Below are 288358 nucleotides of genomic sequence, written 5' to 3' on the forward strand. Positions count from 1 at the left end.
AAACGTTAGATTTTTGTGATTTCATCTTTCCTTTAGCCTTACATTACGGTGATCATGGAGTGCTAGGGTGCTTTAATCCCACTAGGTAGATCTTGGCCCTTATGGCTTCGTGGAGGAATTAATGTGGCCCGCGGACTAGAAAGTTTGGAGACCCCTGATATACAGAGTGTTAGGGCATAGAGGCAGATATTTTTATTGAGTCTGAAGACAGTATAATCAACAAAATTACGTCAGTATTTACGTCTTTTGCAAACTAATAATTATGGCTATTAGTTTTTTATTTGGTTAGTACCTCCAAGTACATGTGGCAGCAGATCGGGTGTTGAACTATGGATGCATGGATGCAAAGCGGTTGGTTTATACTAAGAGGCGTCATTCAACCAGTAGTGCAGTTACTACTAAACAGGAAACTTCAGCTAGTAAATCGTATGTCGTGTTTGCAGGAAGACTGTCAGGTACAGAGAAAAAACAGCTAACACACTGAAGTGGGTTCATATTAAGGTACCAATAATCGTAATAGTTACACTTACAACCCTAGCTACATTCCGCATATTTGCTGGTTAGCCTGTTGTAGCGCTTGGCTTACGTTTTGCTGGAAAGATATGTTATTCTTTTGACGTCTTTAATCAATTTACAAACATTACAGAATCGGCTTTCTTTTTTATTGTCTACATTGCCTACTTCACTGATTTATATAAGTTCCTTTACGTGACAGCGTTGTAGGTAGTTCCCAGGACATCATAGAAGCTGGATGTAAACGTCACCGGTGGCAGATTCCCGCAGGAAACTCTGCCGCTCACAAAAACCTGCCTGCAACGGAAAATTTAATGTGACCCCACCTTAATTTTCTTTACTGTGCAATTACGGCAGTGACTGTGAAATTCCACAAGAGCCACTTTTTAATTACACCTTCTCTCTCGCAGACGGAGCCAAGGAGGGTCTACGAAATGCCAGACGCAACTATTATTCGCTCGTCTGACAGGCACTCCCTTGGGTAGGTGTGGGCGTGGGGAGGGGAGTGGGGTGGGGGGAGGGCCATCAAGCAAACTGCTTCTCCCGCCCTGCGCCAGCGGAGACTGTGCGGCAGAGACTGCTAGCAAAAAGATATTTGTAGAGGGAGAAAATGCAAAATTTTGAATAGTTGCTGGTACAGCATTATTGAATGAGTTGCACGTCTGTGGAGGCTTCTATCCATCGCTTACGATGGTTCCTTAAATTCTCCTAGCATTCTGGGTGGTGTAACGTATTTGTTGATGAAATCTGCCTTCGTCAGTTCTCTACATAGATTCGTAATTTTCAACTTTATCTATAGTGATACATTTTGTGCATATGATTTTCTTTATTATTTCATATATAGCTGCATTCTGTGCATCTGAATATATTTCTTTCTTATCAATAGAGACAGGAAACGAACTGCAGATTATGTGAGGAGTCACCATCACTTACACAGTTGCCGGCCGATGTGGCTGAGCGGTTCTAGGCGCTACAGTCTGGAGCCGCGCGACCGCTACGGTCGCAGGTTCGAATCCTGCCTCGGGCATGGATGTGTGTGATGACCTTAGGTTGGTTAGGTTTAAGTAGTTCTAAGTCCTAGGGGACTGATGACCTTAGATGTTAAGTCACATAGTGCTCAGAGCCATTTGAACCATTTGAACTTACACAGTTACAGAGATGAAAAATTTACAAAATCATTGTAAGCCATCACGTTAATACCGCGTGACTTCAGCCCTAGGTTTGATAATGGGTAATGGTATCAGTTCGGAGATACCGATTGTGCAAGAGTGAGCCGTAGTGAAATTTTGCCGTTTTGAAGTGCGCGCCGCAGCGCGTAGTGTAAAGCAGTCGCTTTCCGTTTTTGGCGGTGGCGCCGCTGTGGCTATCGCAGCTTTGGTCTCTGCCTCTGATGGGAAAGGGGAAAAATTGCCTGTTCACGTGCATTTAAGGGGCGCTATGATCTCCGCAGGGGGCCGCCAGTTTTCTTGTTTTTTCGTCGAGTGTGAACGGCTTTATGTTTTTTCTTTAATTATTGTATCTACTGTTTTTTAACCACCAGTCTGTTACTTTTCTGTCTTCATTGGTTTTTCTCTTTTATTGTACTGCTTGTGGCTGAAGAGCGGAGTAACATTTTTCCACTGTCAGCCCACCTTGTATGAGGTGCAAAATAACAATAAAGAAAAAAAAACTCCGCAGGGGGTGAGTCTGTCAGTCTGAGTCTAGTGAGTTGGTCAGCCGGCTCAAGTGTCGGGCAGTCAGTGTCTGTCTGTGTGTGTGTCGGTCTGCCGTACGTTAAGGGGGTCAGTCGGAGTGAGGCTAGGTCAGTCTCGTGTCAACAGTAGCTGGTCTGTCTCTCGTTTGCATTTGTGCGGCAGTCAGTGTCTGTCTGTCGTCGGAGTGCTAGTAAGCCTGTCGTTTGGATCAAATTTTAAATCCAGAAAATGAGAGTCTTGCCACTCCGACAGTACAGAACTCAACTAGTGGTCGCCCGGTCGGGGCTGAGTTCCTGCATCTGAGTCTGCGCGTTAGGCCGCCAGTCTGCTCGAGTTGCTCAGGCAACGGCCATTGACGGTTGGATTGGTCGGGTGGTCGGTCGCGCACTGAGAGTCGCGCACTGAGACACGAGATGACTTGTCCGCCTTGAGCGGCGGCGCATGTGAGGACCCCACCTGAGTCCAGTGGGCAGTTCCGTATAGAGAGGGGTAGTGGCTTCGCGGTTCACAAGAGAGCAACAGGAGCGAAACCACGACATCGCGAGATTGGCGCGCCTTCCTGCGTCCGTTGAAGCGGCTGGCAGCGGACGGTTCGCGAGAGCGTTGGGGGTGCTGCGCCAGGTCTTCGCCAGAAATCGCAGTTTATTAGAAGTTAAGTGATTGGAGATATATTGTTTCATTTACTTGTTAAATTCTAGTTGTTTTCATGGTGAGGTCACGAGCCGCTTTGTTTTGGGCTTGTCCCACCATTCTTCTCCGTTTGCCCACCCACAGGAAGGTGGTTATTGTGAATTGGATGGTCCGTTTTTCCCTTGTGGAATTGGGGAGGTTTAGAGCAATCTGCGGTTCGGGTTGTTTGGTAACCCCCCCCCTTGTGAATGGGCCATACGTTAGCTGCCTCTGTCATGTTTGTCGGATTCGGTGTTAACGAATTTATTGCTTAAAGGCCGAATTCTTGAAATATGTTTCTATCTTGCCTATCATCTTGCGAGGTGGTATATGTGTAATGTAGAGCATATTGTACATTTTATGTAAGTCTGCATTTTATGGGTTTTATTTAAATAGTCATTTTAGGTTATAAGCTTGCGACCCTTCCACCGTAAGAGTCCTTTAAAAAGAAATTGCACTTTCGGTGGCAAATAATTTGAGGGTTGTACCATTTCCATTCTTCTTACGGGGTGCATAGTTTATATTTTTGTGTGAATTGTTAAAAAAATTTTGTTTAAAGTAATGTGGTGTGTTGCAGATTTGCACCAGTGTACTCTTTCAGAGGTTTTTGTGAGCGGTCATAACTATGGCCGTGTTGAAAGGGAGCAGGCAAGCTTCTCAGCCCGAAGGCCCTTACTGTCAATATTGTTCTTTGCCTCTAAATAAAACTGTAACTTGATATTTCAAGGGTGGTTTTCTGCTTATAATTTTTAATCTGTTTTGAAAAGGCTTTTAGGAATAAAATTCACATTTGTTAAATTGTGACTTGGTATTTCCAGTGTGCTTTTCAGCTAATGATTTTAAATCTGTTTTGAAAAAGTTTTTAGGAATAAATTCACATTTGTTGAAAGTAATTTTCCATCAGTTACTTCCTGGCAACTTCTTCCACGCTCACCTAGTGTGATTATATGTCAATGTTCGTGATGAATCGCCAATAAATAAAGTAAACTCTTTAGGAAAAAAAATTTTGAAAGTAAATTTACGGTTCAAAGAGTTTCTTCAGGTGAGCCATATCAAACTGAAGCCACTCATTAACGTTTAGATCCCACGCAGCAATCAAATTGCAGCGATCTTAACTGCTACGTTTCACGTGCTGTTCCAAACAGTGCCAGACATTTAGTATGGGATTAAGATCGGGTGACTTAGCGGGTCAGTCGATATGCAATAGAATGTCTGAGTGTTTGTCAAACAAGAAACGGTTACGGGCAACATTTTGAACATGACTGTTGTCATCTTGGAAAACGGGGCATCCATGGCACACTCATCGCGAAAACACAGATGGAAAGTGGCACAGCTTGGTCCCAGAGAATTTTGAAATACACATCATGGTCCATGTTCATGGCAACATGTACGATTCGCGAGAATTATTTTTATACCACGACTCAATTCGTGGTACGGAAACACCTCCAAAACATCACTGAAACATCACCGGCCTGAACTACAGGGTAAATGCCTCATTATTCTGTTGTCAAACTCTCTCTCTCTTGTGTCATTTGAAGTGAGACAATATCGCAACTCATCGGGCCAGACTACACGGCACTAGTCAATCATTATCTAATTTCTGCTTTGCTTGACCGATACAAGATTCACAGCCAAAGTGAGCAATGGCCTTTTGGGAGATAATTGACACCGAATGTGCACTGCATGTAGTTCCCTTCGGAATATTTACTCGGAAAGCAGTTGATGGAGCTGCTTCGAATGAGTTCACCATTTCCTGTCGATTCTCTAACCGAATATCATTGACAACGCGTGACTCTCATCTCCAATGCCAGTCAGTTACGCCGTGTTGCAGGTCTCCGAGTGGTGCATCAATCCTTGTAGACCTGTTGGACGGTCCACATCGATACATCAGCAAACCAGGCAACAGCATTCAGAGTGTTGCCGCAGGTACGTCCAGACACGATAGTTCGTTTCTGCCTTTCTGACACGTCTTCATGTGGATCCATCGTACTGCACTGAACCCGTTCCACCGGCTGATATATACACACCCGTAATTCTGCCCGGTACCAGTTCTACAAAATCTTGTCCCGTGATACTACAGTATTCCATCTGCATATAGCGCGCAAAGTTTGTGAGGGATGGGAAAGACTCATTATGGTGGAATAGCTGCGTTAGCAAGCAAGAAACTTTTTTGAGTAGTAAATTCTGAATGAAATAAAAAAGAGTTTAAATGTTCAATGAATTCGAAAGTTATGTTTTATATACCGATCTGAGCTAAGACCCAACGAAATATTGATCTTACGTCAGCGAGTGAATCAAAATCATCTATTCAATCGCTTAGTGACCACAGTGGCACTGAAACGAAAGATGACAAAGATAATGCCAAAATACTGGGTTCGCCCTTCCGAAGTTGTTTCAATAAACATTGCTTTGACCGTATCTTGAGAACTGTTCATCAGTCTGGGAATCTCATTGTGATGAAGTAGTAACAGCAATAGACAATATTCAGAGTATATGCTTGACGTTATCAAGCCAGGGGGCGATCTATATTAATGTAGCAACAGTAGTACAACTTAAGACACCTGTGTGAAAGACACAGATGACAAGACTGCAGGAATCAATAGCATAATGCTGCAACTTGCTATGTAATACAAGAAAAATAAACTTGCTGTATAATATAGTCGTAACAGCTACACAAACAGGGCCATGTAGTTTGCCCTACACAGTATACACTATGTTAATCTACCAACTTCTAGCTCGAGGTCTAGGTACTAACAAGGGAAAAAACCCATCGCACCCCCTCAGATTTAGTTGTAAGTTGGCACAGTGGACAGACCTTGAAAAACTGAGCACAGATCAACCGAGAAAACAGGAAGAAGTTGTGTGGAACTATGAAAAAAATACGCAAAATATACGAACTGAGTAGTCCATGCGCAAGATATGCAACATCAGTGATAGTGTGAGCTCAGGAGCGCCGTGGTCCTGTGGTTAGCGTGAGCAGCTGCGGAACGAGAAGTCCTAGGTTCAAGTCTTCCCTCGAATGAAAAGTTTGATTTTTTATTTTCAGACAATTATCTGTCCGTCCGTGCGTCCGATGCGAGGTAACTGCGCCGTAGTATGGGGACGCTACACCTAAACAAACATCGAAACACACGACATCAGTCGACTACAGCGCACGGAAGAGAGAGTATTCCTGCTAACGAGGCTCCCTGGCTGGCAGTAGACTGTTAGCTACTTTGGACGAGAGTGCATTAAATACGTGAGACGTATTCCGTGGACAATATGAATCCAGCAAATATAGCTCTCGACTTCAATAACAAGGTCAATGAATATTTTCCGAACTGTAAGGAATCGGAAAGACCCTTAAGGTATCGAACGATTGTCGAACATTTGTATGTTTATTTCCTAAATTTGTTGATAAACAGTACGTGTGGTGATGACGATACCTTGCTAATTGCTGCGGGCCTGTATGTACCAGATGATGAGATTGTTGACGATCCATACGAAGAACACGAAGAGGAAAGACTGCGACATCAATCTGATGGTATTTCTTTGGGCTACATGAAGGAAATGCTCCAATACAGGTTACTGTCCAAACCAATTCAAAGACGCAGATTATCTAGTGAAGTAACAAATAAATTTAAGAAATTTAAAGGGATGAAGGAAAGAAGCACAATTAAATATTGCAAAGAACTCGTGGAACGAGGTGGAACCCGACGACAGAAGTTCAGTGAACTCGAAAACCACGTATACCGACAATTTATTAAAGCTAGAAATGAACTAAGTGCAGTGCATGATACAGACCTACAGATTTGGGGATTGCATTACGCTAAACAAGTCGGCCTGGACTTTAAGGCTTCATCTAATTGGCTTGTCACGTTCAAAAGAAAATACGAAATTACTAGTAGGAAGATTACGAAATATGTAAGCAAGAACTACGTGAATAAACTGGAAGAACTTTTAGAGTGTTCCAAGACGTTTGTTACAGAAAATAACGTGATATGCCAACAGTATGAAGACGCATATATTATCAACACAGATCAGTCCGATTTTAACTATGAAATCGACCCGCACGTTTTCGTTAGTTGGAGAAGGCGACACGGAATGTACTGTAGACCAGCTGCATGCCACTTCACATAGTTATACCATACAATATGCACTGAACAAAGCAGGAGTTCTTTTACCTACATTTTATTTACGTTTGCAGTAAAAAATGATGTATTTGGACCGCAAGTTCAGCAACAGGTGAATAGGGTAGTTGCGCAAACCCCAAATGTCATTGTGAATTGCAGTGCGTCAGGAAAAATGGAGAAAAGACTAGTGAACGTGTGATTGCTCCTTACGCGGACAAAGATTTTGCCTTACTCCTTGACAGCTATACAGGACAGAAGGATCAGGCATTGTACAATTTTAGTGTGGGAGTAGACGTGATTACCATTCCTCCAGTTTGTACATCTCTTGTGGAACCGTTAGATGTGTTTGGTTTTCGGCAAGTGAAATACTTTGTGAAAAGATTCTATGATTTTGCGAAGCTGCACAGGTACACAAAGCAGTATTGTTTACGTGATCGTGTGTCAATTATCAAAGATCAGGCACTCACACTTAATCAACTTCACTCTCCAAAATTCCGGGACATGTTCAGATTTGCTTGGACATATGCAGGATTTGACGTCTACACAAAGAAAAATTTGAAAACCTTAAAGACATGTTTTGACAGAGCACAGTGAAAACTGTGCGACTGTTAAACTGTTGCATTCATTTGTTGCAGTTTACATGACAAACTCTTATGTTTTCATCACTTTTTTTGGGAGTGATTATCACATCCACAAGAAAACCTAAATCGGGCAAGGTAGAAGAATCTTTTAACCCATTCGGCATGTGTACAATTTAGGTGGGTCGACAAAATATTCCTGTCATGTGACGCACATGCCGTTACCAGTGTCGTATAGAATATCTCAGACGTGTTCTCCTGTGGAGAAATCGGTTGACCTATGACCTTGCGATCAAATGTTTTCGGTTTCCATTTGAGATGCACGTCCTTTCGTCTACTAATGGCACGGTTTTGCGGTGCTTATTACAGTGAACAGAGACATCAAAGAACGAACGGACAGATCATAACTTTGCGAAAATCAAGACTATTGACGTTTCACTCGAGGGAAAACTTGAACCAAGGACCTCTCGTTCCGCAGCTGCTCACGCTAACCACGGGACCACGGCGCTCCAGAGCTCATATTGTCCTTGATGTTGCCTATATTGCGCATGGACCACTCAGTTTGTATATTTTGCTTATTTTTTTCATAGTTCCACACAACTTCTTCCTGTTTTCTCGATTGATCTGTGTTCAGTTTTTCAAGGCCTATCCACTGTGCCAACTTATAACTAACTTTGTGGGGGGTGCGATGGAGAGGTTCCCTTGTAAGAGTGAAATAGGAACAGACAGGAACGAAAGGAACGAATAGCATAATCTCAAAAAATTATCATGTCGTAGAGTTTAATATTTCTATACATTTTATAATTTAATACATATAAAAAACAAAATGTGGCAATCTAAGAGTGTGTCACCCAATGTCTAAGTGATACATAACGTAAGTGGGTAAAATAATTTTCGAAGCCAAGGTATTACAATGAATGTCGTCAAACCAAGTGGAGAAACAGTGTTATTCTAGTGCGGGTTTTCCACAATTCTAATACTTGGGCGAAAGGAAATCAATATCGAAGAACAAGAAGACCTCAACTTTCCTGATATTATAGAAGTACATCACCTTGATAAGAGAAACTGTGTAAAAACAAATCACAAAAATCATGAAAAATAGTAAAAACTAAATTCTTATTAAATTCTAAAAGGTCATTCAACAAATTATTGGGAGATCTTTTCTTGTAACTATAGATTTATAGATTTTCTAAGATACGTAATTTTTCCTTTTGGGAATATTATTCAAGATTGTCATGTTACGACAAATATCAGTAATGTTATGCTTCCTTTCTCTGAGATGATCTCCTAAAGTTGTTTTATTGTGATTACTAGTGTGTTCCTTAAATCTCGTGAATAATGACCTCCCCGTCTGTCCTACATAAAAACCACTGCACTCGACACAGTTTAATTTGTAAACACCTGTTATATTACATTTGCCATCACTCATCTCAAATTTGTATCTTAACTTAGACTTTAGCGTACCGAAAGTTTTAAAGGGAGAAATTACATTTGAGTACTGTAAGTGCCGTTCAGTTTTGTCCGATAGCTTCCCTGTGTATGTCATAAAATGTATTTTACTTTAGGTTTCACCTTTTGCTTTGACCCTGAAGTAACACTATGCTTCCTATCTTTACTTAACTTCTTTTTCAGTTTTCCATAAAGATTTACGACTAAGCCATGAAAATAGCCTTAACTACAGCAAAATGTTTTAATGTTGGCAGTTTCCAGTCTACACTTTTGACATCCAGTGGTAACGTTAGCATTCTGTACAACACTGTGTTAAAACAAGCCATTTTATAACGCAATGGACTGTGTGAGGAAGCGTTAATAATCATATCAGTATTCGTCGGTTTCCGAAATGAAGGCATGCTTACCATTCTGTTTCTTAACGGTGATATCCAAATAATTAATGGCATTGTCTTTTTCCATTTCTAATGTAAACTGTATTTTATTATGCATTCTATTAAAGCTGTTGTATAATCCTGAACCTCTACTTCACTACCCTTTCTCAGGATGATATTGTCATCTATGTAACGTTTAAAGTATATGGGTTTTGCTTTAAGATCACTATTACGAAGAAAAAGTTATTTTCTAAGTTGTAGATAAAGATGTCTGCCATGGTTCCAGCCAGGCTGTTACACACGGCCAATCCCTCATTTTGGTGGTAAAACTTATTTTTGAATTGGAAATAATTGTAAGACAGTGATAATTCAAGCAGCTCAATTAGCTCAACAGTTTCTCCATAATTTCACTTACGATGAGATAACAATTTTTTTATTATTTCAGGACACTCCCCAGTTGGTATGTTCGTTATGTCAAAGGATGTAAATACTGATTAACTGGGTATCTGGATGTCTTTCAGAAAATTTGTAAGCTCCTGACTATTTTTTTACATTCATGGGTTCCTCAAGTCCAAACATCTCTTTTAATTTATTATTTAACCACTTATTTAGTTCGTAATTTGGCGATGATACTTACTTGAGAGTCACAATCTTCAGTCTACTAATCTACAAACATAAGCTTCTATAGTCAGTGCAGTATGGACGTCGGTTTACGTAATATTTATTTTATCCTTGACTTGCTGATATACTATTGTTCTCATGTTCATGAGATATCGTTCTATGATTTGATACCGAATAACATGCATTTGATCAAGATTCAGTGAAATGTACTGCAGGAGGTATGTTATATTCCATGGTATTGTCCATGTTTATGTAAAACTGTATTACACCTTTTTATATCTGATATCTGATCCCAGTATGCCTTAGTATGTTGCTCTATGCTTTATAGACCATATGATTGCAACGTAGTTTGCTGAAACTGGTCATCATAATAAATACTGTACCATAGCGACTTTGTCTGTTTGAAGTTGTACTTCTATCTCTATAATACAAAGAGCGTAAAAAAGAGGTATAGCCAAACCTTCAGGAAATATTGCTCACATTTAGAAGAATTAATTGAGTTATACGGGCATGAGTTCAATAAAATGTTCAATTTCCATATATGAGCTCATTTCTACCTCTCTTCATAATCGTATTAATCGTGGGAAACATGCAGGAGAAGAACGTATCGATACAGTGCGAAAGTCTTTCCTAAGTGAGAAGTTGAAAATGCTCTCCGTTAGCAAGAATACACGTGTCACCGCCGTCGTATTGTAATCCTGATGCGTTGAGGTATCCCTGAAGACATGCATATTATTTCACAGCCTTCCGCAATACGTGCACAAAGACCGTACATTTTGTACAGGGGTTCTAAACGCAGGAGCTTTCGAATGCCCCCACAAATGTAAGTCCAGTAAATTTAGGTCCGGAGAGCGTGGACACCAAGCAACTGATTCATCTCTATGTATCCATCCGGCACAGAACTTGTTATGTAGAAGCTTACGAACATCAACATTGAAATAAAGAGGACCTCCATCGTGCACCAAGTACACGTTTTGTCACATTCATAAAGGAACATGTTCTAGCAGAACCATGGTATATTCTCTAAGAAAGCATGGTAAGTTTCTTCGATGAGAATGGGTGAAAGGACATTAAACCCTAGCAAACAGTCACCAACAGTGCCTGTCCAAACGTTGACAGAAAATCTTTGTTGATGGCGTTATCCCACAAATTCTTGAGGGTTCTCGACAGCCAATACGTTATGATCGTGAAAATTTGCAATGTGCTCACAGTGAAACGAAGCGTCATCCGTGAACTGCACATTTTCATTAAAGTGAGGGTTGATACGTTGTGGAATGGACCACTTCGCAGAAGTGTAGCCGTGCAGGAAAATCAGCTGCTGACAGTGTTGTGTTTCTGTGTGTTTCCCATAATAACGTGATTACGATGAGAACTAGAAATTGCGCTCTAACAATCAAATAAAGGCTTTCAAGACAGCGGACACGTTTCGCATCAGGATCGTTTAATAAAGGCCACAGCGTTACGGAGATGTTCACTAAAATCCAGTAACAGACAGCGATTAGAGAGTCGTTGTGCTAAATATCAAAGAAGTGACATAGTCAGGTAGGAGGCGAGTGATCATTTTAGAAAATATGCGTAGATCTGTAGTTAAGGTGGCCAGGTCGCATAAAAATTATTCAGCAGCTGAAGAATGATTTTATTGCTCACGAAATATGCATGAGACGTTTCCGTATTCAGAAACCCAAGTGCAAAGGTAGCACAAGGACAAGAGCGTTATCAGTTGTGCAAGTAACATGAGATGACAGACTACTTGCTGTTCATCATGTAGAGGTCTCTTTATTGAAATTCTGATGGTACATGTAGATGAACATTGTCGCAGCGCTTTTACAAAACATAGATGAAATACTTTTGGTGTTGCGCTATGATTCTTCGACCACACAAATATACATGGAAATATTAGATCAGCCATGGACCATGAGTCCTCAGCTGCCTTCTGTAGTTGGATTTGCACGTATAGCTGAATCTTGATAGCTTTACTAGGTATCTAGCTAGATACCAATAACCAGGACAGCAATTACTTACTGCCCTAGTACGCAGAGCAAGAGCTATATACTCGTATAATGATGAACCTTCCAACAGAACTGGATTAGCACTAAAATATCTTTGCTGTTTACAAGAGTAGGATGTCTACGGCGACTTTGGATAAAATTTTACATTTGACCGTCGGGTAACGTATGTTTAGGGAGAGAGCAGGGGCAAAAGCATAATGTCTTCTTGCTTCACCCTTTCCCCCTAATAATAACACAAGAACTACAAAAAAGAACTGGGGTTGTTATCTGGTAATATAGCATCAATCAAGAATCGAACTCTCACCCCTGAAAATTTTAAAGAATTTTCAAGAAAGGTTAAGCATGTTTTTATATGCATTTTATGTTTCCAGCTTTATTACGGTTTTTAGTTATTTATTTATTGTTGGGAGTATCATCTTTTTAGAGCTCAAATTCCATAAGGTTAAACTGCTGTTTAATTCTATGTACGAATTTCTGGTATCTTTTTATGAGTATCGCCCTGGAACTGTACGCGTTGTCCTCTTTACATCATGATGTCCGATTTTCAGTGTTTACGAGTATATTTCATACAAGTACAATATTTTCACAACGTGTATTTGTAGTTTCACAACGTGCATTGTTTTCCTCTCATTTCGTGTTAGATGGTTTTTTGGTTTCTACACTGAGGTGACAAAATTCATGGGATACCCATAACGTCATGTCAGACCTCTATTTCTTAGGCGTAGTGCAGCAACTCAACGTCGCATGAACTGAAAAAGTCGTTCGAAGTCCCCTACAGAAATATTGATCCAACATGTAACACGTCAGCCTCAGTTGCAAACAGAAACCAAATTTCACCCAGGTTTCAGCCAAAATAATTTTGCCTTCTTCAGAAGCGAGTGACACTAAACTACTAAAGAAGGCCAAATTATTTTGGCTGAAACCTGGGTGAAGTTTGGTTTCTGTTTGCAACTGATGCTGACGTGCTACATGTTCAATTATCACAGTTGCTGACAGGGTTGCACAATATTAAAAATTCTTAATACTGATCCACGTTGCCTCTGCAACCGTCCATAACTGCGAGAGTGTTGCAGACGTAGGATTTTGTGCACGAACTGACCTCTCGATTATGTCCAATAAATGTTCGATGGGATTCATGTCGGGCGAACAATTGTAACCCGGTGACATGGTGCATTGTCATCCATCAAAATTCCATCGTTGTTTGGGAACATGAAAACCACGAAAATTTGCAAATGGTCTCCAGCTAGCCGAACATAACCATTTCCTGTCAATGATCAGTTCAGTTGGATCAGAGGACCCAGTCCAATACTAGTAAACACAGCCCACACCATTACGGGGCCACCACCAGCTTGCAAAGTGCCTTTTGATAACTTGGGTCTATGGCTTCGTTGGACCTGCGTCACACTCGAACACTAGCATCAGAGCTGATTGAATCTGGACTCATCTGACCAAGTCACGGTTTTCCAGTCGTCTTTGGTCGAACCGATACGGTGACGAGCCCAGGAGAGGCTCTTGTAAGCGATGCCATACTGTTAGCAAAGTCCGTTGCGTCGGTCATCTGCTGCCATAGCCAATTAACGCCAGATTTCGCCCCACGGTCCTAACGGATAGGTTCGTCGCACATCCGACACTCATATCTGCCGTTGTTTCGAGCAGTGATATTTGCCTGTTAGCTTTGACAACTCTACGCAAACGCGGATTCTCTCGGTCGTTAACTGAAAGCCATCGGCCACCGGCCTATCCGTGGTGAGAGGTAATGCCTGAAACTTGGTATTCTCGGCACTCTCTTGACCCTGTAGCTCTCGGAATATTGATTTTCTTAACGTTTGTCCCCTTAGTGTATAGTGATCACCGAAGGTACACTGGCTTGCTATCTTGACATTCTATCTGGTACATTCTGGCTTCTTCGTATTTCTCTAGTTTTTCTATCGGTGTGTGTAACTGTCACTAAACACTGATTCTTGTTCTGTATGTTGCGTTTAATCCTTGGTTCCTCAGAAAAATTTCTATCCTCTGTGTCGATTTGTTTATGTATGTTAGTATATACCATTTATTTTTTGTTAGTCATAAGCGTCAAAGTGATTTTGTTTCGACTGTTTGTTAATTATAATTCTCGTAACTGGTTTTGTTCTGTCTTTTTGTTAGTCATCAATGTCATAAGTGTTCTCGTTCTGTGAATTTGTTTGTGGTGTAGTGTCGCTAGTGGTTGTAGAGGTTGTTTCCTCTGCTTGTTTTCACTTTTCTTTAGTTTCTTTTGATTTTGTTATTCTGTCTCTGAGTTGTGATGGTGTTATATCCACTCTTTGTGGTTATTGACTGTATTGTTTCCAATCATTTTTCCTAGATTTCTTGGCTGTGTGGAATTTTATGCAGTTTGTACATCAAGTTTTTGATAGCTGAGTATTTGTGCTTCTGTAAATGAGTTGATGTGGCATGTATAATTGTGTCTGTCACTGATGGTTTTCTGTAAATATCAAGTTTGTGATTGTTGTTTCCTCTCATAATTGTTACAGCTAAGAAGTGTACTAGTTTTTCTGATTGTTTTACCATGGAGAATTGAATATCTTTGTATTGTTTATGTCTGCATGAAGTTTATTTCATTAGTTGGTTGATCTCTGATATGTATTATATAATCCGCAAATCTTTACCAGTAACTAATTTCATTCCTTTTCTTTGTGCTTATTGTATCAAAGATTGCATTTTCTATATAGTTATAATGTTCTCAACGTCCCCATTCGTAGGTCATCTTAGTTCCTTCTCAAACCAGGAATAATTTTGATGTGTGATTGCCCTCAGAGTTTTGGTTATTTCTCTGATGGATAATTTGTTGTAAGCCAATAGTTTCTCTTCAATTAATTTCATTTTGTCAGCAGTTAGTAATGAGATGTACATTTTCTCTGAGTCAAAAGTAGTGAGTGAAGCTGTTTGTGGATTGTGTCAGTTTTTTATCTATGTTTACGTTCGTTTGTGTTTTTCACTATTCTGTTGTTTCTCGTTACATAGTGTTGTATTATGATTTTTTCATTTTTTTACCGCACAGCATGATACAGTATTCATAAAATTTGTGACTCACCTTATCGTAGGCTTTGGTTGGTCTATTTTTAGTTGGTTTCGGAGTGTTAGCGCTTTTGGCATCTGTTTATTAATTCAGTGTTTCTATTTGCCTGTGAATATTTTGGTTTTTATATGTCTCTACAATCATACTGTTGGATCAAGCTTCAGTTCTGTGATTTTGTTAGTAGAGACAAATGCTTTTGTTTATTTTATGTATCGCTCTTTGTTACTCATTACCATAATGTTCCATTTATCAGTTTTGGTCACTAGGTGTTGCTGGAATGTAGTTTTTCTTTTAATTCCCTTAACGTACTGTTTGTTGAAGTTTCCCATGCACTTGTTCCTTTGTCAGCAGTTCTCATTTCAGCGCTACATTTACAGCACTAATTTCTTGTTGATCTTCCTCTGTCAGGATATTCCTGTTTCTACAATCAGATTTCTGTGTAATAGTGGCCTATGTAGATGCTCATGTTGTGTTAAAACCCTTTTTATAACTGCAGTGTTTGTTTCTCTACTAATTCCGTATCTGTGAGGTTTATTAGTCTTCACTAGAATGTGTGGATAAGTGTGTATTTGTGTTACTCGTTGTTAAACTTTTCTTTCCTGTTACGTTTACTACTGAGATTTTATTTTTTTTTTCTGGGTCTATTTTGAGTGGTCTCGCTGTGATGTGTTCAGTTTCTGTTCCAAGCTAATCATCACTATTGGATTATTAATAAACGCAGATTACTTGAGGTTTATATCAAAAACATTTTCTTAAGCAGTATTACTAATAAGTTGTTTCTGACATTTACGTTAATATAATGTGGAATTGCATTATTTATTTTGCAAGTCTGATTGAATGTAATGTTTTGGATTGTCTTGTTGAGTGTAAGATAAAAAACATTTGCCGAAAAGATTTCGTTAAAAAATAGTTTTATGTTAAGATCATGCTTGACAGTGTTTTGTGGGACGTACACCTCGAGTTATCTGCATTTATCACTGATGATCTGCTTGGCGCAGAAAACTCACATATCACAGCATGAACAGTGAAATACTCAGGAAATGCATAAAAGAGAACCAAAACATTCACAAGGAAACACAAGATTAAAAAAGCGCAAAAATGAGCAATACAATAGCACAAAACATTCCACCAACAACTAATAAGTCTCACAGATGCAGAATTAACACCAAATGGGAATATGGGAATAGGTCTAACAGTACCTTCATTAGCATTAATGAAAACGATGAAATCAAGTTTCTAGGCACAACGACGAAGTTCGAGCATTTTGCAAGTGCGTAAAGTGTCACGTTGGTGAAAGTGACCACGGAGCTCCTAAAGCAAACTTCTTGCGGTGACGTTGCCGGCAGTCAGGCGAACTTACATGGCTTACTTGAGAAGGACTACTCATGGACACAGCACGACTTGGCATAGGTTACGACATGGATGCATTCCCAGGAAAGGGACAGAATATTTTATGCAATTTATGTGTACAGATAACACAGTTATTTTGAAGTTTCGGCCAGATCACGGTAAGTAAAGCGAATCCTCTCTCTCACCAGAGCTAGGCTTTTCTTACGTGTCATGAGCTTCGTAGGACAGTCATTCAGAAAGAACTTATTCAAAGAAATAGAAACTTATTTCCGCAAGTGTACATTCCAAATGACAATGAAACTGTTTGTGTTTCGGTCTTACAGAAACACAGGGCATTGTGTAGTTTCGAATATGATGTGAAAATGAGTGCCAGTGTCTGAAAGCGTTAACCACGAGATAATGAAACAGCGATCCACAGACGAGAGCATTTTCAGAGCGGGGAATGATTATGGTAAACGAATTAGACTCGACTACACAGTGTAAAGGGGCTTTCTGAGTATATATCTCAATGAAGATGTAGAAAATACGTTTTACATGTCCTACTTTACATGAAGTGGTGTAGACTGTTAAAGTGAAACAATGGGAAGTGAGTGTCCAGTAAAATCTCAGCGATGCTGAGTGCAATCGAGATGTTCAGAACTTCTTACTCCCTTGCACTCGTATTTTAGTATGGCGCTATATGACAAATTTAAGTACAGAACGCAGCATATTCTCAGACGATATCGGTCAGAACCATATTTATAATATAAAATAAAAAAGAAAAAACTCATTCAGCACAAGAACATTCATCAAGCTGTGCAATGCAACAAAGCGGGGAAAACGCTGATAAGGAGAGCCATGAAAGGGTGCTCCATTGGCCGGAAACACATTATGCGTGATTAAGTGCTGAAATAAAGCTGGGACAAAAGACTGCAGTCCCTTTTCCAGAGCGAACTGCTGACTCGAAATAAAGGGCTAGTGAAATGCAGAGAAGATTAAAGCAGCAGAAAAGCGAGCGAAATCGTTCACTGGATTCTGAAAGGTACTACTCTGAAATTACTGGTAAGAGAAGTGCTTCTAAACCTAAAAAGTACTTGTAATGCTATACAGAAGAACGCATTCGCAAAAACCAGGGAGAACGTCGGCGAAAATATGGAAATTTTGTTACTTACGAAATAAAATGTTGCCATCATGACACTTGAATAAGGTAATTTATACTAGTATTTGTACTAATCAAAAATTCAGAACTTTGTCTCAGTTTCCAGCATCTTCCTTTTTAGGTTGGTCGGTCTAGAAGACATGATCCAGCTATGATATTCAGAAATATAACGTTCAAGAGTGCTTTCAAGTGTCTTAAAGCAGTGTTTCCATGAAAAACGATGGAGAGTATTAAGCATTACAGTTTGTCATGCGTGACTTTTGTTACGGATGCGTTCGAATATTCTAACATCTACAAACTGAGTTCGTTTGTTGGCAGCTGCAATATTTATTCATGGGTGTCACATGTTTCGTATGAAAAAAATAACGAATCTCTTGCATTAATGAAACTGCAGTCCACAGGAAATTTCACGAGAATACTGCACTACCATTTTTACTGGATAATGTAGAAGGCTCGAGTAAAAGTAGGTGATCCACTGAGTACAACTGAAAGTTCATGGATTTAGTTGGACACTAAGATGGGCGTCACCGAAGTGCTCTTCCTATAGACGTATCAGTTAGAGTAAAACAACTTTTAAGCTATTGTTGATTATGTGCTGATTAAGCGCTGAGCACCCATGCCTTGGAATGGCATCAATCGATTGACGCATTTCTGAAACGCACGTCTTTTTTCGGGTGTCATTAGTCTTCTATCTGACGGCCAGAAATTTTCCTCTGCGCCAACCTCTTTATTTCTGATTATCACTTAAACTCTGCTGTTTGTTGGTTGTACTTCAATCTCGGCCTTTCCTTGCAGTTTTGCCCTCTACAGTTCCCTATAGTATCATGGAAGATGAGAACATCCATACCTTCATCAGCCCACTTAATTTTCAAAATCCTTCTCCAGCACCACATCTCAGTCACTTAGATTCTCTTCTTGTTTGATTCTCACACAGCCCGTGGTTCAGTCAGCAGTGAAATTTATCACCGATATCCTTTCGCATTCAATTTTAAACTCAATCCGTAACCATTCTTTTATTTCCGTTAATGCTTCTTCGATGCAGAGATCGAACAGTCGGGGAAAAAACAGCATCCCTGTCTTACACGCTTTATAATGGGAGCACTTCGTTCTTGGCCTTCTATTATTATTGTTCCTTCTCGTTTCTTATACATGTTGTATATTACCACAGTTCCCTATACAGTTCACAAATTTTTCTGAGAATTTCGAACATCTTGCACCATTTTACACTGTCGAATGCTCTTTCAAGTTCGAAAAGTCCTATGAACGTGTCTTGCTTCCATTATCAAGCGAAATGACAAGACGGCCTCTCTGGTGCCTTTACCTTTCCTACAGCCAATTTGATCGTCGTTTAATAGATCCTCAATTATCTTTTGCATTTTTCTGTACATTTTTCTTGTCTGCAATTTGGATGCACGAGCCGTTAAGTTGACTATGGAACAGTTCTCGCAATTATCTGCCCTTGGTATCATCGGGATAGTGTCAATGATATTTTTCCGGAAGCCTGATGGTACGTCTACAGACTTATAGATGCCACAAACCAACTAGAATACGCATTTGTGTGTCATTTTTCCCAATGATTTGAGAAATTGCAGTGGATAGTATTTTACATCTTCCATCTTGTTCGCTCGCAAGTCTTCCAGAGCTTTATTATACTCTGACTCTAGTATTAGAGACTCTTTGTTTTCCATGCTGTCTCTCACTTAATCTTGTGTCACGTCACTGAAATATTTACTGAGTTACCAAAATTAGTTCCTTGTTCCTGTATCTGTCTTGCAAGCCTCTGTACCTGACCTTTTCAGAGATGTCCATTGCTATGCAACTGAATTCCCTATATTGGAGTCATTTTCACAGCATCTCCAGCCCTCCAGAACTTCAAACGTACCTCATCATTCCTTAGTACTTCCGCATCACAATTCTTTTAGTAGTGATTCTTCCGGACGATTCTCTTAAAATGGAGACTATTCAACATTATTAAAGTGTGGTACGAGTCTGTACTTCTTCAAAGTACGACTCATGTTCTAATATCTGATTTCAGAATATTCTTTATCGTACCCTGTTGCAATCCAGCTGGAATATTCCGTGTGTCCGTTTCTTTTCCAAGTACAGCTCCATCTCTTGTTAATTTTGAACAGCGTATTCGCTATTACTAGCTGAAATTTAGAGCATTACTCAGTCTTTCTTCTCTTTCATTCTTACTACTGAGGACATACTCTCCCATAACAGTGGTAGCTGAAGATTAAGTGGGTACATCACCTAATTAATGAGGAGGTACCGAACAGAATTGGGGAGAAGATAAATTTGCGGTACAGCCTGACTATAAGAAAGGATCGGTTGATAGGACACATTCTGAGACATCAAGGGATCACCAATTTAGTACTGAAGGGAAGTGCGGGGAGTAAAAATCGTAGAGGGAGCTCAAGAGATGAATACAGCAAGCAGTTTCAGAAGGATGTAGGTTGCAGTAGTTACTCGGAGAAGAAGAGGCTCGTACAGGATTGAGTAGCATAGAGAGCTGCATCAAACAAGTCTTTGGACTTAAGACCACAACAACACCACTGTCTTGTTCCCCGCGGTTCTAGGCGCTTCAGTCCAGAACCGCACTGCTCCTACGGTCGCAGGTTCGAATCCTCGGGAATAGATGTGTGTGATATCATTAGGTTGGTTAGGTTTAAGTAGTTCAAAGTCTAGGGGACTGATGACCTCAGATGTTAAGTCCCATAGAGCTTAGAGCCGTTTGAACCATCTTGTGCCCCATTCTCTACTACAGCATCTAATGACCTTTGATTATTAGATTTTCCTCTCCCGTTAAATAATGAATTATGTATTCATCTTTCTCATACACGTTGCCTCTTCCTCTTCTACTTGTGACATTCTGATTAGAATGATCCTATAATCGAACTTTCATAGCGCTAATTCGCTCTCTGACAGACTACCCTATTCATGTCGAATAGTACTCGCGGTGATAATTTTCTGCTGTTGTAGGTATTACCCTATACTCGTCTCAACAGAGATCTCTGTCCATCTCCCTCCACTAACCTCCACAATATCTAGACTGAGCCACTGCGTTTCCCTTTTCATGTTTTGCAGTGTCACTACCACATTCATACTCTTGGAATCGCAGATTATTCTTTTTGTTTTCCTGTTCTCATTGTCACCTTCTCAATGTTAGCCCCCTCCCGGAAATTCAAATGGGCAACTAATCTGGTCCCTGTTGCCAATGGAGAGATCATCATCACACTTTTTCAACTACTGGCCACATGTACTGTGGATGCACCTTACGGGTCTTTAATGCAGTGGTTGCCATACGTTCTGTATCCACATGCCGTCGATCATTGTTGCCTCTTCCAAGTTATAAAGCCAGTCACCACCCCAAACTTTTTCATATCATTCACCTCTTTGGTAAGAATGGTGGCATAACAACTACGTCGCCTTATGCAGGGAGTCATCGGCTGCCACTGCTGATGACTTTAAGTCAAAATTTAAGAAATGACTGGATCGAACGCAGAATGCATGAGGTTTCATTTGTCAATCACAGACGCTAGATGATCATATCTGTCAATAAGAGCAGCAGCAGCGCTAGTGCTACTGACTCTGCCGGCCGCAATGGCCGAGCGGTTCTAGGCGCTGCAGTCTGGAACCGCGCGACCGCTACGGTCGCAGGTTCGAATCCTGCCTCGGGCATGGATATGTGTGTGATGTCCTTATGTTAGTTAGGTTTAAGTATTTCAAAGTTCTAGGGGACTGGTGACCTCAGAAGTTAAGTCCCATAGCGGTCAGAGCCAGCCATCTGCTACTGACTCTGACTGAATCAGGCGGTGATTTCCCTTTATCTGATTAGTGAGCCGTAGCTTAATTTACTTTAATTAACTTCTAATTTACATTAAATCTTACGAAACTCCTGACATTACCTCCTTATGCTAAATTACTCTGCATTTTGTGTAGATATCAAGATGTCATTTCGGTGAGTGTAATACAAATAAACAAACAAACACCGTCCGAACAGACCTTGAAGGCCCAACAATACCGACCGGCCGGCGTGTCATCCTCAGCTCGTAGGCACCAGGGGATGCGGGTATGAAGGGCCATGTGGTCAGCACACCGCTCTCCCGGCCGTTGTCAGTTTTCGTTACCGGTGCCACTACTTCTGAATCAGGTAGCTCCTCAAATGGCCTCACAAGGGCTGAGTGAACCCCTCTTGCCAACAGCACTCGGAGGACCCAGATGTTGATCCATGCAGTTGCTAGCCAAGCCCGACAGCGCTTAACTTCGGTGATCTGAGTGGAACCGGTGTTTACACTGCGGCAAGGCCGATGGCCTGAGTGTGATACGAGGACGTAATAAAAAGTAACGCCACCGAAATTTTTGTGTGAAAACTCTTAAAGCTTTTTAAATGAAACGAACGTTATTAACATTCTTCAACTTTATTCATCACCTCTACATGTTTGCAGTTGTGTGCTGCTGGAGGACTCCGAATTATGACGTGTAACATGGTGGCATGTAACGTAACGATGTCGGCGCGTGAGAAACAGCGCGTAATAATCGAGTTTCGAATTCAAAGAGTTTACCCGCACTTCGAGCATCCTATGCTCCAGCACGACAATGCCACACCACACAGGACCGCTGCGACCTTTGCAACAATCTTGCGTTCACTGTCATCGATCATTCTCCACACAGCCCTGGCTTGGTCCCATCCGGTTTTCATCTGATTCCAAAACTTAAGAGCACCTCCAGGACTTCACTTCGATAGTGATGAAGCGTTGCGAGCAGAGGTCATGTTGTAGCTCCGCCGACAGAGTCAGATATTCTACAGTGATAGTATCAACGAACTGGTCTCTCGTTGAGAGAAATGTTTTCGCACCAGCACGATTCTGTTGAGAAATAAGTATATAGACATGGAGGATAAGAGATACAGTGTTACGAGTGACAAAGTTTGTTTTATTTAAAAGCTTTAAGAGTTGTCACATAAAAATTTCGGTGGTGTTCGTATTCAGGATGCTCTCGTAGTTTGCAATAATAGATATGCAGTGACAAGAAAGAAACTTCTCCAGACCAAAAATTTAATACATTTCAATAGCTAACGTGACATTATCACTAATGAAAATTTTGAAAAGATTTTTCTCGTCCTTAGACATACTAGTGAGAGTGATATGTAACTTTAAATGTTATAGCGTAGTTTTTAGGAGAAAGAAAATTTAAATTTCATATTTGATACAAATTAAATATTGACACAATTCCATAAAAACCCAGCTTTTGAAAGCTTATATATTGAAAACTCAGTGCAATACGCAAGTTTAAAGGATTCGTTGCCGAGCGAAGTGGTCTTGTAATCAACAAACAAAAAGCATTACTGTAGTTCTGTAGTTTTCGAGGTACTGTGTATGACGTGTTAATTTCGAAGCTGGTCACGAAGAAGAAAATTGCATCCATCTAAGAAGCAAAAAACCGGAAAGATGCGAGTACGACTTGCGTTCAGAAGGCTCCGTACAAACTTAATTCTATATACACTGAAACGCCAAAGAAACTGGTAGAGGCATGCGTATTCAAATACAAAATACAGAATGCTGAATACGGCCCTGCGGTCGACACGCCTATGTAAGGCAACAAGGGTTTGTCGCAGTTGTTAGATCGGTTACTGCTGCTACAATGGAAGATTTTCAGGATTTAAGTGAGTTTGAACATGGTGTTATATTCGGCGCACGAGCGATGCGACACAGCATCTCTGAGGCGGCGATGAAGTAGGGATTTTCCCGTACGACCATTTCACGAGTGTACCGTGAATATTAGCAATCCGGTAAAACACCAAACCTCCATCGCTGCGGTCGGATAAAGAACATGCAATAGACTGAAGAGAATCGTTCGACGTGACAGGAGTGCAACCCTATCTCAATTTGCTGCAGATTTCAATGCTGAGCATCAAGTAGTGTCAGCGTGCGAAACATTCGACGAAACATCATCGATATGGGCTCGTGTACCCTTGATGACTGCACGACACAAATCTTTACGCCTCGCCAGGGACCGTCAACACCAACATAGAACTGTTGATAACTGAAAACATTTGCCTGGTTGGACGAGTCTCGTTTGAAATTGTATCTAGCGGATGGAATTGTACGGCTATAGAGACTACCTCATGAATCCATGGACCCTGCATGTCAGCAAAGACAGTTCAAGCTGGTGGAGGCTCTGTAATGGTGAGGGACGTGTGCAGTTGGAGTGATATGGGACCCCCTGATGCGTCTAGATACGACTTCGACAGGTGACACGTAAGTAAGTATCCTGTCTTGTAAGGTGTCAGGCAAATCCAACACCTTCCATGAAAACCCTGACATGATAAGCAAATCCAGTAGTATGTCACATAGCTCCGAATAAATCGTGACATTAAATTAACCAAAGTAATACGAATAACGAGTGAGCAAATGGAATACCACAGACTAACACAAGAATGCCTAAATGCATGTCATACCTTCCCACCGTGAGACAGACGCAATTCCGAGGGTCGAAACGAGAGCAGAAGCAGAGAGCAGAACCGTGTTAAGCTAGAAGGCCCTATGATAAGGGACGGACACCCACGTGTCCAGCTAACCACCAGGACCACCCCCCAGCCCATGTTAAAAGCTAGAGCCCTCCAGAAGAACAGTATAGATCTTACGATAACACTAAAAGGGCCGCACCAGCCGCAAGTTTTAGCGTGAGACTTTTCGCGTCTCTGTTACGTTGCAAACGTTAAAAACATTGCCCCACCACGAAAAGTAACCGCCAGGACCACCCCACAGCCAATGTTAAAAGATAGAGCCCTCCAGAAGAACAGTATAGATCTTACGATAACACTAAAAGGGCCACACCAGCTGCAAGTTTTAGCGTGAGACTTTTTCGCGTCTTTGTTACTTTTTTTTTGGTCATCAGTCTACTGACTGGTTTGATGCGGCCAGCCACGAATTCCTTTCCTGTGCTAACCTCTTCATCTCAGAGTAGCACTTGCAACCTACGTCCTCAATTATCTGCTTGACGTATTCCAATCTCTGTCTTCCTCTACAGTTTTTGCCCTCTACAGCTCCCTCTAGTACCATGGAAATCATTCCCTCATGTCTTAGCAGATGTCCTATCATCCTGTCCCTGCTCCTTATCAGTGTTTTCCACAAATTCGTTTCCTCTCCGATTCTGCGTAGAACCTCCTCATTCCTTACCTTATCAGACCACCTAATTTTCAACATTCGTCTATAGCACTACATCTCAAATGCTTCGATTCTCTTCTGTTACGGTTTTCCCGCAGTCCATGTTTCACTACCATACAATGCTGTACTCCGGACGTACATCCTCCGAAATTTCTTCCTCAATTTAAGGTCGGTATTTGATATTAGTACACTTCTCTTGACCAGAAATGCCTTTTTTGCCATAACGAGTCTGCTTTTGATGTCCTCCTTGCTCCGTCCGTCATAGGTTATTTTACTGCCTAGGTAGCAGAATTCCTTAACTTCATTGACTTCGTGACCATCAATCCTGATGTTAAGTTTCTCGCTGTTCTCTTTTCTACTACTTCTCATTACCTTCGTCTTTCTCCGATTTACTCTCAAACCATACTGTGTACTCATTAGACTGTTCATTCCGTCACTTTCACTCAGGATAGCAATGTCATCAGCGAATCGTATCATTGATATCCTTTCACCTTATATTTTAATTCCACTCCTGAACCTTTCTTTTATTTCCATCATTGCTTCCTCGATGTACAGATTGAAGAGTAATGGCGAAAGGCTACAGCCTTGTCTTACACCCTTCTTAATACGAGCACTTCGTTCCTGATCGTCCACTCTTATTATTCTCTCTTGGTTGTTGTACATATTGTATATGACCCCTCTCTCCCTATAGCTTACCCCTACTTTTTTCAGAATCTCGAACAGCTTGCACCATTTTATATGGTCGAACGCTTTTTCCAGGTCGACAAATCCTCTGAAAGTGTCTTGATTTTTCTTTAGCCTTGCTTCCATTATTAGCCGTAACGTCAGAACTGCCTCTCTCGTCCCTTTACTTTTCCTAAAGCCAAACTGATCGTCACCCAGTGCATTCTCAATTTTCTTTTCCATTCTTCTGTATATTATTCTTGCAAGCAGCTTCGATGCATGAGCTGTTAAGCTGATTGTGCGATAATTCTCGCACTTGTCAGCTCTTGCCGTCTTCGGAATTGTGTGGATGATGCTTTTCCGAAAGTCAGATGGTATGTCGCCAGACTCATATATTCTACACACTGACGTGAATAGTCGTTTTGTTGCCACTTCCCCCAATGATTTTAGAAATTCTGATGGAATGTTATCTATCCCTTCTGCCTTATTTGAGCGTAAGTCCTCCAAAGCTCTTTTAAATTCCGATTCTAATACTGGATCCCCTATTTCTTCTAAATCGACTCCTGTTTCTTCTTCTATCACATCAGACAAATCGTCACCCTCATAGAGGCTTTCAATGTATCCTTTCCACCTATCTGCTCTCTCCTCTGCATTTAACAGTGGAATTCCCGTTGCACTCTTAATGTTACCACCGTTGCTTTTAATGTCACCAAAGGTTGTTTTGACTTTCCTGTATGCTGAGTCTGCCCTTCCGACAATCATATCTTTTTCCATGACTTCACATTTTTCCTGCAGCCATTTCTTCTTAGCTTCCCTGCACTTCCTATTTATTTCATTCCTCAGCGACTTGTACTTCTGTATTCCTGAGTTTCCCGGAACATGTTTGTACTTCCTCCTTTCATCAATCAACTGAAGTATTTCTTCTGTTATCCATGGTTTCTTCGCAGCTACCTTCTTTGTACCTATGTTTTCCTTCCCAACTTCTGTGATGGCCCTTTTTAGAGATGTCCATTCCTCTTCAACTGTACTGCCTACTGCGCTATTCCTTATTGCTATATCTATAGCGTTAGAGAATCTCTGTCTGACCATGATGTAATCTAATTGAAATCTTCCCGTATCTCCCGGCCTTTTCCAAGTATACCTCCTCCTCTTGTGATTCTTGAACAGGGTATTCGCTATTACTAGCTGAAACTTGTTACAGAACTCAATTAGTCTTTCTCCTCTTTCATTCCTTGTCCCAAGCCCATATTCTCCTGTAACATTTTCTTCTACTCCTTCCCCTACAACTGCATTCCAGTCGCCCATGACTATTAGATTTTCGTCCCCCTTTACATACTGCATTACCCTTTCAATATCCTCATACACTTTCTCTATCTGTTCATCTTCAGCTTGCGACGTCGGCATGTATACCTGAACTATCGTTGTCGGTGTTGGTCTGCTGTCGATTTTGATTAGAACAACCCGGTCACTGAACTGTTCACAGTAACACACCCTCTGCCCTACCTTCCTATTCATAACGAATCGTACACCTGTTATACGATTTTCTTTTGCTGTTGATATTACCCGATACTCATCTGACCAGAAATCCATGTCTTCCTTCCACTTCACTTCACTGACCCCTACTATATCTGGATTGAGCCTTTGCATTTCCCTTTTCAGATTTTCTAGTTTCCCTGCCACGCTCAAGCTTCTGACATTCCACGCCCCGATTCGTAGAACGTTATCCTTTCGTTGATTATTCAATCTTTTTCTCATGGTAACCTCCCCCTTGGCAGTCCCGTCCCGGAGATCCGAATGGGGGACTATTCCGGAATCTTTTGCCAATGGAGAGATCATCATGACACTTCTTCAATTACAGGCCACATGTCCTGTGGATACACGTTACGTGTCTTCCATGCAGTGGTTTCCATTGCCTTCTGCATCCTCATGTCGTTGATCATTGCTGATTCTTCCGCCTTTAGGGGCAATTTCCCACCCCTAGGACAAGAGAGTGCCCTGAACCTCTATCCGCTCCTCCGCCCTCTTTGACAAGGCCGTTGGCAGACTGAGGCTGACTTCTTATGCCGGAAGTCTTCGGCCGCCAATGCTGATTATTTATCAAAATTTAGGCAGTGGCGGGGATCGAACTCGGTACCGAAGACGTTTTGATTATGAATCAAAGACGCTACCCCTAGACCACGGGTACGTTTTAAATTTTAAAAACATTGCCCCACCACGAAAAGTATAACGTTTCTCATTGGATTGACAGAATTTTTGTAGGCGGAGCTTAAGGTTAACATTGAGACCCTGATTGGTCAGATGAAAAGACAGCCAGATAGTTTTTTTTAAACCAACTTTGGTAAATTGTAGTAAGGAGAAGTTAGGAGTGAGTTGCTTCTGAGACGGCGAGGTGCGTGGAGCTGTGCCGCCCGCTGCCCCCTGACGAACACCGACAAGGTAATGAACGCACGCGATGCCGCATTTTTGAGCGCATAGGACTTCACTCAGAACTGCAGAAGTCTCATCTGTTACATCCCCTTTTTACGTAACACTAGTGTCGATCGTCAATTAAATCTCATGGTATCCACATTTGCTACGTAAGTTAAAATCTGAAACGCGATGATTTCTCTGTTATATAATTATTGAAAAGCCACATCAGCCACTGTAATTTACGACAAGTTAGATAAGTAATTAAAGATAATTGAGGGTCACTGTAGACCATTTTGATAATTTTCTCTTTTGTGAAACTTAATTTAAACCTAGGTTATAGATGTGATATGGCATAGGTCATCCTTCGATCCATTGTAGAACTTGGAAACCCACTCAGGGAATATTCGTTCACATTTTTGTTGAACGCAGTTGGTTTTTATCATCCTGTATTAAAACATTTCCTTTTATCAATAGTGCAATTTATGAACAATGTTTTGTGAATAGAATAAAATTTCCAATGGTAAACTTAACTGCTTTTTCGACGTTATTTTACCAGCTAACTAAAAATAGGAAAGCCTTGAACCCCTTCCACTAAATTTGGTTAGTATTAAGAATCTTTTACAGGGAGTGCAGTGGAGCTGACGCTGAAATCATTAAGTATTTGGTTATATCATCGCTAGGCTCACTGAACTCTTCTGAACTCTACATGTCATGTGTGGTCTGGCGTCTCCTTACCAGCAACAGGTCCCAGGTTCAAACTAGTCAATTCCCTAAAAAACACGCTCAGAGCGTCGTTGCGCGAAAGTGGTAGGGAGACACGACTTAGAACAGACAAACATCACGCAGAATGTTAGAGTCTGATCACATTCATCCATTCATGTCCATTGTGCATTCCGACGGATTTGGGCAATTCAAGGAGGACAATGCGACACCCTACTCGTCCAGAATTGCTACAGACTGGTTCCAGGAACACCCTTGTGAGTTTAAACGCTTCCGCTGGCCACCAAACTCTCCAGACATGAACATTATTGAGCATATCTGGGACACCTTAGAACGTGTTATTCAGAAGGGATCTCCACTCGCCTGGTACTCCTACGGATTCATGGTCAGCTCTGTAGGATTCACGGTGTTAATCCCTCCAGCACTACTTCAGCCGTTAGTCGAGTCCATGCCACGTCGTGTTGCGACACTTCTGCGTGCTCGCAGGGGCCCTACGCGGTATTAAACAAGTGTACCAGTTTCTCTGGCTCTTCAGTGTAACTGGCAGCTGCAGATGCTTTGACTAAGTCTGCGTTTATCGCTGTTGTGACTACTGGTAAGGTTTGGATGAAGTCTTCAGAGAAGAAAATGGTACAACTTAGAGCTGTTGTGTTTAAGTAAATGTCCAATTGCTCACTGGATTGCTTCGACGGATATTTTATGGCATACCGAAACGGTATCTCAAACAATGGAAGTGTAATTCCCTTATTTCTTCGCTTTGAAGCATTACAGCCGCTTGCTTGTCGTAGGCAAAGACTATCAGAGAATTTTTTATATAAAATGAGCGGTTTACGTAGAATGAGCGGTATTCGAGAGGCCTTAAGCCATCGCGGCTAAATGGCAAAGGCATCGTATTCACAACGGCAGAGCACTTCATCATAGCTCAGCCAGTTAGCACGAAATACTTATAAATTATGTGTACCTTCTTCATCAATCACTTTACCTGTTACTGAAAACCACATTCAAGACCCTGATGTAGTTTCCAAGATTTTTGACGAATTCGTAACGGCAAACAACTATTTAGTTACGTGATATAATTACAGATTAACAATGTTGACTTTTTCCTTCACTTGTACCGTGAAACATTGCTTCTTGCCACATTTCATGATCGCAAGTCAACTAGATTTTTATGAGCGTGCTTGCGAAAGTCAAAAAATGGATGTATCTGCATTCATGAAGAAGTTTATATTTTTCACGTCTCCAAGAGTCCATAGAGCTTACTACGTGACATAAGTTTAAACTTGATACGTCTACCGGTTCGTGAGTAAAAAGAGGTTTAAACACTTGGATACACAGATAGACAGACAAAAAAGTGATCCCGTAAGAGCTCCGTTTTTATCGCCTGAGGTGCGGAACCGTAAAAATTAACTTAACTCTAGCGGTAATTAAAATTAGAAACAGATTTTTGACATGCGTAAAGGGGCTACAGAGATCCGTGCCGTATGCCAATTTGAAGTTTTTACCTGATTTTTATTGGATATAGACGTTTAAAAAGGATTTTATGTTACCGTCGAGATCAACGTCCTGTGACGACTGCCTGAAACAGCTCTTGACGCAAAAAATAGCAACTTCAGACCTTAAACGTCAAAACCGAACTCTCGTGTATAAAACAGATTCAAACGACTGATCACATATGAGATAATGTTTTACATATTTGACGATAAGCTTGTAAAACCATTCTGACTGAAGAAGCAAAACAGTAATTATGAGGGTTTATTAGTTTCGAATTATTCACCCATAGACTGCTGGAAAATTAAAACTGGACATATTTGTCGCTGGGTGTTATTCGCGATTCTTATTTATATAAAATAGGCTGGTTTTTGTCCTGTCTGTTGCTGTATTATTTCACTTTTTTTAATTTTAAATGAGTTCTTTCGGCCAATGGCGCCAATGTTCAGATGATATGAAGAAGTTACAAAGGAACATGTAACTAGTATATATGATCTGAACATTGGCGAAATTGCCTAAAACCTGTAAATTTGAAAAAAAACCGACGAGTACAAAACTGTTAAGGCTTTTGTGGCCACTTGTTGACTAATTGCCTGTTGGTTTCTGTCTCGGTTCTTCGGTCGAATCCCGCGCCCGGGTTCCCGGGTTCGATTCCCGGCGGGGTCAGGGATTTTCTCTGCCTCGTGATGACTGGGTGTTGTGTGCTGTCCTTAGGTTAGTTCGGTTTAAGTAGTTCTAAGTTCTAGGCGACTGATGACCATAGATGTTAAGTCCCGTAGTGCTCAGAGCCATTTGAACCATTTCTCTTCGGTCGAAGACTGATGATTTTTCTGACGTTTCGCCAGCACGAGGGGTTGGCATTGTCGAAGTTTCACCCTCTGTTGCTGGTGATGGACTGGAGTCGAGCTCGCAACCACAAATTATACACTGAGGTGAAAAAGTCATGGGATTCCTCTTAATATCGTGTCGGATCCCTTTTGCCCAGCGTAGTGCAGCAACTAGACATCGCGTGGACTCAACAAGTTGCTGGAAGTCCTCTGCAGAAATACTGAGCCATGCTGCATCTATAGCCGTCGATATACGTGAAATTGTTGCTGGTGCATGTACCTGTGGACAGAGTGACGTCTCTGTCATGTCGCATAAATATTCCATAGGTGGCTAAATGATTCGAAATGTTCTCCAAACCAGTCGCAAACGATTGTGGCCCGATGACGTGCTGCATTGTCATCCATAAAAGTGCCATTGTTGTTTACGGACATGAAATCCATCAATGGCTTCAAATGGCCTCCAAGTATCCGATCACCGCCATTTCCCGTCAAAGATCGGTTCAGCTGCACCAGAGGACCCAGTCCATTACATGTAAAGACATCCCGCGTTATTATGGAGCCAGCACCACTATGCACAGTGCCTTGTTGACAACTTGGGTCCACGGTTTTGTGGAGCTTGTGCCACACTTGAACCCTACCATCAGCTCTTACCTGATGGATTCTGGACTCATCTGGCCACCAAACACTTTTCCAGTCGTGTAGGGCCCAACTGGTAATAACGAACCCAGTAGAGGCGCTGCAGGCGATATCGTTTTGTTGGCAAAGGCACTCGCGTCGGTCGTCTGCTGCCACAGCCCATTAACGCCAAATTTCGCCGCACTGTCCGGACTTCGTCGTACGTCCCACATTGATTTCATATAGTGTTGCTTGTCAGTTAGGACTGACAACTCTATGCAAACACCACTGCTCTCGGTCGTTTGCGTAGGACATCGGCCACTGTGTTGTTCGTGGTGACAAGTGATGCCTGAAATTTGGTATTGTCGGCACACTCTTGACACTGTAGATCTCAGGATTTGAATTCCCTAACGATTTCTGAAATGGAATGTCCCATGCGTCTAGCACCAACATTCCAGATTCAAAGTCTTTTAATTCCCGATGTGCAGCTGTAATCATGTCAGAACCCTTTTCACATGAATCACCTGAGTAGAAATGACAGCTTCGCCAATGTACCACTCCTTCGCATACAGCGCGTGCCGTGTCACAACGAATTTCTCCGTCTACCCCAACCTGCAAAGCCGCTTATGTTCGATGACCCTCGTGTTGAAACTTACTGACAAATTAAAACTGTGTGCCGGACCGAGGCTCGAACTCGGGACCATTACCTTTCGCGGGCAAGTGCTCCACCAACTGAGCTACCCAAGCACGACTCACGACCCGTCCTCACAGCTTTAATTCTGCCAGTACCTCGTCTCCTACCTTCCAAACTTCACAGAAGCTCTTCTGCGAACCTTGCAAAACTAGCGCTCCTGGAAGAAAGGATATTGCGGAGACATGGCTTAGCCACAGCCTGGGGGATGTTTCCAGAATGAGATTTTCACTCTGCAGCGGAGTGTGCGCTGATATGAAATTTCCTGACAGATTACAACTGTGCGCCGCACCGGGACTCGAACTCGATCCCGAGACTAGGTATTGGCAGAATTAAAGCTGTGAGGCCGGGTCGTGAGTCGTGCTTGGGTAGCTCAGTTGGCGCCGGCACGGTAGCTCAGCGTGTCCGGTCAGAGAGCTGGTTGGCCTCTGTAATAAAAAGAAACTGAGTAAAAGGATCAACAACGAACTTAAACGGATTCCGCGTGACGTCCGCAACGGCCAACCACAAGGATCAACAACGAACAAAATGAAAAAAAGTTGGTAGGGCACTTGCCCACGAAAGGCAATGGTCCCGAGTTCGAGTCTCGGTCCGGCACAGATTTTTAATCTGTCAGGAAGTTTCATATCAGCGCACACTCCGCTGCAGAGTGAAAATCCCATCTGGACCCTCGTGTTGTTTGATCTTCCAATCATTCCAACATAAACTTTTCGAGTTGTACACGGTAAGCGGTATATTCTCGTCATTGCAAGTGAGTCCATTTTCTCCTTTGCCGATCAGAGCCACTCTTTGTTCTTCATTGTCGGTTTATAAACTGTCCTTACGCCTTTGCACAATATACGGCCGATTCTGTCTGTCCCTCTGGAAATGTATGGCCGAAAGGAATTAGCCTACATTTCTTCTTTCGTTGTGTCACTTCTCTGAGTGTTTGATTTTGTGACATTTGTTATATCACTGCTGGAGTCTCCACTGCTCTTCAGAGCCCTTTCTAGGTGCTGTATCTCGTGCAGCGATTCACATATTCGTCTTGCTCACATTACAAGTGTATTAATGATGCCTCTTTTGTGGATCGGGTGGTGATCTGTGTACGTACCGGTCCGTGTGCGTCGCTTTTCGATACGCGCTGTGTACCAGGTTTTCACTATCCCTCGTGACAAGCATGTAGAGGAAGGGTAGCTGTTGGCTTTTTTTCTCTGTTGTAAGTTTTGGGCGTGGAGATTGTTCAGGTGTCACAGGAAGTCATCGAGCTGTTACCTCATATGGCTCCAGACAATGAAGGTATCGTTGACGTATCTGTAGGACTCCTTAGGTTTACAAGGTGTCAAATCCAGCGCATGAGCTTCGAAATGTTCCACGAATAAGTTGACCGTCGCTGGACTAAGTGGACCGCCCATGAAAACGCCTTCCAGCTCTTCAGAGAAGTTTCCATTCCACATGAAATACACTACTGGCCATTAAAATCCCTACACCACGACGCGAAATTTAACCGACAGGAAGAAGATGCTGTGATATGCAAATGATTAGCTTTTGAGAGCATTCACACAAGGTTGGCGCCGGTTGCGACACCTGCAACGTGCTGACATTAGGAAAGTTTCCAGACGATTTCTCATACACAAACAGCAGTTGACCGGCGTTGCCAGCTGAAACATCCGACTTTGATTGTCGGATTGTAGCCTATCGCGATTGGGCTTTATCGTATCACGACATTGCTGCTCGTGTTGGTCGAGATCCAATGACTGTTAGCAGAATATGGAATCTGTGGGTTCAGGAGGGTAATACGGAACGCCGTGCTGGATCCCAACGGTCTCTTATCACTAGCAGTCGAGATGACAGGCATCTTATCCGCATGGCTGTAACGAATCGTGCAGCTACGTCTCGATCCCTGAGTCACCAGATGGGGACGTTTGCAAGACAACAACCATCTGCACGAACAGTTCGACGACGTTTGCAGCTGCATGGACTATCAGCTCGGAGACCACGGCTGCGGTTATCCTTGACGCTGCATCACAGTCAGGAGCGCCTGCGATGGTATACTTAACGACGAATCTGGGTTCACGAATGGCAAAATTCGGATGAATGCAGATTCTGTTTACAGCATCATGATCGTCGCATCCATGTTTGGCGACATCGCGGTGAACGCACATTGGAAGCGTGTATTCGTCATCACCGTACTGGCGTATCACCCGGCGTGATGGTATGGGTTGCCATTGGTTACACGTCTCGGTCTCCTCTTGTTCGCATTGACGGCACTTTGAACAGTGGAAGTTACATTTCAGATGTGTTACGACCCCTGGCTCTACCATTCATTCGATCCCTGCGAAACCCTACATTTCAGCAGGATAATGCACGACCGCATGTTGCAGCTCCTGTACGGGCCTTTCTGAATACAGAAAATGTTCGACTGCTGCCCTGGCCAGCACATTCTCCAGATCTCTCACCAATTGAAAACGTCTGGTCAATGGTGGCCGAGCAACTGGCTCGTCACAACACGCCAGTCACTACTCTTGATGAACTGTGGTATCGTGTGAAGCTGCATGGGCATCTGTACCTGTACACGCGATCCAAGCTCTGTTTGACTCAATGCTCAGGTGTATCAAGGCCGATATTACGGCCAGATGTGGTTGTTCTGGGTACTGATTTCTCAGGATTTATGAACCCAAACTGCATGAAAATGTAGTCAAATGTCAGTTCTAGTATAATATATTTGTCCAATGAGTACCCGTTTACTGCGTTTCTCCTTGGTGTAGCAATTGTAATGGCCAGTAGTGTAGCTCCTGGTGAGACATGTATGAAAGAGCTTCATGTTTTGCGGGAAAATGAAACCAATATACTCCAGAGAATCATTGATTGGCATGTTGGTGAACAAAGACACTACATCAAAGATGATCAGGATGTTGTTTGGTCCAAGTTTTAGTTTCTTTGTCACTGAAATATCCCGAGCCCTTTACGTATGTGTCAGTCTTCCCACGTGCGGCTGGAGCAAGGACGGCAATTGTTTTCCTCCACATTATACTTCAGTGAGCCAGGAAAGCTAACTATCTGTCTTAAGAAAAATTATTCTTACGGAGCTTGGGTAATCCATACAGTCGAGGTGTTAGGGCTTCTGTGTTGCACAGTTTCCTCTGTACGTCCGTCGAGGGAGGAGGAAACATGACTGGCCGATTCGTATTCCGTGTGATCCGCTGCGTCGTATTCGGTAAGTTGTCGGGTCTAATAGGTTCTGGATTTTCTTCTCATAATCTTTGGTCTTAATTACGACGGTCGCATTTCCCTTATTGATAGGCAGTACCAATATACTGGTGTCGGCATTAAGACTCTTGATTGTTTGTAACTCTCCTTTCTTTAGGTTGCAAGCTGGTGGTATTGCTCTGCGTAGTTTCTTGGCGGTTTCGGTGCGTATTTTCTCAACGCTTTCATAAGAAGAATCAGAATGGCCGCTTCGATATTAGCAATAGTATCCTCCGTAGATGTAGTTCTCGCGATTATTAGGGAAATTCCTCTCTGTTTGAAGGGTATACTCCTTCTCTTTGCTCAGTTGTCGTTCACTGAGGTCAATCACCGTGCGTGAAATATCGGTAATTGCCGTATCAATCTGCTTCCCGCATCTTGCAAACTTTTTCTTCTGCCGATCGGTGCCGTGGTCGAGTGCTGCATGCTCCTCTGAGTGATGCTGTCGATCTTGGCCCAGTCGTTTCGATACATGGTGCTACTTAGTTGATAAAAAATGTCCAAAAGGTCCTCACACGCTCTTCCCAAACATTTCCGTGTTGTGTGAATTCGCTGATGAAGAAATCTCGTTCCATTCTGTCGCAGATACGATGTGCTTGGACGGTTCTGATTAGGCACATTTCAAGAACTTTTGTGTGGTTCCTTCATCCGGCGCGTCAACAGAGACAGAGAGAGAGAGAGAGAGAGAGAGAGAGGACATAAATTGCGGTTTCTTCTTCTGTTGTTGGTCAGGGCGTTGGTACACTCTGCAGATTCCGCCATCAGCAGTGGATGGTGAAGCTCTGACAGTGCCACCAAATCGTCTGGCGAAACTTAAGATAAATCACCCAACAGACGTCGACCGAAGAACCTAAGATGGAAGCCAACAGGCATTTTGTCACAGCCTGGGTAGCTTGCGCGCCATGAGTTACAGTACCTCAGCACACATATACAGTTTCTAATTTTAATACGAGAAAACTTATTTTCGTAAACTTTTAACAAAAAATTATACCTCTTATTGAGTAGATTAAGACAGCATCTTCAGTACTTAAAGTCGGTCATTTTCTTTATAAAATCCTGAAAATCAAATTTTTTTAGCCCCTGGAAGCCGTCAGATGGTATCCTACAATAGAGACTGCGAGATCGGTTGACCACTTGAAACGTCCCCTTAGAAAAATTATGAATGACTGTGCTGGTAAACTTCTGTCTTATTTGATTTTCAAACACCGGAGCAAAACTGAACGTACTCAGACATTTCTCTCTTTACTTATCCTGATCATCACAAAACTGACACACAATATTATTTTAGCGGAACGCAATCTGACTTTCAATAATCCCTGCAAAATAATGGCCCTGACTAACAGGAACCTATACCTTTTATGAATCACTTACCTCAGAAAAATCTTCGTTACTCGAATACAGCGAGCGCCAATACTGCCAGCTAAATAAAAGATTCTAACTACTGAAGGCACTAACTACTGATAGGCATAGTTAGCAAATGAAAGATTTTGATAGAGAACAAACAGTGTATTTACCTTAATAATGTTCAAAAGTCATCATATATAGATATCTATCAATTCATTACATCCATCTTTACAAATTTCCTTTTTCTGGCGGACACACGTCCAGATCGTCCGCTTATAGTAACCTCACAAAACTCTGGCATCTCTCTCTCTCCGCATCCACCACTGCTGGCGGCTCAACTCCAACTGCTCAACGCTACGCGCTGTTCACATCCAACTGCCCAACACTACACAAGCGAATATTCCAACAATGAGTCCAACCAGCCACAGACTGCACACAGCATCTGTAGAATTTCGTACAGAGGACTACGAGGAGTTACCAACATGAAAACCTAAACAGCCAGCTTACACACTTTACGGTTTTAACCGCTTAGTAATGTAGGTCAGGTGACAGGAATTTCCGTCGCCGTCAGTATGCTGATGGAATAGGACAAAGGAAATTGAACGTTAGTGGGAAGTCTCTTCAAATGGTTCAAATGGCTCTATGCACTACGGGACTTAACATCTGAGGTCATCAGTCCCCTAGACTTAGAACTACTTAAACCTAACTGACCTAAGGACATCACACACATCCATGCCCGAGGCAGGATTCGAACCATAGCAGCAGCGCAGTTCCGGACTGAAACGCCTAGAACCGCTCTACTACAGCGGCCGCCTAGGAAGTCTCTCCTCAATACACTGTATAGTGGCTTCCAAGGCACATCTACAAAACGTGCTGCTCTTCTTTGAACTTTCTGAATGTACTTCGTAATCCTATCTGGTAAGGATCCCATATCGATCGGCAGTAGTCCAAAACAGGAAGGACAAGCGTAGTGTAGGCAGTCTCTTTAGTAGATCTGTTACATTTTCTAAGTGTTCTGCCAGTTAAACGCAGTATTTGGTTATCCTTCCCACAACATTTTCTGTGTGTTCTTTCCATCTCAAGTTGTTTGCAATTGTGATTCCTAGGTATTTGGTTGAATTTACGGCCTTTAGATCTGACTGACGTATCTAATAACTCATTGTTTAGGGTCAGCTGCCAATTTTCGCACCATACAGATATCTTTTTTCTAAATCGTTTTGCGATCCGTTTTGATCTTCTGGACTTTACTAGACGATAAACGATAGCATCATCTGCAAACAACCTAAGACCGCTGCTCGGATTTTTTATAAAATCGTTTGTACAGATAAGGCACGGCAGAGGGACTACCTTGGAAAACGCGAAATATCAGTTTTGTTTTACTCGATTACTTTCCGTCAGTTACCACGAACTGTGACCTCTCTGACAGGAAATCAGGAATCCAGTCGCTTAACTGGGGCGATATTCCATAAGCACGCAATTTCACTACACGCCGCTTGTGTGTAGTGTAAAAAGCCTTCTGGAAACCTAGAAATACAGAACCAATTGAAATCCACTGTCAACAGCACTGAACACATCGTGTGAGTAAAGAGCCAATTGTACCGTATATCACAATAACGACGGTTTCCAAATCCGTGTTGACTGCGTGTCAATAGACCGTTTTCTTCGAGGCAGTTCATAAAGTTCGAACACAATATATGTTCCGAAATCCTGTTGCATATCGACGTTAATTATATGGGCATGTAATTTAGTGGATAGGTCCTACTACCTTTCTTGAATATTGGTGTGACCCGTGCAGCTTTCCAGTCTTTGCGTACGGATCTTTCGTCGCGCGGACGGTTGTAAATGATTGTTAAGTATTGAGCTATTGTTTAAGCTTACACTGAAAGGAACCTAACAGGTATACAGTCTGGACCGGAATACCTGCTTTAATTAAGTGAGTTAAGTTGCTTCACTACTCAGAGGATATTTGCTTCTGTGTTATTCATGCTGGTAGCTGTTCTTGATTCGAATTCTGGAGTATTTTCTTCGTCTTCTTTGGTGAAGGAATTTCGGAATGCTGTATTTAGTAACTCTGCTTTGGCAGCAGTGTCGTCGATAGTATTTCCATTACATGTGCATTATACAGGGTGTCTCACCTAACACTGCCATCTCAAATATCTCTGGAACAACAATAGATATTCAAAAATGGTTTTCACCAACATGAACGTACGGCAGGGTCTTAGGAAACTAAAAACTATGCGAAATTTTAAAACGTAAACAAATACTATTTTCAACACAAACTTGTGAATTTTTAAATGGATAGCCCCTATTATTTCGTATGCAATCAACAGCATGAAAAATCCAAAATATAATGCCATTAGTTACATCGCAATACGTCAATTACATCCCGAGAAATTGCGAAAAGAAGTTGACGCTTGAAATAAATGGAGCGCACGGCTAGCGCACGTTCTCACAAGGGAACCTCCCCATCGCACCCCCCTCAGATTTAGTTATAAGTTGGCACATTGGATAGGCCTTGAAAAACTGAACACAGATCAATTGAGAAAACAGGAAGAAGTTGTGTGGAACTATGAAAAAATAAGCAAAATATACAAACTGAGTAGTTTGTGGGAAGATAGGCAACACAAGGACACTGGGATTGCAGGAGCGCCGTGGTCTCGTGGTAACGTGAGCAGCTGCGGAACAAAAACGCCTTGGTTCAAATCTTCTATCGAGTGAAAACTTTAATTTTTTATTTTCAGTTTATGTGACAAACTCTTATGTTTTCATCACTTTTTTGGGAGTGATTATCACATCCACAAGGAAACCTAAATTGGGCAAGGTAGAAGAACCTTTTTACCCATTCGCCAAGTGTACAAGTTAGGTGGGTCGACAACATATTCCTGTCATGTGACGCACATGCCGTCACCAGTGTCGTATAGAATATATCAGATGTGTTTTCCTGTGGAGGAATCGGTTGACCTATGACCTTTCGATCAAATGTTTTCGGTTCCGATTGGAGAGGCACGTCCTTTCGTCTACTAATCGCACGGTTTTGCGATGCGGTCGCAAAACACAGACACTAAACTTATTACAGTGAACAGAGACGTCAATGAACGAACGGACAGATAATAACTATGCAAAAATAAAGAAAGTAAAATTTTCACTTGTGCGAAGACTTGAACCAGGGACCTCTCCTTCTGCAGCTGCTCACGATACGACGAGACCACGGCGTTCCTGAGCTCACGTGCTTCTTGATGTTGCCTATGTGGCCCATGGACTACTCAGTTTGTATATTTTTCTTATTTTCTCACAGTTTCACACAACTTCTTCCTGTTTTCTCAATTTATCTGATTTCGGTTTATCAAGGCCTATCCACTGCGCCAAGTTATAACTAAATCTGAGGGGGGTGCGATGGGGAGGTTCCCTTGTCAGACTCAAGTGTGCACCTCACGCTGCCTGTGTCAGGGGCTCATACAACGGGAAGATACGCACAATCCACAAAAATAAAGAAGTAACACGTCCAACGCAAAGTTACGTTTTTCAAATTGTAAATGTATGTTTACTCCAGCGAAATGACAACTAGAGCTACAATTAGAGATAACTGACTTGAATTAACTATGCTAAACACATTTACTAGTGCCCTGTCGCCCACTGAAACTGCATTGTTGTGCATTATATCCAGCACTGAAAATACACTCACATCTTGACCAATGAAATTGTGTCACGTCAACATTTGTTCGAAGTGCCCTCCGTTTGCATCAATACATGTTTGCAGAAGGGTAACGAGAGAGTGTTGCACAGGTTGTAGAGTTTTTACAGATATTGCTGCACACGCCGCAGTAATACGATGTTGCATATCCTCTATTGTCGTTGGGGGTTCTTGATACACTCGGTCTCTCACTGCGTAACAGAGAAAGAAGTCTAATGGCGTCAAGTCGGAGGACCGTGCTGGCCATGGCACAGTACCTCCCGTCCCATCCACCTATTTTGAATGTCGCATCTAGAACGTCTTTGGCAACTTTTGCATTGTGTACGGGACATCCATCATGTTGGAACCACATTGATAGAAGAGTTTCCAATCACGGATGCTCCATGAGGACCGCTATTGCGTGTTGAAGAAATGATGCGTATCGCTGTCCATTCAATGTTCCACGGTAAAAGTAAGGACCTACAATTCAGTTAACAACGACATCGCACCAAACATTGACACACCACTGTCGTTGATGAGCAACTTTGCGAATCCAGTGGGGATTTTACACGGACCAGTAGTGCATGTTCCTCAGATTCACATTACCACGATTTGTAAATGAAGCCTCGTCCGTAAACAACGTATTGCCTAAGAATACTGGATTACCTTGCAACTGCTGCAGTGCAAAACGACAGAATGCAATGCGGGAGTCAAAGTCATTCCAGTACAGTTCTTGGTGCAGTGAGATATGGAACGGATGAAACAGATGCCGATGCAAGATTCTGCACACACTACTGCGGCTTATTCCCACACCTCGTGCAATTTCTGGTACACCCACCTGAGGATTGTGAGCTACAGCAGCCAGAACAGCAAGTTCGTTTCCATTGCCAGTCGCTGGCGTTGTACGTCGACGTTTTGTGGGAGCCCAGCTTCCTGTTTCTGTGAGTGTTTTGGAGATGTTGCCAATGTTTCGGCGTGACGACACCGCCGATCTGGGTAGCGATCAGAATACAGTGTCACAGCTGCGGTTGCATTCCTGTGACATTTGCGGTGAATAATATCTAGGTTTTCTTCATTACTGAAGGCTAGCATATCGACTAGATGACGGCAAATGTATGAAGCCACAAGAAAACAGGTTTTAATGTGGAAACGTATGTGAATTACGTTAGAGCATGTGGGCAGTTCAGCAGACCAGATTAGGAGACACTTGCACACTGAAGGTAGAGCGTGCCGTGGTGATATTGGTATGTTTACGGCACGATACAGGCTTCAGTGCAGGCAACCCCTACTCTGAGCACAGTACTACATGCCATGCATTACGTCAGAAACTGTGACGCCGTTGCTATCCTTAACAAGTCATACTTCAGAACTTACGACGTTTAGAAACGTGAAACCAAGTGTGTTACCACTAATTGTAGCACTAGTTCTCATTTTGCAACAATAAACGTTATGCACAGGACATCCATCATTCTGATACCGCATTATATAAGGTGGACCGGTTCAAATAAGGTACAGCTCAAGAAGGGACTAAACTATCCCCCTTTAGGAATGCCAGTCAAATATGGGCCAATGATGCGTTGTCATACAATATCACGCCATACATTAACACTCCACTGACGTAGTACGTCAATGGCATCACGATTACCGGTAGCGTGAAGTGCACGCTTGAGTCTGTGCACTTCATTTATTTCAAGCGTCGCCGGCCGAAGTGGCCGCGCGGTTCTGGCGCTGCAGTCTGGAACCGCGCGACCGCTACGGTCGCAGGTTCGAATCCTGCCTCGGGCATGGATGTGTGTGATGTCCTTCGATTGGTTAGGTTTAAGTAGGTCTAAGTTCTGGGGGACTAATGACCTCAGCAGTTGAGTCCCATAATGCTCAGAGCCATTTCAAGCGTCAATTTAACTTCGCAGTTTCTCGGGATGTAATCAACGTATTGCGATGCAACCAACGTCATTACTTTTAGGATTTTTCATGCTATTGATTGTATACGAAATAATAGGGGGTGTCTATTTAAAAAAGGTTGTGTTGAAAATAGTATTTGTTTACATTTTAATATTTCGCATAGTATTTGGTTTCCTAAGCCTCTGCCGTACAGTTTTTGAATATCTGTTGTTGTTCGAGAGATATTTGAGGTGGCAGAGTTAGGTGAGACACCCTGTACATGTAATATATATGCCGATTACATTACAGTATTTGTAATCGTAAGTCCTGCCCTCAGGGATGAAAGTAAGTGTGGTAAGTCTTGGGCACCGTATTTTGCCTTCAGCGCGAGTCGTGAAGAGGAGACAAAAGAGCGCCCCAGGGAGGGATCGCAGCTGCCGACGACGCGCCCTCTGCTGGTCGCGTGACTCACGCAGCCCTCCCAGTATGTGTGTGTGTGTGTGTGTGTGTGTGTGTGTGTGTGTGTATGTGAGTGCCGCGGCGCGGAGGACTGCGGCATCTCAGGGGAGCCCACCTCAGCTGATGACTCAGTCTCCTCTTTGCCAGTCAAGCTGCGTCGCCACTGCAGCCGTTATCCATGCAGAGCTCGGGTTTTCTCCTTTGTTACTGAAGTTACTGGCTAATTACCGCACGATCAACAATGTTGCCAATCACCCTTGGGGATGCAGCACTAACACCGCTCACACGTTTGGTTTATTTTGCTATAGGCCTCCCAGATTTGTCATCTCCACCCCGTACCCTTAAGGGGTATCATACTATCACATTATTTTCGATCACCTAAGTGATATCGGGAGGTTATCATTAAAGTACTGCTACTGATGGAGGTCCAGAGTGGCGTGTAATTATCTTGTAGCAGCGAAATTTCATAGGTACGGGCAAAATCGTTAGCGGAACAGATTTATGCTGGAAAAAATTAATTTTGGGCCAAGAGGTGTAAATATGGCGCTGTACAGTACCTCGTCAGCGTCTCCAGTATTCATATTAAACAAATTGTGTATGCAGCATTTAATAATAAAATCAACAATCAACATCATGGCTCTGTCTTTTGTTTGACCTTTCCTGCCCATGACCCGTTCCTAATCCATGATAAATGAAAACATTTCTGTATGTCTTTCTTGCATTCACAGCGCCAGACTTGCAACTGGTGTCTAATATTGGAACTAATTCTTTTTTCAGTGTAAATTGGTTCCATATTAACACATTAGAATATGCACCAAATTTCGTTGCCACACTATAATTACGACCAACAGTAGACCTCTGTCAATAGCTGCACATCAGTCACAATCACCTCGTATGCCTCTAAACTTTCGTAAAAATTGCACATGTTCCACAATTTGATTATTTTTGGGTTTCACCTCCATCTCAACCCTACACACGTTCCCTAGGAGTATTAGTGGCAACAGATGCTCATAGACTTTTTTTTTTTTTTTTTTTTTTTTGTAAAGTTAGTGTGTACGTGTTTGAATGCATTAGCTGCAAGTAGCACTTACTATCATATGTCACCTTTTCTACTACATCAAGTTATCTTTTTCTATAACTGATTGGGGTATCTCATACCCACATATGTATTCCTTTTTCGAAATGATACCTGAATCAACAAATGAAATATCAAGCGTTCTATACAAGACTTATAAGCAAAAATGACCGTGTACAAGATCACGACAAGACACACACCCTACACCACGAAGCAGTACGTGAGATAACAGGGGTTCAGACGCCGATATGGAAACAGATGAACATACAGACACAGATGATGACATGAACACAACAGTATCACCGTATCCAGATACATATATCGCGTAGTAGGAGATAATATGACTACAACAATATAACAAGTAACATATACACTGAATTTAGAAATAAGTTAGTGATAAGACATAATTTCCTAGTTTTTACAAAGTAAAAACAAAATGCAATTCTTCAGTTCTTTGGGTCATCATTTTTAAAGAAGTAATTGTGTTCAAATGGCTCTGAGCACTATGCGACTTAACTTCTGAGGTCATCAGTCGCCTAGAACTTAGAACTAATTAAACCTAACTAACCTAAGGACATCACACACATCCAGGCCCGAGGCAGGATTCGAACCTGCGACCGTAGCGATCACGCGGTTCCAGACTGAAGCGCCTTTAACCGCACGGCCACACCGGCCGGCAAGTAATTGTGTAATATGTAAACTATACAAGATGCAAACTGTAAAACATGCGAACTTTATAATATTGTGCATAAAAATACACTGTAGTGCAATAAAATTCGACAACACAAACACGAATGCGCAACATAGATACCAAGTACCTTTCTGGCAGACGAGGCCGATGTCACCCTTCTGAAACACTTCTCAGACTTATGGCATAGACAAACCACTTATAGGTAATCTCAAGGCATATATGCGTATGGTAGTAACCGTTGTAAAACAGAATATGCTAAATCAGATGAGAGGGGCTCGAAGTTATTACCAAAGCTCGCCAACATGAAATATCCTGGTAAAGAGAACTCTGGTATTATGTAACTCTTTCCTTTCGCCTGTTATTTTCTCCTTAAGAATGTAGTAAAATTTTCCTTTACCAAAATGTACTTTATACACAACACGCATTTTTAGTTAACGACGTAATTATGTAAAAGACAAGACAAATAGCAACACTGAGAGAAGCTGTAAAAAAACGATGGAGGGTCTACCTCTGCAGCTTGTTACCAGTTTTTGAAAGCAAGTCACCCAGTGGAGTTAGCAAGATGATGGGTCACTCTGTAATTATAATAAACAAAAAAATAAATAAAGTTGACAAAGACTGAAATTGCTACAGGTATTCCAGGATAATTTTGACTTTTAGATTTCATCCCTTACTGTAACTACCATTCCTTAGGATACGTTTATGCTCCAGGCTCGCTGTTGGCACATCGCTGCTCGCCACTCGCAGGGACTAATTAACCTGCTACTGTTCATACCCTCTGGCGGTGGTGGTGGTCGTGGTTACTGTTTAACGTCGCGTCGACAACGAGGTCATTAGAGACGGAGCGCAAGCTCGGGTTAGGGAAGGATTGGGAAGGAAATCGGCCGTGCCCTTTCAAAGGAACCATCCCGGCATTTGCCTGAAACGATTTAGGGAAATCACGGAAAACCTAAATCAGGATGGTTGGAGACAGGATTGAACCGTCGTCCTCCAGAATGCGAGTCCAGTGTGCTAACCACTGCGCCACCTCGCTCGGTCTTCATACCCTCTGCAGAGTGCATTATTTGCAGTTGTGTGAAGCGTAAAACATGTGCCCTGCATCGTCTGACAGCAGCGATGGTGATTCGTTCGCCACAAAAATGTGGTTATTGGGAGACAGAAGAGGAAGTATGAACTGCATCCTACTAATACAGAACGTCAAAGGTACAGATACTTCCTCTACTTCTACCAGCAACTCAAGAAATATGTAGATAGCTGATTCAGAGAGCTATGAACGTCTCAACAAATTTCCCAGTATCATTTAAATGTTATCAAACCAGGAATCGCCAAACAGTGGAAGATTTGAACCAGTATTGTTACTGCATTTCTTGTGGAGAAACGACTGGTACTTACTCCAAGGTGAGTTATATCTACTTTATGTTGTGCGTCTGTACATCTGTCACGTGCGCGTGTTTTTCTTGGTAGGGCATATAATACGTTACATGAAACAGTGACACCAACATCAAAAATTTTCCTTCTAATCGTTAATCACAGATTAAATTTGAGTTTTTTATCTTAGACAATGTTGAATTACAAGCTTTCCAAGAATTGTATACTGGCAACGAATAAACAAAAAAATAAATAGTTTTCTCACAGCACTGTTTTACATAGAGCCGACAAATATCGTGGGATACCTCCTAATAAAGTGCCGGAGCCGTTTTTGCTCGGAATACTACAGCAACTCGATGTGACGTGGGCACAAGTCGTTTGAAGTCCCCTGCAGAATTATTGAGCATGCTGTTTTTATAGTTGTAGATAATTGCATAAGTGTTGCCGGTACAGGATTTTGTGCACGAACTGCCTGTAGATTATGTCTCATAAATGCTCAGTGAGTAGCCAAATAATCCGCTCGAATTGTTCAGAATATTCTTCAAACCAATAGCGAAAAATTGCGGTCCGATGACATGGAGCTTTGTCACCCACAAAAATTCCATCGGTGTCTGGAAACTTGAAGTACATGAATGGCTGCAAATGGTCTACAAGTTGCTGAACATAACCACTTCCAGTCAATGATCGGTTCAGTTGGACCAGAGGACCCAGCCCATTCTATGGAAACACAGTTCACACTATTATGGAGTCACCACCAGTTTGCACAGTGCTATGTTGACAACTTGGGTCCATGGCTTCGTGGGGTCTGCTCCACACTGGAACCTTACCATCAGCTCTTACCGAATGAAACTGGGCCACATCTGACCAGACCACAGTTTCCCAGTCGTCTAGGGTTCAACCGATATGGTCACGACCCCAGGAGAGGCTGCTAGCAAGGCACTTTCATCAGTCGTCTGCTTCCGTAACCTAGTAACACCAGTACTAACGGATACATTCGTCGTACGTCCCTTATTAATTTCTGTGGTTCTGTCACGCAGTGTTGCTTGTCTGTTAGCACTGACAACTCTACGCAAATGCCTCTGCTCTTTCTCGTTAAGGAAGGCTGCCAGCCACTGCATTGTCCATGGTGAGAGGCAATGCCTGAAATTTGGTATTTTCATTACTCTCTTCAAATTGGATATCGGAATATTGAATTTACTTACGATATCCTAGGTGGAATGTCCTATGGATCCAGCACCAACTACCAATTCATGTTCCAAGTCTGTAAATTCCTGTCGTGTGGCCGTAACAGCGAAACCTTTTCACATGAATCTCTTGAGTACAAATAACCTCTCCGCGAATGTATTACACTTTTTTAGTTTGTGTTCGCGATACTACCTTCTTCTGTATATGAGTGAATCGCTATCCCACAGCTTTTGTCACCTCAGTATAACACCATAAAGTGAATTAAAATTTAAAAAAACTTCATATTGTACCATGTTTATGGTATGTGGCTCTGTGATATTTGCAGAAGTTTCTGCTGTCCTGTCTGGGTGATCGTAGTCCCTAGGACCGGTTACGCCATGTATCTCACCTGGGTGTGAAGTCTGCACATCAAAAGCTTTTCAATGTTGGTTACGAAGCGATGTTTTTGGTTCAAAATCGCTATATCCTTGGTGACCATTAACGTTTAATGTAGACGTCAGTGGATAAATAACTGTACATCGTTGGGTACCTACATCATATCTTCTATAATTCGGCCGTTATGATTTAGATTTCCAGTGATTTCCCTAAATCACTTCAGCTAAATACTGGCATGGTTCGTTTGAAAGAGCACGGCTGACTGCCTTCCCATCCTTTCCTAATCCGATGGAACCGATGACCTTGCTGTTTGGTCCCCTACAGCAAATCAACCACCCAACATCTATAATCTGGATCTCATAATCCGGGTATTCTTTCCATAACAAGCTTCTCGGCAACTATTCTGAATGACGTTTTATCGAAGGGAGTTATGCATCTCACGTGCGCAAGAAGACAAATGGAGAAAGCAACATCTTCATCATTTGTGTGCAATAACTGGGACCGATGACCATAGCAGTCTGGTCCCTTTAATCCCCCAAACCAACCAACCAACCAACTGTGACTCTTTTCTTTGCACATATGAAGTTTCTCCTTTTCTATTCCTATTAACTGAATGGCAGTTGGATATATAGGTCGTGCTCTCTTCCCGCAGCCCAAACGCCTAGCTGTTGTCGAGACAAGTGATGTCTTAGGGTAGTCAGATGACAGTAGAGAAGATGGTGATGCTAAAGATGCTGTCACTTGGTTGTAAGCTTCACCAGACTCAAACCTGTATTTGCTGATTTCTTCAATGTTATCACTGATTTTCACCGGATTCAGGTTCCAGCTAGTTGTTCTAGGTTCAAACTTATCTCTTAGAAACAACATGGGTTCGAAATGGTGCCACTGCACTGGATCTGGGTGAGCAGTATCGCCTGAAGCACATGTAGGATGCTTGATCAAACAATTTTGGAACTACTGTCGAATCCTTTTCCGTTGTTTCTTAACATCGCAGAAAGCTGGAATAAGCGCAAAGAAACAGTTGTAGATACCTTTGTAACGGTATGAACTGTAGCAGAACTCAAAGCTCCAAAATGAGGCGAAAAGCCATGTACATCAGCCACAGCCAGCCATCGTCCTTGCTTGATCAGCACTAATCAGCAGCAGCAAGACTTCCATGACCTGGGGTCGGACTTCAATTGGCCACTCTGGCTTAGCCGACTTCTACATCGTCGATAAGCGCTGCCGATGAAGACAGACCCGAGCCATTACTGTTGAGACGTGCTGTCGGTGATGTCAGACCCAGGCATTACCGTCATCTGGATAGTTCACAGTACCCCTTCCACGAATACCGAAAACCGGTATTTACACGCCAGTCCAGCCAAATTTGGTATGTCTTGTTCAGCACAGCATGTGATGGCCTTCGCTATGACTTCTAGACATGCAGTCCTAGAGTCCTCGCCATAAACATGTTGCCACTGGGGCACAACCCATGGACCTCTGTCTGACTGCCCTGCTCTGCAGACAGCACCCTGATGTCACTTCCACGGGACCACTTTTCATCCCTGGAATCCGCCAGCAGCTCACCACTGGTCTCCAACTGGCAACTCTGAACGGCGCCTGACATCTGTCACTTCCACTACCTCGCCTTACTCCACAGAGTCACGTGGGATGCCCTGGGCTGTCCCTATTGAGTCAGTGTGCTGAGTCACCATACTGCTGAGTAAGCAGCCTCGTGTCCCTGCATCTCTGACTGTGCTACACTTGTCGCCTGGATATTAGACGAAGACACAAAAGCACTCAGATGACGACATGAATTGGCGGATTAACAACTGAAGACTTTTTTTGTTCATCATCATGCCTGACACTCCTGACCAGTTATGTAGTGGAATCCAGGCTGTATAAATGAGTAAACAAATGGTAAATAAGTTATTGTATACTCCTCAAAACCTCCTTCTGCTGTTACACATGTACATCCCATTTCTGCCAGAGAACCACCACGCTCACAGCCAGCAAAACCACTTTCTCCTCTGACATGTTATATAAAAATCAATTCTATTAAGTAGACAAAGTATGTGTATTGACAGTCAGACACTAACAATGTTATTTCATTTTAATTACAGATTCTCGGCAACAGGGAACTCTTAAGCAAGCCTAGCTGACGAATTTAGAGTATCTAGTAAACTGAAATTTCTCACATGTGGCGTGATATGACACGCAGATTACTAATGAGACCACCCCACCGATAATTTAGTAGCTGCTATGACCTTTTGACAACAAAAGGTCACGTGCTGAAGGGATTGATATCAGAACAGAACAACTTAATTAGAAGATTAAAACATGAAGTGTTTGCTTTTATTAAGGTACCTTTTACACAAGTTACAAATGTCACAGCCAGTGTGATTAGGCGTGGACATGTCTCAGTTGTTACGGGAAAGGATGAGACGGAATGAATCGTCTCACCATTCTTTGTAGTCGCGGCAGACGCTGGGTCGTTACGGCGTGTCGCATCGTCAACTGTGCGGCCTGGGCTAACTGAAATGCCCTGCTAAGCACGCAGGGCAGGACAGGTAGTGTAAGTTGTGGAAAGGGGCCAGAATAAGCGGCTGTCAGTTACACTTGAACATACAACCTCTTATTTGATCAAACATTACAAGAGCAAAAAAAAAAAAAAATTTAAAAAAATCACAGCTTTAGTTTTGGAACTTAATTAGCGGCTGAATGCGCCGTGCAAATCTTACGCCTTCAGGGCGAGAACACTTTAACTTAAAAACGTCTGAAAGCCAATAACTTAAAGCTCAACCAAAATCAGAAATTTAAAAGGCAAAGCCTTATCTTAAAACAGCTCCTTACTTAGGCTGAAGGCCCAAAGAATCTGACACTTTAAGAGCAAAACAACTTAAATTCAAAATCGGCTGAAGGCCTAACACTTAAGACTAAATAACATTAATTTTAAAAATGCCAAAGGTTTTACGTAAAACAGTTCTTAAATTAGGCTGAAGGCCCAAACCATCTGACGCCTTAAGGGCAAAACAACCTTAATCCAAAAATCGGCTAGAAGCCATACAAGTACAAACAACAAGAACAACAAGATCAGATGATCCGACGACAACCCAACCGACAGAAAGTCAACGAACCCACCTACAAGATAACCTCCACCACTTCACCCGACCAGCACACAACAGGGAGTTCAGTGGAGCAATGTAGAAGGTATTTGCACCCACAACCAATTATACATTGAGCTGTCAAACTGCACACCGTGCTGGACAGCGACAACAGGATGAGGAAAATACACTGCCTGAAATTACGTCAACGGCCAGGACAGGTAACCGGAACGTTAACGGCCGCAAGGCAGAAGATTCCGCTGGTGCACTTCAATTCAAATAACGAAGTACAGTTAAACTTCACCGGAGGGTGGCTAAAATTTGCTAACTTGAAAACATACGTTGTTGCTCTCCGGAATATCCCAACGGATGACAACGAACTCCAAACGACACAATGTGAACAGTCGTGACTTGCTGTTAGATTAAGTCAAAACTCAACTTTCGTGTCCAGGATCGCTGAGCCACTGTAGTGTAACGACGTATAGATTTGTTTAAATGATTTTCTTTTGACATATGACCATGTGCAGACTTCGTCACCTACGTCAGTTACAACCCACTTCAAAATTATTTATATTCTTTTTAAATTGTCTCAGAATGGTTCTTGAACGAAACTGTAAAACATCATTTGAGTCGTATGCACAGAATTACGTCACTCGGGCCAATTGGCTTGCGTAAACTTTTTTCAATTTTAGATGTCGTTTGTTTCTCCTCAGAAATTATATTGATACACGTTATCTGATTTAATCGATATTAGAACCATATTGAATAAACTTTTTTAGATTCAAAGTCGCGATGAACGCTGTCAAAATTCAATAATCTTGTCAAATATATTATGTGTGGTGTCACCGCCAGACACCACACTTGCTAGGTGGTAGCTTAAATCGGCCGCGGTCCATTTAGTACATGTCGGACCCGCATGTCGCCACTGTGTGATCGCAGACCTAGCGCCATCACAAGGCAGGTCTCGATATACGATAGAGCACTCGCCCCAGTTGTACAGACGACATTGCTAGCGACCATACGGACGAAGCCTTCCTCTCATTTGCCGAGAGACAGAATAGCCTTCTGCTAAGTCCATGGCTACGACCTAGCAAGGCGCCATTAGCCTTACCTACTTTGAGAGTTATAGTATAAATGTCTCAAGAAGAACGCTGTATTCATCAAAGAATAAAAGATAAGTATTTGAGGAGCTGCATACTTTTCTTATGAGAATTCACTACTTATCCTGTTCCAGAATTCACGCCCGTCTGCGTTAGATAGCGTGCCTATCGGCCCCCTCAAAATAACACTGTGTCGGCACTTCTGTCGACACATCATTATGAATTCATTCACATAATTCTTCATAAATAAATCCTCGGAACACGTATTTCAACTTTAGTAGCATCCACTAGTTTATTATCTTCCTACATACAGACGTGAACCTGAGCCTTGACAGGACAAAACTAACATTTTCAATAAGATTACACTTCCTATGATATCATTGTTGTACAAAACATTAGAAATTATTCATTTTCAATTTTTAGAAGCACGACGCAACAAATCGGTTTCAGAATCTTCTGTCGCTCTTTGGCTGTCGACCCGCGACGTATAGTGGCCAGCAATTTTCTCTCCGGTCCCGGCAACGAAGATGCTGTCTCCGTTCGTTGCGCCGCCCTCTCCGTACATGAAACATAAAAAAAATACAAAACTTTAGACACTTCACAACCATTACAAATATTACAAGAATACATAAACAAAACTAAATTAAACTTATATTCATCTGCAAACTGGGCTGACACTGGTGGTTGGTTGACGCTTCAATTTCGTCCCACTACACCACGAACCTCGTAGCTATCAGAACAGCACCACACACTCAGACACTGGGTAGAGGCCGCCAGCGGCCCGGCCAAACTACGCCTCGCGCAGATTTCCTCGCTGCTCCACGCCAACTGACCAACTGCGCAGGCCCGGAAACGGTGAAAGGACCAAATATACGTCGGCCGATGAGACGACCAACCGAACGACCATCCAACAGTCGTCCCGCTCCATCTCCCTCCGTCGGACAGTTCACCTGTGTCACCAGCGGTCGGCGAGCACTGGCTGTCGGCGCCTCACCGGCCAACACCGACTCAAAGGAAGGCCTCGGCGCTTGTTGGTGACGTCACGTCAGCTAGGCACGGCGAACGCCAGCTCTGTTGCAGGCAGAAACGCCTGGGCGTGCTTATCACTGTAAATCTCTTATTTTTGGACAAAATGTTTGGTATTGTTTTGGATTATGCAGTTTTATTTAGATGAAAGATTTTCTTACTATCGTAAAGCTACAAATGAAGATCATAGTTCTGTATTACTGAATCCTGTCGAAACAAACGTAGATCGATATGAGAAGATGCTTTGCCCCATTGCAAGCTTCGGAAATTTTACATTCAAGTAACTATATTTACTTCATCCATTTTGCTATCGAAACTTATCCCAACCCCCTTACAATTAACTCGTTTTTTTATTTTTATTTTTTTTTTCGTTTGACATCGTCACTGGATATGTGAACTAATTTACATGTGTAAATGTCCAACTGTTGCCAGTCATTAGATTACAGTCGTTTTCAACGAAAGGAATTCTAAACACAAAACAAAATAGCTTCATACATCGAAAATACTGCTGAGCTTAAACTTTTTTAAAAATGCACATTAGAAAAGATAAATATGCCCCTCTTGCAACTGAAAGGAGAAACTTTATAAGATAAAAAAATTTTATTTGATAAAACAAATATCTCTCTTTTGCCTCTTCTTCTGTCCCCCACCCCCTCCCCCAACGTTTACAATCGCAAGATATTTCATTAACATTCAGCGCTACTGACCCCATAGTCAACCAAGATACCGAAAGAAGAGCACCAATATGTTCACAGTTTCTTGTAAAAGCAACCCAGTACAAACGTAACTTCCTCAGATTTACAAATAAGGTAAAGAAGCACGAATTCTGTTGCTGCTGGACCATGAAGTTATTTTTGTATGTCAATCCTTAAAACAGGTGGAAATTTACGTTCAGGAGTACACTATTTGTTAAGAAGTGTAAATAATTGCACAATTAATTGATTGCAGAAATCTCTCAGAACAATGTGTGTTGGTAAACTACCGCCAATAGTTTCACATTTTCCTGCATCAAAGAGGGAGACACCACCATTATGAGTATGCCTGCAACAGAACTGGCGTTCGCCGTGCCTAGCTGACGTGACGTCACGAACAAGCGCCGAGGCCTTCCTTTGAGTCGGTGTTGCACCGGCGCTCCGTCCCCGACTTCACAGCTGCTGCGTCCCGACTGCACTGCTGGTCCGTCTTCCACAGACTGCAGACACACGAGGACCCGGAAATACTGTCGGTCACTCCAAAGATGGTACGACAGTACAATTATTGATACGCGCTGCACGGGCAAGTAAGGCAGGAAGTCAGTGACGCCAGTTAATTGAATAAGAAAACGAGGCGGCAGTACCGTAATAGAAGACGACAAACAATAAATGGATGAACGAGTGCCGTGCGCGGCTCGCTGACAGTTCTCATCGGTGCTCTGTGGCTTCACGGCAAGAACCCCGGAACTATCTCTGTGCTGACTGTTTGCCATGGGTTGTGACACCGAAGCAGCCTTATCACGATGTTGGGAGGTGCACGTTAGGCAAACAAATTGTAACGCTAGGTCGAGTGCTTCAACCCCAAGCAATTGCTTCGTCCATTTACCACGGAATAGGAAAAAATAAATCACAAAGTGATGATGAACATTGGAATGGGAGTAAGTGTCAGGTTCAAAATCAACAGACTAAGTAGCTGATGGGTGGAAGAGCCTCCAGTTACTCTCGCTTTTGCACTGCCTCACCAACTGTCTGCTCACTTCTCGTGACTCTCCTTAGCTCACAGACTCCCAGAATTTTTCTCGGCTTGGCGTTATCACTGATGTACTAAATTTTAAATTTTCAGATACCTGCCAATGACTGATCGCCATTTGGCGACCATGCCTCCCAGTACAGGGTGGTGTGGTGATTTTCTAACTTGTGTCAGCTGGAGTGTGACTCAGGAACCGGTGTCTTCCTCACGTGTTCGCTGTCAACGCTGTTCACAGAGTTGATAGCACATCGTTATGAAGTTTTTCCACGTTCCTTAGTTGCTGCGAAAAAGGCCACACAATACTCCTTTGTAACGGCTGTCTCTGCATGAGGCGTGGGCAGTCTTTGTTGTGTATAAGAATCTGATGGCGTTCATTATTTATAGGCAGTCTTCTCACTGTCTGCCAAATTTCTTTTAAAAATGCAGGCTCATTCTTCTTCTGTAGTTCCATAGTGACAGCTGCCTCCCTGTGTAAATTCTTGGCATCTTTGGTCAATGCTCCATCTCAGTGACTGTGTGGGGTCGATGAATTGTCGACAAATTACACATTTTTTAAGTAGGCCTAAGGAATTTCACATGCCTTTGCGTGTGCGTTCTTGACACTTACCCATCTATGCCTAGTGCCTACAAGGGTCCACGAATTACTCGCATGTTTCTCTTTGTTCGCCAGGCCCTTCTCAGGGTGTTTATTCTCAAGTGAGCCGAGGGCATCTTCTCTGTGTGACACAGAAGGCCCAATGTCTGCATCTCTGTCAATCGCCGTACGAGGTCCAGTTTTCCCCTCTGCTGGGCCGCTGGCACTGGGAGTCGATAAAAGTGTCCACTGGCGTAGGCATATCAAATAAGGTGTGCTACAACGGCTTTTCTGGGTGTTGTGGCACACCTTACAACGACTGAATATCAAGCCACCTTCGACAGAAGAATTCCAAGAAATACAAGATTCTCAGAATTCTACGCCCTAAACCGTTTGACTCACTGTGCTTCGATTGTGAAAGCTACTTTTCTGTAGTTCTACGCCCTAAACCGTTTGACTCACTGTGCTTCGATTGTGAAAGCTACTTTTCTGTAGTTCTACAGATGGTATGTTATGAAAACTGTATTTTCACTTTTATTGATGTTGCAGCTTTTTCTTTTTTTTTTGTGTTTCATCGCTCTTCATGCTGGTTTAATGCGACCCGCCACGAAATACTCTACTGTGCCAACGTCTTCACCTCACTTCATCTCACAGCACCACTTGCGACCTACGTCCTCAATTATCGTCTTGATGTATTCCAATCTCTGTCTTCCTCTACAGTTTTTGCCATCTACAGCTCCCTCTACTACCATGGGAAGTCAGTCCCTGATGTCTTAACAGATGTCAAAATGGCTCTGAGCACTATGGGACTTAACATCTGAGGTCATCAGTCCCATAGAACTTAGAACTACTTAAACCTAACTAACCAAAGGACATCACACACATCCATGCCCGAGGCAGGATTCGAACCTGCGACCGTAGCGGCCGCGCGGTTCCAGACTGTAGCGCCTCTTAACAGATGTCCTATCATCCTGTCCCTTCTCCTTGTCAGTGTTTTCCACATATTCCTTTCGTCTCCGATTCTGCGCAGAGCCTCCTAATTCCTTCCCTTACAGTCTGCCTAATTTTCCACATTCGTCTGTAGCACCACATCTCAAATGCTTCGATTCTCTTCTGTTCCGGTTTTCCCACAGTCCATGTTTCAGTTCCATACAGTGCTGTGCTCCAAACGTATATTCTCCAAATTGCTTCCTCAAATTAAGGTCTTTGTTTTTATACTAGTAGACTTCTCTTGGCCAGGAATGCCCTTCTTGCCAGTGCTAGTCTGCTTTTGATGTCCTCCTTCCTCCGGGCGTCATTGATTATTTTGCTACCTAGGTTGCAGAATTCCTTCACTTCATCTACTTCGTGACCATCAATCGTGATGTTAAGTTTCTCGCTGTTCTCATTTCTGCTACTTCTCATTACTTTTGTGTTTCCCAGTCCAGATTCTGTACTCATCAGACTGTTCATTCCATTCATTAGATCATGTGATTCTTCTTCACTTTCAGCGAATCGTATCATTGATGTCCTCTCACCTTGAATCTTAATTCCATTCCTGAACCTTTCTTTTATTTCCATCATTGCTTCTTCGATGTACAGATTGAACAGTAGGGCGAAAGACTACATCCTTGTCTCCTCACCCTTTTTGATCCGTGCATTTCGTTCTTGGTCGTCCACTCTTATTATTCGCTTTTGGTTCTTGTACATATTGACTACTACCTGTCTCTCCCTATACCTTAATCTTATTTTTTTCAGAATTTCGAACATTTTGTACCATTTTACACTGCCGAACGGTATTTCCAGGTCGACAAATCCTATGAACGTGTCGTGACTTTTCTTTAGTTCTGCTTCCATTGTCAACCGCAATGTCAAAATTGCATCTCTGGTGCGTCTACAATTCCTAATGTCAAACTGGTCGTCATCTAACACTTCCTCAATTTTCTTTTCCAGTCTTCTGTATACTATTCATGTCAGCAACTTGTATGCATGAGCTGTTAAGCCGGTTGTGCGGCTCTTGGCAGCTCTTGCAGTCTTCGGAATTGTGTCGACGACATTTTTCTGAAAGACAGACGGTATATTGCCAGCCTCATACATTCCACACACCAACGTAATAGTCCTTTGTTGCCACTTCTCCTAATGATTTTAGAAATTCAGATGCAGTGTTATCGATCCCTTCTGCCTTTTTTGATCTTAAATCCTCCAAAGCTCTCTTAAATTCTGATTCTAATACTGGATGCGCTATCTCTTCTAAATCGATTCCTGTCGCACTCTTAATGTTGTGGCCGGCCGCCGTGGTCTCGCGGTTCTAGGCGCGCAGTCCGGAACCGTGCGACTGCTACGGTCGCAGGTTCGAATCCTGCCTCGGGCATGGATGTGTGTGATGTCCTTAGGTTAGTTAGGTTAAAGTAGTTCTAAGTTCTAGGGGACTGATGACCTCAGCAGTTGAGTCCCATAGTGCTCAGAGCCATTTGAACCAATCTTAATGTTATGACCCTTGATTTTAATTTCACCGAAGGTTCTTTTAAATTTTCTATATGCTGAGTCAGTTTTTCCGACTGTCATTTCTTTTTCTTTCTTCATATTTTTCATGCAGCCATTTCGACTTAGCTTTCCTGCATCTCCTATTTATTTCATTTCTAGCGACGTGTATTTTTGTTTTTGTGAAGTTCCCTGAACATTTTGGTTCTTCCTTCTTTCATCGATCAACTGAAGTATTTGTTCCGTTACCCGTGGTTTCTTTACACTTACGTTCTTTGTACCTGTGTTTCTCTTTCCACCTTCTGTGATTGTCCTTTTTAGAGATGTCCATTCCTCTTCAACAGTACTGCCCACTGGATTATTCTTTATTGCTGTAGCAGCCTTAGAGATCTTCAAGCGTACTTCGTCATTTCTTAGTACTTCCGTATTCCATTTCTTTGCGTATTGATTCTTCCTGACAAATCTCTTTAAACTTCAACCTATTCTTCATAACTTTTGCATTGTGTTCGGAGTCTATATCTGCTCCTGGGTACGTCTTATAATCCAGAATCTGATTTCGAAGTCTCTGTCTGGCCATGAAACCTCCATCTGAATTTTCCCTTATCACTCGGCCTTTTTCGATTATACCGCCTACTCTTGTGATTCTTAAACAGAGTATTCGCTATTACTAGCTGAAATTTATGCCCAAACTCAGTTAGTGTTTCTCTTCTCTCATTCCTTGTCCCAAGCCCATGTTCTCCTGTAACCTTTTCTTCTACTCCTTTCCCTACAACTGTATTCCAGTCCCCCATGATTATTATATTTTCATCTTCCTTTGCATATGTATTACCCTTTCAATATCCTCATATACTTTCTCTGTTTCCTTCTCTTCAGCTTATGACGTAGGCATGTATACCTGAACTACCGTTGTCAGTGTTGGTTTGCTATGGATTATGATCAGAACAACCCCATTACTGAACTGTTCACAGTAACACACTCTCTGCTCTACCTACCTTTCATAACGGATTGAAATAGTAAAAGGTATGCTTCACACTCCTCAAGACGACTTCCTCCAAGGTAGTGCTACGAAAACCTGCTTTGTCGTTACAGAAGATATAGTTTACACCCTGCTCTGACACCTAATGAAACCTTACTCCAGGAAAAGTAGTCATCACTCGATAGAAAGAATCAGCAAGCCCTTCCACAAGACAGAAAAACTGTTCGAAGTGCTTCTGGAATTGCAGCGTTCAAACTGGCGAGTACTGAAAAGAAATGACAGCACAACTGACTGTAAAATCTGTCTGTGTTTTACATAACGTCATTATAGACAAAGGAAATACAGTGAACATTACGGACTACGGACAAATACTTCCTGGAGTTCATTTTACAAGAAGGAAGATATGGAAATAAGAAATATTTTTCAATGTCACTTTAATGAAGAAAGTATTGCCTGATGAAATAAACAATATTCAAATGCAACCTACTTCTTCCACATTTTATTGCAACTTGTTTCTACATCTTATGCGATACGAAATGGTAATGGTGTCCTGCATAGTTCTGGTCCCAGACGGCTTTCTGTTCCAAAACAGCTGAAAGAAACCTGTGCTTAAAATTCTCACTCATAGTTGTCCTTACTGAATTGTCTCCACAGCTTGCAACAAACAATACTGGCTGCTTATAGGCCCCAGGAAACCACGTGCAAAGAGCAGTCAAACACGGCATTGCTCATAGAGTGAGTGACCTTGAAATTATCAGTCGAATCTTAAATTTCAAGACTGATGGCGATGGTCGCATTGCGAAACACAAACCATGTTGGTATCATCGCCTGGCAAGGACTGAAGCGAGCAGCGATGGTGCAGGTTAAACTGGGCGGTGTGACTTTGTGGGCTCGATTCATCATCCGTAGCCACGCCGGCGGGCAGCAAGCAGCGAGGCTGCAGCGTCAATGCACCCTTCAGGTGGGAGTCCTATGCAGCGTCTGGCGCTTGCGTCTGCCATTGTGCGTGTGCCGCTCCGTATGCTGCATACGGTGTTAAATGGGACCGTGTCCCACAATGCATCAGCTACTAGCGACTAACGCTATGGCAGCATGCGGCTGCGGCCAAGCGCTTGGAGAGCGGTATACACGCACCCGCAAAGGAGAACTATTTAGAACAACCGATGGAAAATTACTATTTACGGTGGTGGAAGATGAGAAACTTGTGGAAACTGTATCAAAATTTCCTTGCATCTGCGATATATCGTTACCACTACAAAAACACCAATCTGTGAAGGATAATGCTTGGAGAGAAATAACAGAATTTGTGGAGAAAACAAGTTCGGAAAAGTACAGTTATTTTCAGTTTATTCTTATTGTTCCGGCTTTAGACTGATCATCAAATAAACTATGCAAAATATTTGACTTAACAGAGCAAAAGCATTTTCAGAAAATCTACGAGCTCTTGAAAGAAGGTACTTAAAAATAGCTTTTTTTTTATTTTTTGGTCAGTACTAGCAGTTCGACTAGAGTAAGGTTTCATCTTTGGATGTAATAGAAATGGCTCATCGTCTACAAAACCATGTCTCACAAATATGTCCGAATTGGGAAGTTTACTAGGTGGAGGAAACGTCTTACCAGTTGCAAATAATTTTCTGGCATTACGTTCATCAAAAGTTTCTATGTCGACTTCCTTCCCATACGATCCGACAACAATGAAAATGAATTTGTTGTTCGCCTCAGTCACGGCAAGAAGGGCGGTAGAGAAAAAAATGATTGTAACTGAAATACAATGAGTGTGACTGCATAGGGGACAAAATTCGCACGTTTTCCGTCGATGGCACCAACACAGTTAGGAAATTGGCTTTTCTTAAAATTCTTTCCAGTTTCATTTTAACTCGTCAGATGAGACCGGTGGCTAAAGGATCGTCAGTATTTTCTCATGTAGAACTAACAGCAGAACTTTTATGATTTTTCCAACGTAAAGACACATATTCTGAATAGAAACATTGGTTATCTGAATATTTCTCCTGTTTCCATGAACATAATAACGAAATAAAACTAAAGATATCTAGTAGTAAAAATGACTATTATTTTCACTACTGACTATACCATGCACAGTTATTTGCCTGAATTGTGTGTTACAGTTAAAGATTACAGGGAAAGGTGGAGGAACATCGGTGACACACATCAAACAATGCACAGGAAAGGAAGAAGCAGTGGATGTTTTGCTTCCAGTACAGGGAATAAATAGGCAGTGCCTGAGATTTTAGCATAAAGAAACTGAATCACAGGCGAGAGTAACTTATCACTCAATCTGCCGGTTTACCTAATTTTTTACTGTGTTAATTTTTTATACGTTAAATTAAATTATTTCAATTAAATTATTTTTATAACGCCTCATCCTTTTTGCTACCGTATCCTGAGTTTTCCGTTCCTGAAATGGTAACATAGGGTAGGGTAGGGAAGGAGGGCGAGAGGGACTCTTACCTGTAGTGAAGGAGACTCTTCGGGAGTAAACCCTGAGGAAAAAACCCGGTCCTCCGGGTTGGGAGTTTGGCGGGGTATTGGCTTCCCATCCCGGTAAAAACAGGCTTCGCAACATTTCCCACAAAATAAAAAAGCTGGGAGGATCAAAGACATCTGGTTAAGAACAAGGCCTCTGATTTGTGGAACATGGGACGTACAGGAGTCAGTAGAAAAGATTGCGAATATAATTGAAGAAATGGAAGTACTGAAAATGGATATCCTGCTAATGACAGAAACGAAAAAGAAAAGCTTTGGACCAGAAGTAACTGGAAACGTTATTCTGTTTTGGAGTGAAGTAGAAAAAATTGAAATAGCAAAATTAGCAGTAACAGTCCATATAAAAAGAAAATGGAAACAAGGCATATCTAATTGTAAAGAAGTGAATAAAAGGATTATCAGTGCAACAGTAAAAATTCGTGTAATAAAAACTATAATTAACTGTATAGCCCTAACTACATAAAGTGTGGATCCGATCATTTTATAGCTACTTCAAAAATTGCTTTTCCGGTTAAGATCAAGATGAAACTGGAGGGGTAAGAGGAGGATGCTGGATGTAGAACTACAGAGGATCCAAAATGTAGGATACACTTGCTACAAGAAGAAAGTGTGAAAAATTTGTATCAGCAGAGATTAAATCTAAAACTGGGAGCAATGGAAGAGGACTGGAGTGCTAATGAGTGCTACAGACCCCTGAAACAAGTAAGCATGGGCGGAGGAGTTAGGAAGGAAATGAGATAGCGGAGTAAGAACTGAATGGATGACTACGGGGTTGTTACAGGTGGCTGAGGAAAAGAAGAAATTATATCATAAATGATTAAGCTCTGATAATGAAGAGGACTGGGATTGGTGCAAGGTGTATAAAAAGAGGGCTAATAAATTAACAAAAAAGTGTAAGGAAGAGGAATGTGGAAGAGTATGTGGGGAAATAGACCATTCGTTTGGATACAGGAGATCAGCAGAGGCATGGAGGATGATAAGGAAGATGGGAGCGGCTAGTAACCACACGCCCACAATACAGCCTTTATCTATTGGACAGTGGAAAAAGCACTTTGAAAAACTTCCACTAGAGAAAGGAGAAGACCACGTGATACAAGTCTACAACAAAAGCAGAGCATTATGTAACACAGAATCTATACTAGAGGGAGAGGCAAAAGAGATGCTGAACAAGGCAATAAATGAAAAGGCAAGTGAACCGGGAGGAGCTGGATGCAGTTATGAAAATATTGACCCACTAAAATAGTGAGACTTACACCACCGATCAGCCCAAACATTATGACCACTGCCCACCGTGGCGTTGGATACTGCCGGGTGGCGTTCCAAGCACATGACGCGGTAACAAAAGTATGTAAGCGGGACATCACCTTACCGCAGGTATGGGCTGTAAATGAAGAAACCATTGGGATACGTGGCTTTGGCAAAGGGCAGCTTATTATTAACCACAGCCTGTGACAAGCTGGTCAAATGTTCACGTACTACTTTCTTAAGTATCTACGGAAAGAGGTAGAAGGACAATGAAACTACCACTAGACGCTAAATGGTTAGACGTCCACGACTCTTCACAAAACGTGAGGTTCGGAGGCACGTAAGACAGACGGTGATCTGTGGCATCTCTGCCGAAAGAGCACAATGCTGGTGCATGCACAGGTGTTTCGGAGCACACAGTTTATCATACTTTGTTCAACATGGACCCCCTCAGCAGACCACCCTTTCGTGTTCACAAGTCGACCCAACGACATCGTCCATTACTAGTTCGGTGGGAACGGGATCATTGGGCTTCGATCGTCGATAAATGGAAACGTGTCGGCTCTTCGCGTGAATGACATTTTTGTTACACCAACTCGATGGTTGTCTCCATAAGATTGGAACTCCTACGAGACACGTTTACGCCAACATTTCCAGCTTTTTCGCGTGACTGATGCAAACTTGTGTAGAGCTTTTCATTCCTACCTTTCGCCGCGCATGTACGAGCGTTGGCTGAAAAGTAATGTCTCCACCTTCGTAACTCTTCAACAGTTGGCAACACTGGTATGCGACAGGTACTGGCTTGTTCCGTAGCCTCATCTCTATACAGCTCCAGTTGGCGGAAAGCCTTAGCATTGAACGGTTGTGTTGTTACAGTGTAAAGTATGGAACCCTGGGCAGACGGACGGTCAATGCGATTTAAGCAACGTGCAGTCATTGAATTCTTGACAGCAGAAGGCGTCACCCCAAAGGAGATTCATCAGAGAATGAAAGCAGTTTATGGTGATTGTGTTAATGTGAGTACTGTACGTCGTTGGGCAAGCAAGTTTAAAGATGTTGAGGTGGGAACATCTAACCTGCGTGACGAACAAAGAGTAGACCATCCTGTGACAGGAACCACCGGGTTTCACAAGCAAAATGTTGACAGATTGATTTCAGACAAATTGCAAGCACAATCGGCATTTCACAGGAACGTGTGGGTCACATTACTGCTTTGCTTGGCTATCGGAAGATCAGTGTACGATGGGTACCCCAGATGCTAACTCCTGAAATGAAAGTGCACAGACTTGAAATTTGCCAGGAACTCCTCTCACGTTACGATAATGAAGATGACGCCTTTCTCCATTCAATTGTGACAGGAGACGAAACGTGGGCACACCATTACGACCTGGAGACGAACCGTCAGTCTATGGAATATCGACACAAAGTCTCGCCCCAGAAAAAGAAATTCAAGACGCAGCTCTCAGCCGGAAAAATCATGAAGATGACGCCTTTCTCCATTCAATTGTGACAGGAGACGAAACGTGGGCACACCATTACGACCTAGAGACGAAACGTCAGTCTATGGAATATCGACACAAAGTCTCGCTCCAGAAAGAGAAATTCAAGACGCAGCTCTCAGCCGGAAAAATCATGACCACAGTGTTCTGCGACGCAGATGGTGTTATATGTGTTGATTTCCTTGACCGTGGAACAACAATAGGTTCAGAGCGTTACATCACAATGTTGAGAACTCTGAAACGCCGGTTAACAAGGGTCCGATAGGACAGGGAAATATTTTCCTGCAGTATGACAATGCCAAACCACACACTTCGCGGACCACCACTGCAGAACCTCACAGACTGAATCTCACTACCGTACGGCATCCTCCATACAGTCCAGATTTGATGCTTATGCTTATGATGAAGACGTTGAGAGAACTGTGAGACTCTGGTCGCAGAAACAGTGCGAGTCCTTCCGTGACGGCTTCAGAAAACTTGTTCATCCTTGGCAGAAATGTATCCAATTGTCTGGTGATTACGTGGAAAAGTGAATATTCGTAATTATAGATCACATTCTAAGGATTATTTCTGCGTTTGATTTATTAAAATATTCCCATCCAGACCCAATTAACGAAAGTGGAGGCATTACTTTTCATTCAACCCTCCTATCAGTTGTTATGCCAACTTGCACCTTTGTAAGAACCGGTCAGCTTTTCACCTGATTAAATGTCCAAACTTGTATCAACCTTTTACTATGACAGAACGCAGGTCACTGCGACACCTGTAGAATTTTACTATTGTCGTCCGAAATCCCGCGTGTCAAGAGTGAAAGCAGGCCAGGGACCGATCGTCTGCAGAAACTCGTAATAATGTAACTATGATTTATTCGGTTTGCTACCGCAGTCACCACTGGTCCTGCGACAATACCATCACAACAGTAAAAAAGCCTTTAATATGGAATGACAAAACATACAACACACGACACGGAGTAACGTAACAGCCCTCAGACAAAATGTTTGCTGACACTGCTGGAACAGCTCAGTATAGCGTCCTTGTGCCGCTATTCCATTGCCTTCCTTCGGTGAACCCATACACGAGCTGCATATTGGCCGACTGTTCATCGGTAAACCTGTCCACATTACTGCTGTGTACCAGTCAGTGTTAATGTCCGTCTAACACTGCAGAAAAACAAAAGCCTAGAGAGAACCGAGCCGTACTGAATGCAAACTTGAAGCCAAAGAGCTAAAGAGGCCATTACTGCTGTCAACAGCGGGTTCCTTGAGCAAGTGGAAACAAGACACACAGCACATACTGTCGTCATTTGCGCTGTTGTGCATTATTGATCAGCGCAGTACAGATACAAAACTAAGTGTGCCAAGAAACCAAACGAAATGCGATAACAGTACAACGATTCGCCGGAGATTGTGGATCACTTATGCCAAAACACTTACAAGAGACCCCTGAACAACCTCTGTAAATTTGTCAGTGGGGGTATGGTTCACCTTGTACACACTGCTCAGACACTATGGCCACAGATTTTATATCGATAAAAAACCCAACCAGGAGGTAGCAGCGTTATCTGGCGAGTAATGACTGCTATCAGACACACACACGTGCATATAGTATTAGTGAGCGCGCTGTCCATGTTTAGAATGGGGAAGCCGCGCGACGTATCTGAGTTTGACCGAGGGCAGATTGTGATGGCCCTGAGGCTCGGCACGAATACTTCGGAAACTGCGTTACTTGTCGGGTGTTCGAAGATTGTTATGGTCCCTGCAACATGTGACGAAACTACTTTGGAACCACGTCCAAACTTGCGGGGTTGGGCATTCACCCCTCGTTACATAATGACACATTTCAGCCGTCTAAATTTCGGAAATTGGAAATTTGTGGTAAGTTTTATGAGACCAAACTGCTGAGGTCTACACACTATTTAATCTAACGCTAAGGACAACACACACACACCCGTCCCCGTGGGAGGACTAGAGCCTCCGACGGGAGGAGCCCCGCGAGCCGTGGCAAGTTGCCTGACACCGTGCGTCTAACCCGAGCGGCTAAATTTCGAAATTGTTATTTTGTTGGGCTACCAGTTTGGCGATATATTACGTCATCTTCAGGCTCCCTGACTCACATCTAGGAAGATTCCCACCTTTGGCCCACTCGAAGTAGGCGCCAGCATTAGGCTCCCTGACTCACATCTAGGAAGATTCCCACCTTTGGCCCACTCGAAGTAGGCGCCAGCATTAAAAGATTGGTATCCGTATATTTTTGAGACAGCAATCATTTCATACCTGCCTCACTGCAGACGTCTGACGTCGTAGGTTGGGCAGACTGGTAAAACAAGACAGGCGGAGAACAGTGGCGGAACTTTAAAAATGGCTCTGAGCACTATGGGACAACATCTGAGGTCATCAGTCCCCTAGAACTTATAACTACTTAAACCTAACTAACCTATGGACCTATGGACATCACACACATCCATGCCCAAGGTAGGATTCGAACCTGCGACCGTAGGAGTCGCGTGGTTCTGGACTGAAGCGCCTAAAACCGACTCGGCCACAGCGGCCGGCTGTGGCGGAACTATCATCAGACTTTAATGCTGGGCTGAGTACAAGTGTGTGTGAACACACAGTGCACCGAACACTCCTACCAACGGGCCTCTGCAGCCGACGACCTATGCATGTGCCAATGTTAACACCACGACATTGGCAACTATGACTGATATGTAGACATGGTCATCGGCACTGGACGTCGGCGCAGAGCGTTGTACCATCTGATGAATCCTGATACCTTCTTCATCATGCCGATGAGAGGACACAAATCCGTCGTCGTCCAGGGGAACAGCTCCTTGACACCTATATGGCGGGACGCAGACAGGCTGGCGGCGACTCCATTATGCTCTGGAGACATTCACGTGAGCATCCATGGGTCCAGTGGAGAACGTTCAACACACCATGACGGCTACAGAATGTAGTACACTAGTCGCACTACACGTACACCTCTTCATGACGATCATGTTTCACGACGGCAGTGGCATTTTTCAGCAAGATAATGCGCCATGAGTGTGATGGAGTGGTTCGACGAACACAGTGGCGAGATGCAAATGATGTGCTGCCCCCTCCCCTCCAAACTCGCCAGCTCTGAAACCGATCGAACACATCTGGGATGTGACTGAACGCGGCGTCACACTTCATCTCCCCCTTCCCTGGAATTTAAGGGGATTAGATGACTTGTGTGTGCAGATGTCGTGACAGCTCCCTCCAGTGACCTACCAAGGTCTCATTGCTTCCATGCCAGGACACTTCGCCACGGTTATCAGTGCCAAATGTGGACATACCAGCTATTAAGTAGGTGGTCAGAGTGTTCTGGCTGATCAATGCATATAAATCAGCACCGTTCATAAGCCATGTTTCACGAACAATTTGCGAACCCCACCCCCCTATCAAAAGCAGATATCTTATATTTGGCCCTTTTCTGCGTTGTGTTTTCTGAGGAATAAGAAAAGAAAGAAAAGAAAAGAAAAGGCGATAATGTTGTGCTAGATGCAGGAGAGACCACCAACGCATTTGGCCGTCATTGCCATGAACTGCCCATGTCTTTAAGAAAGCTTTCGAGATCGTCATCTCCCATAGGAAGATTTCACTAAAAATGGCTCAGTAACTGGCAGCGTTATTTAGCACATTCTCTTTCCGCCAAGGAAACCTTTCACGGACGCTCTTAACAGAAGAATGTTGCAGAATGTGAGCCTGGATGAAAAGTCATTCTAGGAAGCCGACAGAGAACAATGCACAGCTATGTGCCGCATCCGACCTTCCCTATCCTGAGTCGGACACCAGAGACAGACGCAAACCAGCAGGGACTGGAATGATTCTTCTGTTGGACCCCTTGCTGCTGTGCGGCTGGCACAGCTCGCAGAAATCGTCTTCGTCCATATCCAGTACATGCAATAGAATATCTACAAGTGTCTAGATGGAAGAAAGGGAGGAAATTACCTACACAATCATTGTTGTTACATTGCAGTTGAAAACAAACGTCCATGTCCACAATCTCTTAGATTTCGAGTGGATTAAACTGGAAATTTAAACGATTTGCGTATCAAACTGACCTAATCTGCATGTAAAATGTATCTGATTTGCGTGACGATGTATTGCTGGAATGAAAAGAGGCAAGGCATTCTGCTTTGGTGCTTTTTAAACTGAGACGATTTATATCAGACGAAAAGCTCTCATTTAAATCAAACTTGACACATCCAGTGAACCAAGGGATTTACAAGCCTGATTACATCTTTCATATGTCTTGTCGACACTTTTTATAACATGAGATGTTGTAATTGGTATAACGTTGGTGGTGTCCCTTGTTTCTTTTATGGCAACAACGAGTTGCTGTTGTTATTGAAAGTAAATTCAGCTCGGAATTTTGAACAGCTACTGATTTGTAACTTAGCAGACGGTATTAAGACTAGTCTCGGATTTTGTGCATGTGATGCAGTTATGTGTAACTAAGTACTGCCCAAGAAAAGGTGCACAAGTATTTAGTTCACCGTAAGATTTCAGGGCAGCGCAAAGATTGACTACTTGCTTGAAATACACTGTGAGACACAACTGGAATCAGTGAGCTCATACAATTGCTGGGAAGGTGAAATGGAATTATCATATCGGCTCAGTCAAGGGTAAATCAGGTATCAGACGTCGTTACGTTACTAGGAAACTGTCAAAATGTAATCCATCTACAAAGGAGATTGCCTACAAATTACCTATGCGATCCATTGTAGAATGTTGTTCATACGAATGAGACTTCGATCAACAGGTAAACCATAACGCGTACGAAGAATGCCAAAAGAAGAATGGCAGTAGGAATGTTTACAGGGCTCTCCAGCTCACGAGAGATCGAGATTAAAATACTGGAAAACCTGATTCGGCAGACACGTCAAGATACACTACTGGCCATTAAAATTGCTACACCAAGAAGAACTGCAGATGATAAACGGGTATTCATTGGGCACATATATTATTCTAGAACTGACATGTGATTACATTTTCAGGCAATTTGGGTGAATAGATCTTGAGAAATAAGTACCCAGAACAACCACATCTGGCCCTAATAACAGCCCTGAACGCCTGGGCATTGATTCAAACAGAGCTTGGATGGTGTGTACAGGTACAGCTGCTCATGCAGCTTCAACAAGATACCACACTACATCAAGAGAAGTGACTGGCGTATTGTGACGAGCCAGTTGCTCGGCCACCGTTGACCAGATGTTTTCTTTTGGTGAGAGATCTGGAGAATGTGCTCGCCAGGGCAGCAGTTGAACATTTTCTGTTTCCAGAAAGGCCTGTACAGGACCTGCAACATGCGGTCGTGAATTATCCTGCTGAAATGTAGGGTTTCGCAGGGATCGAATGAAGGGTAGAGCCACGGGTCGTAACACATCTGAAATGTAACGTCCATTGTTCAAATTGCTGTCAATGCGAACAAGAGATGACCGAGACGTGTAACCATTGGCACCCCATACCATTACGCCGTGTGATACGCCAGTATGGCGATGACGAATACACGCTTCCAATGTGCGTTCACCGCGAAGTCGCCAAACACGGATGCGACCATTATGATGCTGTAAACAGAACCTGCGTTCATCCGAAAAAATGACGTTTTGCCATTCGTGCAACCAGGTCTGTCGTTGAGTACACCATCACAGGCGCTCCTGTCTGTGATGCAGCGTCAAGGGTAACCGCAGCCATGGTCTCCGAGCTGATAGTCCATACTGCTGCAAACGCCGTCGAACGGTTCGTGCAGATGGTTGTTGTCTTGAAAACGTCCCCATCTGTTGACTCAGGGATCGAGACGTGGCTGCACGATCGGTTACAGCCATGCGGATAAGATGCTTGTCATCTTGACTGCTAGTGATACGAGGCCGTTGAGATCCAGCATGGCGTTCCGAATTACCCTCTTGAACCCACCGATTCCATATTCTGCTAACAATCATTGGATCTCGACCAACGCGAGGAGTAATGTCCCAATACTATAAACCGCAATCGCGAGAGGCTACAAACCGACCTTTATCAAAGTCGAAAACGTGATGGTACGCATTTCTCCTCCTTACACGAGGGATCACAACAACGTTTCACCAGGCAACGCCGGTCAACTGCTGTTTGTGTATGAGAAATCGGTTGGAAACTTTCCTCATGTCAGCACGTTGTAGGTGTCGCCACCGGCGCCAACCTTGTGTGAAAGCTCTGAAAAGATAATCATTTGCATATCACAGCATCTTCTTCCTGTCGGTTAAATTTCGCGTCTGTAGCACGTCGTCTTCGTGGTGTAGGAATTTTAATGGCAAGTAGTGTAATAAGTTTCGAGGACCGGAGGCAGAACAGAGGCATTTGAGGAGTCATTCATACTCGAATGCAATGGGAAGGAGTCGTATCACGTGGTACAGTGGGGTGGGAATTACTCACTTTCATGCACACCACAGTGGTTTTCTGAATATGAAGGTAAGCACATGAAAATGTAAACACGACTCTCCTACACTCAATATGCCTGTACAAAATCTTACCAGACGCTTACCATCGCTTATTCCTCTTCACAAGCCGTTTTCCAGTGGTACAGGGTGTACTGCTGTTGGCTAGCTTCGTAATTTCTACTTCCAGAAGTACGCATTTAATTTTAATGTACTACTCAAACCTTGGTCTTGACTCGGTTGAGGATCCGTGGCACGAACAGCCCGATCGAGATAGTCCCACAGTTCTCCATTGGGTTTAGATCCGAGGAGTTTACAGACTAGGGGAGTACGGTAAACTTATCCTGGAACTCTTCGAACCAAGCACCTACGCTGAGAAATTTGTGATACGTTCCATTGTCCTGCTGGTAGATGCCATCGTGCCGAGGAGAAACAAACTACATGTAGGAGTGGACGTGTTTCCAATGATAGATGCATACTTGTGTCTATCCATTGTGCCTTCCAGAATGGCGAACTCACCCAGGGAAATCCTCTAGTACGGACGCTTCGGACGACTGTTGCCGGCTGTTTGCTTTCAGGCGGTCTATGGCGTACACACCAACGACCATATATCCGATGGAGCGTAAAACGTGATCCATCTGAAAAGGCCACGTATCGCCGCACAGTGGACGTCCATTTTTGGTACATGCGGGGCAAATTCCAGCCTTTCTCGTCGATGCACAGCAGTCGGCAATGGCACATGAACCAGCCACTTGTTGCAGCGGCCCATACACAACAACGTTCGCTGAACGGTCATTGAGGAGAGCCGGCCGCTGTGGCCGAGCGGTTCTAGGCGCTTCAGTCCGGAACCGCGTTGCTGCTACGGTCGCAGGTTCGAATCCTGCCTCGGGCATGGATGTGTGTGATATCCTGAACTTAGGTTTAAGTAGTTCTAAGTCTAGGGGACTGATGACCTCAGATGTTAAGTTCCACAGTGCTTAGAGCCATTTGAACCATCATTGAGGAGATACTGTTGGTAGCCACATGGTACATAAGGACAGTCAGTAGTTCAACACTTGCACGTCTGCTCGGCAGAACACATCTCCGCAACCGTGTTTCACCATTGTCATCTATGGCCCGTAGCGCAGCACATTTGCCTCGGCTCCGGTTTTGGATAGCGCCATTTTGCCGTAAACGGTGTACTTTAACCATGGCGGCACACAAACAACTTACAAAAATTCTTCCATGCTTGTCCCAAAAGCCAGTCAGATAAATCGCTTCGAAGCATTACGAAAACGACTACATTCTTGTCCGTGTCGGCCCGACTGCAAGTGCTGCCACCTGGCACCTACGGGTGGTTATTGCATGTTGACGTCGAACCTTGGTGGTGGCCACATCAATGTGGCTGGACAGTGGTATTAAACAGGAACCGTTTCATTCTGAAACAAACATAACCACATTTCTTTCGTGTTATGCCGAATCATAGGCCTACACGCTTCTCTGTGGAACACAGAAGTTGCTGCTTCACACAAAGTCACGTTTAAAAGAGACACGTTCTTTGCGTGACTACTTCTTTTTTCAATGTCGACCGAAAGAAACTCCATCTAGAAAGCATAAGCGGAAAACTTTCTCTCTCACATCGAACTAAGATTTTGCTCTGTGTATAGTAACCTTAGCCTTGACGAGATACTATGCTTTCTCTGGTTACGGTGACTAGTTTCACGTTCAACCAGTATAGTGCAGCCTCTACATCGCGTGCAGGAAAACGGGTCCAACAGCGAAAGACGACCTCTCCCGAGGGTCGGGGGCTGCAGCTGAACACCTGTCACGAACGCTGTAAAAGCTGAAAGGGGCGCGGACAGCCGCTTTCGTGAGAATGCTTGCGTGCATAGTCTCAACTCCCGCCCATTTACAACGGAACGAACGAAAGTCTATGCACAAAACATGCGTTACTATTAGCGATAATTTCTTCACTAAACAAAAGGAAGCTGTTAAGCGTATCGCTACGAATGTTTCTAAATATCTTTACTTCTATCCCTGAATAATTTCTAAATCGAATGAGAAGCAACAAAATGCCTATGACAGGTGCCTTTTTCAGAAAAAATGAAACAAATGCTTTTTTTTGGTACAAATCGTTTTATTGTTTCTCAAAATATTCCTATTTCGAAATTTGTCCACTTGTGTAATATGTCCGAAACAGTCCTGGAAATATTTTTTCCACTTTCATGTTGTTACCTTAAAAAAAGGGTTTTTTCGAGGATCCAATAGCTTACGCGGAGAAAATTGCCGTTCAGGGATTTCTTATTTGTTATAAACGAATAAAACGAAGGCTGACAGTGTCATGATATCGAAAGGTGCGATGATTCAGGTGCTTTTGCTGGTTTCATTGATGAAAAATTGTTGCATGCCATTGTTGTACGTTCTTCGATCATCTACAGTAGTCGTTACCAACATGGGAGTAAGCACTCACGGAGGGGTAAAATGTGACTAGGCTAAAGACAAAATGGTTCAATGGAGTATCGGCCATGAACCTAGATTACTTCTCGTAAATCACTATTTCATAAACCGTAGCCTGATGCCGATTACATAAGTTAGCAATATTTTTTTTTTTTCGAATACTAACACAGCGTGCTGTAAGTTAGACTTGTGAGACGAATGTATGAACAACATCTTCCTCACTTAGTGCACCCACTACACATATATGTTATTCTCTGTACCAGGCATAAATGACATATGCTTAAATACCTCATGAAAACGTTTCTCCGAGTTGTAGATAGATCCCCCAAGAGACCGGAAACTGCTTCATTAATCGCTCCGTAACAATAAACGAACTAATAGGCAGCACAACACTACGATAACTGCGTATAATGGCGCTTGGCAGGCACTATTATATGAATAAAATTTTGGCTACCACAGCAGTTGTGAAAATTGTGCTTTTTTTTGTATTCAATACCATAATAACATTCGTTATATCTGGCGGCAATTGGCATTAGAAACGGAATCTAATTACTGTAGGCCTACCTTCGAGTAATCAGAACAATTATATTTGACACACGCAGCAATTTCATATATCACAAAATAATGACTAGTCTTGAGAGCGACTATGAAATTCTAGCCTTTCAGGTAAGATCACGAAACGGGTTCATGAATTTCACGTTAATCATTGTTTTTAGGTTGCACTCCTTTTCCTTCTTAAATATTTCAGTGATATGGGTAAGTAAATAATTCACACATATAGTTAACAGCAATTATCTATGGCTTTGTTCACTATAAATATACGTCATCCCAGAATGCATTTCGCATAGCTACATCGCAATAATAAACTAAATTTTTGACTTGAAATAATTCTGAAGACACGAATTGTCTGAACGATTCAATAAGCTGAAGTAAGGCCTGACTAAAATCTATCGCAGAAGTGAGCGTTTGGACAGAAGTGAGCTCTGTCCAGAAGTGGCACGTAACGCAGAAGTGGGCCGCATAAAATGGCGGTTATGCCTTTTATATTTTCTAATACGAGCGATTAAAACGAAAATGACTACAGCGATATTTTAATTACGCACGCCGGCATTCTCGTATCTAACTCGACCGACACTCGAAGTAAGGGAAAATGCGTAAAAAAGACTCATGTGTTAGATAACTCTAATGGTAACAGACTTTATTTACAGAGAAAACGAATATATTGCCATTGTAGCTCTATCTGCGTTTCATTTTATTTCATGACATTCTTATTCGTTTCATTTTCCTTATATCCATTATATTCCATTGGGACCTTTTCGTTTATGATTTGCAGTGTTTTTCTTTATTTACACATGGATGCAGCTAGAATGTACATTTGTTTCTGTAATATTCTGTAGATACAGAGGTAAATAGTTGACAATAAAGTTGTTAACGCCGTTGCGTGACATTGTACTGTAGCGTAACAGCGAATAAAAAGATTTACATATTAATTTTCAACGAATACATAATACGACAATACAGTAGTTACAGTTTGTTTTGACAATGCGTACATCAGCGTCACCGTTGTAATTTTTTAATTACTGTGAGGTTGGAGTTTATTTATCTCTTGTATACATTTTATTATTTCACCCCCCTATTCAGGCATGATCAGTGGCGACATCAAGGAAAACTATACGGGAATTTCAACGCCGAACACCATGTGTTAATCGTACAAGTTAACAGCATGGGGCTGATTCTGTCTGACTGATACGCTACTTTTATCCTTTACGAGATTTGTTGTTTGTAATTATTATCTAAGGTCGGTGTTATAAGCTATTACGCTGATATTGTTCTTTCTCGGAAAATATGGTAAGCGGCTACGTTTATAGTTATTGTAGGAGATCGGTGATACAAAGATATTACACTGACATGTATCTTGTTTTAAAAATGCGGTGAGCAGCTATGCGTGTCACAGATGCTTCTTTGGTGGATCCGGTATCGCCTAAGCCAAGGATACAACTCTTGTCTCATCAGTTTACTGCATCCTCAGCACGATCGGATGTGCAACTTGCACAACGCCATCAAGCAAGTGGTAGCAGACGCGCAAGAAAACAATCGTATAAAAGTCTCGGAGGAAAAGACGGATAAATGACCAATTGGACTTTCTGGAACAGGGGTATGTCTCACAATAAAGAAAAGATTTTATCACAACTAACAATCGTGTGAGTTATGGAGGTGCTATCAGAATGAAAGTTTATTTAATACCAGCAAAACATGTTCGTCGTGACAGTTTTCCAAATGTCCACAAACCTCTCTACTGTCGTCCAAGTCACTGAACCTTACGCTATTCATAAGTTAAAGCAATGTCTTAAGATGCCCTTTGTATACAGTTTCTCACCCGCGACACTGGCGTACAGTTTTAATTGTTGCGTACTCGGCGGATATTCATTCTTGCGTGTGAAATGCAGAGCGTCCATTCACGGCACATTAGCATACACGTTCATGAATAGCAACGCCCACATTATGCACACACAGAGACACGCAGAAATTCACGGCTTCAAGACCAGAAAGCCGTGTGAAGATAAGTGTTTCACCCAGTTTTTCGTTTACCTGCAATGAAGTTGTCTTACTCTCCCTTGATCACGTTGCAATGCCAGTTCACACGCTTATGATTGGCTTACTTAATGCTTTAAATGTTTGTATTGTCAGTCCGCGAATGAAGCTCTGTCTAAGTTATATAAAATCCTCACAATACAACATGTTTGGCTGCTATTGCAAACCCCTGACGATTAGAATAGCTTAATTACTCCAATGCAAATTATTCAAAAAAATCTGAAGTATGGCATACCTACAGCCTATATAGTGGCTCCTGTTACTTCATCGGTTGCCATTTCAAGTTCAAGTGGTTCGGATAAACAGCAGCTGCCTAGGCAGTGTGTTGGATGTCTCGTTGATTTCCCCGTTCCATACAAAACTAATTTGCACCACGTTTATAAAAAGTGCAAGTCACAGAATCTATAAGAGAGACACCAAACTCTAGCAAACTGTACAATAATGTATTAAAATCTGAACCTAGGCTGAAACATCGTCTTTCGTTAGATTACTCTGACCCAGTTTGCTTAAGCCTAAAGTTCACTTAACCTATGAAATAGTCTGTTCTACTTACGGCTGCAAGCAGAGTGGAATAATTCCACAGCCCCCTTTGTGTTTCAGTACTAATTGTATCAATTTCCTTTGTGAATACAGATCACATAACAGCTCATTTAGTAGACGCTTCTGTTACTATTTTGTGACTGTAATACAGGCTTTTATTTTTACAAGAAACGATTGGCAGAAGTCGTCTAAACTACTTCAGCTAATGCTGTATTGGTTCATTTAAATTTTCACTTGTCTTATGATTATCATCTCTTTTATAGCCATAAGAGTTTACTGTCTTCACCTTGAGCCTATATACATAAGAGACTGGTACCTTGGTTGCAGAAATACACTCTTACCTTACTACACACACATGTATGTACATATTGTGATCCTTTCTCACTGAAAGCTAAAGCCTGTAGCACTCCTGCTTTATATACCCACATTTATGCATGGTCTTGTCTGTACATGACTTTATATATATATATATATATATATATATATATATATATATATATATATATATATAATTTCTCTCCATACTGCATCTGCATGATGCAGTGGGGCAAGGGATGACAGGGCGGCTGGTAAACTTCCCTTGGCCCTCCATGGTCTGGGTAGGAGCTCTTTCATCCATTTCTAAATATCTTGGTCCTTTCAACATAATTGTATGACAGTTAGTTATACTGCATGAATATCACAGATAGTAGTTCATTTCGCATACATTTAGCGATATCGAAGAAGTATACCTCATGAAATGAAGTTAAGTCTACTTACAACTACAGATAGGTATATAAGACACACACACACACACACACACACACACACACACACACACAGCTTCATTCTTGTTGTTTTACTAACTCCAGAGATCCTTATTAGGATACAATCCTCTCACCTTGCAATTTCAGCATAACTTAATAAATATGCCACCACATTGGTATGCTGGTTGTTATGTAAGGACCAATGTACCAATATACAATATCTGCTATTTTTTACTTTCTGTGTTGAAGAGAAGACTCGGGATAGTTTCTCAATAGTACCTTCGCTCCTATCCTGTATCTTTGTAGATTTCCTAGCCTTTTACAAGCTGTTTCTTCTTCCGAGCAGCTCTTCGAGTTAATGCTACAGTAGTTTACCTCACCTTTTCTTCTCTGGACATTTTACGTAAAAGATTAAACCATTCGCTCTTAAGCACACTGGGTGCAGTAAATTTTTAACTGCTACTTAAACATGTATAAATAGCTAACCATTTCGATTACTTTGTCGAACAGTATGTTCTAATGCGGGGGCTGGTATAGAAATAACAGCAGTAATTGTCACATGGTGCAACATTTGTGTGGTGTTCGGCTCTTCTGATAGACCATGGGCTCTCTTGAAATAGTTTGGTGTACTTCAGAAAAATACCTGACAAGCTCACGCCTTGGTCATAGTTTAAGTATGTAGAATCTCTTATTTTCTCCGCTATCTGCTGCTGTATATCGATCACAATACTTAATACCAGTAAGTGCTCATCTGCATAACTACTTATCATGCTGTCCCACAGGCGATCAGTGTTAACCAAGTTCTACTTCAGATGTTAACAGGCCTGCCAGTACCCTGCTTCCGTTAATAATCATGTGCGACTGCCCCATCAAAAGATCAATTCTTACATCCCTTCTTTGGAGAAATTCTGTGCCTAAGGTGCAGTCCACTGCTAAAAACATGCATTTTGTGGGTACATTTTCTAATGCAGACATACCATTTTACATTACGTGAGTGACAACCTGTAGTTCCAAGTATTTTATAGTTATTCGATTGGAAGGCAGGTACATGCATTTTCTCTCCATTCTTGTACAAGCTATTCGAGATCACATTTTCCACAGCTCGTGTGTCCAGAACAACCGTAGTTAGGATGCTGCTTAGATAAGCCTTGAATGTGGAATGTGACACCATCACACATCTACACACCGATTATTACACTTTTCGCCATCAGAACACAATTCATTCTTAATGTCATTACCATAATCATATCGGATCAGTTGAATACTGATCACTCCCTATTGCACCGCACCATTTCCACATACAGACTTATTGTGGCCGTTGGTCGTTTTCCTGGTTCGATGTATATGGGCGACTAACAGCATCTGTCACATCGTTACACCAAATGTGGGTGACAGGATTATTTTGCAGTTTTGGCTGTCACTAATTGTTGACATTATCTTATAAAAGATTAATTTTATTAATTTTGTCTTCATGGCGCCTTTATTTGTATCTGTTCATGTGACTGTTGTAATTATTATGGTTACTACTATGCCACCATTCTGTCAGTCTTCTGACCCACTTCGTGGCACTTTGTGATTTATATGGCGCTTTTGTTCCGAATTCGGATTGTGTCCCTGCTTTGTTTGATAAATTTTTCTCATATTTTCAGGGGTATCTTGGCCTTTAAAATCCCTAACATATCCCGTTGTGCCATTGGATTGTCTCGATATCCTGTTTCGTTAATACATTTGTCAATGTATTCTCGACTTATTTGTGCATTCTTTTCAGATAACTGAATATCAATTACTTCTAGCTGCCCTTGTTATTTAAATTCCTCTCTCAGCGATTTTTTTGTCTACCTCCATGTTATCCTCCCTCGTGGATCAATCATGGACAGTTCCACGTAAGACAGATCACGTTTTCTTAGTTTCGTTACTGACGTTGGAGACCTTCACTACCGTTTTCGGTAAATCACGCTCTGAAGCATTTTCCTTTGCAGCGATCTTTTCGATTTTGGATGCGATAGCAATCTGACTTTCAGTTATTGTTCCCTGATTTTGTGATAATTCTGTCACCTCAGACGACAAAGTTTGTTGATTCTGTAATAATGACTGCTGATTCTTAACATTGCTGGCTCTGTGCTGTGTCGCCCTCTGCCTTGCGGCGTCACGCAGATATGGTACAGATTGGAATGTGGTCTGCACACCACTCTCCCGGCAGTTTTTCCAACTTCCCAAACCGTGTAGCCGCTACTTCTCATTAAGGTAGCTTCTGTCACCAAGCCACGCCTTGGAAGTACCGATAATCGAACGTGGGTTCTCTTGCATGACAGCCATCTACAGTGACCACTTTTCTATTCCTTTTTATATATTTCCAAAAAATACAGCAAACCACTAGATAACGTTAGAAAATGCAAATGGGAGATGGCGAGACCGTTCCTTGTAAGTGGATTGGAGAGGAGGGATGATGGGAGATGAGCATATTAGGGGCACCTCCGGCTCGATGACAGGGCAGGTGGCGGAGTGGGCAGGAGTCGACCACACATTGCCTTTCCATGGCATCCCCAACACTATCAACCATCTAGAAGTCGACAAGAAGAAACTGTTAAGGAAGGAGATACTCAGTTTTAATCACGAAATTGCAGTGTGTGTCACAGCAATGGTAGGGGTGGTGGAAAATGGAAAACAGCAAACAGAGACAGCTTGGATTAATGCAAGAGGGTGTTAGAAGTGCTCTCGACAGCAGTCAGGCCAACCACACCAGGTACATTCCAGCTGAGTGGGGGGGTCATGCAAAACCTCATGGGAACTAACTGGCAAAGCATGCGCAGTAGCTGGATGTCGTCCAACCACTGTATGTGCATTATGTAGAAAGGTCCAAAGACTGAGACCAGTTCGATCTCCTCTCCATAAACGTAGGCGACCGTCCAGGCGACCGTCCATCCTTTGAACCAGACTATCACATGAGTCTTGGCTACAGGAAGACACACATCGGTGAATGTTAACAGACGGTTCAACCATAGATGGAGGGGAATGGAGGAAATATGCCATCATTTGTCACCCCATCATCCAGACATCACAAACGCTGGCGCAGGTTAGGCGATGGAAGTCATCGTCCACTGAGTGACGGGTGCAGTATAAAGGAGAGTCCAATAAACCAATTGCGTGTAATAGCTGCCGAATTTTCCACAGGCGATGTGATACCGTCTCACTAAGACTGATATTGAGAGGTACAGTTGATGAAAGCTGCACTTCGTTAAAGGATACTTGATCTCAAAACTGTTGCAAGATACACCATAGAGTAACTGAACAAAGAAGTTTCTCGAATGTGGGTATCTGCGTATGGGAGGTCAGCAGCCATATAGCTAAGGTTCATGAAAGATAGATCCATGAATAGAGGTGCAGTGTATGCTACCGATACCAGTGGCACCAGCGTTACAGGGCATTGGACGTTGGCGAGTCCAAACCACGCAGCCTTCCAGGGGAGGGCGAGTTGCTACGAGCTGACAGAGAGTAGCCATCATGGCCTGTAAGATGCGGTTGGGACATTGGAAGGCCCCTTGCTATGTGCCCCAGTTTGGAAACTACATGGATGTTCAGATATTCCATACATTGCAAGGCATCAAACAAATGGAGGTGATGTTCCTGAACAGTCACATGAGTGATTTGGAGTGCACGCCGCAAGTTGACCACAGTGGTGTGGCAGACAGCGGATGTTGACCTGATACCAAGGTAGTGGAACGTCTTCACACAAGGAAGAGGCGCTATTTATTCTCATGTGAATCCACAACCAGTGGCATCACAGTAGATTTGGCCACACTCAGAGCACTGCACGCCAGGACCCCATACATGGAGATCAAATCAAATATATGCATGATCTCTTCCCATGACTGTACTAGCAGCACCAGATTGTCTGCATAGGCACAATGTTGGAATATGTATCGCCACAGGGTGAATCGCGACAAGTGGGTTGTGACTGTCCCGAGAAGCGGTGCCAGGTTCAAATGGTTCTAATGGCTCTGAGCACTATGGGACTCAACTGCTGAGGTCATTAGTCCCCTAGAACTTAGAACTAGTTAAACCTAACTAACCTAAGGACATCACAAACATCCATGCCCGAGGCAGGATTCGAACCTGCGGCCGTAGCGGTCTTGCGGTTCCAGACTGCAGCGCCTTTAACCGCACGGCCACTTCGGCCGGCGCGGTACCAGGGCGAGAGTGCAATGGAGCATCAGTAGTGTAAGAAATGTTTGATTGGTACTGGTCCATTGATATTGAACCATGCTGCGGCTCGCCCTGGTGCCGTTGCTAGGTTGGCATTATTTAGTTGGTATAGTTACGGTCGTCATCTTCTTCTTCTTGCCGTTTGCAAGCGTTGTCTGTCCACTAGTGGCAGCAGTGGTGGTTATCGATATCTGATAACAGTGGTACTATCTTTGGGGTTACGTTGTGGTGTTTCCGTGTGGTGTGAATCGGCAGTTCGATTGGGGGCGGACGAGCAGCTCGGGAACACGCCGGGACCATTGGCGGCACGCATGCGCTGCTGGATGGAAGAGCTGTACTCGCGAGGAGTACAACCTCGTTGTCAACGGGACCCAGGAACTTTGAGAGGACCTTAAATCACATAGTGAAATCTCCACCATTGTCAGCCATTTGCTTGCGTGTTGCTGCTCGCAGTGTCACCGAGACGAAGAGCAGCGAGTGGAGAGTTTGGGGAAGGCGAACCTAATTAGCCTTCCTCCACTTCTTGTTATTAATTGTTCATTGTATATGTTATTATTTGTGAAGTTCAGTCAGTGGTATTTTTCCTTCCTAATGGCCACTAACGCCCCAGTTACCTGCCCTGGAGCTTAGTGTATGTTACAGCAGTGTAATTTTTCTTGTCTTGCCGCTGCTGTCCGGTAAGACGTGTAGTTCGACAGCTTCCTTGATTTGTGTGCCGGTTAGTAGTGGTTCCTTTCTGCTTCTGGATGCTCTAAACAACGGATTCTGAAGATGTAGTGCTGACTGCCGATTACGGCTTGGGTGTTTTATCCCATCGTTGCATTAGTCATTGAACGTTAGGTAAATTCGGCAAATGATTATTGGTCATGCGTTTAAACTGCCACTAGTCTGAGTTACCATCTCCACCTGGCTTTAATTGTTCAGTGGATATTACTCAGAAGGACCCAATGGGAATGTGTCACCAATATACTTGTAAATGTCTTATAGTTGGTACTGAGTAACGTTAGGGCTGGTAATGGACAACCATAATCCCCTGCATCGGTATACATTCTGGGATGATAATTTCTTTGACAAATGCCAGTGCAACCATGGTAGCTGATGTAAACAGTTCATGGAACAATGTGCCATCAAATCCTGGAATGCTCAGTAAAATTCGACATGGAGATCATCGACGCCAGGTGCCCTGTTTGAAGCACTCTTTCTGTCACATTCTTGAGGTCGTCACAAGTATTGTCCTCTGTCACCGTTTCCACTTTGGCGTTATAGATGGTGCAAGTGATGACGGACAAAACCAGTTCCAAATCGTGAAATTCATGTTTCTCACAGTGGTAAGTGCCCCACAAAGCGAGGTGTGATATCTGCCTGGCTAATGGCCCAATGCCACCAGCCAGTGATGAGCTCCAAATCCAGTTGTTGCCAGCAGTGCATCCTGTCAGTCATGATGTGATGCATTGAAAGGTCGTCTTGCCATGCCATATCTTGATAGCATGTCCTAAAGATCCTCACGACCACTGCCTGCAATCTGCGACAGACCAGCGCCACTATGTGAGCCTTGGGCCTGTTGCGACACATCTGAATTGCTGGAGAGGGCTGTCGCATATCAAGATCATGGAGCATAGTGAAGTAGCAGTCTGCTGTCCACAAAGACACCTCCCTGTCAAATTGCATCAAGAGTCACAGTAACAAAGGCTTGGCGCACTCCAGCCACCAAGCCATTGCCATTGGATATGCTGGATGCTGGTGTCTGCACGCTGTCCAAACCGCCACCACATACCACCAGCAACCAGGATTGGTAAGGTGTATTGTGTTCAATTTGCAAGACACACAACGGCGCCACAAAACCTACTCTGGGGGAGAGATGGTGCTTGACATAGTGACAGGGGTTCGAGAATGCCAAGCGCCAATTCTGCATCTTGCATAGCACCGACGAGACGTTGGAAGACATAAATCCTATCCATGTGACTCGCAGTGGCCCTGCTATGTATAGCCTCGCACATTGCCATGTCGAATCTCCAGAGTGTCAAATAGGGAAAGATCAGGGACGATGAAGCAAAGTTCCTGGCAGAGTTTGAAGTGTGGGCATTGGTCCATCTCAGGGGACTGATCTCCTCAGAGTCAAACCGAGCTCTGTCCCTTCTACAGACAGAACCAGATGGGATGCACACATTTACAACCATAAACGTGATTCCTCTTGGGAATGGTAGGTACATTACATCCTTAGCTGATGTGCCCTCAGGAACGTATATGGGCGCTCTTCATCCTACGTCGTCACCAGAGGAGGCATAAGAGTGTAGCCTGCCACATCCTGTAGCTTGAAAGAGCTTTTTACCCTTGTCTTTAAATTTTGTAATTTTCTTTATTGGTTTGGAGATTTTATTTATTTCATTTATTCAGTGTTTTGAGGAAAGTTAATAGAAGAGTTAAACTTCTAGTTTTATGTTTTCAAAAGTATGCTTTTCCTAAGCTAATTAACTTCTTTTAGTTTTATTAATTGTTTGTCTCATGCATTTGCAACAATTACATTAATTGATAAGTATGTAAAGTAAATAATTGTTGGGATTTGTCCCGCCAAGTGCACGCCCTGAAGAAACGCAACAGTGTCAGAATTATTTCATGCCGAAGTTGGAGTTCCACCAAGATACACTCCTGGAAATGGAAAAAAGAACACATTGACACCGGTGTGTCAGACCCACCATACTTGCTCCGGACACTGCGAGAGGGCTGTACAAGCAATGATCACACGCACGGCACAGCGGACACACCAGGAACCGCGGTGTTGGCCGTCGAATGGCGCTAGCTGCGCAGCGTTTGTGCACCGCCGCCGTCAGTGTCAGCCAGTTTGCCGTGGCATACGGAGCTCCATCGCAGTCTTTAACACTGGTAGCATGCCGCGACAGCGTGGACGTGAACCGTATGTGCAGTTGACGGACTTTGAGCGAGGGCGTATAGTGGGCATGCGGGAGGCCGGGTGGACGTACCGCCGAATTGCTCAACACGTGGGGCGTGACGTCTCCACAGTACATCGATGTTGTCGCCAGTGGTCGGCGGAAGGTGCACGTGCCCGTCGACCTGGGACCGGACCGCAGCGACGCACGGATGCACGCCAAGACCGTAGGATCCTACGCAGTGCCGTAGGGGACCGCACCGCCACTTCCCAGCAAATTAGGGACACTGTTGCTCCTGGGGTATCGGCGAGGACCATTCGCAACCGTCTCCATGAAGCTGGGCTACGGTCCCGCACACCGTTAGGCCGTCTTCCGCTCACGCCCCAACATCGTGCAGCCCGCCTCCAGTGGTGTCGCGACAGGCGTGAATGGAGGGACGAATGGAGACGTGTCGTCTTCAGCGATGAGAGTCGCTTCTGCCTTGGTGCCAATGATGGTCGTATGCGTGTTTGGCGCCGTGCAGGTGAGTGCCACAATCAGGACTGCATACGACCGAGGCACACAGGGCCAACACCCGGCATCATGGTGTGGGGAGCGATCTCCTACACTGGCCGTACACCACTGGTGATCGTCGAGGGGACACTGAATAGTGCACGGTACATCCAAACCGTCATCGAACCCATCGTTCTACCATTCCTAGACCGGCAAGGGAACTTGCTGTTCCAACAGGACAATGCACGTCCGCATGTATCCCGTGCCACCCAACGTGCTCTAGAAGGTGTAAGTCAACTACCCTGGCCAGCAAGATCTCCGGATCTGTCCCCCATTGAGCTTGTTTGGGACTGGATGAAGCGTCGTCTCACGCGGTCTGCACGCCCAGCACGAGCGCTGGTCCAACTGAGGCGCCAGGTGGAAATGGCATGGCAAGCCGTTCCACAGGACTACATCCAGCATCTCTACGATCGTCTCCATGGGAGAATAGCAGCCTGCATTGCTGCGAAAGGTGGATATACACTGTACTAGTGCCGACATTGTGCATGCTCTGTTGCCTGTGTCTATGTGCCTGTGGTTCTGTCAGTGTGATCATGTGATGTATCTGACCCCAGGAATGTGTCAATAAAGTTTCCCCTTCCTGGGACAATGAATTCACAGTGTTCTTATTTCAATTTCCAGGAGTGTTCAAAGGTTATTGATGTTAATCATAGCCATACAGTGAGTCTGAAGCTGCGGCTGGTGGATGGGTAGCGGGTGGTTGGGTGTTCCGCCAGAAGCCATGAGAACGGGGGCATCCGGCAGCGCCGTGCATCAGGTACACGAGGAATACAACAGTGCTGCCTTCATTGCTCCGTCACATGGTGTCCGGCGCATCTTCGACGCCGTCGCTCCATGCCGACGTCGTCGGCGCCTCAGATGTGCCCATATGATCCACTGCCAATGGCACAGGCAGCTAATGTGCCAGTGCTGGTCTATCAGCCGAGGCAACATTGTTGTCCTCTTCATGTTGAGAAATCGCTGAGGTGTCATCAGTACGATCGATCACAGAATTCCTAATGGTAGTCGAGGCATACGGTCGAGGGTCGTGGGGTGCCACTGCTTGTGTACCCAACGCTCAGTGTTGGAAGATCAGAGGATTACGTAAGTTCCGGCACAAAAGCCAATATCATGACCAATGGAAGTTCAACCAAATCGTCTGGCAAGGCATTGAAGGCGACTCCTCAGGTAGGCATGTCACTTGTGATAATGGTGAGGTGAGGAGCATCACATAGGTGACAGGCGATACCGTTGATGGAGTCTCTCTCGGAACCTCAGCGGGCGGCCATTGAGCTATTCGCTATTGCAGGCATTCTTAATGGAAGTGACCGTCCTTGCCACAGCTAGAGCATTTTTTTGGATTGACCGTCGCATGTAACGATGGCGCGACACCTGCTGATGATTAAATAGGATGGACAAAGATCAAATGTGATCTGATGTACCCTGTTTAAAACAGGTTACGCACTGAACTGCGTCCATCGCTCTCTACGTGACTGTGAACCATGCCACAGGGCTGGAATGCCGCTGTGGAGTCTTCCGCCTTTAGCTTGAAAGGCAGCTCAAACAAGCGTGATACGTGCGTATCGATTGGACCTGTCAATCGGCCGTGTAGCTTTATCGATGCGGCTAAAGTCAGAGGTCGTACTCGTTCGGAGCGTAGTAAAAGCCCTCTGCCTGTGCGCTTGAGGAGTGAGCTGTGGGCCGTCAATGGGAGAAGTTCTCTATAAGGAGGTTTGACGGAATCACGTGCCGTGGACGCGACCGCGCCTGGGTAGTCGATGTTCTGCAGTTGTTTTGATGCGGGCCAGTGAGGTACCTGTGTGTGACGGAGTGCACCATGTGTTGGAGCTGTTACTGTGTTTCACTTGATCCACCACATTAACTCAACATTGAGAAATTGGTGTATTCGTGCATTGAGGACTGTGGCGAGTGCTGACTTTCATACTCCAGCATGGATTAATATTTCTTCCTATATGTGGTAGAAGCAGGGAAGTTTATATGTAAGCAACAAAACATTCTGACTGTGGTGATTGCTTAACGTTATCAGCTGAAGGCTTGTGTTTACCGACGGCCGGTTTCTGTACTGACAGCATAGAGTAATTTTGATTCCAGAGTGCTGTAAAAGTGGCTGTCGGCTCAAGACACTTTTAAGTGATCACATATGCTTATTTCATCATGTGCAAGAGTAAAGTTGTGGGTTATTCTCTTGGAGGACAAGTACGCAGATCTCAAACTGAAGTGGTTAAATTTTAAAAGGACAAAAGTTGATTCTTATTTATGACAAAAAAGCACCAATTTAGGTGCCGGCCGCAGTGGACGAGCGGTTCTAGGCGCTACAGTCTGGAACCGCGCGGCCGCTACGGTCGCAGGTTCGAATCCTGCCTCGGGCATGGATGTATGTGATGTCCTTAGGTTAGTTAGGTTTAAGTAGTCCTAAGTTCTAGGGGACTGATGACCTCAGAAGTTAAGGCCCATAGTGCTCAGAGCCATTTGAACCATTTGAACCAATTTAGGTGTTTAGGTGTCGTAAGGGAACCGACAGTTGTCCTGTTGCTCAGTGTGATTATTGATTTCCAACTGAAATTGTCTTCTTGACATTTACGTAATATCGCTTAATCAAAATTGCTTTATTAACCTTAGTATGTCATTTAAAGTTCGTATCAAAAGATGTGCGTTGTGCATTGTCTCGTTGCAGTATTGGTCATGTGCGTTGTAATTTTAAAAGGATTAGGTCCCAGGTCATTTAAGAAAATTTGCTAAATTTCTGTTCTAAATGTTAGGTCGTTAATTTCAAAGGTGTAGTTCCTGTGTTCATGCTATTTTCGTGTAAAAAAAAATTTCTCCTAAGCAAATTGTCTTTAAAGGTCTTACCCTTTACTAAAGGGGCTAGTGCCTATGTTTTGTAGTCCACAGATTTTCCTGAGTTAAATTATAAAATTTTAAAGGGGCTACTGTTTGGCGTTGTGCAACCATTGTTGTACATACTCATTATCTAGTTGCGTGCGCTAATCGCTGTTAGTTCTGTCTTAGGCTGAAGGTAACACTGTGGGTGGCCACTTCGCAGATTTGACACTGTACCCATTGACTTTAGTCAAGATATCATTGTGTGTTGTTGTTACCTTTTCTTTGTAAAATATGTGTGGAAGTAATCAAATAAATCTTGCAAGTTTTCGTGAGAACTTTCTATGTGGCTTACTGCCACCAATCAGTAATGTTAACTGTTTTTATTTATTTGGATAAAACGGTTCATGATCTGGAACTACGATATTAGTAATCCTGTTGAAGGCTCCATGTGCCAATGCATGTTCCTTACAAGATGTTAATAAATGTTTTGTAAATATACTGTCCAGTGGCTTTCCACTCAAGGACCTCTGTTTGCAAGGTAACCTTCTCCAAAGGTTTTAAAAGGGCCGTTAGTTCCTAAGTAATTCCATCTACCTTCGTCAGTACTGCCCCCCCCCCCCCCCTCCTATTAACGCGTATGGTACGAACGCCCAAGCGCGCATGTGCCACCGTGACTACTCCGTTGTGGCAGATCGGAGGCCATATTCAGGAGCTGCGTTGTCAACGACCTTCACATATACAACACTACTGAGTACGGCAAAGTGTATTCCCATTATGTTCAATGGCGGTACCTTTGCTTCATCGTAGAGGAAGCGTTGAACCTCGAGAACCTTTGGTCATGTCTATTCACTGTTGAAGGTGAATTGAAGTGTTGCTTTTCTTAAGCGTTTGGCCATGTGCCTGTGCAGAATCAAGTGGAGTGTAAGTCCAAAATGTACACAAAACAGGATGTGCACGTCAGAGGCAGAAACTCAACGCTCATTTCCACCACTCGGTTTCTAAAGCCAGACTCTCACCATTCAGCTGCGGGCGACCTCTTTTTACCTTCAAAAAATGTGGTCGAATAAATACGACCTAGAGCAATGGAGAAATTGCATAACGAAATGTAACTATTCTGGTCATAGCTATCCAAGCAGTCACTCCACCATGGACATTATGTGTTTATTGAGCTTTCAGTATCTTCTCAATAGTCTTTTGTGAAATTTCTGCCGGTAATGAAGCTCAGAATAAAAATGTAAAAAGGCATCCTTGACATTTTATGGTATTGTTAACTACCGTCATCCAACAAACGAAAAACTTACTACGACGCTGCACGATTTTATTCGATCACAGATTTCATTTACTTTATAGGACTGAATAACATTAGCCGAGAGGGCTTACATCATAGAGGCTACGTGTAATCTTTGAGATTCTTGTACGTTTTGCCAATGCTGTATTATGCCTACAAGAGGGAGGAAGTGTAATGATAGCTGCCATAATTGCGCAGATTTCCGTAATCAGCTGGCATAGCATTTCCTCATTTTGGCTGCCATTGGCATATTAATAGGGCCAATCAGTGGTCTCTCTAAAATCCAGGACACTTTTGAGCATTGTCACAAGGAAGGTGAGCCGTGCTGTGACTCGTGTTGGTGCTGGTTGTAGGTTTCCGCCCTCTGTTGGAGGCCAGACCGTATCCTTTAGCTGGCATGGTTGCAGTTGTTTTTTTCTCGTGTTGACTGGCGCCACTCGTTTCGCAAGCGTTGTCTGTCCGCTAGTGGCAGCAGCGGTAGTTATCGACATGTAGGAACTGTTGCCCTATCTTTGGGGCGACGTGGCTGTTTTTTCATGTCCTGTGAGTGTGGCAGTTCGGTTGAGGACTCAGGAGGAGCCAGGTCCGCACAGTGCGAGAGCACGCCGGGACTGCTGGCGGCGCGTGTGGACTACCGGATGGAAGGGCTGTGGTCACGAGGGTGCACGACCTCATCGTAAACCAGATCCTGCAGGCTGTAAGATTAGTGCATTTCAATTCAAGTAGGGGAACCTCCACCATTGTGACATCTCGCGATTCTCCAGTGACTTGGGTTCGTGCTGCCGCTCATAGTGTCGCTAAGGTGAAGAGCAGCAAGTGGATTGCTTGGGAAAAGCGACTTCTTACTAAGATTTACTGCGTTCAGCTTGTCACAAGTTTTAAGTTCAACCAGCGGTATTTTTTCCTGCCTTTTGACCGCTAACGCCCCAGTTACGTGCCCTGGGGGTTAGTGTATGTAACGGCAGTGTAAGTTTCCTCGCCTTGCCGCTGCTGTCCAGTAAGGCGTGTAGTTTTCACAGCTTTCTTGATTGTAGGCCGTTTGTGGTTCTTCTACTGGTGGCAATGATTCCTTTCTCGCTCTGGGCGCTCTAAACACAGTATTCTGGGGGCGGAGTGCAGCCCGCCAGTTCCGGCTTTGGCGTGTTGTTACACTCTTGCATTTGGTTTATTGGACGTCAGGTACCTTCAGCAAGATTATCATTAGTCATTCGTTAGACTGCCACCAACCTGAGTTACCATCTTGTGAAGTGAATGCAACTCTTGGCTGCCTACCTCATCGCTGGCGAAAGTGTTTCTTACTGGACCTTCTTAGAGGTCGATTCCTGGAGCACCATCTGTCACTGGTCCTTGTACGTATTTTACTGGTGTATTATTTATTACCATACCTTGTAATGCCTACATTAACGGTTATGTATGTTTAGTTAATAGTTCCAGTCACCTCCTGGAATAAATCTAGCAATGTAAGGGTTGTGTTACAAGGTTACCATCATCTTATTTCACCCGTTTGGTGTCAGTTGCTTATTTCTTTTGATTAACCTTTGCTTGTATTTGCTGTCTTACAGCAGGTTTCTAAATTTTTTATGTAATTGCCGTTCCTGGCGTATAAGGCCTTCAGCCGTGATTGTGGTCATTTGCTTTGAAAAAAATAAATAAACCGATATTTGTATTTTAGCAGTAAGCCTTAAAACCTTATTTACTGCCATTCCTGGCGTCTGATACCTTCTGCTGTGTTTGTGGCCACTTAATATTTTAATATCTGTAAGCTGTAATTGCAGCGAATTCTTAAACATTGTTAGTTTATTGCCATTCTTGGCGTGTAAGGCCTTTAGCTGTGATCACAGTGGCTTGTTTTTTTCTATTAGTTTTTAACATTATTTGTATCTGTATTTTATGGTGATTTGCTACATTGTAACGCACTGAAAACACTATTATTTACATAGTTGTTTATTCCTTCATTAATAAAATGTGGTATTTTTTAAATTTATTGTTGAGTCTGGAATTTTTGTTTTAAAAATAAATGTGTGTAACTGTAAAAGGCAACCAATAGTAAATGATTACGGCCCCATACAGAACCATAACCGAATCCTGCCTTCCCTTGACCAGCAGGTTCCAGAAGGTACATAAGGTGTAGGCCATCTGGCACATATAAATACTGGTCACCCAGCTGGCAAAAGGTATTAAATTGGCGATTGCTGTTGAGTGGGCTACCACTTTGTAGCTCGGAGCTGTACCATCACTCCGTCGCTGTCCACGCCCACGCGTGTAGCCAAACTCATACATTATCACGTAGGACCTCTTGCTGTTTCGACTAGCATCAACTCCAATACGCCGAGGGGTGAACTTAACCATTCACTGGTCGCCATCAGTTCTGTCACTCACCCCTGCTGGGACAGGTTCGCGGCTTACCACCAAGGATTGTGGGTTCGATGCTCATTCCCTGGCTGCCGGTCGTGAGCACAGGATCTCCACTGTAGGCTAAAAGTAATAAATAAATGAACTGTGACAGGAGTTGACCCTTGCCTACCCATCAGAGAATGCTGCGCCATTACAAAAGGAAGATTAAGGTTCCACGTCGCATAGAGAGCGTACTGTTTGGACCTGCAGCACAAGTTTATACTGGTGAAGGATATTGGCCATGTGCTTTCATAGGTACCAACCCATTATTTGCCACAAGCAATTTCTGAAAACGACAAAAACTCTAGACTAGGATGGCTAGATGAGGAATAGTACCCGGATCTTCCTGAGTGTAAGCCCAGTCTCTTCACCACTTCACCACCTCGCTCTGCCATTGGGTTGGGTCTCTTGGGTAATTAAGTCTGCAGGAATAAATTCTGTCCGCTGACGAGAGGCTGAAGCAGTAATAAACTCAAATCCGTCCCTTCTTTGTCCCAGCTAATTGTGAGATTCTTTTTTAAAGCGAAATTTGTCATTATGATGCTTGCAGTGATCATACAAAACAGGACAACAAAATCCAAGCAGTTGTAGTCCATTCAAAACACCGAGTCACTGATTTTAAAGGAGGAGGAGTAATGCTGTGTGCAATATGTCATCTGCTATGATATAGACATATAGTAATGGTTTCTGACATGTGAATCGCTTGTTTGATTCCCATGTCCTGCAGTTATTCGCCATTTAAGATTTATAAATTGTTTGTTGTTCTGAAACTTGTAATTTATTGGAACATTCTGTGTGTATATAAATAGGATCATTCCCTGCTGGGGCAAGCAGTTGTTTTGCTTGTATCATTCATGTGTGCACTCAGTAAACATGCTTTCAGAGTGAAGTGTTAGCTCTTTTTGGCGACCATACTCTCGTAACTAGTTCCTGTTTCCATATAGTATGTGATAGTGTCATCAGCATTAAGACCTCCAGATAGGTCTGGCTTACTATTTTTTGTCTGGCTCCGTTCTTGTAAGGTGGAATATTTGCTTCATTGTGGTAGTTTTGGGGTATCGTCTTCCTCTGCAAATAATTTTGGAAGTTCCTTTTGTATTACTTTTTCCTTAACTCTAACCGTTGCGATTCAGGTATACTATGGCAGATCCACTGGCGGTTTGTTCTCTTGCCGTATATAGTCCACACACATTAATCCTAAGTTTGTAGGAAAGAGACAGGTCCAATAATTGGTGTTGCGCTAGTTCCACAACACATTCCTGTTCCGATATCACGTGGAGGTCCTACACGTAACTGATGAGGGTTTCACGAATTGCAGAATCAGTTGTCCTGCAGGAATAATAACTACATTTATATTATATGCTGACATGTATTTCAGGAAATCTTTTGTTGCTATTAACTGTCTCCATTTTCCGTCCTTGTTATCTCAGCCATTGTCAGTCACATTGCTGAACAAATAGTAAAGCTCATCTACTACTTTTAGTGGCTCATTTCCTAACGTAATCCACTTAGCAAAACCAGACTTAATTTTATTGCACCCCATTACCCTCGGTTTGCTTTAGTAGATATTCACCTTGCAGACTCTTTTTAAGACACTAACCATACCGTTCAACTGATTTTCGAAGACCTATTGTAAGCGAATGGGGGAGGGTGGGGTTATTGTTCCGTCTGGTTTTGCTAATCGCACCCAATCACCTCGTAAATCCAATCGTCATTCGTTTCTTCTCTTGCAGTGTAGGAACAGCATCTTGAGTATTGCTGTAATAAACGATAACTAACTAGGGGGACAAAGGAGTGCCAATTACAAAAATTGAAGTTTTAGTCTAGTATAATCCTGTTGTGTACATAGTTCCGCATAGTCAGTGCGTACACAACTTTCTCACTAAGCACAACAGCGCAGGCGCAGCGCTCGTCCATCTCTGCACTATGAGATGGCGCTGCCTTAGAGACGGACCAAATTCTGCTTCCACCGATCCGCGTATTAATATATAACGCAGACAATGAGATTGCTGCTAATGTAGAATCCTTCTCCTCACGGATTACACTCGCGCAGTGATATATGAATGCGTGAGGTATTATAATGAGTGTACAGACCTCTGATCAGTTAGTCTGCATTTGTCTGCACCAGTCTGTACCAGTCTGCATTAGTCTGTACCAGTCTATAGTCAAATTTTAGTCTGCACCTAAGAAGATTATCATATTCCTGTACATAGCCATGAAGATAAATGTATAGACACTTTTGTCAAGTATCAGAGATATGTGAGAATGAGATTAACATACCAAGACCAAAGGAACTTCGGATTGTCAATTGTAAACAGCATCCAGAATCAAGTTACATAATGTCTATGCTTTTTATTATTTTAATAAATGTGTGTGAAAATTAATCAAGTTCTGTTTAAAGTTGGTCACTGTCAATCTGCTACTCTCAGCGTGCAAGTGGCATTTCTATCTTGTGACCTAACGGCAGAAGATAAACATGCCACGACAAGACCACGAGACATATTGCTGACACTCGCCTACTTCATTATAGCGACAAGTCAAATAATCTGATGGTGTGTGTACCGAAGGTCTTACAGTACGCACACCACAAATCCATTGATGTATTTTTTAACACTTGCACTACATAGGGCTGCACTGTTACACTCTTCACAAAATAAGAAATATGTTGATACACTGATACATACAGTAACACGACACCACAATACATTATCCCACACTGCAATCCAGACTCGGCGTTCGTGGCAATGCAGGTAATCCAAGTTTCATTTCACGGCGCGGATGAGATGCTCGCGGGCATCTAATCATGTTCTCGCGATCGTTCTCGTGGTTTTTGACTTCGCGAACCGCGGATTACGTCTCGTGAGGTACACGAATGATTACACAGCATCAAACGCCTTTATAGTCAAAAAATTAACTTGATCTCTTAACCTGATTCCTTAATATCTTCACACCAAACACACGGTTAGAAAACCACTACGTGACTCGCTCGCTCGTTCTGGCGCGAAAAAACAAAGAAGCAACCATAGCGATGTTATCATAATCGATATCAGTGCTACTCGATACATCCTTACAGTGTGCTGCGTCTAATAGAACTACAAGTCACGGGCGTTCGATAAAGTTTTTATTTTTCTTAATTCTGAACTTTAATTTCCTTACCAAATATCTTTAATGGTCACGTACTTGGCATCATTGCAGCTGTAGCAAAACTGTCTCTTAGAAAAGAACGTATTTTCCAGAGACAACGAACATGTGGTAACAAGGTGCTTAATTCGCCAGTAGCACAACTGAAACCGTTGCCTCGACCGCAGCGCTATGACAATTACATGTAATTCTCGTAGACCATAACAACAACCACAGCGCCGCTGCACTAAAAAGGAGTGAAAAAAAAATCGTAATAAAGGCGGGCTTAGCGCGCAGCTAGAGGGATTCAGTTTGTTAATATCGTACGGTGCGCTTGCCGCCATTACTGTCTTTGAAGTCTTAAATTATTCATTTATGACTCGCTCGCGGACAGGAGTTTTTTTCCAGGAAAGAGTTTGCGTATGTGTGTGTGTGTGTGCGTGTGTGTGTGTGTGTGTGTGAGTGAGTGCGAGCTTGTTCGCGAGCGCCCGCGCGCACGTGCCCGGCGCGCTCTCGCGTTTATTGAGTTTTACGAGACGCGTGCGTCGCACACAGAGCGGGCCGGCGTCACAAATAAACGACGCCCGCAGCCAGCTCGGCGGAAGGCAAACAAACCGCGCGGCGCGGCGCCGTCGCTGTCGGCGTCGATGGCGACGGCGGCACGCGTGCGCCCGCTTTGCGTCCCACATTCGCCCCTGCTCAGCACTCCAGGGCGGCGCATCTGGGCCGGTTGCCTCGGCCGATAAAACTGAATGTTCCGCTCCGAATAATCGCGGTCCCGTATAGGCTTTCGGCACGCGCTCTCATAAAAGTTTAGCTCCCGAGAGATGAGAGAGACAGAGAGAGCACGCACGATTCCGCGGCGTGGCGTGTGTTTCCCTACGTGAAGAGCACGGTATGTATTATACTGTGCGCGGAAGAGGTGTCCTGATTCAGCGGCGGGTAGCTGCCGGCTGTTTGATCGGCGTGCTTAACGATTCTCGCTGCGCGGCTTCCGAATCGGGAACAGCGTAGCATGTGTGTGTGTGCGTGTGTGTGTGTGTGTGTGTGTGTGTGTGTGTTAAACCGCGGCGGGCGCGACGTCCACCGCATAATGATAACGGTGCTCGCTGTTGCCTCAGTCCTACGTGTCACCCGTGTGGACGGGCGAGATAGGCAGCAGTGTACCAAAGACCGGCGGGACGGATGAAGTAAGGCGGAAAAAGGCTGCAGCGCAAATAACAGATTTTGTGCTCTTTGACATCAGCTATCTGTTTCCCAATTCGCTTTATAAAGAATACTTTATAGCACTGGCCCCTTACTTAGATTGCATTTATCGCGAATCTCTCGCCCAGCGCAAAGCGCCAAGGTACTGGGAAAAAAAGTACGGGTGACTCCTGTGTATACGACAGGAAAAAGAACGGCCTCGCAAAACTTACAAGCCGATATCTTTAACATCGGTTTCCTGCAGAATCCTTGAACATATTCTCAGTTCGAATATAATATACACTACTGGCCATTACAATTGCTACACCAAGAAAAAATGCAGATGATAAATGGGTATTCATTGGACAAATATATTATACTAGAACTCACATGTGATTACATTTTTACGCAATTTGGGTGCATAGATCCTGAGAAATCAGTACCCAGAACAACCATCTCTGACCGTAATAACGGCCTTGATACGCCTGGGCATTGAGTCAAACGGATGGCGTGTACAGGTACAGCTGCCCATGCAGCTTCAACACGATACCACAGATAATCAAGAGTAGTGACTGGCGTATTGTGACGAGCCAGTTGCTCGGCCACCATTGACCACACGTTTTCGATTGGTGAGAGATCTGGAGAATGTGGTGGCCAGGGCAGCAGTCGAACATTTTCTGTATCCAGAGAGGCCCGTACAGGACCTGCAACATGCGGTCGTGCATTATCCTGCTGGAATGTACGGTTTCGCAGGGATCGAATGAAGGGTAGAGCCACGGGTCGTAACACATCTGAAATGTAACGTCCACTGTTCAATGTGCCGTCAATGCGAACAAGAGGTGACCGAGACGTGTAACCAATGGCACACCATACCATCACGCCGGCTGATACGCCAGTATGGCGATGACGAATACACGCTTCCAATGTGCGTTCACCGCGATGTCGCCAAACATGGATGCGACCATCATGATGCTGTAAACAGAACCTGGATTCTTCCGAAAAAATGACGTTTTGCCATTCGTGCACCTAGGTTCGTCGTTGAGTACACCATCGCAGGCTCTCCTGTCTCTGATGCAGCGTCAAGGGTAACCGCAGCCATGGTTTCGGAGCTGATAGTCCATGTTGCTTCAAACGTCGTCGAACTGTTCGTGCAGATGGTTGTTGTCTTGCAAACGTCTCCATCTGTTGATTCAGGGATCGAGAGGCCTGCACGATCCGATACAGCCATGAGGATAAGATGCCTGTCATCTCGACTGCTAGTGATACGAGGCCGTTGGGATCCAGCACGGCGTTCCGTATTACCCTCCTGAACCCATTCCATATTCTGCTAACAGTCATTGGATGTCGACCAACACCAGCATGAATGTCGCGATACGATAAACCGCAATCGCGATAGGCTACAATCCGACCTTTATCAAAATCGGAAACGTGATGGTACGCATTTCTCCTCCTTAAACGAGGCATCACAACAACGTTTCACCAGGCAACGCCAGTCAACTGCTGTTCGTGTATGAGAAATCGTTTGGAAACTTTCCTCATGTCAGCACGTTGTAGGTGTCGCCACAGGCGCCAACGATTGTGTGAATGGTCTGAAAAGCTGATCATTTGCATATCACAGCATCTTCTTCCTGTCGGTTAAATTTCGCGTCTGTAGCACGTCATCTTCGTGGTGTAGCAATTTTAATGGCCAGTAGTGTATAATACAGGGTGAGTCACCTAACGTTACCGCTGGATATATTTCGTAAACCACATCAAATACTGACGAACCGATTCCACAGACTGAACGTGAGGAGAGGGGCTAGTGTAACTGTTCAATACAAACCATACAAAAATGCACGGAAGTGTGTTATTTAACACAAACATACGTTTTTTTAAATGGAACCCCGTTAGTTTTGTTAGCACATCTGAACATATAAACAGATACGTAATCAGTGCCGTTTGTTGCATTGTAAAATGTTAATTACATCCGGAGATATTGTAACTTAAAGTTGACGCCTGAGTACCACTTCTCCGTTGTTCGATCGTGTGTATCGGAGAGCACCGAATTACGTAGGGATCCAAAGGGAACGGTGATGGACCTTAGGTACAGAAGAGACTGGAACAGCACATTACGTCCACATGCTAACACCTTTTTATTAGTCTTTTTCACTGACGCACATATACATTACCATGAGGGGTGAGGTACACGTACACACGTGGTTTCCGTTTTCAATTACGGAGCGGAATCGAGTGTGTCCCGACATGTCAGGCCACTAGATGTTCAATGTGGTGGCCATCATTTGCTACACACAATTGCAATCTCTGGCGTAATGAATGTCGTACACGCCGCACTACATCTGGTGTAATGTCGCCGCAGGCTGCCACAATACGTTGTTTCATATCCTCTGGCGTTGTAGGCACATCGCGGTACACATTCTCCTTTAACGTACGCCACAGAAAGAAGTCCAGAGGTGTAAGATCACGAGAGCGGGCTGGCCAATGTATGCGTCCTCCACGTCCTATGAAACGCCTGTCGAACACCCCGTCAAGGGTCAGCCTAGTGATAATTGCGGAATGTGCAGGTGCACCACCATGCTGATACCACATACGTCGGCGCGTTTCCAGTGGGACATTTTCGAGCAACGTTGGCAGATCATTCTGTAGTGCTCTCCGATACACACGATCGAACAGCGGAGGAGTGTTACTCAACCGTCAACTTTAGGTTGCAATATCTCCGTATGTAATTAACATTTTACAATGCAACAAACGGGACTGATTACGTATTTGTTTATACGTTCAGATGTGCTAACAAAACTAGCGTGGTTTCATTTAAAAGACGTAGGTTTGTGTTAAAAAACATACTTCCGTGCATTTTTGTATGGTTTGTATTAAACAATTACACTAGCCCCTCTCCTCACGTTCGGTCTGTGGAATCGGTTCGTCAGTATTTGATGTGGTTTACGAAATATATCCAGCGGTAACGTTAGGTGACTCACCCTGTATATATATATATATATATATATATATATATATATATATATATATATATATATATATATATATACTCCTGGAAATGGAAAAAAGAACACATTGACACCGGTGTGTCAGACCCACCATACTTGCTCTGGACACTGCGAGAGGGCTGTACAAGCAATGATCACACGCACGGCACAGCGGACACACCAGGAACCGCGGTGTTGGCCGTCGAATGGCGCTAGCTGCGCAGCATTTGTGCACCGCCGCCGTCAGTGTCAGCCAGTTTGCCGGGGCATACGGAGCTCCATCGCAGTCTTTAACACTGGTAGCATGCCGTGACAGCGTGGACGTGAACCGTATGTGCAGTTGAAGGACTTTGAGCGAGGGCGTATAGTGGGCATGCGGGAGGCCGGGTGGACGTACCGCCGAATTGCTCAACACGTGGGGCGTGAGGTCTCCACAGTACATCGATGTTGTCGCCAGTGGTCGGGGGAAGGTGCACGTGCCCGTCGACCTGGGACCGGACCGCAGCGACGCACGGATGCACGCCAAGACCGTAGGATCCTACGCAGTGCCGTAGGGGACCGCACCGCCACTTCCCAGCAAATTAGGGACACTGTTGCTCATGCGGTATCGGCGAGGACCATTCGTAACCGTCTCCATGAAGCTGGGCTACGATCCCACACACCGTTAGGCCGTCTTCCGCTCACGCCCCAACATCGTGCAGCCCGCCTCCAGTGGTGTCGCGACAGGCGTGAATGGAGGGACGAATGGAGACGTGTCGTCTTCAGCGATGAGAGTCGCTTCTGCCTTGGTGTCAATGATGGTCGCATGCGTGTTTGGCGCCGTGCAGGTGAGCGCCACAATCAGGACTGCATACGACCGAGGCACTCAGGGCCAACACCTGGCATCATGGTGTGGGGAGCGATCTACACTGGCCGTACACCACTGGTGATCGTCGAGGGGACACTGAATAGTGCACGGTACATCCAAACCGTCATCGAACCCGTCGTTCTACCATTCCTAGACCGGCAAGGGAACTTGCTGTTCCAACAGGAAAATGCACGTCCGCATGTATCCCGTGCCACCCAACGGATCTGTCCCCCATTGAGCATGTTTGGGACTGGATGAAGCGTCGTCTCACGCGGTCTGCACGTCCAGCACGAACGCTGGTCCAACTGAGGCGCCAGGTGGAAATGGCATGGCAAGCCGTTCCACAGGACTATATCCAGCATCTCTACGATCGTCTCCATGGGAGAATAGCAGCCTGCATTGCTGCGAAAGGTGGATATACACTGTACTAGTGCCGACATTGTGCATGCTCTGTTACCTGTGTCTATGTGCCTGTGGTTCTGTCAGTGTGATCATGTGATATATCTGACCCCAGGAATGTGTCAATAAAGTTTCCCATTCCTGGGACAATGAATTCACGGTGTTCTTATTTCAATTTCCAGGAGTGTATATATATACAGGGTGTTTTTAAAAATGACCGGTATATTTGAAACGGCAATAAAAACTAAACGAGCAGCGATAGAAATACACCGTTTGTTGCAATATGCTTGGGACAACAGTACATTTTCAGGCGGACAAACTTTCGAAATTACAGTAGTTACAATTTTCAACAACAGATGGCGCTGCAAGTGATGTAAAAGATATAGAAGACAACGCAGTCTGTGGGTGCGCCATTCTGTACGTCGTCTTTCTGCTGTAAGCGTGTGCTGTTCACAACGTGCAAGTGTGCTGTGGACAACATGGTTTATTCCTTAGAACAGAGGATTTTTCTGGTGTTGGAATTCCACCGCCTAGAACACAGTGTTGTTGCAACAAGACGAAGTTTTCAACGGAGGTTTAATGTAACCAAAGGACCGAAAAGCGATACAATAAAGGATCTGTTTGAAAAATTTCAATGGACTGGGAACGTGACGGATGAACGTGCTGGAAAGGTAGGGCGACCGCGTACGGCAACCACAGAGGGCAACGCGCAGCTAGTGCAGCAGGTGATCCAACAGCGGCCTCGGGTTTCCGTTCGCCGTGTTGCAGCTGCGGTCCAAATGACGCCAACGTCCACGTATAGTCTCATGCGCCAGAGTTTACACCTCTATCCGTACAAAATTGAAATGCGGCAACCCCTCAGCGCCGCTACCATTGCTGCATGAGAGACATTCGCTAACGATATAGTGCACAGGATTGATGACGGCGATATGCATGTGGGCAGCATTTGGTTTACTGACGAAGCTTATTTTTACCTGGACGGCTTCATCAATAAACAGAACTGGCGCATATGGGGGACTGAAAAGCCCCATGTTGCAGTCCCATCGTCCCTGCATCCTCAAAAAGTACTGGTCTGGGCCGCCATTTCTTCCAAAGGAATCATTGGCCCATTTTTCAGATCCGAAACGATTACTGCATCACGCTATCTGGACATTCTTCGTGAATTTGTTGCGGTACAAACTGCCTTAGACGACACTGCGAACACCTCGTGGTTTATGCAAGATGGTGCCCGGCCACATCGCACGGCCGACGTCCTTAATTTCCTGAATGAATATTTCGATGATCGTGTGATTGCTTTGGGCTATCCGAAACATACAGGAGGCGGCGTGGATTGGCCTCCCTATTCGCCAGACATGAACCCCTGTGACTTCTTTCTGTGGGGACACTTGAAAGACCAGGTGTACCGCCAGAATCCAGAAACAATTGAACAGCTGAAGCAGTACATCTCATCTGCATGTGAAGCCATTCCGCCAGACACGTTGTCAAAGGTTTCGGGTAATTTTATCAGAGACTACGCCATATTATTGTTACGCATGGTGGATATGTGGAAAATATCGTACTATAGAGTTTCCCAGACCGCAGCGCCATCTGTTGTTGACAATTGTAACTACTGTAATTTCGAAAGTTTGTCTGCCTGAAAATGTACTGTTGTCCCAGGCATATTGCAACAAACGGTGTATTTCTATCGCTGCTCGTTTAGTTTTTATTACCGTTTCAAATATACCGGTCATTTTTGAAACACCCTGTATATTATAGTGTGTCCTCCTCCTGTATACCAGCTTTCTGGAAGGCAGCCTGGGTGCATCCAGAGGTGGGTGGTTGTGGCTGTGGAATTGTAGCCTGCAAAAAATCCCACCTGTGCATCAAAATACGATCTAACCCATGCATAGTGCCCTTTGTGAATGCTTTACCATCCACATTTTCTATCTCCCGCAGTTCAGCTGCGATGTGGGCGGCAATATATACCGATCTTCACGGGCATGCTGGGGCTGATTTTTGCTCATATCAGCTACAGACTTGAACGTTTCGGTGGCCTCCACAAGAATGCCTGCTGTAACTTTGCTTCTCTTTGTGGGAGGCCGCTCATGATGCTTGGGCTGTGGCTTATCGGTCTCTTCTTGAGAAGATTAATGAGCCTGTAAGTGAGGCTATATAAAATGTAGAAATAAAAGCCACTAGTTACATACTATCTTACACCTACATAAATCTTATTTACAGGTACCCACAAGCAGTGAAGAGTGGGAGCAAATTGCAAATGATTTCGAGGAGAAGTGGAACTGTTATCACTATAGGAGCAATGGACGGAATGCATATTCGCATTAAATGCCCACAAGCTAGTGGATCTCAGTTTTTCAATTATAAATTCTTTAACAGTATAATTTTATTTGCCATTGTAGACGCTACCCACAAATTCATTATGTTGATGTAGGAGCTAATGGACGTGTTGGTGATACTGGAGTGTTTTCAAGAATGAAACTGCGGGCGTGTCTGATTGATCGATCTATTCTGAACATTCCTGAATGCAGAGAGCTTGGGAACACAAACATTACAACTCCAATGGCTGTATTGGCAGAAGATGCTTTCCCTCTGAGTTACAACATTATGAAGCCGTGCCCCATAAAGATAATCATTGTGTAACTGGGAACTTTGTCAAATCTCGCCTGTCGTCAAATAAATACGATCAAATCTGGGGCCTCGCTGTAGATGTTGATCATAAAAGTCGCATGTCTTCTGTTCTCTGCAATGTGAAATGTTACCACTTGGAGACAGACTGTCGTGAGGAAGAAGACTAGTGGAAAGCACCTTTCGCATTCTTGCCAGCCGTTTCAGGATTTTTCGAGGTGCCATTAATCTACCTCCAGAAACAGTTACTACAACTACATTGGCAGCCTCCACACTGCATAACTTGTTAACTGAGACGAGAAAGACGTGTACACTCGTCAAGAAACGTTGTCTACCGTAGTGGGAGACTTCGCTTATGTTGAGCCTCAAAGCACTGAGGATCTACAGCAAATTGAACCAATACTTTTAGTTTGCTAAGCTGCTTCTGGGCGTACAGTACATGGGAAAGCAGTCAGAGAATTCTTTAAAGCATTTTACAATGGTGCTGGGAAAATGCCCTGGCAGGACAATCACATTTCGTAACGTAAAATGTAAACAAATATAACCTCAAACATTTCTTCGAACGTGGGTGTCCCACGTTCACTGCCACTTCCTGTGCCTTCTACATTACAGACGCTTTCGTCCGCCTCTGTAGTCTGGTCCACGAACTTAAGCAAGCGGCACCAGTACACTTGTGGACCACAAACGGCCTGTGCACTCACCCCACTTTTGCTTTTAAGCATCTGCAATTATAGTAACAAAAATAATGTATGGAAAATTACCGAACTATCAGTTTAATAAGTCACAAATACTAACGCGAATGGAAAAACGGATAGAAGCCGACCTCGGGGAAGATCAGTTTGGATTCCGTAGAAATGTTGGAACACGTGAGGCAAAACTGACCTTACGACTTATCTTAGAAGAAAGATTAAGGAAAGGCAAACTTACGTTTCTAGCATTTGTAGACTTAGAGAAAGCTTTTGACAATGTTGACTGCAATACTCTCTTTCAAATTCTGAAGGTGGCAGGGGTAAAATACAGGGAGCGAAAGGCTATTTACAATTTGTACAGAAAACAGATGGCAGTTATAAGAGTCGAGGGGTACGAAAGGGAAGCAGTGGTTGGGAAGGGAGTGAGACAGGGTTGTAGCCTATCCCCGATGTTATTCAATCTGTATATTGAGCAAGCAATAAAGGAAACAAAAGAAAAGTTCGGAGTAGGTATTAAAATCCATGGAGAAGAAATAAAAACTTTGAGGTTCGCCGATGACGTAATTCTGTCAGAGACAGCAAAGGACTTGGAAGAGCAGTTGAACGGAATGGACAGTGTCTTGAAAGGAGGGTATAAGATAAACATCAACAAAAGCAAAACGAGGATAATGGAATGTAGTCGAATTAAGTCGGGTGATGCTGAGGGAATTAGATTAGGAAATGAGACACTTAAAGTAGTAAAGGAGTTTTGCTGTTTGGGGAGCAAAATAACTGATGATGGTCGAAAAAGAGAGGATATAAAATGTAGACTGGCAATGGCAAGGAAAGCGTTTCTCAAGAAGAAAAATTTGTTAACATCGAGTATAGATTTAAATGTCAGGAAGTCGTTTCTGAAAGTATTTGTATGGAGTGTAGCCATGTATGGAAGTGAAACGTGGACGATAAATAGTTTAGACAAGAAGAGAATAGAAGCTTTCGAAATGTGGCGCTACAGAAGAATGCTGAAGATTAGATGGGTAGATCACATAACTAATGAGGAGGTATTGAATAGAATTGGGGAGAAGAGGAGCTTGTGGCACAACTTGACTAGAAGAAGGGATCGGTTGGTAGGACATGTTCTGAGACATCGAGGGATCACCAATTTAGTATTGGAGGGCAGCGTGGAGGGTAAAAATCGTATAGGGAGACCAAGAGATGAATACACTAAGCAGATTCAGAAGGATGTAGGCTGCAGTAGGTACTGGGAGATGAAGAAGCTTGCACAGGATAGAGTAGCATGGAGAGCTGCATCAAATCAGTCTCAGGACTGAAGACCACAACAACAACAACAACATATAAACATCATTGTGTGCTTCAAGTATCTGCAGTGAACAAAATTATGTAAATCATTTGTATGTCATGTGAACACTAATCGCATAAATAAAATGAAGTAAGTAAGTCGATACGTACTTTTGCTTTCTCGTGGGAGTAGCTTGATTGGAGGCCGTTAATTTTCTTTTTTATGTAGTCAGCCGTGCATGCGGGCCGTATCTCACGGCTAATGAGCTCCGCAGCTTTTTTGTAGCTCTCCAGTTTTCTTAATCTATTTTTTGTACTCAGGCTACCTCACGTCGTAAAGCGCCTCAGCTTCATACATTTCCATTAATTTTGTAGTTGACAGAACACACCAATTATATTTCGCAGCCATGTTTACAAGCACACTACTGGTGGCAGAACGCTGCAGCGATGCTAGCGCTCCAAGCGGTAACATTTCACATTGCCGTGAACAGAAGAGAAGCTACTTTTATGATCAAATCTACAGCGAGGCCGCAGATTTGGTCGTATTTATTTGACGACAGGCGAGATTTGACAAAGTTCCCGATTACACCATGAAATTGATTTGACATGTCAACTTTCATGAAGAAATATGATAGTATAGTACTGGCCTAAGCAGTAGTCTGTGGCTGCTATTTCCTGATGATGCTGTGTTATATGGTATGGCGTCGTCGTTGAGTTGCTCTAGGAGGATATGGTGTGACTTAGACAAAATTTGTTGTTGGTATTAAGAATGGCGTGTAGCTCTAAATGTAGATAAATAGAGTCAGTGAGTAGGAAAATCAGATATGTAATGTTTCAATATACCGTTAGTAGCATCCGGCTTGACACATATAACGTCTCTTCTTCTTGATGATTTGGTTTGATTTGTACTTGGCCTCGGCTAAAACTCGGTGACAGTCGATAGAGTGTTCAGATCGTTATCGAGTTACGAAGACGACGTTACACAAAATAACGGTGCTGAACCGAAATGTCGACGTGCGTGAGATATTTACTTCACCAAGAAACGTAATTAATCATTCGTAATCGATGTTTAACTGATTAATGATGAAATATTAATGATAAAACCAATACACTCACATCCACAACAAATTCCCTACAAGCTGGCTTTAATTTCAAGCAAGGTTACTAAATAATAAGGTTGGGCAGTAAGCGCTCTGCTCTGCCATTGGCTGGCCTAGTGACGTCAGCGTGGAAGCAAGCGCTCACAAGCAGACGACACGGCATGCGCGTTTATGTCAAGTTTTTGGCGGAAGATTTTGTTTATACCAGAATTGAGATGTCTAAACTGCTTTTCTGCTGCTAAAATATTACAGTTAAAACTGATGAGTTATATTCTTTCGCAGCTTATGCCTCACACAACGGTAAAATATCAGATCACAACCACACTTGAAATTCGAAACCTCGGCTCAAATAAATCAGAAACTATTCATTTAATCGCACTGAAATGAATTTACTTAAGAGCTCGAAGTTGCACACACTTGTTTGTAAGGACAGCATTCCTTCTTTCTAAAGCCGCTACAGTATTCATCAAAGTAACTTTATCTGTGTCTGAAAAAAAACTGTCATCGGTACATGTGCTCTTATTACGATGTTTCTTATTTGGTGACAGCTTTTCCAGAGTTTCCAGAGATCTCTTATGTAGTTCTCGTTTCTTGTACCGTTTGGTTCTGTCTTCTGTTGCGGGTGACACAATGACAGTCGCACTACTGCACGGCAAATTGCACGAAGGAACTGCGTCTGGCTTGAGCATTCTTTTTCGGGGCAAATTAAGCAATTCAGACTGTAAATCCCTTAAGTAATCTGTTTCTGCGAAATGGCGAGAACATATTTGTGCATGCGCAACATTTACACTGTCTTTCCTACAACATTTCGGCAACCATAGTTTTCGTAATGTTTCATTACGCGGGAAACTGTGATACATTACGTCAGTTACCTTTGTGCTCCGGTTGTAAGAAAAACAGACCGTAACAGCACAGCCTGGCATTGTAAAAATTAATTTTCTCACTCACTTGTAGATTCTCCAATATGAATTTCACAGGACGAACCATAAACTATAGAACTGGCGAACACAATGTTGATCCCGCTGTCCACTATTGCTAACTATTTCAGTTCCGAATCAAATATTAATTACAGCAAAAACCGTTAACACTCCCGAATTCCGAATGTTTCCGCTGTTGACTGAGTACCTCAGAAGAAAGAACTCAATCAAAATACTCCTTCAAACACAAAACAACACAAGAAAAACAATCACACACAATTCGAACTGTGTACTGTTTGGCACAGCTGCTTCCACCGTGACGTCATGCGCATAGCTTTCTGCGCCCCCCCCCCCCCCCCCTGATTTCAAGTATCTAAGAAGTCGTAAAAGTGGGCTTGTTATTTGAGTCAAAGATTTTACACAAGCGCCGAGCGCTACAGTTAAATATTACCATTGCGCGTAATTATTACTCGGGCGTTTCATGTCAATAATTTGATAGAATTTTAAATCATAAATGCACGACTTGGCACGAGAGGGTGTTTTATTGCACAATATCAGTCACTTCCTAACCGAGCCTTGAGAAGAAAACTTTCCCAGGTGTTGGGGGGATTTAAATTATATGCTTCGGACCTATCAGTGAAGTTCCATAAACCACTGGCTATTATGAATGAAAATTGTCTATCAGTGTTCGTTGCCAAAATAACTGTCTAAGTAATGTTTAATTCAATTATTTAGTTAAAAGTTCACTTTATTCTAGTAGGTAAAAGTCCTGCGTTCGAATTCTAATGCCGTGATATTTGAAGTCAGAAGATCGTACTACTGCGTCATAATAGATCGCTATTATTCAATCTCAAAAACAATCTAAGCGCGCCTACATGTACGAGCATTCAAGTATATGACCTGCTTCGGCTAACTCTCATAACGTAGCGACAATGCATTGAATTATACTTAGTCATTACTCACGATTCCCTAAGAGAACTCACACGGAGTATTCTTTGGGATCGTTGGTTCTACTTTGCGAATGTTAATTTATGCTAATTTTGCGATTTATTATGATTTTGATTTTAATTTTACTGAAATTTAATCTATCTTTCGTAGATTGCTAAATTGTCAAGTCTTAGATACCTGATTTAATTACTTGTTATTATCCTAATAATAGTGATAAATGGAACTTCGTTCGCTTATTCACTTTTCTGGGAATTTGGGACTTGGGGGGAACTCTTTGGGGGTATTTGGAGCTAATTTTTTTTTATATTTCTCGTCCGAGGAAGTGGCATTACACACACACACACACACACACACACACACACACATACAGTCACGTTGCAGAGCAATATGAATTGGAACGACCATGTAAGGATAGTAGTACGGAAGGCGAATGGACGACATCGGTTTATTGGGAGAGTTTTAGGAAAGTGTGGTTCATCTGTCAAGGAGACCGCATATGGGACACTAGTGCGACCCATTGCTGACTACTGTTCGAACGTTTGGGATGCGCACCAGGTTGGATTAATGGAACACATCGAAGCAATTCAGAGACGGGCTGCTAGATTTGTTACCGGTAAGTTAGAACAACACGCAGGTACTACATGCATCCTTTGGGAACTGAAACGGCAATCCCTAGAGCTAAGTCACGCATGAGTAGCCGAGCGGTCTGAGGCGCTGCAGTCATGGATTGTGCGGCTGGTCCCGGCGAAGCTTCGAGTCCTCCCTGGGGCATGGATGTGTGTGTGTTTGTCCTTAGGATAATTTAGGTTACGTAGTGTGTAAGCTTAGGGACTGATGACCTTAGCAGTTAATTTTCACTCACATTTCAACATTTAAACCCTAGAGCTAAGGCGACGTTTTTTTCGAGGAGCACTATTGAGAAGACAGAAGGATGGCACGCCAGATTTTACATTCCAGTCACTGTTTTTTAACATTTTAGATGTGCATCACGGTTTCACTGTCGTTTACACTGATGGCTCCAAACAGGAGAATTTCCTTGGCTGTTCTGTGGTGTTCCATGATCATGTTACCCGGATTCGCCTCCCTGCTGAATATACCGTTTTCGCAGCGGAGCTCCACGCGATCCTGAAGGCACTGGAGCAGATGCGTCGTGTTCGGGGCGATCGATTTCTTCTCTGCTCCGATTCTCTTAGTGCCTTACAATCACTGCAGAACCTATACCCGACTGAGGAGATGGTCCAGTTGATACATGACCAACTGTACTTGCTCCAACAGCGGGGTAAAGGGGTATCCTTCTGCTGGGTGCCTGGTCATGTCGGCATATGGGGCAATGAACAGGCTGATCGGGCTGCCAAGGAGGCCTGCAGAGAGCCGGATGTGGTCCAGTGTCCTATCCCCTTGCAGTCAGTCATCGCTGCACTCCACAGGAAGTGCATGGAGTTGTGGGAGGACGAATGGCTGGCGGTGACGGCCAATAAACTGCGGTCGGTAAAGTCAATCACTCGGCCGTGGCGTTCCTCCTGCCGGTTGCTCAGGCGGGAAGAGGTGGCCCTCACACGTCTTCGGATCGGGCACTGTCCTCTCACACATAGCTTTTTATTACGGCGGGAGGATCCTCCGTTTTGTGATGCTTGTGGTGTGCACATCTCTGTCCGGCACATTTTAACAGACTGCATTTTATACCGTGATGCACGGGCAGAAGCACAAGTTGATGGGGATCTGCCTTGTGTTTTAGCTAACGATGAGGCGTGTGTGTCTAGGGTTTTTAAGTTTTGTGATGTGTCTGGACTCTGGCCCAAACTTTTAGGCTGGAGGTTTTAGTGTGTTGCAGAGTGGCTGACTCCTCCCTTTTTTCCTTGCGGTCAGCCAGCCACTTCCATCTGCTACATTGTTTTAGCTCCCTCTACTATTTTCTTCCTGTGTTGTCCATGTTTTACTGCTGACGCCCTGCTTCATCCCACGCTTCGGTGTGGGTGAGCACATTTTTTCAATGATTGTTCTCCGTGTTTTATGTTCCGTTTTATGTCAATGTTCTGAGGTTTTTTTCTTGACACCCGTCTCACTATGATACTGGACGGGCGCTGAAGACCTTGCTGTCGTGCGCCCACAAAACCCCTCTACTACTCTACTACTACTATTGAGAAGACATAGAGCTCCGGTATTTGAGGCTGACTGCAGGTCGCTTCTACTGCTGCCAATGTACATTTCAAGTAAGGTCCATCAAGATAAGAGTAGAGAGATTAGGGCTCATATGCAGGCATATAGACAGTCTTTCTTCCCTCGTCCTATTTTCGGGTGGAACAGGAAAGGAAATGGCCAGGGTAGCTAGCAGAGTATGAAAGTGTATGTAAATGTAGATGTGGACTTATGATTTAGTGTTCTAAACGTGATATACAATCAAAATTGCAGAAAGAAAAATACAGCTCATACAAATAACACTGGCGACCTTCGGTCTCTGAAGTTGGCTGTTACACACGTTTCATTGTTGCATTTTTATATGAGACGCTTACAAGAGAGAAAATTCTGTATCACCTGGCCTCGCTTTCAGTCATTAGCTATGATGTAAATACTCCTAGAATTAATCATGTATGGAGGTCACAAAATTCAGTTTCTTAAATCCACGTCACGATCCCGCGTAAACTTAAAGATACATTTATCACAGAAAACTATCTGTAGCAAAGAGCATGCTACGATTTATCGACTGTCTAGAAAAACTATTATCATTATGTAATTAGCTACGTTCCTAGTAGAACTGAAAAGCATTTTGAAAAGTTTTGGACGTTCCTATGAAAACAGTTTGCTGATTCAAATGATCATTTAGTGTTTCAACCATTACAGCGATAAAATTAATCAGTCCTGTGAAAACACATGGGTTTGATGATGATTCAGTTTCATTATGAACTTTTAAGGCCAGTTCGAGCCAGCAGCTGTGTCCGAGCGGTTGTAGGCGCTTCAGTCCGGAACCGTGCTGCTGCTATGGTCGCAGGTTCGAATCCTGCCTCGGGCATGGATGTGTGTGATGTCCTAAGGTTAATTAGGTTTAAGTAGTTCTAAGTTCTAGGGGACTGATGACCTCAGCAGTTAAGTCCCATAGTGCACAGAGCCATTTGAACCATTTTGTTCAGCTCTATTGACAACTTTACTCAGTTTTGTATGTGAACAGCTGAAGATTCACCCTTCTTCACTCTGTACACAGTATATCTCACATTTTTGTCCACGATGATTCTCCACCAAAGAAAAGGCGCAGAAAGGAGAATAATGCGTTTTTAACTTCTCAGCGAAAGGATCTATCACAGTTTTTGAGATATCCACTTTAAATTCTCTCTTAAGCTGTCGATTTCCAGTATTAATATTTTGTATAACATTTAAAACTGGTAACGGTCTTCCCAGTATCTTTACAGCAAGCTCTCCTCATCAGAGAGGTAGGACAAGTCTGTACTTTGTAAACTATATACACTATTCGTTTTCACTCGCAATCCACATTCTACACATCATGTGACAAACTAGTTCTCAGTGTCCGAACGTATCAAAAACAGCAACCCATATAAAACCGCAGTATAAAGAGGCGAAACACTCAGTTACCTAGCAAAACCACAACTTTTCTAGACAAGGTTCATAGAAATACCTTCTTACACGTTATAAACATTACGGCTATCGTAACAATAATCGCAATAGTCTAGCCTCTTCTTCCAATGGTCATAATGTTGCCATTAAATCTAGGCTGTAATGACCAATGTCATGGGCTAGCTTTATGCACATGTACAGGTTGCAGTAGTATTGCGTACACGAGGTATAAAAGGGCAGTACATTGGCGGAGCTAACATTTGTACAGTGTCTGTGATGAGAATATCGAATTTCAGGCACCATCGCTGGCCACTCACAATGCAGTGGCCGACGACCTTCACTTAACGACCGAAAACAGTTGCGTCTGCATAGAGTTGTCAGTGTTAATAGATAAGCAACACTGCGTGAAATAATCGCGGACTTTAAAGCGGAAGAATTTGGAGTTAATGGACTATGGCAGCAGGCGACCGACGCGAGTACCTTTGCTAGCAGCTTGATATCGCCTGCAGCGCCTGTCCTGAGCCAATGACCATTTTGGTTGGACCCTCGACGACTGGAAAACCGTGGTCTGGTCCCTATTTCTGTTGGTAATGGTATGGTTCGAGTGTGGCACAGACCCCACGAAGCCATGGACTCAAGTTGTCAACAAGGCACTGTGCAAGCCGATGGTGGCTCCATAATGGTGTGGGCTGTATTTACACGGTATGGACTTCGTCCTCTGGTCCAACTGAACCGATAATTAACTGGAAATTTTTATGTTCAGCTACTTGTAGACCAGTTGCAGCCGTTCATGGAATTCATGTTCTCAAACAATGTTGTCATGTCACCAGGCCACAGCTGTTCGCGATTGGTTTGGAGAAAGTGTGGACAATTCGAGCGAATGAAACGACTACCAAGATCATCCGACATTAATCCCATCTAACATTTAAGGGATGTAATCGAGAGATCAGTTAGTGCACAAAATCCTGTACCGGCAACACTGACACTTATGGACGGTTATAGAGGACGCATGACTTAATGTTCCTGCAGGGGACTTGTTGATTCCGTGCCACGTCGAGCTGCTGTACTATGCCGGTTAAAAGGCGGTCCGACACGATATTAGGAGTTATCATACAACATGTTCCACCCCAGTGTACGTTTTTCCATCCATGCAGTGGGAGTTAAAAGCCCTTGTGTCTCTGTGGTGCGTCAGTAAGACGTTTCACTTCAGGTGGAGCAGTCATGGTCCACATTTCACGCCACCTTTTGTCGGAAATGAAGTTGCTATAGGCCAGCTGTTGGGCCAGTCACAGGCGAGTTTTAATATTAAAAACGAGTTTGAATAAATTTGTAGCAGGTGTTGAAACACGAAACTGAATCGTCTGATGTTCGACAGAGCAGACGAATCATTTCCTGTAAGATATCAGGCACGTAATGAGGCAAAGAGGAGAGTTGACACCTATTGTAATTTACCTCAGATCCGGATGAGTCACTATGGCATCCTCGTCTACTGTCTTTATTTCCTGTCATTTCTCGTGAGATACGTCTAATGCCGGTTGGGGTTTTGTGCGCTTAGCACTATCACTTACTTGATCTATTTTCCGCATACCACATCTGGCAGTACACATTCATTACAGACCTTTTCATGCACTATTCTACATCTACATCTACATGGATACACTGCAAATCATATTCAAGTGCATTGCACAGGGTTCCCCGAGCCACCTTCACAATTCTCTAGTATTCCAATCTCGTATAGCGCGCGGAAAGAATGAACACCTATATCTTTCCGTACGAGCTCTGATTTCCCTTATTTTATCGTGGTGATCGTTCCTCCCTATGTAGGTAGGTGTCAACAAAATATTTTCACATTCGGAGGAGAAAGTTTATGATTGGAATTTCGTGAGAAGATTCCGTCGCGACGAAAAACGCCTTTCTTTTAATGATGTCCTTGAATTACACTCCTGGAAATGGAAAAAAGAACACATTGACATCGGTGTGTCAGACCCACCATACTTGCTCCGGACACTGCGAGAGGGCTGTACAAGCAATGATCACACGCACGGCACAGCGGACACACCAGGAACCGCGGTGTTGGCCGTCGAATGGCGCTAGCTGCGCAGCATTTGTGCACCGCCGCCGTCAGTGTCAGCCAGTTTGCCGTGGCATACGGAGCTCCATCGCAGTCTTTAACACTGGTAGCATGCCGCGACAGCGTGGACGTGAACCGTATGTGCAGTTGACGGACTTTGAGCGAGGGCGTATAGTGGGCATGCGGGAGGCCGGGTGGACGTACCGCCGAATTGCTCAACACGTGGGGCGTGAGGTCTCCACAGTACATCGATGTTGTCGCCAGTGGTCGGCGGAAGGTGCACGTGCCCGTAGACCTGGGACCGGACCGCAGCGACGCACGGATGCACGCCAAGACCGTAGGATCCTACGCAGTGCCGTAGGGGACCGCACCGCCACTTCCCAGCAAATTAGGGACACTGTTGCTCCTGGGGTATCGGCGAGGACCATTCGCAACCGTCTCCATGAAGCTGGGCTACGGTCCCGCACACCGTTAGGTCGTCTTCCGCTCACGCCCCAACATCGTGCAGCCCGCCTCCAGTGGTATCGCGACAGGCGTGAATGGAGGGACGAATGGAGACGTGTCGTCTTCAGCGATGAGAGTCGCTTCTGCCTTGGTGCCAATGATGGTTGTATGCGTGTTTGGCGCCGTGCAGGTGAGCGCCACAATCAGGACTGGATACGACCGAGGCACGCAGGGCCAACACCCGGCATCATGGTGTGGGGAGCGATCTCCTACACTGGCCGTACACCACTGGTGATCGTCGAGGGGACACTGAATAGTGCACGGTACATCCAAACCGTCATCGAACCCATCGTTCTACCATTCCTAGACCGGCAAGGGAACTTGCTGTTCCAACAGGACAATGCACGTCCGCATGTATCCCGTGCCACCCAACGTGCTCTAGAAGGTGTAAGTCAACTACCCTGGCCACCAAGATCTCCGGATCTGTCCCCCATTGAGCATGTTTGGGACTGGATGAAGCGTCGTCTCACGCGGTCTGCACGTCCAGCACGAACGCTGGTCCAACTGAGGCGCCAGGTGGAAATGGCATGGCAAGCCGTTCCACAGGACTACATCCAGCATCTCTACGATCGTCTCCATGGGAGAATAGCAGCCTGCATTGCTGCGAAAGGTGGATATACACTGTACTAGTGCCGACATTGTGCATGCTCTGTTGCCTGAGTCTATGTGCCTGTGGTTCTGTCAGTGTGATCATGTGATGTATCTGACCCCAGGAATGTGTCAATAAAGTTTCCCCTTCCTGGGACAATGAATTCACAGTGTTCTTATTTCAATTTCCGGGAGTGTATGTCATTTCTGTGACACTCTCTCCTATATTTCGCGATAATACAAAACGTGTTGCCTTTCTTTGAACTTTTTCGATGCACTCAGTTAGTTCTATCTGGTAAGGATTCCACACCGCGCAGCAGTATTCTAAAATAGGATGAACAAGCTTAGTGTAGGCAGTCTCCTTAATAGGTCTGTTACATTACCCAAGTGTCCTGGCAATAAAACGCAGTCTTTGGTTAGCCTTCCCCACAACATTTTCTATGTGTTCCTTCTTATTTAAGTTGTTCGTAATTGTAATGCGTAGGTATTTAGTTGAATTCCGGCTTTTAGATTAGACTGATTTATCGTGTAACCGAAGTCTAGCGATTTTCTTTTAGCACTCATGTGGATGACCTCACACTTCTTGTTATTTAGGGTCAACTGCCAATTTTCGCACCATTCAGATATCTTTTCTAAATCGTTTTGCAGTTTATTTTGATCTTCTGATGACTTTATTAGTCGATACGCGACAGCGTCATGTGCAAACAACCAAAGACGGCTGCTCAGATTGTCTCCAAAATCGTTTATATAGACAAGGAACAGCAAAGGGCCTGTAACACTACCTGGGGGAACGCCAGAAATCACATTTGTTCTACTCGATCACTTTCCGTGAATAACTACGAACTGTGACCTCTCTGACAGGAAATCACAAATCCAGTCTCATAACTGAGACGATATTCCATAAGCACGCAATTTCACTACGAGCCGCTTGTGTGATACAGTATCAAAAGCTCTCCGGAAATCCAGAAATACGGAATCGATCTGAAATCCCTTGTCAATAGCACTCAAAACTTCATGTGAATAAGGAGCTAGTAGCGTTTCACAGGAACGATGTTTTCTAAACCCATGCTGACTGTGTGTCAACAGACCGTTTTCTTCGAGGTAATTCATGATGTTCGAACACAATATATGTTCTAAAATCCTGCTGCATATCGACGTTAACGATATGGGCCTGAAATTTAGTGGATTACTCCAACTACTTTTCTTGAATATTGGTGTGACCTGTGAAACTTTCCGATCTTTGGTTACGGATCTTTGGTCGAGCTAACGGCTGTATATGATTGTTATGTATGGAGCTAAAGCATCAGCATACTCCGAAAGGATCCCAATTGGTATACAGTCTGGACCAAAAGACTTGCTTTTATTAAGTGATTTAAGTTGCTTCACTACTCCGAGGATATTTACGTTAGTCATGTTGGCAAAAAATGGTTCAAATGGCTCTGAGCACTATGGGACTTGACTTCTGAGGTCATCGGTCCCCTAGAACTTAGAACTACTTAAACCTAACTAACCTAAGGACATCACCCACATCCATGCCCGAGGCAGGATTCGAACCTGCGACCGTAGCGGTCGCGCGGTTCCAGACTGTAGCGGCTAGAACCGCTCGGCCACTCCGGCCGGCAGTCATGTTGGCAGCTGTTCTCGATTCGAATTCTGGAATATTTACTTCGTCTTCTTTTGTGAAGGCATTTCGGAAAGCTGTGTTTAGAAACTCTGCTTTGGCAGCACTGTCTTCGATAGTATTTCCATTGTTATCGCGCAGAGAAGGCATTGATTGTTTCTTGCCGCTAACATACTTCACATACGACAAGAATCTCTTTGGATTTTCTGCCAGGTTTCGAGACAAAGTTTCGTTGTGGAAACTGTTATAGGCATCTCGCATTGAAGTCCGCTCTAAACTTCGAACTTCTGTAAAAGATCGCCAATGTTGGGGATTTTGCATCTGTTTAAATTTGGTATGTTTGTTTCGTTGTTTCTGCAACAGTGTTCTAACCCGTTTTGTGTACCAAGGAGGATCAGCTCCGTCGTTTGTTAATTTATTTGGTATAAATTTCTCAATTGCTGCCGATATTATTTCTTTGAATTTAAGCCACATCTGGTCTACACTTATATTATTAATTTGGAATGTGTGGAGATTTTCTCTTAGGAAGGCGTCAAGTGAATTTTTATCTGCTTTTTTGAATAGGTATATTTTTCGCTTATTTATCGAGGATTTGGGGATTACAGTATTCAATCTCGCTACGTCAACTCTGTGTTCACTAATCCCTGAATCGGTTTTGATGATTGTTATTAACTCAGGATTATTTGTTGCTAAGATGTCTAGTGTGTTTTCACAACCGTTTGCTATTGGCGTGGGCTCATGAACTATTCTGTTTCCCAAATGAATTTACTCTACTTTATATTTCTTCCTGTGTTCATCAGCTGTTCACTTTCCTATGATTCAATTACACAAAGTCATAGATTGTTTCAGTAACGTTACTGCTGACTCCTGATGACTTCACTCAGTGAAAAGGAAGAAAATAGATGTACAGGGTGATACAAAAAGAATACCACAACTTTAAAAATGTGTATTTAATGAAAGACACATAATAAAACCTTCTGTTATACATCATTACAAAGAGTATTTAAAAAGGTTTTTTTCACTCAAAAACAAGTTCAGAGATGTTCAATATGGCCCCCTCCAGACACTCGAGCAATATCAACCCGATACTCCAACTCGTTCCACACTCTCTGTAGCATATCAAGTGTAACAGTTTGGATAGCTGCTGTTATTTCTCGTTTCAAATCATCAATGGTGGCTGGGAGAGGTGGCCGAAAGACCATATCCTTAACATACCCCCATAATAAAAAATCGCAGGGGGTAAGATCAGGGCTTCTTGGAGGCCAGTGATGAAGTGCTCTGTCACGGGCTGCCTGGCGGCCGATCCATCGCCTCGTGTAGTTGACGTTTCATAACTAACCTTTTTCATAGGACTCTCCATACAGTTGATTGTGGAATTTGCAGCTCTCTGCTAGCTCTGCGAGTCGATTTTCCTGGGCTGCGAACAAATGCTTGCTGGATGCGTGCTACATTTTCATCACTCGTTCTCGGCCGTCCAGAACTTTTCCCTTTGCACAAACACCCATTCTCTGTAAACTGTTTATACCAACGTTTAATACACCACCTATCAGGAGGTTTAACACCATACTTCGTTCGAAATGCACGCTGAACAACTGTCGTCGATTCACTTCTGCCGTACTCAATAACACAAAAAGCTTTCTGTTGAGCGGTCGCCATCTTAGCATCAACTGACGCTGACGCCTAGTCAACAGCGCCTCAAGCGAACAAATGTACAACTAAATGAAACTTTATAGCTCCCTTAATTCGCCGACAGATAGTGCTTAGCTCTGCCTTTCGTCGTTGCAGAGTTTTAAACTCCTAAAGTTGTGGTATTCTTTTTGAATCACCCTGTATAACGACCCGTCGAAGACGTCATTACAGGAGGACTATCAGGCTCAGATCGGAAGAGGACAGAGCAGAAAATAGACAATGTGTTTTTCGGTAGAACGACCCTGGGATTCACCTTAAGCTTCTTAGTTAAATTAGGAAAACCTAAATCTGAATAATTGTACAGAGATTTGAATCGCGCTCCTCCAGACTACGAGTCAATTGTTTTAACATCCACTCCAGCTATGTGTACCTCACGAACGTAATGTTGAACATAGACCTTGCGCCCCAATGATAATATTTCGCACTCGAGAAAACTCATAAAGTTTTGTTTCCTCGCTCAGTAAGACGTTGCGCTTCAGGTGGAACATTGGTGGTCCACGTTTCACGCCATTTTTTGTCAATCGTGAAGTTGACATCAGCCCGTTGTTGGGCCAGTCGCAGGCGAGTTAAACGGAAACAGTGTCAGTTTGTTTTGAACCTGAGAATATCTTCGTGAAGATCATTCTTTGTTTTCGAATATTTTTTCAACAGAGCTTGTTGTCGTCTTAACAGAGGAGGGGCTATTTTGACCTGAATCCCATGACATAGGGCATGTTTGAGACATTCTAAGAAATTAAAATTAAAAGGGAAGGTCAGCGTTGGCCAATGCTGACCTTCCTTTTAATTTAACATGAATGGTCGTTGTGCGCCCAGCACACCATGGAGTCGCCAATGAATAACGTTCTAAGAAAGTTTATTACTGCTTTCAGTTTATTGTGTTGAGAGCACGTTTTAGAGAAGAATGGCTGCTCTGCCTATGGCGTTTACCATAATTTATCATTGTGCTGGATGTTTCAGGAACACAGTAACGAACTTTGAGGAACGGTACATCAACAGGGGAAATATTTCTGTTAAGAAATACATTCTTCCTAATCAATTATTTACGAGATATGGGTTTTAATCTCCGTAAGGTTCTTAGAATGAATAACATCAAAGACGAGTCTGATAAATTTATAGTAGGTGTTGAAACACGAAACTAAATCGTGTCATGATCGACAGAGTTGATGAATCATTTCCTGTGAGATGTCTAGCACGTAATGAGGCACACCGAAGACTGAATACCTGCTGTTTTTTACTTCGGATCCAGAGCAATCACTACAACATCCTCGGTTTCTGTCTTTATTTATTCATCTTCCTGTCATTTTTCGTCAATTGCTTGTAATGCCAATTGGACAACAGCGGGTTTTGTACACTTAGGATAATTACTTGGTGTGTTCCGCAGACACTACATCTGGCTGTACACATTCATTATAGACGTTATCAGGCACTATTCTATTTCCCAAATGAATTTACTCTGCTTTATATTTCTTGTGTGTTCATCAGCTACTTGTTGCCCTTTGATTTAAATACACAAATTCGTAGATTGTTTCAATAACGTCTCTGCTGGAAGCTGATGGCTTCACTCGCAAGAAGAAGGAAGGTGCGTAGTGAATACTGTATAATGACCCGTCGAAGACGTCATGACAGGATGATTTTCAGCCTCTGATCGGACGATGACACAGCAGGAAATCACGAATGTGTTTTTCGGTAGAACTACGCTGCCCTCCATAAGTTTGGAATCACTATGCTGCGTATTACAACGTAGCAAGATGGGAGTGGTCTACCTGAGTTATTGGTTAGAATACGGAATAGCAAGCTCAAATAACGGTTAATAATGACACGTACTGTATTGTACACTTAATTATTGTACATTTACATACATATTGGAACATACTAGTATTGCTACATTTTATGTAAACTGTCGTGACCTGTCCAAGCAGTTCTACTGAACATGCCAAGTTGGTCGAGAAGACCGCATGGCTATGAAGAGGTACGATGTCACATTTCTGTTCACTTGTAGTTGCGTTTGCATCAAGGTATAACACGCCACGAAAGTAATTAAAAATGGCCCTAAAGTGCCAGATTCCTTATGAATCACGGGTAATGATAATCACTTTGCACCAAGTAGGCATTAGTGCCCGACATTTAGCAAAGAAACTGATGATTTCCATCAGCGGAGTTGTCAAAACCATACACCGGCATCGAGAAACAGGTTCCTATGGAGATCGTCCTCGCTGAGGAGCACCCAGGAAAATATCAGAACGCCAGGAAAAATGTTTGTTAGTGACCAGTAAACGTAACAGATTAAAAACTGTCCGTGAATTGACTGCTGAACTAAACACAATGAGCGATACACAGGTGAGTGAGTCAACAGTGAGACGACGTCTGGCAGACAACAACCTCCGAGGTTATGTAGCAACAAGGAAAGCACTGTTGCACCCTGTTAACAAGAAGAAAAGGCTTCTGTGGGCTAAGACACACCAACAGTGGACAGCGGGGGATTGGGAAAATGTCTTATTCACTGATGAATCCAAGTTAGAAATATTTGGAAGCAAACGCCGTCAATTTGTACGCCGTTTACCCCATGAACGCTTGAACCCTCAGCGCGTAATTCCAACTGTCAAGCATGGAGGGGGTTCTGTGATGGTATGGGGATCCTTTGGAGGGAATAAAGTCGAAGATTTGGAGAAAATGATGGAAAACTGAACGAAAAGGATATCGTGCCATTCTCCAGCGACATGCTAAGACATCTCGTTTGCGTCTGATTGGGAAAGTGTTTGTCTTGCAGCAAAACAACGACCCGAAACGTACGTCTCGCTTGTTGACACTATGTGAAGTCTCTAGACGTTCGTAAAATATTGAAAAACATGGAATGGCCGCCCCAAGCCCCTGATTGTGACCCAATCGAGCTGCTATGGGATGAATTGGACAGGGGGATCCGAAAACGGGAAATCATGAGTGGGTCACAATTGTGGGAGGTCCTGCAGCAAGAATGGGGATTAATTCCAACTGAAACCATAGCAAAACTGAAGTAGCGCATGCCGAGAGTGTGCAAGGCAGTGATGAAAGCAAAGGGTGGCTATTTTGAAGAATCGAAAATTTAATTGTAGCATCTTCCTGTGTGTTATTTGAGCTTAATAAACACGTGGAAAACAACAAAATGCATTTTTATACTGTATTTCCTTTCCATTATTAGGTGTTTCCAAACTTATGGAGGGTAGTGTATCTTGGAATTAGCCTTAAGCATTTTAGTTAAATAATGAAAACATAATTCCGAATAGCTGTACAGAGATCTGAATCGCGCTGTTTCCGACTAAGAGTCTTATTTTAACATCCACTCCAGATAGCTAGGTGTACCTCACGTACCTAATGTTGAATATATATCTTGCACTTCAATGATAACTTTTTGCACACGAGAAATACATTCCATTGCTGAGATCAGAAGTCATTACAATCCGTGAGTGAAGGGAGAATCACGTTATCTATTTCTGTATGAAACACTGTGAGCCGTTTTCAGCAATCTTAGACTCTGAAGCATACCACGTATGATTTCAGCATCTCTTTTCTCAGCCAGTTTTTGGATGTGACCTACTCAGCAGCCCCTTTTACTTGTTAACGGTTATTAGGATATCCTGGTGTGACTATTACTTCCAATAGCGGTTTTTGTTCTTTGCCCATTTCAGTTTTTAACTACGTTTTGTACAACTCTCTTTCACATGTTTTCAATGTACCACGCTTCATTTTCTTACAGTGCTGCGGTACAGATGCACTTTTTCAATAACTTTCTTCTTAATCCCATTTCAAAATCTTTGGCTGAAAAACAATTTGTCTCTCGCGACAATTCTGATGTAGAAACTTTCTTTGCTATCGAACATCCTATGTAATCGGTATAACAACCTTTTTGCTTCCTCTAATTCGTCTTTTCTTTCTCCGTCGTGAGAACTACATAAAGTATATATGTTTTTTACTGTCGGTGATTTAGTAATGATCTGAAATTTGAATCCACTGTTGTATTCTCAAACAGTTTATTGAACGTAACTTCTTCTACAATACAATAGCTGGCTGTACAATAGATGTAGATGTCCGTCGATCTAGCCGGAGATGTGGTTCCTCTCGATCGGCTGGGACTTCGATCGGCTGTGCAGTACAGCGGCTTCGGTGATATCTTCTCGGAGACTCTGCTATAGCGGTTGCCATTATCAGCGGACGAAGACTGGTCTGCCTTCGACCGGCCGGGCCTATATAGTGAGCTGGAGCCAATAGAAACCCGGCGTAGGAATCCGTGGCCGGACACGTCGCGGCGACCTCTGCAAGGAAAGGTTCCCATTAATCGACTGGAATCTTCGGCGTATTTACCTGATGTCTTCGCCTGTTTGGCTGTTGGTTTGTTTCCCTCATAGCGTGACTGTTATGCGGTGCTGCCTGCCATTTAGGGGAACCCGATGGCAGACAGTACATCCACCATTTCCTTTTCAGATACGTGACCTTGAAAGCCTACCTGAATCGCTTACTAACAGTGAAGGATATCACTAAGAAGATCCTTTGCATTCCTCCAAAATCTGCATCACTCATTGTTTTTGTCACTTGGTTAGTGAGACTGTTATTCAGCTTGTCGACTGCAGTACGAGAAAGCAAAGCATCTTTACCAGTGTGAAGATGCGGGGAACTCTTCTTTGAGTTCCGGTAGCTGAACCGTTGTCAGAAGGGCCGTACGGTGGGCAATGCGAGATAGGCCAATGCGAAGGGCGTAGGCACACAGAGGGCGAAAATATAGACCATATAAAGAAAAAGAAAGGAAGGCGGTTTAAGGATTAACGTGGAGTGGTACACGAGACAAGTACTCTTGCATTCAGGCCGGTTCTAGAACATTGTTCCACGCAACTGACTTATAACTTGGCGCCCCCTATCCCCTCGTACATTTTCACCCGTGCCGGTCTTCACTACTAATTGTGATACGTGATGCACACAAATCGTTCATTGGCGCCCCGAGTGGCCGCCATTAATTGTGATACGTCCTGTATAATCGCTTGGGGTTTACACCGGTCCTGCTTACCTCTCATGCTCCTATCTTCTACGTACTAGAAGAAGCCTTTCCCTGCTATCATAAAAGCCTGCTGTCCCAGTGTCATTTCGTCCAGGTAGCATCATAAGTCATTTCGTCCAGGTAGCATCATAAGATACGACTACTGAGGGAAAGATGTACAGGGTGTTCATAAATCACCTTTAAAACTTAAGACTTTAATGCTCCTTAAAACTATGACAGATATTAACAAATGGTTTTCATCTTTAACATCTTATAGGGATATACTCGTAACCTCGTATGTAAGGCATTGTGCTCTGTTGATCGTCCCATTTCCAACTCTTTGGCCGCAGTACGCACCGATTCTGACGCACTCCGTGCAAACTCCTGCCATACCTTGCCCATGTTGGCGGCTGAAAAAGATGGGCGAACCCTCACCCTTTTTATTTAGAACACTATCTGTTTCCATAAATGACGTATGCCAAGCCCGAATAGTTGGTCATACGGCGGTTTCCTTCGATACCGTGTTCGAAAGGTTCGTTGCACTTGGGTACCGGATGTTGTCTGTATGAACCAGGCCACAATCTGAACTTTCTTCTGTGGCGTCCACACTTTATCAGGTTTTCAAGTTCAATTTTGCTTAAAAATTGCACCACTTGAAAGGTAAAAAAAAACCTTATGAGATATCACATCAAGTGTTGAAAACTGTTCGTTAATACCTAGTATAGTTTTGAAGTCATTAAAGTCTTAAGCTGCGAAGACATTTTATGGGCACGCTGTATATCGCTTAAATTGTTTATGTGGTCACAGTACACATGGTTCACACAGCCGCTGCCTACAGAATTTAATCATGTTCAACAATGGAGTTCTTGCAGCTACTTCGCTAGGGTACTGTAGGAACTCAAATGTCAGCGACTGGGTGTTTAGAAGGAAATACGCTGTTTTACCGAAGACTTCCGCTTTTCGCCTATTTCTGCCGACTGAACACTGGAGCAGTATGTTAGAGATAGAATGCTCCAGGGTATCTGATAAACGGATAAGTGAAATGGAAAACATTTCACTTATTCATCCCATATCCAAGGTGTCCCAGGAGGAGTGTTCAGTTTTCTGTGATATGACAGAACCGCCCATTCGATGCAAAAGTTACACTAAAAATAGGCTCTAAAACGCTCACCTTAAGAGCTAAGAGCACTTATTCATCTTAGATACAGTGAAACAAAACTCTTCTACTGCAAGCTATCTGCTTTCCACAATTTGGGAGGAGGGTCTGCATGTCAGACAACAGGAATGCGAGGTGGTAACTTATGCCTGTTCCGGCCACGTAGCTCGTGGCATACAAGGCACTCTTCTCTTCTGTTTGGCTGGCCTTGGTCCAGAGTGGCTGGCGCAGTGACTCTTGTCTAGTTGTCGGCTGCAGCGCGCTATGTCAAGTAGCTATTCAGTCCTGTGCTAGTGAATAAGATGGACACTTTTGAGAAGGTGAGGTAGTGTGGTGAGATGCACATCACTGCATTTTGTTTCATTTTCAAATGATCCTCACAGGATTGTCGAGTTTATAATTTTGGGTACTAAACGTGGGACTTTGTTCGATGTAGCACTTGTTGCATAGCACGTGAGAGTCGGAATCCACTTCAGTCAAAGGCATCCGAAACTTTAAATGACTTACATATAGCTTATCTCATTGTAACGAAGGTATACAGGGTTCATTAGAAGCGTCCATACGGAACATTATTTTTTCGTGGTGGATTTTGAGGCACTGTGTAAAGGGCATTTGAAGTTAGTTCATTTCAGCGTTTAAACACGGCCACCGGAGCTGAATTGTGTACTTGATTGGGTTCTACATTATAGCGCCAGTTAATCTGATTTGGCTAAAATCAGCCACTCATGCTTTTCGCCCTTTTCTTGACTGATAAACTTGCCATGTGTCATGGTGTCGTTATTAGAATTGTAAAAGAAACTGCTCCACGAGCCCATGTAATTCGTGGAGTCGGGAATATAAAGGACACATGGCACTAGCGTGCACTCTTTCCACTATCTTTCGCAACAACTTTTCAGGACGTAGTTTGACTCGGATGCAGGTTTTCTCCGAGACCTTCGGCCAGAGGAGACAAACAACTAACACTTATTAATACTGGACAGACAGTAGAGGTTTACCAGTCGTTAAACAACGATCAGCTACTGACACAAATGCACTTTTTCAAGTTTACAGAACCTATTTAAGAGCTCACATTTAATAGTTCATATTTAATATTCAGTACTCTACTTCCATAGCTGAGTGCTCATTGTAGCAAAATGCCATGCGAGGGGCCCGCGTTTCTGTTCTTGGTCAGGACTGAAATTTTCTCCATTCATGAACTGGATCTTCTCTTCATCATCATTTCATCCTCATAGACAAGCAAGTCGCCGAGCTGGCCCCAACTAAAAAGACTTGGTGACCTATCTGTCCAACGGGAGGCCGTACCCACAAACACGCCACAGTGTTCGACGAGGCATCACGTTTTAAACGCTTTAGCCCCTGTAATTGTACTTCAGCATAAACTTGCTCTCCCTATTGCTACTCTCCTAAGACCGCGTTATCTTTCTTAAAAAAAATTCTTTTTGGCGGTATAATTCAGTGCATAAACAACTACTCTGAATTTGCATTGATATGGACGTTCCAATTCAGAAGACAGGGACTGCTTCCACCACGAACTTGTACTTCTGAAATTTTATTATTTCTACTTCGTTTATTGTGATAACTTGTCCCCATCTCATACAACTAAGCATTCAATTAGGTTGCACCTGTGCCTGCCATTTACGAATTCAATCTTTCTGTTTCGTAACAATGCTAGCAGCTATGAACTGTCTCTCGCTCTTCGAGGTCATCGTAGTCTCTTCCATTCCAGATTCTTCAATTCACACAAATGTACTCCGTTAACTGTACATTCCCTTCATCATTGTAGTTGTTCTCTTAAGCTGCTTCATACTAGCATACAGTATTCAGTTCTATCAGTGGCTGCTCACATTATTTCTTTCTTTCCCCTTCTTTTGTTATTACGGTGAGAGATTGCAGAGTTGAAAGCCTTCGAGCTGCCTGGGGAGAGCTAAGAGCTTTTTGTTTTTTTTTAAAAAAAAGGAACATTCTTTACCATAAATTTGTTAAGAGTCCTAAGCTGAATTCAGCTCAGGTAGCCAACAATGCATTATCCAAATAATTCTTTCAGAAAAATAAAAATCTAAACAAGTATCTCTTTCCAGAAGCCAGCAAGAGAAATGCCATTGGTTCAGCAGCCACGCTACAAAAGAACATTTCGTTTAAACTTTTTTAGAAACGAGCATTCCTATTGTTTAGTAGTGCCATTTTCCATAGATTGCTCGCTTTCTCGTGTGTGCCTAAACGTGACCTTTCAGTACGTCTGCTTCAGTATTGTATCGTGGAGTGAGAGAAATCTCCTCGTCTCATTCCCTTGCTGCAGCATTATTGGTTAATAATAACGAATTCTGCAAGAGGAGAAATCTGTTTAACCTTATTACTAAATTTCTGCTGGACAGGGCTTGCAGTGTCTGCTACTATTGGCCAGTGAGATGCCTGCTGTGACAGGGACAGCCAGATTCCAGAGCATTAAGTTGGAGAGCACCTGCTGGTAGGCTATGGACGAGTAATAGCTTACCACTGGAAGATCACGGAGCAAACACTTGTTACTGTACGACTGAAAAGACGAACTTTGCTGACTTAAAAAAACATGACTCCTCTTTAGCACTGAGTGCAGAAGGTACCCCGAACTCAGAATCTCTAGCCGCTACGAGTGCTACCTTCCACAATTACGCTACACGAGTCTGCTAAGATTGAGCCACCACTGCCACCACCGATTCGGCAGAGACACAAAGTTAGTTAACACCCTTCAGGAGCCAACTGCATAGTTTTAACGTTTTGCAGTCAGCTAGTTTCTTTCATTATGCACTTTCGGGATGTTACTGGTGTTCCTATATATTTCCTTGTTCTTAATGTAATCCACCAACGACTCTAGCAATCATTGATCATATCTGTGAATTATTTTCGTAACTATATTTCCATCATGCCAACCCACATATGCCACGGATAGATTTTAAGCTATAATCCCTTGTCCAGTTATTAAAGGCTTATTCAGTTATGTGAGTAGGTAATTCGTGTGTTTTGCCTTTCTATAGTAAAACTGACTGTTATGGTGGCCACCTGTTTCTGTTAAGGGCAGACAATACGACTTCTCAACAGTATATCTATGTCTGTGGTATGCTACCCATGTTTTCATGCCTAACACCCATTGATTATCACTTCAGTAAGAGATTTCTATTTTAATTTTTTAAAAAATAATTTGCATTATCAAATGAGAGCTTCCCTTTTCTGTAGGTCAACACCATAGTGGTATGCTAAACATCACACCCCACGTAATACACTACAGATGTTCACCGGTGTTTGATGTAAACGTCTTGACAGTTAAGAATCCAATCTATGTGATGGTGACGCTATTTGCTGATGACCAGATAGTTACTGCTAATAGTGAAAATGATCTACAAAGATTAGCTGAGCTTCATAAACTCTTCAGAAAACAGATACAAAACAAAAATGGTGACATACTTCAGGAAAAATAAAATTTAGCCTGAAGCTGCAATTAATAGAAAAATAATAGAGCAAGTAATAAATTTTGAATACGTAGAACGAAATATATGAAGATGAAACCGATTTCAACATCAGATACAGACATTTAATCTATCGGGCGAACTTTAAACAGGAAGACAGTGGAAAAAAATACAGCTAAAATTTTAGAACAAATTTTTAGTTCTCCTTGTATTGTATGAAAGCGAAATTTGAGTAACAACAGGAAAGGATGAGCTAAGATCACGAGGGAGAAAAGGAAGCAGGACAAATTAGAAGTTAAATACAGATACTAACAGAATCAGGACTCACGCTTCAAAAGAAAACATACAAGAATGCAGAAAGAAGTGGAAAGACCTGATGCGTATACGTGAGTGATACAAGGCCAAAAATATAAACATGTGAAACAGCATAGGGAGACCCACCAGAATCAGATAGGATTTCTATACTGTGAAGGCTTTGTTATGTAAATTAGTGGAGAGAAGGAGACGCTCTAAAAATGGGCACTGGACTCTACGAGTAAAGAGCCAGTCTTCACCACAGAATTGGTTGCAAACGCTGCAGTTACACCTGGAAACAAATAAATCGTTGCGAAGCGGACGTGAATGTTCACAAACAAAGCTAGCGTAAACCGCAGCCTACAATAGCCCTTTTGTAAACCTCCTCTGATTTACAGTGTCTGCCGTGCCTGAAAGCACACATGACTAATGTGTTAACATCTCATTCCCAAACACAGACTTCCAACGTTTTGAGTGTCAAATGTCACCTCAAACAGCACAGATATGATATGGCTTCAGCACAACAATTTCCACCATAAGTGTAACATGTACTATATCTCTCTCAAGTACATAAAACACTCATAGGTACAGCAGTAACAGAGAATTTCGAAAATATATTTTTTGAAGCAACGATGTCCCGAATAAGCATTGGGTCTGGTGTAATTCAGTTGAGTCCTGCATTCCTCTACAGTATCTACTGCATGTACAAATATCAAATTTATACATAAATGTTGCGAAATTAAAATGTACCCACAAATTTCCGATGCTAGTATTCTGATTAATGATTGTATTTAATACTTACCTGGCAACCAAAACAAACATCCTTAATACGGAATTACTGTAAACACAAATAGAAAATTATAATCAAATTACGCGGTAAATAGACTTAGAAATCAGTTTATTCATTCGCCACGCCTTCGATCTATGTCCGACATTGGTAAACGCAGCTACTGTGTGTCACAGATTTTAGATACAGGCAAAAAGAAGTATCTAAAAAAAATATACAAATTAGGAATGTTGTATTAGCAAGGAGAAAATGATTTTCAATGGTAATTCGCTTACTCACATTGCTTAGCGCTGTTTGCTTGTGCCTGAAAGTTTTTGACAGTTGTATTATTCGAGATGATTTATTCAGGTGCTGTAACATTTTCACATAGAGGCCTGTAACAGATAATCTTTATATCTCACCCGCTGATGATGTGTTTCGAGAAGACTTCTTTCATCAAGTTGAAATGGCCCCTTTGGAAAATTATTACTGTGCTGGTAAACCTCTACGTTATTTGATTTTCAAACAGCTGAGCGAGACTGAACGTACTCAGACATTTCTCTCTTTACTTATTCTGATCACCACTAAACTGACACACAATATGTTTAGCGCAACGCAATCTGACTTTCAATAATCCCTACAAAAGAATGGCCCTGACTAACAATAAGCTATACCTTTCATGAGTCACTTACCTCACAAAAATCTTCGTTACACGAACTACTGTAATACAGCGAGCGCCAATACTGCTATCTAAATAAACCTTCTGCTAAGATTGAGCCACCACTGCCACCACCGATTCGGCAGAGACACAAAGTTAGTTAACACCCTTCAGGAGCCAACTGCATAGTTTTAACGTTTACTGAATACTGTGTGCTAGTATGAAGCAGCTTAAGAGAACAACTACATTGACGAAGGGAATGTACAGTTGACAGAGTACATCTATGTGAATTGAAGAATCTGGAATGGTACTAACTACTGATAGGCATAATTAGCAAATGAAAGATTTGGTAGAGAACAAACAATGTATTTACCTTAATAGTGTTCAAAAGTCATTATATATATATATATATATATATATATATATATATATGACATCCAGTCTTACAAATTTCCTTTCTCTGACGGACACACGTCCAGATCGCCTGCGCTGAAAACTCTGCCATCTCTCTCCTCACATCCACCACTATGTAAGTGAGCTGTTTAGGATTTTATGTTGGTAACCCCACGTTGCGCTCTGTATGAAAATCACTGACTGTGCTGTATTCATTCCTGATTTTGTTCCACTGCGTCTAACTTTTGAAGCTGTTGTCCCATTTGTTGCATTAATTGTAATAACGATGCACTGGTGTCTGAAACATGTTCAAAAAAAATGGTTCAAATGGCTCTGAGCACTATGGGACTCAACTGCTGAGGTCATTAGTCCCCTAGAACTTAAAGCTAGTTAAACCTAACTAACCTAAGGACATCACAAACATCCATGCCCGAGGCAGGATTCGAACCTGCGACCGTAGCGGTCTTGCGGTTCCAGACTGCAGCGCCTTTAACCGCACGGCCACTTCGGCCGGCCGAACATGTTCCTATGTACTTTTCGGCAGTGCATTTGCACCGGCAACATTGCATTTTGAAAAGCAGAAAATGTGTCTTGACTTGAGTGAGAAACGGGTAAAGACGCAAAACCTGAATCTACGGTATTTGCAAGATTGTGTCCTGTCTTTTCGGGTTCCTGGAGCGAGATGTTGCCGACCGATCGATCGGCAGTATTACCCTGTTCACTAGCTGTTTCACTGTCTACACGATTATTTATTGCCTGTTCCATTCCCCTATTCACAATTACCAAATTACTATATTTAACAGTAGTTAATTCATTACACGGTGGCGCTAACACACCACTCTCGTCTTCACTGTCATTTCTCAATTTACTTTGGAGCCTAGTATTACGTTTTTCACACTCCATAATTGTCACAATATTTCATACGATAACACAAAAAAGCGCAATTTGAAGAGAAAAATAAGAAAACACATTAAAATAGCACTGAAAATAATATCCAATTAATTCGAAGCGTGGCTGCGAAATACTTGGTGCAAATCTACATGCATGCCAACAACAGTTTTACAGTTCAACAATGAAAAATTACAACTACAAAGTAGATTCTCTCTATAATTACGCGCCAGCAATAAACAATAACTACACTAATTACACAAGCTACAAGAAAAACTCAGAAGATTCCAGTGAGGTATCTTCACCTAAGAGTCGACATTTGAAACGTCCCCTTTGAAAAATTGATATTACTGTGCTGGTAAACCTCTACGTTATTTGATTTTCAAACAGCTGAGAAGAACTGAACGTACTCAGACATTTCTCTCTTTACTTACTCTGATCATCACTAAACTGACACACAATATGTTTAGCGCAACGCAATTTGACTTTCAATAATCCCTACAAAAGAATGGCCCTGACTAACAATTGCCGGCCGGTGTGGCCGTGCGGTTCTAAGCGCGTCAGTTTGGAACCGCGTGACCACTACGATCGCAGGTTCGAATCCTGCCTCGGGCGTGGATGTGTGTGATGTCCTTAGGTTAGTTAGGTTTAAGTAGTTCTAAGTTCTAGGGGACTGATGACCTCAGTAGTTAAGTCCGATAGTGCTCAGAGCCATTTGAACCATTTTGAACTAACAATTACCTATACCTTTCATGAATCACTTACCTCACAAAAATCTTCGTTACTCGAACTACTGCAATACAGCGAGCGCCAATACTGCCAGCTATATAAAAGATTCTAACTACTGAAGGCACTAACTACTAACAGGCATAGTTAGCAGATGAAAGATTTTGGTAGAGAACAATCAATGTATTTACCTTAATAGTGTTCAAACATCATAATATCTATATCAGTTCATGACATCTTGTCTTACAAATTTCCTTTTTCTGACGGACACACGTCCAGATCGCCCGCTCTCGAAACTCTGGCAACTCTCTCCCCACATCCACCACTGCTGGCGGCTCAAAAATGGTTCAAATGGCTCTGAGCACTGTGGGACTCAACTTCTGAGGTCATCAGTCCCCTAGAACTTAGAACTACTTAAACCTAACTAACCTAAGGACATCACACACATCCATGCCCGAGGCAGGATTCGAACCTGAGACCGTAGCGGTCTCGCGGTTCCAGACTTTAGCGCCTAGAACCGCACGGCCCATCCGGCCGGCTCTGGCGGCTCACCTCCAACTGCACAACGCTGCGCGCTGTTCACATCCTACTGCCCAACATTACAATAGCGAATATTCCAGCAATGCCAACCAGCCACAGACTGCACACGGCACAGTCAGTGGTTTTCATACAGAGCGTTACTTGATGTTACCAACATAAAAACCTAAACACCCCGCTCACCCCGCTTACAAAGTGAAAATAATCTTTTTAAAATATGGGTTGCAGTCTGACAACATTCGTATGGGCATGGAACTTCTGGTTTCATGTTATCTGCATTGTTCTGAAAGCAAGAGTCATGTAACAATTATTCATTGTTCAAATTATAGTGAGGTAATAAAATGAAAATTAAAACATTCGTTTACTGTGTAGCTGGGAAAATGGTCCCAGGACTCTACTTCTCCCTCTTCCCCTTTCTGTCTGTCTCTCTCTCTCTCTCTCTCTCTCTCTCTCTCACACACACACACACACACACTCACACACACACACACACACACACACACACACACACGCGCGCGCGCGCGCCGGCACGGGCTCTTCGTAGTTCACAATTTTTTTTCATATCTGGAGGTGTGGAAACCCTCCCGGCTCTGGTAATAAAATATTTATCAAATCGCGGTTATTAATTTGCAGGGAAACTAAATCTGCTAGTTTCAGGATTGGGTGAGCTCTACATTTTACAAGTAGGTTGTTTACTCTAATAGTGTCGTTATTCAGCAAAGCACTAACAAAACACATTCTGGGGTGTTTTTAGTTTGTGTCACAAATCCATTTCATATTAAGAGTTATATTTTGCAAAATGAACTGAGAGCTTTTGACTCAACAGTAAATTAAGCATACCTATAGTAAGAATATTTTATTTTTCTTCCGTCCACTGGACTATGTTTATGTCTGTGAAAATATGGAACTGTGCGAAGTTTATCTTGCTCTACGCGATCGTATTTTCATTTCTGATGACTTGTGAATATTACCAAACATTTTTCGAACAATTACAATTGACAGTGGCCTATTTTTTGGTCGGACGTGACGTAAGAAGGAGCACAAGGCAAATGATTTACAGACTGTGTGGTTGTGTCTCTACTGAGTCTAAATATTTTGATAGAGCTGTCTGCAAGATGCTTTTTACGAGGCTTGCAACTTTAATAGTGGCAGCTATTTATTTACAGCTCGTACAAAATAGATACGTATTTCAAAGTTTTACTGACCTTCAAAGTAGTCACCAGCATTGTCAATAACCCGTTGCCAGAGATGTGGAAGTCGTAGGATACTCTTAGCAGTGCCCGTTGTGTTGATAGTTCGAGCGGCGCGGACTATTGCCCGACGAATTTGTAGCAGTTCTGAAGTGAATGCCGTGAAGTGTTTCCTTCAGTTTAGAAATCGAGTTGAACTCACGAGGGCTTAAGTCAGGCGAGTACAGTAGGTGGTATAGCACTTAGCACCCCCATCAGTCAAACAAATCAATAAGAGCTTGTGCACTGTACGTGCTTGAGCATGCGCCTGCAAAATGATGGTCAGGTCCTGCAGAAAGTGTCATCACTTCTGTCTCTAAGGTGGTTGTGGGCTGTGTTGCAAATGAACAGCATAGAGACAGAAGTGATGACACTTTCTACAGGACCTGACCATCATTTTGTAGGACAACTCTCAAGCACGTACAGTGCAAACTGTTACTATTTTGTTTGACAGATGGGACTGCTAAGTGCTATACCACCTACTGCACTCCCCTGACTTGAGACCTCGTGAGTTCAACTCGATTTCTAAACTGAAGGAAACACTTCATGGCATTCGCTTCAGAACTGCTACAAATTCGTCGGGCAATAGACCGCGCCGCTCGAACTGTCAACACAACGGGCACTGCTAAGAGGATCCTACGACTTTCACATCGCTGGCAACGAGTTATACACATTGCTGGTGACTACTTTCAAGGTCAGTAACACTTTGGAACACGTATCTATTTTGTACGAGCCACTGTTGTTGTTGTGGTCTTCAGTCCTGAGACTGGTTTGATGCAGCTCTCCATGCTACTCTATCCTGTGCAAGCTTCTTCATCTCCCAGGACCTACTGCAGCCTACATCCTTCTGAATCTGCTTAGTGCATTCATCTCTTGGTCTCCCTCTACGATTTTTACCCTCCACGCTGCCCTCCAATGCTAAATTTGTGATCCCTTGATGCCTCAGAACATGTCCTACCAACCGGTCCCTTCTTCTCGTCAAGTTGTGCCACAAACTCCTCTTCTCCCCAATTCTATTCAATACCTCCTCATTAGTTATGTGATCTACCCATCTGATCTTCAGCATTATTCTGTAGCACCACATTTCGGAAGCTTCTATTCTCTTCTTGTCTAAACTATTTATCCTCCACGTTTCACTTCCATACATCGATACACTCCATACAAATACTTTCAGAAACGACTTCCTGACATTTAAATCTATACTCGATGTTAACAAATTTTTCTTCTTCAGAAACGCTTTCCTTGCCATTGCCAGTCTACATTTTATATCCTCTCTACTTCGACCTTCATCAGTTATTTTGCTCCCAAATAGCAAAACTCCTTTACTGCTTTAAGTGTCTCATTTCCTAATCTAATTCCCGCAGCATCACCCGACTTAATTCGACTACATTCCATTATCCTCGTTTTGATTTTGTTGATGTTCATCTTATACCCTCCTTTCAAGACACTGTCCATTCCGTTCAATTGCTCTTCCAAGTCCTTTGCTGTCTCTGACAGTATTACAATGTCATCGGCGAACCTCGAAGTTTTTATTTCTTCTCCATGGATTTTAATACCTACTCCGAATTTTTCTTTTGTTTCCGTTACTGCTTGCTCAATATACAAATTGATTAACATTGGGGAGAGGCTACAACCCTGTCTCACTCCCTTCCCAACCACTGCTTCCGTTTCATACCCCTCGACTCTTATAACTGCCATCTGGTTTATGTACAAATTGTAAATAGCATTTCGCTCTCTGTATTTTACCCCTGCCACCTTCAGAATTTTAAAGAGAGTATTCCAATCAACATTGTCAAAAGCTTTCTCTAAGTCTACAAATGCTATAAACGTAGGTTTGCTTTTCCTTAATCTTTCTTCTAAGATAAGTCGTAAGGTCAGTATTGCCTCACGTGTTCCAATATTTCTACGGAATCCAAACTGATCTTCCCCGAGGTCGGCTTCTAGCAACTTTTCCATTCGTCTGTAAAGAATTCGCGTTAGTATTTTGCAGCTGTGACTTATTAAACTGATAGTTCGGTAATTTTCACATCTGTCAACACCTGCTTTCTTTGGGATTGGAATTATTATATTCTTCTTGAAGCTGAGGGTACTTCGCCTGTCTCATACATCTTGCTCATCAGATAGTAGAGTTTTGTCAGGACTGGCTCTCCCAAGGCCGTCAGTAGTTCTAATGGAAGTTGTCTACTCCCGGGGCTTTGTTTCGGCTAAGGTCTTTCAAAGGCACTATTAAAGTTTTAACCCTCGATTAGTCATAGGCGTTATAACAAATGTGTTCATTAAGTTCCGTGTTCAGACATTTGTTATGGGTATTATACCTGTACTTTGGGTCAAATCTGGGATCTCTGATCACATGTTTGGGAAGTATTGCAATTAATTATTACACAGATTTGTCTGAAATAGATTTGATTTGAGGAAATTTTAGTTCAGTACGAGGTGCTGGTTTTTGTTCAAGTGTCCCTATGTATGCAACCAATAATAAGCATTGAGCCGATAGTGAAATCAAAATTCGTGCACAAAACTCACTATCGTCCATTATAACATCAGTAAACAGCAGCAGTAAGGGTGCTGATCAGGCTTTCATTTAGGCTCCGTAAAAAACTTCATTAAAATGAGACGTTCCTTTCTTTGACAATGCTGCGCCTGATCTCCTCCCACGCATTTGTCCATCTGAACAAACACTCCACCTCGTATGGTAACATAATCGACGAAATATTAAATTGTAAACTTGATTTCTCTTCCGACACTGGATATATCACTACTAGTTAACTGTTAACTAATCGCTCATATCGTGAAAGCATTGAGAGTGCATTATGGGAAAGAAGGATTCAATTTAGAGTCCTATACACAACAATATATTCAGACCGATTACAGGCGTAGTTCACCGAAGATGAGTGATGTGGGCACCATGGTCTTGTTAAGTGAAGCATCCTAGCATTTATTTACTATCAAAAACAGTCTTCATCACAATTTATTTATTACGGTGACCGGTTTCGACCTCTACCGTGGTCATCTTCAGACCTACAAGTCATATACAAAGCTTTAATTAGGGGGCTACATACATTAAAGAAAATACATAAAGTTATAATGCTATAAAACGATGAATTACCAATGAGTAAGAACCTCCTTCTGCTGAGGAATCACTACTGGAGAAACCAGTGCACGTCATACTATAAATAATGGAGGCTCCACCTACGCTGACGGAATGATGTCATTACTAACGAATGGGTTATAGGTCGAATAACAATGTAAAATTTCTTAGTTAAAAGAACATTGTCAAGAAAGGAAAGTAATCACACACTAAATTTAGCTTATTTAACAGCAATTGTCAATTAAGAAGTGTTAAAAATATTTAAACATATAGGACAAATTAACTTCGTTTTGACAGTACATGGGTTGCCCTTTCAAGGCCTGTTAGTGAACCATTTGGAACCACTGGTTGCCATGGTGAAGTTGGACGCCGTTCCATAGATGTGGCAGCAGGCTTCTTTCCACTGAAGTTGCGAAGTCAATAGGCAAACTAGTGGTTGCCATGGTGAGGATAAACGCCAATGCAAAGATGTGGCAGCAGGCTTCTTTCTAATGAAGTTGTTGCGAAAGTGGAATGGCAAAGACTGTCACATCAGACGATTTATTATTGAGCAGCAACATGTCTTTATTGAAACGATTTTTAATGAGTAGGCTGCAAAAATCGTTAACTGACATGTATAGTACATGCTGAACAGATTCGATTTACTGGTGTAATAAGAGACTTCCATTACGTAGATCACGTAATAATTCTTACAGTCAGTGGGTGGGTAAATCAATAGACTTGCAACTCTCTAAGGTAGGTAGAACGGCCACCAGAGTGTTGTTACTAGGTCTGGGAGAGTGTATAAGGGGCGTGAATAGCGTCAGATGTTGAGTGACCACTGTGGCCTCGTGTGAGATAGCGCTATCGGCACCTGACAGTTTGAAAGGGTCCTCATTCTGGGTCTCCATTTTACCCAGTGATCGAATCACGCAATGTGCAAATTCTGAGGGCATTCGGATGTGATGGTGGCTCGAAGTTGAACTCCATGGAAACGTGAAGTCAGCCATACTTGTCGTCAAATTTCCTGTCGACCACGTCTGTCAACCACACCTGTTTTTCAATCTCGTCTACAACAATTTAATTGATAGTTGTATGGAAAAGGAGATTATAAAGTCAGTGTGATGTAGAAGAATGGGATAGAATAAAAGAAAATCATAGCAACACATAGTACTTCATCAGTTATTTGTATTGTATTGTATGTATTGTATGTTATGTTAACCGGGGACCTAGAAACGACGGAGAGACTCCGTCCCCGCCGCAGCCGCAGTGGTCCACAACCCTACGACGACTACCGCAGTCCACTTCACCCCTCCGCCGCCCCACACCGAATCCAGGGTTATTGTCCGGTTCGGCCCCCGGTGGACCCCCCAGGGATTGTCTCATACAAGACGAGTGTAACCCCTATGTTTGCGTGGTAGAGTAATGGTGGTGTACGCGTACGTGAAGAACTTGTTTGCGCAGCAATCGCCGACATAGTGTAACTGCGGCGGAATAAGGGGAACTAGCCCGCATTCGCCGAGGTAGATGGAAAACCGCCTAAAAACCATCCACAGACTGGCCGGTTCACCGGACCTTGACACAGATCCGCCTTGCGGATTCGTGCCGGGGACCGGGCGCTCCTTCCTGCCCGGAAAGCCGAGCGTTAGACCGCACGGCCAACTGGGCGGGCCATCAGTTATTTAGTCACCTGGAACCCAGTAATTCAAAATTTCAGCCGCAAGAATGTGCCCCTAGACGCAATAACTGGAGCCAACAACAAGATAAAATGGAGATAAGTAAAAAAATTTGCATTTCTATACCTTACGCCTCACGGAGGTTTCACAACTTGTGCAGAGACAGAGAATTTTAATAGTGATGTGTGGGAGGGTAATATTACAGCACCAAGCAGTCTTCTGACTGATTTGATGCGGCCCCCCACGAATTTCTCTCCTGTGCCAATCTCTTCATCTCAGAGCAGCACTTGCAACCTACGTCCTCATTTATTTGCTGGCTGTATTCCAGTCTCTGTCTTCTTCTACTGTTTTTCCTCTTTACAGCTGCCTCTGGTACCACGGAAGTCATTCCCTGATATCTTAACAGATGTGCCTTCTGTGTTGTGTCACCGCCAGACACCACAGTTGCTGGGTGGTAGCCTTTAAATCGGCCGCGGTCCATTAGTATACGTCGGACCCGCGTGTCGCCACTGTCAGTGATTGCAGACCGAGCGCCACCACACGGTAGGTCTAGAGAGACGTCCTAGCACTCGCCCCAGTTGTACAGCCGACGTTCATAGCAATGGTTCACTGACAAATTACGCTCTCATTTGCCGAGACGATAGTTAGCATAGCCTTCAGCTACGTCATTTGCTACGACCTAGCAAGGCGCCGTATTCAATTGATATTTATCTTGTGAAGCATGTACAGTCAAGAAAGATGTTTTACAATTATGGATTAAAGTTAAGTATTACAGCAAATGCGTCCGTTTTTCTAAGTTCTCATTTCCTTGTAATGTTCCAGACCTCACGCCAGCCTGCGTGAGCTTAAACGCGTGCCTTTCGGCTTCCTCCAAACCCCGTGAATTGGCTCCTGCCAATTCACAACACCTTCTCCTTGTCAGTGTTTTCCACATACTCCTTTCCTCTCCGATTCTGCGCAGAACCTCTTCATCCCTTGCCTTGTCAGTCCATCCAATTTTCAACATTCGTCTGTAGCACCATATCTCAAATGCTTGATTCTCTTCTGTTCCGGTTTTTCCACAGTTCAACTTTCACTACCATAAAATGCTGTGCTCCAAACGTACATTCCCATACATTTCTTCTTCAAATTAAGGCCTATTTTTTGAACTAGTAGACTTCTCTCAGCCAGGATGCCCTTTTTGCCAGTGCTAGTCTGCTTTTGATGTCCTCCTTGCTCCGTCCGTCACTGGTTATTTTGCTGCCTAGGTATCAGAATTCCTTAACTTCATCTACTTCGTGGCCATCAATCCTGATGTTAAGTTTCAAGCACATAGAAATTCGTTTACATCTGGGCCCACTATCTGACTATCTGGGAACAAGTAATGGACTGCCTAAAACATTTTGATCTTCGTACATCCATATTTAAATTGGGTTATGGTGGGACACAGCTGGTATAATTTTTACTGAAAATGAAACTCCTCCAGCTGTGCTTACGATTTTATATTTATTTAGCTACTAGTTTCGACTTTGCGTCAACGCTATCTTCAGGCCTGTACACATTGATGAAATCAGTTGTGTGTGGCTGAGCAGTAGAAGTCCGCGGTGAGACCAATACGTGCTACACATGTAGGCGGGCAGTAACTAGTGTGAAGTTTAAAGCAGTGGGTCAAGGATAGTAGTCGAAACTAGTAGCCAAATAAATATAAAATCTTAAGTACAGCTGGGGGAGTCTCATTTGTGATAAAAATGAAACATTTTGTGTCATCCCGCACCAGAGGTGAGGGACCAGCAGCAGCCAGACGAGGGAATAGTAGGACTGCTGATATTTTGAGAAATACCAGAAATCCGATATATCGATATTTAAAGAAATATCAATGTCGTTTCTCGTAAGTGGATAGCCCATCAAAAACTGAACACAGATCAAGCATGAAAACAGGAAGAAGCAAAATAGAAACTCTGAAAGATCCAATCTCAAGATGTGCAACATCGAACGAAATTGAGTAGCCACGGCGTCGCGATTATGTGGCCATGGTGCTGCACTGCGAAGGGGGAGATCCGCGTTTGAATCTTTCTCGTGTACCTTTTTCTTATGAAATGATGGTCCGTCCTGCATCGACGTCTCTGTTCGCTGTACTCAGCTTTGTGCCTATGTCGTGACGTAACGTCCGTTTGCAGCAACAAGGAAGGTACCTCCAGACATACATACATCGCCAGCCGGAGTGGCCGAGCGGTTCTAGGCACTACAGTCTGGCACCAAGCGACCGCTACAGTCGCAGGTTCGAATCCTACCTGGCGCATGGGTGTGTGTGCTGTCCTTAGGTTATTTCTACGGGACTGATGACCTCAGCTGTTCCATAGTGCTCAGAGCCATTTGAACCATACATACATTCCATTTTCTATACACAAGTTTCTGTTATGACTCTAGCGTTCCGTTTCGCAAGTTTTGACTCTTGAATAACTTTGTTGTTACATAGTTTACACCCATTTAATTGTTGTATTCACTTCTAAGAGACGTCTATGCGGCATCTTGCCTGCTCTCATTATTTATAGCATTTACTTGCGACGTTATTATATTCTTACCGCATGACTCGTATTCTATAAAAAATGGTTCAAATGGCTCTGAGCACTATGGGACTCAACTTCTGAGGTCATTAGTCCCCTAGAACTTAGAACTACTTAAACCTAACTAACCTAAGGACATCACACACATCCATGCCCGGGGCAGGATTCGAACCTGCGACCGTAGCGGTCTCGCGGTTCCAAACTGCAGCGCCCAGAACCGCGCGGCCACTTCGGCCGGCTCGTATTCTATAACCAGTATATAGTATTACATTTGCCAAGAATACAGCAGGAGAACAGACACCTCATCGAGCGGACGGAAAATTCGTAATGTTGTGAAAAAAAGGGGTATTAGGGAGATCTGAACACGGACCTACAGCTTTGCAGTCCAACACCGTGACCACACAACTACGACGCCGTCGTTCTTGGTACATGTTCGATGTCGCACATCTTATACTTTTACCGGTCATTCTTTCTATTTTGCTTCTTTTTCACAGTTCAGTATACCTTCTCCCTGTTCTTATTCTGTGTTCTGTTTTTGACGTTCTGTCCATTGGGCAGTTTTACCACTAGATATGAGGGGGAAGCGATAGGTAGTTTCCCTTGTAGATGTAGGCTAGACGGAATGACCGATCAGCACACGGATATCTGATTATTGGAAGAGACAACCCAACAATTTGGCGGTGGCAGAATGCCAGTATGAGTGCGGCAAACAGAATTTCGAGAAGCCTGCGTGCCGGAGAAACAGCCTCTTACGTTCAGGAGGAAGATTAGAGAGGCGATAGAAATAGCCGAGCGACCCGCCAACATGAACAGAGAGGACGGATATCGACTTCCGGCGTCTTGGCTGCCAGCAGTTAACAGCGCTCTGGAACGGCAGCTCAAGCGGAGCAAGTGCTCTAGAGACCACCGCGGCCTAAGGCACACGGAGTACTGCCACGTCTCCACCGGCACTAGGCAGCAAGTAAACAGCACTACGTCACTACTGCTGCCCATTTCTAATTCACCTACTTCCACCAGTAGCAAGCAATTAATTAAATTCGAGTCAAGAACGTCTGTTCCCACCAATGAAAACAAATAACAAAAACACCAAAAAAAAGGGCATCTAACACTATTCTTCCGGTCGCAGGTTCGAATCCTGCCTCGGGCATGGATGTGTGTGATGTCCTTAGGTTAGTTAGGTTTAAGTAGTTCTAAGTACTAGGTCTGATGACCTCAGATGTAAAGTCCCATAGTGCTCAGAGCTATTTGAACCATTTTAGAACTATTGTTCCTCATTCTCAGTACTCTGTTACGTTAACCGTTCCAAGACATTCTTTAGCCACTTCTAGTACTGTGTCCCTGTACCCCTGTACCTTGTCCATTCCTTTTCCAATGACTGTAATTGACTACATTCAACTAACTGGTACCTTTCTGAGATCGCCCAACACTACAATAGCGAATATTACAACAATGTCAACCAGCCACAGACTGCACACAGCACAGCCAGTGATTTTCATACAGATCGATACGTGGCGTTACCAACATAAAAACCTGAACAGCCTACTTACAAGTAGGAAACTGGGGTGTCATGTGTTCGTTTGGAGTGTCATAAGAACTGTTGTAATGGCAACGGAGATGGAGGCGTTAGATACAGTACCCTTATATCAGGGAAGCGTTAAATGAGTAAAATCAAAGAAAGTTACGTTTCTTTTAAAATGGGCAGTAATCCTAGATTGTGCGAACATAGGTTCAGTGAGCTATAATCTGTCAACAGTTTGGACAACGTATGTTACGTAGAGAGGTATAATGAAGATGAACAAACCTAACAATGCTTTCGACAGGACAAAATCTTCGTCAGAAGTCAGGTCGTGCAGACAACCTGTGTATCTGAAAGTCACCAAAAAAATAAATATTTTCTAGTTAGAGTGACGTAATAGCGTTAGGTGTTCGTTGGCCAAGTCAGTGTGTCTTCGGTTGTTATTGTATTTCTCACTGTCAGACTGATGCAGAAAGCCAATTTTTTTAGATGTAGTGAGCTTCTTGCAGGTGCGAGGTCTATGGTTTTTATTAAAGATTGAGAGGGCTTGTCGCAGTGTACGTGAGTGGAGTTTATTTAAAGAAATATATGGAGACAGGGAGGAGAAGAGAGTTCGTTTGACCCTGGTAGGAAGGGAAAGTAGACTTATAATTTTGCAAGGATAACATAAAAGAAGTCTGTATAAAAAGAACATTTGTCATGTGTAATACACTCCTGGAAATGGAAAAAAGAACACATTGACACCGGTGTGTCAGACCCACCATACTTGCTCCGGACACTGCGAGAGGGCTGTACAAGCAATGATCACACGCACGGCACAGCGGACACACCAGGAACCGCGGTGTTGGCCGTCGAATGGCGCTAGCTGCGCAGCATTTGTGCACCGCCGCCGTCAGTGTCAGCCAGTTTGCCGTGGCATACGGAGCTCCATCGCAGTCTTTAACACTGGTAGCATGCCGCGACAGCGTGGACGTGAACCGTATGTGCAGTTGACGGACTTTGAGCGAGGGCGTATAGTGGGCATGCGGGAGGCCGGGTGGACGTACCGCCGAATTGCTCAACACGTGGGGCGTGAGGTCTTCACAGTACATCGATGTTGTCGCCAGTGGTCGGCGGAAGGTGCACGTGCCCGTCGACCTGGGACCGGACCGCAGCGACGCACGGATGCACGCCAAGACCGTAGGATCCTACGCAGTGCCGTAGGGGACCGCACCGCCACTTCCCAGCAAATTAGGGACACTGTTGCTCCTGGGGTATCGGCGAGGACCATTCGCAACCGTCTCCATGAAGCTGGGCTACGGTCCCGCACACCGTTAGGTCGTCTTCCGCTCACGCCCCAACATCGTGCAGCCCGCCTCCAGTGGTGTCGCGACAGGCGTGAATGGAGGGACGAATGGAGACGTGTCGTCTTCAGCGATGAGAGTCGCTTCTGCCTTGGTGCCAATGATGGTCGTATGCGTGTTTGGCGCCGTGCAGGTGAGCGCCACAATCAGGACTGCATACGACCGAGGCACACAGGGCCAACACCCGGCATCATGGTGTGGGGAGCGATCTCCTACACTGTCCGTACACCACTGGTGATCGTCGAGGGGACACTGAATAGTGCACGGTACGTCCAAACCGTCATCGAACCCATCGTTCTACCATTCCTAGACCGGCAAGGGAACTTGCTGTTCCAACAGGACAATGCACGTCCGCATGTATCCCGTGCCACCCAACGTGCTATAGAAGGTGTAAGTCAACTACCGTGGCCAGCAAGATCTCCGGATCTGTCCCCCATTGAGCATGTTTGGGACTGGATGAAGCGTCGTCTCACGCGGTCTGCACGTCCAGCACGAACGCTGGTCCAACTGAGGCGCCAGGTGGAAATGGCATGGCAAGCCGTTCCACAGGACTACATCCAGCATCTCTACGATCGTCTCCATGGGAGAATAGCAGCCTGCATTGCTGCGAAAGGTGGATATACTCTTTACTAGTGCCGACATTGTGCATGCTCTGTTGCCTGTGTCTATGTGCCTGTGGTTCTGTCAGTGTGATCATGTGATGTATCTGACCCCAGGAATGTGTCAATAAAGTTTCCCCTTCCTGGGACAATGAATTCACGGTGTTCTTATTTCAATTTCCAGGAGTGTATTTTAAAACTAATGCAAAAATGCTCATTAGGTGTGAAACATAAGTCACGTAAGAAATAACGCTGAGGTGGAACTTGGGAATGACCAGGAATCTGTGAATGCGGAAGAAGGAACTAGAGATAAAACTAGCGAAATCTGGTTTCGCAGGATAGAGCGGATCAGGTTGTGGAAAGGGGCCAAGGTCAGATACTGTTAGTTATACAAGAACACACACAACTTTATTGCTCGAACCAAAGCACAGTTTTCTCTTTAAAACAACAAAGATCAATTCATGGCTGAGGGCCCAAGTAACTTTTCCAAAATAAGTTTAAATGATTCCTTCTAAAACATCAGGATTTAGAGTAACGGCTGAAGGCCTTACTTAAGTAAAATTACAATATCTTCTCGGCTAAAGGACAAAATAATATTTCAGATCAGCTAAGGAAATTCTTTAAAAGCCAAGCGTTTACAAATTCCGGCTAAAGGCCATATTAAGGAAAATTCAAGTTAATTTTTCGGCTGCAAGCCCAATTAAAAAAAATTTACTTTGCATAGAAAAGGAGAGACTTTAAAGATAAGCCTTTACACAGTACAACAGAAATACATCCTAAGAAAACTTGAAGTATCTTATCGGCTGAAGGCCTTAGCAATTACTCAAGAATAATTAAAGACAACCTTAAGATAAACATTTACAGAAGACGACTTAAGGCCGTTTCAAGAATTCAAAATAATTAAAGGGAAACTTTACAGGCAAGGATTTACATATTAAAGCCACAGATTCTGAAACAAACGCGGCTGAAGGCCTAAATACAGAGCAATAGGAATTTTAAATTAAACACGGCTGAAGGGCTAATCTTAAAGTTATGAAGTTCGGCTGAAGGCCATATACTAAACATAAGGCACACAATATTAATACACGGCTGAAGCCCTGGCACAGTAGCTGCGACCCAATAAAATGACAATCACAAACAACAAACAGTGGTGCTCATAAGTGTTCCGAGGGGAGGAAACTCTAACAACAGTTTAGGGGAGACAGGCAGCCAAGCGTAACTAAACAGTCGGGTGGCAACACGACGTAGGGACGGCTGAAGAACCAACCAACAGCCTAATCAATTCCCTTCCACCCGAGACGCTCGTTGCTCTATTTCAACCGACCGACTCACTACTCAAGTACGAAGACAGCATTCATCTGCTCAGTGGAAATCACAAAAGCTACACACGGTTCCACGTAAACATACTTGGACAAGAACTCGAACAATCGTAAAAGCAATCAGTGTGGAACAACAAGCACGAATTAGTTCGACACACAGAGAGTTTCCACAAGCGGTCGGCGACCAAATACATGTTGTCCGATGAGACGAACGACCAACCCAGGACGTTCCCACTCAAGCTACGTGTGTCGGCAACGGTCGGGCGAGTCTTCGCCGTCCGAAGCTCCAACCCGACTCAACTCCTTGTCCGTTCGGAATTCGGAGACACGGCGAACCGGGAACCCAGGCTCGGATCCATCTACGCAGAGATAACACTTGCCCATTGGCCACTACATCTCTGCACAAGGAAGGAACCGACCCACGTCCGGCAAGATGACGAAGTGACGAGGCCCAGAAACGGTCGAAGACTCAATACACGTCGCCCGATGAGACGACCAACAGAACGACCAACCAACGGTCGTCCAGCTTCAATCTCCTTCCAGCGGACAGTTCATGTGTGTCGCCAGCGGTCGGCGAGCACTGGCTGACCGCACCTCACTGGCGCTCCGTTCCCGACTTCACTGCTGCTGCGTCCCGGTTGAGCTCCCCACTCACATCCAGACTGACGACGACCCTGAAATACTAGCGGTCGCTCCAGAGATAGTACGACAGTGCACTTATCGATAAGTGCTGCTGCTGCCACTGACGGGCAAGCAAACCAGCAACCTAGAGACGCCAGTAAATCGAATTAAAGAAAAAACGAGGAGACAGTCAAACCTCCCCTTAAAAAGATTTATGACTGATTTTGCTGATAAACCCCTTGCGTTATTTGATTTTCAAACAGCTGAGCAAAACTGAACGTAATCAGACATTTCTCTCTTTACTTATTCTGATCATCACTAAACTGACACATAATATGTTTAGCGCAACGCAATCTGACTTTCAATAATCCCTACAAAAGAATGGCCCTGACTAACAATAACCTATAACTTCCATGAATCACTTACCTCACCAAAAATCTTCGTTACTCGAACTACTGCCATACAGCGAGCACCAATACTGCCTGCTAAATAAAAGATTCTAACTATAGAAGTCACTAACTACTGATAGGCATAGTTAGCAAATGAAAGATTTTGATAGAGAACAAACAATATATTTACCTTAATAGTGTTCAAAAGCCATGATATATATATATATATATATATATATATATATATATATATATATATATATGTATATCAGTCATGATATCCAGTATTACAAATTTACTCTCTCTGATGGACACAAGTTCAGATCATCCTCTCTCAAAACTCTGCTATCTCTCTTCCCACATCCACCACTGCTGGCGGCTCACTTCCAACTGCGCAATGCTACGCACTGTTCACATCCAACTGCCGAACACTACAATAGCGAATATTACAACAATGCCAACCAGCCACATACTGCACACAGCACAGTCAGTGATTTTCATACAGATCGATACGTGGCGTTACCAACATAAAAACCTAAACAGCCTACTTACAACAGAACCACAAAATCAAACGGCATGAGCGCGAGCCACGCTTGGCTCAGCTAGAATGCAAAACATTAACTATAAAAGGTACGTAGCACGAGCTGTCTGATTTACTGAGTTACGTTAGGTCACCATCTCGTAAGTATGGCGTTTTCATATGTTGTCATAAACTGCAGTTCGACGAAACATGTATAAGACTATATGAAATTAGCAGAAGATACCATGTGGATGTATGGACAAATCTATTATCAAAAATAATTAACTTTGTAAAACTTATTAACGTATTGAATCACAGACGGTATACGTCGTATACATGTATTATGATAATTGTACTAACGAGAATTATTACCTTTCATTTTTGTATACACAGAGCCGGCATTGGGGCCGAGCGGTTCTAGGCGCTTCAGTCCGGAACCGCGAGCCTGCTACGGTCACAGGTCCGAATCCTGCCTCGGGCTTGGATGTGTGTTCTGTCCTTAGGTTAGTTAGGTCTAAGTAGTTCTAAGTTCTAGAGGACTGATGACCTCAGATGTTAGGTCTCATAGTGCTCAGAGCCATTTGAACCATTTTTTGTATATACAGAAGAAACACTTTACTCTCCATTTCTCTTGTCCGTCTTGTCTCCTTGTTTCTTGTTTTCTTGTCCTGGTAGATGTCATAACAGCTTTCGTAACCGTATCAGGTATGGAATCGATATGTCATGAATTAACTGATTAAATAGATAACTCTTTAAAACTGGTTGCTTCATGTCTTTATTTCGTAGTTTTGTTTGTCTTGTGTCAAATATCTGCATTATTTCAACATTCATCGCAGGCCGACGGAAAAACAATCTGGCCACGCTTGATCGACCAGATCGCCGCCATTAAGCGGCAAAATTGAATTTAAACCTTTTCCCGTCCAGCGGCGCTCACGTCAGCGCACCAGATTACTAATACTTTCTTACACAGTAGTAAGCGGACCTAGCGCTGCGAACATTTTATATCTTCTTGCAAGTAGGTGGATTTAAATTAATTTTCTGTTTTTCTGGCTACATTTAACGAAGAGCCATTACAGTTATGCTATCAGTTAAATAGTACGAGAACTTTGTGTTTAATCTTACGGCAGGTTTTGTCATGGGGGAAGCCTCGTCAGAGAGGTCCACCTCATGAGCGTCTAGGGAAGTGATTCCAGTGGTGGTTTCCCGTTGCCTTCTACTGACGATGATGATGAAAAGATAATGAGGACAGCACAACACCCAGTCCCTGAGCGTAGAAAATCTCCAACCCAGCCGGGAATCGAACTCGAGCCCCTGGGAGTGACAGACCACCGCACTGACCACTCAGCAATTTTTTTTTTTTGTTTCACCTTTGCTATCTATTCAGAAACTTCTTATAATTTTGTTCTGCATAATAATTGGAAAGTAAGTTTCTGCATCGGAAAAATGTTCAAATAATGAAATACATACACAAAATACAACTAACACAGTATGAATATTTAAACTACTTGCTTTACAATATTCTCTGAACATTGAACACAATATTAAATGCTGGCACTGCGGATAATGACGGTATGTTTACTCACGTCACTATGTGGACAAAATGTGACATACTTCCTTAAGCTTACTTCTTTCACTAAACTACACGAACTAGTAAAACAGTTACAAAAACAAATTTTCCTGATGAATGTGATCAAAACATGTTATTAACCTGTTTAATGACTTGCAATTAAGAGCAAATGGACAGGCCTGTTAGTAAGTACTCATCACCAGGCACTCACGTGTAACAATTTAAACAAAAAAGTTTCAAAATGAGTGACAGTATTCTCATAGAATATTTTGAAGCATTGACAAATGCATGAGCTCACGAAAATTTAAGAGCAAGTCCAGCAACTTAATACTAAAATTATGTCAATAGCATTCATCAACTGTCCCCAGAATTTGGAATGTTAGATACTGCAAACAGGAGCCACTGTCTGCAAATACCAATCAAGAGCTACTACAGATGGGGATTATCTACAAGTTGATGCTGTGAGAGCCTGAGCGCCTCGAGTAATAAGAATTGGCAGACTTCGCATAAGATGACCTCGACCGCTGGGGAGGAAAATCTGAACCTGAAATTCTGTCTTCCCGGATACGTGGGACAGGAGAAAATGTCTTATCAAATTCTCTGTACTGTTGGGAACCCGACATTCTTGATCTACGTTCACCAGAGTTCAAAGGATCTCGTTCCACACATCTATCTTCTCCGGATTCCGTCTGATCTGACCCTCTAAACCTGGATTGCCGGAAAGGTGACTCATCCAGGTCTATAAATCTGGAGCCATGGGACGGTGGTTGATGAGTCTCAGAACCTCGGGTTTTCTGATTGACCTCTGTCTGGAATCACGTATGTGGAATCGAGCCTCATCCAAAGCTGCATACTTTGTTTCGTGAGTTAATAGCTCATCTGGAACAATAAGCCTCATCAAAAGGAGCTGGGGAGGATCTGTGACTCCATAACCTGTCTCACGAGGCTGTAGCTATCAGGGCGGACTTTAAATAGTATGAGAGCAACTAAATAGCTGAAATTAATGTAAACTGTCTGCTATTTAATTTTTGATGAGCGTTTTCACATGGAATTTTCTGTTAGAATGCCTGTCTACGACGTAATGTGTTACAACTAGCCACAAATGTGTGTTATCCCCTGATTTTATAACCACGTTCTTATGCTAGCTAAGGCAGAGAGTATTATTAACTGCATTAATTCAGTACAAGATTCATTGAAATAACCCTGTTACTAAACGGCACGTTACGTGTATAGGCTCGAACCCAACTGCAATACATGAGCCGCAATTTCTATTAACGGACTTTGAATACGGCAAACCTAAAAAGCTAAATAATAGGGAAAAGTACTCATTAAAATATTTTTCTCATTAACAATGACATTTTAGAGGCATTACAGAAGAAAAAATGTGCTACACAGTGTGTGGGAAACATTACTACATGAAACGGCATATTCTGTCCTGTTCACAAATGGTAGCGCCAGCCGTTGTGAAGCAATTGAGAGAGCACGTCAAATAATAGGGACATAGCTTTAATAATTTAATAACTAACTTTAATATTGACTTTATGGTCATTCTGGGTAGCAAAAAACGTTAGCTGCACGAACTGATAAACTGTACTAACCAACATATATTCACCGCTCATGCCCATCTAACACAGTCAGAAATCCTTCAGTCACAACGTAACACATGTTAAATTTTGTTGAAGTAGAGTAATAAAATCATTTTGAAATGCAATCTTTTGAAAGATAAAGCCAATTAGATATGGGTGTATGTAGTCTTAAGTAATTTTGTGCCTTTAGGTTGGTAACTGAAATGTAAAGCCAAATAGTTGTACAAACATGTAGTGTTAAGCAATCTTGCGCCTTTGATTCAGCAATTACGTAAGCATTTAGTCTTAAGCAATCTTGTACCGGATCAATGAGATTTGCAGGCCATGCAACGGACTTGTGACGTCACACTAATCGAGTTACCCGCCACACTTCGCGAACGCTCGAGATCTTGCATGCATTTAAACTTGCAGTCAAGAATTATTAAGCTCGTCTGAATTAGTTACTCGCTCCGCACCGGAGATGGCTGCTAGCAAGTGGTGTGACGTACGCATCACGGGCTTTCTTTCTCGTCGGTCTTGTCTTGCACAGTGTTTGCAGGGTGTCGGATGGGGTGAGCAACTGTGACCACATCTAAGCAGAACACACATATCACGAAAGCAGAGGTTGCTAGGACAGGAAGCCAGACGTGGGCAGGTTGGACGTCTGAGGGCTGTTCAAAAAATGTTCAAATGCCTGTAAGCTGTATGGGACTTAACAAGTGAGGTCATCAGTCCCCTAGAACTTAGAACTACTTAAACCTAAGTAGTCTAAGGACATCACACACATCCATGCCCGAGGCAGGATTCGAACCAGCGACCGGAGCAGCAGCTCGGTTCCGGACTGAAGCTCCTAGAACTGCTCGGTCAAGGCCGGCTAAGGGCTGTAATGGCCGGACGAGAAGGAAAGCGAGCCGGGGGCGGAAGGAGGCGGCCCGCAGTGAACACTAGGGCGCGCATTTGACAAGCAGCACGGCAATCTCCAGGCTTCAGAATGCGGCCTTGGCAGAACAGGCATGTGGTGTCAGAAGCCGATGCGGAGGACGCATTATTAAAGTCACAAAGAACCTGGTACCCTGGAAAGGGAGACTGGCACAATTACGATGAAAATGTGGGGAGATAGACGCTGTCAGACTATCACTGTCCTCTTCAGTAATAGCAGGCTACTTAGATGGGTACAACGCAACATAACGACGTGACATTGTCGAGAACGTTGAGCTGATTTCTTCTCAACTAGGTCTTACTGCCAAACACAGCGGGGCAAGACGCAAAAACATCTCCACTTGGGAAGTGATTCTATTTATCATTTGACTACCATCATAAGCAGAGCCACCCTGAAACCAAACTTGATCCCAAAACAAGAAAGGACGGGTCAGAAGACTACAGGTAGGATGATTTGAAGGCAGGAGAGAAGAATAAATCCAAGAAAGCCCTTAAGACACAAGAAACAAAGAGCTCAAGTAAACGAAGGCATCAAAATAAAGGGGCCTATTACGTGCGAGGAGAGGTGTATCACACACAACATTATGCAGTAATATCTTGTGAACGTAATAGCAGAGGTCTGTAGAATGGACCCACAATTCCGAGATGCTTATTATACAAATAGTAGCGGTTAGTTTCGAAATATGAGGTAGTTCAGAAGCACAGTCATCACAGTACCATGGGGTCTCGTCATGATGTTTTCCAAGTCTGAACACTGATGATCACCATGAAGTCGAGAATCTACAGGGCATTTCTGACAGTGCGATAACTCTGCCAGAAATCGAGCTACTGCCATATCAGGCTCTTTGACAGTTGGCAGGTACTCAAAATTAGTGCATTAGCTCCTCTCTAAATTGAGCGAATGCATGCACCATAGCGGCTTTGTACTAAGAGAACTCCACACCCCGCCTGATCATAGTAGGACGCCTCGCCAAACCAAAACAATTACCCCTTTCCTATAAATATACCTTAGCGAGTGAGCATGAATATCTTGTACAACGAAAATAGTGTATCCATTACCCACAACGTCAGCAACAAACAATAGCCTTCTGCAGATGCTAACCATGCTTTCTACTTGTCCATTTGTTTGTTCTGCTTGTATTGTATCAAAATGATTTTCTTGGAATAGTCATTTATTTTTGTCCAATATGTTCAGTTTGAGCTGTTAGGCACACGTCCTGAGCTATAAAATCGAATATTGGCTGTAATAGTTGTCCAGCTGATCAACAGTACCTTCTAACAGATTATCATAGGAATGTTGTTTACATTCTAAGATGATGGAATGTTTGTCTTTTGATAAATATGGCACTGTACAGCTATAATCGGTCGTACTTTAGTATTTGGAGACTGAATGCGTTAGGTCTTGAGGTTGAGTTGCATCAGCGCACTCATACATAGGTTCGAGGCTGCCATTTACGGCAAGAAAAAAGGAATAAAAGTGAGATAGTGTTAATACTTTCATCCTTCTTTACCTCTTCTGCATTACTGCAGATGACGTGTCACTGAGCACATTTTTACTGTGCATGCAGTACACGTGAGGTGCCTAGTTGTTTCCACTGCCCTGTCCCTGTGTGGAATACATAAGTTCTTGTACACTTCACTAACCTGCTGTCTGCATGATGATGATGTCCCCAGCGCAGAAAACAGCACGCAGGTCGTGGATTCTTTTTCTTGAGGCTGAAATTAACTTTGCAAGGAACTGCTCCTACGAATAAACTATAACTCATTTGGGATGTCACTCGCGTTTTTATTGATATGGACACGAGAAACTGTTCTTGATCACAACGTATTGAACATATCTTTCCACAGTCATTATATCTGGCTAAAATAACATGAAATACATCCTGCCACAGACAACATGTCTGTATATAGCGACGGTCGGAACTGCAGTAAATAAAATTGCATGAAACAAATACTGCTATAACAGACAACATGTCTGTCTACTGGAACGGTCAGAACTGGAGAGCTGAACTGCCCGAGACACTTCGCGCGCCAAGCCAGCAAGGCGTGACCCGAACGCCACCGAAGTGTATCGGCAGTAATATCGTCATTTTGTTTTAGTAATACATTGATTTTAATAATTTTGAAATGATTGATTGATAGCTGGCTGTTGAGAGATGTTTATTTAAAAAAATGAAGTAATTTGGATGACAGGTTTAATTAATAATAGCAACTAAAGTTTAACGTTTTGGCGCCCTACCGCCGAACACAGCAGCCAGTCACAGAGCAGCAGCATCATACAGGCGGTCTTTCTCACGGGAATGGTACCGAATCTAACATCTGTCACCGGTACCTCATCCCACATTGCGACATCTCTATGCTTCTTGCATCTCCCGGCCGAAGTGGCCGAGCGGTTAAAGGCGCTACAGTCTGGTACCGCACGACCGCTACGGTCGCAGGTTCGAATCCTGCCTCGGGCATGGATGTGTGTGATGTCCTTAGGTTAGTTAGGTTTAAGTAGTTCTAAGTTCTAGGGGACTTATGACCACAGCAGTTGCGCCCCATAGTGCTCAGAGCCATTTGAACCATTTGCATCTGCACTGCCCTGGGAATAGCTTCCTGGAGCCTAATATGATGGCTGAATAAGCCAGAAATATTATACATTGCAAGAAGAGACGGTGTGAAGACTTTGTTAACATTGATTCTAATCCACTGGAAAACTTTGTTATATCACAGGTCATTTTGATATTGATTTGTACCTGCTGTGACACAACCGAACATTCAGCTGCAAGGTGCAACTAATGTCCAGTGGTTAATAAGTACAGAAATCAGTCTTTAAACATGAAGAATGGTAGAGATTGGTACAACAAGAAAGTTGCCTGTTCTCAAGGGCAAATAGAAGATGTTCTGCCGAGACAATTTTCTGCTAGATCAAATAGCACCACATCACAGCAGAAGATGAGGGGTCAGCAGTGTAAACTGCAAAGACTTTGCCACTGTGCATTTACCATTCTTGTAGATTTATATTTTCATTACATCGTATTTACGATGGAAAATCGGATTAATCAATACATTGGCTGTTACTGACTGGCACCATGTACTACAGCTTCCGTGATACGGCGTGTCTGGGGTGTAATTAGGGATGAGCAGTGACAGAACGGGCCAAGTGACCTCATGTTCCTCAGAAGCTGCTGTCGGCTAAGGAGAGACTGGGAAGCATCTTATCGCATTCTACGTGGACGGACAGTTACTGCCCGGACAGAGTGGTCGGCATGTGCTCCCTGACTAGACGAAAAATGTTCAGAATAGTGTGTACCTGCAGAAAGAGCGTCAGTGGCGGAATAAAGCCAAAGCACATCCTTTCAGTGCGAAGGAATTCCCGTGGTCACAAAGGATGCTTGCAAGCTGACCTCTGTGGCCAACGCCGGAGCATGACTGAATCTGAAAAAAGTGGGGACGCATTAAGAAGAGGAAATGGAGCTTCCAAAAATTCTTCTGAGGGGGTAGGAGTTTCGGGTGGTTGGCTGCCAGATTCATAACCCATGTAGTGGGAGATAATGTTTTTGTAACGGCCGTTGGGTTTCGTCGCCTGGAGCCTAAACGTAGACCTGTGTCCACCTGGGTAGCGGCGTATGGTTGGAGAAAAGAGAGTTCAGCGCCAGCTGCGATCGAGAGCACTTGCCTCCTAAGATCGTTAGAAGGGACTTCGCCGGCTATGGACATAGCGGAGCAGCTGGCGGTCAAATCTCAAGAAGTGATACGTTGGACAAGGTGAGTGCATGAGTCGTTCCTCTGAGACAGAGATGTTATTCTGTTTACTGGAATGATGATTCTCTACCTGTCTGTGATGTCTGACACATATTGAAGTGCTTCTTTTTTTTAGTCGAATTTCTGTTCCTGGCTAGTGAGCAAACAGCAATCTTAACTCGAGTTCTGTTTTGTACTAGGGTAATTTCAGCCTTTGGGTTTTCGGACGGCATACTACGTCCACTGTGTAGGCAGAGAACAGCAGGTACGCTACGTACATCACCTGTACGGCGGCCAGTGCCCGAAAGAGCAGATCATAGGTGCAGTACAACTGCTGTCCGTATTTCAAAAGGTGATATGCGCAATCCAGTTCGACGGATAGAGAAGCAGTGTCAAGATCCGTTTGCACTGAGCTTTTTTCTGAAAGTGTCAGTCGGAGTGTAGGTCATCTGTTTCTCACCAATAGTATCAGGCAACTTTTTGTCAATGTAACAACGGGTCTAAAATAAAATACATGTTCTGCCAATCTGGATATTACATTTAGCGTGAAATTCGATAGTGTGTATTTCATATTTGCACAATTTTTGATTCGAATGTTTCTTAAAGTGTAGTTTACACTGAAGAGCCAAAGAAACTGGTACGCCTGCCTGCGTAGGGCCCCCGCGAGCACTCGGAAGCGCCGCAACACGACGTGCCATGGCCTCGGCTAATGTTTGAGGTAGTGTTGGAGGGAACTGACACAACAAATCTGCAGGGCTGCCCATAAATCCATAAGAGTACGAGCAGGGTGGTGGTCTCTTCTGAACAACGCATTGCAAGGCATCCCACATATGCTCACTAATATTCATGTCTGGCGACTATGGTGGCTAGCGGAGGTGTTAAAGTCAGAAGGGTGTTCCTGGAGCTACTCTGTAGCAACTCTGGACGTATGGGCTATCGCATTGTCCTGCTGGAACTGTCCAAGTCCGTGGAAAGGCACAATGGACATGAATGGATGAGGTGATCAGACAGGAAGCTTACGTACGTGCGACGCATCAGACTCGTATCTAGAGGTTTCAGGGATCCCTTATAGCTCCAACTCCAAACGCCCCACACCATTACAGGGCCTCTACCAGCTCACTAATATTCATATCTGGCGACTATGGTGGCTAGCGGAGGTGTTAAAGTCAGAGAGGTGTTCCTGGAGCTGCTCTGTAGCAACTCTGGACGTATGGGCTATCGCATTGTCCTGCTGGAACTGTCCAAGTTCGTGGAAAGGCACAATGGACATGAATGGATGAAGGTGATCAGACAGGAAGCTTATGTACGAGCGACGTATCAGACTCGTATCTAGAGGTTTCAGGGATCCATTATAACTCCAACTCCAAACGCCCCACACCGTTACATGGCCTCTACCAGCTCACTAATATTCATGTCTGGCGACTATGGTGGCTAGCGGAGGTGTTTAAGTCAGAAGGGTGTTCCTGGAGCTACTCTGTAGCAACTCTGGACGTATGGGCTGTCGCATTGTCCTGGTGGAACTGTCCGTGGAAAGGCACAATGGACATGAATGGATGAAGGTGATCAGGCAGGATGCTTACGTACGTGTGACGTATCAGACTCGTATCTAGAGGTTTCAGGGGTCCCTTATAGCTCCAACTCCAAACGCCCCACACCATTACAGGGCCTCTACCAGGTTGAACAGTACCCTGCTGACATTCAGGGTCCATGGATTCATGAGGTTGCCTAAATATCTGCTCGATATAATTTTAAACGAGGCCCGTCTGACCATGCCACATGTTTCCAGTCATCGAAAGGCCAATGTCGGCGTTGACGGGCCAAGGCGAGGCGTAAAGCTTTGTGTCGTGCAGTCATCAGGCTACACGAGTGGGCCTTCTGCTCCGATGATGTTTCGTTGAACAGTTCGCACTCTGACACTTGTTGATGACCGAAATTTCAAGTCTGCAGGAATTTGCGGAGGGTTTTCCCTTTTGTAACGTCGAACGATTCTCTTCAGTCGTCGTTGGTCCCCTTCTTGCAGAATCTTTTTCCGGCAGTAGCGATGTCGGAGAGTTGATGTTTTACCGGATTCCTGATACTCACGGTACATTCGTGAAATGGTCGTAAGGGAAAATCCCCACTTCATCGCTACCTCGGAGATGCTGTGTCTCCTGTGTCTCATCGCTCGTGCGCCGACTGTAACGACACCTTGAAACTCATTTAAATCTTGATAACCTGCTGTTGTAGCAGCAGTAACCGATCTAACAACTGCGCCAGACACTTGTCTTATATAGGCGTTGGCAACCACAGCGCCGTATTCTACCTGTTTACGTATCTCAGTATTTGAATACGCATGCCTACACCAGTTTCTTTGGCGCTTCAGTGTAGTTAAAGTATCCCACTGTAATACATTCTAGTAGCATCCCAATAAGAATGATTGGTCTGAAGTGTTAAATTGAAGTGAAGTAAAACCACAACAAAAGCAGAGATGAAGAAACATCGACTATATCCTTACCAAGCAAAGGCCACATAGTTCATGCTTGGAAGCAGCATCTGTAAGTCCGTAACATTTCGTGCGTTCGGGATGCTAAAGAACTTGCTAGACAATACTTTAAAGTACAACTTACTAAATGTATTGCCTCCGAAACAAGTTGTAAATGATTATTACGTCCATTTACTGTCGAACTAATTCTGACGTAAGTTAATGATCGTTTCTGCAACGAGTTCTCCTCGTGAAGACACCAAGAAGTTCACCAATCCGACCCAAATGATTTTAAAGTTATATACAGGCACTGACCCACACCTATGGGCGAGTTACTACATGAACTCGTTCAGAGGGCTTCTTAAAAGAATTTCGCGTCATAATGTCTCGATCTGTTCACGAAAAACGTCACGCGCACCATGAAGTGCGGCTAGAAAGTTCACACGCCAGTAACTTCGAAACTCAGAATTCTCAGATCTTAACTAAAATGTTCCACAATGTAGCCGCTTTATAATTACGACATGAGAACTGATAAAATGCGAGATTTCCTTTACCTCAGCACAAATTTGTGTAGTGCAGTTTAACACTTATGTGTAATGTACGAAGTTTCCCGAGCGAGTCCTAGAGCTTCAGAACTGTATCACCAAGTGCGGGAACTGCTTAATCCCTACTGGCTGATGATTTAGGCAGCCAATCAGATAAGCTCAAGCACACTAATTTCTAAGTCATCCAATAGGATTACAGAAAGAAATTTATATACGAAATTCTGTCATTTTCAAGATTCTTCTCTAGAGCTACATCGCCAAGGCTTCGATTCTCTTCAGTTCCGGATTTCCTGTAATTTATGTCTCATTACCATACAGTGCTGTGCTCCAAACGTACTTTCTCATAAATTTAGTACTCAAGGTATGACCTATGTTTCACACTAGCTGACTTTTCTTGTCCAGGAATGCCTTTTCGACAGTGCTAGTCTGCTTATTACGTTCTCCTAGCTCCGTCCGTCATACTTTATTTTGTTGCTTAGGCAGCAGAATTCCTTAACTTCGACTACTTCGTGATCCCCGGTTCTGATGTTAAGTTTCTCTCTGTTCTCATTTCAGCTACATCTCATTACTTCCGTCTTTCTTCGATTTACTCTCAATACCTATTCTGTACCCATTTTACTGTTCATTCCGTTCAACCCATCCTGCAGCCCTTTTGCGCTTTCACTGAGGATAATAATGTCATCAGGAAATCACATCCTGTCACCATGAATTTTAATCCCATACTTGAACCTTTCTCTTACTTCCCTCATTGCTTCTTCGATTGAACAGCAGAGGCGAAAGACTACATCCCCTGTCTACACCCTTTTTAATCCGGGCAATTCGTTCTTCGTCTTTGAGTCTCATTGTTCCATGTTGTTCGTGTACATATTGTTTATTGTCTGCCTTTCCCTATAGCTTACCCTCATGTTTCTCAGGACTCCAAACATCTTGCACCATTTTACATTGTCGAATTCTTATTCCAAGTCGACGAATACTATGGACGTGTCTTGTTTTTTCTTCAGTCTTGCTTCGATTATCAACCGCAGCATCAGAACCGTTTCCCTGGAGACTTTAGCTTTCCCAATGCCAAACTGATCATCATCTAACACATCCTTCTTTTTCAGTCCTCTGTATACACTACTGGCCATTAAAATTGCTACACCAACAAGAAATGCAGATGATAAACGTGTATTCACTGGACAAATACATTATACTAGAACTGACATGTGATTACATTTTCATGCAGTTTGGGTGCATAGGTCCTGAGAAATCAGTACCCATAATAACCACCTGTGGCCGTAATAACGACCTTGATACGCCTGGGCATTGAGTCAAACAAGCTTGGATGGCGTGTACAGGTACAGCTGCCCATGCAGCTTCAACACGATACCACAGTTCATCAACAGTAGTGACTGGCGTATTGTGACGAGCCAGTTGCTCGGCCACCATTGACCAGACGTTTTCAGTTGGTGAGAGACCTGGAGAATGTGCTGGCCAGGGCAGCAGTCGAACATTTTCTGTATCCAGTAAGGCCCGTACAGGACCTACAACATGCGGTCGTGCATTATCCTGCTGAACTGTAGGGTTTCGCAGGGATCGAATGAAGGGTAGAGCCACGGGTCGTAACACATCTGAAATGTAACGTCCACTGTTCAATGTGCCGTCAATGAGAACAAGAGGTGACCGAGACGTGTAACCAATGGCACCCCATACCATCACGCAGGGTGATACGCAAGTATGGTGATGACGAATACACGCTTCCAATGTGCGTTCACCGCGATGTCGCCAAACACGGATGCGACCATCATGATGTAAACAGAACTTTGATTCATCCGAAAAAATTACGTTTTGCCATTCGTGCACCCAGCTTCGTCGTTGAATGCACCATCGCAGGCTCTCCTGTCTGTGATGCAGCGTCAAGGATAACCGCAGTCATGGTCTCCGAGCTGATAGTCCATGCTGCTAAAAACGTCGTCGAACTATTCGTGCAGATGGTTGTTGTCTTGCAAACGGACCCCCATTTGTCGACTCAGGGATCGAGACGTGGCTGCACGATCCGTTACAGCCATGCTGATAAGATGCCTGTCATCTCGACTGCTAGTGATACGAGGCCGTTGGGATCCAGCAAGGCGTTCCGTATTACCCTCCTGAACACACCGATTCCATATTCTGCTAACAGTCACTGGATCTCGACCAACGAGACCAGCAATGTCGCGATACGATAAACCGCAATCGCGATAGGCTACAATTCGACCTTTATCAAAGTCGGAAACGTGATGATACGCATTTCTGCTCCTTACACGAGGCATCGCAACAACGTTTCACCAGGCAACGCCGGTCAACTGCTGTTTGTGTATAAGAAATCAGTTGGAATCTTTCCTCATGTCAGCAGGTTGTAGGTGTCGCCACCGGCGCCAACCTTGTGTGAATGGTCTGAAAAGCTAATCATTTGCATATCACAGCATCTTCTTCTTATCGGTTAATTTTCGCGTCTGTAGCACGTCATCTTCGTGGTGTAGCGATTTTAATGGCCAGCAGTGTATTATTCTTGCCAGCAACGTGGACGCATGAGCTGTTAAGCTGATTGTGCGATAATTCCTGCACCTGTCGGCTGCTGCTCTCTTCGGAAATGTGTGGCTGAATCTCATACATTCTACACCATCGGTAATAGTCGTACTGCTGCCATTCCCCCCCCCCCCCCCCCCCCCTCATCAACCGTGATTTTAAAAATTCCGATGGAGCGTTATCCATCCCTTCCGCCTGATTTGATCTTAAGTCCTCCAAAGTTCCCTTAAATTCTGATTCTAAAACTGGATGCCGTATCTATTCCCTGTCTACTTCTATTTCTTCTTCTGTTACGTCGTCAGACAATCTTCCCCCTCGTAGAGGCCTTCAGTATACTCTTGCTACCTATTTGCTCTCTCCTCCGCATTAAACAGTGGAATTCCATTGCACTCTTCATTTTACCACCCTTGCGTCTAATTTCACCGAAGGTTGTTTTGACTTTCCTGTAAGCTGAGTCATTCCATCAGATAATCTTTTTTTTTTTTCAATTTCTCCACATTTTTCTTGTAGCCACTTCGTCTTAGCTTCCCCGCACTTCCCACTTACTTCATTCTTGTATTTCTGTATTCCTGAATTTCCGTGAACATTTTTGTACTTCCTCTTTTCATAGATCAACTGAAGTATTTTTTCTGTTATCCATGGTTTCTTCGCAGTTACCTTCTTTGTACGTATGTTTTTCTTTCCAGCTTCTATGACTGCCATTTTTAGAGATGTCCATTCCTCTTCAATTGTACTGCCTACTCAGCTATTGCTTTTTGCTGCATTTATAGCCTTGGTAACATCAAGCGTATCTCGTCGTTTCTTAGTACTTCCGCATTTCACTTATTTGCGCATTGATTTTTCCTGCCTAATCTCTTCAGAATACTCTTCATCACTGTTACAATATGATCTGCGTCTGTGTCTGCTCCTGGGTGCGAGTACAATCCAATATCTGATTCCAGAATCTGACCACGATGTAATCTAACTGAAATCTTTACGCATCACACGGCCTTTTCGACGTGCAGCTCCTCCTATTGTGATTCTTGAGTAGAGTACTCGCTATTACTAGTTATCATTTATTACAGAACTCAATTAGTCTTTCTCCTCTCTCATTCCTTGTCCCAAGCCCATCTTCTCCTGTTATCTTTTTTTCTACTCTTTGTCCTACAACTGCATTCCAGCCCCCTTGAATATTAGATTTTCATCTCCCTTTACGTACCATATTATCTTTTCAGTGTCCTGATATACGAGTACTTTTTCTGTCTCTTAATTTTCAGCTTGCGATGTCGGTGTGTATACCTGAACTATCGTTGTCAGTGTTGGTTTGCTGTCGATTCCGATGAGAACAACCCTATCACAGTAACTCACCCTCTGCCTCACGTCCTATTCATAGCCAATCCTATTCCTGGTATACCATTTTCTACGACTGTTGATATTATCCTACACTCGTCTGACAAGAAATCCTTATCTTCTTTCAATTTCACTTCACTGTTGAGATTATGCCTATGCGTTTCCCTTTTTAGATTTTTTAGCTTCCCTACAACGTTCCACGCCACGACTCGTAGAACGTTATCCTTTTCTTGGCATTCAATTTTCTTCTCATGTTCACCTCCCCCGTGGCAGTCCTCTCCCGGGGATTCGAATGGGTTACTATTCCGGAAACTTTTGCCAGTGAAGAGATCATCGCGATACTTTTTTAGTTAGAGGCCACATTTCATGTGGATACACGTTGTGTCTGTAATGCAGTGGTTTTCATTGCCTTCTGCATCTTCAGGCCGTTGATCTTTGCTGATTCTTTCTCCTTTAGGGGCAGTTTCCCACACCAAGGACAAGAAAGTACCCTGAAACTTTATCCGCACGTCCTCTGCCTTTGACAAGGCCACTGGCTGAATGAGGAACGATTTCTTATCCGCCGAACGTCTTCGGCCTCCATTGCTGGTTATTTTTATTCAAAATTTAAGCAATGAAGGAGCTCGAACCTGGGACCGAGGACGTTTTGATTGCTAATCAAAGAAGCAACCCTAGACCATCGGTGTATTTGCGAAACAAAATATGAATTATCCCCAGAAATGAACTACTAATTGATTAAAAATCTAACATTTCTTCTGGCTACTTTAACACAAAAGAGTGCACACTAGGACGTACAGGTACGTTGCATGATTCGTGATTGCATAAGAACATTCCACGCATGTATTTTACGTAGTTTCTAATAAAACAAAAATCCAAACTTAACCTAAGTCCTCCGTCCACTCTTATACTCCTTCCACGTCACCCACGCAACAAAACGGCCTTAGGTCAGCAAGCTATTGTAATGAAAGCAATGAAAATTCTGGAAAAACTATTTCTATTTACTGAATCTTTTTGTGTTTAGTTTCACTTGATTCTATAAACCACTACATTACAATTCCTGCGCCATTTTCGTAACAACCTAAAAGTTATTATGGGTTTTAAGTAAAAGTTTATATCTCTAAACGTACTGAAGCTACCGAACTGAGATATTTGTGGTAGGAACTGTGCATAACGACGCACGTGGTGGGCAAGCACTTTGCCACAACACCTAACGACGGCTGCGTTGATGTGGAAACGTACTCCACGGCAAGAATAATTTCCTATATTACAAGAGAAAAGTGAAGACGGGGCAAGCACCAGTACCTAATCCTTCAAGTGCAGAACAAGAAAAAGGAGAGGAACACAACATCTGCTCATGCATGAGACAAAATATTTCTTCAGTTTAGCGTCCAAATTGCATATTTGACACCCTAAAATAAAGCTGTAGCACCGCTTAGGAATTGAGTAGAAAGGAAAGTTATTGCCATTTGGAATGTCGCTGTTAAGGGATATCTCAGACAGAATGACCTTCTCGACGCCAACCTGTATTGATTCCGAAAACTTTTTTTTGTGGGACCCGGATGAAGGCAGGCACGTTTATGTAGTATTTCTTGACTTCCGACTCCATATCAACGGTTAGAATCGAAATACGATCACATGAGATGTCAAGCAAAATTTATTTCGTTGAGATTGCTAGGTAAGTGCAATACAGCAGATTATCTTCCATGGATAGCCATCGACAAATTTCGAAGTAACTTCAGACATTTGTCAGTAAAGTGTGTTGGCACCCTTGGTATTCATTTTTAATAATCAGAATTTGTTAATAGTAACCTGAGGCTTTCCACCGATAATGCAGGTATGTATTAGATTGATGCATACGTTCGTAGCGTTTTTCCATACGCACATAACAGATACTTTAGTCATCAGTAATATATTCTCCTTCACTATTTACAACAGTCTGCCAGTGCTTGAGTAATTTTTCAATTTCACGACTACGACTGTAGAAATCACCTAGTTTTGAGCCGAAGAACTCGTCAAACCATGTTCCGAGCGCAGGCTCAAATGGTTCAAATGGCTCTAAGCACTATGGGACAACATCTGAGGTCATCAGTCCCCTACACTTAGGACTACTTAAACCTAACTATGCCGGCCGCTGTGGCCGAGCGGTTCTAGGCGCTTCAGTTTGGAACCGCGCGACCGCTACGGTCGCAGGTTCGAATCCTGCCTCGGGCATAGATGTGTGTGATGTCCTTAGGTTGGTTAGTCCCATAGTGCTCAGAGCCATTTGAAACCTAAGGACGTCACACACATCCATGCCCGAGGCAGTATTCGAACCTGCGACCGTAGCAGCTGCGCGGTTTCGGACTGAAGCGCCTAGAATGGCTCTGCCACAGCGGCCGGCCGAGCGCAGGTCTTTGTATTGGAAATTGCTACTTCGTTTGGAGTCAACCATTCCTCTCTTTTCCTTATGGTAGCATAAAGACGTCATTTCTCGTCACCACTAACGACACATGGTAGGAATTGTCGGTGTTGTTCACGAGCCTATTGATGGCGAGCAAGCAGAGATGCAGATATGGCGACGTGCTGATTTTTGTGATTTTGGCTTGGAGCATGGAGTACTCATACACCCGATTTTTGAACCATGCCCATTGCACGAAAACGTCGCGCAGCGATGGAATAATAATTCATCTCATTTGCCAGTTCTCTAGTACACTCCAGTGGATCATTGCGCATTAATGGGTTCAAACTATCTTCGTCAAAGGTCTTTCTCAACGTAGAGAGTACTTATGTCAAAACAATCCTACTTAAAAAGAGCAAACAATTTCTTGCCGTGTTCCGTCCAATGGCATTACTCCCATAAACGGCGCAAATGTTTCTGGTTGCCTTCTAAGCTGTCGCCTCTCTAATGAACTGAAACAGAAGAATATGTCGGAAATGCTCCGTTTCCTCCAATTGGCACTCCATTTTCTATTGGCCACTGATCCACTCGCACTCTTCAAATGACAAAATGACAGCACACAGTGAACCACAAATAAAAAATGACGATAAATATCCCAACATTCAAAACAAAAACCTTACCAACTTACGCACCAACGTAATATAATGAAGGACTGACTGAACAATGCTGCACAGATATTGAATCTTATATCTATAAAATTTCAGAGTGACGCGAGGGTAGTCTACTTGCTTGAACTAAACAGGAATGTTAAACTGTGCGCTTCTCAAAACGAAAAACACGTTGATCCTACAATGCGGTATCAGTGAGTTACAACTAGAATCGATCGACACCTGCGGATACATGATTGTATCCATTTGTAGACTTATGGGCTGGAATGATCTCCTAGGGCCAGTCGGAGGTAAATCAGTGGGCAGATCTAGGTTCATTGGTAAAATACTAGGGAAATGCAATCAATGTACGGAGAGGCTTGCTTACATAACACTCGTGCTATCCGTCCTGGGACATTTTTGAAGTGTGTGGGACTCATACGTCTTATTCTACATGACTAGTGTGCAGTTCATACTTAAGTGTTTGGCAGTAGGTTAGCCAGCCGACTTTCAGAATATTTCTCTGTTATTCCACTCCCCAATAGCACGGAGGAAAAAATAACGTCTTAACTTTTCAATGCGATCTTTGATTTATTATATTACAACGGCCATTTCTCGCTGTGTGGATTGGAGTCAATAAAATATTTTCGCATTCCCGGGAGAAACTTGATGATCTTAAATTCCGTAACAAGATCTCACTGCAACGAAATACGTATTTGTTTTAATCATTGCCACCCCAACTCGCGTATCGTATCCATGATACTTCTACTTCCCTATAATACAAATCGAGTTGTCCATTAATCTTTTTCGATGTGTTCCGTCAAGCTTATCTTATAAGGATCCCATACCAGTACTCAAGAACAGGAGCCGGCCGCTGTGACCGAGTGGTTCTAGGCGCTTCAGTCTGGAACCGCGCGACCGCTACGGTCGCAGGTTCGAATCATGCCTCGGGCATGGATGTGTGTGATGTCCTTAGGTTAGTTAGGTTTAAGTAGTTCTAAGTTATAGGGGACTGATGACCTCAGGTTTTAAGTCCCATAATGCTCAGAGCTATTTGAGCCATCAAGAACAGGACGGAAAGTGTAGTGTTGACAGTTTCGGTAGCATATTTGTTGCATCTAAACGTTCTGCAAATAAAACACTGTCTTTGGTTCGCCTTCCCCGTAATATTTGCTGTACGATAGTTTCAGTTTAAGGTGTTCACAATTGTGACCACTATGTATTTAGTTGAATCGACAACCTTCAAATTTGTGTGATTTATCGTGTTAACGGATTCCTTTTAGTGTGGAGGACCTCATAGTCTTTGTTGTTTAGGGTCAACTGCCACTTTTTGCACCATTCATACATCTTGTTGAAATCATTTCGTAATTCTTATTGATCTTCTGACAAGTTTAGTAGACGATAAACGACAGCATCGTCTGCAAATACTATAAGGCTCTGAGCACTATGGGACTTAACATTTGAGGTCATCAGACCCCTAGAACTTAGAACTACTTACACCTAATTAACCTAAGGACATCACACACATCCGTGCCCGAGGCAGGATTCGAACCTGCGACCGTAGCAGTCACGCGGTTCCGGACTGAAGCGCCTAGAACCGCTCGGCCACACTGGCCAGCACACTATAAAGCTGCTCCGATTGTCCCCTAAATCGTTTATATAGATTAGGAACAGCAGAGCGCTTGTAGCACTTCCTTGCGAAACGCCAGTTATAACTTTTGTTTCACACCATGATTTTCCCTCAGTTGTTATGACCTTTCTGACAGGCAATCACGAATTCACTTGCTCAACTGCGACAATCCTTCGCACCCCACAATCTGGTTAGAAACAGCTTCTGACGAATAATGTCAGAAGGCTTCCAGAAATCGAGAAATATGTAATCAACTTGACATCCTCTTTCGTGTGAATTCAGGCACCGTTGTTGAGCCGTGCCGCGAGTCTACAGGCCTCGTCAGGCTTGCGAGTGCCACGTCTTTGGCTAGAGGGCGCACGTGCATGGTGAATTGAGGCTTTGGGGCAGTCTGTTGGGGTGGACCCGGTAAGGAGTGAAGTGTTGGCAGCTGCAGGCAAGCAGCTTCATGTGCCCCGTGGCTGATATATGGCGCGGAGTCGTATTAGCCCATTTCGGACTCCTGAGTTCGTCGCTGTGCTGATCCGTCGGACAAACAGGGCGTGTTTTGGCGGAAGTTGGAGGAGAGCACGGAGACGGCAGACGACCTTTCACAGCAAGCAGTCCGTTGTGGGCTGAGGGACTCATTCTGCAGTGGCGGCCCAATTCCAGGAGCTACACAAGTTGACATCTTGGAGTTGGAAGCAGTCTTCTGACTAGTATCCCGTAAATATACCGTGCGTACAAGTTTTGGAACGGTTCGCTAGAGTCAGCTGTTACGTGGTGTCTTGCCCAGTGGCGTTTTCACGTCGTGCAATTCCGCTTTTGTGTCTCCGACAGCGTGTTTGCCTAGATCAGAGGTTCCCAATCTGGGATAATTACCCAATTGTCCGCTGCTCGTGGTCTCGCGGTAGCGTTCTCGCTTCCCGAGCACGGGATCACGGGTTCGATTACCGGCGGGATCAGGGATTTTTCCTGCCTCGAGATGACTGGGTGTTGTGCCGTCTTCATCATCATCATTCATCCCCATTACGGTCGGAGGAAGGCAATGGCAAACCACCTCCACTAGGACCTTGCCTAGTACGGCGGTGCGGGTCTCCCGCATCGTTCCCCTACGCTCCGTCACGGAGTACGTGACTTCATCATCATCATCACGGGTAAAATGAAATTTTCTGAGGGGTAAAACTTAAACGATTCGATTCTGTTTCAGTCACGAAACTTAGTTATTTTAGAAAAATTATTACTATTAGCAAATTTTTTAAGACTGTAATATGGATTATGTAAATTATCAATAATTATTTTTTCTCAATTAGTAACATTATTCCGGAGGATGTTACAGATTCCTCACATAGTCCACCCGCTACACACATATGTTGTGGTTCGTCCCGTACAACGCTATTGATAAAAGTGAGGCATGTCCGTAACAAATGCTAAATATCTCAAGAAAATGTCGTCTCCAAATTGTAGATAGTACCAGCAATAGTCCAGAAGTAGACTCGTTATTCGTTTCGAAACAGAATTATTATTATTATTATTATTATTATTATCAGAGTGGTCAGACACAATGCATTAACAGCATATAGTTCAATTTCTGCCATTTCAGAAGTAAGTAGTGCAACAATGAAGTGATTTACGAACATTAAGTATAGAGCACACATCTGACAGTTACACGCTAAAGTTGAAGATAATGTGGGGTAATGTTGGAGGAAGGGGGGGGGGGGCACAGATGGGCGGCTGGGTACCATCTAATGTCTGATTGCACTCAGGGGAAATGGTGTAAGAAAGGTTGGGAACCGCTGTCCTAGAGCGTGCTCGCTAGCTTATCGCGTTTGCGAAGTGAATTTTTCTAGCGCCAAACTGTCACTACTTCGACTGTAGCCTGTCGTCTCGTTTTGCCTATGCTCAGTCTCTTATGAGGAAAGACCTTCTGTTATGTTGATTTGTTGTCTATTTAATGCATTCATCTTGATGTATATGTTATTCCGCTTGGTAGTTTATAAATTGAAGATGTGTTATTAATGGCCTTCCCACTTAGCATTTGAATTTCACTACTTGCGTGTGACCGCTCGCGTGGGAACTGGTTACTGAGTAATTACCAGTAGCCATTACATACCTCGCGTAAGGGACGTTTTCTGTTTGTGACTGTATTTATTATACATACCGGTTCCCTTTCCTTGAATCATCATTGGGAGAGACAGATTCCTTTAGTTAACATGGAGGGAACTGAAGATGTATTATTGCCACTGCATGGTTGTGTGTATATATATTTTATGTGTGTTGTAGAGGCAACTAATCTGAGTTGCGCTCGCGGTCTATTGTGAGACGCCCTGGTTCGCGCTGACGTCAGAGGCGATGTTGTTTAGCTCGTCCGCTTGCGGAATTGCTCTGGAAACTTAATGCTCGAGTTTACGGCATCTACTGTGTTCTAGATTTGATGCCTTACTTAAAATATTTACTGTTCTCGAGACTTGATGTCTTATTTGAAGTACTTACTGTTCTCTAGATTTGATGCCTTGTTCAAAGTATTCCTCTTTCATTGTTTTGCGTCTTCTAGAGATTAACTAGTTTATTATACAGGCTTTGCTTTTCTTGATGTTTACTGTTAAGTATAAATTTAAATGGCTCCTCCTATAATCTTATTGTGTCTTAATTAAGGTAGATGTTGTAACTCTTCAGGCTTTCCCGGGGATCTAATGACATCTTGGGTTGTCGGGTGTTCTCCCGGATATCAGCGTCGTACTTGCACGATATTTCGGTCACGTAGCTCGTAACCTTCATCAGGTGCGACCTGAGACTGCTCCTCGAGTGGACCTGGTCCAGTATTTATGCCTATGGCCTTCCCCCTCCACCAACTGCTGCAGGTGCTTCCTCTGTGGTCCGCGCCCATTCCCTGTGACCTGCTGGAGCGTTGCCGCTCCGTTTTTCGTCCGCTGCGGCTCTGGATGTTCCCTCTGCAGTCCGCGCCCACCAGTCCCACTTCTTGGTATCCTCATACTTCATGGCATAATCTAGTTCTAGACAATGTTCAGCAATGGCTGACTTAGTCACCTGTCTTAATCTAGTGTGCCTCTGATGTTCTTTGCACCTGATCTCCACAGTTCTTGCCGTCCGGCCAATGTAGGACATGCCACATTGACAAGGTATATTGTAAATCCCTGGTTTTCGTAACCCCAGGTCGTCTTTGACACTCCCCAGTAGTCCCCCGATCTTGTTGGATGGACAGAAAACACACTTGATATTGTGTTTCTGGCAGAAATAGAGCCAGCATAGGGCAGATATGCCACCTTCTTTGTTTCATCTTGGTCCAAGATGACCAAGATTCTAGCACAAACACCCAGATTTTGGGACAGTGTTATAAGAGAATCGATAGAAATTAAAATGGCTGACGATCTTATGAACCGTGACACAGGGTACCAGCTAAGCAGAGCCTGGGATCCGGCTCTGGAATTGTTAAAGGAGCAACGGGGCCAGCTTCAACACTACACAAACAGAAGAACCAGAGACATGGAGATGGAAAACGAGCTCCTGACGGACTGCCAGGCGCGCCAGACCGAAGATGGAACACCCAGAAGTGGGACAGCTGGGCGCGGACCGCAGAGGGAACATCCAGAGCCGCAGCGGACGAAAAACGGAGCGGCAACGCTCCAACAGGTCGCGGTGAGCGGGCGCGGACCGCAGGGGGAACGCTTGGTACCCCAGACCGTAGATGAAAACCCCAGGAGCGGGTTTGGTGGGCGCGGACAGCAGAGGGAACACCTAGAACCGCAGCCCCGACCAACCAACATTCATCGGACATCGCGGCTCCTCCACCCCAGACCATATCCTCCATAGCCCGATCCTAACCAATAACCTATCCTATCCCTTCCTAGGTGACCCCATAACCAGCGACCATCTCCCCATCATATTCGCCACAACCGCTATAAACCCACCACCGCCTCACCCCACACAACGCAACATCCGCCTATACGCAAAAGCCGACTGGAGGAAATTCAAAACCATCATACAAGACGAACTAGCACTGCCGACTACTCTGACAGACAACGCCGACCTGGAACACCTAAACGAACGACTAGAAACCACCTTCACAACAGTAATAGGCGAGGCAATCCCACAAAAGACAATAGAGAACTGGAGGCCCACCATTCCGGCGGAGGCGCTAGCGATCCTAAGGCGGAAAAGGCAACTACAGCGCGAAATTAGACGTACAAATAACCCAGACTTAAGACGACAGTGGAACCGACTAAACGCACAAGCGAAACGCATAATCTCCCAGCACAAACAAAAAGAGTGGGACGACACCTGCCGCCAACTCAACTACAAAGAAGGCAGAAAATTTTGGAACAAATTCAAGACGCTGACTGGACAAAAGAAACCCCCCAACCAGACACTAATAGTAGACAACGAACCAATTACAGACCCTAAAACACAAGCAGACACATTCCAGAACGCCCTCCGAATCATCCCAACAGACGCCAAGTTCGACAACGACTTCTACCGACACGTAGAGAACCATCTCCCTGACCTACTAACAAGTCCAACAGCATAAACAGAAGACACCTCCGAACTGACCAAACCTATAACAGACGCTGAAATCACCAACGCAATACGGACCGTACGAAACTCAGCCCCAGGACAAAACAGCATCAAACGTATCCACCTGCAGAACGCCCCCCTCCCTGCCTTAATCCCAATCCTCTCACTGATGTTCAACTACTGCCTAACGACAGAAACAATCCCGACTGCGTGGAAGACAAGTAAGACCATAATGATCCCCAAACCCGACAAACCACGAACGGACCCCCTCTCCTACCGACCTATCTCACTACTGGACGTTATAGGAAAAACTTATGAACGTATACTGACCGACAGACTGCGAAAATATGTGGACAACAAACAACTACTCCCCCTACTCCAAGTCGGCTTCTGCTCCAACCACTCCACCACAGACCCACTTCTGAAATTGACATGTGACATCACCCAGGGCTTCAACAGATCGCACTGTACGCTAGCCATATTCCTCGAGATCGAGCGCGCCTTCGACGGTCTATGGCACAATGGGCTCCTGTTCAAACTGCTCAAACTCGGCATCCCACCGAAATTCGTACGCCTAATAAAAACTCAAATCACCGGACGACACAGCAGAGTACATGTGCAAGACGCCACCTCTGAACCATTCACCCCAGAGGCAGGAGTCCCGCAAGGTGCAATATCATCCCCACTACTGTACGCGCTATACACACACGACATACCGACCCCAACAGACCAACACGAAAAAATCGCCCTATATGCAGATGACACTGCATATTGGTGCACAGGACTCAGAACAGACGTAATACAAAGAAAAGCAGCAAAATACCTGACCAAACTAGAGACTGGATGACTAAATGGAGAGTCCGACCCAACCCGACTAAAACACAACTAGTCCTATTCCAACACCGCAACCTGACAAAAAAAAAAAAAAAGACAGCAAAAACAAGAAGACATAACACTCCGACTATGGAACGAACCCCTACAACTGACTGACAAGGCGAGATACCTCGGTGTCTACCTAGACAAACACCTCAACTACCAAGCCCACCTGCAATACCTGCTCAACAAAACGAGGAAACGACAACAGTTAATCCGACAAGTACAAGGACGACTGTATGGCTGCTCCATCAGGACAGCCATACACACATACAAGACATACATACGACCAATATACGAATACGCCGCTGCACCACTAGGCGGAATACCAAAGACAGTAGCAAACAGACTGTACTCGACAGAACGCCGACTACTACGCAGCATAGCAAAACTACCATGCCGCACCCCTAGCGACGAAGTATACGAGGCGACAGAAATAACCCCTCTGCAAATAAGACTGACAAAACTCAGAGCAAGATACGGCTCACACATCCTACACACAAACGACCCGACATGGAAGACATTCTGACGACCAAGCCACGCACAGCAAGACGCCCAAAAAAGAAATACATTTACCCGGTGCGTACAGTAGCACAAAATACAACAACTGAGTTCCCCGACTTAGCAGCCACAATGACACAAATGACAGGAGGCGAAACCACCCCACCCCACCCAGACAAAAGACAATAGCACAGCAACAAATGACCTAGTGCACCACGACAGCCCCTCACACTCAACACACCCCATAAACAAAACACAATAACATTAAGGAAATCATAGATAAGATAAGAACTATTGTTAACAAAAAAAACAGCTCCAAGTACCACCAAAGGGAAAGGAGAATATGTAAAACTAGAATAAGGCAAAAAACATTGTAGCAACCAGCTCCAAGTACTACAAAACAGGAAAGGAGAACCTGTAAACATTAGTATTAAGATTAGTCTAAGCTAGAATATATCATCCAAAACAACATACTCCATCACATAGAAGTATTACAGAGGGGAAAAATAAATGTAAGCGCTGTTAAAAAAAAATCCCCCATTAGAATAATGTGTCACTTCCAATTATAAATTAAATTCAATTAAGTAAACAATTAGTTTTATTAACTTAGTTATATTGTTAAACATGTTCAGTTAATACAAAACAAAATCAATCAATATTCTCTCAAATTATATACACCAAAAAATAACGTAAAATTAAAGATACCAAATATAAGATAATAGCATGTAATCAGATATATAAGAAAAATGGAAATAAATAAAATAAAAATGTACCCTATGGCTGATAAACGGCAAACAGACAAGCCCTAAAACAGCCCGCCTTCTCCCCTTAGGAGAAGGAATGAAAAGTGCTAAAAAAAAAAAAAAAAAAAAACCACTCGAGGAGCAGTCTCAGGTCGCACCTGATGAAGGTTATGAACTACGTGACCGAAATATCGTACAAGTACGACGCTGATATCCGGCAGAACACCCAACAAACCAAGATGTCAAGGTAGTTGTTGTTTCCTTTAGACAACAAATTTAGTGTCTTGAATCTTACGTGTTTTTGTGTTTTATGTATATCTGCATTTTAAATAAATTACATTCAGGTTGAATCCCCACTCGCCCAGTCCTTCCTCATCCAAACTCACTAAGTGTGCAATGGCATATAACGGTTGCGTTTAACAAGAACGATATTTTCTGACTACGTGTAAATATATCGTTTTCTTGGAGATATTTCATAAACTTGATGTTCCAAAAGTCTACAGTAAATTGTCTAATCTGGGACGAATGTTCACAGGCTTGTATCGACCATGAAAGCGCGTCAGGGAGATGTATGCACTGAATTGACAAACGCTTAAAGACAGATGCAAACTTTCCCTTGATGCCTACTTACAATGTCCCAAGAAACAGCTTGAAATAACGAATCTAGGAATATATTACAGCTGCCTACATACTAGTCCTCTAGGAATAGCGAATACAAAATTACAGCATGTCCAGAGGAGACTAAGTGGTCATCCTGCCGCGCTATTTAAGTGAATGGAACGGGAAGAAGCTGTAATTAACTGGTACAATGGCAAGTACTTTCTCCACTGCACTTAACAGGAGTTTTCAGAGTGTGGAAGTAGATGTAGAAGTAGTTCATCTAGATGACAGAAAAAACTGACGTCATGGCAAGTATCAAATCACGCCCCGTAGTGCTAGGAACACTCCCTGCCTCAGGCTCGCTGGACAAAGCGTGCGTCTAGTGGGGACGTCGGCGGCTCGCCATCAAAAGCGCTGTAGCGGCGGCACTACAATTTGCATTTTATCTGCGGGGCCGCTGGGGAGTGCGTACTCCAGCCGCTGCGACAAAGGCGCCGGCCTGGAGAGCAGCTCAAACAGACGCCGCGCCACGCCGCCTCCATACGCCGCCTCCATACACCGCCCCCAGACGCCGCCCCCAGAAGCCGACCCTCGTTGCAGCGACGTCGCGGCGGCAGACAATTACTGCCCCCCACGCACAACGGCACGCATCTGTCTTCCAGCCTTCTTCCGATGCATTCTCCGTTCCGTTATCTTCTTCCGTTGGCCATTAATCTCAGAACTGAGAGATTATCCATGAAGACCCCGCGCTATGGCTTCTGTGGCTCTGCTTCCGTATACAGGGTGTTAGAAAGAAGTGTTTCACATTATTGCAGTAGACAGTATTGGTCAAACTAAAACCTTTCGTACGTAAGTTCTCCGTACAACTCAGCTCGCATTAACAAGTTTCGAGAGTTGAAACTTCCTGGCAGATTAAAATTGTGTGCCAGACCTAGACTAGAACTCGGGACTTTTGCAAAAGTCCTGAGTTTGAGTCTCGGTCCGGCACATAGTTTTAATATGCCAGGAAGTTTCATATCAGCGCACGCTCCGCTGCAGAGTGAAAATTTCATTCATTGAAGGTTTCTGACGCAGTGCACTGAAATTTTAACTTAGTAAGGTAGACTATGAACAGAAAACAGCACTATCAAGTACTTTACACCCGACACACACAATAAGAAATAGATAATAAGCAGTAGGTAGTAAGAAACAACATAAAGCAAGATGGCAATACTCTCTCCCCCCAAAATTATATACAGAGTGGTCCATTGATCGTGACCGTGCCAAATATCTTACGAAATAAGCGTCACACGAAAAAACTACAAAGACCGAAACTTGTCTAGCTTGAAGCGGGAAACCAGATGGCGCTATGGTTGGCCTGCTAGATGGCGCCGCCATAGGTCAAATGGATATCAACTGCGTTTTTTAAAATAGGAACTCCCATTTTTATTACATATTCGTGTAGTACGTAAAGAAATATGAATGTTTTAATTGCACTACTTTTGTCGCTTTGTCATAGATGGCTCTGTAATAGTCACAAACATATGGGTCACAATTTTAGACTAGCAGTTGGTAACAGGTAGGTTTTTTAAACTAAAATACAGAACGTAGGAACGTTTGAACATTTTATTTTGGTTGTTCCAATGTGATACACGTACCTTTGTGAACTTATCATTTCTGAGAACGCATGCTGTTACAGCGTGATTACCTGTAAATATCACATTAATGCAATAAATGCTCAAAATTATGTCCGTCAACCTCAATGCATTTGGCAAAACATGTAACGACATTCCTCTCAACAGCGAGTGGTTCGCCTTCCGTAATGTTCGTACATGCATTGACAATGCGCTGACGCATGTTGTCAGGCGTTGTCGGTGGATCACGATAGCAAATATCCTTCAACTCGCCACAGAAAGAAATCCGGGGACGTCAGATCCGGTGAACGTGAGGACCGCGGTATGATGCTTCGACGACCAATCCACCTGTCATGAAATATGCTATTCAGTACCGCTTCAACCGCACACGAGCCATATGCCGGACATCCATGATGTTGGAAGTACATCGCCATTCTGACATGCAGTGAAACATCTTGTAGTAACACCAGTAGAACATTACGTAGGAAATCAGCATACATTGCACCAATTAGATTGCCATCGATAAAATGGGGCCCAATTATCCTTCCTCCCATAATGCCCCACCATACATTAACCCGCCAAGGTCGCTGATGTTCCACTTTTCGCAGCCATCGTGGATTTTCCGTTGCCCATTAATGCATATTATGCCGGTTTACGTTACCGCTGTTGGTGAATGACGCTTCGTAGCTAAATAGAACGCGTGCGAAAAATCTATTATCGACCCGTAATTTCTCTTGTGCCCAGTGGCAGAACTGCACACGACGTTCAATTCCTGGTGCATAGAAATATGGTACGGGTGCAATTGATGTTGATGTAGCATTCTCAACACCGACGTTTTTGAGATCCCCGATTCTCGCGCAGTTTGTCTGCTACTGATCTGCGGATTAGCCTCGACAGCAGCTAAAACACCTACTTGGGCATTTGTTGCAGGTCGTGGTTGACGTTTCACATGTGGCTGAACACTTTCTGTTGCCTTAAATAACGTAACTATCCGTGGAACGGTCCGGACACTTGGATGATGTCGTCCAGGATACCGAGCAGCATACATAGCACACGCCCATTGGGCGTTTTGATAACAATAGCCATACATCAACACGATATCGACCTTTTCTGCAATTGGTAAACGGTCCATTTTAACACGGGTAATGTATCACGAAGCAAATATCGTCCGCACTGGCGGATACCACGTACTCACACGTTTGTGACTATTACAGCGCCATCTATCACAAAGCGCAAAAAGTGGTCCAACTAAAACATTCATATTTCTTTACGTACTACACGAATATGTTATAAATGTAATATATGTAATAAAAAATGGCGGTTCCTATTTTAAAAAAACGTAGTTGATATCCGTTTGACCTGTGGCAGCGCCATCTAGCGGGCCAACCATAGCGCCATCTGGTTTCCCCTTTCAAGCAAGACGAGTTTCGTTCTTTGTAGATTTTTCGTTTGTTGCTTATTTCGTGAGATATTTGGCCCGGTCACTATCAATGGACCACCCTGTATAAATGCAGTAAATAAAGTAGACGAAGGGGACCACACGTCTAAAAAAATAAGGTTGCAGAAAGTGCAAAACAGCTAAACAGTAATGGCTAGAGGATAAACGTAAGGATGGTGAAGCATGCGGAGCTAAGGGATAGACAAATACTGCTTGTCTGAGTCATCCCTCTTCTGACTGGTTTTATGCGGCATGCCACGAATTCCTCTCCCATGCCAACCATCTCATCTCAGAGAAGCACTTGCAACCCACGTGCTTAATGATTTACTAGACGTATTCCAAACTCTGTCTTCCTCTACAGTTTATACAATCTACTGTTCCCTCTAGTATCACGGAAGTTATTCCCCGATGTCTTAGCAGATGTCCTACCATTCTGTCCCTTCTTTTTGTCAGTGTTTTCCATATATTCCTCCACATTTCTTACTTTATCAATCCACCTAATTTTCAACATTCTTCTGTAGTACCACATCTCAAATACTTCGATTTTCTTCCGTTCGAGGTTCCCCAGTCCAGACGTACTCCAGACGTACATTCTCAGAAATTTCTTCCTCAAAGTAACACCTACATTTGATGCTAGAAGACTTGTGGCAAGGAATGCATTTTTCACCAGTGCTAGTCTACTTTGTATGTCGTCTTTCTCTATCTGTCATACGCTATTTTGTTGCCTAGGTATCAGAATTCCTTCACTTCGTCTGCTTCGTGATCCCCAATTGTAATGTTAAGTTTCTCGCTGCTCTCATTTAGGCTACTTCTCGTTACTTTGGTCTTCCTTCGATTCACTCTCAATCCATATTCTGTACTCATTGGTCTCTTCATTCCATTCACCACATCCTGCAGTCCTTCTTCGCAATCTCATCAGCGAATCTCGTCATTGATATCCTTTCACACTGAATTTTAATCGCACTCTTAAGCCTTTCTTTTATTGCCGTCATATTCATTGTGTAAACGGAAGAGTAGAGGTGAAATACTACATCCCCGTCCTGCTCCCCATGGGAACATTAGAGAGACCTATAGAGAAAAGAGAAGCAGCTGTCTGTGTATCACGAACTCGGATGGAAAATTAATACTGTGCAGAGAAGGGAATGCTGAAAGGTGGAAGTAATGTCCAGAGAAACTGTACAAGAGATAATAAATTGAAGATAATATTATAAAAACGGGAGAGAAATTTGATGAAGGTGATATGGGAATATTACACTGCAAGAAGAATTTGACAGTGGTTTGAAACAAACTCTCTGGAGTACATCGCATTTTCTCAGAACTAGGGAGATCTTTGAGAGAACCAGCAAAGACAAAGCAATTCCACCTGGTGTGCAAGACATATGATACAGGGGAAATACCATGAGAATTCAACAAGAATATAACATTTAAATCCCAAAGGAAGCAGGTGCAGACAGATCTGACTGTTACCGAAATATTAGTTCGATAAGTCATGGTTGTAAAATATATACTTGAATTATTGACAAAATAATGGAAACACTGGTGGAACTCGACTTTGGGGAAGATCAGTTTGGGGCCCATAGAAATGTAGGAACTAGCGAGGCAATACTGACCCGACGTCTTAGCTTATAAAACAGTTAGAGGATGGCAAACCTACGTTTATATCGTTTTTAGACTTTGACAAGGGTTTGACAATGTTGACTACAATACACACTTTGAAATTTAGAAGGTAGCAGAGGTAAAATACAGGGAACAAAACCTTGTATAGTTTGTATAACTGCGGTCTTGCAGTCGTAAGAGTCGAAGCATATATTAGGAAAGTAGTATTTGAGAAGTGAATGACAGAATATTGTAGTCTATCTCTGATACCATTCAATCTGTTCACTTAGCAAGCAGTAAAGAAAAATTTGGAGAATGAATTAAAGTTCAGGGAGAAGAAATAAAAATATTGAGGTTTGCCGGCGACTCCGTACTTCCAGAGTGAGCAAAGGACTTGGATAAGCTATTGAATGGAATGGACAGTGTCCTGACGAGACATTATAAGATGAACATAACAAAAGTAAAACAGTAGTAATGGAATGTAGTCGAATTAAGTCAGGCTATGCTAAGGAAATTACCTTAGGAAATGAGACACCAACAGCCGTAGATGAGTTTATTTTTTGAGCAGCACTATAGCACGCGATAATGATGATGATGATGAAGTTTGGTTTGTGCAGTGCTCAACTGCACGGTCATCAGTGCCCGTACTAATTCCAAATCAGTACACAGTCCAATCTAGCCACTTTCACTAATTATGATGAAATGATGAAACCACAAACACCCAGTCCCCGGGCAGAAAAAATCATGCCGGGAATCGAACCCGGGACCCTGTGATCCAGAGGTAGCAACGTTAGCCTCTAGAGCACGAACTGTGGAGGCAATAGCTCATGATGCCCCAAGTAGAAAGGATATAGAGTGAAGCGCCAGAACAACTGGTATAGGCATGCGTATTCGAATACAAAGATAGGCAGAATATGGAGCTGCGGTCGGCAACGTCTATATAAGACAACAAGTGCCTGGTGCAGTTGTCAGATCGGTTACTGCTGCCACAATAGCAGGCTGTCATGATTTAAGTAAGTTTGAACGTGGTGTTACAGTCGGCGCACGAGCAATGGGTCGCAGCATCTCCGAGGTGACGATAATGTGGGTATTTTCCCGTACTACCATTTCACGAACGTACCGTGAATATCAGGAATCCGGTAAAACATCATATCCCCGATATCGCTGCGGCCGGAAAAGGTTCCTGCAAGAACGGGACCAACGACGACTGAAAAGAATCGTTCAACGTGACGGAAGTGCAATCCTTTCGCAAATTGCTGCAGATTTGAATGCTGGGCCATAAATAAGTGCCAGCATGCGAACCATTCAACAAAACATCATCGATATATGCTTTCGGAGCCGAAGGACCACTCGTGTACGATTGATAATTGGACAACACAAAGCTTTACGCCTCGCCTGGACCCGTCAACACTGACGCTGGACTGTTGATGACTGGGAACATGTTGCGTGGTTGGACAAGTATCGTTTCAAGCTATATCGAACGGGTGGATGTGTACGGGCATGGCGACGACCTCATGAATCCATGGACTCTGCATGACAGTAGGGGACTGTTCAAGCTGGTGGAGGTTCTGTAGTGGCGTGGGGCGTGTGCAGTTGGAGTGATATGGGACCTCTGATACGTCTAGATACGACTCTGACAGGTGACCCATACGTAAGCATCCTATCTGATCATCTGCATCCATTCATGTCCATTGTGCATTCCAGAAGGAACAATGCGACACCCTTACGTCCAGAATTGCTGCAGAGTGGCTCCAGGAACACTCTTCTGGGTTTACACACTTACGCTGGCTACCAAACTCCCCAGACAAGAACGTATCTGGCATGCCTTGCAACATGCTGTTCAGAAGAAATTCTACCCCTCGTACTCTTACTGATTTATGGACAGCCCTGCAGGTTTCATGGTTCAGTTCCCTCGAGCACTATTTCAGACATTAGTCGAGTCCATGCCACGTCGTAATGCGGCACTTCTGCGTGCTTGCGGGGCCCCATACAATATCAGGCTGGTGTACCAGTTTCTTTGGCTCTTCAGTGTAAAAAAAGCAGACTAGCCACATCACGGACAACATTTCTGAGGAAAGAGGAATTAGCCTACGGCAACAGAATAACTGCTTATTTATGTTTCTTGCGTTAGTAACAGTCAAACAAACAACGACACGCTCTCTCGTTTGCGTTACACCACTCCTTTCCGGATACAGGCGACGGTACATACGAACGTCAAGTTAGGTGTCAGAAAGTCTTGTCTGAAGGTGTCTGGAGTGTAGCATTGTGTGGAAGTGAAACATAGACGATAAGCAGTTCATACACGAATGAAATAGAAGCTTTTAAAATTAGGTGATGTAGAAGAATGTGGAAGTTTAGATAGGTAGAGCGCGTGACTAATGAGGAGGTTCTGTGTCGAACTGAGGAGGAGAAAAATTTATGGCACAGCTAGACTAATAGAAGGAATCGGTTGACGGTATATGTTCTTACGCATCAAGGTATAGTCAGTCTGGTATTGGGGGGGGGGGGGGGGGAAGTGGAGGACGGGCGGGATGAGGTGATAAAAATTTTAGAGGGAGACCAAGGGATTAATATCGTTATGAAGTTCAAATGAATTTAGTTTTCAGCAGTTATTCGGAGATGAAAGGCTTGCACGGGGTGGAATACCGCTGAGAGCTGTATCAAACCATTCTTCGGACTGAACTCTTAGAAAAGCCACAGCCACAACAACACTACCACAGGTGTCATATCACAAAAATTGGCGAAAATGTTTAAAAACCCCGACACTAATATCACTTTAGCCACCACCAACAGATTAAGGAAGAAACTTGTGCATGACTTCTCAACTATATGCGAAAGTTAGCAAGTCATACTTTTACAAACTGACACTTCACTCATTGCAAAACGTATTACATAGGCCAAACGTGCAGAAATTTTAAAATCTATTTTATAAAATGCATTTTAACCATCAGCTGTTTACTTGTCTCATTAGCCGTCCACTGGCTTCGGTTATTAACCATCATCCGGGAAGTAGGTTACAAAAAATTATTTAAAAGCATCCAACATTTCTTTGAAGCTGAAGAGCATTGAAATTATCCAATGAAATTGTACAAACACTTGATATAATTTGCCTCAGAATACTGAGTCATATCTTATGTCAAATAGACACGCATCTTGTTATCTCTATTTTCAGTCGCCATATCTTTGTAATTTTTACGTTCATTACATGTTGTCGTTAGAAATGTAAAAAAGTTTCTATTCACTGCTAAACATTTTGTGAGACATTTTGTTTCGCAACATCAAGTGTACGGAAGACACTGCAAGTGACATAAAACAGGGTCGACATGGCAACAGTGTTTTGTCTGCCATCTTGTTACTACAATACTATGGTGCTGTTATTAATAAAGAGCATGTTCTCCACAAGTTTGTAAACAGAGTCACAGTGATGGAATAAAGTGAAAACGTCACAAGAAAGCGGCCATTTCAGATGAACAGATTGTATTTCTTGCGTTAGCAAACTCTCAAGCAAACGAAGAAACACTGCCTCAATTCGTCGGCATCGGGGTCATTAGAGACGGAGGACAAGCTGGGAATGGAAGGAAGGTCAGGAAAGAAATCTGCCGTGTTCTTTCAAAGGAACCATAACGGCATTTGCCTGGAGCGATTTAGGGAAATCTCAGAAAACCGTAGACAGGATGGCTGGATGCGGATTTGAATCGTCCGCTACCCGAATGCGAATCCAGTATATCTGGAAACAAATACCTGAGATATCTGTCCTTCTGTCGTGTGACAGATACAGGGTGTTTCAAAAATGACCGGTATATTTGAAACGGCAATAAAAACTAAACGAGCAGCGATAGAAATACGCCGTTTGTTGCAATATGTTTGGGACAACAGTACATTTTCAGGCGGACAAGCTTTCGAAATTACAGTAGTTACAATTTTCAACAACAGATGGCGCTGCAAGTGATGTGAAAGATATAGAAGACAACGCAGTCTGTGGGTGCGCCATTCTGTACGTCGCCTTTCTGCTGTAAGCGTGTGCTGTTCACAACGTGCAAGTGTGCTGTAGACAACATGGTTTATTCCTTAGAACAGAGGATTTTTCTGGTGTTGGAATTCCACCGCCTAGAACACAGTGTTGTTGCAACAAGACGAAGTTTTCAACGGAGGTTTAATGTAACCAAAGGACCGAAAAGCGATACAATAAAGGATCTGTTTGAAAAATTTCAACGGACTGGGAACATGACGGATGAACGTGCTGGAAAGGTAGGGCGACCGCGTACGGCAACCACAGAGGGCAACGTGCAGCTAGTGCAGCAGGTGATCCAACAGCGGCCTCGAGTTTCCGTTCGCCGTGTTGCAGATGCGGTCCAAATGAAGCCAACGTCCACGTATCGTCTCATGCGCCAGAGTTTACACCTCTATCCATACAAAATTCAAACGCGGCAACCCCTCAGCGCCGCTACCATTGCTGCACGAGAGACATTCGCTAACGATATAGTGCACAGGATTGATGACGGCGATATGCATGTGGGCAGCATTTGGTTTACTGACGAAGCTTATTTTTACCTGGACGGCTTCGTCAGTAAACAGAACTGGCGCATATGGGGAACCGAAAAGCCCCATGTAGCAGTCCCATCGTCCCTGCATCCTCAAAAAGTACTGGTCTGGGCCACCATTTCTTCCAAAGGAATCACTGGCCCATTTTTCAGATCCGAAACGATTACTGCATCACGCTATCTGGACATTCTTCGTGAATTTGTGGCGGTACAAACTGCCTTAGACGACACTGCGAACACCTCGTGGTTTATGCAAGATGGTGCCCGGCCACATCGCACGGCCGACGTCCTTAATTTCCTGAATGAATATTTCGATGATCGTGTGATTGCTTTGGGCTATCCGAAACATACAGGAGGCGGCGTGGATTGGCCTCCCTATTCGCCAGACATGAACCCCTGTGACTTCTTTCTGTGGGGACACTTGAAAGACCAGGTGTACCGCCAGAATCCAGAAACAATTGAACAGCTGAAGCAGTACTACGCCATATTATTGCTACGCATGGTGGATATGTGGAAAATATCGTACTATAGAGTTTCCCAGACCGCAGCGCCATCTGTTGTTGAAAATTGTAACTACTGTAATTTCGAAAGTTTGTCTGCCTGAAAATGTACTGTTGTCCCAAGCATATTGCAACAAACGGTGTATTTCTGTCGCTGCTCGTTTAGTTTTTATTGCCGTTTGAAATATACCGGTCATTTTTGAAACACCCTGTAGCTGTGCTCACACAACAGGAGGAAGGGTACCAATCATTCCAGCTCTCCATTCAGGGAATAAGGAACTTGCGCGGACACAATTGTGCTCTCGGATGTGGTCATGTGCTTGATACGCCAAGCTCCTGTAGTGTGTGCACGTTTTCTATAGGTGTGGAATAAATCATTGCCTTTAAATGACCTCATCAACAGAAATTTAAAGAATTAAGCCCACGTAAGCCGGGAGGCCATGCTATTAGACCTGCTCGGAGAATCCACTGCTCATTAACGAGTTAGGTGCCGTCATCTGAGGCCTAGAAAATGATGTGGTGCTTTGGCTGATGTAAGCCACGTCTGTTGACCTACTGCAAGAGTAACGTTCCTCAATATCCAAGTAATTCGTGGTGGAGAAACTTAGATAATAAACGCCGCACATTAATTTGCACAGTAAAGTGAATAAGCCTATGAATCTGACATGTCGTAATTCTTGCCAACACATTGCTACCAAAGCAAACATGATATCTAGCCTCCATGAGCGCTTGAGGATTTTTGTCTGTCGGTACGAGTACGTATTAGATATCCATTTTGTATGAATTCAGCCTCATCCGTAAGTAAATGCGATTCTGTGAAGGGCAGATCTTCAGCGGTCTGTCTTAGACACCATTGGCGGAATTGTAACATGGAAAAATGATATTGTGGCATGAGAGTTTACACACACTGTAAGTGAGCTGGATAAAATATCAACTTGTGCACAACTGACGGCGCATATGGCAGTTACAGTAATTGTACATTTGTTTCAGGATTATCTTTTACCAGTCGAAAGAATCCGACCTCCACATCCGGCGTATAAACTGAGCGCGGTCAAATACCTTCCTCTGTCTCGGAATTTTTAAATCTCTCCGTAATGCACAAACTCTGTTCAAGCGTCTTTCACGAGAGTTCGTTGATCAGTTCTGTGACACTCGGTATATTATGTCAACGTGTTTCTTTTCAGGGATTCCGTCTGGTTCAGTCTTATCAAACGAATTATATCACATGCGTTTTGGCAGGCACAGATATCTGTCTTTGATGATAATCATAATTTCTACTGAACTCAAATTACGGAAAAGTATTCTCTTCACAACCAGAAACGTGTTTCCATGTATCTTGATTGTAAGCACTGCAAGCACTTGACTAACACACATGTTTTCTTTTCCGTGTGTTTTACTTTTTTATTTTTAGAATACCGAACCGAAGCTCCTTACATTCAACTGCAATAACAGTGTGACACACAGACGTTTCAGAGACATTTAAAGAACGTACAGAAGTCTCTACAGCGGTCCACGTCAGTCCCTATACAAAGAGAGGAGGTAAGATATTTGGGTTGCTTATACCGTTAAGATATCAGATAGATTATATAATGGTAAGACAGAGATTTAGGAACCAGGTTTTAAATTGTAAGACATTTCCAGGGGCAGATGTGGACTCTGACCACAATCTATTGGTTATGAACTGTAGATTAAAACTGAAGAAACTGCAAAAAGGTGCGAATTTGAGGAGATGGGACCTGGATAAACTGAAGGAACCAGAGGTTGTAGAGAGTTTCAGGAAGAGCATAAAGGAACAATTGACAAGAATGGGGGAAAGAAATACAGTAGAAGAAGAATGGATAGCTTTGAGGGATAAAGTGGTGAAGGCAGCAGAGGATCAAGTAGGTAAAAAGACGAGGGCTTGTAGAAATCCTTGGGTGACAGAAGAAATACTGAATTTAATTGATGAAAGGAGAAAATATAAAAATGCGGTAAATGAAGCAAGCAAAAAGGAATACAAACGTCTCAAAAATGAGATCGACAAGAAGTGCAAAATGTCTAAGCAGGCATGGCTAGAGGACAAATGTAAGGATGTAGAGGCTTACATCACAAGGGGTCAGGTAGATAATGCCTACAGTAAAATTTTAAGAGACCTTTGGGGAAAAGAGAACCACTTGTATGAATATCATGGGCTCAGATGGAAACCCAGTTCTAAGCAAAGAAGGGAAAGCAGAAAGGTGGAAGGAGTATATAGAGGGACTATACAAGGGCGATGTTCTTGAGGACAATATTATGGAAATGGAAGTGGATGTAGATGAGGTTGAAATGGGAGATATGATACTGCGTGAAGAATTTGATAGAGCACTGAAAGACCTAAGTCGAAACAAGGCCCCGGGAGTAGACAACATTCCATTAGAACTACTGACAGCCTTGGGTGAGCCAGTCCTGACAAAACTCTACCACGTGGTGAGAAAAATGTATGAGACAGGCGAAATACCCTCAGACTTCAGGAACAATATAATAATTCCAATCCCAAAGAAAGCAGGCGTTGACAGATGTGAAAATTACCGAACTGTCAGTTTAATAAGTCACGGCTGCAAAATACTAACGCGAATTCTGTACAGACGAATGGAAAAACTGGTAGAAGCCGACCTCGGCGAAGATCAGTTTGGATTCCGTAAAAATATGGGAACACATGAGGCAATACTGACCCTATGACTTATCTTAGAAGCTGGATTAAGAAAAGGCAAACTTACGTTTCTAGCATTTGTAGACTTGGAGAAAGCTTTTGACAATGTTGACTGGAATAATCTCTTTCAAATTCTGAAGGTGGCAGGGGTAAAATACAGGGAGCGAGAGGCTATTTACAGTTTGTACAGAAACCAGATGGCAGTTATAAGAGTCGAGGGACATGAAAGGGAAGCAGTGGTTGGGAAGGGAGTGAGACAGGGTTGTAGCCTCTCCCCGATGTTATTCAATCTGTATATTGAGCAAGCAGTAAAGGAAACAAAAGAAAAATTCCGAGTAGGTATTAAAATCCACGGAGAAGAAATAAAAACTTTAAAGTTCGCCGATGACATTGTAATTCTGTCAGAAAAATGGTTCAAATGGCTCAGAGCACTATGGGACTTAACATCTATGGTCATCAGTCCCCTAGAACTTAGAACTACTTAAACCTGACTAACCTAAGGTCATCACACAACACCCAGCCATCACGAAGCACAGAAAATCCCTGACCCCGCCGGGAATCGAACCCGGGAACCCGGGCGTGGGAAGCGAGAACGCTACTGCACGACCACGAGATGCGGGCAATTCTGTCAGAGACAGCAAAGGTATGGAAGAGCAGTTGAACGGAATGGACAGTGTCTTGAAGGGAGGATATAAGATGAACATCAACAAAAGCAAAACGAGAATAATGGAATGTAGTCGAATTAAGTCGGGCGATGCTGAGGGAATTAGATTAGGAAATGAGACACTTAAAGTAGTAAAGGAGTTTTGCTATTTGGGGAGCAAAGTAACTGATGATGGTCGAAGTAGAGACGATATGAAATGTAGACTGGCAATGGCAAGGAAATCGTTTAGGAAGAAGAGAAATTTGTTAACATCGAGTATAGATTTAAATGTCAGGGAATCGTTTCTGAAAGTATTTGTATGGAGTGTAGCCATGTATGGAAGTGAAACATGGACGATAAATAGTTTGGACAAGAAGAGAATAGAAGCCTTTGGAATGTGGTGCTACAGAAGAATGCTGAAGATTAGATGGGTAGATCGCGTAACTAATGAGGAAGTATTGAATAGGATTGGGGAGAAGAGGAGTTTGTGGCACAACTTGACAAGAAGAAGGGATCGGTTGGTATATGTATCAAAAGTAATTTTAATGTATTAAAAGTAATTTTAACAAGTCATCTGTAAGCACAGACAGCTTGCAGAGTACAGGACTTTCAAATGGCGGGGACGCAGGAATTCCTTAGTTCGCCCGTTATTACATCGTAAATTCGTCGAAACGGCGTAGAATTGCAGAAGATCCAGAGGCCGTTTGTTTCAAACTCCACGCCAAGGCGACGGTTGCGCGGAGGGACACCAGCTTTTCCGTCGGCCAGACTCCTGGAGCCACTCCAGTAGGGCCAACCTGAGCGTGGGCAGGCCGGACCGCTCCTCGGCTGAAAGCTTACGCTACTGTCCGCTCTTCAGCCCTCGCTCATGTTGGCAGCAGGGACATTTTGCTGTTACTGTGCGAGGACCCGAGGTTACAAAACTACGGAGTGACCGAACGATGTGGGGCAGTGGTTAGCACCCTAAACTCGTACTCAGGAAGATAACGGTTCAAACATGCGTCCGGTCATCCTGATTTACATTTTCCGTGATTCTCCTAAATCGCTTCAGGAATCGGGATGGTTCCTTTGAAAGGCTACGACTGACTTCCTTCTCAATCCTTCCCTAATCCAGTGGTACCGTTGACTTCACTGTTTGATCCCCTCCCCCAGACCAACCAACCAACCAATCACTTTGTGACAGTACATTGTGGTCGTGCGACAGTGTAGGCGATTTTGCGGTACATGTGTTCGTTTTCACTGCCAATGGTGCTAAGAAGCAACATTAGGCTCAGTTCTGATCGTGTCATTCACAGCAAAATGCTCATAGCAGAACTGATTCTGTTTAAGATGTAAATATTCGGTTTAAACCGCGAGAGATCAGCCTCCCGGTCTGACCAATGTTATTTTGGCAGTCTTTGTCGTGCTACCCCCGCCATTGTGCTCGCAACGCGTTACCACTCATGGCTGTTCACCATAACCTGTGATTCGAATCCTGAACTTCATCTTTGTTAAGATGCATCAAAATTCTTTCTGGTGATTGGAATAGTTATCGTTACCCTTTTTCATATTTTGTGATTTTCCATATAATTGTGACTTGGCCCACAGCGAACCCGCACATCTCCTGTGTAGTCCCAAAATTGTAGACTTGGTACAGCGGGGCAAAACATTCGCTATGGAGGTAATAAAAACCTCACAAGATAAGGTACACATTCAAGTTTTGTGCAACAATGACTTCTTCATCATAATATTAGGTTTATACAGCTCCTTATATGTAAGAATTCAGCCGGCCGTTGTGGCCGAGCGGTTCTAGGCGCTTCAGCCTGGAACCGAGCGACCGCTACGGTCGCACGTTCGAATCCTGCCTCGGGCATGAATGTGTGTGATGTAGTTAGGATAGTTGGGTTTAAGTAGATCTAAGATCTAGGGGACTGATGACCTCAGATGTTAAGTCCCATAGTGCTCAGAGCCATCTGAACTAGTTTTTGGACACTTATGTTTGTACTGGTCATGGATATCAAACATGAATAGTTGTGGAGTAAGTGTGTTGGTTGAGTAAGGTATTTTGGGGTAAAAGTTTTCAGATTTAATTTTTAAGTAATTGCGAACTCTTGAGTTTATAACGAACCGTGGAGCATTTAACATTATCCTCAATGTGTCATTAATATTTACTAGAATTTTTTTTATACACATAGACGCAACAAGTCAAATATGAGGCAGGCATACAAAATTACTAGTTATATTATCGACTTGTAAAGTAGAAAACTGATTTACCTATTCCGAGACGATCTTATGTTTATTAAGGAAAAAATGGTTCAAATGGCTCTGAGGACTATGGGACTAAAGTAAGGACATCACACACAACCATGCCCAAGGCAGGATTCGAACCTGCGACCGTAGCAGTCTCGCGGTTGCGGACTGAAGCGCCTAGAACCGCACGGCCACTGCGGCCAGCATTAAGGAAAATAAGGCAGCTAATACACTGTCTGTTTTCTAGGTCTGTTGGGTATTTCTTGAAGTTAAGGTTTTTGTCGATAAGCATGGTCTTCATTCGGTTGCGTTGCGAGAGAGAGAGAGAGAGAGAGAGAGAGAGAGAGAGAGAGAGAGAGTACTTTCTTGTATAGCTTGGCGGAGGTTGTTCAAGTTGACCGACAAAGTACTGCCTCGCCTAATGACATAGCAACGTGTTTGGCGTATGTGGCCACAACGATTTCTCGCAGTTGTGTGATTCGGAAGGACGACGGTTCAATCCCGTCTCCGGCCATCCTGATTTAGGTTTTCCGTGATTTCCCTAAATCGCTACAGGCAAATGCCGGGATGGTTCCTTTGAAAGGGCACGGCCGATTTCCTTCCCCATCCTTTCGTAATCCGCGCTTGTGCTCCGTCTCTAATGACCTCGTTGTCGACGGGACGTTAAACACTAATCTCCTCCTCTCTCCAGTTGTGATTAATTGCACACGGTTTTCAGTCTCAGAGTGTGCAAGTGTGATACACACGTCACTAAACCTCGCGCTGTGTTGTGATGTACACTATGTGATCAAAAGTATCCGGACACCTGGCTGAAAATGACTTAAAAGTTCGTGGCGCCATACATCGGTAATTCTGGAATTCATTATGGTGTTCGCCCACACGTAGCCTTCATGACAGCTTTTTACTCTCGTCAGTCAGGTGCTGGAAGGTTTCTCGGCGAATGGCAGCCCATTCTTCATAGAGTGCTGCACTGAGGAGAGGTATCGATGTCGGATGGTGAGGCCTGGCACGATGTCGGGGTTCCAGAACGTCCCAAAGGTGTCCTATAGGATTCAGGTCAGGACTCTGTGCAAGCCAGTCCATCACAGGGATATTATTGTCGTGTAACCACTCCGCCACAGGTAGTGCATTAGAAACAGGTGCTAGGTCGTGTCGAAAGATGCAATCGCCATCCCCGAATTGCTCTTCATCAGTGGGAAGCAAGAAGGTGCGTAAAACATCAATGTAGGCCTGTGCTGGGATAGCGCCAGGCAAAACAACAAAGGGTGCAAGCTCCCTCCATGAACAACACGACCATACCATAACATCACCGCCTCCGAATTTTACTGTTGGCACTGCACACGCTGGCAGATGATGTTCACCGGGCATTCGCCACACCCACACCCTGCTATCTGATCGCCACATTGTGTACCGTGATTCTTCATTCCACACAACATTTTCCCACGGTTAAATCGTCCAATGTTTACGCTCCTTTCACCAAGCGAGGTGCCGTCTGACATTTACCGGCATGATGTGTACCTTATGAGCAGCAACTCGACCATGAAATCTATGTATTCTCACCTCCAGCCTAACTGTCAAAGTACTTGCAGTGGATCCTCGTCCAGTTTGGAATTCCTGTGTGATGGTCTGGATAGATGTCTGCCTATTACACATTACGACCTCTTCAACTGTCGGCGGTCTCTGGTAGTCAACAGACGAGGCCGGCCTGTACGCTTTTGTGCTGTACGTGCTCCTTCACCCTTCCACTTCACTATCACATCGGCAACTGTGGACCCAGGGATGTTTAGGAGTGTGGAAATCTCGCCTACTGACATATGATATACACCCAATCACCTGACCATGTTCGAAGTCCGTGATTTCCGCAGAGCGCCCCATTCTGCTCTCTCACGATGTCTAACGACTACTTTGGTCGCTGATACGGAGTACCTGACACTAGGTGGCAGCACAAAGCACCTAATAAGAAAATCGTATGTTTTTCTGGGTGTCCGGATACTTTTGATCACATAGTGTAGCGAGACGTCATGTTCGTGAGTAGTGGGGTATTGAATAGGTGCACATTCGATCGTACTCGTTGACTTATTGCCTATATGAAGGAGAGTGGGGCAGCTGCGGGCCTCGTGAAAAGTGAATTGCGGGGAACGAATGCTGCTCACGTAGTTTCACCATGTTGATGCATTGATCTAATAAGGGGGATTATGGTTCCCAAAAGGAAATCAAATAGCGATTAATGCTTCATTCGGCATGGTTCCAATCAGACACAGATTACCCATTACACAATCCACTACTCTCTTTGACCGATTGGCGACTGGGGCATTATTCAGCGGTGGCCCTTGTAACGCTGCTCCGGTCTTTCCTCGTCAAGTGCCAAATGAACAGTTATTTCCTTTCATGTGAGTCCAACGAACCACTTTTAGGTTTGATGCCATTCCCTCACGAGCGAGCTGAGGCCCCACCCCTGCTCCCCTGTTTCTTCATCATTAAAATCAAGTGTTGTTAAGAATATCGTGTTAATGCTCATACTATGGGCCTGTAAATGGTGCAGCTGCTCTTTGTCCGTCGGCAGGTTCTTTTTGCCTCATATGCATTTTATTATCATAAGATGGAATGTAGATGATCTGACTAAGGGGAGGTTCTTACGTATGAGTCACCAATTTTCATCAAGTTTTGCATGGACGTTCTATATTGATAATAAAGATACACGATTTTCAGCTTTTTCCTAGACTCTCACTAGTGTTTGAAAAAAAGTCAAGGTCGAAGTTGATTTCGGAAAATCGTATTTTCAATGCTATAAATCGAAATATTTTTGTTAGTATAATGTGGGATCCAAAGTTTAGTAGTGTTCGATTTTTTATACTTTCATGCTATAGGTTGGGTACCCGTCATTTAATGTGTCTAGCAGAGCTAGGTCAGCGGTCGAGCGACAAGGTATTAAATCACCAAACCGCTGATCCGCCTTCGATTCTTGGCCGTGGTATTTTTTGCTTTGAAATTTTTTCGATGTATCCGATAATATCCTGGCAGTCGGAATACTTTTCTTTGCTCCCTTTGAACTAAAACATTTCTAGGTGTGATTAATAATCAAATGTATTGTTATAATGTCTAGAGAGTTACATAGTACAAAAATACACCTAAAGTATATTACTGCGTAATCCTAACTGGTCGTCTATTCGTGGGCGTTCTCGCGATACTTGGCGTGACACTCACCATAGAAACAAGTAAATCATAAAGATTCCTCACACCATGGGCTACACACGAACGAAATCTCGCCGCATTGACATGTTTTCCGATAGATTTTTCGTGGAAAACATACCTGGGCTATGTTCCTAAAAGCAGATGTATCGGATAACAGTTTAGATACACACCAACCGCATAAATGCGTAAGTTGAAAGACAAGCGTATTCAACTGGCTGCGGTGCAACGCATGAATTTTGATAGCATGCTCCCTATCTTGCAATTCTCTGTTCTGCTGTGATGTAGATTGATTGTCGTGGAATGAAGTTCGGTGTTTTTCGGAAAAAGTAAACGTCACATACACTCCTGGAAATTGAAATAAGAACATCGTGAATTCATTGTCCCAGGAAGGGGAAACTTTATTGACACATTCCTGGGGTCAGATACATCACATGATCACACTGACAGAACCACAGGCACATAGACACAGGCAACAGAGCATGCACAATGTCGGCACTAGTACAGTGTATATCCACCTTTCGCAGCAATGCAGGCTGCTATTCTCCCATGGAGACGATCGTAGAGATGCTGGATGTAGTCCTGTGGAACGGCTTGCCATGCCATTTCCACCTGGCGCCTCAGTTGGACCAGTGTTCGTGCTGGATGTGCAGACCGCGTGAGACGACGCTTCATCCAGTCCCAAACATGCTCAATGGGGGACAGATCCGGAGATCTTGCTGGCCAGGGTAGTTGACTTACACCTTCTAGAGCACGTTGGGTGGCACGGGATACATGCGGACGTGCATTGTCCTGTTGGAACAGCAAGTTCCCTTGCCGGTCTAGGAATGGTAGAACGATGGGTTCGATGACGGTTTGGATGTACCGTGCACTATTCAGTGTCCCCTCGATGATCACCAGTGGTGTACGGCCAGTGTAGGAGATCGCTCCCCACACCATGATGCCGGGTGTTGGCCCTGTGTGCCTCGGTCGTATGCAGTCCTGATTGTGGCGCTCACCTGCACGGCGCCAAACACGCATACGACCATCATTGGCACCAAGGCAGAAGCGACTCTCATCGCTGAAGACGACACGTCTCCATTCGTCCCTCCATTCACGCCTGTCGCGACACCACTGGAGGCGGGCTGCACGATGTTGGGGCGTGAGCGGAAGACGGCCTAACGGTGTGCGGGACCGTAGCCCAGCATCATGGAGACGGTTGCGAATGGTCCTCGCCGATACCCCAGGAGCAACAGTGTCCCTAATTTGCTGGGAAGTGGCAGTGCGGTCCCCTACGGCACTGCGTAGGATCCTACGGTCTTGGCGTGCATCCGCGCGTCGCTGCGGTCCGGTCCCAGGTCGACGGGCACGTGCACCTTCCGCCGACCACTGGCAACAACATCGATGTACTGTGGAGACCTCACGCCCCACGTGTTGAGCAATTCGGCGGTACGTCCACCCGGCCTCCCGCATGCCCACTATACGCCCTCGCTCAAAGTCCGTCAACTGCACATACGGTTCACGTCCACGCTGTCGCGGCATGCTACCAGTGTTAAAGACTGCGATGGAGCTCCGTATGCCACGGCAAACTGGCTGACACTGACGGCGGCGGTGCACAAATGCTGCGCAGCTAGCGCCATTCGACGGCCAACACCGCGGTTCCAGGTGTGTCCGCTGTGCCGTGCGTGTGATCATTGCTTGTACAGCCCTCTCGCAGTGTCCGGAGCAAGTATGGTGGGTCTGACACACCGTGGTCAATGTGTTCTTTTTTCCATTTCCAGGAGTGTATTTGACAAAGAGAGATACATTTCGGTGGTATCACGTTCACGGTCCAGGTCGGTTGAGCATCAACATCTACGAAAGTCCTATCTACCGCACCATATATCATGATGAAAATAACCGTCAATACATTACAGTACACACACTGAAGCGCCAAAGAAACTGGTATTGTCATGCGTGTCAAATATAGAGATATGTATACAGGCGACGCCCACAAAACCTAACAAGTGTCTGGCTATCTGGGGCAGTTGTTACAGTCGGCGCTCGACCGGTGGAACGCAGCATCTCCGAGGTAGCGCTGAAATTGGGATTTTTTCACGAGATTAACCGTAAGTATCAGGAATCCGGTAAAACATCAAATCTCCGACGTAGCTGTGGCTGGAAAAAGGTCCTGGAAGGACGAGACCAACGACGACTGAAGAGAATCGTTCAACGTGACAGAAGTGCAACCTTTCCGCAAATTGCAGAAGATTGGAATACTGGGTCGTCAACAAGTATTAGCTTGAGAAACATTCAACGGAACATCACTGATATGTGCTTTTGGAGACGAAGGCCCACTAGTGTACCCTTGATGACTGTACAACACCACGCTTCACATCTCGCCTGGGCCCGGCAACACCGACATTGGACTGTTGATGGCTGGAAACTTGTTGCCTGGACGGACGAGTCTCGTTTCAAATTGTATCGAATGGATGGACGTGTGCGGGTATGGAGACGACCTCGTGAATCCATGGACCCTACATGTCACCATGGGACTGTTCAAGCTGGTGGAGGTTGTGTAATGGTGTGGGGCATGTGGAGTTGGAGATACGACTCTTACAGGTGACACGCACGTAAGCATCCTATCTGATCACCTGCATTCATTCATATCCATTGTGCATTCCGACGGACTTGGGCAGTTCCAGCAGGACAATACGACACCACACATGTCAGAATTGCTACAGAGTGGCTCCAGGAACACTATTCTGAGTTTACACACTTCCGCTGGCCACCAGACTCCCCAGACAAGTACATATCTGGGATGCCTTGCAACGCGCTGTTCAGAAGAGTCTCTACCTCTCGTACTCTTACGGAATTATGGACAGCCCTGCAGGATTCATGGTGTCAATTCCCTCCAGCACTACTTCCGACATTGTCGAGTGCATACCAAGTCCTGTCGCGGCACTTCTGCGTGCTCGCTGGGGCCCTATACGATATTAGGCAGCTGTACCAGTTTCTTTCGCTCTTCAGTGTATTTGTTTCATTGTTAGTCATACCTCCCGATGATTTACTTAAAAAAAAACAAAGGAAGGCATTCCTATTATCAGAATATAATCGTATACACGTAAAAAGATATAGAATAAAAAAGACGCCACGATCAAGAATAAAAACACGGACCAGCAGTCTGCTAGTCTATTGCCTTGAGTGCCGACCTCGCTTTGCCACCTACGTTAAAGGACGGATAACCAAGCTATAGCATAAAAATCCAAAAACGTTAATAATTCGAAAATTATTAATATTGGAGCCTATGCTATACTGATAAAAAGTGTTTATCCTTAGGCGATATTTAGATGTATAGCTTTGAAAATATGTTTCTCCGTCATCGAATTTGACCTAGATTTATTTTGCAAAAACTACTGACTGTCTAGTAAAAGTCCGAAATGCATGTTCCTTAATTTTCAGTATAAAACGTCATTGCGAAACTTGTCAAACTCTGTGACCCATATGTCATATCTTCCCCTTGCGGGTGTGCCGGAACTGAGTTCTTTGACATTTCCTGAAGGGAAGTTATTCTCCTGCGTAAGTTTTTTTATTTTAAATATCTAACGTCAGGATTTAGCTGCCTGATAATTTTGCCCCCTTGGGCATCTTCACGATATCTGGTAATAAAAAAAATACCGGAAGTTACAGCAACTTCAAGATGAAACAACAAATATAATCTAAAATATACACACGTACAAATTTACGCACCTGTGTTACTGGCATCACACTACAAAATTAGAAGCGCATAGTACTATACTATATATTTCACACAGCCGTCTGGAGAAAGTGACACGTGACGGCATCCTCGTACTTAACAATGTCCACAACCATGGTTTGTTACAGGCACGACTATCTCAGATGTGACGTACGTATGTAAAAAGGAATCCATATGCGAGTTATCCCATTGTCCCAGCGTACAACATGTCAAAATACGTCAGTGTAATACTAAGACGCTTACCACGCAAAGCGACGTTTCATTTTAAGTATCACACTATTTCAATGTGTTATACTCTGGCACAGTAACAGTGTCCCAATTTTCTCTTTTTCATACGCACTGACACCCATCGTGATTTAATAGCCGCATTATAAAGTTACTATGATATACCTCTGAGATTCTACAGATTATGCTCAACTTCTATAGATATTTTATCGCAGGTCATTGGTGCAACGAAGCGCTCCTTAGCGACTGGAGAAAAAACGCACGGCATTCCCGTTACCAGGAGGGGTCGTAGGACAGGTGCACATAATTATACGCCTATACCGTTCACGTCCACATGTTGTAGAACTATGGAAATTTCATTATGACATTTTTGTAGGATGAAAATCTTCGCTATTAAAATCAGCATGGATTCAGCTAATAGAGATCTTGCGAAACTTAGATCGCTCTCTTAGTTCATGAGATCCAGAGACATCGGTGCCCACGTTGCATTCTGGAAAGCAATCAGTACAGTTATGGAATGTTGTTTAGAGGGGAAAAAATGAGCTTACCAGGTATCGGAGTCTCGGACCAGATTTGCAACTTGATTAACGTTTTCCCGACAGATGTATCTCAACACGTCGCTCTTAACGGAATAAAATCGACGGATATATAGGTAGTTTCACGAGTGATACTGTTTACAGTGTATACTGGCTGGAACAGGTGTAAGTGCAGATACTTTTATACACTGTGTAAGCGTACTGTCATATCACTGGTTTAGTTGTGGAGTATCTTTGCGGGCAGCCGCGTCTAGAGAGTCGAGCACGGGATACGAAACTGTTATTGTGGTGTCACCGCCAGACACCACACTTGCTAGGTGGTAGCTTTTAAATCGGCCGCGGTCCATTAGTATACGACGGACCCGCGTGTCGCCACTATCAATGATTGCAGACCGAGCGTCGCCACACGGCAGGTCTAGAGAGACTTACTAGCACTCGCCCCAGTTGTACAGCCGACGTTGCTAGCCATGGTTCACTGAGAATTACGTTCTCAATTGCCGAGACGATAGTTAGCATAACCTTCAGCTAAGTCAATTGCTACGACCTAGCAAGGCGCCAATTATCCCTTGCTATGTATATAATGAAGCATGTACATCAACAAGACCAATGTTCACCAACTGTGGATTAAAGTTAAGTATTCCAGAAGCTACGTACTTTTCTTTATAGCATTCATTACGTATCCTGTTCCAGACCTCACGCCAGCCTGCGTGAGTTTAAGCGCGTGCCTTTCGGTTACCCGTCACTGTGGACTGGCTGTCTTGTCTGTCCACTGCAGTTATGTTGTGTAGTGTGTAGCTCTGCATGTAAGAAGCATTGTTAGTATTCAGGTTGAAGTGTTGCTACAAGTGCTGTTACAGTAAAGTGATTAAATATGGAAGTAATTCAGAGGAAAGTGCGTCAAGATGTAATTAAAAATGAGCAGTGCCGCCGATGACGTATTTGTGCATCCTCTCGTTACGTGTAGCACAGTATCAATCATCCGCGCCGTGTTCGGTCTCCCAGAATGAGCTGATGTGAATCAACAAAAATTAGTTACCACAAAAGAGTGCAGTCAAGCGCCAGTGTCTTGTAGCGAGCGTGAGGACGTGCGTTCCATCATCCCGTTTTCGCTTCATCAACAATCAGCCGCGCCGCGACGGTTACGCGCACGCTCGTATAAGTGAGAACTGAGAACTGAAAAATTAACTTTACGTACGGTGTTATATCATTACTAGTGACAAGGAGGACTATTACCAGATATCTGTATGTGTGACGAGCGTAAGAACTTTCGTGCGATCATTCGGCTTCCGCATCATCAACAATCACCCGCGTCGTGTCGGTTACGCGTACCCTCGTCCGAACGATATTTTGGACTGTTAATCAAAAAATGGTTCAAATGGCTCTGAGCACTATGGGACTCAACTGCTGAGGTCATTAGTCCCCTAGAACTTAGAACTAGTTAAACCTAACTAACCTAAGGACATCACAAACATCCATGCCCGAGGCAGGATTCGAACCTGCGACCGTAGCGGTCTTGCGGTTCCAGACTGCAGCGCCTTTAACCGCACGGCCACTTCGGCCGGCAGGACTGTTAATCATCAGGATTGTTAATTGGGATAAACATTTACGATCTAGAGTGTAAACAGTGCAACCTGTGGTTTCCATATCGCCTCAGAGTATAGATGTTCATACCAGACATAGGACAGTGTTGTGTTTTAACGTTGAGTGGCTCCCCTAAACCCGCTCGAATATTTCGATAGATAATTTCAGGTAAGCCAACAGCAATGTGGAGCGGGACAATACGACCACCGCGGGATTATCGGCTACGTAGTGTGGACAGGGCGCACGGTCAAGAAAAGCCGAAACGACAAACAGTAAAAAGTACCCCCCCTCCACCACCACCCACCCTCCCCTTTAGTACTCCCGGGTGTGTTACAACTGGGATGACAAAAGTCATGAGATAACGATATGCCTACGTACAGATATCGGCAGTATGAGGTGTAAAAGGGCAGTGCATTGGCGGAGCTGTCATTTGTACTCAGATAATTCATGCGAAAATATTTGCGAAGTGATTATGTCGCACTACGCGAATTAAAAGACATTAAACGCGGTATGGTAGTCGGAGCTAGACGCATTCCATTTCGGAAATCATTAGGGAATTCAATATTCCGAGATCGACAGCGTCAAGAGTGTGCCGAGAATACCGAATATCAGTCATTGCATCTCACCATGGACAACGCGGTAGCCGTCGGCCTTCACTTAACGACCGAAGGAAGCGGCATTTGCGTAGAATTGTCTGTGCCAAAAGACAAGCAATAATGACAGCAGAAATCAATGTGGCACGTGCGACGAACGTATCCGTTGTGTTGTGCGGCGAAATTTGACGTTAATACATTATGCCAGCAGACGGCCGACCCGAGTACCGTTGCTAACAGCATGACATCGCCTGCAGTGTTTCTTCTGGGCTCGTGACCACATCGGTTGGACCCTAAGCGGCTGGTAAACCGTGGCCGCATCAGTTGAGTTCCGATTACAGTTGGCAAGAGCTGATGGTAGGGTTCGAGTGTGTCGCAGCCCGCACGAGCCCATGGACCTAAGTTGTCAACAGGACCCTATGCAAACTGTTGGTGGCTCCGTAGAGGTGTGGGCTGTGATTACATGGAATGGGCCTGGTCCTCCTGGTTATGTTCGACTATTTGGAGAACATTTGCAGGGATTCGTGAACTTCGTCTTCCCAAATAGCGACAGTATTTTTGAGGATGACAATGCACCGTGTCACAGAGTCACAATAGTTCGCGATTGGTTTGAAAAACATTCTGGACAATTCGAGCGAAAGATTTGGCCACTCAGATCGCCTGACATGAATCCCATCTAACGTTTATGGGACATTATCGAGAGGCCAATTCGTGCCCAAACTCTTGCATTAGCAATACTTTCTCAGTTATGGACGGCTATAGAGACAACCTTGTTCAGTATTTCTGCATGGGTTTTCCAACGACTTGTTGAGTCCATGCCACGTCGAGTTGCTGCACCACGTCGGCAAAAGGAGGTCCGAAGCGACTAGGAGAAATGCTAAGACTTTTTTCAGCTCTGTGTATGTGGTACCTTAAAATGTACACACATCAGTGTATTGGAGACTTTTTCTCTGTGGCAAACGGCCTTCCTGCAAACGTGTTAATTTACTACCTGATGTTTCCCGTATGGTCATAACTACACTACACAGTACTGCACACCTATCAGTATAAACTAAGCACTTTGCATCCATGTGTTAACATTTCAGTACCTCACCTGCTGGCCAGGGGAAAAAATAAACTTTAATGGCTTACTCTTGTCACATGTATTTGAAGGTACTAACGAGCCTAAAAACATACAACTTGTAATAGCTATAATTATTATTCAGACAATGACGTAAATACTGGTGCAATGTAGTTCACTACAGAGCCTCCAGTCACCAATAGAAATATCTGCACTTTAACGCTGTGTAGATTACTTTGTGGGTGACGTCGGAAGCTCCATGCGGCTGTTCGCAGATCTTGCGGTGAAGAAGAAGATCTCTATAGGATTGATAATGTTTGAGCAAGAATTGACAGTTGATCCTGAATGTAAATAAACGTAACGTACTGTGGAAATACAGGCGAAGAAATCCACTCCTATGTGGTTACACTGTTGGTAACAGTAACTACTACAGAAAAGAGTAACAATCCGGAGTGACCGAAAGTGGAACGACCACATACAACAAGTTATAGGAAAATATGATGCCAGGCTGATATTTATAGGGATAGTCTCAAGAAAATATAATTCATCCACGAAAGTAGCGGCTTACAAAACAGGCAGAATCAATAAAATAGATAAAGATCCAAAGAAGTGCTACACGTTTCGTCACGGTATCGTTTAGTCAGCCCGAGACTATTATGGAAATGCTGAATGAAGTCCGACGGCAGACGCTACAAGACAGCCGTTGTGCGTCAAGGAGAGGGTAGGTATTGAAGTTCCGAGAGATTACGTTCTGGAAGAGACGGGCAATATATAGCTTCCTCCCATACACGTCTCCGAGAAATTGGTTTTAATAATACAAATAAAAAAATTCTGACATAATAAAAATTTAAAATTCACCTTTGCACTTATAAAATATACTTGTAAATAGGAAAGTGTCAGTTCTTAGCCATGCATTTAATGATCAACTTTTCTATATTAAATTCTAAACAAGTATTGTAATTGTAAGCGACACACTTGGGCCTGCCTTGTAGAGAAAAGTTTTTTCTAAGGAAGGTTCAATATTAAAAATAAACACCCAGTGTTCTTTTCAATGTTCAGCTGAGTTCGATATTTTGTCTTAAAAGCAGCCACCGCAAAGAAATTGGTTTGGCTAAGGTAGTATGTTGAAAATGGTAGTAATGTACGAAATGCTGCGGTTTTCAATGTCGAAAACTCGTCACTCTAACCTGCTTAAATTCGAAGACCGATTTATTACTAAACTGTCTTTTGATTTCATCACTTCTCATGGGGTCTTCAGCAACTAAGAGACCTTCGCGAGTATCTTCGGGTGCTGCGTGTAAAATAGGAAACAATAAAAGGGTATCGATTCGGGTTTTTTCCAGTGTAGCAGACTCGTGTTCCGAAATAGCAATTTGAGAAACTCTGTATTTTTTTCCTTTGTATCAGTTTTCTGACTGGCTTTATGTGGTCAGCCACTAATTCCTCTTCTGTGCAACCTCCTCATCTCAGAGTAACACTTGCAACCTACGTCCTCAATTATTTGCTGGATGTATTCGAATCTGTCTTAGTCTACAGTATTCCCCCTAGTACCATGGAAGTTATTCCGACATGTGCTACTATCTTGTCCATTCTTCTTATTAGTGAATTTCATATATTCCTTTTCTCGCCGATTGCTCGGAGAACCTTCTCGTCCCTTACCCTACCACTTCAACTAACTTTCAACATTCTTCTGTAGCATCACTTCTCAAATCTTCAGTTCTATTCCGTTCCAGTTTTCCTACTGTTCGTGTCTTACTACTATAGAATGCTGTGCTCCAAACGTACGTTCTCAGAAATTAAGGACTATGTTTGATACTAGTAGACTTCTCTTGCCCAGGAACGCCCTTTCTTCCACTGCTTGTGTGCTCTTATATCCTCCTTGCTCAATCCATCATGAGTTATTTTGTTTTTCTGCCTAGGTAGCAGAATTCCTTAACTTCATCTGCCTTATGATCACCGGCTGTAGTATTAAATTTCTTGCTGTTCTCATTTCTGCTGCTTCTCATTAATTTCGTCTTTTTTCCAATTACTCTTAATCCATAGCCTATACTGATTACTGTTCATCCCTTTCAACATATCCTGCAGTGCTTCTTCACTTTCACCGATGATAGCAATGTTATCAGTGAATCTTATCATTGATATCCTTTCATCCTGATTTTAATCCCACTCTTAAAACTTTCGTTTATTTTCCCCATTGTTTCTTAGATGTAGAAATTGAACAGTAAGGGGTGAAAGACTACATCCCCGTCTTATGCCCTTTTTAATCTGAGTACTTCGTTCTTAGTCTTCAAATCTTATGGTTCCCTCTTGGTTCTTCTACATATTGTATATTAGCCGCCTTTCCCTACAGCTTACCCCTTTTTTTTCAAAATTTCGAACATCTTGCACCATTTCACGTTCTCTAACGCTTTATCCAGGTCGACAAATTCTAAGAATGTGTCTTGCTTTTTCTTCAGTCTTGCTTCCATTATCAACTGCAGCTTGAGGACTGCCTCTCTGGGGCCTTTAGCTTTACTAAATCCAAATTGATCGTCATTTAAGACACAATCAATTTTCTATTCCTGATTCTCACACTTATCGGCTCTTCCTGTCTTCGGAATTATGTAGATGATATTTTCCCGAAAGTCAGATGGTATATCGCCAGACTAACACATTTTACACACCAACGTGAATAGTTGTCTCAGTCTCTGTTGATCCATCATAGTCAGGGTGAGCCGTGGTTGGCTCGTGTTATGTTTCGCATTAAACCTTGGTTGCTATTCTGTCATTAGTCTCTCGCAGTTGTCGCTATTATACTATTATCCTCTCACTCCGTGAGTTGCAGCAGCAGCGTGTATCGATATTCGCACCCTTGTACTATCTTTTGCCTCACGCTTATAGTTTCCAACTGTGCCATGTGCTGGTAGTTGGTCGGTTGGCATGGAGCAGCGAGGAAGTCTCTGTGGCGAGTATCTGGCCGGGGGCGCTGGCGGCGTCCACGCGTGGTCGGAGTGTGAGGGCGTGTTCCCATTGCTAAGAGGTCTGTGGCATACTGATTCTGGATACGAAAGTTCAGTCTTTACTTCATCTACCAGCCAGCCCCAACTGTTCACATTGTGTGGTTTGAATTTCGTTGTTGATTGTTGGGACGTTCCCACGAGCAACAACGTATGTTTTCAAGTTGCCGAAATTCTAGCCGCCCTCCTATGGAGTTTAACGTAACCTGATTATTTTTGAATTGAAATGCACCAGCGGAATCTTCTGCCTTGTGGCCGTTAACTTTCCGATTATCTGCCTTGGCCGTTGACGTAAATTCAGGCAGTGTATTTTCCTCGTCGTGTCTTGGCTGCCCAGCACGGCGTGTAATTTGACAACCGAATGTGTAAATCGTTGTGGGCGCCGATTCTGCTTTGTTCCGTTGAACTCCCTGTTGTGTGCTGGTCGGGTGGAGCGGAAGTTGTCCTGTCGCTTGGTACGTTGACTGTCTGTCGGTTGGGTTGCCGTCGGATTGAGAATTGTTGCACCGACTGCCTGTCTCACCTAAGCGAGCGTTAGTGTTTGAATACCAGGCCAACCCTTAAAAACTTCTGACCGCAGTTTGATATGCTGCCTTTTCGTATTTGTCCTTGTTGTTTGTTTATGTATGGCTTCTAGCCGATTTTAAATTAAAGTTGTTTTGCCCTTACGGCGTGAGATTGTTTGGGACTTCAGGCTAATTTACAGAAATGTTTCAAGATAAGGCCTTCCGCCTGTTAAAATTCAAATTCTTGTTTTTGAGTCTTAAATGATTGGCCTTCAGCCGGTTTTAAATTGAAGTTGTTTTGCCCTTGAGGCGTGAGATTGAATGGCGCATTGAGCTGGGAATTAAGTTCTAAAATTAATATTTGGCTTGCTCTGTTTTTAATGTTTCCTTTCCTCTTGCAATTTTTGCCAAATGAATAAAGTAGAATGTTCGAGTGCAACTGACAGCCACTCATTTTGGCCCCTTTCCACAAATAAAACTATCTGTCCTGTTCTGCGGGTGTAGCAGGAGATCTCACAGAGGACATCAGCTGGTTAAGTAATTGTTGTTGTTGTTATTGTTGTGGTCTTCAGTCCTGAGACTGGTTTTATGCAGCTCTCAATGCTACTCTATCCTGTGCAAGCTTCTTCATCTCCCAGTACCTACTGCAGCCTACATCCTTCTGAATCTGCTTAGTGTATTCATCTCTTGGTCTCCCTCTACGATTTTTACCCTCCATGCTGCCCTCCAATACTAAATTAGTGATCCCTCGATGTCTCGGAACACGTCCTACCAACCTATCCCTTCTTCTAGTCAAGTTGTGCCACAAGCTCCTCTTCTCCCCAATTCTATTCAATACCTACTCATTAGTTATGCGATCTACCCACCTAATCTTCAGCATTCTTCTGTAGCACCACATTTCGAAAGCTTCTATTCTCTTCTTGTCTAAACTATTTATCGTCCACGTTTCACTTCCATACATGGCTACACTCCATACAAATACTTTCAGAAACGACTTCCTGACACTTAAATCTACACTCGATGTTAACAAATTTTTCTTCTTCAGAAACGCTTTCCTTGCCATTGCCAGTCTACATTTCATATACTCTCTACTTCGACCATCATCAGTTATTTTGCTCCCCAAATAGCAAAACTCCTTTACTACTTTAAGTGTCTCATTTCCTAATCTAATTCCCTCAGTATCACCCGACTTAATTAGACTACATTCCATTATCCTAGTTTTGCTTTTGTTGATGTTCATCTTATACCCTCCTTTCAAGACACTGTCCATTCCATTCAACTGCTCTTCCAAGTCCTTTGCTGTCTCTGACAGAATTACAATGTCATCGGCGAACCTCAAAGTTTTTATTTCTTCTCCATGCATTTTAATTCCTACTCCTACTTTTCTTTTTTTTCCTTTATTGCTTGCTCAATATACATATTGAATAACATCGGGGATAAGTAATTATCAATGAAATTCGCCAACATCCGTTTAACTGATATGTTCTTTTATTTTATTTTGACTACGAGTTTCGGCATTCCACTTTGCCATCTTCAGGCCCCATCTACATCTCTCAGAAATAAACATTATTGTCATACAGTACCATATACTCCTGGATATCGTGTATTCAAAACCGTATCCCAAATTCTTCATTCGAAGACTTGAGTTCTTCGCATTTTTCACACAGCCATTTCGCATAGCTTCCATACACTTCCGACTTATTTCATTCCTAAGTGACTTGTACTTCTGCATTCCTGAATTTTCTGGAACGTTTTTGTACTTCCTTCTTTCGGTAATCAACTGAAGTATTTCTTCTGTTATAATTTTGGTTTTAAATAATCGCAGAGTTCTCCAGCAACCACTGTTAAAGTAAAACCTTTGGTACATTTCGTAGCGTCTCTGGTTTGCAGCAGAGCCATCTGGCGCCAAGGGTAGCAGAGATTGCAGCGTTGCAACAGGCGTTCAGGAGCGGCGCCCGCCGTAAACAGCGCACAGCAGTGCTCCCCCAAAGCCTATCAGGCGCCCAAACCGTAACTCGGCCCGCTTAACAGCGCGGTGTTCGCGATTCGTATCGCGGCGGCGAGGCGGGCGCCATTATTCATTCCGCGCGCAGACGCACGCGCCGGCAGCCGTGTTTTGTTTACGCTTCTAATTACACCGGCAGCTCCTTATGAAGTGGTGCGAATTTACGCGTGCAGCGCGCGCCGCCTGTCAACTGCTGCCCGCCACTCGCCACCCGCCACCTGCAGGCACGCAACCCGTCGCACGCAATTATAGTCGCGACAGGGGAGGCACTAACTTGCACGTTGCGAACGTTTATCGGTCCACGCAGACGCAAAATCAAAGCTGTTGGCTACTTGTAGCAACGCCGGAAGCTTTTGATGTTGGTCTTAAAGTTCAAGTAAAGGGGAAACGAGAAAGTGCAACTTCTCTCCTTAATTCAGTACTAGCCATTAAGATTGCTACACCAAGAAGAAATGCAGATGATAAACGAGTATTCATTCGACAAATATATTATACTAGAACTGACATGTCATTACATTTTCACGCATTTTAGATGCATAGATCCTGAGAAATCAGTACTCAGAACAACCACCTCTGGCCGTAATAACGGCCTTGATACGCCTGGGCATTGAGTCAAACAGAGCTTGGATGGCCTTCAGCACGATATCATAGTTCAAGAATAGCTGAGCACTATGGGAGTTAACTTCGGAGGCCATCAGTCCCCTAGAACTTAGAACTACTTGAACCTAACTAACCAAAGGACATCACACACATCCATGCCCGAGGCAGGAATCGAACCTGCGGGCGTAGCGATCCCGCGGTACCAGACTGTAGCGCCTAGAACCGCTCGGCCACCTCGGCCGACTCAAGAGTAGTGACTGGCATATTATGACGAGCCAGTTTCTCGGCCACCATTGACAAGACGGTTTCAATTGGTGACAGGTCTGGAGAATGTGCTGGCCAGGGCAGCAGTCGAACATTTTCTGTATCAAGAAAGGCCCGTACAGGACCTGCAACATGCGGTCGTGCATTATCATGCTGAAATGTAGGGTTTCGCAGGGGTCGAATGAAGGGTAGAGCCACGGGTCGTAACGCATCTGAAATGTAACGTCCACTGTTCAAAGTGCCGTCAATGCGAACAAGAGGTGACCGAAACATGTAACCAATCGCACCCCATACCATCAAGCCGGGCGATACACCAGTATGGCGATGACGAATACATGATCCCAATGTGCGTTCACCGCGCTATCGCCAAACATGGATGCGACCATCATGATGCTGTAAACAGAACCTGGATTCATCCGAAAAAATGATGTTTTGCCATTCGTGCACCCAGGTTCGTCGTCGAGTACACCATCGCAGGCGCTCTTGTCTGTGATGCAGCGTCAAGGGTAACCGCAGCCATGGTCTCCGAGCTGACAGTCCATGCTGCTGCAAACGTCGTCGAACTGTTCGCGCAGATTGTTGTTGTCTTGCAAACGTCCCCATCTGTTGACTCAGGGATCGAGACGTGGCTACACAATCCGTTACAGCCATGCGGCAAAGATGGCTGTCATCTCGACTGCTAGTGATACGAGGCCGTTGGGATCCAGCACGGCGTTCCGTATTACCCTCCTGAACCCACCGATTCCATATTCTGCTAACAGTCATTGGATCTCGACCAACGCGAGCAGCAATGTCGCGATACGATAAACTGCAATCGCGATAGGCTACAATCCGACCTTTATCAAAGTCGGAAACATGATGGTACGCATTTCTCCTAATTACACGAGGCATCACAACAACGTTTCAGCACGCAACGCCGGTCAACTGCTGTTTGTGTATGAGAAATCGGTTGTGAACTTTCCTCGTGTCAGCACGCTGTAGGTGTCGCCATCGGCGCCAACCTTGCGTGAATGCTGTGAAAAGCTAGTCATTTGCATATAACAGCATCTTCTTCCTGTTGGTTAAACTTCGCGTCTATAGCACGTCATCTTCGTGGTGTAGCAATTTTAATGGCCATTAGTGTACGTTACCCATTCTTTTTCTTCTAACTTGCCTATCTTTTCTTAATCCTCATTCTTTCCCCATGTCTTCAAAATTTACACCTTATTTGACTCTATGTAGAACGATTTCCCTGCCCCCCCCTCCCCCCACCGTAATACATGTCTATAATATAACAAGCAGGTAGAAGAAGTTAACAGTATTAAATTCTTGAGGTTATAGCTCAATTATAATTTCAGTTGGGAAAAACATAGCACAAAAGTGCTGAGGGGGTTAAATTTTTTATTTACAATAAGGGTGTTTTCAGATATAAGTGAAATAAAAATAAAAAAGTTAACGTACTTCAGTTGCTTTAATTCAATAATGTGATACAGAAGTAATGCTCAAAGTGTGCTCTGCACAGGCTCGGGCCTCCGCAAAGATTCTGCAAGGTCTCCACCATACAATATCAATCCAAAGAACAAAACACGTGAATTCTCTCCACACATTGAAAAAAAAAGAAACAACTCTTATAACATCAATGCTGAATTATGGAAGTTATTACGGTATATTGATAATTTTTACTTATGGACCATCTGACAGCAACTGAATAAAACACAATTTTAGTGCCATACGCGTTTCGCCTTTATTTTCTGCAAGGCATCATCAGTGGCCTGGAATATGTACATATGTTGGCTATTTTATTTACATTTTTGTCATTGTGCCTATAGGTTATAAACAGTTCTGGTGGTTGGTATTTCCTATTAAGTAGTAATGTTTTGAACTGTACTTACAGGTTGCGTGGACAATTTCTTACATATTACGCTCCTGTTGCATTTTTGGTGTTGTTCTTCTTCTTATGAACGCCAATTTGCGGTTTTTTCCACATTCCACAGCACTATGCACTGAACGCTTGTTGTAATGCAATGTTTTGGTTTCTGTTGCCGACTGTCAAATGTTTTTGCCAAAGATCGAATGTTATTACCAAACTTATGAGTGTAACTATTGGACTATTTGTGGTCTGTTCGCCGGCCGCTGGGGACCGAGCGGTTCTGGCGCTTTAGTCTGGAACCGCGCGACCGCTACGGTCGCAGGTTCGAGTCCTGCCTCGGGCATGGATGTGTGTGTTGTCCTTAGGTTAGTTAGGTTTAAGTAGTTCTAAGTTCTAGGGGACTTATGACCTCAGCAGTTGAGTCCCATAGTGCTCAGAGCCATTTGAACCATTTAATGTTCAATGTTCAAATGTGGTCTGTTCGTGTATGCATTTGCGTGTGCGTTTGTGTATGTGTGTGTGTGTGTGTGTGTGTGTGTGTGTGTGTGTGTGTGTGTGTGCGCGTGAGTGGTTTTTGGTGTGATATACATTTTTTGTACTGTGTGTGTGTGTATTTTGGTGTTATATAATTTTTTTTTTGGCTGTGTATGTGTGTGTGTGTGTGTGTGTGTGTGTGTGTGTCTCCAGATGGAGTGAGGAAGAGTTTCTTTCTTTTGTTTTATGTTATCATTTCCTTTATTAAGTGTAGTAGAGAGCCTGTGCTGATGTGTGTTTGTTCATTTATCACATGTTTGTTTTCTGCTATGGCTTTCTGGATGTGGAAGTTTTCTTGCATTTGTATAAGATGTTTGTCATGGTTGCTTATTCTCATTATTTTCATTTCTTGTTCCATGTTTGTAGGATGATGGTTGTAGTGTTTTAAATGCCCTGCAAATGTGGAATGGTTTGTTTCATACTTCCAACATCTGATATGTTCTTTGTATCTTGTTTCAAATTTCCTGCATGTCATGCCTATGTATACTGCATCACAACTTTGACATTCAAGTTTATATATTGCTGATTGTTGAAATTTGTCCCTCTTCGTAGCTGGATGGCTTAGGTGTGATTGAAGGGTTTGCCAAGGCTTGTATGCTATTTTGAAGCCCTGTCTCTTTAGGATGTTTACAACTCTATGTGTTAGTTTATGTGTGCAGGTCATGGTGTACCATCTGGTTCTTTTCTGTGTGGTGTTGTCATTGTGTGTGTTTGTTGAGTGTGTTTGTAAGTTTTCAGCTTGTGAGTTCTTTTGTATTGTGGAACTGTTGTGTTTGTTTTTTATTTGTGTTTTTATTTTTTGATTGAGCTTGTGTACCACATGTGTGTCATACCCGTTGTTCCTAGCTATTTGTATGATTGTAGGCCGGCCGAAGTGGCCGTGCGGTTAAAGGCGCTCCAGTCTGGAACCGCAAGACCGCTACGGTCGCAGGTTCGAATCCTGCCTCGGGCATGGATGTTTGTGATGTCCTTAGGTTAGTTAGGTTTAACTAGTTCTAAGTTCTAGGGGACTAATGACCTCAGCAGTTGAGTCCCATAGTGCTCAGAGCCATTTTTTTGTATGATTGTACTCATTTCTTGTTCATAGTTTCTCTTGCTGAATGGGATTATGTTTAATCTATGTAACATGTGTCTTAGTGCTGCAAGTTTCTGGCTGTGGGGGTGGTTGGATGTGGAATGTATTATTGTGTCTGTGGCTGTTGGTTTTCTAAAGATGTTAAATGTATGTTTACCATTTTCTTTTTTAATTGTAATGTCAAGAAAATTTATTTGATTTTCTTTTTCTTTTTCAAGTGTGAATTTTATGTTCTGATGAGCTTTGTTTATTTCTGAATGAAGTTCATCTATTTTTTCACTTGGCTCATCTACCAGACAAATAATGTCATCCACGTATCTGTACCAATATATGATGTTGAAACTTTCATTTGTGGTTATCTTATCAAATATCTGATTTTCTAGGTGACCGATGAACATGTTTGCTAGTGTTCCTGATATTGGGGATCCGTCAGGCAGTCAATCAGTTTGTAGATAATATTCTTTCTCAAACTGAAAGTAGTTTTGTTAAGTTGTCAGCCAGAGCATATCTGTTATTTCTTTTATTGCATCTGTGGTGATGTTGCTGTGGGATGTGAGATTTTTTTCTATGATTTCTATTGTTTCTGTGATAGGGATGGATTTATACATATTTCCTATATCGACTGAAATCAGTGATGCTGTGTGTGGTAACTGTATGTTCTGTATGTTTTGTATTAGGTTTCCTGTGTTTATCACTGTTCTGTTGTTTTCTACTTTATAGTGTTTTGTAACTAACTTTTGGAGGTGTTTGGCTACGCGGTATGTTCTGGCTTTCTTGAAGTTGATAACAGCTCTCATTGGCATTCCGTCTTTATGTACTTTCGGTTGACTGCGGAGTGTTGGTGCTTGTGGGTTTTTCTGTGTTAAGTAGTATTTCTGTTTGTCTGTGAGTGTGTGTTCAATGTTTTTCAGTGTTCGTTTCACATTTGCCTGAAATTGTGTAGTTGGATCTGACTTCAGTTTTTGTATGGCGTTGGTGTTTATGTATTCCTCGGTTTTTGTGATGTATTGCTCTTTGTCCATGAGTACTGTTACATTTCCCTTGTCTGCTCTTGTTATTAATACGTTATTGTCTGTTAACTTTTGTTTTAACCTTTTCATAGTAGCTGCTTCTGTTTGGTTGTTCTTATTGTGTGTCTGCTGTGTTTGTTTTATTATGCCTTTTATTTCTTCTTTTACTAGTTCTCTTGTCAGTCCTATGTTTATTTCACAATTATTTTGTTGTTCTTCACGTGTAAGGTTGTGTTCGGTTTCTACTATGAGATTTTCTATGTATTGATTGTACACTTGATATTGGAGCAGTGTTTCAAACCTTTTACCAAGAGTATTTTTTCATTTTCGTGTAGTTCTGTGTCTGTTAGGTTAACGAAGCGTGGATGTAATGTGTGTTGGTGTTCATATGGTTTCACATTTAAAGTGTAAATGTATTTTTGCGTCTTTTTTACTTTTAGTTTCATTATCTTCTGTTTATGTTTGTTTTGTAAATGTTTCATTGCTGTGTATGTGTTGCGTTCAGTTTTTTCTACTAGTGCCATGAAAACTGCAGCGTTTCCTACGTTTTTTGCCAATTCTAGATGAGTCTCATAGAGCATCATGTTTAGGTGCTGTTTTTTTGAATAGAGCATCGTAATTTCATGTAGTAACCAATATCGTTCTGCAAATGATTTCGACTTTTGTGCCACTGTAGAACTGTTTTTAACCTTTACATTAATGTAATTTGGAATTAAATCCTTCTTTTTGCATGTTTTGTTGAATTTTATATGCTGTATCGTCTTATCGAGTCTCTGAGGTATTTTCTTGAACCTGTTATACATGTTGACAGAGAATGCTTGACATAGCTGTATTGACATCTTCAACTTTTATAGTCGTGTCTTCCTCAGTTGCGTGTAACATTAATAATTGTTACTTATGGACCGTCTGACAGCAACTGAATAAAACACAATTTTAGTGCCATACGCGTTTCGCCTATATTTTCTGCAAGGCATCATCAGTGGCCTGGAATATGTACATATGTTAGCTATTTTATTTACATTTTTTTCATTGCCTATAGGTTATAAACAGTTCTGGTGGTTGGTATTTCCTATTAAGTAGTAATGTTTTGAACTGTACTTACAGGTTGCGTGGACAATTTCTTACATATTACGCTCCTGTTGCATTTTTGGTGTTGTTCTTTTTCTTATGAACGCCAATTTGCGGTTTTTTCCACATTCCACAGCACTATGCACTGAACGCTTGTTTTAACGCAATGTTTTGCTTTCTGTTGTCGACTGTCAAATGTTTTTGCCAAAGTTCGAATGTTATTGACAAACGTATGAGTGTAACTATTGGAGTATCTGTGGTCTGTTCGTGTATGCATTTGTGTGTGCGTTTGTGTATGCGTGTGTGTGTGTGTGTGTGTGTGTGTGTGTGTGTGTGTGTGTGTGTGAGTGAGTGTTTTTTGGTGTGATATATATTTTTTGTGCTGTGTGTGTGTGTGTATTTTGGTGTTACATAATTTTTTTTGGCTGTGTACGTGTGTGTGTGTGTGTGTGTGTGTGTGTGTGTGTGTGTGTGTCCTGATGGCGTGAGGATGAGTTTCTTTTTTTTTTGTTTTATGTTATCATTTCCTTTATTAAGTGTAGTAGGGAGCCTGTGCTGATGTGTGTTTGTTATTTTTATCACATGTTTGTTCATTTATCGTGTAGTTCTGTCTCTGTTAGGTTAACTAAGCATGGATGGAATGTGTGTTGGTGTTCACGTGGTTTCACATTTAAGATGTAAATGTACTTTTGCGTCTTTTTTACTGTTAGTTTCATTATCTTCTGTTTATGTTTGTTTTGTAAATGTTTCATTGCTGTGTATGTGTTGTGTTCAGTTTTTTCTACTAGTGCCATGATACTCCAACAGTTACACTCATACGTTTGGCAATGACATTCGATCTTTGGCAAAAACATTTGACAGTCGGCAACAGAAAGCAAAACATTGCGTTAAAATAAGCGTTCAGTGCATAGTGCTGTGGAATGTGGAAAAAACCGCAAATTGGCGTTCATAAGAAGAAGAACAACACCAAAAATGCAACAGGAGCGTAATATGTAAGAAATTGTCCACGCAACCTGTAAGTACAGTTCAAAACATTACTACTTAATAGGAAATACCAACCACCAAAACTGTTTATAACCTATAGGGACAATGACAAAAATGTAAATAAAATAGCTAACATATGTACATATTCCAGGCCACTGATGATGCCTTGCAGAAAATAATGGCGAAACGCGTATGGCACTAAAATTGTGTTTTATTCAGTTGCTGTCAGACGGTCCGTAAGTAAAAATTATCAATATACCGTAATATTACGCGCAACTGAGGAAGACAGGACTATAAAAGCTGAATATGGAAGTTATTTTTTCTTGCAGTGTCTGGTAATGGAAAACAAGGCGATACACAGGATAATAAATCTACAATAATGCTACTGCCGAAACTATGAACAAAAGAATTTAGCGTGTGAGAGTAGGTGGCTGGCCGTTGTGGCCGAGGGGTTCTAGGCGCTTCAGTACGGAACTGCGCTGTTGCTATGGTCGCAGGTTCGAATCCTGCCTAAGGCATGGATGTGTGTGATGTCCTTAGGTTAGGTAGGTTTAAGTAGTTCTAAATCAAGCGGACTGATGACCTCAAATGCTAAGTTCTATAGTGCTTAGAGCCATTTGTAAGACTAGGTAGGGTTTTGTCACTTCGCTTTCTTTGCTTCACTGCCCGGGCCTATAAAAACCGGCGCTGCCCACTATGGGGTACAGTTCCTCCTGTCGTTATCTACTGCAACGCGCTGTCCAATTTGATACTGCGAATCCGCGCACTGCTGTCGGATCGCAGTATATTATATTCGTGTTAGTTATTGGCTACAGTTGGAAAATTCAGCATCTTGTGGTGATATTTTTCTGTATTTGTCACATTGCCAAATGAAACTGTCGGTTATAAAAGTTGCACTGCACAAAAAAGTATCACTTTTCCGAACCCCCTTAACTGTCTCCCATTGCGACTTATAAGTTTGACATTTGGCTTAAGGTGCCTACAACATTCCTCTGTCACCATGAGAAAGCGTGGCACCTTGTGACGTCACCCTCGGGCTGAGCAACTCCTCAAACAAGAACTTGTCGACACGTGCGAAAAAAATGGTCACAGCTCAGAATTCACCAAATTTCACCACAATTCTACTTAATATTGGACGTGTGACCCAATGGGATGGTCATCATGCCCCCTCTTACCTCTTGTCATATACTCACGACTTAATGACTTGTACGTTGTTACACTTAAGACTGTTGGGGGCCATCAGAGACGCAATGCAAATAGCAGGCAAAAATTGTGGTCTTTAGGTTGCCGGAGCTAAATAGTAACAATAGATTCCTGGAAACTGCACACGTTCTGGCCAGCTGTCCCAGAAGAGAAGTTTCACTTCAGAGAATTAACTGCTGGCTCTATCCACGGTTCAGATGGCTCTAAGCACTATGGGACTTAACATCTGAGGTCATCACTCCCCTAAACTACTTAAAGCTAACTAACCTAAGGCAGGATACGAACCTGCGACCGTAGCAGCCGCGTGCTTCCGGACTGAAGCGCCTAGAACCGCCCGACCACAGCGGCCGGCTCTATCCACCGCCTAGACGCTGTTGCAAGGCATCACAGTAGAAGATGTCCACGAAAAGGCAGCAAGATTGACACTTTCTCCTGAGAACTGCAACCTCAGTGGGTTTGCACAGGTAAAACTGCTGCTACAGCAGTCCCCACTCACAAAAGGACTGAGGGCGAACTCGAGTGACGTAAGACACTGCTGTTGCTGGCCATGATAGGAGTGTATGTAAATGGAAAGGGGATCACTGTCGTCAGCAGCGGCGACGAACGAAAATGTGTACCTGAGCTGGATTCGAACTTGGAATCTCCTGCTTACAAGGCAGGTGCGGTAACCACTGCGCCATCCGGGACACAGCGTTATGGTAGCTACACGGGCTATCTCCGTACGCCTCACGACCGATCGACACTCCCACTGGGCGCCACCAATCGACAGTCCCTGTCCATTAAACTCCCGTTCGCTACTCAGGAATTCTCGCAGGAGGTGGGACGTATTTCGTGCATTCGCAACAGGAGTAGCAGTGACGTTTAGCTTTCAGGTGAACGCTGTTGATACCAAACTTGGAGTTTGTTAATGTAAAATCCATTAGCATCCTTACCTATCGAGTAGGAGTAGGGGCGGAATCTACATGTAGTTGCGCAGAGGCACCCTGGAGGTGCAGAACAACTCGCCAGATTGGCAGTAGCTTGTTAAATGCCGGTGAATTGGTGGGTCGAGTACAGGAAGGGAGAAATGGTGCGCCGCCGCGATTCTTTAAAAGCCCATGTTTTTGTATTCATTCAATTTCAAATTAACAACAGCCTCAGTTGCAATGTTTACCCAGATTTTCCTAGGTTTCAGTTGGGATAACCCAACCTTCTTCAGAATAGAAGGAACTACGATTTGTCGATAATGGACAACGTCAAAAACTAAAAACGATAATATAGTAACACATCGTCATTTTGCAAATAACTTATCTGGGAAACAGCCTCGGGCTCAGTTTGCGACCGCAGTACGGCAGCAACGGATGTTGCACTGGAACTGGCTATAGCCTCGAGAGCGCATGCGCGATAGTGTGTCATGTGTGCTTGTTAACACTGGTACCAACATGTACTCCTAAACTTAAAATTTTAAGAATAACTAGGTGTTTCTAACGAAACTGACGTATACGTTATCTTGTAAGGAACAAAGATATATCAACAGTCTTACCATTCTCATTCAGTCCGGTGGGAACCCGACTACATGTCACTCGTGGCCAGCTTCGGTAAGCTCCGACATGTCTGTTTTTCTCACTTACAGCGCCGTCCTCATGTTAGTATTTAATGTGCTACTAGCGTCTGCTATTTCTGTTAGCACCCACTCCGTGGCTTCAGACACTGACTTCTGTTGTGCAACCAACTGCCTCCTTTGCTTTCTCTAATGCCTGGTCGCAAATAAATTGATTTAATCAGACCCCTGAATTCCATGAGGCTCCTGATGCAAGCATTCTGTCGATTACCAGAATCCGTGCTTCTCATAGGTGCCCTGTGCCAGTGTTTTCCGCTGATGCAAGTCACCAACCTGCCTTCACTGGAAATTTGTCGTTCTACATTTGCTCCTCACTTTTCGGAAATTGCAAATTGACCTGAAACCCCATTTTCCCTCTATTCTGTGTTAGGACGCGACACATTACTTTTGCCGCCACTGCGATGGAGGTCAGAAAGGCGGTTCTCAGCGTTGAAATTACGCGGTTTTCTTCTGTGTGGCCGAGGAAAACATTTCAAACACACCGACTCTCGGAATCGACATGAAAAGTCCTTAGGAAGTGGCATAAAGGGTATAAATGCAACAACTCCTTCCCTGGGGCCTGTGATTGCCACGCATCTCGCAATCTAAAACGACAGGTCGCACTGCGATTAGCAACTGGACGACGTTCTAGACAACGTTCGACAAGGACGATTCAATTCTATTCTGAGAACAGGGTAGTACTGCAGCCCCACCGAACATTGTGGACTTCTTTGAAGTATAGTGTGGCTGCAGCTTTCTATCCCAGATCACGTAAGAAACGGATTGCCCGATCGCTTGGTCTAGCAGGCAACCCTTGTCAGGAAACGGCCACCAGGCAGCGACAGCGTCACACCCTTACTTGTGGAATCTACCACTAGATGGCACTCCGTTCTGTGAAATATGTGGCAACATCGTCCGAACGCGTGCAGCTTTTCACCATTTGGCGTTTGTGAAGTACAGCTGTTTCTGATATACCGGTGGTAGTGGATCGAGACGTCATGCCGAGTGCCTGCGGGTATATCAACTGTGGAAGGAGTAGACAGACAAATCCTGAACTAAAAATGTTCAAATTTCCCATCAAAGATAAAGAAAGGTTACGGAAGTGGATTTTAAATCCAGGTAAATCAATGAATTAGTTACGAGCAAGAATAAATAAAGAGCCCTAAGCATTCGATCCTATCTAAATTTTGTTGATCTTATATTCTGATATAACGTGGCAGCCCTTCCTTTATTTTTTTCGAAGATATCGTTGTTAAGTGCGTACATGAAATTATATTCGTTTACAACTAACAGTAATCAAATGCAAAATGTAGTTATACTTAAGAACGCTTACAGAAATACTTAGAAAGGAAGCAAAATCTGTTTCTTAAACTTATTTACAGTCTCAATGTGAAAAATATATTGTCGTTATTACTCACCTAATCCCTATACATACTCTATGCAAAATAAATAATTCTGTCGGTAATGTCAGGACGCGAAACCCACTGCTCGGTGCAATTGTTGTTGTTGTTGTTGTGGTCTTCAGTCCTTAGACTGGTTTGATGCAGCTCTCCATGCTACTCTATCCTGTGCAAGCTTCTTCATCTCCCAGTACCTACTGCAACCTACATCCTTCTGAATCTGCTTAGTATATTCATCTCTTGGTCTCCCTCTACGATTTTTGCCCTCCACGCTGCCCTCCAATACTAAATTGGTGATCCCTTGATGCCTCAGAACATGTCCTACCAACCGATCTCTTCTTCAGGTCAAGTTGTGCCACAAACTTCTCTTCTCCCCAATCCTATTCAATACTTCCTCGTTAGTTATGTGATATACCCATCTAATCTTCAGCATTCTTCTGTAGCACCACATTTCGAAAGCTTCTATTCTCTTCTTGTCCAAACTATTTATCGTCCATGTTTCACTTCCATACATGGCTACACTCCATACAAATACTTTCAGAAATGACTTCCTGACACTTAATCTATACTCGATGTTAACAAATTTCTCTTCTTCAGTGCAATATTTGTCAGTAAATTAACTGATTATATTTCAAAGACGTTGAGAAGATTTTGAAAGCTTTCTAGTGTTAACCTGCACGTGGAGATCTTTTTTACCACCATAATCCGTATCAGAAGAGCTGTATAACAAAGAGGAAATAGACGGCATGGAAGGCGAGTGTAATACCTATGCGACTGCATTACATCTACATCTACATCTATACTCCGCGAGCCACCTTACGGTGTGTGGCGGATGGTACTTATTGTACCACTATCTGATCCCCCCTTCCCTGTTCCATTCACGAATTGTGCGTGGGAAGAACGACTGCTTGTAAGTCTCCGTATTTGCTCTAATTTCTCGGATCTTTTCGTTGTGATCATTACGCGAGATATATGTGGGCGGTAGTAATATGTTGCCCATCTCTTCCCGGAATGTGCTCTCTCGTAATTTCGATAATAAACCTCTCCGTATTGCGTAACGCCTTTCTTGAAGTGTCCGCCACTGGAGCTTGTTCAGCATCTCCGTAACGCTCTCGCGCTGACTAAATGTCCCCATGACGAATCGCGCTGCTTTTCGCTGGATCATGTCTATCTCTTCTATTAATCCAACCTGGTAAGGGTCCCATACTGATGAGCAATACTCAAGAATCGGACGAACAAGCGTTTTGTAAGCTACTTCTTTCGTCGATGAGTCACATTTTCTTAGAATTCTTCCTATGAATCTCAACCTGGCGCCTGCTTTTCCCACTATTTGTTTTATGTGATCATTCCACTTCAGATCGCTCCGGATAGTAACTCCTAAGTATTTTACGGTCGTTACAGCTTCCAATGAATTTCCACCTATGGCATAATCGTACTGGAATGGATTTCTGCCCCTATGTATGCGCATTATATTACATTTATCTACGTTTAGGGAAAGCTGCCAGCTGTCGCACCATGCATTAATCCTCTGCAGGTCCTCCTGGAGTACGTACGAGTCTTCTGATGTTGCTACTTTCTTGTAGACAACCGTGTCATCTGCAAATAGCCTCACGGAGCTACCGATGTTGTCAACTAAGTCATTTATGTATATTGTAAACAATAAAGGTCCTATCACGCTTCCCTGCGGTACTCCCGAAATTACCTCTACATCTGCAGATTTTGAACCGTTAAGAATGACATGTTGTGTTCTTTCTTCTAGGAAATCCTGAATCCAATCACAAACCTGGTCCGATATTCCGTAAGCTCGTATTTTTTTCACTAAACGTAAGTGCGGAACCGTATCAAATGCCTTCCTGAAGTCCAGGAATACGGCATCAATCTGCTCGCCAGTGTCTACGGCACTGTGAGTTTCTTGGGCAAATAGGGCGAGCTGAGTTTCACATGATCTCTGTTTGCGGAATCCATGTTGGTTATGATGAAGGAGATTTGTATTATCTAAGAACGTCATAATACGAGAACACAAAACATGTTCCATTATTCTACAACAGATTGACGTAAGCGAAATAGGCCTATAATTATTCGCATCTGATTTATGACCCTTCTTGAAAATGGGAACGACCTGCGCTTTCTTCCAGTCGCTAGGTACTTTACGTTCTTCCAGCGATCTACGATAAATTGCTGATAGAAAGGGGGCAAGTTCTTTAGCATAATCACTGTAGAATCTTAAGGGTATCTCGTCTGGTCCGGATGCTTTTCCGCTACTAAGTGATAGCAGTTGTTTTTCAATTCCGATATCGTTTATTTCAATATTTTCCATTTTGGCGTCCGTGCGACGGCTGAAGTCAGGGACCGTGTTACGATTTTCCGCAGTGAAACAGTTTCGGAACACTGAATTCAGTATTTCTGCCTTTCTTCGGTCGTCCTCTGTTTCGCTGCCATCGTGGTCAACGAGTGACTGAATAGGGGATTTAGATCCGCTTACCGATTTTACATATGACCAAAACTTTTTAGGGTTCTTGTTTAGATTGTTTGCCAATGTTTGCCAATGTTTGCCAATTACAGTCTGCATTTCAACAGTAACTCGAGAGAAATGTTTGTGTGTTACTTTTCATTTATTTAATTTCGCATATGATTGTGAGAAGTATCCCTACAGTAGAAATAAACTTGGTTTGTAGAATTACAGGAGCTAATCTACATTCTTCGATCGAAAACACGGGAAAAACCACAGCCGATTATGAGATACAGTCAGCTGTGTGACGAATACATTTCGCGCGCAGCGCTCTAGCCGAACACAAATCAACCTAATTCACGTCACCGAAGGTACAGCGTTGCCAGTTCCGTGACATGGACAGGTCAGTTAGCATTGTAGCGTTGCCTGCGACATCTGTCGACCGACGAGAAAACTATTTTTACGGTTGCCTGTTCCGCCGTAAGGACGGTCAATCTGTTTCTTACGTGATCTGGGGTTTCACTTTGCTATGGACTTTGGAACGAGCAGGCAACATTCAAAACCACTCGACAAAATTTGAACGTGGTCGGAAGCAGCAAACAGTGTTTATGGTTTGTCAGACCTCCTTTTTCTTGACCTCCTGAGACGGCGATCACGGAGGGTTGTAACACTGACATGTGCCAGAATAAAACGGCAAAGTAAGTCCATGTGCTTCCTCTGTTATGCCAGCGTCGCCTGGATCTCCGCCCCCACCCGCTTTTACAAGGCCCTCCAAATCCTTGAACGCCACGCGCTCCGCCTTGCCTTCCGTATCCGCCTTCCTTCCCCCACATGGCTCCTGTATGAACTGATCCCCTTCCCCCACCTCCTCCTGTTCCTCCAACATCTCCGCATCCTTTACATTGTTTGCAGGGTTGATCCCCCCCACCCTCTGGTTTCCTCCTTCCTCTCCACCCCCCGCCCATTGCCACGCCTCTACCGCTGTATCCCTCCCTCTCTCCACCTCCACACCCTCCATCTCCTTCATCAGGGCAATTTCCAACGCCTCCCCCTCCCGGATGACGAACGTCGCCGTGACATCTACCCTTCCTTCCAACTACAACTTGGCCTTGTTACCCCCCCCCCCCCCCATCCCCAGGGCCCCCTTCTCCTCTTTCCTCCTTCTCCCAGAGCGGATTTTCCTCTGTCCCCCCCTCCCCTGAGACCCTGCACCCCATACTTGCCTCTCTCCTTCCCACATCCCTCCCTACCTGGCCCTCTTCCGCGCGCCCCCCGCTCCCCTCCCCCATCTCTTCCCCTCCCTCCCTTCTTCAGGTCTCCCTCATCTCCTAGAACCTGGCAGATCCTCTGTATTGATCATCATCAGTGTGCCACATCAGTGTTGTGTTTAGTGCTGTTTCTCGTGTGCTTCAAGAGGTGTGATTTTAATTGTGTACTGCCTTGAGGTTCGCCGTCAGTGTTGCGTTATGTGCTATGCCATCCATCAACACCGATATGCTCCAGTCATACTGTGCCCTGTGTTCTTTTAATCGTCGCAGTGTGTGGCTTTTTGTGTGTGCTACTTTTAAACAGTTTTTTATCTCCATTTTACAGTCACTCCGATTTTTGTCTATTGCCTTCCATGATGTTCCCCCTTTTTTATATCTATGTTCACCTTATTCTCTCCTTTGCTGTTTTTAAATGTCTTCTATTGTTTTGTTCTCTGTCTTTCGGCTGAAGAGCAGCGCATCTGCTGCTGCCATCCCGCCCCGATGGGGAATTGAAATACAATAAAGAAAAAAAAAAAACCATGTGCTTTCCTAGGTGGTGGCAAGTGAACATGTGATTAGCGCAAGTATGTGTATGCAGTTCGTAATAAATCAGCACACAAGATTTAATGGCGTTATCTCGTGACGGTGACAAATTGTTTGATATAAAATACGGCCATGTGACAGAAATTCACGTTTCTCGTAATGGCTGTACAAGCAGTAATGACCGCTAAAAAGCGAAACCAACAGAGCAACAGCTGGCAGTGGGATATGATTTCAGTCAGCTCCTGTGAACTCGTTCATGCAACATGCTCTGCAGTTGCGGCAGATTTTATATTGCCTGGTGACTACCGGAAAGATGATGAATTCTGCGATTTTTTACAAACTATAGAATTTTAATTTAAATCTCTGTCCATGATATGCACATAATGCCATATGAAAAAGGGGGTTAAATTGTTTTCATTTCTATACTAGTAACTTTTGCGACTTTTGCAGCATACGGTATGAGATAAGGTGACATATTAAATTTTGGTGAACTAGTCTCATCAGACCTGTTTAATAGTACATGGATAAAGGCATAAAAGCCTTGAAACTCCATGTACTTCATGGTATCCTTTCATCAGAGATGAAGCAGAGATGATGGAAAGCGAAAGTTCTAAATGATGTAATGATGCCAGTGATCTCTATTCTACCCAGAGGTAGAACTCTGGTCTTACAGAAACAGAAATGTAGAAACTGAAGGTGCCTGCAAATTCCTGTCATCAGTATCGCATGCCAAGTCGTTGACAGGCAAAATACTTCATTAAGGGATTATTATTTCTAGTTATAAACCTTATGTATTAACGTTAGGCAATAGGCTGCATCAGTTTGTAAAGCAATATGCCATCAAATTTTGCGCGAGATTCCAATTCAATATTACAAGGTACCAAAATAAGCGGCATAATTCCTTACCTCATACATGTTAGGTAAACGAAAACTGACCCACAGAAATACTTCATTCACCTTGAAAATTGTTTGTGCCTTCGGCACTTTCATTTCTTCTCATTCTGCTGTGTGTCTGGTAGGTAGCGACACTTATCTTTGCAATACTGCTACTATCAGTTTTGATTAATCGATACGATATAGCGTCCCCATTGAAATAGTACGAAAAGACTTAAAAAACAGTATTTATAAAGAAGAGACAATAAAAAATTGAATAATATACATTTTTCTCATGTACACGTATTACAATAATTTCCCTGTGTAAGTTTCGAGAGCAAAGAAATATAACGAAATGATCTAAAGAGACGACAAGATACAACCTTTTGTTAATTTTTTTGTCGTCTTCACTTCTTCTCTTGTCTTGCTTGCGTGTAGACGGACATATTGCGAGTGCTGGCAAATGTAAGCATATTTGCACTAATTAAGCAAATAATATATTGATTTAATATTATTGTTCACTTTTAATTTGTAAGAGGTGATCCCGATTTCATGTCTGCCTTCCTTTGAATTAACCTGCATTCGAGTAATTTACAGTTCAACAATCGCAGCGCCCGATGCAGCCAACGACGCCATTACGTGGCGATATTAAATTAGCGGAAGCGAAAAACTCGCCCGCTGTTAACATAATATACATTTTCCTCCACAGCCGCCCGACGCTGCAGAAAATACGTAGCCTTAAGATTCTTATTTTCAGTACCACAGCCGAGAGCCAGAGCCAGGATTCCGACTACAATGCAATGGTTAACGGAGTTAAGAAGGAATACTCTCGCGCGTGTGTGGGCCGCAATTGTAATTAATAACTAAAGATTTTTTGCTTTAAAGTGAACTGACTAGCCGAGGAAATTAATATGAAAAGTTTATTCCATTTTTCAACTTATATGCTCATGTTTTAAGATTCAGCGAGTCTAGCGTTCATTAACGCAACAAATAATTTAAGATTAATATTGTTAAAAAGGAGAACTTCACAAAAGCATTTAATCGTAAATCAAGATTGAATGAAATATCATTTTTATTAAGGCTCACCACGTAAGTAGGCAACAATCAAAATAATAATATATTAAATTACGACGGACGCGAGAACGAGCACTGTAAAAGCTGCTTTGCCTGGACACAGATGCAATTTTACGTCTTTTGGGAGTCAGTTTGCTTTCGACCAATGATTGCCGCCCATGTGGCCCTCGTTTGAAAGAAAATTCACCTTTACTGACTTAATTACTTTACAGGCGAGCCTGTGTGCCACTCGAGATCAGTTGGATTCTTGTTGCTGGAGCATTTTGTTGACGAGGACACCGCCTTTGTCTGGTGGTGGACCACACTGTCGTGCAGATCGGACAGTGAATGAAGATCTGGGTCAGCCCATTCGCATTTACTTGCAATGGTGATCCTTAGTTGTTATGGCGATGTTAGATTGGCACTGCTTGGCTTCGATCACTCTGAGAGCGCAAAATCGACTGTGTCTTCATGCATAATAAAATGGAAGGCTACAGGTTACTTAGTTCAATGGAAGCTGATTATAGCATTATACATTACTTTTCACTTCACTGTGTTGTAAATTCAAAAATGCTACTCTCTCCAGAGGAATAAAATAGTCTTTTACTCAGTCAAGAAACGCGAGAAGAAATGAGATGCTCCTATGCCATGTCGTGAATTTTAATATTGTAGGTTTCAGTGACCTTGAGATGATGTAAAACATTTCCTTTGCTCAGTTAGAATATAGCTGTTTACGAGTCAACTTCTTGCTGATTTAATGGAAACTATGAGTTATCATTCTCTGAATTAAATTATTGCAGTGCAAAAAGTTGAATGGGCGCCATTTTGTTTAACTCGGTATTGATATACCATCCACAACCACTCAGGGTGTATCGGAAATCAACCACTGAATTCTGATCTCACAAGAGACTGAAATAACCGACTTTGCTTTGCATGCTGTAAGTGTACAGGTCAAGTCAAACTAAGTGACAGGAGCTGTTGCGTCGAATGCTGTTGGTTATATATTGTGTGGTTAGATTTCGTAAATATTTATTTTCTCATTCATGTGTGTGGCTGTCTGGGATGTCTACTTTCACACATGTGTGTTTTATGAATCAAATATTAATAAGCGGAAACATGTGTGGAAATCAGCAGGCTTACTGCAGAAATTAATATTTGTGTTAGACAGTCTGTACTGTACTCTTTCTTGGAGAACCATTTATTGTGACTTGAGATGTAGATGTGATAAAATCCCATCCTCCTCCCCTTTGTGCTATCCCATGGTGGAGACATGACTGGTGAGACATTTCTGGATGACTAAAGGCTGTTAAATGGACTGAGCAGAATTAATTTATCCTACTTATTTAATTTTGTCTGGGAGAAAGTATCTTGGGACAAGGTAATTTTGTATTTTCCTTAGGATCTGAGGCAGTGTTAGGCATGCTGGAAGAGTTTTGGCATTCAGCGTTTGTGGACAGTCACATAGTGCTTTGAATGAATACTTAGCAGTATATTTTTAAATATTTCATTTCTGCAGTAGTATTTTATTCAGTATTGACTACTTCTTCATATCTCGGGTTTTTGATTGCTAGGTTTGGTACTAAGAAGAATGTTCGAGTAGTAATGAAGTTTGAGTGGAGCTCTTCCTTGTCTTGATAACTAAGAGCTTTGTAAAGAACTGAAGATTTAATGTGTGATTTTTCATTCTGAAGAGGGGTTCAACATGTGAAATTTTTTATTGATTTTGAATACTGAGGTTACCCAAGAAGTTGTTGTGTGACTGTGGGTGGTTATAATATTCAGTAAAGGATGGAGAAGCTTGTAATCTGTCAGAGCAAGACAAGGAGGGCACGTTTTGGAAAGATTCGGGAGAGAGGGGAAAGACTAAGGTTATAGAACATGCCGCTGCAGCTACGTAAAGAGAAGAAAATGTTTCTCACGGTGATTCAGTTAATATTCCCGTCAGGTAGATAGAAAGAGTTGGACAAAATACTACAGTTTTCACACAGGTGGTCAATGTTGTCATGAATGAGGAAGCAGTTGAACGTGTTGTGATTCCACCACTTGAGTCTACTAGTAGTTGTGATGGCTGAGCAGGCGCTTATTCAACTTGTGCTGCTTTTGATGAGCAGAATGAATCTCATAATCCTCCTTCACCATTAGTAAACATTTGTGATCAGAACATGAGTGGCTTATCATTGGAACTACTGGGAGAATTTAAGGATCGTAAGGGCTGTACAACAGAGCAGAATGATAAGCTAGAAGAAAAGTTAGACACTAGTATAAAGGAAAGAAACAATGGTGGTAAAGAACTGAGTAAGAATTTGTCTGAGAAAATATAGACCATTGTGATGTGATTTGATGAGAAATTAGGCGAAACAGTAGATATCAGTGCAAGTGAATAGAAAGAGAGTAGAGATAGGTTGAGAGAATAGACTGAAAATATTTCAGTGGAACAGCATAAACGGATACTGTATCAGCTCCTTTCATGTAATATTGCTCTGGCATATATAACTGACGTCCAATTAGTCTATCAGGTGAATCTGGTGCTGTTGCTGTACGCAAAATGAGAGCTGGGTGAAAGGCTGGCTGCAGAACGATTGCACATTAATTTTATTTCATTATATTTCACATCAGCATCCTACGCAATCATATTCCTTATTTCCCCTCAAGAATTAGCTGTACGTATGATTGAGTGATTAACTGGTCATTTACTGTTACTAGGAATTCAGTATATCTTGTCTCATTTCTTCTTTGTACAGGCTCTGTTATTTCTTATCTGTTAAAGTGTTCTGGGTGTTCAGAAGTACGTCAAACGTCATTCATCCTCGTGTTCTGTTGTAACAGTTCGATTGTTCACTCCCACCAACTTGACCTGTTGGTCATGAGACTGAATTCCTCTGAAGTTTATGTGAGTAGTTGGTGTGGATGCATAGCTTGGTTAGGTAGTGTAAATGTTATGAGGAACTAAGACATTCGTTCTCTTCTACATATTGATCTGAGGCAACAGATTCAGACAAGATATTCTGATGATACAAAATTTCAGTCATTCTGTTTTGAACACTCCCACAAGATTCTTTGAACATACATTTTTGAAAAAACAATTCTTCTACAATCCCTGCGGTCCTACTGAGTTGATTCACATTTTCCTCATGAAACATCCTACATTTATACATCGGATTATTCTATCTATCTCGTGTTGAGAATGTTTTAAAGGTTTTCAGAGTTTTCTGCAAGAGTTGGAATATGAGGATAGTGATAAAAATATTTGCAGACTGGTAATCAGTTTACTTATCCTAATCCAAGGCTAATGAGGAGTTGAAATTACGATCGTAAGTGTTTTGATTGACATTGTGATATATATATAAATGGTAGATGGATGATCAGGGTGAAATACCTGATTGAAATTAGTTTGGCCATTATCGAGGGAAAACAGAAAATGGTAGAATGGGTCACCGAAAATGTGGAGATGCAGATCTGTGCACTGTGGAGATGTGATTAACTGATCCACAGAATAATATATGTGCAGAGAGCGGGCAACAACATAATTCTCAGCTGCTGTCAGTAGACGATTAAGGTACAACAGATTTAAAAACTATAGGTATGAACAGGTGAACATGTTGAATTTTTAAGGTATGGGGGAACCATTGCTTAGCACATTTTTTGGTGAGTCTAGTGCTTCAAATAGATGTTAATGCAGCTGCTTTGCCTTGCGTTCTGGATGTGGGTAGCCAGGTGTTGCTGTTGAAAGAGTCAGCAACTCAAGAAACGCGAAGGTGTAGGTTCATGGCCTACTTTCACAGTAGACTAAGGGGAAAGCGGCAAAGAGAGTAAAAAGTGTTGAGGTAAAATATTAGTAGCAAGTAGGTAACAGGTTTCCTACAGATTTTGTGGTTGTGGTGAGGCTGGCGATTGATGCTGTTTTAGGGGTTTACTTTTTGCCTATAGACGAAGCAATGATGGACTCTGATGAAGTGATATTGAACTATGATGTGTCTACTCTGAAATTGGATTTCGGTTAATGTGCAGTTAGGGAGGAGTGTTCAAATTATTGTATTACAGATCTGAGTTATTCTTTGAGACTAAGCATGTTGCAAGGGAGGATAGTGCCAGTACAATTCTGTTACTAGATTGCTAGGAAATACACAGGAAATGTGGAATCCAGTTGAATGTGTTGAAGAGGAAAATGGGGTTGTGGAAGGGAGAGTGTTTGGTGCAGTCCAACACATTCAGCGTTTTTCGAACATCCTGGTACGATTAAGTAGCATAAGAAATTCTTTATCAGTTCATATAGGTCATATCCCATACCACTGATTTATTAAGAGAGAGAGAGATGAGGTTGAGACTGAGATGATGTTACAGTGAAGAATGATTGAACCTGCTGTCAGTTCATATTATAATCTGTTGTTAGTGGTGCCAAAAGTTGAAATGATATTAGGATGGTGTTGGATTCTACAGATTAATATAATTTTTGTGCCAGAAACTGATATACCATTGACGTTAGATGAGGCTTTGAAAAAATTTCATGGTGTTACGATCCTACCTTCTATTGAATTACCAGCTATTGACAGATTGAGTTACATCCTTCATGTCGAAAATTCAGGACGTTCTTGCATTACAGGTCTTGCTATCAAATTACACTTTTGGTTGTATGTCGGTCTGGTTGCATTTATCAGAGGTTTTAATAGCATCCTTAATGCATATCTGAGAAGAGGACTAACCATCTATGTTAATGATGTACTGATTGCAGAAGATAAATGGATAAATGTAATGATGTTTTAGACAGGTTACTATTTTCAAAGAGTATGGCATGACTGTGAATTTAGATATACCAGAGTTTGGAAGTGAGTGCACCAAGTAAAAAGACTTCCGCATTCTTAGGTTTAATTAACATTTATAAAACATTCACAAAGTCTTGGTTTCGTGCTAGCTTTGTCAAAAAGTGAAACCACGAACAGTGCCTTATCATGTATATTTATTTCTGATCATTCCATCATGATTAAGAATGTTTGGTTCTCTTTTGGCATCTGGTCAAGGCCACTCCAACTTTTTTTGCTGTTGAGTTGACTTCCATGTCCGTATCACTCATTTCACTTAGGAGAGCTGACAGTCGCTCTGTTGCATGAACATTTCTGAACACTTTCTGCATAATATCCGTCATGTTGACAAAGTAATATCAGACAATGGTTCACAATTCAGGTTAGTCGTTTGGAAATGTGCTTTGCTAAGAGGATAAAGACAATACACATCTCATTGTACCATCCAACAAGTAATGGCTTTGAGGAGGTCAAGAAAGAGCTCAATAAACTATGTAGGCTGTATTATCAACAGTGTCGTATACCTTTATCTTTGGATTCCGATACACATTTGTTTGGAGAAGTCATAAACGAACTGCCAAATGATTCGATATATTTACAGCTAGTTTTGGGATTGAAATGATTGGCAGCTGATTACCTACCAACTTATAAGATACAGGAGAATGTAGCGTTACAACATTTCTCTAGATTGAGACACAGAGGTGTGAAAACATAGTGATGTAGTAACATTACCTTTGAGAAACGTATTAGAGGCTACTGAAAAACGTCAGAGAAATGATAAGCAGAATATATCAGCAAAATCGTTCATGGGTGGGCATAAGGTGCTTCTGAATGTGAAAAAACTGACCCACAGATGACATTTCTTGACAAACAAATTTTTACTATTTACACTGTTCCATTAAGGGGGCAACATGTGGCACACTCAGATGCAGGAGAGCTAGAAACTCTAGAAGCCAAAAAATAGGAAACATTACATCATATTCCAAATGTAAAACTGATTCGCGAATAGGCACATTGGCATGTACAATAAAGATGCTCCGTCTCATCTGCAACTTTACAGTTTGATATGCAATTACCTTTTCTGTAAAATAAGATATTAATATGTGACTAAGTTTCAGGACATGATAAAGTTTTTAAAATAATTTTTCGTTATTCATGTGCTTCAAATCCTTAAAATCGAAGGCGCTTGATACACGGAGGATGTGTAGGATGGATAAACTCTGGAGCAAATACCTCTATCCGAGTAAAGAGAAATAATTAATTATGCTTCAAGTTTGTAATGATACTAGTGAAATAATGTTCCAGTGGTGAATATTCGAGGAACAAAATACTCATTTTTGTCCTTCTTGCACTGCTAAGTATTGTAATCTACACTGAAGAGCCAAGGAAACTGGTACACCTGGCTAATATCGTGTAGGGACCCGGCGAGCACGCAGAAGTGCCGCAACACGACGTGGCATGGACTCGTCTATTGTCTGAAGTAGTGCTGGAGGGAACTGACACCACGAATCCTGCAGCGCTGTCCATTAATCCGTAAAGAGTACGAGGGGGTGGAGATCTCTGAACTGTACGTTGCAAGGCATTCCAGATATGCTCAATAATGTTCATGTCTGGGAAGTCTGGTGGCCAACGGAAGTGTTTAATCTCAGAGCAGTGTAAATGGAGCCACTCTGTAGCAATTCTGGAAGTGTTGGGCGTCGCATTGTCCTTCTGGAATTGCCCAAGTCCGTCGGAATGCACAATGGACATGAATGGATGCAGGTGATCAGACAGGATGCTTAAGTACGTGTTACCTGTCAGAGTCGTCTAGACTTATCGGGGCTCCCATATCAATCCAACTCCACACTCCCCAAGCCTTTACAGACCCTCCACCAGCTTGAACAGTCTCTCGCTGACATGCAGAGTCCATGGATTCATGAGGTTGTCTCCATACCCGTACACGTCGATCTGCTCGATGCAATCTGAAACGAGACTCGTCGACCAGGCAACATGTTTCCAGTATCAACAGTCCAATGTCGGTGTTGATGTATCCAGGCGAGGCGAAAAGCTTTGTGTCGTGCTGTGGGGGTTTCCGCTCCGAAAGCCCTATCGATGATTTTTCGTTGAATGGTTCGCACGTTGACACTTGTTGATGGCCCAGCATTGAAATCTGCAGCAACCAGCGGCAGGATTGCACTTCTGTCACGTTGAACAATTCTCTTCAGTCGTCGTTGGTCCCGTTCATGCAGGATCTTTTTCTGGGTGGCAGCGGATGTTTTACCTGCTCCTGATATTCACGGTACACTCGTGAAATGGTCTTATGGGAAAATTCCCATTTCATCGCTACCTCGGAGATGCTGTATTCCATCGCTCGTGCGCCGACTGTAACACCACGTCCAAACTCATTTAAATCATGATAACCTGCCATTGTAGCAGCAGTAACCGATCTAACAATTACGCCAGACTGTTGCTGTCTTATATTGGCGTTGCCGACCGCAGCTCAGTATTCTACCTGTTAACATGTCTCTGCATTTGAATACGCATGCCTATTCCAGTTCCTTTGGCACTTCGGTGTATGTGTTCCATCTTGTGTAAAGTTCCTGAGAAGAGTTGCATCACTTTAGGCAATATGAGTACTGCAGGTGACGATGTTTTCCAATAGTTACGTATCTTACATTTGTTTATTATTCATTACGCAGAAGTGTATTCTGCCAGGAGAACAGATGTGGAGTGTACATGAATTATTTTCTTTTCTTGGAGGACTCCTCCTGCGTTGCTCATCTACTAAATAACATTTTGAATGTTATCACTGTCAGTCCCTCAACAGGAAAGAATTGATCCGTTAAATGTTAATATTGTTTAGTTTTAAGATGTATTAATTGACTACATTGCTATATATTATGTAAATATTATTCTGCTAGAACTCTGTTTATTACAAGATAAAAATCTTTTCTCCCCATTATATTTCGCTTCTGGTAGATAGCAATATTTATCTTTGAAATATTTTATGCGAGTCTCCTGGAATCATTTTCGATTAATAGATGCAAGCACTGCAGCAAGCTTAAATACTGGAGCAATTTTATGTCTTTGAGGAGTAAATTTGCTTTCGTCCATAGAGAGTGTTCGTTGGTTGCAGCCATTGCGGTTCTTTTGGATTGAAGGAGATGGCGCCATTACGTTAAATTTGAGTCTGTGTTCTTGTTGGGATAGACTGGATGGGCCGTGTTTTGGAGAGAAAGATGCATTTGTCTGGTGGCGTTCCATACTTTCGTGCAGAACTGGGTAAGACCATCTGAATTTATTACCGTAGTGAAGTTCAGTAATTGTGGCGTAGCTTGGTTGTGATCATTTTGTAGTATGAATCAGACCATGTGCTTGTGAATATGGAAACGAAAGCTTATAGATTGCTCATATGTTGTTGATTATTTTGTTGTACACTATTTTTTCACATCGTTATGCTGTAAATTCAAAGATGTTACCCTCTCCTGAAGTATAAAATAGTTTTTATTTGTTCAGGAAACGTATAATAGGATAAGATGTTCCTATTGCTTATTGCCAATCTTAATCTTGTAGGTCTGAGTACCTTTGCAAGGATATGAACTCAACTGCTTGTGTTCAATTATAATATAATTGTTTACTACTCACTTCTTGCAGAGCTATGAGAAACATATCTTACCATTATTTGTATTAAGCACTGGAGTGTGACACGTTGCATCGGCACCATTTTATTGAACCTTGTGGCATCGCTTTACAATCCACAACCACTTAGGCTGTATCGGAAGTCAGTCACTGAATTCCGATCTCACAAGACATAAATAATAAGCATATTACCTTCGCATGCTATTAGCTTCCAGGTTCAGTAAAGGCAGGTGGACGGGGGGCTGTTCCGCCAATTGCTGTTGGTTATATACGATGAGTGCCTTGCGGACAAATGTCACAGATATTGCGTTTATGCTACCTGAAAGTGACATTCGTCAATAACTTTTCTTTATATTTCAGTCAATAATTACAAAATTGCCTAGACTTACCTATCGCACCCTTGCACGCTATAAGCAGAAAGCCAACATATTTTCAGTTTAATTCACTGTCTTTTACAAACACTGCTCATTGTGCGATATTCGATAATGTCGTTCGCGCTGAATTAAGAGAACGTGAGTGTCGTGAATATTTCTATTCAACTTGACGAGTCAGATAGTGTTTCGAAATTGTTTTTTCTGGGTCATGAGAACCATTTATTTTGCATAGCCGGCCGGAGTGGCCGAGCGGTTCTAGGAGCTACAGTCTGGAACCGCGCGACCGCTGCGGTCGCAGGTTCGAATCCTGCCTCGGTCATGGATGTGTGTGATGTCCTTAGGTTAGTTAGGTTGAAGTAGTTCTAAGTTCTAGGGAACTGAAGACTTCAGAAGTTAAGACCCATAGTGCTCAGATCCATTTGAACCATATTTTGCATAGCTTGAAGGTTTCAGGGTTTGAAGACCACTGCTTACGGAAGTAGTCTTAGTCCTTTATGATATATTCGTCCTTCAACCTTAAGATAGGCAATACAGCTTACATCATCTGCAACTGCAGTAGATGGTGTAAGTTGAGATGCCTATATTAAGGTGCATGAATTATTTTCCACGCATTTGTCCATCCCGTACAAGCTACAAATTTTGGAATCTTTTTTGTGGTTTTGTTCCTGCAAATAATAACTTGTGCTACAAAAAACATTTTATGCGCTTTCCTGTGGAATCCTGCAGGAAATTGAGAACATTTGCGACACTAGTCACAAAATCCATTGTACGTCACCCTGTGTATGTACCTATCTTTGTTGTCAAAACACACTGCATGTACCACACACAACTGAGAATAATGTAGCCGCAAACTCCACATTTAATGTCCTGTTGAGAGAATTCATTTTCTCGTTTGTATGTATCTCTATGACACAGAGTGACGACGTAAGTGGTGGTAGGCACTGGATCACCAAAGACACTTAATGTACAAATATGTAGAGTGTTTTTGATTAAGAAGTAGATGCATTGACAAATTTTAATGTCAGTTTATAATCAATGAAGACTTTTTATTTAACTCGTATTTTTGATCGCTAGTAGTCGCACGTATGTCTAGGCAAATGACACTGAATTTGATCAGTATAAGTCGGTATGGTTACAAGACTTGACTCTAAAAATAACGCTTACCTGCGGTTAAATTTTCGACTAATGTGTGACGATTTATTGATTTATAGTGTATCTCACTGGGATCTGTTTTTTCTACTAACAGCCATGCACGGGTAAAACAAAGATGAAAAAAAAAATCAATTTTCTGAACACCTGTCAATGTCCAAATCACAAGTTTTAAAGTGCAGAACTACCATAATTATTTGCACCAGTTTTGAAACAGTTCATTTAGTTCTTATCCAAAAATATAGATATATTCTGTTTTGCACTCTAATGATACTTCGTAGCCGCCATATTGTACCTAGGCAAGATACGGGACAGAAGGACCTTCTGCGGGCGCATTTAGACAGCTGCAGTTCGATATCCAGTTCAGGCAGATACTGTGAATAAAACACTATAAACACATAAATATATTTCTCTTATTTCTGCATGTATGTTTACAATGTGTTTTATACTGTATTATTTATACCCGTATCAATAACATGTTAGTATAAAAAGTGCAAAAAGTTGTGATTTTATCGTCTGACAGAACGAGTTTAGTTTCGTATCTGTAGGGAGCAGTGTGACTCGATAACAATGAGAATACGTAGATGAAGAGACGTCATTCTTGCTGGTAAATGAGAATCTGATATGTGTCTACCAACAGCTACAGAGACAATTGTTGATGCATACCGCGGAGTGTGAACTACAGGTATATTGGCATCAAAGTGCTTCTTGTCATGAACTACGAATAATACCTCTGGAAACAACATAATAGATGCGAAACTGGAACAGTGGATTGAATATTTCGTAAGTGGGATGTTTTCGATGCATAGCGCGAACTGTAAATTAAACGTGTAAAACTACTGAAAAGCTTCTTGCCATAGACTACTAGCATCTCACAATGTACTACGAAAGCTACGTCGCTTGGACATTGGAGTGAAATGCTTATCATGTGGATTGATTCTGACACAGCACGTGCCGTCAAATTTTCGTTCATCGTTCAGCTGATAAATATATGTGAAGCAATTAATTACACCGTCAGTTGTGTGTCTGTATTCATTATTTATTCAATTGTGACCGCTTTCGATGGTCCACTTTATCGTCATCAGCCCCGTCTACGGCAAATGGTGGTTGTATAATCGACTGTAATCAACACCATAAATTGACTGGCAACATCGGCTTATGCTCGTCTGTGGTTCATCTAGTGCTGCCCATAAACCACCTAAATAAATTACATAAAAATAATGAAACAGACATACAGCTGACCTTGTTGTTCACTGCATGGAGTGCTTCTTCTCATAAACTAATACATGATAAAATGATAGAAAAGCTACAACATTTGAACAGTGGAGAGAAATATTTCTTAGGCGCAGTGAAGTTAGCGAATAGTACAACCCCTGAGCGAAGCACATCTCTCGTACATTGTTGACCACTTCAACCAACAAAGAGATTTTAGAAATCACTTATATTACTGCATCGTGATATAAGTGACGGTTTCAGGCGCTCAACAATTATGGCTGCAATTTCAAATATGGACTGCACTGTTGTAATATGGTTCATGGGCTACCATCGTGGGATGATTATACGCCATTTTTCAATGATAAGGATCGTTGTATAAAGCAATGAATCTTGTACTTGCACAAAAAATGAACTCGAGTCCATCTGATCTCAGATATCTACGTTGTATCAACGTAAATCACGAGTTATTTCGCCACAATTTGCGATCAACATCGACTAACAATTTTTTTTAATGAAGTCAAGTTCAGTTTTGGTCATCAGTCCTCAAACTATCGACACTGCAAAAGAAAGGATTTCGTTTTGCACAGATACAGGCGGAAAAAGTAAATAATCGATACGGTGGTAACTAACGATGCCACGCCGCTAATGTTCAAAATAATTCATAGTTTATATTAAGTTTTTAACTATCAAGAGCTCACATGTGATTTATCGTGTATGACAACAAAATGTGGGTTCAGCAGAAATACTGAACACAGACAGGTAATTTAGCAAAGAGTCATGTTTTATTGGTAATAAAGTTATGTGGATGTGTTTTGGTGGCTAGACTCTGGAGTAAAATGTATGCATTCTATTGCAGTTCAGCCCTAGGCTTTTTTCGTCTTTCTCCTTTGTTAATGTTCTAAATGCCGACTTGTACTGTGTTTCGGAGGCTTCAATAAATTGGAGGTCTCCATATATCTGGATGGGTAGGTCTGTTCAGAGTCTGAGGCCGACAAGGGTGTATCACCTGAAAAGCATTTCACCCAGTGTACTTACTGGGTGCAATGCTGACTATTTCGATGTCTTCTGGCTGTGTAGATGTTTCTTGAAGAAGGTAGAGAAGTTTCTTCCGTTTATTTTTCTATACCTTTATAACAGAAACCATCAATGATGAATACTCTGTATCTACAATGTATGACTATTATCAGTCATAATAGTGTTGACAGCAGGTTTAATGGATCAACACTGAATATCGTTCATTTGATCCAAGTATAGTGTTATACAGACAGCAAATCTGTAGACTGGGCTCGTCTTCTGAGCTAAGATTAAACTCGACCTCCAGCTACTGACATTTGTACAATTGGCTGTAAATCAGACAGATATGTGTTGACAAGAGTTTGTTTGCGTGTTATAAATCGTCATGATTTCATATTCCTGAGCCAGTCATGAAACTTATTTATCTTTTTTGGTGATTAGCAGAAACAGTATCAGTACAACTATGTGTGTGGTTACATGAATTCTTGTAACTAGTCCAAGAGAGTAACGGAATACGACGACTGTTCTGAAAGAGAGTGAGATTGTAAAAAGTTAGAAAACTGTATTTCTAAATTTGAGGGAATAACTGAATGCCAGAAAGGTAATTTAAGAGAGATTTTGCTGTTGATCGAAGAAGTATTTTCAGACAAACCTGACAAAATTAAGAATCTGGTAAATCTGACTCATTGTAAGTTTAGAATAGAACCAACAAAAGGTTTCGATGACACACTTTGTATGTGCATTGTGTGTGTGTGTGTGTGTGTGTGTATGTGTGTGTGTGTGTGTGTGTGTGTATGTGTGTGTGTGTCAGTCTTCTGACAGGTGTGATGCGACCTACCACGACTTCCGCTGCTGTGCCAATCTCTTCACCTCAGAGAACCACTGCACCCAATGTCCTGATATCTGCTGGATGTATTCCAATCTCCGTCCTCTCCTACTATTTTTAAGCCCTGAAGCTCCCCCTTGTACCAAAGAAGGTATTCCTTGCTGCCTTAAAACATATCCTGTTACCCTGTCCTTTCTTCTTGTCAGTGTTTTCCATATTTTTTTCTCATCGTCCATTCTGCAGAGAACTTCCTCGTTCCATATCTTACCATTCCACCAAATTTTCAACATTCTCCTGTATCAGTACCACTCAATCTCTTAGATTCTCTGCAGTCCATGTTTCACTGACATACAATGCTGTACTCTGAACTGACATTGTCAGAGATATCTTCTTTATATATTAAGGTTGATGTTTGATCCTAGTAGACTCATTTCACCAGAAATGCCGCCTTCACTTGTGCTAGACTGTTCTCCTTGCTTCATCTGTCAGGTGTTACTCTGCTCAGGACAGTAGAATTCCTTCACTTCATCTACTCTTGGTCACCAATTCTGATGTTAACTTTATCGCTAATGGCATTTCTGATACTTCCTAATATTTTCGTCTTTCTTTCGTTGATTCTCAATCCAAATTCTATACTCAGACTGTTCATCCGTTTAACAGGTCCTATAATTCTTATCAATTTCACTGAGGATAGTAATGTCAGCGGCGAATTTTTATCGTCGATATTCTTTCACCCTGAATTTCAAAGCTAATCCTGAATATTTCTTTTATTTCCGTCATTATTTCATCGACATGTAAGCTGAATTGCAGGGGTGAAAGACTGCAACGCTACTATGTACCCTTTTTAATCCGAGTATTTCGTTCTTGGTCTTCCAGTCTTATTTTTACTCTTGAATATTTTACATACTGTATATTACCCGCCATTCCCTGTAGATTACACCTAATGTAGATAGTGAAGTGAAAAATAAGAGACCGACTTGGTATCAAGGAATAGGAATTACCTCAAATGGCAGGGTGTAAACAGCGGCTGCCACAATTTCATTCCTCAACAGTTACCACAGGATCAGATTGAAGAATGCAGAACTGTTCCACCGAGCAAGCAGTGCCTCTATTCCAGCGTCGTAGCCACGACACGTTAACAGCTCGGAGTGTGATGTGGGGTCTTTACAGGCAGTACTACATGCTTGTACTACTGAAATGGGATATATTGTATTAAAATTGAAGTATAGAAATTTTACGTTCATTTTTGTGAATAATTGAATGTGATTATCAACAATCTACATCTACATCTACAGCCATACTCCGCAAGCCACCTTACTGTGTGTGGCGGAGGGTACCTTGAGTACCTCTATCGGCTCTCCCTCCTATTCCAGTCTCGTGTTGTTCGTGGAAAGAAAGATTGTCGATATGCCTCTGTGTGAGCTCCAATCTCTCTAATTTTATGCTAATGGTCTCTTCGCGAAATATACGTAGGAGGGAGCAATATACTGCTTGACTCCTCGGTGAATGTTTGTTCTCGAAGCTTCAACAAAATCCCGTACCGAGCTACTGAGCGTCTCTCTTGCAGACTCTTCCACTGGAGTAACGAAGCGCGCTGTTCTCCGTTGGATCTTCTCTATCTCTTCTATCAACCCTATCTCGTATGGATGCCACACCGGTGAGCTGTATTCAAGCAGTGGGCGAACAAGTGTACTGTAACCTACTTCCTTTGTTTTCGGACTGCATTTCCTTAGGTTTCTCCCAATGAATCTCAGTTAGGCATCCGATTTACCGACGATTAATTTTATATGGTCATTCTATTTTAAATCACTCCGAATGCCTACTCCCAGATAATATGTGGAATTAAGTGCTTCCAGTTGCTCACCTGCTATATTGTAGCTAAATGATAAAGGGTCTTTGTTTCCATGTACTCGCAGCACATTACACTTGTCTACATTGAGATTCAGTTGCCATTCCCTGCACTATGCGTCAATTCGTTGCATTTCAGTACAATTTTCCATTGTTACAACCTCTCGATATACTACAGCATCATCCGCAAAAAGCCTGTCAACTTCCCATGTTATCCACAAGGTCATTTATATAAACTGTGAATAGCAACAGTCCTACGACACTCCCCTGCGGTACACCTGAAATCGCTCTTACTTCGGAAGACTTCTCTCCACTGAGAATGACAGGCTGCGTTCTGTTATGTAGGAACTCTTCAATCCAATCACACAATTGGTCTGATAGACCATATGCTCTTACTTTGTTCATTAAACGACTGTGGGGAAGTGTATAAAACGCCTTGCGGAAGGCAAGAAACACGGCATCTACGTGGGAACCCGTGTCTATGGCCCTCTGGGTCTCGTGGACGAATAGTGCGAGCTGGGTTTCACACGATCGTCTTTTGCGAAACCCACCCTAATTCCTACAGAGCAGATTTCTAGTCTCCAGAAAAGTCGTTATACTCGAACTTAATACGTGTTCCAAAATTCTAGAACTGATCGGCGTTAGAGATATAGGTCTACAGTTCTGCACATCTGTTCTACATCTACATCTACATTTATACTCCGCAAGCCACCCAACGGTGTGTGGCGGAGCGCACTTTACGTGCCACTGTCATTACCTCCCTTTCCAGTTCCAGTCGCGTATGGTTCGCGGGAAGGACGACTGTCTGAAAGCCTCCGTGCGCGCTCTAATCTCTCTAATTTTACATTCGTGATCTCCTCGGGAGGTATAAGTAGGGGGAAGCAATATCTTCGATACCTCATCCAGAAACGCACCCTCTCGAAACCTGGCGAGCAAGCTACACCGCGATGCAGAGCGCCTCTCTTGCAGAGTCTGCCACTTGAGTTTGTTAAACATCTCCGTAGCGCTACCACGGTTACCAAATAACCCTGTGACGAAACGCGCCTCTCTTCTTTGTATCTTCTCTATCTCCTCCGTCAACCCGATCTGGTACGGATCCCGCACTGATGAGCAATACTCAAGTATAGGTAGAACGAGTGTTTTGTAACCCACCTCCTTTGTTGATGGACTACATTTTCTAAGGACTCTCCCAATGAATCTCAACCTGGTACCCGCCTTACCAACAATTAATTTTATATGACCGTTCCACTTCAAATCGTTCCGCACGCATACTCCCAGATATTTTACAGAAGTAACTGCTACCAGTGTTTGTTCCGCTATCATATAATCATACAATAAAGGATCCTTCTTTCTGTGTATTCGCAATACCTTACATTTGTCTATGTTAAGGGTCAGTTGCCACTCCCTGCACCAAGTGCCTATCCGCTGCAGATGTTCCTGCATTTCGCTACAATTTTCTAATGCTGCAACTTCTCTGTATACTACAGCATCATCCGCGAAAAGCCGCATGGGACTTCCGACACTATCTACTAGGTCATTTATATATATTGTGAAAAGCAATGGTCCCATAACACTCCCCTGTGACACGCCAGAGGTTACTTTAACGTCTGTAGACGTCTCTCCATTGATAACAACATGCTGTGTTCTGTTTGCTAAAAACTCTTCAATCCAGCCACACAGCTGGTCTGATATTCCGTAGGCTCTTACTTTGTTTATCAGGCGACAGTGCGGAACTGTATCGAACGCCTTCCGGAAGTCAAGAAAAATAGCATCTACCTGGGAGCCTGTATCTAATATTTTCTGGGACTCATGAAGAAATAAAGCGAGTTGGGTCTCACACGATCGCTGTTTCCGGAATCCATGTTGATTCCTACATAGTAGATTCCGGGTTTCCAAAAACGACATGATACTCGAGCAAAAAACATGTTGAAAATTCTACAACAGATCGACGTCAGAGATATAGGTCTATAGTTTTGCGTATCTGTTCGACGACCCTTCTTGAAGACTGGGACTACCTGTGCTCTTTTCCAATCATTTGGAACCTTCCGTTCCTCTAGAGACTTGCGGTACACGTCTGTTAGAAGGGGGGCAAGTTCTTTCGCGTACTCTGTGTAGAATCGAACTGGTATCCCGTCAGGTCCAGTGGACTTTCCTCTGTTGAGTGATTCCAGTTGCTTTTCTATTCCTTGGACACTTATTTCGATGTCAGCCATTTTTTCGTTTGTGCGAGGATTTAGAGAAGGAACTGCAGTGCGGTCTTCCTCTGTGAAACAGCTGTGGAAAAGTGTTTAGTATTTCAGCTTTACGCGTGTTATCCTCTGTTTCAATGCCATCATCATCCCGTAGTGTCTGGATATGGTGGTTCGAGCCACTTACTGATTTAACGTAAGACCAGAACTTCCTATGATTTTCTATCAAGTCGGTACATAGAATTTTACTTTCGAATTCACTGAACGCTTCACGCATAGCCCTCCTTACGCTAACTTTGACATCGTTTAGCTTCTGTTTGTCTGACAGGTTTTGGCTGCGTTTAAACTTAGAGTGAAGCTCTCTTTGCTTTCGCAGTAGTTTCCTAACTTTGTTGTTGTACCACGGTGGGTTTTTCCCGTCACTCATAGTTTTACTCGGCACGTACCTGTCTAAAACGCATTTTACGATTACCTTGAACTTTTTCCATAAACACTCAACATTGTCAGTGTCGGAACAGAAATTTTCGTTTTGATGTTTTAGGTAGTCTGAAATCTGCCTTCTCTTACTCTTGCTAAACAGATAAACCTTCCTCCCTTTTTTTATATTCCTACTAACTTCCATATTCAGGGATGCTGCAACGGCCTTATGATCACTGATTTCCTGTTCTGTACATACAGAGTCGAAAAGTTCGGGTCTGTTTGTTATCAGTAGGTCCAAGATGTTATCTCCACGAGTCGGTTCTCTGTTTAATTGCTCGAGGTAATTTTCGGATAGTGCACTCAGTATAATGTCACTAGATGCTCTGTCCCTACCACCCGTGCTAAACATCTGAGTGTCCCAGTCTATATCTGGTAAATTGAAATCTCCACCTAAGACTATAATATGCTGAGAAAATTTATGTGAAATGTATTCCAAATTTTCTCTCAGTTGTTCTGCCACTAATGCTGCTGAGTCGGGAGGTCGGTAAAAGGAGCCAATTATTAACCTAGCTCGGTTGTTGAGTGTAACCTCCACCCATAAAAATTCACAGGAACTATCCACTTCTATTTCACTACAGGATAAACTACTACTAACAGCGACAAACACTCCACCACCGGTTGCATGCAGTCTATCCTTTCTAAACACCGTCTGTACCTTTGTAAAAATTTCGGCAGAATTTATTTCTGGCTTCAACCAGCTTTCTGTACCTATAACGATTTCGGCTTTAGTGCTTTCTATCAGCGCTTGAAGTTCCGGTACTTTACCAACGCAGCTTCGACAGTTTCCAATTACAACTGTTCGACGTCCCTTCTTGAAAACGGGGATGACCTGTGCCATTTTCCAATCTTTTGGAACGCTATGCTCTTCTAGAGACGTACGGGACACCGCTGCAAGAAGGGGGGCAAGTTCCTTCGTGTACTCTGTGTAAAATCGAACTGATATCCCGTCAGATCCAGCGGCCTTTTTCTTTTGAGTGATTTTTATTGTTTTTGTATCGCTCTGTCATCTATTTCGATATCTACCATTTTCTCATCTGTGCGACAATCTAGAGAAGAAACTACAGGGCAGTCTTCCTCTGTGAAACAGCCTTGGAAAAAGACATTTAGTATTTCGGCCTTTAGTCTGTCATCCTCTGTTTCAGTACCATTTTGGTCACAGAGTGTGTGGACACTTTGTTTTGATCCACCTACTGCTTTGATATAAGACCAAAATGTCTTAGGATTTTCTGCCAAGTCAGTACATAGAACTTTACTTTCGAATTCGTTGAACGCCTCTCGCATAGCGCTCCTCACACTATATTTCGCTTCGTGTAATTTTTGTTTGTCTGCAAGGCTTTGGCTATGTTTATGTTTGCTGTGAAGTTCCCTTTGTTTCCGTAGAAGTTTCCTAACTGAAGAGAGATAGATATCTAGTCAATTATGAGTATACTTTTCTGTAAGAGATAAAAAGCTGGAAAAAATTAATCGCACTTAGTACAGTATTTCTCTCTTAATGTTTCAGTGTTATTCTTCGATCTTAAACGTATATATTCTCAATGTTTTTATCAATGCTGATTAATTGAAATGTTGTGAAACGATATTCTTGCAAACTATTGAAAGTTAATTATAAGTAGATACGCTGACAATGTCAGGGACTTATCATCCAGACATACGTGAAAGAGCGAGAGAGCAATCGCAGGTTAACAGTGAAAGAGGTCGGACGCGCAAAGACTGCGAGAGCACGTGAGTTGAGTGTTTATAGACGGCGAGATGAGAAAATGTACGGCAAGGCGTTGTGGATGTGAGAGGCAGGCTCTTGATTGAGCCACAGTACTGTATTTACTTCAGATGAAGTTGTAAGAGAATTATTGAAGGTGATTACTGAATGTCTAAGTACACAGAAACTTGCACCTATTTGGAGGTAGAACCGTCTGCCAAATAATTGTTGCTGCCTAACCATTACGTTGCGCCAACATGAATTCCATCTCAAAGTAAAACTGTACCGTTTCAGACGTTTAGAAATGCTCTTACACGAGTTATGACTTTCATAGAGTCAATTTGTTTCAATTACACAGTGCTCGTGAGAAACTTCAGCCCGTAACCTGTGCATATGATTTTCCTGCTTCATTACTCTAACAATAGGATTCTTTTCCTATCACTAAAATTACCAAGCGTCGTATTATTAAATGAAAAGCAACTTTAATATGAAACTCTTGATCCAGAAACTTAGACTTCAATTTAACTCTTACAGTGAAAGAGTATGATTGAAAAGTGTTATTCAGTTATATGTATTTATTGATTTTCTGTGTCGACCTTGCCTTTCGTGTTTTCGGCCTTGCCTTTTCTGCTAATGAATTTTGGTCGTTTGGGAGAACTAACTGGTAAAATGTAGTGACAGTTAACGTTATAGAGAGGTCACATTTTTCAAATATTTCCGCGTTACGTTCTGCAGTTAGTAAATTGGTCTTGTTTCAAATGATTCTAAAGTGCTCTTTGTAATGGTAATTAAGTTATCAAAATCGTGCAGCCTCTTGCAAATGCAATTGCGCTAATGCGCGTGTAATTGTCGTTATCGCCCAAGTACGCTTCATTAATTGTTACGTAAGTTTCAATCCAACATGGCCATCATCACAGTTATTAATCGGTATGCCGAGGGTAGTATTTAATTTATTAAACACAGTTTCAGTACATTTTAGTTTCATAATTCATAAGATGTTCAGCAAATTAATGAAAATTAATGAACATAATTACACAGTTTCGTTTTCGGTTATTATTAGTGCATCTCATTTCTTTGTCATTATAAAAGCTACTAGCTCACTTGTCCGCGTTCTTTCGATTCATATTCTTTGGAATTGACGCTTCATCCTAAATATAGTTACATTTGAATCCCGGTCGATGGATTGCATACCTTATATTTGTATTCGAAAGTGACCAGTCTGTGGCCAACCAGCAATTAAGATGGAAGGTGCAGGTGGACATTAACTACATAGCCGCCCATTCTGTCGCAAAGCATTACCCAACAAGATACTCTGGAAATAAAGATGTAACTTCCATATGCCCCATCTTAGCCTGGAAAGGCTAGAAAGCTAGTTTATGAGAATAAAGAAATATTACAAAAAACTGACTGGCTGCATTTCTTTGTATTTTTATTCAACACACAGTCACAAGTTCTGGCACATCCATAACGGACAACCTTAATCCAATAACAATTTTAGAAATTCACATAGTGTTACAGCATTGACAATGATTTCGCTGGTATCACTGTACTTATTATTTATTTAGCGTATGGCTAATACAGACATATCATAAAATTAAATTACATACACATATGTACATATTGACACACAAGTTTGTCTTTACAAATGAATATCTAGCTCTTCAATGCGGCGCAGTGCATCTGGAGTTGCTAGCAGGAAGTCCTCTTTGGCGCCGTGATAGGCTCGAATCCTGCATTCACTGACAATGTGGTGAACAGTCTGGTATGGAGCCCGGCAGTCACAGGCTGGATCAGGCAGCTTCTTCCACTTAGAGTATCCCTGCATCGGCCATGGCCGGTACGGATACTATTGAGAGTAGTCCAGGTCTTGCGTGGTAGGTCGAATTCACTTGGAAGTTTTGCACCTGAGAAGATGTTATGCAGGCGCACATCTTTCACTGCTTCCCACCGACCTTCAAGAGATTTGAAATCCTTAGCAACCATGGCAGCAGCATAGCATAGAGTTGGATGGCGTGATTTCAGTCTCTTACGATTTAAAAGTGGCAATTCGCTATGCACGCGTAGGTGAGAATTCCTGGAAATCTTGTGGAATTATCTCATAAGGGGAGTACATCTGCATAGATCAGGAGGCATTATACCGGTTAACAGTGGAAGCCAATAAACTAGAGTAGATATGATTGCGCCAGATATTATGCCCATTGTCGTGTTCAGCTGGGTATCAACAAGCCTTGTATGATGACTGTTCATCCAAACAGGTGCACAAGACTCAGCACTTGAGTACACCAAGCCCGGAGCTGAAGATGGCAGGGCGGTTGCTAAAGATCCCCAGGTAGCTCCGCATAGCTTATGGAGGATGTTGTTTCGAGTCCTCAGCTTTTGAGCTAAGTTAAGAAGGTGTTGTTTGAAACATAGTGTACGGTCCAGGATGACACCAAGATATTTTGGGTTCCAGTTATGACGAAGAATTCTGTCTCTGAAATTTACTTCCAGTTTTACGTTCGCCAACCGATTATTTAAATGGAAGAGCCAGATTGCTGGCAATGACATGCCAACTAAATAGCATAAACAGTTCTTTTCAGAGCAAATTAACAAGAAACATTCATTGTACTTAATGGCCTACATAAAATCTATTAAGCGATTAATGGGTTTCTGTGATCTGTTGTCTATTTAGAATTATAATATTGTTACCTATTACTCGTAATTAACACGCTGAGGTGACAAAAGTCGTGGGATAGCGATATGCACATACACAGATGGCGGTAGTATCGCTTATACAAGGTGTAACATTTCAATCTATTGTCGTAGCTGTCATTTGTACTCAGATGATTCATGTGAAAAGCTTTCCGACGTGATTATGGTGGCACAACCGAAATTAACGGACTCTGAACGCGGAATGTTAGTTGGAGCTAGACCCACGGGACATTCCATTTCGGAAATCGCTAACCCATTCCACATTCCGAGATTCACAGTGCTAAGAGCGTGCCGAGAACATCAAATTTCAGGCGTTACCTCTCAGCAGGGACAACGCAGTGACCGTCGGCCAACGTTTAAACGACCAAACGCAGCTGCATTTGCGAAGATTTGCCACTGCTAACAGACAAGCACCACTGCGTGAAATAACCGCAGAAATCAATGTGGGACGTACGAAGAAGGTATCCGTCAGGACAGCGCGGAGAAATTGGGCGTTAATGGGTGCTGCAGCAGACGGCGGCAGACGTGAGTGCCTTTGCTGACAGGAGACATCACCTGCAGCGCCTCTCATTAGGTGGTGACCATATCGATTGTACCACAGACGTCTGGAAAATCGTCTGTTCAGATGCGTTCCGACTGCAGCTGGTAAGAACTGATGGTAGGGTTCGAGTGTGGCGCAGATCCACGAAGGGATGGGTCCAAGTTGTCTGAAAAGCACTGTGCAAACTGGTGACTGCTCCATAATAGTATGGGCTGTGTTTACATGGAATGGTCTTGGGCCTCTGATCCAAATGAATCGATCATTGAATGGTTATATTCGGCTACGTGGAGACCATATGCAGCCTTTCATTGACTTCCCAAACTTGTCACTGGGCCACAACTGTTCTCGATAGTTTGAAGAAAATGAATGATTTGACAATACAGATCGCCCGACACGAATGCCTTCCAACCCAGGACATTATCGAGAGGTCAATTACTGCACAAAATCCTGCAACGCCAACATTTCCGAAATTGTGGATGGCTATAGAGACAGCATAGCTCAGTATTTCTGCAGGGGACCGCGGGAGACTTCCAACTAGGCTCGTTGACAAAATATTTATATATCGATACTTTTCCAAGAAATACGATATACATCCTCGGGGATGATCAGTTTGGATTCCGTTGAAGTGTTGGAACACGTGAGGCAGTACTGACCCCACGACTTATCTTAGAAAGTAGATTAAGGGAAGGCAAACCTACGTATCTAGCATTTGTAGACTTAGAGAAAGCGTTTGACAATGTTGACTGGAATACTCTCTTTCAAATTCTGAAGCTGGCAGGGGTAAAATACGGGGAGCGAAAGACCATTTACAATTTGTACAGAAACCAGATGGCAGTTATAAGAGTCGAGGGGCATGAAAGGTAAGCAGTGGTTGGGAAGGGAGTGAGACAAGGTCGTAGCCTATCCCCCATGTCATTCAATCAGTATATTGAGCAAGCAGTAAAGGAAACAAAAGAAAAATTCGGAGTAGGAATTAAAATCCATGGAGAAGAAATAAATCCTTTTTCACCGATGACATTGTAATTCTGTCAGAGACAGCAAAGGACCTGGAACAGCAGCTGAACGGAATGGACAGCGTGGAAAGGAGCATATAAGATGAACATCAACAAAAGCAAAACGAAGATAATGGAATGTGATCTAATTAAATCGGGTGATGCTGCGGGAATTAGATTAGGAAATGAGACGCTTAAAGTAGTAAATGAGTTTTGCTATTTGAGGAGCAAAATAACTGATGATGGTCGAAGTAAAGTGGATATAAAATGTGGACTGGCAATGGCAAGAAAAGCGTTTCTGAAGAAGAGAAATTTGATAACATCGAGTATAGATTTAAGTGTCAGGAAGTCGTTTCTGAAAGTATTTGTATGGAGTGTAGCCATGTATGAAAGTGAAACGTGGACGATAAATAGTTTAGACAAAAAGAGAATAGAAGCTATTGAAATGTGGTGCTACAGAAGAATGTTGAATGTTAGATGGGTAGAGCACATAACTAATGAGGTGTTGAATAGAATTGGAGAGAAGAGAAATTTGTGGCACAACTTGTCTAGAAGAAGGGATAGGTTGGTAGGGCATATTCTGAGGTAACAAGGGATCACCAATTTAGTTATGGAGGGCAGCGTGGAAGGTAAAAATCGTAGAGGGAGACCAAGAGATGGATACATTAAACAGATTCAGAAGGATGTAGGTTGCAGTAGGTACTGGGGGATGAAGAAACTTGCACAGGATAAAGTAGCATGGAGAGCGGCATCAAACCAGTCTTTGGACTGAAGACCACAACAACAACGATATACATATAGCGATATTTTTCTTCGATGTATCGGTATCAAAATGGCAATATCGTGTGTCGATATTTATATTTTATATTGTCTTTTATTACAATTTTGGTAGATATTTGAAGTTGTTCTTTTGAAATTATACAGTAAAACTTGCTCAAAACGGCACATGTATAATTCGGAAATCTGCCCAAACCATACAAGTATTTCAGTCCCGACCGCTGATTTATTTGTATAAAGCGGAACGTGCCTAAAGCGGAAACGGAAACCTAATCTTAGGAAATACTTACTAATTCATTGTACAATGCGGGAAAGAGCGTATACAGTACTACTTATTAGTTATTCACGACTCTACAAGGAAGATACTTTTAACACCTCTGTTAAGTGGCGCAAAACCAGGAAAAGATGTCCAGCGCAGCGCGGCGCTACTGGTGTGGACCAAAAACCGGACCGCTCTGTGCAACAACGAAGAAGTCACGCTCAGTGTCGGTACAGTACATCAAAGGAACCGGTTCGCTCCTCAGCGCTCTGTTTGTCGGCTTTCTCGTTTTTCTCATTACTGACGCACGCCGGCGCATGCAGGAACATTATTGCGAATCTGCCAACGCACTGCTGCAATGTGCACAGTGAAAGAAGAGGGTATTTATCCGTTAACCAATGGTTTCACCCGGCAAGGTCATTATTTTCCGCCAGTTTCAGTTGACTAATAGCATATTGAGAGATACATTAACATGATGTCGAACAAACGGTATGTGTCGTTAACACTTAACGAAATGATTAATATAATCGAGGCGAGTGAGAAAGACAAACTCTCTGTGAGCGAAATTATGTTTTGTTTCAAGTGCGGTAAAACACAAAATTATGAGTTTTTAAGAAATAAGGATAAGATTCGGGACGAGTGGATGAAAGGGAACCGGCAGAAGAAAAGAAAGGCGAAGAAGACCGGAAGTGAAGAAATTAACGAAATAGTGTGGGAATCTATGGACATAGAGGCCGCTACCTCCGTACGCGCCGTTCTCACCGTCACGTCATCCAGCCAATGAGAAGCCGTCCACAGCTAATAAAAGCCGAAGCCTCACCGGTTCACGGCAGTCAGTTTTACTCCTGACGGAGATGACGGAGATAGTCATCGAAAGCTTGGGATTTTATCCAAATTTGACGCGGCAAGTAAAGCGAGAACTTTTATGCAAGGACTCCGTCACTGGTGATTGGTAAGGCGGCAAAACCGCGTTGTCTCAAAAACATAGATTTCAGTAAGCTTGCAGTCACATGGCGAAGCAATAAAAAGACGTGAATGGTAAGTGGTCTTATGGAAGAATGTCTGGGCTCTTTCAAAGCCAAAATGAAAAAAGGAAATCGCCAAGTTCTTTTCCTAGACAATGCAACCTGTTACCCGAAAGTAACGTTATCAAACGTGAAATTGGCTTGGTTCGCTCCAGATTCAACCAGCCTTACACAACCCATGGACTAAGGGGTTATTTACGCATTCAAGTGTCATTACAGGCGATTACTAATGCAATCTCTTATTCTTAGTGTTGTAGAAGCCGCGTTTGCTCTTGCACGGCCAGTTTCTGACCTGGATACAGTAAATTGGATTGGCTTGACAGTAAAGGAAATAAAAACTGACACTGTCATCAAGTGCCTCAACAAATCGGGGTTTTGGGGTCAACAACAAGACGCTTCTGTAGCCATCGAAGTTCAAGGAAATGCAGCAGCAACTGCTGAATTAATGAAAATGCGAATCATTTCATGTAGAGGAGATGATTACATTCGATGACTTTGTCACCTCACTCCACTTTCACTTCAGAGACAGATTTAATAGAAATCCGCAACACAGAGGATGATGAAGAATTAGAGAAGCAAAATGATGTCCCTAGAAAAATTAATACGCCTGAAGAAGACATTGCATGCATAAACGATGTTGTGCAATTTACAGCACACACAAATTCTCCCAAATTATTGGAACTATTGTATGGAGCAAAAAATTTCCTAGAAAAAGAAAACAATTTTGAACAGGAAATTGAAACAAGTTTCCCTCAATATGTGGCGAAAAAAGTGAAATGTAAAGCAAATAAACATGGGTATAATATGTATATACATACACACAATAGTAATTGAATTTAAAGTTCGAGTAAAAAATATAGAAATGTCGTGTTATTTATCAATTACTGTAATAGTTAAGTGTTCTATCGCCCAATATACAGTAAATGAACATCTACTGTGCTACAGTGAAGGTACGTAAATACATAATTAAAAATTTTTACTGCACTTTGTGCATGATACCTGACAAATTTTACGTATCCCAGTGAGTTCTGTGTAATCCGGAAACTTGTCCAATTTGGAAAATTCTGTAGTCCAAGGCGATTCCGTTGTGAACAAGTTTTAGTGTAATAGAAGTTAATTTTACGTTAATTGTGTTAAGGAGTAGTTTTGAGGTGAAGAAGTACCACACCAGCTGCCTTAAAAAACAATTTTTAGCGCAACTAGTGTGCTAATTCTTCCCATCGGCATTCTTCAAGAACAGTTGTTGAAAATAATGAACAGAAACCTCAATGACAAGACTTTTCTTTGCGGTGGGCGGAGGCGTGTGAGCCTAATGCTGATGTAATCGCCGGTCGGCACTCCTAGTAGAAGCTGCAACTTTTAACTTCATCACGCAATTTAGACGCTACAACTAAAAAGTTTCTGGCGTTGGCAGAAATGAAAAAACAGAGAAGTCGACATGAAGTGTTCTGCACAGATCCGATAGATGACGAAACCGAACGACGGACCCATCGTACACCTATTATTGTGCCACTTACATGCAGTTATCTTTTTAACAAAGTGATTATCGCCAAGGGTGAACGTGCATTGTTTTCCTTTCAATTCTTGCTCTAAGGGGGACAGGAAGGCCGCTAGCTTGTTGATGTACAGAATATTTAATAGCATATCTAATCAGTATTTAAATACACAGCTCTAAATCCGGCAGTATATTTACAATTTGCAGCCGATGTTTTTATGAGCCGTCTATATATCGATACCTTTCTTCAATAAGTCGAATGCCGACAACGATACTTCTTAGATATCGATAAATCGTATTCCTGATATTTTTAAAAATAGCAACAGTCCTACTCGACACCGTAAGGCTTCTTATTTTATTCTCATGAACGCAAAAAATTATTACAGTACTTCAGTATTTTCACGGGTGATTTTTATTTGCTTCAATACATGAGGTGTTTTCAAAAAGTAAGTTACTCATGTAGATCACGTTCACACTATTCTGCAATGAGAGTGGAATTGTCAGGAGAGTGTATATGATTTGGATCTCCTGCAGACAAAATGATGCTGTGGTAGAGGTGAAAGGTGCATCACGCTGTGGGAGTGAAATGTCAGGGCAGCTGGTAACGTCTTCCAAAGCTGAAGTATCCAGTACAGTGTGTCTAAACTTCACAAAGATTCACCGTGAAATTCTGGCAGTATGTGGACCACATGCAATTCGCTGCCAGTTGTAGTGAAACGGTGCCAACAATTTGACCAGAACCTCAAGATGCAGGTGATGCTGATGGGGAAGAAAGCCATGGACATCGAACCGGACGCCAATGAGGCAACTGAGTACGCGTTTCGCAGCAGCTGCAGATTGTCTGACAATGGGGATGTTCACACAGCTGTTCAGGCATGGCTCCTTTGCCAAGGAGCCGATTTCTATTGTCGAGGATCTGAACGATTGGCACAACGTTCCGACAGTTGTTTATAGAGAATTTGTGACTAAATTGGAGAGTAGTGTCATGTATCTGTGTCGCTTTGAAGAGTAGTGTAGGTTTTAGAGAAAGCTACTTGGTCTGCCGAAATTATGTGCAATTTATTTTTTGAAGTCCTCTAGTTGGTATTTGCATACGTGTAAGATCAATAACAAGCAAACGTTTTACAATGTTCTCAATACTACAACCTCCTAAAATCGCCCCCAAATGGATCGTGAGGATCATACAATGTAAGCTTTCACGGCCGGTATTGTCTTCACTTAAAACTTCCGGGCTCATAGGCCGTGGTCGAAGTATAAAACTCTCTCCTGACGTTTCGTCTCCGACTGCGGGAGACATCCTCGGAGGTAAAGCAGTTCGCCGCAGTCTCCCTGTACCAGAGTCTCCCGTGTTGCTACAACTCAATTTGAAACGCACGCCAAAAACACAACAACCAATCAGAGACTGTGCTTGACATCTATTGAGCATCCCAGAGTGCCACAGAGAGCATCCCAGAGTGCCCCAGAGAGCTACAACACTAAGAAGAATCGCTTCTCGGCTTTTGGCAAGATCAATGTGTAGTATTTGTGGCCCTTAAAAGGGCCGTTCGTTGAGAACTGCTTTCAATGATTATAGATGGTACAATCACCAACAATGCGACAACCTTCCAAAGAAGAAGGACCACTAGCCTTCACCCATAAGTGAAGGACATGATTCGATTAATTACACGAGGCACAGAGGCATATAAATAATAATTTGTGGCATGATCCATACGTGAATGGAAGGAACCCTAATAACTGCTGCAATGGGACGTAGTTTCTGCCATGTGCTTCACAGTCGCTTGCAGATTGTTGATGTATACACTGAACTGACAGAAGTCATGGGATACCTCCTAACGCCTCGTTTTGGCCGGTGTCATGCTGCAGCTCGACATGGCATGGACTCAACAAACCGTTGCAAGTCCCCATTCAACAAATCGTTGCAGAAATATTCAGCCGTGCTATCTCTATAGCCCCCCATAATGTGTAACTGTTGCTGGTGCAGGATTTTGTGCACGAATTGACCTTTCAATTCAGTGTCGTGTAGGGCGATCTGGCTCCCAAATCATACGCTAGAATGTTCCCATCACCACTTGTGAACAGTAGCGGTCTGGTTACATATTTGGGTACATGAAGTGGATGAATAACTGCATGTCGTCTCCAAGTAGACGAACATAACCACTTCCAGTCAATGACCGCTTTAACCAGACCAGGAGACCCAGTCCACTCCATGTAAACACAACCTACACCGTTATGGAGCCACCACCAGCTTGCACACTGCCTTCTTAACAACATGGGTCCATAGCGTCTACATCTACATCTACATCTACATTTATACTCCGCAAGTCACCCAACGGTGTGTGGCGGAGGGCACATTACGTGCCACTGTCATTACCTCCCTTTCCTGTTCCAGTCGCGTATGGTTCGCGGGAAGAACGACTACCGGAAAGCCCCAATGCGCGCTCGAATGTCACTAATTTTACATTCATGATCTCCTCGGGAGGTATAAGTAGGGGGAAGCGATACGTTCGATACCTCATCCAGAAACGCACTCTCTCGAAAGCTTGACAACCAGCTACACCGCGATGCAGAGCGCCTCTCTTGCAGTCTGCCACTTGTGTTTGCTAAACATCTCCGTAACGCTGCCACGCTTACCAAATAACCCTGTGACGAAACGCGCCGCTCTTCTTTGGATCTTCTCTATCTCCTCTATCAACCCGACCTGGTACGGATCCCACACTGATGAGCAATACTCAAGTATAGGTCGAACGAGTGTTTTGTAAGGCACCTCCTTTGTTGATGGACTGCATTTTCTAAGGACTCTCCCAATGAATCTCAACCTGGCACCCGACAGGCACACTCTAGCACTACCATCTGCTCTTACCATCTGCAGTCGGGATTCATCTGACCAGGCCACGGTTTTCCAGTCGTCTAGGACCAAAACAATACGGTACGAGCCCAGGAGAGGCGCTCTACTTGATATTGTGCTGTTAGCAAAGGCACTCACATTTGTTGCCTTCTGCCATAGGCGAATAACGCCAGATTTCGCCGCACTATCCTAAGGAAAATGTTCGTGAGTCCTATATTGATTCCTGTGGTTATCTAACGCAATGATGCTTAGCTCTGACAGCTCTGCGCAAACGCCGCTGCTCTCTATCGTTAAGTGAAGACCGTCGGCCACTACGTTGTCCGTGGTAAGAGGTAATGCCTGAAAATCGGTGTTCTCAGTACGCTCCTGACACTGTGGATCTCGGAATATTGTTCCCTAACGCTTTCCGTAATCGAATGCCCCACGTATCTATTATAACGGTGCCTTGCGGGCAGGCGTGTCAATTGGCATCATATTAATTAAAATGGGGGATAAATAGACTTTATTTTGGAAGAATTAAAAAGGGGAAAGTAATACGAAACTTTAATAACTGCACAGCATTACTAAGAAGGAATATAATGAAAAGAAATAAAAATCAAAGTAGCAAAGACCAAGCGGAATAGAAAGATATAGGGGTACGTTTGTTTTTTAATACATATAAAAGAACATGTAACACATTATTGAGCTTTCTACCTTCAGTTATCGCGATCGGGCTAGTCGATGAAAAAGTGGTATGCGACTGAGAAATTCGTTAAGGAGATTATTTAAAGACTCTCCAAGCACGTTTAAAATACATTACGTGTGACGAAGTGATCAGAGACGTTTATTGTCGGGTGAAGTGAAAATGATTCTGACAACATAATTCGAACTTTGTGTTAGCTGGGAAAAATACTCTTGGGAAACTACTACGGTTGTGGAACAAACGAAAGCTGTACGCAACGGATTTTTTAAAATTGTGAAACGCGTGTGCATGGAACATTAAGAGAATATTATCCTTGGACGGTTGTGGGGGTAACTGATGCAAACAATGTGCCAGCTATTAATTAACTGGGACCTAAAATACTAAAAACAGTGCATACACCGTTAAATTGAACCCTGCGTGTGAAAGACAATCACATCGAACATTTCGAGAGCGAAGAATAGACATTTATGTGCCGAATTGAGAGCCTGGGTCGTGTCGATATTTGGACATTATATGAGACGCGTTATTCAGAACACAATATCAACCATTCTAATACTGAGAGGAAGGATAGGATCATCACCCTCCATCCTGATTCATATTTCATATTTAGTTAGTGAAAAGAAATGTGTTAGTAAACAAACTACATTTCAATTTTATCCACGATTTTGGCTTCATTACGTAGTCTTGACTACATGATAAACAATATCTGTGGAAGATGTATACAACGTATCGTCATAATATTTAGCCAACCAATATTGTGGGACACCAAGAATGTAAATGCATGAAACTGTTCTTACAGCGGATGTATGATGTGTGAGTGCGAAGACTATATTGAGAAACTGAACATCCATTACGTACTTGCATGTTTATCTGCGAAAATGGTCCTTTTCGGTACATCAGCATAGAGCTCGAATAGAATCACTGGAACATTGCAAACCATTCAGATTAATCGAACGCATAATGCTGGCATCACCAGGATGTGTTCTTTCTCCTCACCCCCGTGGCAGTAATTGAATTAAGAGTCAGCCAGGAATAACATTTAAATCAATTGACGACCATTGAGCTAGCGCCACGAATTTTCAAACGTCCACTGCCATGTATGAAGGCGAGTGACACCACGAGTGCTAACGTCGATCGAGGAGTGTCGTCGTGATCGTATTGAATGACATTGAGCGGTCACACTATCTATAACTACAATACTGAGTTCAAAGTCTGTTACAATCGTGCAGCCATAATCATGTCGGAGACCTTTTCACATGAATCACCTGGATACAAGTGGCAGCTCCGCCAGCACACTGCCTTTTTATACACTGCGTACGCGATACTATATGAGCACATTGCTGTCCCATCATATTTGTCATCTCCGTGTGCAGTGTGCTGTCTGACAGTCCAGACTACACTCGCAGATCAAATTATGGAGACGAGACTGTCGTCAACGCAAAACTTGAGAGTAATTAGAGTTGACAGAGCGTTAAGACAAACAAGACGCCCGACCGCAAGCACGAAACGAGAGCGCCCCTGGGAGTGGAGGCAACCGGCCGCAACAAGTGGTTAGTTACCCAGGAGACGGGACACGGCGACCCGAGTAGCCTCGCCCGCCTGCCAGCCAGGGCAGCCAACACTCCGCCACCAGCGGGGATTACCCGCGGCGCATTGCTAATCGGGCCCGGCGCGGCTCGGCCCGGCGTCTTCCAGGCGGCCCCCATCAGCGCCAGCTGCGCCGCAAATTGCTAAATTACTCTTGCGGCGCGTAATTACGGAGGCGTAATCGAAACCTCATCAGCGGCGATCGCGGTCGCCGCCCGCCAATTCATTATGGGTTCCACGCTGATTGATGGTTTTAAACGAATAAAATGTAGCTCCCTGGACAGATGGAAATGGATCTTTTCCCGAAGTTTAATCACATTAGTTAGAGCTTACCTTCAGAGTGCGCACGCCAGTCACGCGCACTGATAAGCGGAAATGGATGGCTGTCCTAAATATAAATCCATTCTCCGACAAACTAAGTTTTAAACTATTCGGGCGCGTATGAATGACATTTAGAAAACGCGTCCTATAACTGCACCCATATAGGCCCTAAAGCATATTGGTTAGGAATTTTTAAACAGTTGTCTGCGTACTAACTTACGGGTTTTTTGTATTAAAAAAAAAAAAAAAACAGCACCCATTCATGGAACAGAAAACAGTATCAATGTTAAGTCTTGCGCTATTTGAGGCGCAATGGAAACAAAGCTCAGGTAAATAATGTGGGACAGTCAATGAAATTCTTCTAGGTATGTGACCGCATTGTAATTGTGTAAAATTCTCCGACATTTCGGCCACTGCTGTACGTGGCCTTCCTCGAGCTGTTTTTGCTAACATTAGAAGAACTTCAACGGCCGCGGTAGTCTACGTTTACAAATGTAGAATAGTATTATTGAACTGTATATGAACAAAAATACTCCTTCGTGAGAGAACAGTTGGACCTTCATGATTATCACTGAATTCGCACAACTTACGCTGAAGGTGATAATGATGAAATATTAAATTCATGGTCATCTCCGATGCCAAGTCCTGTGAGAAGATCACGTCATCACACTGAAGTTGGCAATGCGAATCGATACCATAGACGTTAGTGAGAGCTCCCTGCAGTCCACAACAACGTATGAGAGGCACGCCTCCCTTCGAAGTGTACCAGCGCCCTCAAGCTGAGTTCAGTATAGTGTCGAGCTAGCAAGAGCATTGACCAGTTCATGACCTTATCTGAAGCAGTCAAGGACAAACATGATACAGAATGTTTCTGATGGATTTGTTGATTTAAATGTGGAACATTGTTCTGCGAGAGAACCGTTTGGTAATCCGTGCATTAAGAAAATCTTTTATCCATTTATGTAATAAAGTTGACTACTATTTCATCTGTTGTAGTTAAAACTAAACCATCTGCCAGAGCACAGAAAGAACCCACAGCTGTGGCCGGACGAAAGTAGTTTCTCCCACTCACAACACTGCTGATGGTGGAGGCAGACACGGACGGCTCCCTCGGGGTATGGTGGTTGATATGACATCGTTTCGTACGTAGCAAAGGTTCCAATCGAGACTCTCATTGAATAAATGCAGGTGCAGCCAGCACCTGGCGCAGAGCTCGACAAAAGATGCCTGTGTGCGGATTTGGGCATCCCCGAATATCCAGGCCACACAGTGATGCTAGAACAAATACAGTCGTGTTCAGAAGAAAAAAAAAAAAAAAAAAAAAAAAAGAGAACAGAATGACTAGATATAGGACGCTGATGTTCACGGCACACATACGTCAGTGTGTTATGCAGAAATTATTAGCGCTTCAGTCACCTCGGCTCATTATGTGTCCTGTTACCTAGTGGGCACAGGCGGCTGGTTCGTGTACCCATGCTGATTGCTGTTCATCGGCAACGAAGGCTGGAGTTCGCGTGGTAACACCACAGCTGAGTGGCCACAGGTGAGCTTTTCAGATGAATCACATTTTATGCTCCATCGGCGTGAGGCGTCGAAACCGAACTCCCGCAACAATCGTCAGAAGGATCCGGGCTGTGGGAGAAAGCATTGCGCTCAGAGGAATGTTTCCGTGGCATTCTCTAAGTGATGTTGTCGTTCTGGATGGCAGAACAGATCAACATAAGTGTTAATCTATCCTTAGAAACTACTTTCCTTGACACGATGGCGTCTGCTAGCAGGATAATGCAATGTGTCACGCAGTTTGTAGTGTACGTGTGTGGTTCTAAGAACAGCAAGATGACTTTACCGTAATCCCCTGACCACCAACCTCCCCGGATTTAAACATTCGAAAATCTGTGGTACCGCCTCAAATGGTTCAAATGGCTCTGAGCACTATGGGACTTAACATCTATGGTCATCAGTCCCCTAGAACTTAGAACTACTTAAACCTAACTAACCTAAGGACATCACACAACACCCAGTCATCACGAGGCAGAGAAAATTCCTGACCCCGCCGGGAATCGAACCCGGGAACCCGGGCGTGGGAAGCGAGAACGCTACCGCACGACCACGAGCTGCGGACGGTACCGCCTCAATCGGGCCGTTCGTGTCATGCATTCTTAACCAAGAAACGTAGCACAGCTGGTCACAGTACTGTATTACGCATGACCCCACACCCCTGTTGGTATCTTCCAGAACGTCACTGACTCTCTACCTGCACGCCTCGTATAGGTCCGTGCTGTAAAAGATGGTTATTCAGGCTCTCGACACTTCAATGCGACTATACAGTGTAATATACAAACTAAAGTCATGTTTATGTAACTGGAAAGACAAGCAAGATCGAATTTTCCAAATCAAGGTTCAATCTGAAGAATGTGAAAGATTTCTTTTGATTCTTATTATTTAATTTATACCCAGTACTAAGTTAATGTTAATTAAATTCTTCTGTCTGATTATCTCGTGCAGAATACGTGCAGCCTATTGCACAGTTCACGTAAGTTCTTTGACTACTGGTGAGAGTATGAAGAGATTCTCTCAGGGTGGAATTTGCGTCACAAGAAGTAATTTCTCTTATTACATCTTGCTAGATGAACTTCGAATTATTCTGAACCTTTAAGCGGTACTTTCATACGCCAGCTGGCGTATCGTTGAATGATGAATATATGTGACCAAAGTTTTATTGCACCACAAGTGTCCACAACAGAAAGCAGTCGCACAGTCACAATTTAAAACATGAGTGACAGAAGGCACAAATAAATTTTAAACATATAAAGTTTACAGCCAATATGTTGCAAAAGTTTACCATGGATTACATGATCGTCATGTAATTTATATAACCTTCTTCTAAAGAAGATGTCATTAGTGGTACCGAAACCTGTTTAAACTTTCTACATTAAACTTATACAACCTATTGGCTGTAAACTTTATACCTTGAAAACAGTTGCATAGTTTTCTTTTCAAATGAGAAGAAAAACTGAAGTACTTAGCCAGTTATTGTTTACTTAAAAAGAATAGTTGTGGGTTTTATGCCTTGGCAATTTTGTGTTACCAGCTCTGCCTGTAAGTTGCGCTTTGTTATCCAGTAAGATTTATGCAGTTTCTAATGCCAGGCCAAAAAATGAATGATTTTTCTTAATATACACTGAACAGCCAAAGAAACTGGTACACCTGCCTAATATCGTGTAGGGCCCCCGCGAGCACGCGGAAGTATCGCGACAGGACTTGCTACGGAATCGACAAATGTCTAAAGTTGTGCTGGAGGGAATTGACACCATGAATCCTGCAGGGCTGTCCATAAATCCGTAGGAGTACGAAGGGCTGGAGGTCTCTTCCGAATAGCACGTAGCAAGGCTTCCCAGATGTCCTCAATAATCTTCATATCTGGGGAGTCTGGTGGCCAGCGGTAGTGTTTAAACTCAAAAGAGGGTTCCTGGAGCCACTCCGCAGCAGTTCTGGACGTGTGAGGTGTCGCATTCTCCCACTCGAATTGTCGAAGTCCCTCGGAGTGCACAATGGTTATGAATGTATGAAAGTGATCAGGCATGATGCTCACGTACGTGCCACTTGTCAGAGTCGTATCTAGAGTCCCACATCACTCCAACTGCATACGCCCGACACCATTACAAAACCTCCACCAGCTTCAATAGTCCCCTCCTGACATACAGGGCCCTTGGATTCATGAGAGTGTCTCCATACCCGTACACATCCATCCACTCGATGCAATTTGAAATGAGACTCGTCCGACCAGGCAACATGTTTCCAGTCATCAACAGTCCATCGTCGGTGTTGACGTGCTGTCCAATCATCATGGGCTCACGAGTGTGCCTTCGGCTCCGAAAGCCCATATCGATCATGTTTCGTTGAGTGGTTCGCACGCTGACACTTCTTAATAACCCAGCATTTAAATATTCAGAAATTTGAGGAAAGGTTGTGAGACGCCCGCTAAGCCCGCAGGGCAGAACAGGTGAATAGGATGGTAGAAAGGGCCAAACAAGGTTATTATTACAATAATAATAATGGCGTGTGACGAGGGCCTCCCGTCGGGTAGACCGCTCGCCTGGTGCAAGTCTTTCGTTGACGCCACTTCGGCGACTTGCGCGTCGATGGTGATGAAATGATATCGATTAGGACAACACAACACCCATTCCCTGAGCGGAGAAAATCTCCGACCTACCCGGGAACCGAACCCGGGCCCTTAGAATTGACAGTTTTTCGCACTGATCACTCAGCTACCGGGGGCGGACATTTATTATAATTTAATAACACATTTAAACCAAAACGGCACACAGCCGAACCTTTACAACTACGACTTTCAAAAAGGCAATTATTTCACGGCTGAGGGCCTCCAAACAAGAAGTCTTAAAAGTCAATAAAATAAAAATGCAGTTAAAATAGCAAACAAAATAATTAACAGCCGACCAGTTGCAATGGATAAAGAAATCTTTACCTAGGTTTCAACAAATTTAAATTTGTCTTCTTCAGAAGGTGGCAATTTTACATTAGTATGGACTGATGTATCATCGCCGTTTTTACGAATGTCTGCATAGATCCATTTGTCAAAATTAAAATATAGCCCTAAAAATAGGGTTTGTCATGTAAATATAAATTAGTACATGGATGTTGCTAGGCCTCAAGGCAAAAGTAGATAGAACAAACATATGCAAGGCGCAATACAAGCGGCTGAAAGCCAAAATTAAATTTGAAAATTTTAAAATATATTACCATAATCTTTTAAGGCAGAAGGCCGCGATGTTTTTGCTTAATGTCAAGAATAAAGTTTTAAGCGGCTTAAGGCCCACAACTGATTTCCAAAATTCAAAAATACGTTAAGTTCAGTACTAACAGGAATCTTTAAGTCATTGGCTATGATAGATTATAAACAGACAATTAAACACCGGTGAGAAGGACAATAAGGAAGGTCGGTCTGCCCTCGTTCACTTAGGTGAGACAGGTGGTAGGCCCACCTACACTTGATTCGTCGGAACCCAACCAGGGGACAGCCACAGACCGACCGACACAACGACTTGCTTGCCACCAATCAGTACATGAGAACCCAAACACAAATGGTTACAAACGTGGTAATCCACAATGAAGTATGTACTTGCTGTCAAAACTACACACCATGTTGGACAGCGACAACAGGTGAAGAAAGGACGCTGCCTGAAATTACGTTAGTGGCCAGGGTTAGTTACTCGGAACACTAACGGCCACAAGACAGAAAATTCCGCTGGTGCACTCAAATTGCAGTCAACCAATATAGTGAATGGCGCCGCATGATGGCTAAATTTCAGAAATAGAAACACTCGGTGTTGCTCACAGGAAAACCTCTCAAACAGCGTACCACCGAAACGAACCACCACAACATGAATGGACTTGGCTTGGGTAAGTGAAACCTCTACTCAACTTTGACGTCCTGGGTCGGTGAGCCACGAACCTTGTAGTGATCGGACAGCCCCACACAAGCTCCGACACTGTGCAGGGACTGCAAGCGGATCCAGCCGACTGCACCGCGCGGAGATATCCTCCCTGGTCCGCAGCAACCGACCGACTCCACTCAGAATACTGACATCATCTAAAATAGTCGCCAGTGGAAATAACACCAACTGCTAACTCTCTACTCTCTACAGTAAATTGTTGATTTCTTGGGATTGATAGGATGTGTGGCTGCTGTGTACGGACGCAGGAGGAGCTGGCCACTGTTCGCGAACAGCTGAAAGTGTTGATGGCCACGGTCAGCCGTCTTCAGGCTGCTGCCTCGGAGTGTAGAGGCAATGGAGAGTTTCGTGCGTTGCATGGTACACCCCAGGTGTTACATGCTTCACCCATGGTCCCTGCTGTCGAGACGTCTTCGCGGGTACCTGGCGGGGTTGGGCTACCCTCTCCAAAAGGGAAGTGGCGGGTTCAACCGCGTTCGCATCGCACGAGGCGATGTGGACTCTGGTCGTGTGGCATCGCCCGCTCTGCCCGTGAGTGGACATGTGACGGCTGCTTCAGCAAGGTCCAAGCAGGCACACAGGGGGAGGGTTTTATTAGTGATTGGGAGCTCCAATGTTAGGCGGGTGATGGAGCCCCTTAGAGAAATAGAGGAAAGGTCGGGGAAGAAGGCCAGTGTTCCTTGCTGGGGGCTCTCATCCGAGATGTGGAGGAGGCCCTTCCGGCGGTGATAGAGAGCACTGGGTGCATCCGATGTACATTGTTGCTCATGTCGGCACCAATGACTACTGCCATCTGGGTGCAGACGTCATCCTCAGTTCATACAGGGGGTTGGCGAAGTTGGTGAAGGCGGAATGCCTCGCTCGCAGGGTGGGATCTGAGCTAACTATTTTTAGTGTCGTTCCCAGAACCGATCGCGGTCCTCTGATTTGGAGCCGAGTGGTAGGCATAAACCAGAGGCTCAGACGAATCTGCGGAGATCTGGAGTGCAAATTTCTCGACCTCCGCTATCGGGAGGAGAAATGTAGGGTCCCCCTGAATAGGTCAAGCATGCACTACACGCAGGAAGCAGCTGCAAGGGTAGCGGAGTACGTGTGGAGTGCACATGTGGGTTTTCTGGGTTAGAGTATTCCCTCCGCAGTCCTGACAAGACGCCTCTTGAGACGCGACAAGGTAGCAGTGGGCAAAACGCAACAGGGAATGACAATATTAATGTGGTAATAGTAAACTGCAGGAGCGTCTATAGAAAGGTCCCAGAACGGCCCTCATTAAAAAACGGTCACAAGGCTCACATAGTACCAGGGACGGAAAGTTGGCTGAAACCAGATGTAAACAGTAATGAAATTCTAAACTCAGATTGGAATGTATACTGCAGAGACAGGTTGGACAGTGAAGGGAGAGGCGTGTTTATAGCGATAAAAAGTGCAATAGTATCGAAGGAAATTGACGGAGATTCTAAACGAAAAATAATTTGGGTGAAGGTCACGGTTAAAGCAAGCTCAAACATGGTAATTGGATGTCTCTATAGGCCCCCTGGGTCAGCAGCTGTTGTGGCAGAACACCTGAAGGAAAATTTGGAAAATATTTCGAGTAAATTTCCCGACCATGTTATAGTTTTGGGTGGAGATTGTAATTTACCAGTTATAGACTGGGAGACTCAAACGTGTATAACGGGTGACAGGGACAAAGAATCCAGTGAAATTTTTTTAAGTGCATTATCTGAAAACTACCTTGAGCAGTTAAACAGAGAGCCGACTTGTGGCGATAACATATTAGACCCTCTGGTGACAAACAGACTCGAACTATTTGAAACAGTTAACGCAGAACAGGGAATCAGCGACCATAAAGCGGTTACAGCATCGGTGATTTCAGCCGTAAATAGAAATATTTAAAAAGATAGGAAGATTTTTCTGTTTAGCAATAGTGACAAAAGGCAGATTTCAGAGTACTTGACGGCTCAACGCAAAAGTTTTATGTCAAGTACAGATAGCGTTGAGGATCAGTGGACAAAATCCAAAACCATCGTACAATATGCATTAGATGAGTATGTGCCAAGCAGGATCGTAAGAGATGGAAAAGAGCCACCGTGGTACAACAACCGAGTTAGAAAACTGCTACGGAAGCAAAGGGAACTTCACAGCAAACATAAACATAGCCAAAGCCTTGCAGACAAACAAAAATTACACGAAGCGAAATGGAGTGTGAGGAGGGCTATGCGAGAGGCGTTCAACGAATGCGAAAGTAAAGTTCTATGTACTGACTTGGCAGAAAATCCTAAGAAATTTTGGTTTGATGTCAAAGCGGTAGGTGGATCATAACAAAGTGTCCAGACACTCTGTGACCAAAATGGTACTGAAACAGAAGATGACAGACTAAAAGCCAAAATGCTAAATGTCTTTTTCCAAAGATGTTTCACGGAGGAAGACTGCACTGTAGATCCCTCTCTAGATTGTCGCACAGATGACAAAATTGTAGATATCGAAATAGATGACAGAGACATAGAAAAACAATTAAAATGGACCTGATGGGATATCAGTCCGATTTTACACAGAATACGCGAAGAAACTTGCCTCCCTTTATGCAGCGGTGTACTGTAGCTCTCTAGAAGAGCGTAGCGTTCCAAAAGATTGGAAAAGGGCACAGGTCATCCCCGTTTTCAAGAAGGGACGCCGGACAAATGTGCAAACCAATAGACCTATATCTCTAACGTCGATCAGTTGTAGAATTTTGGAACACATATTATGTTCGAGTATAATGACTTTTCTGGAGACCAGAAATCTACTCTGTAGGAACCAGCATGGCTTTCGAAAAAGACGATCAGGTGAAACCCAGCTCGCGCTATTCGTCCACGAGACTCGGAGGGCCATAGACACGGGTTCCCAGGTGGATGCCGTGTTTCTTAACTTCCGCAAGGCGTTTGATACAGCTTCCCACAGTCGTTTAAGTAAGAGTATATGGACTGTCAGACCAATTGTGTGATTAGATTGAAGAGTTCCTAGATAAAGGAACGCAACATGTCATTCTCAATGGAGAGAAGTCTTCCGAAGTAAGAGTGATTTCAGGTGTGCCGCAGGGGAGTGTCGTAGGACCGTTGCTATTCACAATATATATAAATGACCTTGTGGATAACATCGGAAGTTGACTGAGGGTTTTTGCGGATGATGCTGTAGTATATCGAGAGGTTGTAACAATGAGAAATTGTACTGAAATGCAGGAGGATCTGCAACGAATTGGTACAGGGAATGGCAATTGAATCTCAGTGTAGACAAGTGTAATGTGCTGCGAATACATAGAAAGAAAGATCCTTTATTATTCAGCTACAATATAGCAGGTCAGAAATTCGAAGCAGTTAATTCCATAAATTATCTGGGAGTAGGCATTAGGTGTGATTTAGAATGGAATGACCATACGAAATTAATCGTCGGTAAAGCAGATGCCAGACAGATTCATTGGAAGAATCCTAAGGAAAAGCAGTCCGAAAACAAAGGAAGTAGGTTACAGTACATTTGTTCGCCCACTGCTTGAATACTGCTCACCGGTGTGGGATCCGTACCAGATAGGGTTGATAGAAGAGAGAGAGATGATCCAACGGAGAGCAGCGCGTTCCGTTATAGGATCATTTAGTAATCGCGAAAGCGTTACGGAGATGACAGATAAACTCCAGTGGAAGATTCCGCAAGAGAGACGCTCAGTAGCTCGGTACGGGCTTTTGTTGAAGTTTCGAAAACATACCTTCACCGACGAGTCAAGCAGTATATTGTACCCTCCTACGTACATCTCGCGAAGAGACCATGAGGATAAAATCAGAGAGATTAGAGCCCACACACAGGCATACCGACAATCTTTCTTTCCACGAGCAGTACGAGACTGGAATAGAAGGGACAACTGATAGAGGTACTCAAGGTACCCACCGCCCTTGTGGAGTATGAATGTAGATGTAGATACACGCACAATCTGACAACCACTTGCACGAAGACCCGAACGATACGCAACAGTAACTAAGCAGACTCGAAGACAAATCGGTAGTCGATGCACACTCACACACAACCGTCTCATGAACGACCGGCGAGCCAAAACGCATCGTCCGGTAGGACGACCTACTGACGATCCACCAAGACCGTGGCCTGGCTCAAGTGATGCGTGGCGGCAATGGTCGGGCGAGCCATGTCGAGGCCTACCTCACTGCTGCTCCAATCCGACTGCACTAGTGCCACATTGCAACTCCCGGCTGGCAGGTCCGGACCGCGCTCCAGACGCGTTCCATCTGACTGGCAGACACGATGTAAGTAGGCTGTTTAGGTTCTTATATAGGTAACGCCGCCGCCACGTAGCGCTCTGTATGAAAATCACTGGCTGTGCTGTGTGCAGTCTGTGGCTGGGTGGCATTGTTGGAATACTCGCCATTGCAGCGTTGGGCTGTTGGCTGTTAACAGCGCGTAGAGTTGCGCAGTTGGACGTGAACCGCCAGCAGTGGTGGATGTGGGGAGAAAAATGGCGGAGTTTTGAAATTTGTAAGACTGGATGTCATGAACTGGTATATATATTATGACTTTTGAACACTATTAAGGTAAATACATTGTTTGTTCTCTATCAAAATCTTTCATTTGCTAACTATGCCTATCAGTAGTTAGTGCCTTCAGTAGTTTGAATCTTTTATTTAGCTGGCAGTAGTGGCGCTCGCTGTATTGCAGTAGTTCGAGTAACGAAGATTTTTGGTGAGGTAAGTGATTTGTGAAAGGTATAGGTTAAGGTTAGTCAGGGCCATTCTTTTGTAGGGATTTTTGAAAGTCAGATTGTGTTGCGCTAAAAAAAATATTGTGTGTCAGTTTAAGCACAGTCATGTATAATTGTTCTAAGGGGACGTTTCAACGAACTCGCGACCCGAATTCCCTTACGACAGACAATGACGGGGAAGTAAACAGCAGTCGAGCAAAGATACTACGAGAGAGGATATATCGATACGCGCTGCTAGCACCGATCACGGTCAAGCAAAGCAGCAATTCAGTGACAATGGTAATTTAAATTAACGTAGTGAGGTGGAAGTACGTCATAAACAGGGTGTAAAAAAATGTTCAAATGTGTGTGAATTCTTGTGGGACTTAACTGCTAAGGTCATCAGTCCCTAAGCTTACACACTACTTAACCTAAATTATCCTAAGGACAAACACACACACCCATGCCCGAGGGAGGACTCAAACCTCCGCCGGGACCAGTCGCACAGTCCATGACTGCAGCGCCTGAGACCGTTCGGCTAATCCCGCGCGGCAGGGTGTAAAGTACATGATGGCGGGAACACGAGCCACGCACGGCTCAGGTTGCACATCTGTCACGTTCAGAGGATCTCTTCAGTCGTCGTTGGTCACGTTCTTGCAGGATCTTTTTTCCGGCCACAGCGATGTCGGAGATTTGATGTTTTATCTGATTTCTGATATTCACGGTACACTCGTGAAATGGTCGTACGGGAAAATTTCCACTTCACACTTCATCGCTATCCCAGAGATGCCGGGTCCCATCGCTCGTGCGTCGACTGTAACACCACCTTCAAACTCACTTAAATCTTAATAACCTGCCATTGTAGCAGCGGTAACCGATCTAACAACTGCGCCAGACACTTGTTGATATACCAAGGGCTGTTGGCAGTCACTTCTTTGAATACACGTGTCTATACCTTTTTTTTCGCACTTCAATATATATCACTTACCACAAAGTACGATGACGCTCGCCCAACACTGCCAGTCGGACTACGCACACGCTTCACCGATCTGGTTTGCAACATCCTTCATACTGGCCAAATCAACCGACGAGTGATTTCGACTTTTCGGCGACCTGAAGAAGGACATGCGAGGATGTCGGTTTCAGCGTCGAGAGGACGTGCAAGAGTGGCTGCGTTTGTGGATCCGTCAGCGGCCGAGCGCGTGCTACGAAACATGAGTTGATTGTCTCGTCTCCCATTGGGACAAATGTCTTAAAGAATATGATGATTACTTTTTAATGGAACCATTTCATGGTCCCATTGTGACGGTTTTCATTTGACTGCCCCTTATAAACGAAAATAAAAAATTTTCCGACACATTTGCCATCAGTATTTGGAATGATTTTTCTCCTTAGGACAACTCGTCTGGCTTCCTATAAAAATACCGTATTACAAGAATGTGATTAATTAGATGAATCGAATGTAAACTACTCACGAAGTATCTTGCAAACTTTGAATATTTTTTTGTGTGAACGGGATAAAGGTTCGTTTGCAAATAATTCCAGGCAAAATTCGAAACGTTCTTGGTACTGCGTCCGTTGTTACAATCTATTACATGAAGTAAATTATTATGGAGAGTGATAATTATTATACCTTTTATCATTGTATAATTTCTGAAATTTCATAATATGTATATTATTTACTATTTTTCTGTATACATTACGGTGTACTCAGCCCAACTAAATTAAAATTACATAAACAAAACTGAATTGCAGATTGCCGCAAGTATAAAATCGCTATAAAGACGCATAGACAAATTTTTTGCAGAGAAATATCTCTAATATCAGGAATAACAGATGAGGACTCTGCTAGATTTAGCGGTTGTTTGCCCCTAAATGGAACGCTGCAAACGTGGTACGATAGTGAAACATGGACTGCGGGAAAACCGGATCAGAAAAGAATCTAAGCGTTTGACATGTGGTGCTACAGAAGAATGCTGAAAATTAGGTTGACTCATAAGAAAGGACGAGATTCTCGACAGAATCGGAGAGGAAAGGAATATATAGAAAACACTGACCATAAGAAGAGACAGGATGGTAGGATATCTGTTAAGGCATCACGGAATAACTTCCATGGCAGCGCTAGGGAGAGCCCAAAGCGTAAGTAGAGGAAGACAGAGATTGGAATATTTTCAGCAAATAATTGAGGACGTAGGTTGTAATTGATACTCTCAGATGAAGAGATTGATACAGGAGAGGAATTCGTGGTGGGCCACATAAAAGCAGTCACAAGACTGATGACTCAAAATAAAAAGAAAAGTCAACTCGCCTCTACCTGAAACAAGCAGCGAAAGTTACGTAGGTTTCCAAGACCAGTGTTAGGCTCCACGAAATTGTTACGAGTAGCAGACCGAAACATATTGTGAAAATAATCAAGTGAAATGGTCGACAGCCAATAAGAATTTTATGAAAATCGTGGAATGCGTAGGTCTCGAGTTCCTAATATCGAATCGAACCCCTCTCCCACCAAATGACTGTCCGTTGTCTTAAGAACTCCAGCCTTGAATATTTTCTTACGAGTTAAAATACTATAACCCAATTTATGAATCCGGTGCATTATCTTGAATTTTTTTATAATGAGCAGCTTCCTGTTCAGTTTGTCTTCAGTGATTTACCTTCCTGTCGCTCCCTTGCCCTGGAAACTCCCCCTCCACAACCTCCACGGTTTTCAGGTTGAATACTCTCAAACTGTACGCTTTTGAGGAGTAAAGGGCATCGTAGCAGAACAACTATTAACTGCCCTCGGTTATTGCTCTCCTAAACGTCACAGTTCATAGCTGAGAATCCTCGTAACCATACATCAAATTATATATTAACTCAGTGCATTAACTTAATCTAGTCTGCACTAATTATAATACTCTGCAACATCGTTCAAGAGGATTATTAATCAATATTGTACGATGTCAACTAAACCAGTTTCGTAGTTCCCTGCCACAACAGGATTATTACGTAAGGCAGTTAAATAACTCTTCTCTTGACACCGTCAGCGTTTGCATAGTTTAATATCCCATTAAGACAAAATCCATCAGTGGTGAATTTACAGAGTTTAAGCTCACTTTCGTCTGGCCCTGCAGCCGAAATAACTTGTGATTGCAGTGATATCTTGACCCGAGTAGAGGCATTTCCAACCGAGAACAGACGGAGCACATAGTGTAGTTGGATAAGAGTGAGGCAGCAAAAAAAACATGGTTTTTTTCGGATAAATCATACAAGCATGCGGCTGAACCTATTTAGGGAAACCTCGCGAAGCCTACCTACGGAAGGCCGGACAGTGACTGAAACCTGCTCCCCACAAAGAGCCGAGTTTGGTAACCACTGTCTAACTACACTTTGAATAGTCGGTTTCAGTCATACTTATGGAATTTAATCGTGATAATTTGTGATGGCAAGAGAGACATAGCTGTCATTACTGTGCACCATATTCCTGAGCTAGACCATGGTGTACGAATTCATCGTTACCTAACTACAGTGCAATAATTCAGAGCACCTATCTGTATTCAGAGCTAATAATTAAACTAGCGTAATGATAAACATTACTCGTAATGACTGGCACATTATTATTTCAATGATATCCATTGTTACATAGATATTTCCTTGTTCAACAAACACTAACACACCTCCGTAGCTACCTTACATTAAAAGACCTCTGTAATTACTATTACTACAATTTTCTTATTATTATTACACTATGTATCGTATTTTTATAGTAATATGAGTATGACTTTAGTGGAATATTTGAATCAATCATTTCAAAAACGTCATGAGTCACAAAAGTAAAATGTTACTGGAGTAGGGAAAAACTTCCTACAGCAAAAACCGTACGTGTAATTATTGTTAGTTAGATATCGATAGTAGTACAGTTTAGCATAAAAGTAAATTAAAAAATTGCTGACCGATGGCCTTTCTTGCAATGAACGTTTTATGTGTTACAAGAAATGAAATCAGTACCTGCAAAAAGTGTCGATTTACTACAAAAATAAGGTACACTGCAAAATCAAATACGACTATGACTACTTTATTTACATTTTGTGCTACAGCTGTGTTTCTTATAACAATGTAGAAGTAGAACACATCAAAATAAGTTAATCTTCTTGATCATCGTCTTCATTGTTTGTTTCCCCCTCCGTTAGCTATTCTTCCAGTTGCTCACAAAATTTCATGCGCTCAGGTGGAATGTACTTTTTCGTTTTCAGTATATCTTGTATTTTTTGACGTTGATGGGTACGCTTTTTTCAGGATATACCAACTAACTTTTTAAAGTAGGGAGGCCACTATTTTTAAACGCTAATACACCAACATCGTTAATGGCTTCGACTGAGAATTTACTTGATGGCTCTTTCATCAGTATGGCATGTTCTTCAGGTACATATGTCCTGTCATGACGTCTTACCAACTTCTAAGTTCCAAAACCTCTATCGCTTAGGACGAAATTATACCCGCTTATAAGGGAGTGATGTTTCAACCTATATAATCTCACAGTTAATGCAAAAATTAAACGAAATAAGATCATTTTGTGATTTTTATTTTGGTGAAGCTGATTTACATCCTTTGGAATATCTTTCTTGATATAATAGTGTAGAAAATGGATAACATAATTTCTACCTTTCTTGGCCTCACTTTCATGGTACACATAAAAGTGTGACTCCCTGGTCTTGATATTATGTACGCTGAGAATACTGACACGCATCTGTCTCCAATAAAAATACTCTGAACAGGAATATTTGGTAACGATAAATTTTCCATGTATACAAAAGTGAGCCCACAGATATTTTTCTTTTCACTACTCTCAGAAACTTCTTTGGTATCATAAAATTTTTTTAATCTTCTGGCCCATTAATTTCGCAACCGCACTTCACTTTGTATATTCAGCAAGGTGACATTACGTATCTTAGGTGACACTTCTTCATACGCAGTACAAATATCGACGTTTGGGCTCCCACATCTGAGGTCGAAATTTTCATTGAAATATTTAAAGTAAAGTTTGAAAGATCAGTAAATAACAGTGGAAGCGCGTCATATTTAGTAAAAATAGGTTTACTTGGTATGTAAAAGATGAATACATGTTCTTGAGTCGTAATGATAGTGAAAACAAAGAGTATGGATAATAAAACAAATGAATACTGAAATGACAAAATGACAAAGATATATGACTATTAATGTTAGATATCTTCAGATTATCTATAAATAACTTTGGGATGACAGTGTGTACCATCGTCTTTGCAATATACACTCATGCTCATAAATTAAGGATAATGCTGATACATGGTGAAACAATGCTCTGCTGGGCGGTTTGCGGGTTTAAATCAGCTGGGGGTATGACCATGCGGTGCATTTCACCTGCGGTCGTCGCACGGTGGCGCTGACAGCAGTCCTCATATGCGGAGGTGTGTTGGTGTATATCAGAGTACGGTGCAGCGTGTAAGTGTGTAGACGTTTTCAGACATGCTAATGGTGACTGTGTGTTGGAAGTGGCTCAAAGAACACATATTGATGAAGTTTTGAGGGGTAGAATACTAGGGCGACTGGAGGCTGGTCAAACACAGCAGGTCGCAGCACGGACCCTCCGTGTGCCACAAAGTGTGATCTCAAGATTATGGCAACGATTCCAGCAGACACGAAACGTGTCCAGGCGCTACAGTATGGGACGTCCACAGTGTACAACACCACAAGAAGAACGGTATCTCACCATCAGTGCCCGCAGACGGTCACGGAGTACTGCAGGTAGCCTTGCTCGGGACCTTGCCGCAGCCACTGGAACAGTTCTCTTCAGACACACAGCCTACAGACGACTGAACAGACATGGTTTATTTGCCCGGAGACCTGCAAGATGCATTCCACTGCCCCTTGGTGACAGGAGAGCCCCTAAAGCCTGGTGTCAAGAACGCAGTACATGGTCATTGCAACAGTGGTCCCAGGTTATCTTCACAGACGAGTCCAGATATAGTCTGAACAGTGATTCTCGCCGGGTTTTCATCTGGAGTGAACCAGAAACTAGATACCAACCCCTTGAAAGGGACCTGTATGGAGGTCGTGGTTTGATGGTGTGGGGAGGGATTATGACTGGTGCACGTACACCCCTGCATGTCTTTGACAGAGGAACAGCAACAGTTCAGGTGTATCGGGAAGTCATTTTGCACCAGTATGTCCGCCTTTTCAGAGGTGTAGTGGGTCCCACCTTCCTCCTGATGGATGATAACACACGGCCTCACCGAGCTGCCATCGTGGAAGAGTATCTTGAAACAGAAGATATCATGCCAATGGAGTGGCCTGCCTGTTCTCCAGACCTAAACTCCATCGTGAACTTCTGTGATGTTCTCGGTCGACGTATCGCTGCACGTCTTCAAACCCCTACGACACTTCCGGAGGTCCGACAGGCACTGGTGCAAGAATGGGAGGCTATTCTCCAGCAGCTGCTCGACCACTTGATCCAGAGTATGCCAACCCGTTTTGCAGCCTGTGTACGTGGCATGTTGATCATATCCCATATTGATGTCAGGGTATAAGCTCAGGAAACAGTGGCGTTTTGTAGCACATGTGTTTCGGGACGGTTTTCTCAACTTATCGTCAATACCGTGGACTTACAGATCTGTGTCGTGTGTGTTCCCTATGTCCCTATACTATTAGCGACAGTTTTGTGTATTGCCATGTTGTGTGGCACCACATTCTGCAATTATCCTTAATTTATGAGCATGAGTGTGCATGTATACAACAAACCGTCAACAACTGTAAATGAACCCACATTAAGCTGTATGAGGAACTAAAGTCTAAAAAGGAGCAAAACGAAATAAAATCCAAAGACAGTTAATCACGATAAGAATACAGTAAGTGAAACGGATGGTAAAAATATGAAAGTTAATGATAGGAGTTACAAGGGCCAGACGAGGGGAGTGGGCGAGTGTTCAGACCCTTCGCATACAGCATTTTCTTAATCCAGTAAGGGGAAAACGCCCTAACCACGAAAAAGACCCCTGTGCCATTACCCCACATCCTCTGAATTTCACTGTTGGCACTACACACGATGACAGGTAGTGGTCTCCAGGCATTCGCGAAACCCGAACGCTTCCATCGGATTGCGACAGGGTAAAGCGTGGTTCACTGCCCCAGATCTCTCGTATACAGTGATCAACTGTCCACTGCCGTGGCTCTTTATACCACCTCGGGTTCGCTCAGGAATGACTGCAGGAATGTGTGACTTATAAGGAGCTGCCCGACCATTGTCCTCCATTCTTGTTAACTCCCTACACCGAGTTCGTGTCCCGTTCCTACACAACAGTTTTAATTCTTTTGGATAAGAGTGCTTACATTTGAAAATTAATTGTTTTTATTCGAAGCAGAGTATCTGCTGCGATTGTATGTGGCAAGTAAAAACTGTGTTTTGACCAGGATTCGGAATGCCTACAGGCAGGGATCCGGATTCGAATCCTGGTCCGACAAAGAGTTTTATCTCTTCGAGTACAATCGGTGTACCATATCTTTCACGGGGAGATGCTTGATAAGCAGTAATAAGACACACGTAAACAAAAACAAGGGTTTCTTACGACCACAGTAGAGAAATTTGACAACAAAGGAAAAACTCTTCTCAATAAAAATAATGTAACTTCTCATACACTATAGTTGGAGTCACGAACGATGGCTGTCGAGTTTATGCTTGTTCTGCGCACCTACGTCACGCGTTTGCGACAGCCAAGGAGCGTTCACCAGCGTTCTGAGCGCCCTGCTGTGACTGCCGTAGCTAATTAAACGTAGCATTAAACGTGATCGTTGCGATTTGGTTAGTGAATTTCTATTCCATTTGTTGCGAGTTGTCACCGCTGACGCTGACGCTAAATGACAAATTCAGCATAAGCAATCGAGAGACAAAAATTGCAAGATATACGCTCTCTTCAAGCGCGATGCAAGCGTGGGCGCGTTCCACAACTGTCGCTTGGAATCGGCAACAATGCAATCCTCCTCCGTGCTTCGACATGCGTGAAACGCCGTCGTTCGTGGATCTGACTATAACAGGCATACGTCTGGAACATACAGTGAATAAAAGTAGTGCCACTGATGTCGTAACATTGGAGGCTGAGCGTTCGGCTTAGTTGGCCGACAGGTACGTCTTGGGATATCGCTGGAAAGTCATAGGTCCCGCAGCGGTGGTCTCCGACCGGGCTCTGACTGATGGGCTGTTAAGAGCCGGCGCATGAATTGGGCAAGAGTTTCAGTGGAGCCAACTACCGGCGTGTTGGCTTGCATCGCTCTATATAGCCAGGGCGCGAAGGAATTCGTGGCGATCTAGTTCTGCACACGTGACACGGCGTAGAAAACAGGTCTGTGGCACGGAAGACCTTGAGGGCTCTTGTCCTGGCGTTTGTGGTCATTGTGATCGATGCATTCCGGGGAGGTAACGCCTTGTACATATGCAATCCCGTGATGCTATAGTGTCTGACGTGTTGCAGAACCCTGTAGGCGAACGTCGGGTACAGGGCACGGTGTTTAACTTGAGTGATGTTCGAGTAAGCTTCATCAGCGTTTCCTAACGCTGAATGCCACATGGTTTTATTTAGAGACGAATGAGCAGTTGAAATGGTGACGAAGGTGAAGTGAACAAAAGACAACAAGAGCAGTTCCACCTTCGGGTATAGTACTGGACATTGTCTTTGGGCATTATTGGGAATGATAACCATATAGTAATTCTACAAGGTAGAGAAAAGTCTGTGGCTGGGCTGTCGGTCGGCCTCACTGTACGTAGAGCACAGCCTTAGTCGTGGCACTATGAGGAGAGTGGGAGGGGGTGACGAGTGCAGCGCCTCAGCCGTTTTCTGTCCCCAGGAAAGTTCCCCAGTACTTATCTAAAAGCAGACTGAGTCTACTTGACGCCATCGTGGAGGGACGAACGAGAAAAAGTCCCCACCTCCACCCAGAATCGAACCCAGGACCTTCATAGCTGGAGTCCAGTGCTTTACTCGACAGACTACCCACGGCCAACCTTCCACCAAGGCAGAACTATTAATCGGGGGTGTTACAACTAAGTACTTAACAGACGGCTCGGTAGCCATCAGGAAACACTTATTCAGTACTGTCGATCATGCGACACGCCATCGGAAACCAGCACAAATTAGACGACGGCGCCATACGAATTCGTAAAAGCGTATTTAAATATGTTGAATGATTATGGAGAAGAAAACTTAAGACGTTCAATAGCTCAAATTTATTCCTTAAGACAAAGGAACATACAACGTCATCCGCTAATTCCAAAAGAAAACAGCAAAAGGAATGACAAGACATCAGGGGAAATGTCCTCAATCACACGTGGTGACAGAGACAGTACTGAACTGGGAAAAGAAAACATATTACAACTAGCACCGCAGCCAAAGTGCAATCAATGCAAAGTCATAGCTTGCAGGAGTGGCATTCTTGGAAAAAAGGACATAGGGGAGAAATGGCTATACGACGGCCTAGGATATAGCTTCCAGAAAGAACTTTCACTCTCCAGCAGAGCGAGCGCTGTTTTGAAACTTCCTGGCAGATTAAAAGTGTATCTCGGAGGGAGACTCGAAGCCGGTACCTTGCCTTTTGACTAAAACATTTCTCCACAATATCCTTTCTTCCAAAAGTCCTAGAATAGCAACGTATGCAGGAGAACTTCTGTGAAGTTTGGAAAGTAGGGGGAGATGAGATATTGGAGGAGGTAAAATTGTAAGGGCGGTTTCTCAATCTTACATAGGTGCTTTAGTCGGTAAGAGCATTGCCAACGATAGCAACAACTCCAGGTTACTATTCCTGCCCTGCTCACAGTTTTAATCTAGCAGAAAGATTCAAGACAGAACCCCTTCCGCTGCAGGGTGAAAGATTCGTTCTGGTTTATATTATATTTGAAAATCGCCACGGTTATGCTTTTCTTAATGAAGAGCATAAGGCTGTTTTAGTACTACTATATACGCAAGGATAGAAGGCTGTGGATTAAATGGGATAGCGATAAAACACTTATTCGTTTTAATCTTAAATTACCTGACACAAACATGGTAGCCCAGCTCGTAAGGATACACGCTGTTTTGTACTAGGAAGTTGGCGGAGTAATTTTTGTATACTTACGGAAAAGTACGATAAGCAATGCGCAAACCGCTTTGAAACTTCGTATTTGTTCATCACAGTAATATCTCAAAAAGGCCTGTTCGAAGGTTTACATAGGTTGGCTTACGTTATGTCGCCTGTGTTACATGCAATAGGGCCCTTAGGATTAAAGGGTGGAATCAACTGATTGAGTTTGGATTAAAAGTACAACATTTATACATTTATTGATCACTTTCTCAGAAAATAGATATATATTTGAACAAACTTGACAATCAGCTATTTTCCCAAGACTCCAATTAATTACAATTTAAATAAATATAAACAAGAAATACCATAAAAAGAAAAAGTCGGTGATAGCAACTTCACCAATGTCTCAATGTACTAGAATGATAAAGACACATCCAGCTTGTCTTGTGTAGTCCATGGCCCTCAGCCGTTGCATTCCCCCGTAATACGTACCTCGGTATTTGAACATCAGTCCGCTTGACCATGTACAGGTACAAGGAAGTACGACAGACTAAGCTGAAACGGTTCAGTATTAGAAACAACCTTTTTCTTATTCTCTTAACAAATGCATTGTACTTCTGGTGCCCACGTGCAGTCATATGGCACTCTTAATCACAATATAGGAAAACACTTAGGCAACCGACTGTCCGCTTAATCACACACCAACAGAACAAAATCTATAACGTATACAGCACTGAATGTATACAGTACGGAAGAGGAATGTAACGCCTCGTCAATGACAATCGGTTTTGAACCAGAGAGGAATTGCTACTGTCGGCGTTTGCATGTCACTCCTAACCAGTTTCAGTATGAACGAAAGAAAATTCTATGCAATGGACATTAGGACTCATGTACCTCGGGAAAGGACAGTTGGGCACATGGCTGTACGTTTTCAACGAACCAAGAGACACGGAAACAGTTAGTAGCTGACTTGAGGCACATACTGTGGTCCTCCATTCAAATGATGCAAAGTTTCGTGTAATGCGTTTCACCGACAACCTGCGAAGGGCGCAGTTTAGGTGGGAGAAGATTCTGTGATGTTTCTGGAAAGTTTTTTCGTACCATGAAGTGGCTCCACTCATTCAAGATGCCATGAATATGAAGCAGGATGTTTATTTCTATATATTCGATGTCCAAGTGTTTCCCTTTCTTCTACATCTTCATGATGAGTGTGCAGCCTGTGCTCCAGTCTTCCAAAATGACACTCACCTTGTCGATAGGACGGCACGCACACTCTTATGGTCTGACGAACATTCGGGTTCCCTCTTTCACCTTGATTGACCCTCTGGATCACCCGGACTCAATCCTATAGGCAAAGAGCTGGGGCTCCTTGGAACAGAAGATGAATCGTAGCAGTCAACGTCCACACAATTTGATAACCCTGTGTGTGGCTTCAGCTGGATATAGAGTACTTGAAAAAACTTGTTGCGCTCTGTTTCTCTCCTAACTGAGGCAATATTCAGGCTAGGGGCGGTGTTATACGCGATTAGTGTGACGTCTGCAGCATGACAAATTTTTTGTCTAGAGTGCTTGTTTGGTTCAATATTGTCGATAGACAAATATTTATGCTATATCCATTGCACCAATTTCGTCTTTCTTATGAGCACCACTAATCCTTTTGTGGGTTTTGATACTAGTTCAAAAATGGTTCAAATGGCTCTGAGTACTATGGGACTTAACTTCTGAGGTCATCAGTCCCCTAGAACTTAGAACTACTTAAACCTAACTAACCTAAGGACATCACACACATCCATGCCCGAGGCAGGATTCGAACCTGCGACCGCAGCGGTCGCGCGGTTCCAGACTGTAGCGCCTAGAACCGCTCGGCCACCCCGGCCGGCTTGATACTAGTGTGCCTAATCTCGCTGCCTTATAGAGCTTTCGGGGTCAGACACCACAAAAGGTGCGAGATGACACAGATTGTTACAGGCAGACCATTACTGTCTCTTGTTGCACGATATTGTGGTGCTACCTTGTGATGGTCAGACATAGTCGACCGCAGCACTAATGACGGGTATGCGAGAGCCAGAACGAGGCCGCTTTCTGAGATTTTCAGTAACTGATAGCACTGTCGCACACGTGTACGAAGCATCCCCGTGTCTTTCGCAGTTGTCACTCAACATCTGACGCTGTTCACGTCCAATATTAACCTTACCAGATCTGGTAGCGGCACTAAACGCGAACAACACTCACGTTCTCTAGTGGCTGTTCTACCTGTTGCACAGAATTGCAACCTTAATCATTTACATACCCGCCGACTGAATGTACTGTACGAAGTTGCGTTGACATTCGATCATATCTTCCAGGTGCTTTTTTTGTTTGTTAGGCAGTGTGTTACTCATAGAAGTTGTAGAAGCACTGCATTAATTAGATTAGATTAGATTTACTTTCATTCCAATTGATCCGTGGTTAGGAGGTCCTCCAGGATGTAAAAACATTAATACATGACAAATATTTAAAACTGATACAAATAAGCTAATGTACCTTCCACAGGTCCCAAGCCATTTTTTTAATGAACACTATATGAAAAAATCATTTTACAAACCCTAATGTACTGAATTTAATATAAAAAAGATTTTTTTATTTATAAGGTATAAACATCTACTAGAACTACTATAATACTTATTTACAATGAACGCACTGGTGCACTGAAATGGGGCTGCAGTTAGATTGTACTTACACACACACACACACACACACACACACACACACACACACACTTATTTACAATGAACACATTACTGCACTGAAATTGTGCAGAAGTTATATTGTACTTACATGTATACAAATCAGTTGGTTCTACTCAGAAATTCTTCAACGGAGTAGTAAGAGTTGGCCACCAATAAATCCTTTAGACTTCTCTTAAACTGCATTTCATTGGTTGTTAAGCTTTTTATGGCTGCTGACAAGTTATTGAAAATGTGTGTTCCTGGATAATGCACACCTTTTTGTACAAGAGAAAGTGACTTTAAATCCTTGTCAAGATTATTCTTATTTCTAGTATTGGTTCCATGAACTGAGCTGTTGGTTTCAAACAGTGATATATTTTTAATGACAAATTCATTAAGGAATAAATATATTGATTTTATTGAACTTGGTTCAAATGATTCTGAGCAGTATGAGACTTCATCTAGGTCATCAGTCACCTAAAACTTAGAACTACTTAAACCTAACTAACCTAAGGACATCACAAACATCCATGCCCGAGGCAGTATTCGAACCTGCGACCGTAGCGGTAGCGCGGTTCCAGACTGAAGCGCCTAGAACCGCTCGGCCACTTCGGCCGGCTTTATTGAGTTGATCACAGATACAGAGAACAGTCTCTAGAGCAGGAAAACAGTCATAAGAAACAGGATGTAAAATTTTCAGATGGGTAATGCACTTCACAGAAGTCGAAGCCATAACAAAGTTCGGGAAGACTGCACGTGAATGACGCTAAGTGAATAATGCTACAGACAGTACTGTGTGTTGCAGATTTCCAAATAACGAGACGCGCATAAGCTATGGTCGATATCTACTGTGTTACGCGTCATTTGCTCTGGCATGGAGATGCACCACATGGGTCGCTTCTTTTGAGGCCAGAATGTGCTGCATTGTCGTCACGACGTAACACATATAACGATATGCTGCACAAACACAATAGTACTTTTTCCCATTCTTTCAACGTTTTGGAGCGGCACAGCGGTTCTCTCCTTCCCTTATAATTTGGGGAGCCATTGGGTTTTACTTCAGGCCACTGCTGGTAATCACTAAGGAAAGTCTGGCAGCACAACGGTGCTTCGTGGACGTCCTCATGTGTTATCTCTCATGCGACTGCATCATGGTGCCATTTTTCAACAGGGCAATGGCCGTCCATACACGGCACGTGTATGTATGAACTGTTTGCTTGATGCTCACAAGAGCAGTTTTCCTAGACATCGAAAAGGCATTTGAGCACGTCTGGCACAATGACCTAATACACTAAGTAGATCAAATAGGGTGCCCAGGACACATAATGTGGATCATTTACTCCTTCCTTACAGGACGACAATTCTTCGTTAGGATCAGACACAAGTCCAGCCAGACACGACAGATTGCGGCAAGAGTCCCCGCAGGTTCAGTTTTGGGTCCCGCCCTTTATACCATGTATATGAATGACATTGTTAAACAAATCGGCGATCTGCAAAAGTTGTCATAGCCTCCTCCAAATACATCGCAACCTACAACAACACCTGGACAAGAATGCGCAGTACTATAATCTACGGAAGATCAAGACCAATCCTACAAAGTGCCGGGCGATCTATTTCACCCCCAAAATCAAGCTCCTGATCGTCAACTCGCCATTAACGGCAGGGAATTGATTTGGAGAAACTCTGTCACATAAATGGGCCTTATGGAACAACCATTTCACCACTGCAGCAAACAAAGGCTGCGCTATTTTCTGTAGCTTGCATCCCCTCCTGAAAGGTGACAGACTCCGCTCAGTGCAAAACCCTCTTCTGGCGCCAACTCATACTTCTGGTCATCCTTTACAGCTCGGAAGTGTGTTTTATGGCGTCCGACACAACACTAACAAGACTGCGGCGTCTCCAAAACAGTTTTCCATGTCATGTCAGGTGCCACTTTAGTGATCAATAGCACTCCTCGCAAAACACCAAGCACAAGCTTACACAGTGAAAATATACACACAATCCCAAATCCTCGTCTGCACGAACTCCCCTAGCGCATTCGCTAGCCCAGTGATACTTCAAATACAAAGTAACACAACCATAGCCTTCGTCACTTGATGCTGAGCTGCAACTGTGACCAGAAGACCCCAGGCCTGCCCCTGTAGAATATGTATAAGACTATCTTGGATGTCAACTCCCTCCCCATGCCCGTATCCAGGCTATCAAAAACTAATAATAAGGTTGTGGGCCAGCTTGCCTCAACAGAGAGGCTACAATGGATTTATGAAATCTATCCAGCTGAATCAGAGCGTGCACTCATGCCAGGAGGAGTACAACTTCGTACTGTTAACTGGAGTCACACGCGTTAAGTTCTCTCTAAATTTGACCCGATTTTTTATCGCATTACCCTTCGCACCGGTGTAGTTTCACTTTGCTTCCCCCTTCCCTTGTGGTTGCCTCTCTCTTTCTCTCTTTCTCTCTCTCTCTCTCTCTCTCCCCCACCCCCTCTCCCTCTCTCCCTCTCTCTCTCTCTCTCTCTCTCTCTCTCTCTCTCTCTCTCTTTCTCTCACTCACTCACTCTCTCTTTTTCTTTGCGCACATTACAAAATTATCTTTCAAATACTGTGCTTTGTATGAAGGTATGTTGCCGAAAGAACAGATACAATTGATGACGTGCATCTTCTCTAGAATGAAATGATAATTAAAATCGACACCCTACCTGCAAACAGGCGTTGATATACATCATTGGGGATATGTTGAAAATGTGTGCCCCGACCGGGGCTCGAACCTGGGAACTCCTGCTTATATGGCAGACGCTCTATACATCTGAGCCACCAACGGCACAGACTATACTCCCCCTGCAGGGACTTATCCCTTGCACACCACCCATGATACCCACATTCCCAACATGTCCACACCACTACATTCGTAGTGCGCCTAACAGGTGTTTGCCCATCACACTCATTACTCATGGCATCTGTTACTCACTGTATCTGTTCTTTTGGGTGTAAGACGTATATATTTCTATTGTCTATTGTCAAATCACAATTTATGAAAGATGTTTATATTTTATTGATAGGATTAAGTAGGAATAATTAATGTTTGTCATGTTGGAAATAATTGTGGTAGCAGGGAATGTCTGCACCAAAGTATTGTTGACAAGAGAGACCGCAAATTGATATAATTTTAAAAAGGGCGGGAGAGACCGCGTATGGATACATTTTAAGAAAAGAGCGGGAAAGACCGCGCATTGATACATTTTGTAATGGTAGCAGGGATTGTCTGCACCAGAAAGCATTGTTGGAAGGAGAGACCGCACTTTAGCGTTCGTAGGATGTCAGTAGTAAGCGAGATGTGAAGCGAGTCGGTAGCAGGTCTGAAGCGAGAGGTTGAGAGGAGCAGTGTGCCCGCCAGCCACCAGCAATGATTTACAAGTGATTATAAACGGATGTACAGACACATCAACTAACTATTATGATAAAAAGAACTAATATTATTGAATTATTTTCTTTGCGAAACTCAAGACTACTGAATGTATGTTTGCGCAATGCTAGTTGTAAGATTATTGTGAAAAGTAAGTCCCATTTGAACGTTTCTAAAATCATTTCATTGCCAACAGAAAATATTTGAAGAATCGTTTTCAGAATATAATTAATTTTTGCCAGCAATGTTGCATTACTAATTATGATCCATCCCAAAAACCATCAACGTAAAACTTTGCAAAATTTTATTGTTGTCAAGAAAAAGTTTAACTATGAATTACGTAACTCCAGTCAAATTAATTAAAGAATAACATCAGCTTTGCTATTAAAGAATAACGTCAGCTTTGGTAATAAATACAGCCACTTATTATGAAAGCCCACCAGAAGCTAATACAGTATAGTAAACCAGAGTAAGTATATTCATGTCGCAGTTCGATGTAGCAGTCAGATGGCGATCCAGTAACAATGAAAAAAAGGGTAAGGAACAATTTTGGGTTATTGCAGATAACTACTGAGGGTCACACGACGACGACACATTCTATGTTTCGTCGAAATAATCCGAAAATCACTTTTAAAAAGCAGCAATTAAATCTGTATGCGAAGATTGAGAAGGAGAATAAATTGTTTCATAGTTTATTGTAAAAGGGAAGGTTATCATTAACAAAAGAGGTATAGAGGAGACGGGAAGGTTTCATGGGAACAGATACTACCTTAATATATAGTTAAAATATGGCTACCCGGCCATTGACCTTCTTGTGCGAACGCACACGCTATGCCCCAACTCGTACGGTACTTGGTATATTAATCTGCCATGAGTAATGAGTGTGATGGGCAAACATCTATTAGGCGCACTAAGAATGTAGTTGTGTGCACATGTTGGGAATGTGGGTCTAATGGGGAGCGTCCAAGGGATAAATCCCTGCAGGCGCGCCATCCTCTGTGCCCTTGGTGGATCAGCTGGATAGAGCTTCTGCCATGTAAGCAGAACATCCCGGGTTCGAGTCCAAGTCGGGGCACACATTTTCAACATGTCTCCAGTGATATATATCAACGCCTGTTTGCAGCTAGGGTGTCGATTTTAATTATCTTTTCACTGGGCTTTGTACTTTTTTTATAAAGCGGAGCTCTTTTGGAACCACAGTCGTACAATTACATATCTAGAGCATCACCCTCAAATCGGAGAAAGGCCATTGCAAATCACCTCTACAGAAATGTTTCCCATAGAAGAGTGTGGGCTTTTCCGTACTTTCACAATGTAATGACTGTAAATATGAAACCATACAGATTAAGTTCATAAACATTAGAGTGTTTGATGAAATCACTTTCACAAATTTTCATCCATAAAAAGGCAGCGAGCAGCACAGCGTACCGCTGGTCTCGTACTCTGAAGGCTGGAAGTTCGAAACCCCATCGCGCCGTTCATATTTCAGTTTCCCTGTGTTTCTCGCAACTTTTCAAAGTTCGTAAATATTTCCTTAGAGAAGGATACGTCCGATTTCTTTACCCATTGTACCCCGATGCGTCTAAGGACTTCGTCGTCGACGTGCCGTAAACTGTAATCTAATTTCCATTTTTCTCACTAGTAAAATCCCATCTGCAACCGCGCGACACTCCCCTTTCACTCTCAAATACACCACAATTAGATACATTTCTAGTACTTAACATATCAAAGAGAATCATAATTCATTGCATTTCTGTTAGTAAGAATCAAATTCGTAAAATCGCGGACAATCAAGAAATAATCTGTCAGAATACTATAGAGGTATTATCCGAGTAAGGTACACAGTGACGACAAGGACTACTACTTGTGCACCGGAATAATAGTCCTAAAACACTAAACGATGGTCGCCGAAAAATATAAAATCATTAGAATCGTGGGAATCACAAGCAACTGATCTTAAAATTTGTTTTCTGTCTTCCTCCACATGGAAATTCCTTCTACATAGGGCCACAGTGAGACGTAAGATGAAATAATGTTATTTATGTACAGTTATAGCACCTAGGCACGAGATTTACATGTCGAAAAGCGATGTGGTTAATCAGTTTAAAAATAATCACGTTAATATTGAGGCTGTTTATTTAAATATATGAACTATAATTGTGTTGCTTTTTCCGATCTAAATTATCGTCCTGCTACACGCTGGCTGGGATAAACGATGTGTCTTCATTTGCGTTTATTCAGTCTGTCACTTAAGCAAAAAATACACTTCCGCTCAACGTGAATGAAGTTTCATGTAGCCGCTGAACCTGTTTCAGACGTGATTCATCAAACTCTATATTATACCTATCCAGGCACAACGAAGTAGGAGCCAGAACCTCATTTCCTCCTCCGAGTCGTTCTCAGAAGGCTGCACAAATACCGACTAATTAATGACTGACAGACATAATTAGATATTTGTCAGGTCTAGAGCATTTTTAAAGCTAAAATACATTTCTAGGTAAATGTAATCAGTAAGTAATTCATTTTCTGTCCTCAACTACTACTGTCTAGGAAAGTACATTTCACGAGGAAGATCCTCTTAAACAGTGCACTATTAACTTAATCATATTGAAATTATACGTCAGTTCAGAGAACTTTGAGGTTCTTGTGTCGAATATCTGTAAGGAATTAAAAACTGAACGAGGTGGGACAGTGGTTCAGAGAATGAGTTCGCGTTCGGGAGGACGTCGGTCTAATCCCCTTCCGGACATTCAGGTTTAGTTTCTCCATAGTTTCCCCAAATCCGTTGTAGCAAATTCTACGTCTGTTTCTTCGAAACTAAAACTGCCTTTATCCTTCCACACCGTTCCCCAGAACAAACTTGCACTCGTAGTCAGTGGTACCTGAAACCCGTATCTTACAGGTGTTCATAAATCAGTAACGCAAAAGTTGTCATCAGTTGTAAAAAAAATAAAATAAAATAAAATAAAAAAACGTAAATAACTTACAGAGATGTTTAATGCTGCATCTAATACAGTATATCTTCAAGTTTTATTTTCAAATGTATGATGGGGCGACCTTTTGTAACACGACAAGTGTCCCGTCTGTAATCGACATAGAGACTGCAGACCGACGCTGACCCTGCGTCGTATATGATACACAGCCAGTTTTGGTGAAACGGTTGTAGCGGTTTAAACAGTTTGTATTTGAGGCAGTGGTTTGCGATATTTAGTACTGAACTATCTCTGAGCTGTGGTAGCGGATTTGAATGAAAACATAGACTGCGCACGCTCTGCAGCGTTATGTGACTCGATGATTATTAAAGTTAAAATCTCCCGGGGTGTTAGGCCGCGTCATATTTCATCTAAAATAATCAACGTTTCGACCCCTCTTCTAGGATTTTTTTTCGGGATCTTCCGGTGTCCACTACTGCCAGAACATTGTCAGAGACCAGTGTCGCGTTCTACACTCCTGGAAATTGAAATAAGAACACCGTGAATTCATTGTCCCAGGAAGGGGAAACTTTATTGACACATTCCTGGGGTCAGATACATCACATGATCACACTGACAGAACCACAGGCACATAGACACAGGCAACAGAGCATGCACAATGTCGGCACTAGTACAGTGTATATCCACCTTTCGCAGCAATGCAGGCTGCTATTCTCCCATGGAGACGATCGTAGAGATGCTGGATGTAGTCCTGTGGAACGGCTTGCCATGCCATTTCCACCTGGCGCCTCAGTTGGACCAGCGTTCGTGCTGGACGTGCAGACCGCGTGACACGACGCTTCATCCAGTCCCAAACATGCTCAATGGGGGACAGATCCGGAGATCTTGCTGGCCAGGGTAGTTGACTTACACCTACTAGAGCACGTTGGGTGGCACGGGATACATGCGGACGTGCATTGTCCTGTTGGAACAGCAAGTTCCCTTGCCGGTCTAGGAATGGTAGAACGATGGGTTCGATGACGGTTTGGATGTACCGTGCACTATTCAGTGTCCCCTCGACGATCATCAGTGGTGTACGGCCAGTGTAGGAGATAGCTCCCCACACCATGACGCCGGGTGTTGGCCCTGTGTGCCTCGGTCGTATGCAGTCCTGATTGTGGCGCTCACCTGCACGGTGCCAAACACGCATACGACCATCATTGGCACCAAGGCAGAAGCGACTCTCATCGCTGAAGACGACACGTCTCCATTCGTCCCTCCATTCACGCCTGTCGCGACACCACTGGAGGCGGGCTGCACGATGTTGGGGCGTGAGCGGAAGACGGCCTAACGGTGTGCGGGACCGTAGCCCAGCTTCATGGAGACGGTTGCGAATGGTCCTCGCCGATACCCCAGGAGCAACAGTGTCCCTAATTTGCTGGGAAGTGGCGGTGCGGTCCCCTACGGCACTGCGTAGGATCCTACGGTCTTGGCGTGCATCCGTGCGTCGCTGCGGTCCGGTCCCAGGTCGACGGGTACGTGCACCTTCCGCCAACCACTGGCGACAACATCGATGTACTGTGGAGACCTCACGCCCCACGTGTTGAGCAATTCGGCGGTACTTCCACCCGGCCTCCCGCATGCCCACTATACGCCCTCGCTCAAAGTCCGTCAACTGCACATACGGTTCACGTCCACACTGTCACGGCATGCTACCAGTGTTAAAGACTGCGATGGAGCTCCGTATGCCACGGCAAACTGGCTGACACTGACGGCGGCGGTGCACAAATGCTGCGCAGCTAGCGCCATTCGACGGCCAACACCGCGGTTCCTGGTGTGTCCGCTGTGCCATGCGTGTGATCATTGCTTGTACAGCCCTCTCGCAGTGTCCGGAGCAAGTATGGTGGGTCTGACACACCGGTGTCAATGTGTTCTTTTTTCCATTTCCAGGAGTGTATTATAAAGGCGAGTTTTCCCACGTTTGTCTCTTTTGTATGTATGAAAACACGAGTAAATTTTACCCTGCACATTAAGAGTAGTAGCATAACTTTGCCACACATCAATAACGTGCACTGTAAAACTGTAATGCTTTTTATGCACAGGACACTCTTGGATTTCGTCACTGAAAGTAAAGGATTCTACTTGGATAAGTGCATAGGATGGACACATTGTTCAAACACATAATGAACATGAGGCTTATATTTTTATAGAATCAAACACGACATTACTAATTCATACAGTAATACAGATCTGACCTTTCGAATGTGAGGCGAAGTGGTTGCGCAATCGTGGTGGCGAGCATGTGGTGGCTAGGTGGTCTTTCCATTGGCGGTAATTGGCTCTATTTATTTCTTCTTGGCGTCGTTATTATCATTTCTGGAGCTTCTCCCAAATCGAGAGCACCATTTCACAGCCACATATTAAACCCGAGGCCTTCCCATTCGCCGGCCGGGGTGGCCGAGAAGTTCTAGGCGCTACAGTCCGGACCCGCGCTGCTGCTACGGTCGCAGGTTCGAATCCTGCCTCGGGCGTGGATGTGTGTGATGTCCATAGGTTAGTTAGGTTTAAGTAGTTCTAAGTCTAGGTGACTGATGACCTCCGATGTTAAGTCCCATAGTGCTCAGAGCCATTTGAACCATTTTTGAGCCATTCCATCCCACTTGTAAGTCTGACTCGGCACCTGTGCTGTTTACTCGTCAGTTACTTGCTGCCCACTGACACCTGTGCTCTCTCACTTGCCACTCAGACTGAGCGCCACATCCACCTTTTCGTAGCGCACCAACTCACTTCCATTGCATAGGGGAACTACTTAGGTTTCTCTTTCTACACTACAGAGTCCCTATGTATGAACCAGTTATTACATAGTTGCCAGCAAACATATTTTATAAAATCTCATTATTTAAACATATTAAGAAGTCAACACAAATATACGTAATTAAATACCCCTTCTCTCCAAATAATACAAAGATTTTAACTTGCAAAGATTAAACATGTCACACTACCTTTCCACTTCTTTACAGTAGATCAAAGACATAACACAGTAAAGAATATACACTTGACAATATGCAGAATTAATCAGTACAAGTTATTAACAATACTGATTGTAGTGTTACACAGTTTCTGGGAGCGAGCACCTTGGTAACGGCGTAGCTGGTCTGGTGTTCGCGTGATACTGTCGTGAGTGTCTATGGAAAGTGGTTGAAGAATGATGAAAGCACGAGTAGGCGACAAGAAGTTGCACGTCCATACCTCGTCACAGAACATAGGGACCGGAGTCTTGCCCTCTCTCTCTACAGCAGGATAGGCGGCGATCCGTGGCAGATCTGACAACATAGTACAGTACTGGCGTAGGCCCAAGTGTTGTTGAGCGCACCGTTCAGATCACAGTGCTGAACATTGCTCTCCACAGCAGAGGACCTTTCCGTGCTCCCATGCTGACCCGCCACCATCGTCAATTAAGATTATAGTGGGCTTGTGCTCATGGATATTGGACGGCGGATTAATGAAATCGTGTCGCCTGGTACGATGAATCCCGTTTATTATTAAACCAGGACGATAGTTGTGTCCAGATACGTGCATCCTCCAGGAGAACGGGTGCTCGAAATATGCAGCGCCTCACGGACGCAGGCCTGTAGAAGCGGTATTGTGTTATGGAGGACATTCATCTGGGCTTCCATGGGACCTGCTGTAGTAACCGAGGGTATCATGACAGATGTGGACTACGCGAACATTAATTGGGACCACCTGCAACCCCTTCCGCTAGATGACTTTCCCAGCAGCGGTAGCATCTTCCAGCAGGCTAACTGTCCCTTTCGCACTGGCAGAATCCTGCTGCAATAGTTTGAGGAGCATGACAGTGAAGTCACGTTGATGTCTTGGCCATCAGATTCGGCTTATCTGAATCCGATGAAACCCAACTGGGAAACAATCGGGTGCCAGCTCCACGCCCACAAACCTACCGCCCGTAAATTACGGAAAGTGTGTCACCTGTGCGTAGGTTATCTGGTACCGCAAGCCTCTGGAAACTTAGCAAGTATCTCTCGAATCCATTTCACGCAGAATCACTGCTGAATTCCGTTGCGGAAGTGGGCCAACACGCTTTTAAGTAGATGGTCATAATGTTTTGGCTGATTAGTGTATATCGCATTCAGTGCTCTATCAAACATTTCTGCAAGTTATTTAGCCTCTTCCCAATTAAAGCTTACTTTTGTATAACTAATTTATAAACACCCCGTGCATCTGTCAATAGAAAAATTATGTTATCGAATGTGAGACATTGGACCAACGGGGACGAAATACTGAACACCTTATATGTATGTCTTAGGTGATAATATAGACACGTCAGCGATACAGGAGTTCCCTGGAACAGATGGTATAGTTGAAGAGCAGCGACACCATATAACAAGGTTCGTACCTCCATATCGTATCGGACACTGAATGATGCAGATGATTTGTAGTGTCATGGATAACGAAGAGTCCACTACGATCCGTGGAAAAGACTGTTGACAGTGGCAACATCATTTATAATCCGACTTTGCTGAGCTGCTCCCGCGCCCGCAAAAGCTCAGCCAGCCGGCCGCGGTGGCCGAGCGGTTCTAGGCGCTTCAGTCCGGAACCGCGCTGCTGCTACGGTCGCAGGCTCGAATCCTGCCTCGGGCATGGATGTGTGTGCTGTCCGTGGGTTACATTTAAGTAGTTCTAAGTTCCAGGGGACTGATGACCTCAGATGTTAAGTCCCACAGTGCTCAGAACCATTTGAACCATTTCTGAAAGCTCAACCCTGCGACTTTTTTCTATGAGGTTTCATCAGTGATACGATAAAACCACAGCACCTACGAACTTGAATAATTTTAAAAATTTATTATCTGCAGAACGAAAACTATACTGAGAAGGATCTCTATGGAACTGCAACCTCCCTATAACTCCAAAGACGCCATCTACAGCGTACATAATACACGATTAAAAATTTTGAGAATTATCGTCGATACATACTGAACATAAAGGAATTGACCGTCAAAGCATTTAACTATGCAGCTGAAATGGCGGCATTCAAACAGACCGTCGAAGGAACCAATGGCACATCAAAGTCGAGGAATCTCGGAAAGAAAGTTTTAACGCCTTTAGACGGGGTCGGAAGGAGAAAAAGTCATCAGCTAACATATGGCGTCAGTCTTAGCTCTCGCAATTACTAATAACTCTTTATTGTTTGGTTTGTTTTTGTTACGCAAACCAGCAGTTGCACGAGGACTCTGCCATTTTCCCTACGGCCGTGGGCGAAAGAGGTCAAATATCTGAAAGTGAGAAATGTTTTATGATTTACAATTCTTGGGCAAAGAAAAGTCTGCGCTATATAGAAATCCATCAAATTTTATAAAAAATGTATTGTGTATGTACCTTGTAAGACAAAGCAAACGCGAAGGAATTATCCGAATGGA

The sequence above is a fragment of the Schistocerca piceifrons genome, chromosome 1 (genome assembly GCF_021461385.2).
Source record: "Schistocerca piceifrons isolate TAMUIC-IGC-003096 chromosome 1, iqSchPice1.1, whole genome shotgun sequence".
NCBI classification, from domain to species: Eukaryota; Metazoa; Arthropoda; class Insecta; order Orthoptera; family Acrididae; genus Schistocerca; species Schistocerca piceifrons.